This window comes from Mauremys mutica, chromosome 23, assembly GCF_020497125.1.
Source record: "Mauremys mutica isolate MM-2020 ecotype Southern chromosome 23, ASM2049712v1, whole genome shotgun sequence".
Taxonomy (NCBI): Eukaryota; Metazoa; Chordata; order Testudines; family Geoemydidae; genus Mauremys; species Mauremys mutica.
Window position 1 is genome coordinate 14,484,486 of NC_059094.1, and position 281,685 is coordinate 14,766,170.

The 281,685-nt window shown below is 50.7% G+C and overlaps 10 protein-coding genes and 1 long non-coding RNA gene across 25 annotated transcripts in view; 3 read left to right on the forward strand and 8 right to left on the reverse strand.

Annotated features, from left to right (window-relative positions):
• Positions 1-20,340: 20,340 nt before the first annotated feature.
• On the reverse strand, positions 20,341-27,653 carry NDUFS5 (NADH:ubiquinone oxidoreductase subunit S5). Its single transcript, XM_044998148.1, has 3 exons — positions 27,532-27,653; positions 22,923-23,140; positions 20,341-20,714 (listed from the first exon to the last, which is right to left on the reverse strand). The coding sequence occupies exons 2-3, from the start codon at positions 23,136-23,138 to the stop codon at positions 20,610-20,612; spliced, it is 321 nt and encodes a 106-aa protein (XP_044854083.1). The 5' UTR covers positions 23,139-23,140; positions 27,532-27,653; the 3' UTR covers positions 20,341-20,609.
• Positions 27,654-30,842: 3,189 nt separating this feature from the next.
• AZIN2 (antizyme inhibitor 2) lies at positions 30,843-42,165 on the reverse strand. Of its 4 annotated transcripts, none has more exons than XM_044998185.1 (11): positions 42,005-42,165; positions 41,629-41,743; positions 39,785-39,955; positions 37,984-38,157; positions 36,793-36,965; positions 36,384-36,518; positions 35,222-35,387; positions 34,895-35,057; positions 34,371-34,483; positions 31,552-31,757; positions 30,845-31,016 (listed from the first exon to the last, which is right to left on the reverse strand). In XM_044998185.1, exons 3-11 carry the CDS (start codon positions 39,881-39,883, stop codon positions 31,013-31,015), a joined length of 1,233 nt encoding a protein of 410 aa, XP_044854120.1. In that variant the 5' UTR covers positions 39,884-39,955; positions 41,629-41,743; positions 42,005-42,165; the 3' UTR covers positions 30,845-31,012. The 4 variants fall into 4 exon arrangements, with proteins under 4 accessions (XP_044854122.1, XP_044854121.1, XP_044854120.1 ...); XM_044998184.1 differs by having other exon boundaries at positions 30,845-31,147; XM_044998187.1 differs by lacking the exons at positions 39,785-39,955; positions 41,629-41,743; positions 42,005-42,165 and having other exon boundaries at positions 30,843-31,147; positions 36,793-37,021; positions 37,984-38,121.
• A 1,912-nt stretch (positions 42,166-44,077) lies between these two features.
• On the reverse strand, positions 44,078-51,648 carry LOC123355312. Its single transcript, XR_006575051.1, has 3 exons — positions 51,571-51,648; positions 50,599-50,647; positions 44,078-44,292 (listed from the first exon to the last, which is right to left on the reverse strand). It is a non-coding gene; the product is annotated as an uncharacterized LOC123355312 (long non-coding RNA).
• Positions 51,649-53,106: 1,458 nt separating this feature from the next.
• Positions 53,107-70,609, reverse strand: RNF19B (ring finger protein 19B). Of its 3 annotated transcripts, XM_044998042.1 has the most exons (10): positions 70,383-70,512; positions 69,917-70,235; positions 61,814-62,019; positions 59,808-59,952; positions 59,247-59,409; positions 58,065-58,179; positions 57,296-57,436; positions 55,884-56,091; positions 54,876-55,007; positions 53,107-53,849 (listed from the first exon to the last, which is right to left on the reverse strand). In XM_044998042.1, exons 1-10 carry the CDS (start codon positions 70,495-70,497, stop codon positions 53,411-53,413), a joined length of 1,983 nt encoding a protein of 660 aa, XP_044853977.1. In that variant the 5' UTR covers positions 70,498-70,512; the 3' UTR covers positions 53,107-53,410. The 3 variants fall into 3 exon arrangements, with proteins under 3 accessions (XP_044853977.1, XP_044853978.1, XP_044853976.1); XM_044998043.1 differs by having other exon boundaries at positions 69,917-70,609; XM_044998041.1 differs by having other exon boundaries at positions 57,296-57,424; positions 58,128-58,179; positions 69,917-70,512.
• Positions 70,610-89,476: 18,867 nt separating this feature from the next.
• AK2 (adenylate kinase 2) lies at positions 89,477-98,576 on the reverse strand. Of its 3 annotated transcripts, none has more exons than XM_044997897.1 (7): positions 98,423-98,576; positions 97,020-97,145; positions 93,619-93,729; positions 93,376-93,470; positions 92,609-92,681; positions 92,220-92,415; positions 89,477-90,269 (listed from the first exon to the last, which is right to left on the reverse strand). In XM_044997897.1, the coding sequence occupies exons 1-7, from the start codon at positions 98,522-98,524 to the stop codon at positions 90,259-90,261; spliced, it is 714 nt and encodes a 237-aa protein (XP_044853832.1). In that variant the 5' UTR covers positions 98,525-98,576; the 3' UTR covers positions 89,477-90,258. The 3 variants fall into 3 exon arrangements, with proteins under 3 accessions (XP_044853832.1, XP_044853833.1, XP_044853831.1); XM_044997898.1 differs by having other exon boundaries at positions 89,477-90,274; XM_044997896.1 differs by having other exon boundaries at positions 89,477-92,415.
• A 4,157-nt stretch (positions 98,577-102,733) lies between these two features.
• On the forward strand, positions 102,734-110,456 carry TMEM54 (transmembrane protein 54). The gene is made up of 6 exons (XM_044997904.1): positions 102,734-103,010; positions 104,856-105,049; positions 107,106-107,165; positions 107,993-108,181; positions 108,894-109,025; positions 109,857-110,456. The coding sequence occupies exons 1-6, from the start codon at positions 102,998-103,000 to the stop codon at positions 109,947-109,949; spliced, it is 681 nt and encodes a 226-aa protein (XP_044853839.1). The 5' UTR covers positions 102,734-102,997; the 3' UTR covers positions 109,950-110,456.
• Positions 110,457-110,519: 63 nt separating this feature from the next.
• HPCA (hippocalcin) lies at positions 110,520-130,770 on the reverse strand. 2 transcript variants are annotated; one of them, XM_044997906.1, is made up of 5 exons: positions 130,627-130,770; positions 128,078-128,114; positions 116,139-116,536; positions 113,319-113,424; positions 110,520-112,261 (listed from the first exon to the last, which is right to left on the reverse strand). In XM_044997906.1, exons 3-5 carry the CDS (start codon positions 116,514-116,516, stop codon positions 112,164-112,166), a joined length of 582 nt encoding a protein of 193 aa, XP_044853841.1. In that variant the 5' UTR covers positions 116,517-116,536; positions 128,078-128,114; positions 130,627-130,770; the 3' UTR covers positions 110,520-112,163. The 2 variants fall into 2 exon arrangements, with proteins under 2 accessions (XP_044853841.1, XP_044853840.1); XM_044997905.1 differs by lacking the exons at positions 128,078-128,114; positions 130,627-130,770 and adding an exon at positions 117,117-117,233 and having other exon boundaries at positions 110,523-112,261.
• A 30,346-nt stretch (positions 130,771-161,116) lies between these two features.
• FNDC5 (fibronectin type III domain containing 5) lies at positions 161,117-191,330 on the forward strand. Its single transcript, XM_044997689.1, has 6 exons — positions 161,117-161,563; positions 177,939-178,054; positions 179,611-179,809; positions 182,450-182,539; positions 187,948-188,081; positions 190,665-191,330. Exons 1-6 carry the CDS (start codon positions 161,467-161,469, stop codon positions 190,704-190,706), a joined length of 678 nt encoding a protein of 225 aa, XP_044853624.1. The 5' UTR covers positions 161,117-161,466; the 3' UTR covers positions 190,707-191,330.
• A 2,627-nt stretch (positions 191,331-193,957) lies between these two features.
• Positions 193,958-220,443, reverse strand: LOC123355332 (S100P binding protein). 5 transcript variants are annotated; one of them, XM_044997686.1, is made up of 7 exons: positions 220,370-220,410; positions 217,554-217,663; positions 209,127-210,551; positions 208,685-208,779; positions 207,681-207,787; positions 201,177-201,276; positions 193,959-194,170 (listed from the first exon to the last, which is right to left on the reverse strand). In XM_044997686.1, exons 3-7 carry the CDS (start codon positions 210,390-210,392, stop codon positions 194,122-194,124), a joined length of 1,617 nt encoding a protein of 538 aa, XP_044853621.1. In that variant the 5' UTR covers positions 210,393-210,551; positions 217,554-217,663; positions 220,370-220,410; the 3' UTR covers positions 193,959-194,121. The 5 variants fall into 5 exon arrangements, with proteins under 5 accessions (XP_044853622.1, XP_044853621.1, XP_044853618.1 ...); XM_044997683.1 differs by lacking the exon at positions 193,959-194,170 and adding an exon at positions 198,980-199,835 and having other exon boundaries at positions 220,370-220,408; XM_044997687.1 differs by lacking the exon at positions 201,177-201,276 and having other exon boundaries at positions 193,958-194,170; positions 220,370-220,411.
• A 54-nt stretch (positions 220,444-220,497) lies between these two features.
• YARS1 (tyrosyl-tRNA synthetase 1) lies at positions 220,498-234,564 on the forward strand. The gene is made up of 14 exons (XM_044997688.1): positions 220,498-220,652; positions 225,046-225,136; positions 225,858-226,004; positions 226,197-226,372; positions 226,749-226,878; positions 227,307-227,387; positions 227,910-228,002; positions 228,405-228,540; positions 228,910-228,995; positions 229,973-230,108; positions 230,706-230,803; positions 232,027-232,220; positions 232,442-232,583; positions 233,576-234,564. Exons 2-14 carry the CDS (start codon positions 225,080-225,082, stop codon positions 233,684-233,686), a joined length of 1,587 nt encoding a protein of 528 aa, XP_044853623.1. The 5' UTR covers positions 220,498-220,652; positions 225,046-225,079; the 3' UTR covers positions 233,687-234,564.
• Positions 234,565-235,529: 965 nt separating this feature from the next.
• KIAA1522 (KIAA1522 ortholog) overlaps positions 235,530-281,685 on the reverse strand; it is a 53,237-nt gene continuing 7,081 nt past the window's right edge. Inside the window, exons 1-7 of one of the 3 annotated variants that reach the window (XM_044997681.1) lie at positions 278,451-278,701; positions 246,519-246,674; positions 245,815-245,870; positions 243,390-243,510; positions 242,107-242,223; positions 238,336-241,614; positions 235,530-237,624 (exon numbers count right to left, since the gene is read on the reverse strand). In XM_044997681.1, coding sequence (XP_044853616.1) covers positions 238,337-241,614; positions 242,107-242,223; positions 243,390-243,510; positions 245,815-245,870; positions 246,519-246,674; positions 278,451-278,538 — 3,816 coding nt within the window. In that variant the 5' untranslated portion in view covers positions 278,539-278,701 and the 3' untranslated portion in view covers positions 235,530-237,624; position 238,336. Of the gene's footprint in view, positions 237,625-238,335; positions 241,615-242,106; positions 242,224-243,389; positions 243,511-245,814; positions 245,871-246,518; positions 246,675-252,264; positions 252,712-278,450; positions 278,702-281,685 lie in introns of those variants that run through there. The other 2 variants (XM_044997682.1, XM_044997680.1) reach the window with 2 other exon arrangements.

Genomic DNA, 281,685 nt, shown 5'->3' on the forward strand with positions numbered 1-281,685 from the left:
GAGCTTCCTCACAGCAGTGCCAGCTAGCGTCTGCCGCAGCGTGAACTGCCTCACAGCAGGGCCCTGCAGTGCCAAGCAGAACAATCACTGTGTGAACCTACTCAGAACAGTGCCCTGTAAGTGCCAGCTACGATTCCTGGCCTATGAACTGCCTCCCAGAAGCTGTGAGCTTCCTCACAACAGTGCCCTGCCAGTGCCGTCTAGCACTCCCGGCCTATGAACTTCCCTCTAGAGGCTGTGAGCTTCCTCACAACAGTGGCCTGTCAGCGCTAACGACAACAGCAGCCTCGTGATCTTTCTCACAGCAGTGCCCGACACGCCATTGCCTCAGTTTCCCATTTTCTGTTACAGGATGACTTCAATCTAGGGCTCCAACTAGGAAGTCCAATAGCATCATCGTGTCTTGGCCACCAAAATATAGGTTGGTATCACTGGAGCAATATGCACCTTGCTCTGTTCAACAAAGCAAACTCCGATTTTTTTTTTAATCTGACAACAAGAAGGCTTAAAATCTAAACTACTAAGAAATATCCATTGTCCCCGATCTTCCCCAAAGTGGGAGCAGCTGTAAAAATCCACTTTATTAACCATTATAGGAAGAAATCGGTAGCGGCTTCCTATCCTAAGCAGCAAGTGAGTCTGTGTAAGGTACCTTCAGCGAGCAAATAAGCACTTTGCAATAAGACATATTTTAAATCACCCATATTTTATTCTCTAGAACCACTGGGAAAGAAATGTGCCTGACTCCTAAACCCTGTAATGGAGGAGCCGCTGTCTCTATGGAGGACAGCATTAGTAGTAGTAGTAGTACTGTCATCAGCGAAACAGGAACAAAGAGGGAAAAAATCAAGAGAAATAAATAATGTCATGAGTCATGCACCTCCCAATGATCAGCAAAAAAAAAATTTGCTATGTTTATTCTCTAAAATATGGAGCTGCCCATGTATATGCTGCCCGCCTGCATCTGCCATGCTAAGAGAACTAGAGGGAAAATGTCTCTTCTCCCCATTTTCTTGGGAACACACCCACATCAGGGGCAGCCAGGAATAAGGACCGAAACCCTGTTTGCAACGCCGGGGAACGAGGCTGCTTTTCTGGGAGGGAATTGGGAGGCGGTCGGGGGGGTTAACAGTGGAATAGCGGGGCGATCACTGAGCTGCTGCGTCCAGGCAGTGGCAGGTGCAAGGAGGGGAGCAATGTGCATGGACTGCCATGGCTTCGGTGCCTGCCACGGGCCGGGGACAGGCTGCTTCTGCCGACAGCCCCCTCCCCACCCAGCCCCCAGCCTCGCCAGCTGCCCCTTAGCCACGGCAGAGCCATGGAGCGGCTGGTCCCCCGCGGCAAAGGACGGAGCCCTGCGAACGCCGCTCCCCGCCGGCACGGGGAGGGGCCGCCAGCGGTGCCCCTTGGCGCCGAGCATCTGCCACGGATCCAGCCGAGAGGAGCCCGCCCGCACCCCCCGGGCTCGCGGCACTTACCCCCGCGCCCGGCGGCGGCCTCCCGGGTCAGCGCCCCGCTCCGCGCCCGGCCCCTGGGGCGCTCACCCGGCAGTGGCTGGCTCCGGGGCGCTGCACAGGCAGGATGGAGAAAATAAATCCCCCCAAAGAATAGGAGCATCCGAGCGTGTGCAGCCCACCGCCGCTCCCAGCCCCGCTCCGCGCTCCGAGCGCAGACACCGCCCCCTGCTCCGCCCGCCCCTCCCGGGAGCCAATGCAGGAGCGGGGGCTCCCCGCACCCCCGGCCCGGGAGCCTGGCACGGAGCGGGGGGCTCCCCGCACCCCCGGCCCGGGAGCCTGGCACGCAGCGGGGGGTCCCCGCACCCCCGGCCCGGGAGCCTGGCACGGAGCGGGGGCTCCCCGCACCCCCGGCCCGGGAGCCTGGCACGGAGCGGGGGGCTCCCCAGGCGCTGAGCTCTCCCTACCGTACCCAGGGGCTGGCTGTCCCTCATGCCCCCCGCCTTGTTTTCCTGGGACCCCTGCAGGGGGGGCTTCACCTCTCCTCTGGCTCTTTGTAGGCGCTAGAGAAGCGGGGACAGGGCGTGTCAGCCTGGGGGAGAAGGCTGGGATCCGCTTCGCCCCCGCCCCGTGTCCATGGGGCAGGCAGAGTCCGAACCCTCCGCGGGCAGGGGAATAAGGCACCTCTGCCTCCCCCCTCGCCCTCCAAGAGCCAGCCAGTCTGGGTTACCGGCAGAAGCTGGAGCTGCCCCCAGGGCATGTTGCCCCCTGCTCTGTCCCCCTTCCCCGTCCCTTCCAGCATGTACCAGCACCCTCACCCCATTCATCCATCTCCCCCAACCAGCTCCCCCCATTCATCCACCTTCACTCACCATCCCCCCACCATTGCCCCACCCCATTCACCCACCATCTCCCCATTATCCACCATCCCCCATTCATCCACCTCCATTCACCATCCCCTCACCCCATTCATCCATCTCCCCCAACCATCTCCCCATTCATCCACCTTCCTCCCATTCATCCACCTTCACTCACCATCCCCCCACCCCATTCACCCACCATCTCCCCATTATCCACCATCCCCCATTCATCCACCTCCATTCACCATCCCCTCACCCCATTCATCCACCTCCACCCACCATCCCCCCATTCATCCATCTTCCCCCCATTCATCCACCTCCACCCACCATCCCCCACTATCGCCCCACCCCATTCCTCCACCTCTGCCCGTCATCCCCCCATTATTCACCATCCCCCCATTCATGCACCTCCGTTGACCATCCCCCCACCCCATTCATCCACCTCTTTTCACCATCCCCCCACCATCGCCCCACCCCATTCATCCATCTCTACCCACCATTGCCCCATTCATCCACCTTCACCCACCATTGCCTCATTCATCCACCTCAACACCCCTCCCTCCTTCCTCCATTCACCCAGTCCAACCCATCTCCCTTTCTCTATCGCCCTCAACCCACTGATCCACACTATCTCCTTTCATGCACTCCTAATTATCCACTCCATTCTCCCCACTGTCCGTAACTCTCTAGCCATGTAACCATCCCCTCCATTCAGCCCTTGTAATCAAATTCCCTAACCAACCAGCCAGCAACCCCTTCACACACTTGTATTTCAAAAGTTAAAACATTAATTTAAATCAAGCCAGTGGGGAAAGGGGGTAATAATATTATCTGCAGGACTTCACAGGATCCATTGATTCTGGTCAAGCGAAAGGGACCCGGGACCGGACTGCTTCCCTGGAATGAGGGAGGTGGGGCGTGGTTTGGAGAGCTAATGGAACAGCTGTACTTCAGGAGGGGGCTAGACCTGATCACACCACCCCTGTGAGGCAGCCTTCAACACTGGGGGAGAGAAAATACTGCCCAGGGCCTCACCTGGGAAATAATTTATCCTGACATGGTTGTGAATTAATCAGGCTGGATCACACATATATACACCCATGGCAAGCACACCAGTCAAGCCAGTGGGAAAAACTCCATGGGGATGCCCTAGCAGAGATTCCCCAACATTGTTTTGCCAGAGGAGGGTAGAATAACCCGCTGGACCTGACCCTAAGCCCCACAGATCCCCCAGGACCCACGCAGGCCCCTGTGGATCAGTGAGAGGCTAGCGAGCGTCATCACCATGCTGGCCCCAGGCCTCTGCTGCAGCTCTGTGTCCTTATCAGCTCTGGGCCTGGCGCCAGGCAGTGGGGCTCAGCTGGAGCTGTGCCATCAGGCCTCCCTTGGCTGCAGTTACCCCAAAGACCCTCTTTAAAGGAGGATCCCCGCTGCGAAGTGGGCTTGGTGGGCAGGGGTGGCTCCAGGCACCAGCACGCCAAGCGCGTGCCTGGGGCGGCATGCCGCGGGGGGTGCTCTGCCGGTTGCCGCGAGGGTAGCAGGCAGGATGCCTTGGGCGGCATGCCTACGGAGGGTCCGCTGGTCCCACAGCTTCAGCAGACCTCCCGCAGGCAAGCCGCCGAAGGCAGCCTGCCTGCCATGCTTGGGGCGGCAAAATCCCTAGAGCCGCTCCTGTTGGTGGGAAAGGCAACAGACCCACCGGCCCCGTTGTCTCTTATCGGTGAGCTCATCTGGGTGCAAGGGGGGACAATGTGTGTCCCTCCACTGGCCTGCCAATTCCTCCCCCAGCAGGTCCACTGCCTGCCTTTTCCATCAGTGCAGATCCCTGGACAAGTGAGGAGGTTTTTGGGAGGGCCGGGGGGTGGGGGAGGACGGGGACATGAGATAGCTGAGCCCCTACATTGGAGGGGAGAGCCGTGTGAAGAGGGTCCCCTCCGCACATGGACTGAGCGGTACTGCCCCCCATCCTCCTATTTTTAGTCAATAAGAGGACTGATGTTTTATAGATCCATTGTTCATCATTCCAAATCACCCTCCGCTTCCTTTAAAGTCTCATCGCACATGGTCCAGCCTGTCCCACCCCCTGTCTCTCTCTAGCCCCACCCCTGCCTTTCCGGCTGTCTCAGCACGCAGTGCCACCACTGCCGGCATGAGAGCCTTCTCCTGGGCAGTTCCTGTCCTCTGGAACAGCCTCCTTGTTATTCCTCTGCCTCATCTATTTTCAAATCTCAGCTGAAAATGGCCCTTTTCTTCTCCTGTGCTATATAATTTATTACCTGTCACTATCTGGGGAATACAGTGAAATAGGCTGCACAAAATAAAGCAATGGTCTATGAGTATAGACAACCTGGGGAAAGGAACATGCCATAAAAGTGACACATTTTCTTGCAGATTTTTAACTGGAGGCTGATGGGAAGAGGGAGGGAGCAGTCAGCACAGAGGAGAGGAATCAAAATCATCAGACCCAAATAGAGCTACTGAAGATATGTAAAGTCGGAGGAAATTATATTAGCCACGTGTGTGGGACCATTGAGGCGACACATACAATATTACATGACTTAGCACTTACCTTCCAATATCTGAGAACCTGGCTTTCTCCCTGAGCCACGATGGCTGTTGAAATCAGGTAGGTGCTCAGGTTAACTGTCCCCATATTCAATATTGAATGCCCCGGAGTTGAGGGCTGTGTTTTGTACAGCACCTTGCACAATGGAGGCCTGGTCCTGTTGCAGTCTTCGGGCACTACAGTGATACAAAGGAATAATAAGAACAAAGGGTGTTCTCAGGAGAGGGCCCTTGACTCTGGGATTCATTACTGTTACTGGCGAGGGACTCAAATTTGTTAACCTCCAGGGTATGGCACAAGACCCCTCCCTTTTCCCAGACGTTGGCCTCGGGAGCAGGGCTGCTGCCTCTTTATTGGGAGGCATGTCATTTTCCTTTGTTAAAAATCTGCCTGTGCCCCGCGATGGGCGACCAAGCACATTACAGAACACTAACGGATACGGGGACATTATAAAAAGGCTCCGGGGAGGTCATGTGCTCAGGCTTACGGAGTGGGATGATGAATGTGCTACATCAGCACCCAGCATCCCCTATAAATAGAGAAGGTGGGGGTGGGGGGGGTTGGGTCAGAGCACAGCAGGTGGTATTCTCATGTCTTAGCCACCTCACTAAAGAAAGCTAGATTTCCAAAGAATCAGATTTTCAAAGGTGCCAATAGGCAGGTGTTAGGATTTACAAAAGCACATGAGCACTCAAGGCACCAAACTTACTTTGCACTTGTGTAAAACCCATGAGGTGCCTTTGTAACACCAGCTCCAGGTCTTTCAACCGATTTTATTTTTGTTTTATTCTTTGGGAGCTGCTCAGACACCGCAGGGATGGCTGCTGTTATCAGACAGCTTTTTTATTTTCCTGCTAAGCTCTGTTCATTTCCTTACCTCATCCTTGCCTGCCTCATCTGTCTGTCTGTTTTGTCTGCCTGTCTCATCCAGCCTCACACTTAGACTGCAAGCTGTCTGGGGCAGGGAGCGTCTTCGTTATTATTTGTCCGTACAGCACCTAGCACAATGGGTTCCTGAGTATGACTGTAATACAAATATTAACAACAATTATAAGATAGATAGATAGATAGTTTGATCTCTTTGTAGAGCAGTTGGGCCTAGTCTGGCTTTCAACCTTTCCAGACAACTGTTCTCCTTTCTGGAGTCTGATTTGTCTTGCGTTCCCCCCAAGTTTCATCTCACTTTAAAAACTACTTGCTTAAAAAATCAGACATAAGAATACAAAAGTGTCTCAGCGTGATGTTACTGAAAAATTGCTGACGTCCTCATTTTTACTATATAATTATAAAATAAATCAATTGGAATATAAATATTGTACTTACATTTCAGTATAGAGCAGTATAACATGTCATTGTCTGTATGAAATTTTAGTTTGTACTGACTTTACTAATGCTTTTTACACAGCCTGTTGTAAAACTAGGCAAATATCTAGCTGAGTTGATGTACCCCCTGGAAGACCTCTGTGTACCCCCAGGGGTACATGTACCCCTGGTTGAGAACCAGTGGATAAAGCACTAGACTGGAAATCAGGAGACGTGGGTTCTGTTCCAGTACTGCCACTGAGAAATATAGAAAGGAACGTGAAGTGTAAAGTATAATTAGTCAGGCCAAAAAAAACATTAAAGAGCAATTAACAAAAGACCCCAAAACTAACAGTGAAAATGCTTAAATACATTAGAAGCAGGAAGCCTGCCAAACAATCAACAGGAAAAGGCGCACTCAAGGAAGACAAGGCCATTGCGGAGAAGCTAAATGAATTCTTTGCATCGGTCTTCACTGAGGAGGATGGGACAGATTCCCCACACCTGGGCCATTCTTTTTAGGTGACAAATCTGAGGAACTGTCTCAGACTGAGGGGTCAATAGATGAGGCTTTGGAGCAAATTGAGAAATTAAAGAGTAACGAGTCACCAGGACCAGAGAGTATTCACCCAAGAGTTTGGCAGGAACTCGCATATGAAACTGCAGAACTACTAATTGTGGTATGTCACCTATCACTTAACTCAGCCTCTGTACCAGGAGACTGGAGGATAGCTCATGCAATGCCGATGTTTTAAAAGGCACCAGAGGCGATCCTGGCACTCAGAGGCCGGTAAGCCTAACTTCAGTACCCGGCAAATGTATTGAAACGATAGTAAAGAACAGAATTATCAGACCCATAGACAAACACAATTTGTTGGGGAAGAGTCAGCATGGCTTTTATAAAGAAAATCGTGCCTCACCCCTCTATTAGAATTCTTTGAGGGGGGGTCAAAAACGTGGACAAAGGTGATCCAGTGGATATAGTGTACTTGGACTTTCAAAGAACCTTAGACAAGGTCCCTCACCAAAGGCTCTTAAGCAAAATAAGCAGTTCACGGATAAGGGGAAGGTCCTCTCATGGATCAGTCACTGATTAGAAGATAGGAAATACAGGGTAGGAATAAATGGTTGGTTTTCACAATGGAGAGAGGTAAATAGCAGGGTCTCCCAAGGATCTGACCGGGACTCCAGTGCTGTTCAACATGTGATGCTAGCGGACCTGGTGCCGGCTCATGCCAAGGCTCCAAGGCCTCAACTGAACCCTGACAAATGCATAGCTGGAAACTAGTCTGGCTCACCTGTGTGTTAGTACTGGTCAAATAGGTGTTAGATTGGTAAGAATGTGTTTAGACTTTAGGAAATGCTTGTAAGTTGCTGTGTGCATTAATCTCACTTATAATACCTGCATGGGCGGCGGGTATAACAGGCCAGGGAAGTTAGTTAAACCTTCCCTGGTGCAGCTGCCCCCAACAGACAACTGGACCATGGCAGCCCTGCCCCTTCCCCGAGGTCCCCACCCACCGTCTGCTGCTGCTGCCACCTGCCTACCTGCACTCCACCTCCCTGCAATCCCTGCTGCTCGCTGTGTCGCTTCTTCTCGGGGGCGGGGGAATGAGGAGGGACGCTGCAAGCAAGCGCCAGGCATGGGGGTCTGGCGGGGGACTGAGGCGGCTCGGCTGGGCACTGGGGCCGCCGGCTCAGATGGGGGTGGGGCTGCCACCTCTACCCAGCGCTCAGCTGTGGGCGGGTTGGCCCAGAACTTGTGGGGGGAGTGGCCCGGCCCAGCACTGGGGCCAGCCTGGCAGGGCACGGGGGTGGGGTGGGGGAGCGGCCTGGCCCAGCACTCAGCCTGGTGCTGGGGGCGCCGGCCTGTGGTGGCTGGGGTGGGCAAGCCAGGGCTCCTTTGTTTGGGGGGGAGGGGGACCTCAGGGCTCCTCCTGTTGGGGGGGGGGCTAGGGCTCCACCATGCGGGGGTGGGACCTCGGGCAGGAGGGGCAGGGCCGGTGGGCTAGCCTCCCCAAAGTGATGGTTCACCCGCCACCCATGAATACCTGCATTGCATGTTACAAGGCAGTATTTACGTGTTTTCTCTGTAACTGTAAAAGTATTTGCTCTGAAACTGTAACATGCACCCCGCCACACACACCCACACACCCACCCACACACCCACACACAGACAGTTAGGAGAGAAGCATTACCAAGTGCAAAATACTAGTTTGCCACAGCAAGTGTTATCTCCTGCCCAACAAAAGGCCCATAGACACCAGAGAAGCCTTTGTGGAACATCAAAAGACAAAAGACTTTGTTGATTGCTCCCCCTGCACCCACGAGAGGAGAGGTGCTGGTGGACTTGTCCCATCAGCTTGAATTCTAGGGGAAGGGAATAAAAATCCTTGACAGGAGGAAACTTAGTTTTTATGCTGCTTGGATTTTGGTGGGGCAAGATTTCTAAGCATAAGCAAAAGTTCCCCAGTGCTTGGCCTGGGTTAGCCCTAAAGGCCATATAGTGCTTGTTTATTATAGAAGTTTCTTGTAAATAAACTTAATAACTCTCTTATTTCCTTTTCCTAGTTAATAAATCTTTAGTTAGTTTGTTCTAACATTGGCTACAAGTGTTGTCTTTCCTGCAGGATCTAAAGTGCAATTGACCTGGGGTAAGTGGCCGGTCCTTTGGGACTGGGAGTAACTTGAAGAGTGTTGTGATTTTTGGTGCAAGGGACCATGTATCACAGAGGCAAACATACCTGGGTGGCAAGATAGCTCGGAGAACCCAAAGGGACTGTCTGTGACACCACGTTGAGGCTGTGGTAGTGCCTGAGGAGCTCCCACTTGATATTTGGCTGGTGAAATCTAAATATAGAACTCACAATTGATTTGGGGTGTGGGTCCTGCGCCTTCACAGTCTGTCCTGAGGTTGGTACTCACACTCCTGAGGCACTGCAGACAGCTTGACACAACATAGTCACAAAGCGGGAAAAAGGGGTAAACAGTGAGGTGGCAAAGTTTGCAGAGGATACAAAAGTGCTCAAGATCGTTAAGTCCAAAGTGCACGACAAAGGGATTTTGCAAAACTTGGTGGCTGGGCAACAAACCGGCAGATGACATTCAATGTTGATAAATGTAAAGTAATGCCCATTGGAAAACATAATCCCAGCTCTACATACAAAATGATGGGATCTAAATTAGCTGTTACCCCTCAAGAAAGAAATCTTGGAGTCACTGTGGATAGTTTCCTAAAAGCACCCGCTCAATGTGCAGCAGCGCTCAAAAAAGCTAACAGCGCGTTAGGAACCATTAGGAAAGGGACAGACCAGCGGTGGGCAAACTACATCCGGCCCGCGAGACTGTCCTGCCCGGCCCTGGAGCTCCCAGCCCCTCCCCTGCTGTCCCCCCTTTCCCCACAGCCTCAGATCGCCGTGCCGCCAGCGCCCTGGGCGGCGGCGCTGCACGCGCCCGCTGGGCAGCGCGACAGGGTGGCAGGCTCCAGCCAGGCGGCGCGGCGGCCAGTCCTGGTGCTCTGAGCGGCATGGTAAGGGGGCGGCGGGGGGGTCTGGATAAGGAGCAGGGGTTCCCAGGGACACTCAGGGGACAGGGAGCGGTTGGATAGGTGTGGGAGTCCCAGGGGACCAGGGGATAGGGGGTGGGGCCCTGGAGGGGCGGTTAGGGGCAGGGAGGTCCCAGGAGGAGGTGGTCAGGGACAAGGAGCAGGGCGGGTTGGATGGATCGGGAGTTCTGAGGGGGGCAGTCAGGGGGCGAGAAGTGGGAGGGGTCGGATGGGGGTAGCAGCCAGGCTGTTTGCGGGGGGGGGGGGCTCAGACTTCCCTCCCCAGCCCTCCATGCAGTTTCAGCACCCTGATGTGGCCCTCAGGCCAAAAAGTTCCCCCACCCCTGGGATAGATAATAAGACAGTCAATATAGCAGTGCCACTATATAAATCCATGCTAGGCCCACACGTTGAAGCCTGCGTGCAGTTCCGGTCGCCCCATCTCAAAAAGATTCATCAGAATTGGAAAAAAGTCCATTTGCATCTGTCAATGTTCAGTTGAGGCCTCAGGGCACTGGCATGAGCTGGCACCTTGGAAAAAGTACAGAGAAGGGCAACCAAAATGATTAGGGGAGTGGAACAGCTTACACGTGAGGAGAGATTTAAAAATCTGGGACCGTTCGGTTTGGAAAAGAGACGACTAAGGGAGGATACGGTAGAAATCTATAAAGTCAGGACTGGTGCGGAGAAAGTGAATAGAATCCTTACCTCTATCATAGGGGGCTTGTCAGACTTAATTCACAAATGTCTGTAGAACCCTTTGAGACACTCGGCTGGCAGGATCATTACTAAGTAATACTGCAGCCGACTGCAAGTGATGTGGTGAGGAAATGACAAATTCAGTGTCTGTGCTGAACTCCAGGGGTCACATTCTCAGCTGGTGCAAATCAGCCTAGCCCTGTGGAGTTCAACAGAACGATGCCAGTCGACACCAGCTGAGGATCTGTCCCCGGGGCTCTCTCGTTCATCACTTCGCTAGGCTCCACATGATCAAACCTGCCTCTTGTTTCCCCCTTTCCCTTTGTATAAATTATTCATATTTGGTGAGTTGTTTGTTTTCTGTCTCAGAGGCAGATAGAAACTGAAGTGGCTGCTGGGAAGCCACAGACACATCTAGGAACACTAGTGCAGCTGCTTCTGGAGCAGGAGGAGTGTGTGCATTGAGCCAGAATGGCTCCCTCATGGGATCGATCCTTTATGGCTGGGTCAGAACGTACCTTATTTGTCAAAGGCAAGAGACACAAGTGGGTGCGCAGCTGACAAAATACAGTGCCCCAAGGTCCCGGCGGGAGCCTGAGGTTCAAATGTTCCTACAAGTTCTCTGAACTAGTTCAGTCTTCTCTAGTTGTGAGATGAAGAAAGTGTATTCCATGTGGTTCCAGGTTATAGAAAGTTAGCTGTGGATGACATCTAGTAACATAAAACCTACCCTACATGGTGTCAAGCCACAGAAAACCTGTCCTGAATGGTTCCATATCATGGAAAATCTGTTCCAGACAGTACTGGAGAACCTGATCTGGGAGCTTCCTAAGAACATAAGAATGGCCATGCTGGGTCAGACCAATGATCCATCTAGCCTAGAATCCTGTCCTCCAACAGCAGCTGGTGCCTGTTGCTTCAGAGGGAATGAACAGAACACGGCAATTATCAAGTGATCTATCCCCTGTCATCCAGTCCCAGATTCTGGCAGTCAGAGATATAAGGGCACCCAGAACGTGGGGTTGTGTTCCTGACCAGCATAGCTAATAGCCATTGATGGACCTATCCTCCATGAACTTATCTCATTCTTTTTTCAACCCAGTTATACTTTTGTCCTTCACAACATCCACTAGCAATGAGTTCCACAGGTTGTGTGTGTATTGTGGGAAGAGGATTTCTTACGGTAGTTTTAAATCTGCTGCCTATTAATTTAATTGGGTGATCCCTGGTTCTTGTGTTATGTAAAAGGGTAAATGACACTTCCTTATTCACTTTCTCCACACCAGTCATGATTTTATAGTCCTCTGTCATATCCCCCCTTAAAGCTGAACAGGCCCAGTCTTTTTAATCTCTCTTAATGTGGAAGCTGCTCTATGCCCCTAATAATTTTTGTTGCCCTTCTCTGCACATTTTCCAATTCTAAAATATCTTTTCTGAGATGGGGCAACTAGAATTTAGTGCAGCTTTCAAGGCATGAGCGTACCATAGATATATACAGTGGCATTTTGATATTTTCTGTCTTATCTATCCCTTTCCTAAAGGTTGTTAGCTTTTTTGACTGCCACTGCACATCACAGAAAGTCCATTGCAGATGATACTATGCTTAAGTACCACACTGATAGATGCCTAAGATAGATCCAGGCACTCTCAGCTTCTGTAAAGGTCACCCCAGTAATTGTGTGACATGGGGATCCACTACTGGATGATTTGGGGTTACAGAAAAATGGCGTGAGTGGGTCAAACACTTAACATTTTTGCTGGCATAACTATGTCAGTTAGGAGGGTGAAAACACCACACCCCTAACCGACACAGCTATACCGGCAAAAACTTAGTGTAGACACACTTATACCAGCAAAAAAACTCCTTTTCCCAGAATAGCTTTGTTTCTTGTACCAAAGCTGCTTAGTCAAATGGTAGGAGCCAATCCCAGTTCTCTGTGATAAAAAAGATACCAATAAAATTAAAAGCAAAGAGTCTAAAACTGTAATTCGACCCATCTATGTACAGAACAGAGACTTGTTGGGCCACAAGAAAAGAAATCCGTATGCTTTCCACTCTGGAAATGAAGATGATGAGATGATCAAATGGTTGGACACTCTGTGATAGGAAACAAAATCAGTCTGTGAGAGGCCTAATACAGGTTACCCCGGTGGAAGACAAGTTGAGGCAGGCCAGGCTATGTTGATATAGACATGTCCCGTGGAGACCTGAGAGTTATGTTGGCAGAATGGCCTTTGCAATGATCGTGGATGGAAGATGACCAAGGGGGAGGTCAAAGATTCAGTATACAGATGGGATATCAGAGGATGGTAGAGAGATCAATTGGCATGAAAGCCAAGCATACAATTATGTTTTGGATGGAGGCTATAAAAAAAATTACTGACCCCAAATAGGGAAGCAGCAAGCAAGAAGAAGGGCTTATTCTGAGGGCGGAACTGGTATAAGCAATACTGGCAAAAAGAACTCTTCTGGCAGTATAAACTGCGTCTCCACTAGGTGTGACATTATTGATATAATCTGGGACCCTATAGATCATTGTTGCCACCAAGGTCCTGTAGTGGCACCAAATCTGGTATAAAGGAGGTCAAATAAGATGTCTAAAACAAGATTATGGTTTGCTGGTTATGATTATGCTGTCTTTATGCATATATCATTTTTGTATTTAAAGTTATAAGTATTGGCTCTATACTGTCTGTATTTCAAAATTATACTGTGCTTCTGGGTGACACCCCAGACAAGATGGTATCAGCTCTGCCTAGCCTGCTTGATGCCCCATTAAGGACCATCGTCTATTCAACTGACCCATTGAGAGAAGGCAAATATGCCTTGTAACTCAGCAAAGCATGCAGGGACTTGCTCATGTGACTCCAGACTCCATTTTGCTGTAATTTTCCACAGTAAGGACAAAGAGGTGATCTTACACCTGGAAAAGGGGGAGGGATTGCTCAGTGGTTTGAGCATTAGCCTGCTAAACCCAGGGTTGTGAGTTCAATCCTTGAGGGGGTGATTTGGGGATTGGTCCTACTTTGAGCACAGGGTTGGACTAGACAACCTCCTGAGGTTCCTTCCAATTCTGTGAAAAGATGATGCCTCAACTCCATCTTGTCTTCAATCCTGCTTCTTACCTCTGGAGGGACTTTGCTACAAACAGAAGCTCTACACAAAGGACTGAATGACACATCCCACCAGGGGGATGTACTCCAGAGACTTAATTTGAACCTGCAGTTTATTCTATCTCTGCTACAAGCCTGAACCAAGAACTGTATGTAATTGATTCCATTTAACCAATTCTAGCTGTCATCTATATCTTTTTCCCTTTATGAATAAACCTTTAGATTCTAAAGGATTATCAACAGCATGATTTGTGGGTAAGATCTGATTTGTATATTGACCTGGATCTGGGGCTTGGTCCTTTTGGGATCAAGAGAACCTCTTTTCTTTTACTGGGGTATTGGTTTTCATAACCATTCATCCCCAGGGACGAGTGGCCCTGGTGGTGATACTGGGAAAATGGAGTGTCCAAGGGAATTGCTTGTGTGACTTGTGGTTAGCCAGTGGGGTGAGACCAAAGTCCTCTCTGTCTGGCTGGTTTGGTTTGCCTTGGGCTGTAACTGCCCTGCTTGAAGCAGTTTGTCCTGAATTGGCACTCTCAGGTGGGTCCCACCAAGACCAGCATCATTACAGAGGGTTTGCCAGTAAGATAGACAGACTGCTGTAGTTATACCAGCAATTCCTCTCTAGTGTAGGCGAGGCCTAGGACAAGGTAAATCTTTTCCAAGGGTTTCTAGGGTTTCTCCATGAGCTGATTTCATGTGGCTAAGGACTTGGAAAAACTGGTCCCTAACATTCTGAGTATGTTATGTGCCTCATCCTCTGGGAATCCTCATTGTGGATGGCTGGTATCCACATTAAGAGCTATACAAGAAAAATCTCCAAGGATTTCGGATGGACCTCTGAGGAGAGGTCTTTGTGCTGTCCTCACTCTCTGCCTTCCTTCTGACTCTCTCTAGATTATGTCTAGGGTTTCATACTTTAGGTTCAAGCCAATAAAATCCCAATGAAGCAAACACTGGAGAATAAGTTCATATAAAATATGCACTGAAAACATCCTCCTTTTAGGATTTTTCTCGTGACTTGCACAAGAAGCGGGGGGACTCTAAAGGTCTGGTTTGCCTGTTGGCGTTCAGCCAGGGAGTTTCAGGGCCAAAATTTTCCTGTCATTTAAGGAAACATACTTAAATTATGGCTCATCTTCACTCCTAGTATTTGTGTTTCAAAACAAACTTCCACAATGCTGCAACTCACCCATCAGGAGATAAAGATGCTTTCTCCATCTTTCCAGGAATTGCCTGGGTGTATTTTGATCTTTCTCTGAACTGGGATTTTTCCCCCAGGTTTCATTTATTTTGCTCATGAACTGAAATTTCAAATACAGCTGTAACCAACACGAATGGTTCAGCCCTTCTTGGTTCTTGCTATCACTACCGCTATCATTGCCACTAGCTCTCTGCTGCATGAACAGCTGTTGACAGAACAATTAGATTGTGGAATGATCTAAAGAGCCACTTGGGAGACAGAAGTATTTAGATATATTTAAATATTTCCTTCGACGCCTGGACTAGCCTTGATTGCCACTTCTGACACTGCCAGGTCGTTGAGCTTTTTTTGCCTTTTAGACACATCTCTTCTCTTTCAGAGTCTGTCAGGACGTTTATTTAGCAAAGTAGCAATTATCACAGTCGCACCCGCCTGTTCCACTAGCACCACTCTAGTTATGAGTCAGTCGCAGTTGCTATTATATGCTCCGTTTTCTAGGGACTCGTGATGCAACTGATTGAATGAGCGCTGTGATGAAGATGCCATCAGAACAGTCATCAAGTGGGCCTCCCTCAAACCCCTGCTTGAAACCCACTCCTTTCCCCAAGCCTCCTATACTGGCCTCCTCACCAACTGTTTCTCTGCATCTTCTTGTGTTGGAATTATCGGACACAGAGAGAGACACCATTTAGGACAACATTAAACACCTCTGGACAAGGACCTTCTCTTTATGTTTTGCAAAGCACGGCTCACATCTATGTAGTAGGGCTCGTTGCATCATAAATCATCACCAATAAGGAGGATGTGATGGTCCCAAAATGAGATACAAGAGGGTTCTCTTTACAGGGACTGTCAGCCAGCTCCCCTGTCCCTGGCTTTTGAGCAGGGCTAGACAGAACGCCAGTGGCTAATAGCCAGTGGCTCACTGCAAAGCTATTGTTTGGAGCGCTGTCCCCTGCCCCTTATTTCTTTTCAGTGCCAGTTTGTCAAACAAATGGAATATCTCACATGCAAGTCCTGGAGGATTTCTCCACACGATGGGATTTCTCTTTCTTGCATGTTGATTTCCAGACATGTGGGGGAGGTCAAGGTGGTAAGCTCAGGGACACTTTTACTTGTTTGTACAGCACCTAACACAATGAAGCCCCCCATCCTTGATTGGGGTTCCAAGACATTGCCATAATAGATATAACAATAGGCCAGCTGTGCCTATCTTGGGGAGGCGGGGGGAGCTTTATAGCAAAATAGCTATCACTCCCCCACTCCGTTTCTCCAAAAAGCTTTCCCCCTCCAATGTATTTAAATGAGGTAAAAACAGCCCCCCATTTTTCTCTCTAAATACCCCTATTTATAGTTTCTCAGTACTGCTAAATATGCAGCAGCTGGTGTGCCATGACCCATATTGAACACCCAGAATGTGCGACATGCATCACTACCCATGACACATCATCACCAGACCTCCAGGACATTGTAACTACTCCATCCAATGCAAATATTACACCGGGGTATGTGTGTGTGCGCGCGCTATTTGGTTTGCAGCACTGTGCTTTAGTGGTATAGTTCTTATTTGTTAAATGAACATAGTATGCTGAGCACCATAAGAAAGAGAGTCTCTGCCCAAGGAGCTTACAAAAAACACACTGGGAAGGTTCTACCTTAAAGCATTTTTTTTCTCATAGCTCTTTTAATGTCTGTTTCCTTGATCTCCATATGGAATATTTCCCCCCTCCTACCTCTGTATCTGAGGCACAATAATCTACTTGGATGTCAGCACTATTATATAAGTTTCACTCCCTTTACATAAAACCTCACTAAACAGGTTTCACGTTTGAAAACATCACACAGGACAGTTCCTCTCTGGATTATCCGAATCTAATGCAATCTGACTGGGTAAAGCTTTCCTGTCTCTTACACTGAGCTTCCATACTCAGAGCCTGATTTGGATCTCACCCTCAGTACAACTCCATTGAGTTCTGTGGATTTACTCCTCATTTAAGCTAGTGTAAATCATATCAGAATCTGGTCAGGACAGAATTAACATTACATTATTCTTCTCAGCAACCAGGTCACTGACAACAAAAAGGCTGAGAAATGCCAGATTTAATTCAAAACATTATTTTCAGACACAGTTCACGCTAAGGGGAGGCACAATCGCCACCATGTGAACTTAAGGAATGTGATACTGAGCAACAATAAGTGCTTCATCCTCAGGTGCCTTCGGGTCTGACCCCAAATTCCACATGCAGCCATCCCCGAGTTTTGGGCTGTTTGACATCCAGATCCAGCTCACGTTCCAAATTTTGTGGGCTGGGGTCTCTCTCTGTTTGCATTCCATCATCCTAATGTTTCCCACTCCATTCGCCTTACAACCTGCCAGGGAGAAGCATGTCTCCATCCCACACCATGTGGATTATGGCAGAAATGAATCAGATTGAACAGTTAGCTGCAGAAATCCATCTGGGTTATAGAAATCAATCAGCTGGGGCCTGTAGGGGGAGGGAAAACTCACAAACTCCTCCAGGAGGAAATTAATGGAAAGATGTGTTTTGGAGGCAGCAGCTGGAGAAGAATTTCTATCAGGAAACCAGTAAGATCCTCGCTCCCCCAGCACCCTGCTTACTCACCTGAAAGTCACATGCTGCAGGGTTGACACCTGTTATGCTTTCACTCTGACAAACAAGTTTTTAATCAAGGTTCACAGAGAATATTGCTTATGTCAAGATTTGGGACGAAAAGTCCCTCCTTGCTGATTTATTAGTCCCAGCCCAAAGCTAGACCTGATAGGACTAGACTGCGCTGTTTTACTTTAGGGCACAGAGGCTAGGACTGTGGGGTCTATTCCCAGCCAAGTTTGACCACATGCAAGTAACTGAACATTGCTGTGAGTCAGTTACTCTGGCTATAAAAATCTATCTGTGCTACCCCAGAACAGGGAGGTCTTACAGAAAGGGCCTAATCTCTCCTCTCTACATGAATCTGGGATGCACAGAGCCCTAAGAACATGTTGGCCCAGTTGCACCTGCTTAAGCCAGGGCTGGCTTTATCTGTGTGCATCACCTCAAGGGTTAAGCTTAGTCTCCCCAGCCCAATCAGCCCTTGGCCTCTCTGCTGAGACTGAGTTTTTGTGATGAGGGCATTTGTCCAGTAGCACCTGGTCTGAGCCCCCCAACTCATCTCACACCAACCACCCAACAGATTTCAGTGCAACAACTTTTTACCGTCCGCCGCATGAGCCAGGAGCCTGAAAGGCTCTGCATCCCCAACTAATTCACTGATCTGTCCTGTTCCAATTAGGAGATTACCCAGTAACTGTTCCTCCAGCAACACTACCCACCCAGCCCCAGGACAGGTGCAGGTGTTTGAAAGACAGTGATAATTAGCTGTTTGCTTTTCTCTGTAGGCAGCGGGGAGATTTACACATCCAGGCAAGCTACATTTTCTTGCTGACTTCACAGTGTGCAGTAGGAAGCTTTATTAACCATTCAATTTCATGTTGGAGGAAGAGCAGGACTGAGCCTCTCCCCTAACAGAGTTGTTTACAGACCACACTGCTGGCTTAGTAGATGCTTCCTCATATCTTTATCTAGCTCTTTTGCTCGGTCTTCTCCCAAGCATTTCATGCCAGCTCCTTTACCAAGACTTGAAGTTTAGAAGGTTCATGGTCCAGCAAACGTAAGAAAATACCAGTTAAGCATAAATCAATTTACTCTGTGAGCTTGGAGTTCTTTTCCCCTTAAATGATTATTTAAGCCATTTCTGCAAGCAACAGATTCATGAGTCTCTTTTTTTCTCACCCATCTTTCATCAGCTTCTTTGAGACCAAGGAGCCCGTTCGTATCTCAATGCTAATGCACAAGGCTTAATATCCTGCTGAACAACGGACAAATGCAGGGATCAGCAGAGAGAGAATTAAAGAACAATAAATCCTCAATCAAAAATAATGAGACGCTTTTATCACCTTCTAAACAGCATTTTGGTCTGTCTGCAGTAATTTATAGTGTTTATATCATCATGCATCAACTTAGTTGTAGGTTTCTGAGAGGATCAAGAAATTCATAGACTCCATCTATCAAAGATTAAACATTAAAATCCCAATCCCTGGGTATTAAAAACCCTAGATTAAAACAGACATTTCCCCTCTATGCTCTCAGGTACATATTTGTTTCAACCATTTTCCAAACCCAGCTAGGTGTTCAGGCCAATGAAGAACAAAAATAAAGCTTTCACATTTGCAAAGATAAGAAACCCGAGTACCATGCCCCAGTTCCTAAGTGTTGAGCGGGAGCTGTCACCGTGCACAGAAGCCTAGAAGGTAGTAGAAAGTGGAATTGCCACAGACACTCAGAGCCAGCCTGGACGGTTGCCAGTCATCCATTAGGAGAGTCCAGAACACAATTGATTGGATTTATGGTGTTGCAGCTGTATTGGTCCCAGGATATGTGAGAGACAAGGCAGGTGATGGAGTATTTTTTATTGGACCAACTTCTGTTGGTGAGAGAGAGAGAGAGAAGCTTTCAAGCGCCACAGAGCTCTTCTTCAGATTGACCAGACTGACACACAGGGTTTAAAGGCTAAAGTTTATTGCTGCCGAGCAAAAATCATATCATTGCAGGTGGTAGGCCAGGAGGAAATCTGCACTGATAAACTATATTACCTCACTCATGTTGTCTCTCTACAGTGATCAAACACTTTCTGGATCTTAATGCAAATGTTGTATTTTACCATGAAGTTCTGTCACCCAGTTTTAATGTTCCAGGTCCCTGATATGTCCAATATATATACACTGATCCCACAGCACATGAAGCAACTGAGCAGGCTGTAAATGAACTGTCATTCCTGTCGTATATTTTGGACACGCTGAACTGCATGAGATGCGCGCACACACACACCTCTACCTCAACAAAAAGGACCTGACTTCTGGAAGCTGTTCTAAATGCTGTAGTTTGGCTCCGCGTTCCAGCTGCTGACACAAGATGATGAACCAATCAATCTTTCAGATTCCTTCTGACTCCAAATTTGTACTCATGCTCCTCCTGCTGGGTCCAATTAACAGCACATGGAGAAAGCAGAGAGACAGGCCTGCCCCAGAATCCAGGATCCAAACGGCTGAACTTTAAAGGAAGTTTGGATCCAAATTTGACTTATTATTGGACTGGAGTTTAGGATTTGGGCACTGAAGCTTTATGGTAGAACTATGAATATGGAATAGAGCTGTGAAGATATTTCCGAAGGGAAGAACGTTGCTGATGGGTAGCGATCTCTTGGAATCACAGAGAGAACAATGTGCAGATTCCCCGTTCTGTGTGACCAGACAGTCTAGTTTATGCTATACTAAGATATGTGGCAGGGGCTTTTAAAGGACACAGAAGTAACGAAGGGAAGGCAGATAGCTACAGCCTGATTTTCAGGGGTGCTGAGCGCTCCCAGCTCCCATTGACTCCAACTGAGTTGTGGGCAGCCAGTGTCTTTGCAGATCAGGCCCCAAATGTCAGCACAGGAGATTTTACAATGCATTTGTGAGCTGCTCTAGTGCCCTCTCACACTTACGACACTAACCCATATGCCACTCCTGAGGGAAAAAAAGACAGAGCCGAGAGGAGGGTTCCTAAGGAGATATTTAATTTCTGAACTGATCAGTTAGAGACACTGGCATCACTTAATCTAAAAGGTGACAGGTCCTTTATTCAGAACATATATACTCTGCATGGCTGGCCTGCAAGAGAGAGACAGCCAGCGGCTGAACAGCTGCACACAGGGTATAACTGGGCTAACTTTAACAGAGGAGTTTCATTCCCACAACACGTGCACAGAGGGTGATGCATGGTAAGCTCTGCTGTCAGAGGGACTCAATGTCACCAGCAGCAGATCAAGGCCTGGCCTCCGGTTCGCCACTGTGGTGCTCAGGTGGTGTGTATTTCCCTTCCTTTATCAGCTGCTTCTTCTGCGCCAAAATTGTTATCATACGTGTTATCTGCCAAAGACAAATGAGTTAAGGAATAGAGATTGTGTAGCAGGAAAAAGAGGACACTAGAGAAGCAGCTGGAATAGTGAACCTTCCTTCAAAGCCTCACAGGTCAGGACCCTGGCACAAATGTGCTAGGACATTCTAGTTACAAGGTAAAAACAGTATTACCACATCCCCTCCCAACAGAGTATAACTGCAAAGAGAACCTATACAACGTGTGCATTGCTCCACTGGATGGAATGGAAACCTGAACTAAATGTAGCCATGTGTCCCAACAGTGGCTGCAACTGAAGGGGCTGTACACTACCACACACATACGTGAACTTTTCTTGGGTTACAGATAGTAAAATATAACAATCTGTCTTTTAATAGACATTATCAGAATTTTTAAAAAAATCTTTCCACTGTCATTTGTAATCACTCCCAGGAAAACTTTAAACTAGAATTTGTTTCCTTATCCATGTTACTTCGTCCCCTTCATCAGCCACACACACACTTATTACGGCTGTAAGAGCTGCATATAGTGTTTTAGGAGCACTGAGGGGGTTTTTTGTTATAAAAAAAGAAAAAATAAAAAAAAGACAAAAATTACAAACAAGTAAAGTGAGCCAAAGTATGGGTGACATTTGAGTAACCCAGCATATTTTGCGTTGCAATGAAAACTGCGTCCTAATAGACTGCTCCATGAATGGAGTCACTAATATGCCTAAGTACAAGGCACCATGCGCACAGTTGCAACCACTAGAGAAAGTCTTGCCTTTACACTGTAACCCTTCAGGACAAGGATGGTCTTTTCTATGTTTGTACAGCCCCTAGCACAATGGGGCTCCAGTCCCAACTGGGGTCTTTCAGCTACCATATGATAAACATTTATTACTAAGAATCCCATGGTTTGAGTCAAGATACAACTTTCATAGAAACCACAGGGAAAATTCAGAGTTGAGTTCACCCCACAGCCTTTAACCTCATTTGTTATTTGCTGACAATGCTCTGAGTAAGCAACACTAAACTTCCTTCCATCTTACTCCTTCTCCTGAAGTCCCTTTCTGCCGTGCCCCCAAGAACTCGTCAATGATGGCCCCATTACACATAAGCTGCCCTTGTAATCTTATCTGTCACTGTGTTCCCATAAGAGCAGAGAGAATTAACCTTATTTAAGCAGCTTCAGGGGCGTAAGGGCTCATGTTCGTAAACTGTTTCGAAAATCTACAGTGCTACATAACCGCTAAATATCCTCCGAGGGAAACTATTTTTTATAACATATGCTCAGTTACCTGTTACTAATTGATGTGTGTATCATCTTAATGGGCAACATTTTTGTTTATAACTCCTCCACGGTACAAGCACATTGCGACTACAGTAGGATTAGAGACCTTGCAGTCAGGAAACAGGGAAACAGTAAGAAACTGGGAAATATTACTCAGAATGGCCTGATATCCCTTGTTACTACAGTCCTTGGCATCCTTTTAAGAAGGCAGGTCTACCCATCAAAGATCCCAAATCCATGTTTTCCTTATTGAATCATGGATTATTGCATTGGGGAGCAGGAAGTTGAGTGAATCACAGCTGAAGTTCTTGGAAAGTAGACAGCCTGCTGCAATGTTCCCCAAGCTCTGGGGCTCAGTTAACCACGACAGGCATGTCACCTGACATACTGGGTTTCCTGCTGAGCTGATCTATCTGTTGCCTCAGCCTAAAGGAATTGAAGGGAGCATTTTTTGAGAGAGTCAGGTTTACAAATAAACACAAACACTGCCAAGGTTTGAAGAGTTCCACGTCTGAATTTAACAACAAGGTTATTTGCTCAGACTCTACAATGTACTCATCCCAACAATAACTAGGCACTGACTAGGAACAAAATCTCCAAGAAAAAAAAAATGTTTTGAGAGTCAGACGTAGGACTAATCCACTGATGATATTCTGCCCTGCTTTCTCTACAGAATACTAAATTTCTCACTGCATCCTAACCATGCATTTCTATGGTCGAATTCTGCTCTCAGGCTCCCACTGAAGTCACTAGGAATCACAGACGTTTATCTGGAGGCAGAAGTTGGGACCTAGGGGTTAGTGACAGGTGTATTGTTACTGCTCTTTGTACTGGACTGAAAATTTTGCATAGCCCTTATTATTTATCCCAGTGTTCACACTGTGTGTAATATACATTCCCTCTACCTCACTCCCTCCCCTGCCCATACCTAGCTCATATTTTCTTACCATCTTGCGCCTAGTAACACACTCTTCGAGGTCTTCATATTCTAGGTTGCATTCCTTGCGTGCACGAGTGCGCCCAATGCCACTGGCACACTCAATCCATTCCTTCTCAAAGGCATGGCACCGAGTTGCCCGCTTGTAGGGCTGCTCTGAGCTTTGCTGCACCATCCATTTGTCCACATTGACTCCCAGCTGCTCTTGGAGATTCCAAAATGGCATGGCTGAGCAGGAAGTGAGGAGGAAGATAAAGAATGGCGGTTATAGGATCAGTCTAGAGATTTAGCTCAGTAAAGCAGAAGCATATGAAAGCAGATATTTCAAATAAGGCTTTTTAGTGCACGATTTAATACTTTTTCCAAGTGATTCATTTAAGTTTTATTTTCACAAGAGCAGAAGCAAGAGTTAAATATTCATCCAACATATAGTATCTATTTTTTTGCAGGAAGACAGAGATAATATAAGCTAACTTCTTTAGCATCTGAACAGAGAGAAAATGTTTTGGAATCATTTTTTAAAACAATAAAAATATCCACTCAATGGCATTTCTATGGATGGCGCCTGTTGTACACAAGGTTCATTCATAATAAAATGCATTGATAAAATAGTATTTAACACCAGACTCAGTTAAAGTAATACATGGACCCGTTTATATATACACACATGTATGCATGTACTCGCAGATATTTTTTATATATACAGACCTTTTGATTGTATGATCTTGGAGGTTATAATTCACAAGCCCTTGTAAATCTCTTAATTCTCCTTGTGTCTGATCTCCCAACTAGCGTAGCAGGCCAAAGGGCAATGCACTCAAAAGCGTTGGATAGGAGTTAAATGTACTTTATGATTGCATTTTTGCAACAGATCTCCATGAATTTTCAACACCTTTTTTATATGCGACATGTAGGAAGTTGGTACCTTCCTCTGTTTGCATTTCTCTGCATGTTCTTAGGTTTGCATGATCTTTAACAATTGTGATACTGTACCGTGTGGCTCAGGTGTGTAAAATAAGCCCTGTGTTCTTACCCAGTTTTTCTACTCCAGCTAAGCTTCCACTGAAGTCACAGGGAGTTTAACCCAATAACGATTGCTGTATTTGGCCCCAGTGTGCATTCTATGTTTATTTACACTATTGGCTATTCAGGGAAGAGAGACTGTACTATAGACAGTCTAAATTTTACAATACACTGTCAATAACAGTGCAGCTGTTTTAATGCTTTATTTCTAACAGTAAGGCTGTGGAACTACCAGAATGAGGCAATAATGCTATGTAGCAAATGTGGAATTTTTACGTCTGCATTTTCATCAACAAAGCAGTAAATCACTTTTTAAAATGTATAATTAATATGATATTGTCATCTACTTTATGTCCCCAATTTAGATTTTGTTAAAAAAAATCTATTAATGTTTTCAGTATATTTATAACTATATGTTTTAATTGAAATTTCAACACCCAACAATGTGGTTCGCGCAGTATGACACACAAAAATAAAGATTACCCCGCCATAGAAAGCTTATGGTCCAAGGCATGGTCTGTATTAGAAACTTTTGCCCGTATAGAATATTGCTTGAGGTGTGATTCTTTTTATGACATTTGCATACTGGCAAAAGCCCCAGTAGAGAGAGTTATGCTAGCACAAAAGTGCTTTTGCTTATATAGTGTAGTAGGCAGTACACTGAACTGGAACTCAGGAGACCTGGATTCTATTGACTCTTCTGACCCTGGCCTGCTGGGTGACCTTGGGCAAGTCACTTCTGTATCTCAAATATCAGAGGGAGGAGCCGTGTTAGTCTGGATCTGTAAAAGCAGCAAAGAGTCCTGTGGCACCTTATAAACTAACTGTTAGCCTATAAGGTGCCACAGGACTCTTTGCTGCTTCTGTACCTCAGTTTCCCCATGTGTAAATCAAGGATAATTAAAAAACTTACCTCCTTTGTTAAATCTCAAGATGCTTTATAATGAAAAAAGTGCTGTATAAGAGCTAGTTATTATGATAAAATATACAACCAAAAGCACTCTTACCTGTAAATACTGTATCTACACTAGGAGTGTTTGCCAATCTAGCCATACCAGCAATCCATTTTTAGTCTAGGCCAGACCTAAAATTCTAATCCTACTAACACTTAAGCATTCATTGACTTCTATAGGATTTCTGGTAAAACCTATTGTACTTTTTGCTGGTGTGAATTCACTATCAAGCATGGAGGCAAAACTGACCTAATGCCGCACACTGGTAACAATGGACATAAGAAAAAGCATACATGCCAAAGGTATGACAAAATATTAACAAATTCTTTGTCTCTTAGTCTGAAGGTGACAGAACTGCAGCATGAGAAATTGCAATCATCTACCACATAGTTAACCACAGCCTTAGTTACAACAGCATACACTGTGGCAATAAGCTTGCTAGTGAAATGTTTCATGATTCAAATATTGTTAACAGTCTTGTGAAAGAATCAATGCAGAGCTATTGGTGACCAATGTTTTGGCCCCAAAGTCCGTGAGGAATTGTTTACTGGATTTATTCCAGTGCCAACACAACAGCCCATGTACTTCTCTGTAGCAACTGATGCCTCAAATAAAAGGAAAAGAAAGATGTTTCCAATGTGCTTGGGATACTTTATCACATCAAATGGTGTTCAATGCAATTTGCTTGATTTTTATGAAGACAGTGATGAATGCCACTTGCAGATTCATCGTGCCATTAAAAACTGCCTAGAGAAACACCAGCTTAATATTAATTGTATTACTGCGTACTTGGCTGATAATACACCAAGCTGTGTTTGCCATAGTTCACAGATGCATCAGTTATTGCTGAAAATGACTGCATTCTGAAGGCAAACTACCTTGCACACACAACCCACGATACCTGCAAACGTGCTAGCAATGTGCTGTTAGTTGATGTAGAAATGATTGGTTGTAAATTTTCAACACTTTTTTGTGCCTGCAAAGTGCAGAGAAGAACGTAAAGGTTTTTTCTGAGTTTCTTGAAACTGAACGGAAGGAAGTACTTGAAACATGTGAGTAGAAGATGGCTATCCCTTAACCCAGCAGTTGACCACCTTTTGAGAAACTGGCCTGCAATTAAGGCCTGTTTCAAGTCACTAGGAGATGCTTGCCCAGTAACTTCAAATAAAATTTTCACTGAAGATAGATAGTGTGTATACCTGCACTGTGGAAATTTACAGGTGTTCTCCCCCTGCCCCCAAGTGTGACTTGCCTCACAAGCTTGTGAGGCATTTGGAAGAATCAAAGCTCTGCATTACTGATGTGTACACAAAGATGTACCATTTTAAGATGAAGTAGCTAAATTGTAAAGAAGATTTTTTTTTAGGATTCCACACCACACTGATGGAAAACCACGACCAGAACAAAAAGCAAACATAAAGCAAGACTTCATTAAGTTTTATGACTCTATGTTTTTGTATATTGATAACTAGTTTGATTTCTCTTCAGATGATGTAATGAAGACTCTGAAGCCCATTGAGTTCTATGAGAAGCTTAGGGCTTGTCTTTACAGTGCTGCAAGTGTCTCGCTTGAGGTGTGAAAAAACACCCCCCTGAGCACAAGTTTCAGTGCTGTAAAGCACCAGTGTAGACAGTGCACTAGTGCTGGTAGCTATGCCCCTCGTGGAGATGGTTTTTTTAGGGTGCCAGGAGAGCTCTTTTCCAGCACTCTGCCACGACTACACAAGCCACGTTAAAGCACTACCACGGCAGTTGCTTTAGCATTGCCGGTGTAGACAAGCCCTTAGTTTCGCAGACTTTACGAACGTAATGGAAGCACTCAAAACGAAGGAAATCATAAACACAGATCAGCTGCGTGAGTTCTGTACCAGTTGAGATGTGACTGAAATATCAAGACATTACATTTCCAAATCTGTCAGCAAAAAGTGGCTATGTTTCAGAAACATGGAAACAAACCCTGAAAAACACTTGTTCCCAACTGTCTTTTGTACCAGAAACAAAATGCCCTTGTAGACATAATTTTCTCCCTTAATGGGAAATAGATGGTTCGACAAACAGAACAGATGCAAGGTAGATTTAATTAAAATCAAACTCAATATGTGGCTAAACTTCGTTATCCTGCAAAGATGTCTTCATCTCTGAACAACTGGATCAGAAGTTGCTGAGTGCTGCAAAAAGCAGCAAGAAATACCCCTAGCGAATGCAGGCAAGCACTGCTCATTATTTATAATGGTGACGACCCGAAAGCTACAACCCACCCTAGCTTCACGGGCTGCCATCCCCGAAAACGAGCCAACCCCTCTCCACGATAGATGGGGGGGGGCACTAAGAAACCTGTTTGGAGAAAACCCCTGGGTCAACCCCCTCCACGCACCCCTGGGGGCGGAGGCAGGAGCTGGGGCAACCCGTGAGGCGACCCCCGGCTCCCCCACACCCCTGTTGGCGGGAGCGCGGGGCGGGGCCTGCAGCCCCCGGGCACCGCCCCCCCCCCCACTCTGCGCGGGGGGGGGGAGAACCGGAGTCCGGCCGCGCAGCGCGGTGGCCCGGTCCCCCACAACTCGGGGAGATGAGGCTCCCCGCGAGCCAGAGGCCGGGCCCGACACCCCGGAACAGACCCGCCCCCCTCCAACCCAGGAGCTTCACCTGCGAGCCGCCGCTGCGCCCTACTCCTTCGTCCTCTCGGGGCTTTTACGACACTCGCTGCCGTAAACCGCTCCCTTCGCACGCCACCCGCGCTGTGTTTTACGGCTCGGAGTCACCTCACGGGGAAGGAATCATAGAGAAATAAAGAGAGAGCGTCTCTTGCGAACTGGAGGGGAACACGTCGTCTCCTCAGTACACCTCCAGCGCCACCTGCAGGCTGGGGAGTGACAGTTCCCCAATCCCACTGCAGGCTGGGGGGTGACATCCCTAGGGTCTCCTGCAGACTAAAGGGATGACAGGGCCCTGGTGTCCCCTGCAAGCTGGGGGGGAGTAATGAATGATCCACACCCTCCAGCCCGCTGTGTCTTTGTAGGGTATCATATTTCTCCCCTCCCTCCCCCAGTGGTCAGATGGGATGATGTAATGATTCCTTAGACCTCGGATCCTTCCTGACATGATATAAGTGTATCCAGAAAATATCTAGCTCCCAGCTCACTGCTTTCTGTTTCCAACCTCTGAATCCCCAGTGGTTTTATTCCAGACCTCTGGGCACACGGCACTCTACTGTCAGTCTGAGTTAGTTTTGTTGAACGTGATAGTTCTTAGCAATGTCCAAAGCCCTGGTAATTGTCAGTTCAGGGCTGATCTCATTTCTGTTTGATACTCCTAGATCCCCTTCTGAGAGCAGTGATTAATCCCCAGGAAAGATCCTGCACCTTGATAAATCATTATTGCTTAAACATAAAAACAGCCAGTGGAATGTTGTAGTCGCTGTTTAGCAAGGCATCAGCACTGAGCTCCAATTTAAACTATGGAAGCGTTTCCTGTTTTGAGACTCAGATGGGGCTCCCCCATCCCTCAAGCCATGTGGGCTTGGAGAAGAAAGATTCCAGAACAAACCAAATCCAGGGCCCACAGCAACTCTCAAGTCAGCCTGAGCAGACATGGAAGCAGCCTCAGTGGGTACTGCTGCATAGAGGGGGTAATAGGGAAAGATAGAACTCAGCCAGGGTTAATGCTCTGTGCCTGTTGCTATGCAGGGGTGACTCCCACCTTTTAGGTACTTAGGCCATTGCAGTGCCCCTCCAACCCACCAAGCCCTGCTGTGGGGAAGAAAAATTGCAGGAAGGAACTAATCCTACCGCCCAGAGACCTGCAACTGTCAACATGGCAGGAGCAAACCCAGAAGCAGGATCAGCAGCAAGGATTCTGCTGATGTGACCATGCTGCTTTCTACAATTTTGACTCTGGAGAGTTCTCTCCCATGTGCTGATTAGCTGTTTGCTCCAGCCCCCTCCTTCAGTCCGTCCCTCACTTCAGCTTCACTCCACCAGCCCTGGGGCAGGCTGCCCAGCATACCCCTCCCCTTCCTTCCTCCTTTGTGCTATTCGCCTTCCCTCTGGTCAGCTAAACCCCACTACCACCTGTCATTCCGCTAATGTGTTACAGCCCTTTTCCACAGCTTTGTCTGTCTTGTCAGCATTTCAGAACAGCGACTGTCTATTACTCTATTTGTCCAGCACCTAGCACCTTGGGGCCCTGCTCTCCATAACCCCTTAAGCACAGCCATCATCAAAATAATAATACATACAAAACCTAGTTTTAATGCAGAAGTGAGTTTCCCTGCAACTATGGTGGATTCCAGATGGTAGGATTCTATCTGCTAACAGGTCCCTTAAAAACTGACTTGCTTATGCTGCTGATCCAGGAGACTTATTGTCTGCTGCAAGGGACCCCACCCACTCTCGATTTGTCATGGGTGGAAATGCTGTCTCTACAGCTGAGAGATCTTCTTTCATTAGTTTAATAAAAGAGATTGTCAATGGTCCTGTCTCCAGCCTTGAAGGGACCTGATTCTGCAGTGGCCATGGAAGTAGCGTTGTAATGAATATCAGTGCGTATGCATCACCACTGCCCACTGTTGGTGGGACTCTGAACTGCTCCACTCTGTCATATGTCCAACACTCCTAGCCACTGACTGAGAGTCTCCCTTAGCTAAAGTGCTAAGAATGTATGCTTTTAGGACTGGGGGATTTGATTTTGATGCCTACTATTGCACAGAAATTCCAAGTAGACACGACATGTGGTTCCATGACAGATAGGAGTTTGCCACATATTTGTCACAAAAAATCAAACCTTGCATGGTATGTAGTTTTGTTATAGTGTTGAATATCTACAAGACAGCTCCCCCTATTCTTCTATTCAGCAGGACTACTCGTGTACTTAAATGAGTTCCAGAATAGGGACTTAGAAAGGTATTACTGCTGCCAGTTCCTGTCCTACTTATAACAAGCAAAAATCACAGGTAGGCCCCAACCAAGCCATGAATGCTATGGGCCGGATTTTTCAGACCAGTACAGCATCCAGCTGCTCCCATTGTCCAGTTAGGTGCCTAAATGGCAGCTAAGCTCCTTTGAAAAATCTGTCTCTAAGAGGTGGCGGACCAGGATGAATCAACGGTTGATTTTAATCACTAATTGTTACCCCTTTAGTTACTTTCCCTAAAAAAAACTTGTTCTCATTGGTATGTTTGATAGCTCACCTTGCCTGGCTCAAGCAAAGCTGGCTCAGTGCTTTGTGCTGGTTTTTTTTAAACATTTCATCATTAAAGGTTTAAAACCAGAAGTGGGTATAGGCTAGGGGTGACCAGATGGTAACTTGAAAATATCGGGACCGCCGCAGCAGGGAGCGCCTTCGGCGGCAATTCAGTGGAGGGTCCTTCAGTCGCTGATGGTCTTCGGCGGCATTTCGGCGGCGGGTAATAAACCTTGCTGCCAAAGACAGAAGTACCTGCAACTGAAGGACCCTCCGCCAAATTGCCGCCGAAGACCCAGACGGGTGAGTGTAAAAAAAAAAAAAGCCCAAAACAAAATATCAGAACAACTGGCATCCCGACTGGGACAAACTGCTCGAAATCGGGACAGTTCTGATTTTATCAGGACGTCTGGTCACCCTAGTATAGGTTACAACCATTAAATATAACAATATACTGGGCACGCATTTGAGCTGGCCTATGATCTACCAGTAGATGGTGCCAGAGCAGTTTAAAATGCCCTGCCTCTCTCCCTGGGAGCCTGGATTGGATGAACAGCACTACAATGTAGCTTGTACATGTCTCGATGACGCTCTATCTTAGAGACACGCTGTGCTCTGCAAATCTCCCCTTAGCAGGAAGGGGAGGAAAATCCAACTGGTTATTTATAAAAAAAACCAATTTATTAGGATAACTTACAAAAATAATGTAAACCCAATCGGCATATAAACACCCACAAACCAAATGCTCTGCCCTTTGCGATGGCACACAGCAGGCAACACAACACAGGCAGGAGGAACAGGATTTATGTTGCATACTTAAAAAACCACAATGAATGTAAAACAGGTCCTACTTCAGGGCAGAAATCTAGGAGGGCATGAGAGTAGATGCAAGAGTCCTCTTGGTTAAGGATCTGCCCCCGTCACGACTGGTGCTGCTCACGTGATTCTAGCTGGAGTGAAGACAGGGGTAATGCACAAGGTATCTGTGATTTCCCAGCCACAGGAAAGAGGAGTGCACATGCTCTCTCTATCCTCTTCTTCTGGTAGTGGCAGCTTCCCCTGAAGCAGCCGGACAGCTTCCCTGTAAGCAAGAAAAAAAACCAAACAAGCCTCTCTCTCTAGCCCCAGTTTTACACCCATCCCCAGAGAACAGGGAGTTCTGTTCTCACTCGTCTCCCCATTACACCACCCTGACTTCTGTATGGCCTGCTGCCAGACCTCAGCCTGGGATCACCCAAGGCAAGCTGGTTCATGTCTAGATGGTGTTTGGACACAGAGTGAAATCCTAGCTATATGGAAGTTTTGCATTGGGCCAGGATTTAACCCTAAACTTCCAGATGCGGATGATTCCAGAAGTGGCACTTTTCCTTCAAAGCCTAGACCAACCCCACAGTCTGGCTCACAAGGGCAGTTAGTCATGAGCACTGATTCTCACCCCGCCTTTCCCTGGATGAGTTACAGGAAGTTCTCTTATCAGGCTCTTACCGGGACATGGTGTAGTTGATCCGTGGCTGCTGGTACCCATTAAATGAGGACGAGGCTGCTATGGTGTAGGCACCCATGTTCTCAAACGTCAGCCAGTCACCCACTTGCAGTTCTGGTAGCTCCAAGCCATCTGCAATGCAGTCCTGCCCATCACAAGAAGGACCCCAGAGGCTGCTGTTGAACAAGGGATGATGTGGGCCAGGTTTCTGTAGTGGTGGGGGGCAAAGGAGATGCACATCAGAGGAGATCAAGCTAGTAAATTAAATAATCGTATTAAAGGGCAGATTCTCAGCTGGCACAAGTCAACACTTCTCCACTAATAGCAATGCAGCTACACTGATTTACAATGGGGCTATGTGGATTTACACCAGCTGAAGATCTGGTCCTAAGACTGGAGTAACTCCATGGAAAACTAATCCAAATTGACCAGACTAGCCGTCGACTAGTGCAGGCCCAAAATGTAGGCTGCGAAAAGTGAGTTTTATGGGGAAAAAAAAAGTTACTAGAAATGTTCGTATTTTAATGACCTTAAGGGGAAAAAAAAAAAAAGGAGAGAGAGGAGAGAGCAGTTTGTTTGGATTTTAATCAATCCAGACATTGCAGCACTAGTACAGAAGCAGAAAGTTCTAGGGAGTTAAGGAACAGAAACGGAACTTGGTCTGTCTGGATTGTCTCCCCGAGCTAAAGGCAAGAATGAACTCTGTCAATGGCAACAGGTTTGTTTTAATGGTATATTCCAGTTTAATCATCTCCATTGTTAGTCACATCTCTTAAAGCTATATTCATCACTTGTGTCTGTCCCTTTAAATCCCTTCCTGAACACTCCTTGTGAGCAAACAGACACTGGGTGTGCCACCACAGCAGTCAGAGGTGTGACTGCAGCCCATGTAGACATCTCCGAATTAACTTTGATCTAGCTGGCTGTCCAGGCCCATCTGGGACCCTGGGACTTACTGGGCTGCCGGGGGTTTCACTGCTATTGTTATTGGAGTTAGCTCAGGTCTGTCTACAGGTGCCAGAGTCACACCACTAATTGTGGCGTAGACATGCCCACTGTATGCATAGTTACACTCAGTGCTGCTAGTTAGCATATGGTCGACCCGTGGGGCAGATTCAGGTCTTGCTACAGCCCTGCTGCCATTCTGAAATCCCTGCAACTGGTTCTGAAGCTTTAAAAAACTCAGTTTTTGCTCTAAGATGCCTGGTTGATCAGAGAAGACACTCACTGGCATTTTAGAGCCAACACGTAGAGACCCACAGATTTGCAGTGATCCGCCTTACGTCCGCGGACCATTTCTGCAGCTAGCAGCACGATGCGGATACAAATTTTGTATCTGCGGAGGGCTCTGATGGTAAGAGCCGGGAGGGCAACTGTGAGGAGCCACAGCCCGGATCCTCCACCTGCCCTGAGTGGGGGACCTGGGTGCAGGGACACTGGGCGGGGGCTGCTTGGGCCTCATGCCTAGGGCAGGTGGAGGGTCCGCTGTGGCTCCCCACAGCTGCCCGCCCGGCTCTCCCAGACCTGGCACTGGCCGAGAAGGGCGGCAGCTCGGAGCCGCTGCCCGGCCATGATAAAAGCCAGGCGGGCAGCTGTGCAGAGCCGCAACGGACCCTCCATCTGCCCTGGGCGGGGGTCCCGAGCAGCTCCCAGGCAGCTCCACAGGTCTCCCCACTCACCTTGGCCAGGCCAACGTGGAGCCCACCCTGAGAGCCGTGGGGAGCCTCCACCTGCCCACAGTGCGGGGGGAGGGTGAGAGCAGCCCTCGGCCGTGTCCCTGCCCTCCAGGCTCCCCACCAGGCCGAGGGCAGGCGGAGGGTCCACGGCTCCGTGCCGGCTCCCCACACCTGCCTGCGGCTCTCCCCAACCGGGCTCCGGCAGGGGATGCCTTGGACCTCAGCCCGGCCCCCACTCTAGAGCCCTGCAAATCCACAGATAGATGTGGATATCGGCAGATAATGTTTGCGGCTAGCGGATCAGATGCAGACACACATTTGTGTATCCGCGCAGGGCTCTCCCGACATGGAAACTTGTTAACGACGCTTCAGAATAGGCGTCAAGGATTCAGCAGCGTGTTAAAAAGAACCACAGGTAGATCCAGAAAGTTACAGAAATTATAGATCTACCCAGTGTCTGTTGCACTGCTGCAGCCAATGCCAAGCTATCGATGGTCTGATACATTGGGGGGCTGATCTCTGGTGTCCAATCACTCTGAGGAGGGCATCTGGCAAAAGCCTTTGAAGGTTTCATTTGTGGTTAAACTTGAGTTAGAAACCGTAGCCCAACGTCCTTCTGGGGGAAACACCACTGATTTCCGTGGAGTCACACCCAGGATGAGTCACACTATACAACACATTCTGCCTTGCCTACATCATCCTCCGTATCACGGACAGGCTGAGCTCAGTGCAGAGCGGGATGGATGTGGGAGGGAGGCTAGGGCCATGCTGGGCACCTGGGCAGGCACGGAGCAGCACCCTGACAGTGCCTCAGTCGCTCTCTAGTGAGGACAGACTAGGGAGGCACTGCAGGGAGTTACAGCCAAACGCTCTCACCAAAGAGCTCTGATGCTCAGGGTGGGGGAAAGAAACCCCAGAGATCTTCCTGCAAACCATAGGAGGGGGCTTTATGCTGCAGCCCAGGCCTGAGCATGGGAACAGAGTGTACCGGAGGAAAGGCACGCGGTGCAGCTGGGGAGAATCCCAGAAGTGGATCAGGCCCCCCCGCCGAGGGCTAAGTTATTTCTGGTCTATTGTTTCCCGCTTCCTCCAGGGAGAGGGGACAGTGACTGTGGCTCCCTCTTGGGTTGCACAGCCCTCCTCACCTTGTGCAGGACGGGGCTGGGGCAGGTGCGATCGAAGAAAATGCAGCTGAAGGATCCATAGATGCCATCGTTAATGTAATACAGGATGTTCTTCTTGCTGCTGGACTCTTCATCTGGGAGATGGGAGAGCAGGGAAGGCAGATTCAGGGAAGGGTCAATTCACATGTCAAGCTTAATACTTTCAGCTACTGGGACTGGACAAAGATGCCCCATTTGAGGGGACTTTGTCAGCCTGACGTGGCTTTTGAGGGGCGACCAGACACTGACCTGGCTGACGGCCACAGATAATGAGAACTGAGGCCTGAATCAACTCCTACCCAATTTTTCTGCAGTCACGACTGCCGCCCAATATCAAAACACGTCCACTTGGGACTAGTAGGGTCTGAACACTGAGCAGTTGTGTGCTGCTTTGCTTTCAACCCTCATCTTTCCTAGCAAAAGGCTTTTGGCCCACAGTTCAGTTACCCATCACAGCAACTTGTTGCCTCCACAGGAAGAGGCATCATTCCACCTGCTCAACCTACCATCTGAGCCAGGTGGATCCAAGGGAACCTCCTGCTTGTCAATAACATTGACAGCCAAGGTAAAGGCGGAAGCTACATAGTATCGTCCTGGTTTGGCAATGATTTCCACCCCACAGCCTTCTGGGAAATACAAGTCCAAGGCGGAGTTTATCGTGGCTGCAATCTGATTGGTAGAGGGTGGGGGAAAGAAACCACAAACACTTATTCCAACATTTATTAGTTAACCACCCTTTTAAAATAAAAGGCCAGAGATTCAAGCCCAGCTGCGATACGAGCTAGGACTCCCTCCCAGCTGCCGAAAGAGAACACAAACTGAAATCTTTATACCTCTTCAAACCGGACTTTCGAGTTTTCAGTGCCAGGGAATCCACCTCCAATGTCTAATAAGTGCATCTTGTAGCCCAGCTCTGCACCCATTTCAAACACCAGCCGAGCATCTGCTATGGACCGAGGGAAGGCTTTCAGGTCGAGGCAGCCGCTGCCAACATGAAAACTAAGGGGGAAGAATCCTTCATTTAGTCTGGGCTAAGCCCCATCTCCCAACCTCCTCTAATCCCAGAGCATTGAGAGCAGACTTGGGGAAACAGTGCAAAACGTTATTCACAAATAATCAATCATTCTATAGAAGAGTTATGCTCTTCCCATACACCAAGAGGAGAGAGAGAGAGACTTAGTCAGAATAACCTTTCAGACTAAAGAAAAACAAAAATAAAGCCTCCAGTGGAGAGCACAGTGTGTGTGATTTCTCCTAGACAGTCTGCCGTGAGTTGCACATAAAGTGACTCCAGCAAGGCTCTTAGATATCTAGGCTAGGAAATCAAAGAAGTTACGTCTCTATTTGCAATGACTTTCAATAGGAGCTGATCCTCTAACTCCCCTAGGAGCCTTTGAAAAATATCAGCCTTAAAGGTGCAATACATAGAAAGACAAGGCATACATTACAGAGATTCACTCTTGTGATTAATTTAACTAATTTTGATCACACCCATGACCTTCTTGCATTTAATGGTAATAATTTAGTTTGAAATTTTTAGTTGCGAAACCAAAACCCCTGAGTGCAAATTTTTAGTTTTACACCCAGACATGCAATGCAAAGTTTGCTTGGTTATTGGTTAGCTCCCCAAGTCACCCAATCAAGGAATAGAAACAATACCACGTGACTTAGAGAACCAACCAACAGTGTGAGTTTCCAACACTTGCACTTTGCAAACAATCTGTAAGCAGGAATCCTTGTCTGAAGAAGTTAGGGAAGCATGTCATAATTAACGTGGAATTCTGCTGCCTGTTCATGGGCTATTTGTGACTAGAAATAGAGGAGAAATCCCTCCAGTGAATGCAGTAGGATGGATTTCCCCCAGGTTTGGCAATCAGACAGGCCCTCCCAGATCCACAAAGTTCAGCGCGAGTAAAGTTAGGATTCAGAGTCTGTGCTTATGTATGTCAGTTTAGGGAGAATCAGGCTTCATGGTATGAGGAGGCCACCCTGTACCTGATGCCAACGATCTCCACATTCATCTCCTTTGCAGTTTCTAGTAGGTGTCTGCAGGACTTAAGGGTGGCACCAAACTTCACACTCAGAAAGGCAGAGGATCTTGGGTTGTCGGTGGCGATGCACAGAACCATCCTGTGGAATGAAGTTACACCAGGTCGGTGTCCCAGCTCTTCATCTCCCACTCCCCAATTACCATGCAGGCCAAGGTACACAATTTCTCCAACTCTTTACTGAAGCCAGCCCTAGTACATGGAACATGAACATGCTATGAAAATACATAAAAGCCCTGCCCATAAGAAATGTCACGTTCATCCTCTAGATGAGATTGAGAGACTGACCTTTGGTCCATCTCTGTTTCCAGCCTCAATAAACCTCCTTCTTCCATACCTAGAGTTTATATACGTACCTGGCATGTGGATGGCTCCTTGCCACTTTCCTGAGCTCCACTTCATTGTCAAAGGCCATCAGCTGCACCCCGTGGCTGGCTGCGTATTTGATCTGGGAGATCTGTTTGCAGGGGTTGGTGTAGATAATCTTGTCTGGTGGGACCCCGATGCTCTGAACTAATGCAATCTCCGTCTGCAACAAGGGCATTACTAGCAGGGTGTATGGATCAGCCCCTGGGGAAATCAGTGCTGTGGGATACAAGTTGTTATAGAATCAAGAGCTCCAGGCCTGGGACAGTCTAATGCATGTTGTGGGTTCACCAAGGGTAACTCACCAGGAGTCAGGCCTGGGATTCTCCTGAGAACCAGACACAGATGAAGAAAGGTGGGTTTGCCCACAGGGGTCATGGTGGACTGTGTCTGGAGCGAGAGACAGCAGTGACACCACTAGAAACACAAGACCAAGGAAGGTAGGTCTGTAAGAGCAGGAGGCAAGCTGAATGGACCATGTTACCACAAGATATGTAATTAAAAAAACATCTAACCCTTATCCATTAGGCCAAACTGCTTCACATGGTGTAAGGAGGGAGGAAGGAGCATCTCTCCCCCTGCTAGTTGTTTAGAGCGTGTTCAGGCTGCGTGCAACTCCATTCATTGCCATGGCCTCTCGGGTTTTGTTGTTTTCCCTTAGGCTTTGTTCTTAAGACATATAAATACATGTCACCTTGGCAACCTGTTCCACTGAATCACAAAGAAATAAATAACCTTGCTTTGACCTACCCTGAAAAACCCATTAAAGAAGACAAGAGGGAGCTTCTGACTCAGCCCAGTACTCATCTAAGAGTGGACCGTGGCCGCGTGTCCCAGAAAAACCAACACACTTAAGATGGATTCTGCTGTCCAGGAGACGTGTAAAAACAAGGAAATTCAGGTGAAAGGGCATGATCGCCTTCGAGTCTGGAACACCCGACTGGGAAGCAGATTTTCCAGGATGCACTATTACCGTTGTGCCAGAAGGGGGAAGACTCTCTCCAATGTAAATGCAGCATGGTACGCCCCAGACTAAGCCTAGCAGGCTGCAAAGCTTGTTTAACCTTCATGCTGTCACACCCTGCCTTGGCTGGTTCCCTCACCACCTTCCAAGGCACAGAGCTAGCCACCGCACCCCAAGCTCGTCGCGTCCCTGAGCTCTTCTTTCCCTTTGTTCCTACCTTGTTAGCACAGTCAAATCCTGCCCCCAGCGCAGCCAGCGTCCGCACCACTCCCTCGCTGCTGTTGCACTTAACCGCGTAGAAGGGTTTGACGTGGGGTAAGGCCTTCAAGAAGCGCAGGTGTTTCTTCACTACATCCCCCAGGTCTGCCACAAAAAAGGCCCCTTTGTCGCTCTAGTGGGAAGAGACTGGAGTCAGCAACAGTGGTCTCAGCGCCCCGCCCTCCCGCAAGGAAGGAGCGTTGCAGAGTCTTCATGGAGCAGCAAAGGCACCAGGCTCAAAACTAAGAGCCGGATTCTCCACTCACACCAGTGATGCCAGTGGAGTTACTCCTGATTTACACCCACGTAAAGAAGGGGAGAATCAGGCCCTAAATGTCCAATGATCAAGGTCCCTCCAATCTGGGGGCTTGTTAAGAATTGATCTTTTTGTTACTGAAATCAGGGAAGTCTGCAAATGGTGTCCAATGACCAGGTCTTGCAACCGATGGCCAGTGGCGCACACCCCGCTCCGTTTGCATTGATACACCAGCAGAATGCCCAGCGTGATGAAGAACTCCTGGCTCACAGGTGCATCATCACCACGGCCAGCGCAGGGGTGAGCTATGCTGTGCGTGGGGCGACTACATGACACCAAGGGGTGTAGCTTGAGGGCAGTTAGTGGTAACCTGTGATTGACGGACATCAGCACAAAGCCTCAGTTAGGAATTCAATAGGGTCTTCTCAGAGCTGCAGCGAGACTCTGGTGGGACTCAGTCCACCGCTGGGAGGAACGGGCAGGAGCGCACCCCTGAGATGTGCCACACAAAAAAACCCAAACAAAATAATCACATCGACTCTTTTAATTTGAAGAGAAGCAAAGAGCTAAGAATGAGGCCCGGGAAGGAGCCCTACGAGACGTAAGTGAGGGGGAAAGTGGAACAGAGGAGATATTTTTAGACAAAAAGATTTTTAGAAATGTGATTTTCCTTCGTGTCTTTTCCCCCAGTCCACCGGCAAAATCGCGATCTGTTCCCCCAAATCACAACAGTATCAAGCAGAGCAGGCAAGGAAACCCAGCGCTCATTAAGGTGCATTTGAGTCAGGGAATCACCCAAACAGTGGCCTGATTCTTAATGACACAAAGGCCCTTTGGCACCACTGTGGCAATGCAACGAGGGGTGTAAATGATGTTTATATCCACTTTAAAGCCCCTTCACGCTTCCAGCGCGGTAACTGAGAATTCAGGCCCTGGTCTCCGCAATGCAAGTCTCCTGTCCCCAGCAATACAAAGATTCCACTGCCCAGTTCCCTCCACTCTGGCCCTAAACCAGTGGTTCTCAACCTATTTACCACTGTGGGCCGCATATGCAACTTGCTATGTATTACGTGGACCACATCCACACAATATATGTACTACCTGTCTGGCCATCAGGATGTCACATGGGCTGCAACTGTGTGCTGACTGGGCCGCAAACGGCCCTAAGTGAACAAAGACAGACAAGCCCAATGTATGCACATAAGCACATATGGCTAACTTATGGGCACATGCAAATCAGGTATTGGTATGTGCATATGTCCAGTTAAGAATCTAGCCAGCCATTCAGCCAGACGTGCATACAGAAAAACTGAAAACAAAATTCTGCCCCCTACCCTCCACTGTCCAGAAGATGTTAAGTGTTGTGAGAAATTGCACCAAAGTGTCTCAAATCCTAATGCTTCAGAGGAGAGAGACAATTAAATAGCCACCTACAGTTAGATGCCACGTGACACCAGGGCCAGTGGATGGGAAGGAAGGCCCATAGACGCTAAGTGCCACTTACCGTCTGGGAGACTTCCATGAGGAGGTTCTCAAGGAGGTCTCTGGTGGTGAAGCCCTCCTCCACCATCATAAACTCTGATTCATCCAAGTACCCACTCATCGTCCAGATCTAGGAGAATTGCTAGTTCTAAAGCCTCCTTCAGTAGGAAGTAGTTTCTAAGTATGCAACACACTGTAAGGAAGGAGGAAGAGCGTTAGTGGTGGGGTTCTTCTGAGTCCATCCCCAGAGACCATCCCCATCTGGCACTTTCTCTAAGGCCACACAGACTTGTACTGTTGTAACTAAAGGTGTAATTTATACTGATTCAGTTAAACCACTGGAACTTTGTATGCGGACGCTCCTCTACAAAGCTGAGCAAGTAACAGGTTGTGGTTTTTTTGGCGATTTCAAAAAGTTGAAGAATCATTTTGGGTCAAAAACATTTCATTTGGATTTTGAAAATTTGTAAATGTTTGATTTTTTTTTTAAAGTTAGATGAGATTTTGAAACAAAAAAAATCATTTCAAACCAAACAATTATAAAGATTTTGATTTTAGATTTTTTTTTAAATCAAAATAATTCATTGAAATTGACAAAGTCAGGAAACATTTCAGTTTTGCTGAACCTGTATTTTCAGCCCACCCCCACCCACCGCAAAAAATATTTTGTGCAAAAATTGTCACCCAGCTGTACTCCTCTATGGCATTAAATCGAGTTTATATGAGTGTAGCTTGTGCCAGTAACTTCACAGGTGTGAGCTAAACTGATATAACCAGTTTTAAACAGACATGGGAGTCCACACACGAAAGCTGCATTTGGGATTTAAGTTAAATTTAAGTTGTGTATTTGAACAAGCCCAGAGCCTTGTCTCATAGCACAGACTTTTTGATGACTTATTTGACAGAACAAGGAGCAATGGTCTCAAGTTGCAGTGGGGGAGGTCTAGGTTGGATATTAGGAAAAACTTTTTCACTAGGATGGTGGTGAAGCAGTGGAATGGGTTCCCTAGGGAGGTGGTGGAATCTCCTTCCTTAGAGGTTTTTAAGGTCAAGCTTGACAAAGCCCTGGCTGGGATAATTTAGTTGGGGTTGGTCCTGCTTTGAGCAGGGGGTTGGACTAGATACCTCCTGAGGTCCCTTCCAACCCTGATATTCTATGATTTATTACAGCAGTGATCCGGCTAATTAAGGTTGCCCATGTGTTCTCAGTTTCTTATAAAATTTCACATTTCAAGCTGAAATTAACAGTTTGGTCTCTGCTGGAAAATGACTTATTTTTTTGGGGGGTGGGAGATGAGTTTGAGTAAAATTAGTTAAGCTATTTGGAGTGTGATACACACATCTCTACCACTCTCCACTTTCCCCACTAAATTAAAAAAAAAAAGTAGCTGGAAGATTTGCTTTTAAAAGACAGCTCTGGTCCCAGAACAACATTGTGTTTGTACAGTGCCTAGAACAATGGGGTCTTGGTCCGTGACTAGTGCAATACAAATAAATAATAATTGGGAAGAAAGTGTAAATCTGCAGGGAAATAATCCATACTGAGGAGATGTGCCGTTGAGTGAGTGGGTCAGGACTGGCTGCAGTCTGACGTCACTCTGTGCAGGACATTTTGCAAAGTTTAAAACACACTCAGTTAAGGAAGGCCAAACTGGCTAACTTCGATTCACAGTGAAAAATGGACTGAGTGGTTTCTTCCCACTCAAACACATCAATGTCCTTCATCCCACCCATCATCTTGAGCTGCCTGGGCACAGGACTGATAAGCTATAAAGGTAGGACCAGACCCTGGATCACTCAGCCTGCACTGGATACAAGAGAACATGCAGTATACCCTGTGTCTCTCCCCGCATGTTTTTTCCTTACCGAGTTCCAAAGCCTCCTTCCTGGGGGGCTAGGTGTAATACCAGGGGGGCTCTCCGGTGAATTCAGAGCTTTTGCATCTCCCCGAGGCACAGGTGCTGCTGAGGATCCGAGATCTCTACAGGGGAAAGAGTGCACGTTCCAGCAGGTTATCGAGAGGGATCAGGTACACACAAAAGGCAGAGCAGTCCCCTCCCTACCCCTTCCTACACCTCCATTTCCTCAGCTCCCACCTGGCACCCAGCACCCTAGTCATCCTCCTCACCCACTCCCCACAGAAAAGCATCCATCACCCCCCTCCTCAGCTCCTCCCAGCCAGTCCAGCTCCCCTCGCCTCGATTTCTCTGCTCTTGCTGGGAAGCCGCCTTTCCTGGGTTACCTTAAAAAGCATTTAAACGGATTCTGCCCATGGGTCTCCCAAGAGAGTGAATTGGCTTCAGCGGTGGTTGTTCCTCCTCTTCCACTCCTAAGCCTACACCATGCAAGCAGCTAACTAACCCTGCCCTCCTGGGGAGCCTCTGCCACTCCTTATATACACAGCTCCCGCCCACCTCTGATTCACAAGAGTGGCCTTGGCAACCAAACCCAGCAATCCCATTGGCTGAGCCGGACACAAAGCACTCTCTATGGCATCCCCACTGAAAGCAGGCCCCAGTCTGCTGGGGGGCAGTGGCCAGGCTGCCTATGGGGCATGAGGACAAGGCTCTGCCTGCACGGATTGCTCTGCACCCAGCTGTCCACTTGCTGACAGCTGATCTCCCTGACGGCTGGAGCTGAGCCTCACAAGCAGGCATGCAGCATAGCCCTGGCAAGAAGCCACTCACTCATCAGGGCAGTGATGCAGAAATAACATGAGCTGGGTGGCGCTGGGATGTCCCAGTGGGGAGAGGAATAGGGCCAAAGAGGGTTTTGGGGGTGGGAGGAGGACAAAGCTGAAACACTGGGCAGTCACCAACACGGTTATTTTTTGAATAACAACGTGATGCCTTGAATCATCCCAGAGGGGTGAGACTCCATGGGCTGCTTGCAGCTTTACTGTAACGCTGTGGATTTCAGGGGCTTGACTCCAGGGCTCATAGTTAGGGCCCTACCAAATTCACGGTCCATTTTGGTCAATTTCACAATCGGGATTTAAAAAATAGTAAATTTCATGATTTCAGCCATTTAGATCTGAAATTTCCCCGTGTTGTAATTGTAGGGGCCCTGACCCACAAAGGAATGGTGGGGGGGGGGTCACAAGGATATTGTAGGGGGGGTTGTGGTACTGCTACCCTTACTTCTGCGCTGCTGCTGGCGGCGGCGCTGCCTTCAGAGCTGGGCAGCTGGAGAGCAGCTGCTGGCCGGGATCGCAGCTCTGAAGGCAGAGTCGCTGCCAGCAGCAGCACAGAAGGAAGGATGGCCTGGTGTGGTATTGCCACCCTTACTTCTGCACTGCTGCTGATAGGGCGTCGCCTTCAGAGCTGGGATCCCGGCCAACAGCCGCCGCTCTCCAGCTGCCCAGCTGTGAAGGCAGCGCAGAAGTAAGGGTGGCAATACTGTCACCCCCCTGCCACTCCCTTTTGGGTCAGGACCCCCAGTTTGAGAAACGTTGGTTTCCCATGTGAATTCTGTATAGTATAGGGTAAAAGCACACAAAGGACCAGATTTCATGGGCTGGGAGACCAGATTTAACGGTCCATGACACGTTTTTTATGGCCATGAATTTGGTAGGGCCGACTCATATTGCTTCCAGTCTTAGCAGCCTCCCCGCTCTGGAGTGGTTTCTCAAAAATCCCTGGACACACCATGAATGAGCTCTTCTGCGTTCCCTGGAGTTTCAGGATAACACGCTTCCCTCCCTGTTTGCAGTTTGATGGTGGTGGAGCGGGGGTGATTTTGGCTGCTGGGGATCTGAGATCTCTGCAGGGGGATAGAGCAAGTTCCAGCTGGTTCTCAAGCGGGACCAGGACCAGGCACAGAGCAGCATGGTCCCCTCCCTACCCATTCCCAACCCCATTTCCACTGCTGCTACTGGCACCCAGCAACCCTAGCTATCCTCTTCACTGAACCTCCCCCCCCCCCAGAAAGGCTCCCCCCACCCATCCCCACCCTCTTGCCTCCTCTGCACCTGCCATTCCATCTAGACAGGCCGCCCCCCATTCCTCCCTCCCTCACCCCCAACTCCTCTGCTTCTGCTTTGGTTGGCGTTTTGTAATCTGTTTAGTCTGCACGGGTATAAAGTGTCTCTGTGAGGGCTGCTATGTTAGTGTAACAATCTGCATGAGTGGTAGGAATGCGGATAGCCAAGGATCTGTCTCTCTCCTCTATTTGCAAAGTGCCCTCCCTACCACTTCCACATCCCTTCTCTACACCGGCTCGGTGCAGCTATCTCCCTGCCACTGACCTCTCTTAGCACCGCCTGCCGCGTGGCTGTCACCAACCTTTCAAATGTAAAAATCTATCCTCCGAGCTTTATCCAGAACATGTGTCCCACATCTTGTTTATTTGCACTTGGAGGGAGCACCAGCTCAGCAATCACCTCCTTTTCTTTCAGCTGTTGTGGTCATTCCTGAGAGGGTCTCATTGAAACTGTAAGCTTTTTGTGGTAGGGTCTGAGTCTTTTCATTTCTGTAAAGTACAGTGCAAGTTTTCATGCTGTTCTGATTGCCCCATCCCAAAAGATCTAGACTGGGAAAAGTACAGAGAAGGGCAACAAAAATGATTAGGGGGATGGAACCATATGAGGAGAGATTAAAAAGACTATGAGTGTTCAGTTTAGAAAGGAGATGACTAATGGGGGATGTCATCGAGGTCTACAAAATTATGACTGGTGTGGAGAAAGCAAATAAGGAAGTGTTCTTTACCCCTTCACATAATGTAAGAACCAGAATTCACCCAATGAAATTATTAGGCAGCAGGTTCAAAACTAACATAAGGAAGTATCTCTTCTCACAGCTCACTGTCAACCTATGGAACTCATTGCCATAGGATGTTATGAAGGCCAGAAGTACAAGTGGGTTCTAATAAGAATTAGGTAAGTCCATGGAGGATAGGTCCATTCATGGCTATTAGCCAAGATGGTCAGGGATGTAACCCCATGTTCTGGGTGTCCCTAAACCTCTGACCGCCAGAAGCTGAGACTGGACGACAAGGGATGGATCACTTCATAAATTGCCCTGCTCTGTTCATTCCCTTTGAAGCCTCTGGCACCGGCCACTGTCATAAGACAGGATACTGGGCGAGATGGACCATTTGTCTGACAGTTTGGTTGTTCTTAGGGCTGTGTCACTTCATAATAAACCCTCTAGCCAAGAATGCGGTTTATCCCCAGATGAGGAGGAAGGAAAGCAGAAGCCCATTTCCCTCCATGGTCTAGCACAGGCTAGAGCAGGGGTTCTCAAACTGGGGGTTGGGACTCCTCAGGGGGTCACAAGGTTCTTACATGGGGGGTCACGAGCTGTCAGCCTCCACCCCAAACCCCACTTTGCCTCCAGCATTTTTAATGGTATTAAATATATAAAAAGTGTTTTTAATTTATAAGGAGAGGTCGCACTCAGGCTTTCTATGTGAAAGGCGTCACCAGTACAAAAGTTTAAGAACCACTGAGCTAGAGAGACAGGGAATCTCACTTTCTAGTTGGGGTTCTGACCCTGACTCACTCTGTGGCCTTAGGCAAGACACTTCCCCTCTCTATGCCTCAGTTTCCCCACTGGGGATAAAAATATTTTTCTACCTCCCAGGCCTGTTGGGAGGCTAGGCTCTGTGACAGATGTAGCAATCTCCTGCAATAGCCTTGGAAAATCTTATTTAATGAAGTGAAGTAAGTATCTTTGAAGTCCATTGTATTAAATACAAAGCTTATGTCTGATTGTAGGCCTGGGTGACCAAAGATGCTTTCCCCCCAACACAGCTACCGGCGCTCATTGGGAGTGGTTTAATTATGCCAGAGGGAGAGTTCTCTCCTGTCGTGATAGAGCGACTGCTGTAAGGTCTGTAGTGCAGACAGAGCCTAAGAGTGTTATGAACTTGTAACCACAGAAAAAAAACCTTGGTGGGGTTTGAAGGACTCACTCCTACCAGAGCCTTGTTGGGGAGGAGGGGTGATCTCTGATAAGCTTATTAGCATGTGGGTAAATTCTTTTATTGTTTTAAATATGTTTCCTCTGTGATGCTTTCACCTGAAGAAAAAAGGTGCTTGCTTATAAAGAGCCGTGTGGTAACCTGTGTCTGCTGGCAATTACAGCTGTCTATAGCTTTCAAAGAGAAAGCTAAGCACAGACATTGGCCTGTTTAGAGAGTCTGGCTTGCTGGGAATATCACAGCGTAGGCACAGAACTGTGCAGCCTGGAAAAAGCCTGGTCAGGAGGGAAGGAGACATGAGTCTCTAATCCAAGAGAGGTGACAGATGAGGAGCTGGCAGCCTAGAAGGGCTGTCCTTGGTGGACCATGAAGTGGGAATACAGGTGCAGTTACCCTGAACTGACAGGCTCATTTGTGTTTATGCAGCACTAAATGTTGCTAAGATGCATATTAAGACACCCAACTATTGTTATCTAGTTCTAAATGCGTCCTGACCTATCATTGGAAGGACCATTTGTTCTGACTAACAGGAAACCCGGATGTGCTCATCATTCCAAATTCAAACCATTCCTGACACTAGGAGAATCTGCGCCTGAGCGAGGTGGAGATGAAAACACCAGCAGGTCCTGCTGGACATTTATCTCCCAGTGAGTCTGTTCTCCTCTATCCTGCCTCAGGACCTTGGAATGCAGCTGGAGAGATAAACATAAGGGCCTGAGCATTATTTCTAGTTCTGGAGGAACCCAGTTCATCAGTACGTTTCAGATGAAAGCTAATTGAATTAGCCCTGCTTATATGGGGAATTAATCAGCAGCCGTCTGCTCTGGCACATGCTGGTTTGCTCTGGATAAGATGACCCCACTGCAAAGCAGTGACATTTGACAACAGTGCCTTCAAGTCCAGACAGAGCCAGACGTCAGTCTTGTCTCAGTGTCAGAAACCTGGCCAGAACAGCCTACCTGGCTCATGGAAAAGGCTCAGGCCCCAGTTAGAAGAAAAATGCTTAGAAAGAGGCATTGTCACCCCCTCCTTCCCCGCCCCCCACACACAGCAGGTTACGCAGTTCCTATGCAATCCTGAATAACACAGCGCTATATTCCAGGTGGGATTGTTCCATAGCTCTATTGCCATGTGGCAACAGGCCATATGAACACAGGTGCGAGAGCGCTCCTTCCTTCCCCGTTCTGAGCCCGTTTCTGCTAAGCCAGCTGGTCATTGTTAATTTCCTTGGCTGCTTTCTTATCTGCCAGGTGCTTTCCAGCCCAGGGTGTCACAGAAAGCCAGGACCTCCAATAACAGAACAGAAGCTTTTGACATCAGGGCAGATGGATATTGGCTCCTCTGAAGCATGCTAGGGTCTGCCTGCTGATCGGATGATACCTAGTATCTGCGATACACAGGCATTCCTAAGAATTAAACTAGCGTTTGCTCATGGGTGGCAATACCCAGAAAGGAAGGTTGATTTAATTGAGGCACAAGCCTGGGAACCAGGGCTCTGCCACTGACTCCCCACATGACGTTAGACAGGACAATTCCCCTCTCTGTACCCAGGGCGGGTGCAAGGATCTTTCACGCCCTAGGCGAAACTTCCACCTTGCACCCCCACCCTTCCCTGAGCCCTGTGGCAGCTCTCCGCAAGCCTGGGAGGGAGAGAAGCAGAGTGGGGCAGCGTGCTCAGGGGAGAAGGAGGAGCAGAGGTGAGCTGGGGCAGGGAGCAGCTCCCCTGCATGACACGACCTCCCTTACTTGCTGCAGGCGGCCCTCCCCGCACCAAGTCCCTCTGCCTAAATGCCGACGACGAGCGGGACGGACGAAGATCCAGCCACCGCGGTCGCCGCCGAAGGACCCGAAATGCCCCCCCCAAATGCTAGTGCCCTAGGCGACTGCCTAGGTCGCCTAATGGGTTGCACCGGCCCTGTCTGTACCTTAGAATCCCGGTCTGTATTATCTGTATCGTGCTAGCGCCTAGGAGCCCTGCCCATGGACCAGGACCCTATGGTGCTAGATGCTGTACAAACCCACAACGTTTACAGTCAAAAAAGCCTGAGATGGACAGACAGGTGAGCACAAGGACTAATGATAGTTACCTCCCTCCCCCTAGCAGGTGGGGAGTTACTATGATTTGCAAAGCACTTTGTCCTCAGATGCCAGGAGGAGAGCAGAGCGTTCTTGGCTGATAATATCCTGCAAAGACTGGGCTGTGAGCCTACGGCGACACTGGGCTCTGCGCTCCCAGGCCTGAATTTCCTAATTGCTTTCCCTCTCCTCCAGGGCTCGCTGCTGCCCCTGCGGGCATCCTCTCCTCCTGACAGCTCATGCTGATCCAAAGGTTCAAGAGGGCTACGAACAACCCTCTCTCTCTGGTTGCAGCCAAATCTGGATTCAGATTCCGCCACTTCCATCCTGACAGCGAGAGGAGGGGGGATTCCTTTGCAGTCTGCAAAACCCAGCTCTCGTCGGGGTGACCAGCCCTTACACCCCTCTGCTGGTTCCCGTGGCTACTGATGACTCCACAGTGGCAGGTCGAGTGAGGTGCAGTCAGGGATGGGACCAATCCCGTAGCAGCTTGAAGTCTTCATCCAGCAATTCTGAGGGCAGTCAAACCAAATCCTTCCACAGACAGGACTTTAAACGGAGGGTTCTAGTCACATTCCCGCTAGCCTGCTCTTTAAATGATCCCTGTCAATTAAGGGTGACTTTGCACAGTCAAAGAGTGAGTCCACCAAAAAGAGGATTTCCCTTCCCCAAGCTGGGCCTACATCCTAGCCCCACCCAGAGCACATGCCTCACACAGGGCCCCATCTTGCTCTCTTTGGAGATGGTAGCAAAACTCCTGTGGAGTCCAATGGGAACAGGAGTCCTATGCTGGCCGAGTTGCATATCAGAGCCAGCCTGTTAACCCTCCCACTTTAGCCTCCATTCCTTGAGCCAGACAGCAGCTTGGGCAGCTCAGAGTCATGCTTAATAATCAGTAACTCCCATTCCCATGCCAGTAAATGGGATTCACGGGCAACTGAGGGGATGTATTGAATCAGCAGGTTGCAAGATGGCAGCAGTGTTTCCTTTTGTCACAAATTCTGTACACAGATCCAGTTAAGGCTCTGGCTTTCTCAAAGGATGCAAAAGATTTGGATGAATATTATCCCTCAGAGACTAACAAATTTATTTCAGCATGAGCTTTCGTGAGCTACAGCTCACTTCTTCGGATGCATAGAATGGAACACACAGACAGGAGATATTTATACATACAGAGAACATGAAAAGGTGGAAGTATGCATACCAACAGGAAGAGTCTAATCAATTGAGATGAGCTATCATCAGCAGGAGAAAAAAACCCTTTTGAAGTGATAATTAAGATGACCCATAGAAGGTGTGAGAACTTAACATAGGGAAATAGATTCAATTAGTGTAATGACCCAACCATTCCCAGTCCCTGTTTAATCCCAGGGTGGTGACTATCTAGATTTCTATACCATGGGGCACCATGTCATGCCTGCCCCAGCAACCCTGCGCCCTACCCCTCCACTGACTTGCATGTAGGCTTTCCCTAAACAGCAGCATGCTGAAGATGCAATCACTAAACATTCTTCAGGAAGTGCTGGCTTTAAGGCTCCCCCATGCATCTTACAGCTGAAGTCACGCTAGCAAGTGTTGCTAGGAGGGCTCTTCCATGGTTTCCTTGACTTTTATGAGCAAGAATTCATCTCACTCCTCCCTGGGGACCTACAACTGCCACTCTCAAGCCATCCTTTTGCACTCTGACCACAGAAAACCTGCACAAGCAATAACCATGCTCAGTCCCACCATAAATCAAACCACAATCGCACTTGTCCATCACACAGGGCTGCTGCGGGGATTCAGTGCTGGGTATTCACAGCACATCTCACACCATGATGCAGACAGGGTCTCTCTTGGAGGAGAGCTGGGAAGGCCTCTCTCACTCAGCTGGGTGACAAGCTCAGTTGGATTGTATGTTCCATTGTCACATCTCCAAACCACAAGGCAGTTTTGATGTGTCCAGGCATTTTAGGTCACTCGCTCATTCAATTTTAAGCAGTTTTGCTGCTAACGTTCTGTGGATTTCTCCTTCCATCCTTGCAGAAGGTTAGCACAGCCCCCAACGATTTCAACTCCCAGGAGAGCCTGCACACACATTTCACAGCAGAACCTTCCTTACAGTTTCTGCAGCCTCTCAGTGCCTAGATGTGACAGAGGTGGGTGCACCAGAGAGATCCAGCACTTAAGAGCTATGTGGAAAGCAGTCCCAATCAGAGCCCACAGGGAGAAGAAACCAGAAATCGAGTCTCCAAATGTAGAGTATGGGTGAAATCTTGGCCCTAAGTTGACAAAACTCCCATGGACTTAATGGGACCAGGATTTTATCCCGCGCAATCGCCATACCTTAGAAACACAGCCAGGCTGTGAATGAAAGAACTCGGGAGGTAGCTGAATGCTTACGGAAGTGGCATAGTCTATTTAAGAAGGTATTTTCAAAATCCTTCCACAGCTACAGCATTAGGCAGGTGCCACCATGGAGCCAGAGAGACTCTGTTAATAATTCACCTCTCAGTCTGAGCTCCATGCCTGTCTCTTGTCCTACTCAGTCATTAGAAATTGCTCCATCATTTCGTTACTACAGCCTCTCCTACTCCAGTGCAGCGGATGCCCAGTGCCTGCTGTGCACTCTTTCCTCCATCCGGGATGTCTTACTCCTTGCCTTGCATTGTGCCCTGTGTAAGGCTTTGTTCAGTTTCTCCTTACTACAGATACTTGAGTTGCCTTACAGAGACCTCCTTGCCAGGCAGCCATCCTGCACAGTATGGTCTCATGGTGACAGAATTGGATACAGTGAAGGAAATGCACATTGGGGTGAAGGACACTGCACCTCTAAGGGGACAGGAGCAGAACACTTACCAGCAAAGATCACTTCTGTGCGAAAGACGCCCAAGCTCCACCTAACCGGCTGACAAAAGGAGAGCAGGAGTGAAAGACTCATGACTGAAGTGGTCCTCTCCCATGTCTTTTTTTCACTAGCAATTGCCAAAGTCATGCACCCAAGGCTACAAGTTCTAATGCAGTCCGTGCCGCCAAACATTTCACCACCACCACTTGTGGTCTCAACTCTATGCTACTGCTGCGCAGCTACTCTCTGTGCCATCCCTGTTGCCGCCACACCCAATTCCTAGCTCTGTATCTGCAGGTCTTGCAGGGCTTCCCCCATCTCCAGATATCAACTTTAGGGGTGTGAAATGCTGCAGACTGTTCACACAGCCTGGGAAGCAGGGCCATATCACTCCCCACAGCCTTAATCCGATTCAAGATCTGCACTCTACAGCAGGGGTCCCCAACCCCCGGTCCGCGGCCCGGTACTGGGCCGTGGCCTCTTACAAACCGGGCCGCGAACCGACCCAGTGGACCTCCCGCAGGCGTGCCTGCGGGAGGTCTACCCGAGCCGCGGGACGAGCGCTCCCTCCACAGTCATGCCTGCGGGAGGTCCGCTGCTCCCGGGGCTCCGGTGGACCTCCCGCAGGCATGACTGCGGACGGTTTGCTGGTCGCGCGGCTCAGCTGGACCGCCCGCAGGCACGACTGCGGGAGGTCCACTGGCTCCGGTTGAGCTGCCGCAGGCATGCCTGCGGGCAGTCCAGCTGAGCCGCGCGACCAGCGAACCATCCGCAGTCATGCCTGCGGCAGCTCAACCGGAGCCGGTGGACCTCCCGCAGGCACGCCTGCGGGCGGTCCAGCTGAGCCGCGGGACGAGCGCTCCCTCCGCAGGCATGACCGGTCCCTGGTCCTGAAAAGGTTGGGGACCCCTGCTCTACAGGATAATCCAGGGACTCCCCCACCTCACCCTGTTTCTAAGCATAGGTCCCTCTAAACCCCCTACCTGCTCTTGATCACGGTGTTCGCCACCGTCTCTGTGCCTCTCCAGTTGTGGCCACCAAGCCACATTCAACCATCCTCCTCACTAGGAGTGACTACAAAAATCATGAAAACAAGATACTGTTTAGAACATCTGTGATGACAACAGAACAGCTGAACTAGGTTGTGACTAAATGAGGATATGAAAAGTTTCCTCAGCTGAGCACAGGATCTGCACTTCCCATCATCTGTTTTCTATATTGCTTGTGTCAGGGTTTTGTAATCCCCACTCCTGCTTTATGGTGTGGGCTATTCCCTTTCAACTATTGCAGTTGGCAGGCACTACTGCAAATCCCAGCACACCCTGGTAGGGGGCGCTGGAGTATTATATACAGTACTGCTTCGCCTCACCCCATTTCTCCAGCAAGTTGTCACTGGTACATTGCTAACACGGGTCAGCCCCAGAGCTGCAATTTCGTTCCTTATTAAAATCCAGGTCCCTGGGTCAGGCCCTCTCTCTTGACCGGGCAGCTGCTCAACCCAGGGGTGGGAAAGTCAGGCAAGGTTCCTGTTAATTTGTATCGCATTGACTGACTAATGGACCTGTTTTAGCACTAGCTGGATTTTGTAGCAGACAGTGATGTGCTGGGTGGATGCTGCAATCTCCATATTGCCCCATCCAAAGTTACACCACCAAAATCTTACCTGAACCTTCCAGCAGAAGTTCATGTCCACCAGTCCTTGCTCTGCAGCTCGCTCCACTCACTGGGAGGGAAAGCAAGTCCATTCTCAGTGACACTAGTAAGCCACCTTTGGCTCACAGCAAAGCTCAGCCAGGAGAGCATTCGGCTAGCCCCACTCCAACCTCCGTTTGCTAAGTAGCTTCCTGAATTTACAAAATGCAGTGAACAGTAGCCACCTGGCTGGCTGAGGAGGGGGAGAAGATGAAGTTTAGAGGGACTGTGTGTATGGCTGCGTTAGAACTCAGCACTGCTAGCAGGGAAGCACCACCGCAAAGCAGGACAGGAAGTTGCAGAGTCGTCACTGCTTTGTCATACAGCAGGCAATTGTTCTGTATCTGATTTCGATTCCTCCGCAGCACACTGGCTCCTCCTGTCCAGTGTAGCCCTATGCTTCACTCTGGAAAGCGTAGGTCAGGAGTAACCTCCATGGACAGAGTAGAGTTCATAAGGGTACGGTGAAGAGCGTGCTGGCTCAGAAATCTCATCTAGAATTAGGCCAAAGTAGCAATTCCAGAAGTCAGACAGTGGCCTCTAGAGGGCAGACAATACACACCAACCTTCCCCCCAGACACCATGCTACCTAGATTCCTCAGTGACATTAGATGAAGTGACCCGTGGAGGGAGAATAAGGCCTCCCTGCCATAACCCAGTTTCAAACCAGGAACATTTGTAACAGTACCACACCTGTTTGTATAGAAGCCTGCAGCGACTGCAGCAATTCCACCAGCAGCTCCAACAGGAGCAGAGAAACAAGTGGAGAGTCACTGAGCACAGGGATTTTACTTCTTTAAATCTGACAAGGAAGAAATGGATGCAAGTCGAATTACAACAGAAATCTTTATTAAAACAATTCTTTAGTAGTATTTTTGCAGAGACACAGTATACGCGCACACATACATATGTACACTCAGACACCTCTCAGAGCGCTTGAACCAATAAATTAAAAATGAGGGTGGGGGATTTTTTATTTTTATTTTTTTAAAATCATGTAAGAAATGGCATCTTTCCCCTCAGGGTCAGACCAGGGAAGCTGGCCAGAGAATCAAACAGAAGCCAACAAAGGACACAACCCCCCACAAAGGATGCAGTGACTGCAAGCGTGCTTCTCTGGAGGAGGCAACTTCATACTCTGGCTTCAATGCACTCCAGTTTAGAGACTATTTCCTCTGGCCTGTGCTCTTCTTCTTGGGCACATTGGCTCAGATGGGCACTTGGGCTCTCAGCACCCCTGGCTTTTGGGGTCTGTGGGTAGGCTACAGTCTGAGGGTGGGGGGAATCACACTCGTCCGAGGTAATGTCTGGCACGTCATCTGACTGGCTGTCGGAGCTCTCCAGGTCACTCCGTATGCTCTCAGGCTGTGCCAGGGTGATATCCCAGGTTTTGCTGGCAATGCAGTCCTTCTGCTCACAGCTTTGGTGTTTGCATCTCTGCTCCTCCTCCTCGTTTTCTGCCATCTGGGTGTGGACGTGGAGAGAGTCCTCTGTGCTGCTGCCACTAACTAGTTGGTAGTGACTAGGTTTGGCCTCTATGTCCACTTGGATCTCCATGTTATTACACTCTCTGCAGAAACAAGCACCACTTTGGTTAGTTACCAGCTACAGCAGAAGTCTGGGGTTATTAATATTAGCATGCTACCTTGAGTACTTTTTCAACAGCAAGCTTACTTGCCTCAGTCATGATGGGAGTGCCATTCACCACACCATGCTGACACAACAGGCAATACTACAATAATTTACACTCATAAGATTATTCTCCTTTTGTAATTAGGGAAACCAAGGCAGATTCTGTGGCATAGGCAGGAACAACCCTGGATCCAAATTCCTATCACTAACCTCTAGGGAACGCAGTTTGCTTCCAACAGTCCTGAGCCTTACTCTGTGCAAGACTAAGCCAAGGAAATGTTCCCTTCTAGCTAGTGAGACCTTGCTAGAGGAAATATGTTGCAACTTCAGTAAAGAGGTGACACACCAACAATTCCAGACACGAGAGGACTGCTTAGCAAGGAAGTGCTATGACCAACTGGTTTGTCAGGTTACTGTATGATAATACATAACCCTAAAGGTATTCAGTCTCTGGAACCCATGCATGTTTAATGGGTTTACCCATGTATGCATCCCATTGTTTCCAATTACCAATCTTTAATCATGCCCTATAGTGGAAGGAACCACTGACACTACCTGGAGAGGTGGTGCAGTTATGAACACCATGCGGATGGTACAATCATCCCACCCACAGAGTTCCAACAGAGACAAGTACAGACATTCACAGGTGGTGCTTTGCTAGAAAAAGGGATTCTTTGCTGAGTCTGCAGGACAGAAGAACTAAAGTGAGTGAGCTGTCCCAGGGACCTCAACACAGGCTCTGCTAGTGGTGGTGAATGATACTGAACTACAAACACAGCTGGAAAGGAAGGTGAAGGGAGAATGCTTCCGCAAGCTCTCTTTTCCTTGGTTAGCTCAAGGAGTCTGAATATACCTTCAGTCATTAAGATCAAAGTTCCAACGTGTACATTCTCCACAGCCCTCAAACCCCACCACTACCACACCCCATATTACCCACACACTTGTGCATTGGCAGTTTAGGTACCTGTCCTGGGGGTTGTATGAACTGATGATGGAGCCAGCCATAGCCCGAGTGCTAGCGTTGTCACTAACTGCTCCGAGACTGACAGAGTCCTTGGGGAAAATCTCCTTCTGTACATCTGCTTGCACTTCCAGCCTGGGAAGAGGTGGGAAACATCCAGAGTCATCAACACAGCCAAGGGCCACAGAACAGCCTAGCTCATTTCTTAAAACTACAGGAACAATAGTCGTTAAGCACCTGGGAGTGGGCGCACAGGTGGCCTTCTGTGCTAATCCAGGTCTGCACCAAGAAGTTTAAAATCAGATGAACCTTTTAAGTTAGCCTCATTTGTGGCTCTGCCCTTTCCTCAGTCTGTTTTCCGTATCAAAGTTAGATTGTGTTTATACCCATGACTCATGCAGTGCAAGGCATGATTTCCAGATCCAGCACACAGCTATGATTATATTCTGGGCTATAATTTCGATGCATGTCTCCAATTACATGGCCGGAATGACTCAGAGGCAGGTTCAGAGGAAAACTGTGGCGTAACCTTATAACCCGAGTCCCGATCACTAAGTGCTATTAGGGAATAACAAACAGTTGAAGCACTAGGCTAGGTCAGCAAGATGTTTGCAAGAGCCTTATATGGCAAACTAGTATACCTCTGATACGCTTCCATCTCTGCTGCTCCTCAAATCAACCCCAAACCCTATCTCCTGCCATCAAGGAGCTAGAAAGGATGGGGGAGAAAGATAACCAAACCAGACTGTGCTGTGCCTGCTATTTACTTGGTGTTCTTGCAACAGGGACAAGGTTGGGGAACAGCTGAAGCATAGTTTATTGGACCTGATTCTACCATAGGTCAAGAGGTTTAAAAAGTGATACTGAGATTAGATCCCAAGTATCAGTGGTGCCACCCACTAATCAAAACAGATCCCTGGAGAGCTAACAAGCCCCACCATTCCTCACAACAGACTAGACCTTGTGACCCCTCAGCCCCTTTTCTGCCATGATCTGAGTCAGTTCAGTTACCTGCTGTACTTTCCCTTTCCACCAGAGAGGACTCCACCGCTCAGGGTACCACCAGAAAGGGCAGCAAAGCTGGCCGTCTCACTGTAGTTGCCTTGCATGACACTGAGCCCATCCGTGGGGCTGCCACTGGTGCTCAACACACTAGTTAGTCCCTCGATGCTGCTCTCACCAATACTGGGGTTCTTCAGAGCTCGCCAAGCATCTGCCACTGAGACAGGCAAAGAAGATGCATTGAACATTAAACAGTGTAAAGGAACTGCCACCAGCATCCTGTTAGGGGTTAAGGCAGGGATGGGCAAACTATGACCAGCAGGCCAGATCCAGCCATTTTAAGCCAACCCTCAAGCTCACTCTGGGGAGCGGGGTCTGGGGCTTGCCCCGTGGGCTCCAGCTGGGGAGCAGAGTCGGGGGCCGCTCCACGTGGCTCCTGGAAGCAGCGGCATGGCCCCATTCCGGCGCTCCAGCTAGGGAGCAGGGTCAGGGGCTGCTCCATGTGGCTCCCAGAAGCCGCAGCCTAGCTCTCTCCAGCTCCTACACACAGGGGCAGCCAGAGGGCTCCACTCTGCACACTCTGCCCCCACCCCAAGCACCGCCCCCACAGCTCCCATTGGCCGGGAACTGCAGCCAATGGAAGCTCCAGGGGCAGTGCCTGCAGACAGGGCAGCATGCAGAACCACCTGGCTACACCTCCACATAGGAGCCGGAGAGGGGACATGCCGCTGCTTCTGGGAGCTGCTTGAGGTCAGCACTGCCCGGAGCCTGCACCCCTGAGCCTCCCACGTGCCACAACCCCCTGCTCCAGCCCTGATCCCCCTCCAGACCTCTCTATCCCAGCCTGGAGCACCCTCCTGCACCCCAAACCCTTCATCCCCACCCCAAAGCTTGCACTTCCAGCTGGAGCCCTCACCCCCTCCCACACCCCACACCCTGAACTCATTTCTGGCCCCACCCCAGAGCCTGCACCCCTCAATCAGAACCCTCCTCCACACACACACACACACACACCCCTACCTCAATTTTGTGAGCATTCATGGCCCGCTATACAATTTCTATTCCCAGATGTAGCCCTTGGGCCAAAAAGTTTGCCCACCCCTGGGTTTAGGTTATACGTCAAAGAGCAACACTTCCAATACCAATTTCACATTCATTCTCCAACAGGAAAAAGGGCTGGGGATCTCCCAGGAAAAGGCACTATGGTGCTTCCCGCACAAGCTTTGTGTTAAAAGTGCAGGGTGTACACTGAAGGGTTGGCCTTGAAACAGTGGCACGGAAGTGAAAGCTAGAAATCTTGACATGCTGAAAAGGGCTGCTTATCCATCCCAATTAATCCCAAGGGACAGTCCCATAGTGAGGCCTTGCTTGTTTCCTCCCAGCCCTTCAGACTACACAGACAGTAAAAAGTTATTCATTACCTGTAATGGGTCCATCATCTTCGTCAAACTCTATTTTCACTCCCTTCCCATTGGCTGTGCTGACTCCACAGCCACCTCCTCGGCAGAGAGAAATTGGCACAACACCATAGACATAGGCCAGCATGATGGGGACTCCAATACCTGCAACAGAGGACACAGTGGGTCAAGACGACTCAGATGACAATGGGACTGAGGCATGCCAGACAGGCAGCATGAACTCTCTGGAGGCAGGGACCCCTGTGTTTGTTCTGTGTTTTCAGTGCCTAGCACAATGGGGTTGTGGTCCATGACAGGGTTCCTGGGTGTTACCCTCATACAAATAACGGCTGTGACCATCACACTACAAGACAAGTGAACTCGCTTCCAGCACAGAGTTACATTATAACCCCTAGGAACCCTGCAGCGGAACAATACCAGTCTTGGGACAGAGCCAAAGAACAAGTTGACTCCATGAGGGTTGCAGCGGCAGCTTGCCAGCATATCAAACTTGCATAAAAATCAGTTTCTTTGGCAGAACTGTGGGTACTAACACTACAGGGAGCATTCTACACAGTGCTCAGTCTTGAGCCACAGATACCAGGACCTGCAGCCTCTGCAGACAGCATGTTAGGTAAGTGGGGAAGCCACCAACAGGTATATTGTAGGAGTTTGTGGGCTACCTTTTGGTTACTCCTGCCCAATATCTGTCAGAATAGTAGAGGAGCGACAAACGAGGAGCAGAGCTATGAATAATGACTGACCATGAGGAAAATTGGCCTTGTCTACTTACCAACACTGACAGCAGCAATAACTGGGGATGCAATGACAGATAAGGTGACCCCACCGGTGATGGCCAAGTTCCTCCTGTGCTTAGAGGTTTTCTTTCCCTCATAACGGCTGTGGATCTGGGGACAGCAGGAAACACCAGGTGAGAAAATGGACAGCCTGGCCACTGAGCATCCACTAGCATGAGAAACTAATAGGCTCATGACCATACAACTTTGCCATACATGCCAATCACATGAACCTTAAAATCACCCATAATAGCCACTGATGCAGGATAGGTCCATCAATGGCTACAATGGCCATTAGCCAAGATGGTCAGTTGTGCAACCTCATGCTCTGGATTTTCCTAAACCCCTGACTTCCAGAGGCTAGGACTGGACAATGGGATGGATCACTACAAAAATTGCCGTTCTGTTCATTCCCTTTGAAGCATCTGGCATTAGCCACTGATGAAGACAAGATACTGGACTAGATGGGCCATTGGTTTCACCCAGTATGGTGATTCTTATGTACCTCCATCCCACCCACAGGCCTCCTCAATCAGATGTAGCCAGTGCGTCTGTTCAAAGGTAAGGACAAGCAGAAGATACAATGCTGCAATAGAACTGTCTCCCTCTTCACCTCATGTTTGTCCACCAATAGAGGCAGGCAAAGGGACTGGATGACTCAGGGAACGTGAAGCCTCTGACCTCTAGTCACTGGTACAAATCCAGGACAGACTGGTAGACAGTCATTACCATCAGAACTGCTTGATAACTTGTGTGAGGTGAGGGATCAGGGTTCAGTTATTATTGGACAAGCCCAAGGCACAAGAGCCACCACAGTGGCCAAGAATTAGATACACGGTTCCCCTCTCTATGGGGATGCGCTGGGTTCAAGGTGGAGGCATACTGGCAGAGCAATGTGAACCTTGCACTGTCAGTGCCCATGAGACTCATGCTCGTTTGCCAGAGAACTTCAGTCTCCAGGGCTGTCAAGCCAACACACTTTCCACACTCACTAGGTATAAAACCCAAGAAATAGTGATCTCCAGTTGGCCTAAGCCAGCTGGGTTTCCGGCAGCTGTATGGAAAGATCCCACACTCGCCATTAGCCTAACGTCCTTGAAAAACACCTAGGATTCCCAAGAGAGAATGTTTCAATCTGCCCATTCCATTAGTTAAGATCTCCAGCCCACCATGCTTACCTTTCTCCCAACGTACACTGGGATGCCAATGACCATGGCAGGAATGGCAATGCCAGCAATGAGGGAAATGCCTACAGGGGCACCAATCAATGTGCCCAGCTGCCAGAGAATTTTCTTCTTGCGACTCCACGGCTTCTTGCCCCAGAACGTGCAGCCAGAGGGACTGTAGGGGAAATAAGTTGTCTTTTCAATAGCCACATAAAAATATGACTCGTGGGAACTGAGTGGATACTGTGCAAGAATGGATCTGGGGAGAAGGAACCTGTTGACCCTCAAGAATGGATGACCCCACAGTGTGAAGGGGACTACACTGAACATTCATCCCATTAAGAGCTTCCCCACACTGTTCCATCAGTGGGGGCCAACCACAGTCAGGAAAGACCACTGTGCACTGCTGTTGTGAGGAAACTCAGAGCTTCACCTTATTCCAGGTGATCAGGAATGTGTTTGTGGGGGGTACATTTGTAAGGAGCTGGAGAAATTAAAATACATTAAACACAAAAATATAAACAAACATACTCTAACAACAGGAGGCCCAGAGGATTATGCTCCCCATCTCACCTGAGGTAATGTAGATCTGAGATCTCCTTCATACACAGCCAGCAGAATTCACAGCCACACACTGCGCAAGTCATGTGATTACAGCTCCCATCATTCATCTTGATAATGTAAGCACTGCAACGTGGACACGGCTTGATGTCATCGGCTTTGGGGAGGAAGGAAGGGAAGGGATCAAGTCAGATTCTGTACACCTTAGCCATCTTGAGGAATTTACTGGGGTTCTTTTGTTTGGAGAGGGTGGGCTCAAGATGACAATGCATGTCAAATTCTGTCCATCTAGGCTAACAGATCATTATTCTCCTTAATCAAAGAGATAAAGCAAAGGTGTCTGGTTCTGATTAATCCTTCAGTGCTACAGGATAAAGGTGGGGAACCACCTCTACACTGGCACTTAATTCCACTAAAACAAGTTAGCATTGTTTGTCTGGCCAGCATACACCAGGTAGACTAGCATTTTAAAGAGTGTTTTCTACATCATAAAAAGAGGCTGTTATGAAAGATTTGTGCCTGCCCCACGCTAGCCAGCCAAGAGCATCAGCCATTTTTAAACTGCACCACTAACACGATTTCAGGGCCAAGGGTGTTCTCTATATTCTTCTACCTGGAGGACAAGACAGCACCGAAATTGTGACTCCACACTTTTGAAAGGCATACTCCTCTTTGTGGGTGTAAACTATCTGTGATTACAGATTAAAATCTTAGTGTATTGGTGGGTAAGTATCTAATCTGTGCTTGCAGTTGGGTACTTAGTCATGTAAAGGGATTGGCATCCACCAGTTACTGCACAACAAGGAGATGGACAGATGCCCCTTTATAGCCATTTACAAAATAAGTCATTCTAAAATGTCATCTGTGAACAATGTTATGCAATGGTTCCTCATACAGTTCATTGTGCTGGTAGCAATCTTTAAAGCCCTGAACAGTCTGGGACTCAGCTGCTCTGAGATAAACTTATACTAGACAGAGGGCACCTCTCTCTCTGGAGTTGATCTCCCCAGGGCTGATGGCTAAGTTCTGTTAAGGGCCTCACTTCCACAAATCCCCTTTGGCAGCAAGTAGTGATCAGAGGTTGATTATTGCTTGTTGGTTTGTGTTGGGACTTTTGTCTTGCAGTGGTTGCAATGTTTACGGCGTCCATTATCAGGGCTCTGTATATTTCAGGCATATTTTAGTTTGGAATAACAGCTGAGCCACCTTTAAAACAACATTTACAGCCTTACATAAAAGCCAGCTATTGTGCAAATGGAACAATGTGTTTATAATGAGTAGCATGCCTGTAGAAGATACATGTTTTGTCTGGGGGAGAAGGAACCTATTAACTGATCTTATAGTTCACTTTCTGAATCACAGATACCTTTTTAAAGGCACTATTTAATCCGAATATTTGCTGATCTAGAGTGCAGCTCTTTACCAGCAAAATGTGGTTTGGCATCTCTCTCCTATAAATAATGGTATTACTAATACTTATCAGAGCAGGGAGCTAAATTCCCTATTCTGGGTTAAGTATTAGTATTGCTAAAGCTCACATCAGCAGACAAAACGGAGCCCACGTTTTGAGAGAATAAAATTTCCCTTTTTTCCCTGTTTGGGATTGAGATCAGCAAAAGCTTTAAGAACATCTAAAAGATCAAAGCAGACCAAAAGGTAGCTGCTTATTGTGTGTAATGGGTCAGGACGTACTACATGCAGAATAAGGTGCCCATGTGCAATTAGGCCCTGCAATTGTGAATCTCAAATTTTAATTCCATTAGTAGTTTGTGTAACTAGCCTGTCAGGCCAGATATTTTTACTCCAATACTGGTGAGGGAGGGAAGCTGTGTTGAGCATCAGAGCTGACCAGATCCAATGTTGCTGGTGTCCTTCATCTGTGCCAAGTGGTCATGCTCCCTGCCAGGTGTTAATACCCCCACTTTGATTGCAGGAAGTACTACAAAACAGGTGGATCTCTTTCCTGGCTTCACAGACGTAATTAAATACTGGCTAATGAGAAGCTTGTTAATTCATACCCGGTCCAGATTCCTGTCCATAACTGAGGCCTGAGGCGTGCTTCGTCCGTACCCGCAGCGTCTGAGCCCTTTGCTGACGGGCCATATCGCAGGTCTGGTTTGGATGCCATATCTGTTTGCAGTGATAGCAGAACTCAGTCTGGCAGCCTTCCCTCTCACAAGTCAGCTTGGGACAGCTGGCACAGCCATAGGCAATAACAGCGTAACTGAGGAGGACAAAGATACCAGAATTAGTAAAGCCAGAAAGTTATCTTCGGAACGCAGGAATCGATATACCGGAACACTTCAGTGGCCCATCCGTTGGGTAACACCGAGATTTGCTGCTGAATAGCCACAGCCACCCAACCTCAGAGGCAGTTGAATTTTAGATGGATCCCTAGCTAGTTCCCTCCTATGCATTCAGAATACAGCCTTACACATTTACAGCCTACATACTTCTACTTTAACAACAAATCCTTTATCAACCTGATGAGGGTGCTGCAGACTTGGCTGTAAAGGACTCAGAGGAAGGTATCATTATCTACCTGATTAGATAGGGACATATTATAGCTAAAGTGGATGTCTGAGACACCACCCTAATTCAACTGACCAGTTGAGCAATTCTACCATGGATACGCATAGGGATGGAGATATGCAAAAGGCAGAATAAGTTCTCCTTGACCTTAGCTGATGCAGCTTTACGCCCTGAAGCCTAAGATCAGTTATCCATGTCATTTTAAAGCTAGCTAGGGTCCAATTAGAGATGCATTCTTTCATAGCTGTTTCTTCATTTTAATATTTAAAACAGATGTTTCAGTAGCCTGCAGCAGTGAGTAATGGATGGTTACTTTTATACAGTGGAGATTAATGCAGTTTTGTACTATGGGTAGCGCCCTACCAAATTCGTGACGCATTTTTCCTGGCCGTGGTCAGTGAAATCTGGTCTCCTGCCATGAAATCTGGTCTTATGTGCACTTTTACCCTATACTATACAGATTTCACCGGGGGGGGGGGGAGGGGGGGAAACCAGGATTTCTCAAAATGGGGGTCCTGATCCAAAAGGGAGTTGGGGGGGTGTTGCAAGGTTATTTTAGGGCAGTTGTGGTATTGCCACCCTTACGTCTGTGCTGCCTTCAGAGCTGGGTGGCAGCTGTTGGCCAGGCACCCAGTAAGAGTGGCAATACCATACCAGGCCACCCTGCCACCCTTACTTCTGTGCTGCCTTCACAGCTGGAGAGCTGAAGAGTGGCTGCTGACTGAGGGCCCAGCTCTGCACACAGCAGCGCAGGAGTAAAGGTGGTAATACCATGCCATGCCATCCTTACTTCTGCTCTGCTGCTGGAGGCAGCTGGGCTCCTGGCAATACAATCAGCTTGTGACACCCTCCCCCTACAACTCCTTTTTGGGTCAGGACCCCTACAATTACAACACTCAAATTTCAGATTTAAATAGCTGAAATCATGAAATTTACCATTTTTAAAATCCTATGACTGTGAAATTGACCAAAATGAACCATGACTTTGGTAGGGCCCTAACTATGGGACAGGTAAATCATAATGCTTGACTGGGGTTCACTAACGATCAAGTCCTCTTGCTTGTCTCCTTTCCAAATTAAGCTTTACTATTTCTCCCGATATGGACGCTTGCTCTTTCTGTACAAGCTCTCTTTAAATGCTTGGTTTCTCCAATTCCGAGGATCTTTTCTAATATGGGTTTTGAGGTTGGGTGACCAACATTAAGCTACATGAGGCAAGGATGCCATTTATACAACAGCATATCTAATGTTCCTCTCTGTACCTGTTGACAGCCTTCTCCTCACCACTAGTGCACACTGAACAGATCTCTCTATATAGATTCCAGTGCCAGAAGGGACCATTGTGATCTTCCAGTGCGACCTCCTGTATAACCAAAGGCCATACAACTTCCCAGAAAAAGTCCTAGAGTGTTCTTTAGAAAGATACCCAGTCTTTATTTAAAAATTGCCAGTGATGGAGAATCCACCATGACCTTTGGTAAATTGTTCCAATGGTTAATTAACCTAATTGTTAAAAGTTTACTCCTTATTTCTATTCTAAGTTTGTCCAGCTTCAACTTCTTTACCTGTCCTCCAAGTCTACAAGTTCTGTTGCTTCAGTGGATACAGCCAATTCAGACCCTGCTACCTACGACGAACTCAGCTTGCTCCTTCCAATGCACATTACCTTCCATTTGTTTATACTGGCATTCATTTGCTAGTTATACTAATTGCTTCATTTAGTCAAGCCCAGAAAGAAGTGTGAGGAGCTCCAGACGGACCTAATGAAGCTAAATTGTACCTTCGTTTTATCATGTTATAAAAACCTGATTGGCTCTTTAAAAAATGTACAAAAGGAGTTGAGAGCTGCAGCTATTTCAGGAAGGGAGCTCTGGGTGATCTCTAGAGGAAGAAGTGTTTATGCAGAACAGTCCTCCACTTATATCCTCCCAATTTAGCAGGAACTATAACTGAAAGGGTGCTTTGCTTTCTGAGGCTTTTCTCACAGGTCAGTCTTAAATTAACCAGTTACAGAAAGAACTAGAAGAAGAAGAGGGGAGCATGGGGGGAGATCACCATGTGTTTGAGCTGGTAATGTGGAGATTTAGCTGGCACGTTTACAAGGAAGCTCACATGGATGAGCTCCAAATGCAGTACACAGAGCACTGCTCTAAGGAAACTGACTTGTGACACTGACAGAAGTCGGGGTGACTTATTCTTATTTGTGTTAGAAGTGGAGGTATCTTCTCACATCATTGGTTTATTTTTGGAGCCTGTGGAATTCAAGTTGCATTGCAACTTCTGAAGCAGCAGTGTGAGAATTGCTGAATGTGTCATACCACAATGATTCATATCCCGTGGGAGTTTGAGCAACTTGACCCTGCCTGGGTGCAGCCTAACTGTTAAAGACAAACAATGCCTCCCTGCTGACAATCAGGAACTGAAAGACACGACTGTAGGGCCTCCATGTGCAAACAGCTACTGTATTTCTAGCATTCAAGACCAATACTAGATGAGGGAGAGGATGCAAGACTAGGAAAGATTAACTCAAGCTACATTTGATTACTGAACATTTTGTCAGAGGGATCTTACCCACACATCCTTACCTCCTACCAGTAGGCTACAGCGAACTCCTTAGCAGGGAGACACATTTAAGAGTAGGACATTAACAGCTTCTAAAGAAAACACTTTGATGCCAGCTGTTATAGCCATTTTGAGGCCTGGCAACTATATTACCAGGAAGGCATGGGGACCTCAACATGCTACATTAAGAAGCCTTGCCATGTACCGACCTGACCCTGCAGTAGAGAATTCTGAAGCTTTTCTGGCCATCTCAGACAGTGTGTTTTTTGTTAAGAAAACAGTAAACACCAAAACCCCAGAATAGTTACTAAGCACTGAATTTTTAGTCCCAAAGTTAAAATAGCAACTAACAGCACCTCTACTGGGGTGGAGTGAACTACATGCCTTTTAGCCTCTTAAAAAAATAAAAATCAGGGTGTGAATTCTTATTTTTTAAGTCCAGCTAAAGAGGCTGATCAAAAGCTCTATCCAGCACACGGACGGCATCCGGCTACACAGAGCACTGCAGGGTCTGAATGGTTAACATGTCTGCATTGTTCTTCACCTGGCCTTTGACACATTCCTGCAGTTCAACAATTAGTCACTTCCAGGTATAACGACAGCTGTTGGAGTGACAAAGAGTATCCTGACCTTTCCACATCCCAGGTGTGGCTGCAAGCCTCTACCTTAAACCCCAATATTACTATAGAGTGCTGCTCCTAGCCTACTCTCTCTCAGCCACCAAGATGCCTGCCTCCTCCATTTGCTCTGTGGGAGAGCTTGCCTCACCACAATCAAGTTCAGCTTCCTTCACTTAGTTCAGTTGTTTCCCTAAGCCTTTAGTAGAGATATAGTGAGACATATACCAGACAGCAGTACCAGCTGATTGCAATGGGCGGACAAAAATCTGTATTTGTCTGAAGAGCTGATGGTGCGCCAAAAGACCAGCATTGCCATGGAAACAGATTCTAATGTCACATCTATATTTCACCTCTCTAGACAGCATAGCTAAGCTTGCTCACTTATGAAGTTGTTTGGCATGGGTGGGATGCAGAAGCGTGGCAGTCAGGATGCTGCATGCCACATGGCTTGTGTTTTGGAACACATCTGTCCAGTAGACTCTTGGCACATTTATTCTCAAAACTGCATGCATGGCTGGAGAGAAACAAGAATCAAACGCTCCACACTCCTGAATGGGGTGTGATGTGGTAAGGAGAGGGCATGACATTCATCAGAACTTCTGAGAACAAGTCTGCTCACCAGTCCTTCATACTAGCCATTCAAGCTCAGCCACCAGTACCACAGGAAAGTGAACCATCTATCCAGGCACTGAAAATAACTGGTATTCCTGGCTTTACACAAGGACGACTAGACAAGTCTGCCAGGAAGAATGAGTTTAGGGTAAATAACCTCTCTTCCCACATCGGGACTGATTCTGACAGCCTTTGTTAAAGTGTCACTAACAATGAAGATGGCAGGGATGCCCTGTCTACTGGTACAGTTTCACAAAGTGACACATCCCAGCTTGCTGGTTTCTAAGAGGAAGGGGAGGGGATATCAACTGTATAGTTTATTTTGAAACCTTTTGTAAGCTGCCTATGTACAAACTGTTAGCTCACTGGGCAAGGGCAGCCAGATGGCATCAACTGTTTGTGCAACAAAGATCAATGTTACACTAGCCTTCAGAAGTCTGCCCTAGCCGCAACTGTATTAGGTATACACTATAAACTACTAGTGAAAAAGTAATGATGAGGGAGACATCTTCTCATGGCCAGGCAATCTCAATTGGCTTTGGTGTGTTTACATTTTAAACCAAATACTCTGATAAACATCACATCAGTAAAACAGAAAACTCAGCAAGTGGTAACTACATTTTCTCTAGCTGAGTACCTATTGGGTTTCTGGGAACTGGGCAGGCGGAAACCCGCCCAATGCTAAAGGATCTCCCCCCCCCCCCCCAGCCTAAGGGGAGGATCTACAGGACTTCAAAAACCCAACTGATTTCGGGGGACAACTAAAAAAAGAACAGCGACAGAAAGGGTCAAAGGGTCATAAGAAAGGAGCCTGACAGGGACACCGAGCAGAGAACCCCGGACAGCGCCCACTGCTCCTCGAAGATGTCAAGGGAGCCAGTGGACGCCGCCCAGAGGAACTCTGCCCAGATGCGTGAACAGACAGAGGATCAGAAACAAGCCCCACAGTCACAGGAGTCTCCATTGGCCAACCACCTCTCCCTGGTTGCGTAGATGGCCATTTTAGCCAGCAAGGCAGATTCCAAGGGCATTACTATGTCAGGAGTATGATCTGATCTACCTCCTTGATGTGGTCCCCAATGCCTACGAGTCACCCTAAACAGCAATATCAAAAACCTTGATTGTTTTAAGCTAACTTAACCTTGAGCCCCCAAGGAACAAGTTTTAATAGTAAATAAATCCTTGCACAGCAACCACGTAACAAGCACCCATGTAACCTGAGACACAGAGGTTAAGCAATTTGCCTACAGAGTTTGTAACAAAGCTGTGATTAGATCTTAGGAATCTTGCCACCTTTGCTCTGAGGACAAAACTTCCCATAACATTCCCACTAGCTGGGATTGTATTTTTAAGCCTTCTGCTTGTTTCTGCTGCATTCTTGGATAGATAAAACACAGAATCCCCTCTACCAACAAGCCTGTGCTTATGCTATATCAGAAACCTAGATAAGCCTAGTTTAAAGAAAAAGAGAAGAGAAAATGAAAGCAACAATATGCTAATTAGAAAGTCACCATGTTTGGATGGACTGAGTTTTGGCCAGAGTTAGACAGTTCCTCATTTAAGCAACTGATGAATGAGTCAATATGATTCAACATTATTCCTCCACCACTGTGCTTCAACACCCTGGTATCAGCTTGGTAAAGATTTCCCTCATTGAGGAAAACCAGAATTTACAGTTCCTCCTGCAGGTGTGGAAAGAATTTCTATAGCTCACCAACTCTATTTTAGCTCTCAGCAGCACACATAGTAGGGGAAACCCCATACTTCCCATTATTTCAGAATAAAGCTTGCTTTTAAATTAGAGAAATGAGGATGTGATCACAACTAACCCCTAGGAATTCATTCTGAAACATTCTCTGGAAAAGTGGCACTTCATATCTAACTGTTCCATGCTCCCACAACCCATGGTCTCAAATCCCTTGGTTTGTAACATCAGCTTTATAGTGAGGAAGCACTGTCTAATAACCAGTTAGTTATTAGCCTCCTACACAAACTAAAGCCTATCCACCTGAATCCATAAGAAAATGTCTAGGTATCTGCAAGACATGGAAAAATATGGGCAGGAAGAGGATTCTGGCATGATGTGGGCTCTGATTTAACTTAATACTTAGTAAAAATCTTAAAGTACGTTTTTGAACATTTATTAAGATGCAAACCCCCGCCCCGGGTCAAGTATACATAGGTCTAGTTCCCAGCTAGCTAAAGAGAGGTTAAGTGACGTGCCCTAGATCACAGACCAAGTCATTGGCGGAGACAGAAAAAATCATTTAAGCCACTAGACCAGAGGTGGCCAACCTGTGGCTCTCCAGAAATTAATATGAGGCTCCTGGTATAGGCACTGACTAGGGGGCTGGAGCTACAGGCACCAACTTTCCAATGTGCAGGGGAATGGCTCACTGCTCAGACCCTGGCACAGCCACAGGCCCTGCCCCCACTCCACCCCTTCCCGCCCCCTTCCCTGAGCCTGCCATGCCCTCACTCCTCCCTTTTTCCCCCAGAGCCTCCTGCACCCCACAAAACAGGTGATTGGGAGATGTGGGAAGGGAGGGGGAAGTGCTGATTGGCAGAGCTGCCGGTGGGTGGGAGGCTCTGGGAGTGTGTGTGTGGGGGGGGAGCTGATGGGGGCTGCTGACATATTAATTTGGCTCTTTGGCAATGTACACTGGTAAATTCTGGCTCATGCTCAGGTTGGCCACCCCTGCACTAGACTATGCTCCTTTCTTTACAAAGGTGTGCTTCTAGGGGGATGAATAGGCTTATAACAAAAGAAACAGTCCTATGTGTCACTGTAATACTAAATATTAAAAAAAACTTAGATGGAGCTTTTCATCTAAAGACTTACGCTGGGTAGGTAAACAGTACGATCCTTATTTTAAAAACAGAAGCTGAGGCAAAGAAAGAGCAAGTGACTTGCCCTAGCTCAAAGTCATAACATGACAGTTTTATAGTCTGACCCCCATACTCCCAATTATTTACGAAGAGAGCTCAGCAGTTAGGCACCTTTAATCTACACTGACTGACATCTCCTGTGCTGTGGTCTTACAACTTGGTTGTTTCTTACTGTGTCCTTTAAAAAAACTCTACACATAAGCAAATCTGTATGCCCCTTCCTTTCCAAGCAACTTATAATGAATGGCCCTGAAGAAAATGGAAATGTGTTACCAGACCACTACCTTTACTAACAGCATTATTAGAAAAAAAATAGGGATTTTTCTGGATCAGCTTCACAATTTTTCCTGCAGAAGTCCCAGTTAAAAGCCCAGGGTCCCTTCCCACCTTCCCAAGACAGCAGTCTGGCAGACTCAAGACAATCCTATATCCCCACCCGTTCAAAAGGGGCAGTGGGGATTCCCTTCGGCAACTCCTGAGAGTAGGGGAACCCACCTTCCAACAGAGTCAAGGCAACTTCCATAGTCCATAGCAGGTCAGAGCCTTCCCGTTCAGGATGCCAGGCGAAAGGGAAGGCAGGATCCCATCCCTCTCAAGTTAGAGACAACTTTGAACTTCTCCTACAGTTCATCCCCCTGCCCCGGGAACAGATCCCTTGTTTCTCCCCTGGGTCAGACTCACTATCCTCAGGGTTCTACCAAGGTCAGACCCCCCCCCACACACACACACCAGCCCCTCCCAAGGAAGGGGGTGCCAGACCCAGTGTTCCCCAGGCAAGACCCCCCCCCAAAGAAGGGGGTGCCAGACCCAGTGTCCCCCGGGCTCGGCCAGCCCCCGCCCCCCTCCCGGAGAAGATCAGACCCACTGCCCCCCTAGGCCAGACCCTCCCCCCGTCCCGGGACTCACCCGCAGTCGGGGGCCGGGCACCAGCGGCAGTCGGGGTCGGCGGCCAGGCAGCGGCGCAGCATGAACTCCTCGTACTTGGCGACGAGGTGCGGCGAGTCGCTGAGCAGCAGGCGGATGTCGGCGGGGTTGAGGCGCTCGCTGCACTCGGGGCAGCAGATGTTGACGCGGGACTCGGTGATCTCGATGCGCAGGTACTGGCGGAGGCAGGCGCGGCACGAGCGGTGCGGGCAGGAGAGCAGGCGCGGCGCGTTCTCCGCCGGCTGCCGCACCAGGCACAGCGGGCACTCCAGCTCCTCCGCGCCGCCCTCCTCCGCCGCCGCCGCCGCGGCCTCGGCCGGGGCCTCCTCCGCCGGCGGCGGCGGGGCGGCGGCTGGCGGGGGAGCCGGGGCCGGGGCGGGAGGCGGCGGCTCGGCCTTGGCCCGGCGGCGGCCCCTCACCCCGCCGGAGGCCGAGGCGGCGGCGGCCGAGAAGACGCTCTGGAAGGAGAGGCGACGGCGGCGGCGGCCGGGCTTGGGGCACTTGGGGGCGGCCGCGTGGATGGAGGAGGAGCGGGGGGACTCGGAGTCCTTCTCGGAGCCCATGGCGGGACGGGCGCGGCGCGCGGCTGCCTGCGGAGACAAACGGGTCCCCTCAGCGGAGGAACGAGGCTCCTCTCAGCGGCGACTAACGCGCACACACCCCGCGTCCACTGCGCAGGCGCAACGGGGGCGGGGAGACCCGCCCCACTCCAACGGCAAGGCTCGTCACGTGAGGGCGCTCGGCCGCCAAGGCGGCCATTTTGGATATGGGCACATGCCCAGTGAAGTGGGTAGGGCTGATTGGCGGCGGGAGGGGAAAGAGCAGGAACATATGCACCGAGCTCAGGGGGTCCCCTAAACGTCTGTAACTGGGGTGAAATGGCAGGGGGTGGGCCCCACTTTTCTCTGGGGGGGGGGGCCTGGAAGTGGGGATGTGCAGCTAGGGCGACCAGACAGGGGGTGGGGGTAATAGGAACCTATATAAGAAAAAGACCCCAAAATCATCAGGACTGTCCCTATAAAATCGGGGCATCTGGTCACCCTATCGCAACCCAAGCTTTGCCCAGTCTCAAGGCTGGTCTCTGCCTTTGCTAACAGACTCAGCCACCGCAGCTTGCTTACAGCTATGACGTCACAATACCATGACATCTCAACATGCCATTGACACACGCGGGCCCATGACACTGATGACAGCATGCCAGTGGCACGCACTCCCTTTGGACACTGGTTCCATGTCTTGGCAGCAGGTCTCACCACCGAGTGCCATGATATGCCAACGTGCCATCGACACACAGTGCCCGGCGGCACCTCGGTGTCATCATGTTCACATGTCAGCACGACACAATGTGCAACGAAACCTCAGCGCCACACCATATGTATGTATCAGTGCCACACACTGCCTGATGATGTCTCTGCACATCATCTTAACATAAGTCTTGATGACACCTTGGTACCACAAAACGATAACCACCGATACCTGCTTGCCACCACATATCACAAAATTGCAGACCAACACTCCAGGGAACAAAAATCCTTCTATTAAGATGGCAATCTAGCAAGTCAAACACATCACTTCTACAAGAAGGAAGGGGGGGGGTGAATGATATCTGGTAAAATAACTGAGACAGAGTGGGAGTCATGCACCCTGCTTATTACCAGGCTTCTGCATCATCAATCATCATCATCATAATATTTAATATGGAATAAAACAGCATTTCTATAGCAACTTTAATTTGAGGATCTCAAAGCACCTGACATCTATACACCCCTGTGAGAGTTAGAAGGGATAGAAATCATCTCGCTTTCGGGCATAAAACAACCTGTAGCTGAAAGAGGCCAGGAAGAACCTTCCCCTAACTGTAGGTCATTGCTTACTTGCTCCTTTCAAGCTTCCATACGCCTTCCTCTGCAGCACCTGGTACAGGCTGCTGTGGGAGGCAGGATACTGGACAAAATGGACCCCTGGTCTGATCAGTTATGGCAATGATTATAGTCTTGAATACATATAAAATTGTACCACTTTAATTATAGCAGCATAATTAAAGCAGTACAACCCCTAGTGTAGATGCAGTTATGCAGTTATGTTGATATAAAGGTGCCATATACCAGTATAGCTATGCCCATTTGGGAAGGGGGATAAGTTATACTGGTATAAGGCACTTTTAAGATAGTACAACTACGTCCTCATTAAATGTTGTACTGATTTAAACTACTTTAGTAGATTAAAAATCACACTCCAAACTGAAATAGTTAAACCAGTATAAGAATTGATATAGACCAGGGCTAAGTTCTTAATAGAATACAGAGCTCCCACTCTCTGCTACAATTCCCTTCCTCAGTACGAGCTATATCCTGTACCTTGAACATGGACGATTTCATCCCTGTTACTGAAAATGAATATGAGACACGCCTGATATCCCTGCTAACACAGGCACAAATGGAGAGACAGAAAGTAAAACCATTTGGGGTCCCTGTGAAACACATCAGCTTGCCACCACTGACTTTGCAAAAATGGCTCTTTATCCCCCTATACCAGGAGTCAGGACACAAACAGGGCAGGGAGACACCAAGGTCTATTTGAGCGGATTCTCAAGAGGATCCTTTCATGTATATTTAGTTGGATGGCCATCTTCCTCTCTCCCCTTCCACCCCTAAAATCCTTCAGAACCTTTGCCTGCCTTTTACAGTCTGAAAGGATTCAGCTATCTCCCAGTTCTGACCAACACAAGTGGCTTTCGACACCTCTGAGCCTGCCATGGTATCATATCTCTCTGAAAACAAAGTCTGATCAATAGAGGTGTTTCTTTGTGGAGAGTTTCCTCAGCCTTTGCCAGGAGTTCATTGGCTCCTGCTCCACATGTTCCTGACCAAAGAGCAGTTCAGACCCAACGGTTTTTTTTTATTCAAACTGAAGAAAACCCCTGTTGGGAAGGAAAGTAAACAAGGAAGTTTGCTGTTAAGGGAGGGAGGACAGGAGCCAATGGGAAATTCTTCCGAATCTGCAGATCAGCTTATTCATACCTAGGAATTACAAGGAAATCTCTTTGCCTCAGAGAGATATGAAAAAAAAAATGAGAGAGATTTTAAAAGCCTCGGGGAAACAGAGAGCAAACCCCACATGAGAAGGTCAAAATCTGCTCTCACCTAAAGTGGCATAAATCTGGAGTGACTACTGACTTCAGATCTTCCAGCTCTTCTCAGTTTAAATGAGAGCAGGATTGGACGCGGATACTTTTAAAGCTGCCTTAAAATGAGACATCTCCCATGAAGCCTTTCGGCAACAAACCAACACCACCCTGCACTGCTGTGGTACTGAACCCTTTGCTAAAGTATCAACATCAACTTAGCAGCATGGCTTGTGTGTCTTTCTCTTTGTACAGCACCACACACAATCAGCATTCAGTAAGAAAGAGAAGTGGGTGAGACATGGTAGCTCTGAAACTTCTCTTCTTCCACCCACAGTGCTGCTGAATACACACACACACACACACACACACAAACAGCGCGATCTGTCAGAGTCACAAGGCTGCAGGGAGGGAGGAAAGGCCTCTGGCTATGTACTGAAAAAAACCCTTTGTAAGATGGAGAGTGAAAGCAGAGTCAGTCTACCAGGAAATATGAAGCTTGCCTGGGTAGTCTGAACTGGGGGTTGCGAAATTCCCCTCTCATGGTGGGACCGTTTGGTTTGCGCAGAGGGAGTGGGGAGTGCCAAGGACACACTCACACCAGCCCGGAATATTCTGTGGCGGCGCCTCGTCAAACAGCCCAGCCAGTTTGGGGTTGTGTCATTTAAAATAGAAACTCCAGCTCCTGCCACGTACCCTGCCCCCACCCTTCCTGGTTACCCAGAGACGTGGTAAATGAGTGCCTGCTCCTCTCCCTCTCCAGCCTGTATGAGTCTTTTTGAATATAAAGAGCTACAGGGTGGACAAGGAGTCATTAGGGCTGAATCCTACAGTTCATTCCACCAGTGAAGCTTAAAACCCTCTCTCATGAGCAGCACTTTTATTTAGGATAGCGTGTGCCCTAGGGGCTCCTCTCCACACACACACGGGGCTGGGGTAGCTGCCAATAGGTCACAGCCTATGTCCTGGTGTGGAAGAAGTTTGGGGGAAAATCCTTGCTTATTCATGCAGGGCTGCCCGGGGGGGGCAAGTGGGGCAATTTGCCCCGGGCCCCACAGGGACCCCCACAAAAATATCGTATTCTATAATATTGCAACTTTTTTTTATGGAAGGAGCCCCCAGAATTGCTTTGCCCCAGGCCCCCTGAATCCTCTGGGCGGCCCTGTATTCATGAGGGGACCGCAGAGAAAGTAAAAGCAGGGGGAAGGGACTGGATGAGGGAAAATCGAATGGGTGGGATTAGAGCAGGGGCCTGGCTGCCAGTCAGAGTTAAGACTCTTGGGGTATGTCTACACAGCACAGCGCGGCCGCGGTAACATGAGACGTGGGCCGTGTAGACATGCTTTATCGCCGGGGGCCAGGATCTTCAGCTCCTTTCCATTGGGTAAGACGGCCAGAGCAATGTTAAAGGGCGCTAAAAGGATTCCCCAGTGCAGGAATGCGTCTGAGGACGCCGTTGCAAGCCTTGGCACTGGGGCCATGCCAGGCGCAGAGACAGGGCATACAGTGCTGCAGAGATTCCAGGCAGTGCAGCAGCCCATAGGCCAGGACCAGGAGGCTGCTGTGACTTATAGACAAGCTGCTCCAGCTCACAGAGTAGCTCAGGATCAGGAGGGCACAAAGGTGGCTTAAAAACTCTTAGGAACATAGCACAGAATCTCACCCAAGGTTCCTGCCCTAAAGAGCTGAGAACACATCCGAGCTCTGTTACCTTGAACAAGTCACTTCTCCTTTCTGTGAAACCGGAATGATAATACTGAACTTCCCACAGGGCCGCCCGGGGGGGGGCAAGTGGGGCAATTTGCCCCGGGCCCCACAGGGGCCCCCACAAGAGTTTTTCGGGGTCCTTCTCTCACTCCGGGGGCCCCGGAAAACTCTCCCGGGACCTGGGCCCCCGGAGCTTCTTCCGCTCCGGGTCTTCGGCAGCAATTCAGCGGCGGGGGGTCCTTCTGCTCCGGGGTGGAAGGACCCCCCGCCGCCAAATTACCGCCGAAGCGGGGGCCCCCCGCCGCTGAAGACCCCAGGCCCCCTGAATCCTCTGGGCGGCCCTGCCTACCCATAGGGGTTTTAGGAAACATCATTGTTTGTAAAGGGCTTGGAGATCCTTGGAAGAAAGGTTCTTTGTAGGTACAAAGTACCAATAGTATTTATAAGAGTTGACGCATGATTGGGTCACAACCTTGTAAGTCCCTGGGGAAGAAACACTGCATATTAATGACAGGCATATTGATCATTTCACAGAGCAGGCTGTCCTCATGAGGCCATTTTCTTTTCCTGGACAAGGATGGGGAGAGATCTCTGTGCACCATTTCTATATAAATATACTGACTGTTCTAGTTGTTTCATGTCCCATTTCCCTCTCATGGTCCCATTAGATATTTCCATGTGAGCAGATGCGTCTGCTTTATCCTCCTTCTATCTGCTGAATTTAACCAGGATTTACGTTCTTTTAAACGAGGAACAAAAGGCAGGATACGGGAGCCCTGGGATCAGACATTCAAGGCTCCTCAAAATAGCATTACTTTGCCTTACCTTGCAATTACACGCCCTTTCCTGTATCACACGCACACACAGCACAACAATCTCTTCACTCCCCACAATAACTTTCTAAAGAGGATGCTGTCGTCGTGTAATCTCCTGGGAGACAGACACGCCACATGAAGCACTGGGAAAGCACCTGCAGCATTTACCGATCCGGCCTGCAGACAGAACACCAAACACTCCCTAATTTTTGCTGATCCCAGAATTAGTGGTCCTGCCAAGGGACATGCAGTGGGCCCTCACGGCTGACCTGGAATGAACAGACCTTTCCTTAGGGTTAGCTGGATGAGAGAATCATAGAATCATAGAATATCAGGGTTGGAAGGGACCTCAGGAGCTCATCTAGTCCACCCCCCTGCTCAAAGCAGGACCAATCCCCAACTAAATCATCCCAGAGAAGAGTAGGACTGTGTCTCCCAAGAAGTGCTGCAAGGTGTTTGCAAGGGAGAATCATCTCAGGAGCCACCTCCGCAGAAGGAGGGCGCATTCTGAATGCTGTCAGCAGCTGATCCAAGAAATGGGAGGTGGAAGGATTCTGCGTGGGAAGACGGTGGATAAGAAGTGGGAGTCTTACATTGTTCGTTTCTGCCTGGGCTACTTCTCCGAGGTTTGAGCTAGCCAGGCAAGCCTTCCTGGATGGGTGTCCAGACGGTCAGTGTAGACACGCTGAAAGGGGAACTGGAGAGAGTGATAGTCTTATTCTGTCTGACGTGTACAGATAAGGAGCAGTAAGTGGCAGTTTATAATAGCTATTTTTTTCCTGCCTATAAAAAAGGGTTTCCTTCGGTAATATGAGCACAGGCTGTTCTGATTCCTGAGTATATACCTGACATAATGTGTTGTTACCCCACAACTATGAGGACTAGAAATAGGAATTCTCCATTACCTTGTGACTGATCATTCCCAGTTATAAGGGATTATAGCCAGAATGGGTTAACCCAGTAGCGATCTAACCTGGAAACATACCAGTCTGATATGTATAACACAAAGGGAGCAGCAGACAACCCTCTGACCTGAATCATTCGACAGACACAATTATGGATTTGGTGAGAGCATAAACACATGCAAATTACCAACTTGAGAAAACCCCAAATGCTTGTTGCAGCTGGTTTGGGCTATACGGAGGTGGTGATGACGAACATCTTCTTAGCCCTGTACTTCAAGGTGAGCGGCTAAGCCAGAGAGGAGTAGGCAATCAGAGCTGGGCTCCGAGGGAGGGAGGGAGGAGCTGGACCATTTAACTCTTGTAGTGACTAGTGCTCCAAACCACCTGACATCAGAAGAAATGCTGCAGGGCAAACCGTCTGGGGCCAATGCCTGAAAATACCAGTACCTGATCAAGGAAACCAGAGGCCTCTTGGCTGATGTCATGCTGGGTTGCACGGTGTGCTGTAATGCAACAGTGGAATGAAAGGGGGAAAAGCGTGCCACTGGTGATCACAAATGAGACCCAGAGACAGAATAACAGCACCACCTCTCACTGATATCACCAGGAGCTGAGAGCACTCAGCACCTCACAAGATCAGACCCCACATGACTAGGGGAGGCCAACAAAGCCTTCAAGGGCTTGCTATGCTCACAATGAGCAGGTGGTGACAGGCTCCAGCAGAAACACAAGGATTGCCTTCACTGATGAGAACACAGCAAGGCAGTGGCCTGATTTCCAGGAAAGGAGAGCAGTGTGTCAGGGAGAATCAGTTACAAAGACTGAAGGCTTCTGCCTCAGCTCTCTGTCCTGCTCACAGAGTCATGTGAGCGCTTGAGAGTTCAGAAGGCTAAATGAGAGACTGTCACAGTCCCCAATGTGGCACAGGAAACTGTGGGTTCCGCAGGCAGATTATCAATATGCATAAAGCAGAACTCTCAGTGCTTCTTCAGGGGGCACAGGGGCAGCTGCGTGACTGACTGCATTGCCCCCAAGGGTGGATCAGAACTGACTGGGGACAGGTTAGCTCCAACCAATACCCAAGAGAATCCCGGTCAGCCCCTCACTTCTCCAAGCTTAGTGTTCAGAGCACCCTGACTACAGATCAGGGCATCTTTTACAGCCTTTCAGATTAATTAATGCTACAAAACACAGGCAGGGCCAGGAGTAGCCATACATCTCTGCCCTAATCCAACATCTTCCTTTCCATTCCCTCTCTTTTGGAGATGTGGCAGTAAAAGGGTTAATCCTGCAGGCCTCTAAACTAAGCTGTATTAGCAGGCACCATCTGTCCTTTTTCATTTGCTGATGCACGACCTGTTTTGCTGTTTAGTGAAGCAGGCGCTGCAGCTGTGGGTCTCTGTATTGCAGCAGTGTGACTGGTGCTGCACAATCCATCCCCTTGCCTGTCAAAGAGCCAGCTGAACAGGGCAGGCTGATGGAAGGAGGTCTCATGGGGGTAATTAACAGGAACCGTACATGGGAAAATCCCCAGCATGGCCCCTTCTCCAGAGCCACCTGGCTGCAGAAAGAGCTTTGAGTCTCCTGTGCATCAGACTCATCTCCACAAAGCAGCAGTTCACATCAAGAAAGAGGAGGCATTTACAAATAGAGGCTTGCAAGAAACAGGAAGCAGGGAGGAAAGAACAAGATACCCAACCCAAAGTGCCTCTCCCCGCAAGCATCCTCATCGCAAACAGCCATAGGAAAGCGACTTTGAGGGTTTGCCTCAAGGTGATACCTTCCCACGGTGGAAAAGATTAAGACATCCTCTGCAGTCTGCACGCAAACATCACCACCTTACGCTCTGGAGAGCAAAAGTGAAGCTGACTAGAAACAAAAGCAGTCATTCTCACTCTTTATCACCTGCAGTGAGGTAGTGTCCTTACATAGACAGGGGATTTGAACCTGATAGTGGCTCTTCAAAGCCATCTGTGGTGAGGAAACCAGTGTTAAGGCTAAACCCCATCGCAGCTCTATGACTGGCTTCCCAGGAATAGCACCCTGAGAAACACAGCCCTGCAAAGTTTCCTGGGTTCTGGGGGGAGAGGGGAAATTGGGTCTCTTTCTCCCTAGCTCACACACCTGTGCTGCTCTGTCTTTGAGACCAGTGGTTTTCAAAACTCAGCAACAGCCTGAAGAAATAGAACATTCACAGGAGTTTCAAAACAACCGGAGCATTCTTGTATCCCTAGGGATGGAGTGAGCTGGGAAGTGCTGATACAACTAATCACTGGGAAAGAGAGTATTTGCCATACTGATCAATCTCATCCTCTGTTTTGCTTCAGACAATAATCTATACCTGATGCTTCAGAGGAAACTGATCTCCTCACCCTTCAAAATAAAGCCAGACCATTGTGCAGTGGTGTCCATGGTGGGAGGATGGGTGAAAGGCATTGGAGAATTCCTTCCTGATCTCTAAGGAATCAGCTCATGTCCTTTACCATGTCACTAAAGATGTTATTAAAGGTCATAAAACCATCAGGACTTTTTTCAAATTCATCTATGGTATTTGACTCAACAAGCTGCTGCAGCACATTCCAAAGGTTAACGCCTCCCTATGTGAAACAGCATTTCCTCCTGAATTTACTTGCCATTCATTTAATTAAACCATGCTGGCGGAAATTTTCCAAGAGCCCTGACACAAAGGGTGGGGATAGATTTCCCCCACCCCGAGTGCGGTTATGGTCAGAAAACGACTATGGTAAAAATGACGAACTGACAACGCAGTACCCACTGAGGGCTCTGGTACCTAGAATGTCTAGTTACAGGTCAAAACAAGAGTTACTGCTGAGAATTCAGCCTAGTATCTGAAAATCAAGCTGGGATTTTTCAGCTTCCTGCATTACTAACACCATAACGATTCTCATCCTGAAAGCAGAATAGAGAGTGGACGGGGGTATCCAGTATTACATTTGGATTGATGCTTTTTACTGGTCAGGCAACACTCTCTTATTTGGCTTATCTGCCACCCAAACTCACTCACTGCCACCACCAAAGCCATCAGCAAGCCAGCAAAAATACAAGAACCAGATGGGATTTAGCTTTACTTTTCTTACAGCCAACACTGGATTTCAAGGGCCACCTCGCCTAACACTAACTTTTCCAGCTGTTTTGGAGTAGGGAGTTGTTTACTTTGGCTCAAGGAGTCATTAAACTGGATTTCTCAGTCAAGCAAACGCTTCGAAAATATAACAACTCCGCCATTTGGTCTTTCCATTGGAATATGGTTCTGATCCAGTCTGGCAAATCCTAAAGTCCGTCTGTCCAGTATCCCATCTTTGGCAGTGGCCAGCACCAGATGCCTCAGAAGAAGGTGTAAGAATCCCACAGCAGCAGAGGTGGGGTAATCTGCCCCCCACACTGAGTCCAGGGCTGGCTCCAGCGTTTTTGCCACCCCAAGCAGCAAAAAGAAAGAAAGAAAAAAAAGCCATGATCGCGATCTGCAACTCTACCGCCGCCACTTCAGTCTTCAGCGGCAATTCGGCGGCTGGTCCTTTGCTCCAAGAGGGAGTGAGGGACCCGCTGCCGAATTGCCGCTGAAGACCCGGACGTGCCGGCCCTTACCGTTGGCCGCCCCAAGCAGCTGCTTGCCGGGCTGGTGCCTGGAGCCAGCCCTGACTGGGTCTCAAAGTGATCTCTAACTATTAGAGATTGCCTTAAGCCCTGAAGCATGAGGTTTAATATCCCTTATGATAACTCTGGATATTCTTGTTATTTATATACATGTCTGATCACTTTTTTAATCTTGCTAAATTATTGGCATCAGTGACTTCCTGTGGCAATGAGTTCCGCAGAGTAATTACCATTCCTCCTCCTGACTTCTTCCCTACACTCCCTCTAGTGTTTCATGGTATGTAGTGCATGTACTTACTCCTGCTCTGTCCATCTAGCATTAGCTACAAGAAGTAATAAACTTCCCAACATAGGCCACAATGATGGTGCCCACATTCCTTCTGTTAGGGTGGATGTGTCCTCACACACTTTGGGAATGAAGTGCTGTACCTGACAGCAAAGGCCCTCAATATGGGTAGAAGCAGGGCCTGATAACAGCCCTCTGGCTTGGGGCCCAAAACCCTGCTGCAGGGCTGGCCAGCAGGCCACTTCCAGTATTTATGAGTTTATTTCTCTTTGCTTTGGGAAGCAAGTCGGCCCAAGAATGTTACTGGTCCAGAGCCAAGGAATAAACATCCTCCTTGCAGACCAGATTCTGCAGGCCTCTCTCATTAGCCATGTCTTGTGAGTAATGAAACAGGAAAGAAATGAAACTCAGCAAGGGCAAACGATGTCCCTGAAGGCAGGAGCGTGCTTGGAGTTATGACGGCAGGGGGAGAGGAAGGCGTGGCCGACGTGGCCAGTTCTGGAAATGAAAGGGCAGCTTTTGCTGAGAATCTGCTGGGGAAGTGTTCCCATTTTCGTAACCAGAAACAGCTGTGACAAGGGGAAAGAACAGCGTTCCTGGAACCGAAGAGCCACACCTCCAATCTGACAGGCAGAGGGATTAGGAGCCTGGGACGGGGTTTCCACCACATATTTCTTGGCCCCAAATAAGAAAAATATATTTAATTTTCCAGGGGTATGAGCCAGTGTGAGCCAGGTGGAAAATGCATGGAGCTTTTTCCCTTTGAAACTTGTTTTGATCAGGGTTCTCCTGTTTAACATGTAATCTCACCCCATCACATTGTCATGAAGCAACCACACTTGGGCTCCCCACTACACGGAGTCTATTAGAATCCCTTGTCAGCTGTCCCTATAGGGAGCCAGCTGCCCTATCCTCTACCGAGAGAGACAAGGTGGGTGAGGTAGTATCTTTTATCAGACCAGCTTTTCTTGGTGAAGGAGACAGGCTTTCCAGCTGCACAGAGCTCTTCAGACCTCGCCCACCTTCTCTCATATCCTGGGACCAACCCGACTACAACACCACTGCAAACTATCCTATGCTGGCAACCCGCTGCAACACTGAGTAGGTTGTGGGTGGGGTAAGCAGAGTGTTTAGCACCATCCTTAGCTCCTGAGCTGGCAGGGGAAGATGAACAGGGTCTGCTCTGCTGCACCAGCAACCCTGATTGTTTGCCTCAGGGAACAGAGACTGGACTTCAAAGGAAGCACAGCTTCCAGCCGCCATCGTGGGAGTGGTGAGAGATCAGGAGTAGCACTGAAAAAGGCTAACGGGTGGGGCCAGGCCCTGCTGGGTGATTGTACTGCTTGGAGGAGGGAGTGTTTTAAATGGAAAGCTCTGCCGGAAGGTGCCATGTGCCTCCATGTCTCTTTGGGATGGGATATTTTGGGAAGGGCCCAAATCCATCAGCTGGTTGAAAGCCACAAAATAAGCTGATATGGGGCAAGTCATTCCTATCATCTTGCAGCAGCATCTGCCACTCCTGCACACGGCTATTTTACAAATGGGGAACTGAGGCACAGAGAGATCCAGTGACTTGTCCACAGTCACACAGGGCATCAGTGGCCGAGCCAGGAATTGATCCCAGAGCTCCCACACGAGCATGTTAACCACAAGACCATCCTCACTAAGTTCCCTTAAGAGACTATTGCACTGCCTCAGAGATACTTTCAGCACCCTGATAGACATCCAACATCTTCCCTTGACTCACACCAAGACTCCTGGTTATACCAGCTTGTGGCAGAGCTGTGCCACTGTGTCACTTCAGTGTATACACTACCTGTGCCGATAGGAGGGTCTTCCCACTGGCATAGTTAATCCACCTACAGTAGCTAGGTCAACAAAAGAATTCTTCTGTCCACGTAGTGTTGTCTACACTGGGAGTTAGGTCGGCTTAACTACATTGCTAAAGGACATGGCGTTTTCACACCCCTAACCGAGTTAAATTTACCTAATTTTCTAGTGTAGACTAGACCTAAAACCCCTCTTTCCCTACCTTGCTGTTTACCTCATACACTGGTATGTATTCCCCACAGTCACTGCTTAATCAAACTAGGCAAACTGAGCTCTGATTGGACTGAATTACCTGCATTCACTGAAGTCAGTGGGAGATTTACCATTGCATTCAGGGGAGCAGGCCCTACATCTTCCCCCCATAAAGTAGTCCCTTCCACACACTCGTCATTTTTGTTGCTCTTCTCTGAACTCATTGCTGTTTGGTAGTATCTTTCTGGCAATCAGGTTCCCAGAGCTGAATGGAATAGTCAGGTGTGGTTAGATCAGATCTACTGAGATGTGGTCTCTCTCTCTCTCTCTGCTCTGGGCTGTGTTGTTATTTCCACAGAGTGCTATAGGCTGGTACAAAATAGCAAGAGTTGCTGGGTACCGTGCAGTGGTCTCCGAGTTACGGCACCTATCCTCCGTTGTAAGTACTGCAGCAGCATCTTAGATGATGCTCAGGGGTAACTGATAGCAGATGTTGACTTTTTTCAAAAACTGACCACTGCACTTTAAATGGCCTCTTTCGTGCATGGAGCTTCCCTGCTTGCTAAGCTCCAGTCATGCACATTAGGAAAGAAATCTAACAGCAGCCCCTGTGACTGCTGCAATTCCTGCTGAAATGTGTGGCTCTGGGTTGATTCCAGAGTTACACTGGGATTTAAGTATCAGATGGGTAGCCGTGTTAGTCTGGATCTGTAAAAAGCGACAAAGAGTTCTGTGGCACCTTATAGACTAACAGACGTATTGGAGCATGAGCTTTCGTGGGTGAATACGTCTGACGAAGTGGATCTTCACCCACGAAAGCTTATGCTCCAATACATCTGTTAGTCTATAAGGTGCCACTGGGATTTAAACAGCCCTTCCTTACTCCTACTCCAATGCTTCCAGCAGACTTCGCCCCCTCTGGACCAGCTCCAGAGTCACACTGAGATTTAACAACTCTCATTCCTGAGGAAACAGTGGTGCCTCTAGATCCATGTAGGAAGGGGACTCTTCACATATGACCAGAAACAGGACATGGCAGCAGCTGGGAAAGCTGGCACTGGACACAGAGCAGAATCCTATCCCCCAGCCAAGAACAGAGAGTGCGTCTTTAACATCTAGCAGGACAAAATTCATAAGCCCTGCCAAACCTCAGTATTTGTTCCTACATCTGGTGTGCAAGGGGCGGTCTGGAGAGCATGTCTGAATGAGAGAAGCGCTCAGGAGGAAGGGAAGCAGGTTTACCACGGCCCTCTGTAACCCTCTCTGTTGTGGAACCGAGCAAGACCCCAAAGTGCCTAGAGACACTAATGCTGCAAAGAAAAGGAGATTTTTAATCTCAGTCGCCTGTCAAAAAGAACAGTCCCGCTGGCCTCCTGCCACCAAAGCTTTGCACACCAGTGCCAAGGCCTGGGCTTAAGATGTTTGGTGCTTGGAGCTAGCAGAAGGTTTGTGCCAGGGAGTCATTGCCATTTATTGTTCAGAATGAAAGTTTATTTGTAACCAGGGAATGTCCTCTTGTCTTCCAGCCTGCACTGCAGTCAATGGGTTTGGACCCACTCATGCTTGCAGTGAATTTGGCCCTGTTTATGAAGAGTCAAGGGGGATGGAGGCAAAGCCAGGAGGAAGGGAGCTAGGATAAAAGGGTTGGGCAAAGCAGCCTTTGCTGTCCATTCACAACCTTCTAGCCCCTCTTACTCAGCCCAGATGAAATAAGTCAATAGCAGAAGAAGGGGAACAGGGTCTTCAGGGTTCCCTAGGAGGCTGAGAGGGCACGGGGCCAAATTTATAACAAAACCAGCGGGAGATTTTTTTTAACCAGCTTCCTTGTTACAATGCAGAGAGCCAATGGCTGACTGCTCGCATGGCCATTGGCATCTGGATGCATGGCTCTCAGCAAAGAAGGAACCCCCCCCAGGTTGTGTGTTGTAAGGGATTGTGTGTTCATTCTAGCAGCACTGGGAGCCAGAGCTGACTCCCTCTTTGCCGGCTTTCCTTTCATCCGCCTCCCTCTGGCACGGCTCTTGCCTGACGTTAGTTGCTAGGTAAAGAGGGAAAATAAATAAGCGTGACACACGCCTGTGATGTGCTTGTGTCACTGTCAAATGAACTGACAGAAAGGAACAGGATGAAATTAGTTAATAAAAATCACGGCAACCATGACATGCCAGAGCCCGCAGAGTGGGAAGGATTAAGAGTGCCTGACCAGCCGGGCTTCATTTGTAATGAAGGAGATGCCAGGACTCAAGCAATTAGGTGCCGGGGCTCAAACAATTTTTTTTACTGTCATAACTGACGCAGCAAGCCCGGAAGTACTGGGGCTATGAATTGCCCAGGCTAGAGATGTCGGGGCTCAGTCCTGGCCCACATTATTAAGCTCTTCTGGGACAAACAGCTTAGGTAGCTGCAGTAGGCAGCCACTCTCTGCAGGGTAATGAGTCACCCTGTTAACAGAGGAGTTCCCTTTGCTCTCGCTGACTCCAGTGGCCGGCGGGTGTGAAGCCCTCTGCTCTGCAGACAGGGTTGTGGAACAGGCTGTAGAGGGGTGGCTCTGTGCATGATCACACCCTGTGATAACAGTGTGTTACTTTGCCAAAGCATCGGTTCTCTGTCTCAGCCAGCCAGGTCTCCTAACCTATCTTGCAGGGCAAAGATCCACCACAAATCCCAGGCCTAACCGTTTGTGCCGCAGAAGACAGTTTGGGGTTACCTTCGTTGGGGGCCATCGATACTAGGAAATGTGATGTAGCTGAGGAACATGTTATCACATGACAGCACCCCAAATGTGTTAGAACCTGCCTTGGTCACAAAGAACCAAACCGTAGTATATTCACGTTACCATCCGTTTTCTAGTGTAGAGAAGTCATAGGAAAGGCCTCTGAACAATTCAGAGTCAGAGATAAGGGGGCGTTAGTCTTCTTTCTGCCTGTTTAAGGCTCCATCTCCACTGACTTTCGAACTGTGTTTGGAAATCAAGTTGGCACATGATTCAGAAGTCGTCCGAGCCACGTGTCTGTAATTACCATTTAGTCAGCGAGCACACAGGGGGCCCAAACTGCAGGCGAACAGGATTCAAAAGCCACTGGAGAGGCTAAGCTTTTACTTAGACAAGCATGGTATTTCTGGCATGGTTTGGGCCTGTCTGCGCTGGACAGCCCAGCAATGGTAGATCCCCCTTTGGCTACCTATCACCCAGGCCTCACCTGTACTCAAGCACAGTTTCAAAAGCCAGCACAGACAAGAGTGCCTTCCTCCCACATCAGAAAAATAAAACCCAGCTGACAATCTAAGCCACCTGGGTGAGGCAATAAGCCGGCTCCGAAAATCCCAGCAAGGCCTTTAAAGCTGGGGGCTTGGACCCAACACTATCCGATGAAGTCACGGGCAGCAACGTGAGCTGTTTACGTAATTACCTCAAAATAATCTGCAGAGTAGCTATTCCTGAGCCATCCCCTGATAGCTCTGCATAGAACCAGCATCCCTTGTGGAAATGGTTTACAGAGCTAGGGGTAACTTTACAGCCTAGCAAAAAGCATCGTTATCCTCCTCATTAAGAATCCACCCACTCACTCTCTCTCTCAGGTGTTTCTAAGGTTTGTCGCTCCATGGTACCTGTTATACAACAGCTTCTGGCACCTTTGTTACATTCAGTTCTGCAGCCTTTCAAAGGAGTATTGTGCTCCCACATACGTGGGAAAGATTTTTAAACAGCTTTAATGAGAGCAGCATAAGCCGATGCCCATAATTTTACTGGCACGCCTCCGTTCCGGTGTTTTCAGTAATGTATCTACTTTCCCACTGAGGTTAATGTTTTCCAGGGTTTCCAATCTCTAGTTTTTATTTTCTAAGTTACGGGGGAGATTTAATCACCACCCCCGCTTGGCTGACAGCCTGCTTCAGTCACTGTTCCTACCCCAGCTACCCTTCTCCCAATCACATACATGCTGTAGGTGTTGATATAGTGAAGGTCTGGCAGAAACAGCCAGAGCTAGCTACATTTTACCACAACTAACTCGCTTCCTCTGCTGATGGCATCCCCTGGCTTCTATGTCCAGTCTACTTGAATGTACAAAAACGACGCTATACTGTGCCATGGAAATGTAACTGTAAAACCAACAGGTTTTTTTCAAGGGTTAGGGTGAAAAGGTAAACCTGGCCCATAGGTATCAACACCGATGGAATTCACTCCTCCCACAGGTATCAACACCGATGAAATTCACCCCATGCAGCAGACCAGCATTAGGCCTTAGTACCACTTAAGCCCAGTGGGGCTTAGAGGGTGAATTTCACCCTTAATTTGTTATACTAGGTGAACAGATGCAATTGTTCTGTGGCAAAGCAACGTGACATCAAATATTATTTTGAGACCTGTCACTATCCTGCCTTGCTGGCCTGCAGGATTAGTATCCGGACAAAACTAGAAAACTCCCAGAAATAGCAGGATGACAGGCCACCCCTCTCAAGCAGTGGTTCCCCACCAGTGCTTCCTGGCCTCAACCATAATAGCACCATAGACTTCGGCGACCAATAATCTAGGCTCTCCTATATGCATTGTTGAATTGGGCTCCACTGCACCTGCATTGTTCACCACCCTCTTATTTACCTGGGGGTGTGTCCTGGAGGTTGGGTCATTTCAAATCTCAGATTCACTCGTTCAACGGCACCCATTCTAACCCCACAAGAGAGCTCTGCTTCCCTCCACCAGGTACATCAGCTAAGCTCAAAAGCTCCTGTTCTACGGCACCACCGTGAAACTCAGGGTACCCTAAGCCCCTCCTGGTCCACCCCTTTCTCTGCTTTCCATTCAGTGGCATGCACTCGCACAACCAAGTGGTGCTCAGACAACCCCTCCTCCTGCCCCACCACACTGGTGCTATCACAGCCCCCACACCCTTACCTAGCGGTTCAAGCTCTGATCTAGCGCAGAGCTCAGGGGCTGCTCCCAATAACAGCAATGCAGAGCTTCAGAGTAACCCACATGTCACAGCAGCTACCAGGGCATTGCACGCCCTAGGATACAGTGCCCGGTACGGTGGCTGGCAGCCCCCGAGCCAGGTGAAATCAGTACAGGTGCCAAGAACGGTTGGGGAACTCTAGGCAGGGGGATGGAGAGAGGATTCAGATACCAGGGTGATGGGCAACCTTACAAAACCCCAGATCGGGAGAGGGCATCACTGGACCCTTGATATCTTCCCATTGGGACAACCCTCCCTGAACCCCTAAAGGGGGATGGGGGAGTCCCATGAGCTTTGGAGCGGGGGGGGGGTTCTCTTTCTTACCTACTGCAGATTCCCCCTCCTGTTCTAGGCTCCGCTTCACTCAGCAGCTTCCCTTGTTCTGTCCCCACTTTCCATGATGTCACCCAGCAGCCCTGCCCGCCCAGCCAATGGCAGCCTCCCCCTCACGGTGCTGTTCCTGCAGCGTTTGGGGTTGCCGCTTGGAAACAGTTGCCATAGCAACGGCAGGGGAACTCCATCCCCTGGACCTCTCCCCTCTCCCTCCCGCCAACTCGCTTGGTATTGCCCACAGCCCTTATTAAGCAATGCCTGGCAGCAACCAAAAGGAGCAGTGCTGGGGGTGTGCAGGGCAGAATGTTAGGCGTAAAATAAGGGGATGGCTTTAAATTTCATTGCAACACAAGCAGCTGGGGGGGGGGGGTAGGAGACTTTGGCGAGAGGCAGGGTGGGTACTGTAGGGATTCTGGTCTCCCTCCTCAATAGGCACCATTAGCCAGTACAGGTCTCCCACCCAGATGCTCCGCAGTGTGCAGAGGGGCCAGGTGGTCTCTATGCATAGCCAGCCCCCCAGCAATGCAGTATGGTATCTAGATGTTTTGTTCCTCACTCCATGTGCTTGGTGCAGAGCAGGGATTCATTTTGCATTCCAAGCCAGATGCTCTTTTGCAGGGAATGCAGCGGATGTGACATTCCCCAGCCCCAAGCCTAGATGCTACAAGCCAGAGGACGCTGCATTCTCAGCAGCCTGGAACACTGTGCAGGGGAGGAGGTTTGCTGCATTCTCTTTCACAGATGCTATTTTGGGGGGGGGGGGAGGTATGCCACCATTGAAGCCCGCAGCACACTTCAGAAGGAAAAGCAGCTTGATGCTTTCTGCAGCCCATACCCTGGAGCAACTTTTCCTTAGCAAGGGAGACTGCTACATTGGAGAACAACTCACACCACATTGAATGAAAGGGAAAATGCAGTGTCCTACACCACGCTGGTCCTAGTGCTATACATAGGGCATATTTTCTTCCCCTGCTGCTGAATAAATTATCTGCATGAAAAACAAACACAACTTTCAAAAGATCACAGAATAAGCAGCTTGCAGGAGTGAAGTCATTTAACAGGAACAATGTACTAGACTTGTAAACATCTCCTTCCCAGAGAGCACTCAAGGTCAATGGGCTGGGAAGAGGATTACAGAATGGATCCATTTATACCCAATAGAGGTTCAGCTCAGACAAACCCTTCTACTCCCCGGTCTGCATCCTGCGACAGCCATTCTCAAGGGACACCTGGCCCGCTATTGGGCAGCACAACTGTGCTCTGTATTCTGACTGCTTTGGGTTTTCAAAGGAAAGGTGATGGGCACAGGCTACAGTGCAGAAGAATCTGCTACACTCAAATGCAGTAAAAGTTGACGTGTAGGCTTGGTGGGAGTGGGGAAAGAATATAGGACCACATTAAGGCACACACCACTGACGGAAAGAGAGAGCTATTAGAACTCTGAGAGATGTCAGCTCTGAAAACACACAGAAGACGAGCGCCAGCCAAGACAGAGTCAAAGCTCAAAGGAATTTACCTTTACTTTCTTCATACCCAAGAGCAGAAGAGAGAGAACAGGGACAGCACTTGGAACAATCGCTTCCGTTGTAGGGAGTTTGAAATGTATTTAAGAAAGAAAATGGCAGGGTATGTTTGTTAGTTGCACAGAGCAGAGTTCTCTGGCTGGACTTCCTAGTCATCCTCTGTACCCTCTCCATTCTGGTCTATGTAGTCTACAGTACGTTATCACCTCGGCCAGCCTGTGTTGGGTGTAGGTCAAAAAGAGAACGCAGCTACAGCTACAAAATGTAAAGTATGTTTTATTGATTCAGAGACTAGACAAGGCAGCATTTGGTTTGTAAAAAGAGGCAAAAAAATCGAATTCATTGTCGCTTCCAGTCAAGTGGAAGAGGGGTAAAATCCTACGTATTTCTTCAGCATTTTAGGACGTTCAGCTTTATCAAGATCAGAAAGATGGAAGGCTTGGGCTTGAGCTCAGGTCCTGGATGGCATCACACAGGAGCAGAAAGCTCCTCAGACCACCTTTGCCTTGTTTTAGGAAGGCCAAAATATCCAGGAAACGAGGGAAGTACAATTTCGTCAGCTCTTTTCTCTATTACAGAGCTAAGGAGTCATTTCACGTATTCATTTTGGTCCTACAATAGGGGAATTACGTTTAGGAAGCAGAAACACATTCTACAATGACCTTAGGGGAAAAAGAAACCATGCAGAGCCACCAAGCAACGGCAGTACCAAGAGTCCCATTTGGAAGCTTGAAATTGCACCAAGTCCAAGGCTCATCGCAGGGCAAAGGCTCAGCGGTCTGATCTTTGGCACAGAAATCCGTTTTCATACAATACAATGTGTTCTTCCTCCCCAAATATTTGTCTTTTTTTTTTAATTAAAGATCAATCTCCTCTTGAACATGATTCTGATGAGAAACAAACCACTCTGCCTTCTCCTTCTTCCCCACCTTTCCTCTGATCAGCCATGACCCCCCTATCCCTCCCAACCTCCCTTTCTCCCAAGGGGAAGGGATGGAGTGAGGTGATGGAGCATGCAGCCTTTGGTCGTGTCTTGTCTGGCCTATGGAGTCACTGAGCTGAAATAAATGGGAAACAAAAAGAAAAAACAAAAAACAAACAGATTTAAGAAATAAAAACCAAACCATCATGGTTAACAGCAGAATGAGGCTGACATGTAGGACAGATGCAGATCACACATGGGGGTGGGGTGCGCTGGTTCCCAAATCCAGGCCATTTAGTGGGAATCTGCCATTAGATTATTGCTACATGGGCTCCCCTTCTCAAGAGATTCAAGTACACTCAAGGGACCGTTTCTGTCATTCCAGGCAAACAATTATACCGTAGTGGCTCCAACAGACACTCATTTCCGTTGCTGTCTATACCCAGTCTTCTTACATTCCTGAACTAACTGGAAGCTCCTATCTGCTTTCAGAGCATCTGTACCCAGCACCCCACTAGCAGCAACACCACAGTCTACGCTGCGGTGAAGCAAGAGGAAATACCACTGCAAGGCAGTGGAAGTTGGGGAAGACCCAAATAGAGCAAGAGTCTAAACTTCTGGTTTCCCTCCACGCCCCTTCCCGCACAGTCACATGCTTTCAGAGAGCAGCAGTGACGAGACCACTTTCAGTTTCTGGGGCTATTTACAGATTTTTGAAAGGGGGAAGGGACGACTATACTTCACAGGAAAGGATGTCCAGGAGCAGAGTGTGATTAACAGTAAATCATGAACAAAAGGAGAGAAGAATGCCTCCTGGCTGACCCCCAAACTGAACGGGCCAGTCCCTCAGGCAGCTCAGCACAAAGACTCCACATCTCCTATACACAATGAGATTACACAGCCTATTACACCAAGTCAGCAAAATACACTGAAGGTTAAAGGACACTCAGCTTCATCTGGGCCAATAAGCATTTATACCAGAAGCTTCTACGTACTGTTGAGATTTCCACAGAGGACAGAGTTCGTTCCTTTCATACCAGCCGTGTTTTTACTGTGAGGGCAGCATGACCTCTGTCACGTTAAAATCAACATCGGGCAGCACGGGTTTCAGCACGAGCACTTAGGCTTGCTTGAGAAACCCAAGTGCATTTCCATGATCTCAAAAGGCAAGTCAGAAGGGCTCAAGGACACTCAAAGCTTTTATCGCACACTTCTTGAAAAATGACTTGTTTGGAAACCTTGAGAAAACGGCACGAAGGGCTCGCCACATCGTCTCCCATGATCAGGGGATGAGGAGACAGCTTCCGTTCCCACCCCGTTTCCAAAGGGGAGTCTCCTACGGCCTACGCTCACCTTCCCCCTTTAGAGTCAAACCCACTGGGATCCAGATTCCCCTCCAAGAAAACAAGGCTGGTTATTACAGCACTGCTCACGCAGTATAAAATAAATAGGACATGTACCACAAGGTAAAGGCGTCTGCTCTGAAATGGTACTAAGCAGCACACTCTCCGCTCACATATTTTGCATTCATTCGTCCTCCCACACAGACAACGCTCACTTCCTGCAAGCAGACAGAGCGTTTTATTTTCCACAGCCGTCCGGCGAGGCATGGAAGACGCCATTGACCTGTGTACTGCGAGCTTCTCCCTCCCAGATCAGCCATGACCTTCAGTACTCCTGCTACTGCCATGCTGGGTCCCAGCCAAAGAGATCGAACAGCGGAAAGTGCAGCTGTTTTCCCATTAACTAGGACTCTTCAGAAGAAACCAAACTTTCACTTTTGACCTGACTGGATCTAATCATGTTATTAGCAGCAAAGAGCCGGTACATTAGCTCACTGCGCCCCCTACAGGCTATATTCTCTCTCACACACAGGTATACGGAAACATACCAGCATGCTGACATAGGCCAGAAAAATAGACCAGCAACTGCTTGTTTAATGGACACTTTGCACAGCCCTCTCTCCGGCTGTCATCCCCACTCCTTCCGCTCTCTAATGGGCCGTTCCTCTCCCTGACCCCCCAGGAGAAGGGAGTGTGCTGCACTAGCAGAGCCCTAAACAAACATAACCAGGTCTTTACATGTGGCTTTCGAGAAGGCTGCCAAGATGCTGGCAAACACCACGTCAGGGGACTGGGAGGCATCTATGGCTGTATGGATCCCTCGTTTGGTGTAGTAGTCTACCAGCGGGATGGTCTGGGTGTGGTAGGACTTCAGCCGAGTTTTCAAAGCCACTTCGTTATCGTCAGAACGGCGGATCAAGGGCTCCCCGGTGGCCTGAGAAAGGAAGGCGACAGTGAACAGGCCAAATCTGCAGCTTGTTACAGCCCAGCAGAGCCCTCCCCTCCATTAAACTCATCTCTAGTCAAATGGGTGACAATATGGGAAGACAGGGCAGTAAAAGCTTGGTTACTGGTCTGAAGGTAATTTAAATAAGATCTCAGGAGAAATGTATCAGTAGCTCACATACATCGTCCTTCATATGCTCTTTAGGGGGATTGAACTCCTCGTGGTAAGAGCGGCCACTTGCTGGGTGGATCAGCCTAAAACCGAAAACAAAGGTCAGCAAAGTACCTCTGCGCTCATGATAAGACAACCAAACACCAGTCAGCATGAGAAACATCCGCAGCAGCACAGGTGTTTTTCACTCTATCAATAAATTTGCTCCAGTCACTTCAATCAAGCAGCTCTCCAGGGAGCTGAAGAAAAGACGACGTTCTGGGGGGTGGAGGAGGAGCATTTTGTCCAGGAGTGAGGCAGGAATCTTCTGGAAATCCATATTTTAAAGGACTAGGTGATGTAATGGAGAACTTCTGCTGGACCCAAATGGCCATGTCCAATCCAGGACAAGGTAATACAATGAAGCAGTGATAATACCAGAGAAGATACATCATTAGCCATTAGTGTTTCACATTTTCCCTTGATGCTTAGTCATATCGCCAACCACTAACCCATGACACAGACGGACAGACTTTGTTCAAGGAAGGCCCAAGATGGGAATAGCAGGGCATGCTACCGGTCAGTACTGAGGTGTGACAGCAGAACCGTGTATGTGTGTGGAGCAAAGACTGAAATAGCAAAGGCTGAAGCAGGCCAGGATTGAGGTGCTTTGACACAGCTGGCTCCACCCAGTGGTAAAACTATCCCAGGAACCAAAATTCACTGTTCTCCCAAACCATTGGGAAAACGGTAAGAAAAAAGGACTTGGCCTATTTGCGGAGGAAGGAAAATTATTACCGTCCAGTGATCCTCCGGATGAGTAAGGAGTCAGCAACGCTGAATTCAATCACAGAATCTAGCTTCTCGCTTCTCTTCTCCATGAGCTCATCCAGCTGTAATAGAAAACATTCCCTTTAAGTACACAGATACACCGCAATAGAGAGAGTTCCGACATAATCAAGTCTCCTCTAGAGACATGGCTGGGGGTGGGAATGGAGCTGTAACAAGAGCTACTGAGCTAGAGGATTTGAAGTCACGTACCATCTCCGCCTGCTTCACTGTGCGAGGGAAACCATCCAGCAGGAAGCCATTTTTGCAGGGAGGAGACTGCAGGTTTTTCTCAATCAGTTCCACCACCATCTCATCACCCACCTTAGAAGAAAGTCTCATTCAGCTCATTAAAAACAGTAAATAGACCCGATTAGGCCAGCACTGTCCTATCTTAAGCCTCATGGACCATAGGGTGCCCTTATTTACACCCCTGCAATTCAACTGACTTCACCGAACATTGTCTTCACACCTGCTAGCCACTGAATATACACACTGGAGCCCAGGGATCACGAGTACCTAGTCTGCACCTGCTCCTATGTGCAACAAAACCATCACAAAATAGCAATGTCAATCGTGGGCATGTGTAATATAATTGAACGCAAAGTTTTGTTCATACAATGCAAAAGCTACAAGTTCAAACACACCCTAGGCAGGAAGCAAGGGTTCTCTTTTGCTACCTGTGTGTATGTAACACGTAGACAGCAAGACATGCATTTAACAGGGTCAATGAGCACAAATACTACTTCACTGGCCACACAATGTGGGCAAGTGAACAGCATCATGAGACTCTTAACTTGTGCATTCACTGATTGTGGGACAGATTCCACAGACCCTACAGGCAGGAGTCAACCACTATAACAAAGATTAATCAACAAAATAATCCTTAAAAAGGTGCTGAGAAATGCACAATTTCACTGTTTCCCCTGTAGAGATAGACAGGCACCATTCCTGCAAAGTTACATGCAAGTTTAACTTTAGGCACATGAATAGCCCTGTTGACTTTAACTCACATGCTTAAAGTTAACACGTATAGGTGCTTGCAGCATCTAGGCTCTACTTGGCTTCCTCATACTCCAATCAGAACATAAAATTGGGATGAAGTTGACTGTGGAAGACACCAATTCAGACTAGTGGCCAAATGTTATTGGTTTAAATCCAAAGTAACTTTCCATTGTCTTCAGTGAAGTTATTCCTGATTTATGCTACTGCAGCCTACCAGAATCTGGTCCTAGGGTTTCGGGTAGGCTAGGGTATGTCTACACATCAACTAGAAACCCATGGCTGGCCAGTTCCAGCTGACTCAGGCTTGCAGGGCTTGGGCTGCGAGGCTGTTTCATTGCTGAATAAACTTCTGAGCTCAGGCTAGAGCCATGGCTCTAGGACTCTGCAAGGTGGAAAGGTCCTAGAGCTCGAACTTCAGCGAGCACAAAGTCTACGCAGCAATGAAACAGCCCCAAAGCCTGGTCCCGAGACAGCTGGCACAGGCCAGCTGCAGGTTTTTCTTTGCTGTATAGATGTACCATTTGTAGTAAGTGCAGGCACTGATAAAGGCCCAGTATAAGGCCTGAGACCTGAACTAAAGTAATGGTCAAGACTTTGCTAACATAAAGCAAAGTTAAGCTGTGAGCCAGAGGTAGGCCCTGCTCACAGAAGCTGGCACGAAAAGGGCTGGTGCTGCATAAACATATATTCACCTAGCATAAACACAGCACTAGAACACGCTATACTGAAACATTCCATAGATAACAGGAGGACAGGCCGACCCATCCCAATGACAGGGGCAAAAGGGTAAAATGATGGATAGAGTTGTTTTGATCGAACCAACATGTACAAGGTAGAAGGCGGCACCTAAATATGTAGAGGGGTTGTACCTTGCTACGTAGAAAGGTGGCCCCTCAATACGTCAGGTGTGATGTGTAACTTGTTTGTATCTGTGTATAAGAATGCATCCCTGGGGAGGTGCCTTTGTCCGGCCGAGGGGAGAGCCGGGTCCATTGCCAAGAGGTACTTTCTCGTAGTATGCCCTAAATTAGGCTAAGAAACCTACAGGGAACTGCAATTGTGTCCGAGGTCGCAATAAACCTAGTCGACGTGACTTTGCATCTTACTGGACTCTGTGGTTATTGGGGGTTCTCGTCGGGTCTGCTGTATCAGCTATCTGCGCAGAGCTGGGGCAGCACACAGAGGGAACACACGCACGCAGCTGAGTGATATCAACATTGGAGAGAGCAGAGCACCACACTGGTACAACTCTGACAACACCATTAGAGGCAAGAGCCCTAAAATGGATGATGCAATAGAGGCTGGGTGGTTTGGTTGGAATTTAAGGTTATTTCCATGATTCTGAGGCTGATGCAACCATTCATTTAAAAGAAAGCTACGTTATTTTTAAAAAGTAAACACATTCCAAGAATGGGCTTTGGGAATTGCTGTACTTCCACCAAACTAAGCTATCTTAAAGCCACAATATGCTAATACAATATATTGCCAATGCAGTTCAGTGTTCCCAGGACCACGCACATTAAAGATAACTGCCCGTCTTTCTAGATAGTGCTCCTATCTTTCATAACCAGGCTCAATGATGCAATGCAAGCTCCACATGAAGGCTGAAGATAAGCAGTCTCACTGTGCTACCGCAAAGCCTTCTGGGAGGAGTTTTCTTACGCGTACTAAAGCCTGCTATTGGCAAATAGCACGATTCAGCGTAACACGTGGGGAAAGAAGAGGAAAGAAAGTGGGGAAACTTGAGGTCTGAACCTGGGTATATAGTTATGCATAAAGGGCGGCAAAATGATGCAATGGATTGAGCACCAGGCTGGGAGTAAGTAGACTTCAGCTCCAACTGTTATTTTGAGCAAGTTACTTCACTCCCTGCCTCAGTTTCCCTATTAAGAGCTTTACCCACCTTGACAAAATGCTTTGAAGTCTATGGACAAAATGTGCCACAGGTACTAAGTACAGTCATCCAGGACCCCAACCCAAGCCATTTTTACATGGAAGAGTTTAATGCCCTATGTAACTGTGAGGGTAAATGGTCTTCAGGCCTTATTTTCACCTTACAAATTACAGATGAACCCCAATTATCTGAATGACTCAGGAGATATGACATCTTGGATAACTGGAATCTTCACTCTGCGGGGCTTAGGAGCACCACGTGAACAGGAGGCTTGGGAGTGCGGTAGTGATAACACCTGTTCCTGCAACCCCAGAGACACAAACACTCCATTACCCCAAACTGTGGTTATTAGCCAGAAGCTGATTAATCAGGATTTACTCTGTGTTCTGTGAAACTAGATAAAGCAAAAGGGAAAGCTAAAAGCTAAGAAAACAGGAATTTTAAGGAAGAAAACTCAGATCTAAGCAGGATAGGGAGCAGCATCTTTACAAGACATCTTTCCTGTGGCAATAGGGGGAAGAGGAGAGGAAATCACACATTTGCCCTGGAAGTTGTTCTTAGTTTTCTGGTCTGGATTTGTCATTGGTTTCTATATGAAGGACAGCTGTTTGATCACCGCAGGCTTGTATTTTTTTTTAAAATGCTTTTTTCAGGCCTCTCAATATACCCAGAGGATTGGCACTTTCATTAGCAGTATCCATCTCACTATACCCACCAGCTTCCCAGCATCCATAGTCTCCTTCAACCTTTTACCCAGCTCCGATCCTGAAGCCACCATGGCCCTCAGCATGTCACCTGTTGCCAGGTGGCAAACGCAGTAGGTTTCAGCAAGTTTAGGAGCCTATGATGGGAGAAAACAGAATAAAAAGTGAATTAGGTGCAACTTCCATGAACAGATCCCATTGATTCTCCACAGGTGAAGTTTTTATCACGGGAAGTAATTTCACCTCACAGTGATGGAAGCTATATTAAAAAGTTAAGAGTTAAAATCCGAACAGGGTTTGGTAACATTGGTACAAAGGAGCTGGTTTTGCCAGGAGAACCAGACAAATTATTTTAACACGGTCTGGGAGCATGCCCCAAGTAGCTCTGGGAGAGGAGCAGGCCCCGGGTACCAGGAAGGGGGGCGGGAGCTAAGACTTCTGGGATCTATTCCCCGCTCTGGGAGGAGAGCAGGTCCCAGAGCCCAGGAAGGGGGGCAGGAGCCAGAACTCCTGGGTTCTATTCCCTTCTGTGGGAGAGGAAAGGTCCCAGGGGCCAGGACTCCTGGGTTCTATTCCCTGCTCTGGGAGGGGAGCAGGCGCTGGGAAGGGGGAAGGGGGAAGGGGGGCGGGAGCCAGGACTCCTGGGTTCTATCCCCCGCTCTGGAAGAGGAGCAGGTCCCAGGGGCCGGGAAGGGGGGCAGGGACCAGGACTCCAGGGTTCTATGCCCTGCTCTGGGAGGGGAGGGACTCCTGGGTTCTATTCCCTGCTCTGGGAGGGGAGAAGGTCCCAGGGGCCAGGACTCCTGGGTTCTATTCCCCGCTCCGGGAGGGGAGCAGGTGCCGGGAAGGGGGGCGGGGGCCAGGACTCCTGGGTTCTATTCGCCGCTCTGGGAGGGGAGCAGGCCCCAGGGGCTGGGAAGGGGGGCGGGGGCCAGGACTCCTGGGTTCTATTCCCCGCTCCGGGAGGGGAGCAGGTGCCGGGAAGGGGGGCGGGGGCCAGGACTCCAGGGTTCTATTCGCCGCTCTGGGAGGGGAGCAGGCCCCAGGGGCTGGGAAGGGGGGCGGGGAGCAGGACTCCTGGGTTCTATTCCCCGCTCTGGGAGGGGAGCAGGCGCCGGGAAGGGGGGCGGGGGCCAGGACTCCTGGGTTCTATTCCCCGCTCCGGGAGGGGAGCAGGCCCCAGGGGCTGGGAAGGGGGGCGGGGACCAGGACTCCTGGGTTCTATTCCCCGCTCCGGGAGGGGAGCAGGCCCCGGGGGCCGGGAAGGGCGGCGGGGACCGGGACTCCTGGGTTCTCTGCCGGACTCCACCTGTGACCTTGGCCGCTCCCTGCGCGGGGCCCTGCCAGTCCGGCCGGGGATCCCCGGCCCACGTGTCCCCCCCGGGCCGCGCCCCGCAGCCCCCCGGCCCCTCACCTGGGTGCCCTTGCCCGCCCCGGGCGGCCCCAGCAGCACGGCCCGGAGGCCCCTGCGGAGGCTCCGGCCTTCGCCTTCCCGGCTCTGCACGTTCGGTGCCATCGCTGCTCCCCCGTCCGCCGGGCCCCACACGGCCAAGCCTCCGCGAGCCCGCCCACCCAGCACTCCCATTGGGCCGCTGTGGCTCGCCCCGCCCGCGTCACGCGTGACTGACGCACGGAGCAGCCAATCGCTGATGCACAAGGGCCAGGGTGGAGGATGATTGGGAGGGATCGAGGAGGGGCGGGTCTTATCCGCCACCAAGGCGGCTGGCAGGGTTAGAAGGGCGCGGGGTGGTCTAGGCTTCGATCTGCCTGCTAGTGCTGAGCGCAGCGCCCCCTGCCGTGGGGAGTGAGGTCTCAGCCGCTGGGCACCCGTCCAGGGAAATGGCCAGGACTCCTGGGTTCTAATCCCCCCTCTGGGAGAGGAGCAGGCCCCTGGGGTGGAGCACAGTGCAGGGCATCCTGCCAGGAGGCTCAGTGCTGGTAACACGGCATCCCACTGAGCCCTGCCCAGACCCTCTCTCTGCACTGCAGTAACCAAGTCCCCTGAATCGTTCTTCATCCTTGAAGGAGCTTGTTGCACAACAGAGAGTATATGTGTAAGAAACCCCCCCTGGCTAGCGAGGGTTTCATGGTTGTCACTGCTGTACCAGCCATGCCACGCTCGCTCAGCGCTTCCTGGAGATAGCTGGGAAATAACTCACAGTGACCTGTTGCAGAAGCACAAGTGCTGGTCACTGTTGCCTCCTCCACAGCTTTGGGCAATTTCAACACACACACTTGTTGCGCTATATCTTGTCTGAAAAAGATACGCTGGGCCTTTGTCAGGAACGCTGGTATGTGGCTGAGGAGTAACCGGGTAGCGTGAAAACCAATTCAGTGTGCTGAGGGACAATGACAAGTCTGTTGGATAGTGTCTGTGTGACCAGTAGGTCGGTCCCCCTCCTTACCTTTCTGTCTGGAGGGCTGCATTAGAAATATAAATGGCACAGGCTGGCATTGGGAATTCCCCAGGAAACGCACACAGGGGAGCTGCTCCCATTCAGAGGACCGGCTGACCCCTGGAATGATCCTTACAGCAAGAATGAGGAGTCCTTGTGGCACCTTAGAGACTAACACATTTATTTGGGCATAAGCTTTCATGGGCTAGAACCCACTTCATCAGATGCATGGAGTGGAAAATACAGGAGCAGGTATTAATACATGAAAGGATGGGAGTTTGCCTTACCAAGCGTGAAGTTAGTCTAAGGAGACAATTTACTTAACAGCAGGTTACCAAGGGAGGAAAGATAACTTTTGAAGTGGTAATGAGAGTGGCCCATTTCAGACAGTTGACAAGAAGGTGCGAGTAACGGTAGGGGGAAATTAGTATTGAGGGAAATAGGTTTAGGTTTTACAGCAAGGCAGAGTGAGAAAAGCATGTGGCCATTGGGTGTCGGTGTGGAGCCTCACTCAGTAGCAGCATCTCCAGGACTGGAGGTACGGTCTGTTTCCAGCCCCTGTTGGACTCTCTTGCCAGCTCTGAGATTCCACTCCTTGCTGCTGCTCCTGAACTAACCTGGACTGGGATAGTGCTCTCATGTGTGAAACAAGCAGCCACTTTTCCAGTGAGTAGCTCCCATGCCATCCCCTTCTGCCCTGTCACCCTAGTGCTAAGTGTTAATGTAACTAAGAACAAACCGAGATCAGGAGTGCCCTACACGTGTCGTTGTGATTGCAACTCTAAACAACACTGCATTCCTTCCCCAATACTCGTTCCCTGAACCTGTTTGCCTCACACCTTTTACTAGTGTTAACTCATTCCTGCTTTAGAGACATGGTTTTACGTGTGGGGCAAAAAAAATACAGTTTTTGTTTCCATTATGTGATTCAGATCCTTCATATTCCCTCCCTGCAGTAAGAAGGGTGTAAGCTCTTCACTTAGGCCCCAGTCCTGCCTGGGCAGACCTCTGTGCCTCCACCAAGCCTCACTGAAATCAATAGGGCTCCACACGGCCGCAAGGGTCCATCGGTGTGTACATTGAGCTTGCAGGATCAGGGCCCTTGAGGGTAAATTATTGAGGGCAAGGACCATGTGTGAGCTCTCTATGTAAAGTGACCGCCACACCTGTGGCATTATAAATACTGTATTTGCATAACGTTTTTCCCTCCGATTTCAACGATGGGGAAACCAAGGCACAAGAACTCACCTAAATCAGCGGCAGAGCTGAGACTAGAACCCCAAAGTCCTAAATCTCAGTCCTGTGCCTGGTCTACTGGACCATGATGCCTCCATTGCCTGTATCTTTTCCAGAAGATTTCACTGCCTGGTTTTCTTCCTCTGCCCTTTTCCCTGCTCTCACTTTATCTCTGACTCTGTTGATTTCTTCTTTTGATCCCTCTCTTTTGCCTTCTATAACAATAACCCCAGAAAACCATGTGCTTCCAACATTCCTTCCCACCTCCTGTTAGGAACCTTAGCCAAAGCCCTGTGCTGGAGGGAGACTAGCAGTTGGAAGGACGGTACTCCCCATGTGTACCCTGCTACATTGCACAGCCTTGGGTGACCATCTCCCAGCCCTCGCTGGCTCCCCTCTCAGTAACTGAGGGATAATGACAGGTTTCAGAGTAGCAGCCGTGTTAGTCTGTATCCGCAAAAAGAACAGGAGGACTTGTGGCACCTTAGAGACTAATACATTTATTTCAGCATGAGCTTTCGTGAGCTACAGCTCACTTCTTCGGATGCATAGAATGGAACACACAGACAGGAGATATTTATACATACAGAGAACATGAAAAGGTGGAAGTATGCATACCAACAGGAAGAGTCTAATCAATTGAGACGAGCTATCAGCAGCAGGAGAAAAAAAACTTTTTGAAGTGATAATTAAGATGACCCATAGAAGGTGTGAGGAGAATTTAACATAGGGAAATAGATTCAATTAGTGTAATGACCCAACCATTCCCAGTCTCTGTTTAAGCCTGAGTTAATTGTATCTAATTTGCATATTAATGCGAGTTCAGCAGTCTCTCTTTGGAGTCTGTTTTTTAAGTTTTTTTGTTGCAAAATTGCCACCTTCAAGTCTGTCATTGAGTGGTTAGAGAGGTTGAAGTGTTCTCCCACTGGTTTTTGAATGTTATGATTCCTGATGTCAGATTTGTGTCCATTTATTCTTTTGCATAGAGACTGTCCGGTTTGGCCAATGTACATGGCAGAGGGGCATTGCTGACACATGATGGCATATATCACGTTGGCAGATGTGCAGGTGAATGAGCCCCTGATGGCGTGGCTGATGTGATTAGGTCCTATGATGGTGTCACTTGAATAGATCTGTGGACAGAGCTGGCATCGGGCTTTGTTGCAAGGATAGGTTCCTGGGTTAGTGTTTATGTTGTATGGTGTGCGGTTGCTGGTGAGTATTTGCTTCAGGTTGGGAGGCTGTCTATAAGCGAGGACTGGCCTGTCTCCCAAGATCTGTGAGAGTGAGGGATCATCTTTAAGGATACGTTGTAGATCTTTGATGATGCGCTGGAGAGGTTTTAGTTGGGGGGTGTAGGTGATGGCTAGTGGTGTTCTGTTATTTTCTTTGTTGGGCCTGTCCTGTAGTAGGTGGCTTCTGGGTACTCTTCTGGCTCTGTCAATCTGTTTTTTCACTTCAGCAGGTGGGTATTGTAGTTTTAAGAATGCTTGATAGAGATCTTGTAGGTGTTTATCTCTGTCTGAGGTATTGGAGCAAATACGGTTGTATCTTAGAGCTTGGCTATAGACAATGGATCGTGTGGTGTGTCCTGGATGGAAGCTGGAGGCATGTAGCTAAGTATAGCGGTCAGTGGGTTTCCGGTATAGGGTGGTGTTTATGTGACCATCGCTTATTAGCATAGTAGTGTCTAGGAAATGGACCGCTTGTGTGGAAGTGTGCAGTGTTACCGCCTTCAAGATAGGGAGGTCAGCAGGGTGGGTGGACACCCCCAAGCAAGAAGACTGGGGAGTCTTGGAGATTGGCAGCTTCATATAGATGGGTGGCAAACGCCCTGGGTAAGGAGTGGGTTGCCTGCATGGTATAAAACTCCTATCTTGGGATTTCTGTTAAAACTTTACTCATGTCGGGGGACCAGCTCCCTCGCTCCAGTGCAGCCCCTTTAGGCTGGGAGCAAAGGAACCTGGAGCCACAGGATCACAAGGGAAGCATGCGGTGTCTGGCCCGGCTGCAGGGAGAGGCCTACCTACCTAGATCACTGCAGCCAGGAGATGGGAGCTGCGGTGGGTGGGGTTTGAGCTCTGAATCACCTTTCCTGGGGCAGGGGAAGGTGGAGCTGAGCCCTTTGTTCTGGCCTGGGGAGCTAGTCAAACAGGAAGAGCAGATTTAAACAGTCGTGGGAAGGCAACTGCAGCTGCGGCAGACTCGGTGCCTGGAAGAGCTTGCGCAGGTCGGGGTAGGGACAGGGAGTGCCAGGAACTCAGCCTGCCTCTGCCTGCTCCCGGGGGATGAAAGCAGAGACGCCTTAACATGGACCCTCTTTGAAGCAACAATGGCCTGATCTGAGAGCTGCCAAGATGTGTGGACTCGGTGAGTGGCTTCCACGTTCCCCAAAGTGACAGGGAGGGGAAGGAATTTCACACCCTGGTCCTGCCTGATGGGCCTGGGGGGTCAGACTGGAAGGGCAGTGATGGATTGGAGACTGGTGGGGCCTTGTCTGCATCATCCTGTGGATTTTTTTTTCCTTTCTCAAAGGCCTTCCTGTAAGAGCTTGGAATTGAGGAGCCCCAGCTAAAGCTGGCGGGTGGGAAACAATCAGTGGGGTTGCAAAGGTGAGAAATGAGGCCAGGGGATCAAAGCCCAGATCTCCAGGGAGGGGGTGACCACAGGATTCCAGGGGCAGTCCTGGGAGCTGGTCACCAGAGGCCACAATGTAGCAATTCTTGCTTCTTCGGCCCCTTCCAGCCAAGGCTCTGGGGAAGGGTGAGGCTGGGCAGCATCCTTCTCTGTCTACAGCTGGGGCAGGTGAGGCACATGGGCAAAGGGACTTGCCCAGTGCCTGACTGAGCTGGGAGTAGAAGCAAAGTCCACCCAGATCCCCCATCTGTGAGCTCTGGTCCCGGGGGCAGGGGGGAGGTTGAGATCACCTCCAGAAAGCAGAGCCCCTGTCCGCACAGGAGCATCAGGCTACGCTATCTCGAAAGGCTTTGCGCCGGGGGCTCCAGCCTGTGTTTGGAACAGGGTAGGTCTGGAACAGAAGTAAGAAAGCTCTGCCCCAAAGAGCAGTTCCTGTGATCCTGCCGGTTGCGAGGATCACGAGTTGTGAGCTCTGTTTGCAGAGTTGTAAGCCCTAGTGTGGAGAGGGCCTGGGCACCCTCCCGCTCACAGCCCTTCCTGTTGGGAGGGGAGGAGATGATCTCTTGGCGTTTGAGGTTTAACGTGTGGTTAATCTTTAAAGAAATCTGTTTGTTTTGTAGGAAGCTTCTGATTACAGAATTTCCTTGTCCCTTTAGTCTCTGTGCTCCAGGGTCTTAGATCCACCTGCTTGAGCTCTCCGGGCAGGGAGCTATGGGAGGATCCGCTCTGGCCTGCGCTGCTCCCCCCTATTAATTCAATCCCTCCCGTAAGCACAGAGTGGAGCAGGAGTAACTGACCTCCCCGCAGCAGCCAGGGCCCCTGAGGCTGGGACTGGAATATGGGCCTAGGGAGCTCCTGCAGCCCGTCCTGCGGGGAGAGGCTGGGAATGGAGTCTCCAAGGGGCCACCTAGCTGGTGCTCCTGCACCCTCCCAGCTAAGGAACCCTGAGGTGGAGTCCCCTGAGTACAGCTCCACTCGGCTCTCCAGCCCTATCCACTGCTTGCTGCTTCTCTGGGCCCCTCTGGAAGCCTTTGTAGCTAGCTCAGCTGCTCTGTGCCTTGGGGCTGGACTGCCCTAAGCCCCCCTCTTCAGTCAGTGCCGCCCCACGGCGCCGCTCCCCTCTGCTCGCCCCATCGCTCTGCTCCACCTCTGTTCCCGTGCCCTGTCCGAACCACTCACCTGTCTGAGACCGCTGCCACGCTCGCCCAGGCGCTAGTCGGGCGTCACGTCCCAGCCCTGAGACTCGACTGGCGAGTGCGGGACTAGGACCGATCCCGTCTGTGCTGCTCAGCTACCCCAGCCGTGCCCTGCCACCCACGGGGCAAATTCTCTGGGACAGGCTCTTTGGCTGCTCCGGAGTCCTGGTCAGGAGTTCAGAGGGGATTTTTATAGGGCATTACAACAGCATCAGTGCTTCTCATGGCTTCCTCCATGCCCGCTCCACCCCTCACGGCAGTGTCAGGTCCTCAGGGCAGGGATCTGTGTGGCTGTGCTTGTTCCGTGCCTGCCCGTCATGGTGCTACCTGGACCCGAACTAGAGCGGCAGCGAGCTGAGCCCCTCCCTTCTCTCCTGCACAGACACCCTCGATTCCAGCAGCTTCCAGAAGCTGCTGATGAAGACGGGGCTCATCCTGATTGTGATCGGCCACCTCAGTTTCATCTCCGGAGCCCTCGTGCAGGGGACCGTGCTGCGCTACGTGGCAAACCCCCAGGATGCCATCTCCCTGCAGTACGCCATCTCCAACATCATCTCGGTGACCTCGGCCATCCTGGTACTGCTCTCCTGGCATGCTGGCTCTGCCCAGGGGTGGGGAAGCTATGGAGAACGGGGGTAGAGGATGCTTGTTAGGAGGCAGGAGAGTGGCCGGACCACAAGATGTGGTTTAGGGTCTGGGAGGGGACGCCCTAGGTTAAAGCTGTGGGGTGTTGGGGGGGGGGGGGGATGCCCGTCTCTCTCCAGGCTGCAGGTGTTTGGTGGGAAGCCCCCTGCTGAAGTAGAGGCTGATGGATGGGAGATCCTGCTGGGGACCAGTGGAGCGTGGGTGCAAAGACCTTTACCCACACACAGCCGTGCTCTGCTGCCTCCCAAGTTACTTACTAGGGCTGCCAGGGGAAAGCACTTGGCTTTAAATGCCTGACACTGCTGGGCCTGGGAGCTGTGTGGCCCGAGATCCCCACCCCCACCTGTAGTTTCTTGCTGCTATTTAAGAAAACAAAATCTGGCATCAAAGTTCCTTTAATCAGGAAAACAAGCTTCCTCCTCACCCCCGAGTCCGGGCCTCAGAGCTGCGATCTCTTCCCTTCCTGCAGCCCACATGGGCGCTCCGTACCTCTTCGCTCTTACGGCTCCTGCAGAGGCTGTAGCTGGGACAGCCCTGGCTGCAGCATCGCCACAGAAACACCCCCCCCCCCAAAGCCTGATGGGCCAGATTCAGCACTGGTGTGAGCTGGAACAATCTGGTCCCCAGTCTGACACCAAAAGGTACCTAGGCTACGTGGCAGCTCTTTGGGGCAGAGACTGGCATGACGGGGCCCCGGGTCTAGCTGGGGCCATAATACATCACGGTACGTGGAGCCGTCCCTGCTAGTCTCGCCGGCCAATGGAAAGGGGGAGGGTACTCCAGTGGGTGGGGCGATACCCTTGGATTTGGGAGACCAGGTTCAATTCCTTGCTGGGCCACAGACCCGGGCAAGTCGCTTAGTCTCTTTGTGCCTCAGTTTCCCATCTGTCCAATGAGGATAATAGCACTGCCCACCTCCCAGGGGCGTTGGGAGGAGAGATACATGAAGTGGTGCTCAGATACTGCAGCCATGGGGCCAGTTAAGTACCTGGATGGCAGATGGAGCCATTCTGGGCAGATTCCCATGTGAATGTTGCAGCCCCTGCAAGAGGCTCGCCCCTGGGAAGCCACCAGGGACAGAGACCATCCCAGGTCCTGTTAGAAACTGGGTGCTGCCAAGCTGTGTTTAAGGAAGGCTCTAGAACCAGTGAGCTCCAATTCAGTAGCGACTGGGGAGAGCTCCTGTTGCGGACCCCGGTACAGAGCACTCGCTGCCTTTCCAACACGTGCAAACATTGGGCACTTGACAAAAATAAACGCCAATCCTAGAAAATCACCCACCCTTAAAAAGTCTGATTGCCGAGCGTTTCTAAGGCCACCTGAGTTCTCTCTTCCCCAAGCTGGCCTTGGAAGCTGTCAAGCCAGCACCAGTCAGTTTAATTGTTAACCCTAATTATTATTATTATTTCAGGCACTTGCAGAACATTCAGTGACGTGCCTCACTCCACAATGAGGGGTGGGTGAGACTCTCCCCTGGGCTGAGCTGCTGCAGTTTGCGCGTCAGCTCAGCCTGGTTCAGGAAGGCGAGCTGCAGCCCCGATTACGAGCCAGCCCTTCGGAAGAGGTCACCGAGTCCTCTGGCACCTGCTGGATCAGACTCCTCCCTGTTGTACCTCCTCCGAAGCGAGCGGTGGTACAGCAGGGCGAAACGGTGCCTCCCTTTGGTTTTAATAACATCAGCATTTCAATGGTCCCAGCTGGCCCTGGAAGCTGGCACCCTATTGTGGTGCATGGCAATGCGATTGATTTCCTGGAGGCAGGCTCCGAAGGGTGGCTGTGCATGGATTTCTCCAGGGGCGGCTATACAGCTGCATCTATAGTAGAGGCCGAGGAAGTTTAGATGGGGGGGGGGAGGTTGAGACCAACTGAAGTAAACAATGTGGGGGTAAGACAACAGTCCCCAAGTCTCTGGGGCTTTAGTACCAGTTCTTTCTAACCTGAGGGGCTTGGCAGAGCATCTCCTCCCATTGCTGTGTTTCCTTTGCAGACCATCTCCTGTGGCATAGCTGCGATTGTGCTGTCCAGATACCTTTCCCTAACAGCCCTGGTAAGGACGGCTCCCGAATTCCCCCAAAGTCCTGTCGTGCTGCAGGGGCCTGCCCCCACCAAAGGCTCTGCTGGGGAGAAGGCCTGTTCCTCGCAAGGGTCTCTCTCTCCCTCTGGAAGGGTCTGGCTGATCCTCTCAGCTGCTTGCAAGTTTCCCCTCTGGCACTTCAGAGGGAAAAGATTTGTTTGAACTGGAGCCTGGGAATGCACTCTGGGAGCTTGCCTGTGCCCCGCCCAGTGAGAGAGCTGCGCTGCACGAGTTAAAGACACACACACAGTTTAATGGCTCCATGTGAGCTTCAAACCCCAGGACAGGCTGTAAGGCTTGGGAGAAAGTAGCAGCATGCCTAGGGGCAATGGAGATGGAGGATGAGCTCCCCTCCCACCCCAGGAAAGGGTTGGCGATAGAGGAGGGGAAGCCAAAGTACTTGCAAACATTTAATCTCACGATTCTCCTTTTGGGGAAACTGAGGCAGCGGCTGAGTCTGTGTCTAAGGGTGCAGTGCAGGGTGACTCACCCACCCTTCAAGGAACGAAAGGGCAGCTGCATGACACATACCAGACACAGCTTATCTGTAGCTCTCTGGGGAAAGGCTGTGGTGGGATACCAGGGGATGTCTTGTAGAATATGGTTGGTCCGTACCCGCCGTGACTCAGTGGCAGGGCGCTCCCAGGCCTGTGCTCAGACCATGTGCACCCATGGTGACTGAATTCCCTGGCATCCGTGTGAAGGGCCAGCAGTGGGAGGGATGCAGACAGCCTGCCCCGTGGGCCTGTGCCCCCAGGCCCTCGCTGTAACTAGCTGTGTTTCTCTCTGACTCGCCGCAGAAGTGGGCAGTCTTCTCCCTCAGCATAAGCAGCACCCTGCTCTCGCTCTTCTGCTCCGTGGGGCTGGCGGTCTCCATCATCCTCACCTTTGCCAACAAAGGGAACGCCCTGCTGGCCACCTGCACCTTCACCAATGTGGAGCTGATCCAGATCTCCCACGAGTGCTCCTTCGACCCCACCCGTGTCTATGTAAGTGCTTGGGAGGGTCTGAAATCCCTGTGAGAGGGGGACGCTCCCGCCCTGGCATAGCAGTGTCTAGTAATGCCCCCGGCGCCCACTCAGCAAGGGCAGAATACGGGGTGTTTATGGGGTTTCAGGGATTATTTTTGCCTTCCTCTGCAGCATGGGGGGCGTGGTTCACTTGCTGGAATCCCATAGCAGGGGCCTTGAGCATAGGGTGCACCGGGGACTCTCCCTGCAGTGTGCAGTTCAGGCTCCTGGAATGTTAGTCTGTCGGCTTAATATAGGGGCCTCTGGATGAAAATGAATGGCCAGGTCCGCCTAGATGATCTAATGGTTCCTTCTGGCCTTAAAGGCTCTGATTATGTCGCTGCTTCTAATACCACCAGCACTGTGCCCTTCTCGCACCTTCCGTCTGGGGACCTCAGAGGGCTGTAGACACTCGTGCATTAAATGTACCGGCAGCCCTGAGCTAAAGGAAGTATCATCCTTGCTTTGAAGAGGGGGAGACTGAGGCACGGGGAGGAGGGGACATGACCTGCCTGAGGTTGCACAGTGAGTCAGCAGCAGGGCTGGGCGTGGAACCTACTGTTAACCCCAATGTGCCTGTCTTTGGATCGGGCCTGTGGGAAGGTGGAGCTCAGTGGAACAGCTCCCATTGGCGGGAGTGGTGGGTTTGGCTCAGGCCCCAAGAGATCTCCTGACCCACTCCTCTCCGCAGAGCTCCACGCTGTCCCTCTGGACCATGTCCCTGATACTCGACACGGTAGAGATCATCTTCAGCATCCGGTGCTTCCTGCTCACCCTCACGCTCCTCAACCTGAAGCTGTGTCGGCGGACCCGCAAGAAAAAGGTAACCCCGGCGTGCCTGGTCTCCCCACCCCAGCTCTGAGGCCCCCGCTCTCCCCCCTTCTAAGGGCTGTGTGACTGGATTCCCAATGTCCTATTTGTAGCTGCTGCCTTTGGCTGAATCCCCGGGTTTGTTTCTGCTCTGTGGGATGTGCACAGGGGGAGATGATGCAGGTTCTCCGCTTGCTCCCTGTGCTGACAATGGGGCTGTTCAGGATCTGGCCCCAAGTGGCTGGCTCCATCCCACCCATTGGCCGGTGGTAAGTCAGAGCAGCTGGGCCAGGCGTCCCTTTGGGATACCCGTGACCCCGTCCTTCAGCTCCCAGTGCTGGGAGATGCCGGTTGGCTACTGATTCACTACGGCAAAGCTCACTCCTTGTCAGAGCTGCTGCCCATGATCCCAAAGCTCCTCCCACCCTGGCACTTAGGGACTTGGCCATCAGAGGGGATCGTTCTGGGTAGCTCTGCCCGGGGCTTTCAGCCACTGTGTGCTGGAGCAATGCAGTGTTGATAGAGGGTTTCCTCAATCCGCCTGCTGTGTTTGAGCAGCTTTGCCTGGGTGCCACAACCCCAGATGGAGACTGGGGATCCCGCCTCCATTAGAGACCAGGATCCAAAGGCCGAGGCCAGAGCCTGGCTCTGTCTGATGTGTGTAACTAGGGACGCCCTGTGCAAAAGAGACAGGCTGGGTCTCAGCGTGGAGACGCATGGAGTGTGGCCTGATCAGTCAAGCTCTGAGGCCTGTGTCTTAGCCCTGCGGCCCGGTGCCTTGCCTTCGGGGTGCTCTAGTGCCCGGCGACTCCGTTTTCACACCCGCTTCCCATGTCGTTTCAAGGTCACGTTGCAGCTTGTTCCAGTGGAGAATCGAGACGCCAGTGAGGGCCGTGTCCTCCTCAGGCAGGGCAGAGTGGAGACCGTGTGGCTCTGAACAGGCCAGAGGAGCCCGCTGGCACCGCGGTGCCAAGCCTCCGCTTGTGCATCAACCTCATGGACCTGCCCCCACCCAGGCTCTGCTGTCCCAGCAACCTCCGTGGCTTGCGTTCCTTCCCCCATTGTTCTCCCATATGCTGCACTAGCCTCATGGCTCCTGCTCTCCCAGACTCTGCCATCTCAGCCTCCTCCCCAGGGCGGTGCTGTTGCTCAGACCCATTGCCGGTCTGAGGGGAGAGGATCCTCCACCCGGCTTGACACGTGTCCTACCTGCTGCCTTAATCTCCTGGCCCTCTCCTGCTCACCTGGCTGCAGGGGGCGAGCAGGGAAAGGGCGGGGAGTTGCTGGATGTAAACTGGCCTCCCCCAGCCAGGGGTAGACGAAATCTCGCTCTCAGCGTGCCTAGGTCTGACATCATCCCACAAGCAGCTGCACGGAGACAAAACTTTATTCTGAAGATATTAAAAGAACAAAAGCAACCCCCCCCACCCCATGCACTCCCCTCATTTACTGGAAGGGACGAGCGAGCGTCTGCTTTGAAGGGTGCGTGAGCGCACCGGGACACGCTGATCTCCACCGCCTGGGCTGAGAGCGTTGGCGGGGTCGGGGGCGTGGGGCTGTGCTGACAGAGCCCCATCTGTGACGCGGGGCTTCTGCCTCTGTGTGAAGTGGGGGGGCCCTGCTGATCCCCCCCCTCCCCTCGCCGAGGGGATCTGTGTGCAGCCAGAACAAAATACTGATGAACAAAATCGTGTGACAGACAGCAGTGGCCTTTAATGTGTGCGCTGGGGTCCTCAGGGCTGCCCCCCATCTGTGCTAAGCAGGGGAGGCTGCAATCAGCTGGGAGGTGGGGGGGGGGGCAGCCCAAGGGCTGAGGCTGCTACCACTGACCCTCTCCTTCCCCCCTGGGACTTACTCAGCCCCTGCCCTCCAGCTGGGGCAGGCTCCAGAGGTGGGCGCAAGGACCCTGTCAGGGGAGGGGTCCTCCTCTATGATGGGGGGAGAGGGCAGGAAGTCCAACTTCTGGCTCAGTGAGGCAGGATTTGCCATGGCCCCATTCTGCCAGCACCCCCAGCTGTGTTGGGACTTCATTTTGCTTAACTCCTTCAGACACCAGCCGTGAGGGCAAGTCCCCCGTGCAGGCGGATTGCTCCCCACACCGCCCCCTTCAGCCCCTGAATGAGCAGCTCTGGGGCTGTGGCCAGAGCCCCTCCTGATGCTGGCTGACCTTTCCCCCTCACGCTTCTTCCGTGAGCCCCTAACTTTAGCTTTTGTGTGGCCCCGTGGCTGAAGAAAGGCCCCAGCCCCTGCTGTGCACCCGGGGTTGGCAGAAGCCGGGGGCTTGGCTTGCTCTGGCGCTCGCTGCTAAGCTTTTGGGGCTGACTCCATGGAAAATCCTGGCAGAAGCTAGAGGCGAGGGAAGCGTTCAGCCGGGAGGGCCTCTCCCGAGCTGCATGGGGAAAATACCCAGCTCTGTTCATGCTCCTACAGACCTAGCCGAAGTCTCCCACCCCCCAATCTCCACTAGCTGCAGAGACACCAGCCTATTCCCTCTAGCTTCGCCTGTGGCGACCATCTCAGCTCCCCGCCGAGTGTGCCCAGGGGTTGTGCCCCCAACCCACCAGTCAGTCCTCCGGGGAAACACGACTAGGCAGCCTGGAGTGCAGCCTGACCCAGCGAAGTGGCTCTTCCCTACGGCTACGTGCTGGCCCTGCAGCGGCTTCATCCCTCCCATTTTGCAGGGCTGGCATTTGGGGGGCAGTGAAGGGGAAAGAGCACCTGCCTGTGTTCCTCCTGGGGGGAGGGGAGACTGAGAGCTTAGACCCCCTCCTTCAGGGTACCACAGGCTGTTCGTGCAGCTGACCAAGGCCTGCCCCCGCTCCCAGGGACCCCCGGAGGACAACGCTGAACCGGGCCCTGTGCTCCCGCCAGCAGGCTGGCTCCTGTTCTGTCCGCCTCCCACCTGCCCCGAGAGCCCCAGAACCTGCTGAACGTTCCCAAGGACGTGGCTACGGACTCAGCATGAGGGAAGCAGAGTGGATGAGTTGAGAAAACGGTGGCCGTGCTGTCGTTTCATGGGAGCATGTCCGTTCACCCAGAGGATTATGGGAAGCTGGCCTCCATGGCGGAGCCGGTGATTTCGTGAGGTCAGGTGTCTTGGCAGTGCTCTCTGGAGAGGATGGGGCCCATCCCCCACTCCCCTCGGGAGGGCTCAGAACTGCGAGGCGCTGCTGGGGTCGCACTGCAGCAGCCGCACGATCGAGGGGTCGCTCTTGGCACCTTTGATGAACTCTTCCAGAGAGAGTTTGCCTGGGAAAAAGGAGAGAAGAAAGGACCTGGTGTGTCCACCGCCGGGTCAGCTCAAAGGCTGCCTGCATCTGAAATCAGCTCGACCCTTTCCAGCCCCCTCCACAACCTCGCAATACAGGGCTGCGGGCTGCAACCCCTGAGTCAAGAATGCACCACAGAGTAATTGTCCTCTCTCTGCTGCAGCTCGATAGCCGTGGGCACCTAGGGGGAGGGGAGCCTGTCCAGGAAAGGGCTTCTCAGGGCCCTACCGAGTGAAATAATTCTCCTTTCGGCTGGGAACGGGCCCCGGGCCCCCAGAGCAGTGAGGATGGTGAGGGTGGAGCTGCTGTTCCTACAACAGTGCCTTGCCTGGGACAGAGTTTACTGCACTGACCGTCATTAAGGGGACACCAGCCCCAGACTGTGGAGACCAGACATCTTCCCATGCCCTGTTCTCTCCCGCCCCGGCCTGGGGAAAGTTGGACAGACTGAGCCCAGTGCCCAGGAGCGGGCTGCTGAATTTCTCCTTATGGTCTTTGTCCGCACAGCCCCCCGTGAGGCAGGGCAGGGCTATTATCCCCAATGGGCAACTGCGGTGCAGAGAGATTAAGGGACTTTCCCTGGTGATGGAATCGGTGGCGGAGCAGGGCGTTGCACCCACATCTCCCCAGCGGCACCCTGGTGCCCTAACCACTGGGCCACCCGTCCAAATAGCCTCGCCCTTAACTGCAGGGCCCAGGAAGTGAGAGAGAGAGTGTGTGTGTGTGTGTGTGTGCGTGTGTGTGAGAGATGCCACTCTTGGGTTTGCTTTAAACACAATCAAGCCTGCTGGCCTTGGGCTTAGCCCCTCCAAGGAGGCAGGGTCCCAGGCCCACAGAAGACATTGCTATATCATGGCACGGCCACAGGAGAGCAGCCCTGTTAGTCCGTCCCCCCTGTCCCACCCCTGCAGTGATTTCCCCCCCCCCCCAGGAAACGCAAACGATGCATTTAATCAGTTTGCGTGTCTCTGATCCTAAGACCCCTGGATTTAGCAATGAGACCTTTACTTAATCTCCCTCCGTCTCCTCTCATTTACCATCATTATTAGTATCCATCTGTCGGAAGATTTTTTCCGTTCTCTTCTCTGGAGTCGATTCATCCTCAGGCATCTTCATCACCGAGGAAACCATTTTGTAGATGGCCTAGGGGAGGGAGAACAGGACAGAGGGGGAGTCGTGGCCTCTGCCAACTCAAACCTGCAATTGCTGTTCCTAGGGGTGGGTGCAGGGGGTCAGTGGAGGGGTGAGACCCAGGCGGAGTAGCTGCAAAAGCCACTTGGAAGACACAGAGCTAAGGCAGAGAGGGCTCCCGCCTGCCTTTGCAAACAGGGTTTGGTTTTACATTGGAGAATGAGCGTCTGTTTTAAAAAACCCAGTGGAATAAGCCTGTTAGCGGCATCAACTCCCGGCACGTCAGCAGGGAAATACAATGGAACAGACTTGATTAAACAAGATCAGTATAATAGCTACTGGGTCATTTCCTCAGGCTGCTGCCGCACGGCATCTGTAACTAAGATTCAGTGTGCCGGGGCTGTGGGGTTCATTCCAGAGCGAGCCCCAGACCTAGGGCAACAGTGGTGATGTGCTGGTGCGCGTCCTCCCGCTCCCTCCGCCCCCCAGACCAACTCAGCCCCTCTCCCCCAGGGCCATCCCTGGCTGCCCGCTGGGCACCTGGTAATGGCCGGCTCTGCAGAGGGCAGGTGTTACAGCCCTGGCTTGGCTCTTCAGGGGAGTTGCTCTTTTCTCCAGTTTACAGCAGAGTTGGTCGCTTGTGCCCCCAGCCACTCAGGACGGCTGCATCAGAGGCAGCCCCTCGTACAAGGCCACCGATGGACACTGGGATGATCCGCTACCTCTGCTCGGGTGATGCTGCCGCTCTGTTCCTTAGCGGAGCGGCTGCAGTTCCCACCTGGCTGCACTTGTGAAGAGTGGAGGGGGCTGGCCCCAGCCCGGCAGCTCTGAAAACACCAGGCGCTAACAAGCTGTCACCCGCAGAGGGCAGAGAGGAGCAGGGGAGGACGCCTGCTAGTTCCCCTGCGAGACCTTGACTCACGTGAGGGGCAGCAGCCCCACGTACCGGGCTGGGTTACCCATCCCAGGCAGGCAAGCCAATGGCTCCTGCTCTTGGCAAGTGCAGACCCCGACCAGGGCTGGTCCTGGGATGAAGGGAAGCAGACGGTGCCCCTCTGAACAGATCTGTGTCCATCTGACATTGGGACAAGGCCAATGACTATACTCCCTGCAGGGGTTCGTGCACAGGGCACCCCGTCGAAGGGGCAGGTCTCCTATGCTCAGACAGTGGAGTACAGCTGGGTCTCCTCTCTCCACTGGAGACCTAGCCACCAGGGCTCCAGAATGCCAAATGCCCTAGCCAAGAAGCCCATTTCCCTCCCTGCTCCCCGGTTCCAGTTGCTCCTTGCCTTGGGCCCTTCAAGGATTTGATTTGCAGAGGAGAGACTCAGTATAAAGGGCTCTGGCTTTCAGACGCTCCACTGCTGCCCCTCAACCCCCCCCAGGCAATGAGTGTCCTGGGCTCCTGCGTCCTGCTGCGCTCCCACCTGGCTCATGGCAGCGAGTGCATTAAGCCCTGCCAGGACCAGCTTGATCCTTCCTGCATCTCAGTGGGAAAACGGAGTCAGCCATTAGCTTCGACCCTGGATTCAAAGCCACGGTTCCCCCACAGGCACGGGAGCTTTCACTGCCAACGTACCAACTCCTCGGCTACTAGGGCAGATTTTAAATCCCTTCGCCTGGGACCTAAAGCAGCAGAGACCAGTCTGGATGAGAGGCCGGTCTCTGGCTTTGAGAGCGACACTCTTTGTTTCTGCGAAAAGCACGTGAAAAGCGGACGCCACTGGCAGGCAGCATCCTGGCCTTTCATCGGAGAAGGGAGATTTTGAGCAGCCTCCGCCTGTAGAGGGCAAGGCTTGGGGGTCTGGACTGCACGACCTTCTCCCAGCCCTGCCAGAAGGTTGCCCTTCAGAGCCAGGCAAGAGACCCGTGATGGACAGTCACCTCACACTCTGCCCTCTGCTCATCTGGCCGGCTCACCATCCCCCCGTTAAATTCAACTCTTCAGCCTGCTCCTGCCCCTCTCAGCATCACTGCTCAGCGGCGAGAGGGAGGGAGGCTGGGCCACAGGCTGAGGAGGAGGCCAGGAGACGCAAGCTTTTTTATGACGGGCCTTGTGGAGCCCAACCCTGCCCTTGTTCAAGCACGTACGTACGCACCCCCCCAGTCCCTGGCCTGACAAGCCTGTGAAGGGAATCTGCTCCTCCTTACAAAGTCCAGCCCCCACCCCTCCATCCTCCCAAATGTCATTATCCTCCAGCCACTGAATCCCACCTGGTCCCTGCATCCCCTCGACTGACAGACACGTGTGGCCTGCCTGCATTAGCCCCTAAGCAGTGCTAGTCCCTGGGGCAAACAGAACAAACCTATCCGAGCCAATTCCCAGCCGGACTGCACCCTGGCTGGTTGCTGACACCAGGGCAGGGTGGAGGAGATGAGCTGGGGCTGGTCAGAGTGCATGGCTGGTCAGAGTGCATGGCTCTGGAGAACTGGCCCCGTTCAAACTAGTCCCAACTCCCTGGGCAGAATGCAGGATTAGTCCCTATGCGGCATTTCCTAATGGAAGGGGCCTACACGGACGCCTGGATCTCAGCTAGCTGAGACCCTGATCCAAAGCCCATTGACATCGAGGGGAATCTTTCCCTTGACTGCAATGGACTTCGGCTCAGGCCCATAGGCAGGGCAATACTCCAAGCTCATCCAGCTGGAGTCCCAGGCAGCAGAAGCCCAGGCACAAGGAAGCCACACAGCCGGGGAGAGGGAATTGGGGAAGGGGGTCGTGTTACCTGCACAATCTCCAGCATCTCCTCCCGGCTGATATAGCCGTTACCATCCAAGTCATACATGCTGAAGGCCCACATGAGCTTCTGCTCCAGTTTGCCCCGGGAGGTGACACTCAGGGCGATGATGAACTCTCGGAAGTCGATCGTGCCGTCCCCGTTGGTGTCGAAGGTGCGGAAGACGTGCTCGGCAAACTTGGAGGCGTCGCCGTAGGGAAAGAAGTTGGCATAGATCTTCTTGAACTCCTCCACGTTCAGGATGCCGGTGGGACAGTCCTTGAGGAAGCCCTTGTACCACTCCTGCAGCTCCAGATCCGAGAACTCCGTGTTCTCCCGCAGGTCCTGGAGCATCTCTGGACGCAGTTTGCTGTTCTGCTTCCCCATGGTCACTTCACAGCCTTAATCTGGGCCCCAGGAGCCAAAGAGATGAGAGGCAGATCTGGTCAGTCCCTCTCCCAACTACCAGCACCCTTCCCAGATGGGTATCTCAGCTCCTTCCTCGGCTATGAGCACCCATCGTGGACTCAATACTGGACAGACTGGGTGAAATGCTCTGGCCTATTCTACAGGAGGTCAGTCTAGAAGACAGAATGCTCTCTTCTGGCCTTAAACTCTACAGCTCCCGCCTTGCACAGGACTCGGCACGACTGCCCCACCCAGGAGCTGGCTAGCGTCCTGCGCAGCGTTCTGGTTTTGTACAGCACCGAGCACTGTGGGGCTCTAAGGTGTTTTGGGGATATAAATAGTAGGTCAGGATTCACTCAAATATTACAGTACCTAAAGGAATATTGCCTACCTGAGTCAGAACCACCCCCCCAAACACAGCCATGGCAGGAATCTGGACCCCGCTGAGCCAATTTAGGACTCACTGCCACATGGAGTCAGAAAGCTCCCATCCCCCCAGGCAGCCCTGGAGACATTGTCCTTCTCCTTCCCTGCACCTGCAGAGCCAGCGCACTGAGCAGTCATCCCGCAGTGACCTACCACAGGCCTGTTGATGCTGCCAGGTCCCCTCCCCGGCTCCATTGCAGAAAAGAGAAAGCGTTTGCTCAGCTCGAGCAGCTGCTGCTGGGGGAGGTTTCTGCATGGAGGTGGGAGGAGCCATGAATCATCCTTGATTTATTACTAGGCAGAGGGCCGGAGGCACTTTAGGAAGAAGGTGAAGTGTCTATGTGGCCGCCTTTCACACCAGGCATTCCCAGGGCTGGGCAGAGACTGGGGCAGGGGGACGACGCCTCGAATTATAAGCAACTCTCAAAGTTACTGCGCTGCAAGTAGCTACGGCAGAGATTTTGCTGGGATGCTCTAAACGCCAGGAGAAAGTCTGGAGAAGCGTTGGTGCGCAGGGGAGGGGGAACGATCCGTTCCACACCTCTCAGCCCAGCCCACCGAGGGCATCTCCTGCCTTTCACCCAAAGGGTTGGCCCCACTGGAGGCATCGCTGCCCCTGGATCCGCAGGGAGCAGAGCTGGCCCATGGCCCCTCTCCTAAAGGCGGCCAGAAGAGTGGGATTGTGTCTCTTCGGTGCAGCCCTCACCAGCAGGCCCTCACGCTCTCCAAACTCCCCTTCCCTGCCATGCACCCGCCAGATGGCTGCCCTCAAAGCTCACCCCGAAGTTGGAGCTGGTGCGCGATGCAGCTGCCAAGGGAGAGGAGCAGCTGTCAGTGCCCAATGTGGAAGCTCCAATCTCTGCCCTGGCTTCTGGGTCCAGTTTGGAGGGGTGATACCATTTCGCGCTCTGAATAACCTAGTGGGGACAGTGTCACCTCCAAAACCCCACATCGGGGGGGCCCTGGCTGTAGGACTCTCAGGTCCTGTCTACACTAAGGAAGAGACCATGTGAATATTAGCCACTGGCGCGGCAGCGGAGGTACGTGTCACAGCCCCATCTCCACTAGAAAACCAATCCAGTCTTCAGCACTGCGTCCCCACTGTTTCGCTGCGTGCTCGGGACAAGGCCGCTTTCAGCCACACCACTGGAACAGGACAGACTTGGCTGGAGCACCGTGTGTCCTGCTCTCGCCAGTGGAGCAGCAGCCAGGAGCACGTGAAACAAAAGCTATTCCCAGTGTGGACAGGCAGGTCTGTGCACTGGGCTCACCAGCTCAGCCAGCCACTCCCATTCCTTCCCCCGATACCCTGCCTGGCGCTGGTCAGCTTCCCTGAGCTCTGCTGGGCTCTCTGGACTGGGTGCTGCAGAGTTCAGTCCTCGCCTGGCTAAGCAGACACACGGGGCTGGTGTTTACTGCAGCCATTCGCTCAATCACACCACTCGGCCCAGCTCGGCCAACCCCCGAGCGGCACAGGGCTGGCAGCTGAGTTGTGCTAACGGGAGTTTGTAGCCTGTAGCAGGGTCCCCACTGCATCACTCACTGAAGCCGGACGGGCCGGCTGGCTTGAGCTTAAACCACCACGTAACCGGAGCCAGAGATTTCTGGGGGTCAGGTCTGAGCCAACACGCGAGTTATGCCTTGAGCTAACCCTGCCATGGAGACAAGCCCTTAGCCATCATGCCTAAGAGGAGACAGCCTGCTACTGCCTATTCCTGCAGGGCCTTTAGCCCCTCGTTCACGCCATGGTCCCCACCCTGGGAATTCACTCCCCTGAGCAATCCAAAGTCTGCCTCACAAGCATCCTCGTAGCCGCTCCGGCTCCGGGTGCCACATGGCAACACGAATGAGCCCAGTACTGTGGGCGCCAGGAGGAGAGGAGCGTTGGGTAAGGACGGTCATTAGAAGCCAAGCTCGGGCATAACAGCTCCACAGCAAACTGGCGGCAGCAACCCCTGGATGATTCCACCCCCTCGGTTGAATAGTAATTGTCAGCCTATTAACAATCACATCTGTGCAGCCAAGCCCAAGCAGCAGGGTTCTGTTGGCACCAGGGAGTCAGAGACACAAGATCACAGGGCAGAAGACAACCAAGGCCCCTTCCCCTCCCCGTTAAACGCTTGCCTTTAGGCCTGGGTCTGGTGAGCCATCAGGGACGTTCATGTGCCATTTGACATCCCCCTGCCCGCTGGGCAAGAGGGAGGGGAGAGGGGCTGGACAGCACAGGGATTTCCAAGTAATTACTCATGGCCACGTAAACAGATCAGCCCTGCTTAGGAGGTACAAGTTCTGCTCGGAGAAGGCTGCCAGCCCCAGAGAAGGGGAGTCCAGACCCCACCACTGAGAGCTCCTGAAGAGCAGGGACTGTGGAGCAAGGGAAAATTCCCATAAAGAGGCTCAGGACCCTGATCTCTGCTAGGGACCCACACATGCTCCCACCTCCTTGGCATTCAGCCTAAATGTCATAGAGGATAAGGATGAAAACAACCTGGAGCCACCCAAAATGATTCCCTCACCTGAGCAGAGGGTCATTTGGTCAGGCTAGCCCTGTTTGGCTCCTTGAATTATATCCCCATTAGCCAGCCCCTCAATCATTTTGTTGCTCTTCTCCAAATTCCCCCCTCGCCCCCCCACCAGCCTTCCAGCTTGGTTAGGAGCTTCTAAGAACAGAGCCTGACTGCAGAGAACAGACCAACGCTTCTGGGGAGCAGAGATTGGAGCTGGGGATATTAGCGCCGCCAGGACTAGGATTCGTTACCTCCCACTGGACCTTTTCTGTCCATTCTCTGCAGCCAGAGCCTTTTATTCTCCTCACTGGAAACTTAAGCAGCCTCTTGTAATTACCCATAAATTCAGCCCTTTTCCCGCCCAGTGCCAGGGGTGCAATCAGCCATCCCGAGACCCCACTATCTGGGCACAAGCAGCAAGACCGGTCACAGCACTTAGGTAGCTCTGGGGACACAGAGTCTTTTCAACAAGAGGGATGAGGTGGGCACCTGGCTGATGCTCAGGGACACTGGGTTCCCTTCCCATGGCTGCTGCCAACTTACCGCAAGTGGTTGGGCAAGTCATTTATTCAACACCTCTGGAAAATGAGGGTGACCCCCTGGCTGTGCAGTGTGTTGAGATTGCCCCGTGGAAGGCGCTGGGGAAACGCAGAGTGTTGGCATGTATAACCCAGACTGGAAGTGAAAGGGAGATCAGGTCGGTGCATTTCCCGCTGGCTCCACTTCTCCGCCTCCTCATGGAGGATCTCCATGCGGTTGGGTCAGGTGTTACAGAAACAATCCAAGAAAACAGAGCCCCCCCCCCCCCATCCCCCATTTCCCAGCAAGGACTTTCAGTTCTACCAGCTCTCTTGGATCCCCTCACACTCCACAGGTGCTGGCAGGGAGAGCTCCCCGCACTCCCCCAGCGAGAGCCACTGGGGCTGTCTGCCTCGTGTGCAAGCCATGGGCTGACCAGTGCTTAGGGAAGCCCATGCTGCTGGAGCCAGAATAGCCTGGGCCCACGGAGCTCAGTGGATCCTGATAGATGGCTTGGAGAGGGAGAGTTCTTGCAGGGCAACGCACTGACGCCCCTTGGAGGTGAAGAGAGAGAGGAAATTACCTGTTCCAAGGCACCAAGCCAGGCAGCCGCACCTGGCAAGCAAAGTGCCCACTCCAGGGGAACTACTGGCCACAGGAGCAAACAGCACAGCTAGGGAGTAGCTCGTCCAGGTTAATGCTGCAGGAATTCCTGAACCAGGAATTCCAAGGTCGTTCCATGGCAAATGGGAGAGGCAGATGAAGAGGAACCGAAGAGCAGAGAGCATCCTGTGGAGAGGAGACGACCATGCGTCCTGTCCACGGGGGATCCTTAACGGAAGCAACGAGCCAACGTGGCACATATTATAGTCTAACGACAGTGAGCTGTGGCGGCTGTTAGACACAGAACCAGAGGCTAAGCGCTCCTCACTGTCAAGACAGCATTGTTAGGCCATAAAAGACACCCTGGCGTGGCTTATTAAAATCAGACTCTCCAGAGGAGAACCAGGCAGGGAGAAGACAGATTTCTAAGCAAACACTAATTGGGTGCAAGGTTAGATTGGAGGAAAACAGGCCCAGAGTTTTAAACGAAACAAAACCATTAACCTTGAAGGGAAGCAAATACATGAGTCAGTGTTTTGATTTGCCTAGTAGCATTGCCAACGGGCGTCATTCAAGGATCAGGGATTGGAAAGTTGAACTCAAAGTTGTTAAAAGGAGGATGTTGGGCCGATTTATCGCCTCTCCACCCTGCGACTGACAGATGCCAGGGAGGCAGCCCTAAGTGAAAGAAGCCTAGCGCCAGAAGCCCAAGTCTGCCATTCTTGGGTGCTCATGTCTCCCAGGGGGTCAAGGTGGGCAAGGGACGTGAGATCAGATTCACTTGGAGCCAACGAAGTCCCACTTCAGGGTCTCAGCTCTTTGGAAGAACGGGCAATGGCAGAGGTCACCACGGGTCACCACGCTGCGACTATCAAATCCAGCACAGCATGACTCCTCACGGGCCACCTCCTTCCTCACAAGGAGGTGAAGGGAGCAGAGGGTTTTTTAAATGCCAAATTAGCGACTTAGCAACATGGATGAGCTTTTCCTTCCCGGTTTCGCCTTATTGCAACTGCTCAGTTAAATATTGATGGTTATAATCACGTTTTGCCAATTTGGTTACGTTGGATATGCCCCCCCCACCCCAAGAGCCCGGGGGAAACACAATCAGAGCCCAGCAGCAGCTCCGTGCAAGAGGTTGCCGATGTTCTCCAGGTGGCCTGGCAGACAAGGTGTTGGTGTGGCAGTCAGGAGCCCACACTTCTGTTCCTGGCTCTGCTGCATGACCTGGGTTAATCACTGCGCTGGTTTCCCAGCCGACCCTTGTCTAGTTACACCATAACTAGTACAGTGTAAGGGGCTGTCTCACTAGGTGTTTGTACAGAGCCTAGCACTATAGCTCAGTGGTTTGAGCGTTAGCCTGCTAAACCCAGGGTTGTTGAGGGGGCCACTTAGGGATCTGCGGCAAAAATCTGTCATGGACGGTACTTGGGCCTGCTAGTGAAGGCAGAGGACTGGACTCGATGACCTTTCAAGGTCCCTTCCAGTTCTATGAGATAGGTGTATATAGCTCCATATATCATAATAAAAAAATATTAATATTGGTGAGTGTCAGTCTGAAAAATTCTACCTGACAAGAGCATAGAATACATGGGCAGTGTTCCTCCTCCCCCCCCCCCAGTTGGATTCAAGGCTTTAAAACCACAATCTGTCAGAGTTAAAAAAACAGTCTTTTTTTTTTTTTTGCAAAGCGGGGGGAAGGGAGGAAAAAGCTTTTCTGAGTATATTCATTTCCCCTCGCCGCCTGTTTCTAGCAGCGATGGCTGCACAATGTTCCGTTCAAGCACAGCTGCACAAGGAAAATGATACCAAGGATGCAGTTAGACTGGCTCTGTCCTGCAGACCTCAACGGTGTCTGGTTGGGCAGCTTTCCTGCAGAAAGGGGTTTGCCCGGCGCAGTGCAAAGGGGGGCTGAACATGCTTTTTACATTTTGCAATCACTAAAAGGGTTTGACTTTTTTTTTTTTTTTAAAGGCAGCCCCAGGAGAGAGAAAGCGTCACTCAGGCTGGGCTCTGCAGAACTATGCTGCATACATGGGAAGCAGTCGCTGAATTCTGCAGCCACATCAAGCAGGCGGGTAGCTTTATTCCCATACCCAGTCCCATGGAACGTCAGGACTACGCCCGTGAGTGGGCTGCTCACTGGATTTAGTGGCCTGATGTGCCAGAGCGCTGAGAACAATGGGAGTTGAGCTGTGGAAAAATGCGGCCAGAAGTGTTTGCAGGATCAGGGCATGGGGAGAATCGTACAAGGAGCTCCATGCAGGCAGACCTCTGCCTCCCCGCAGACGCTCCAGTGACTCCAGTGGTGGATGAGAAGGAGGCGGTGGGGTGGGGGTGGGAGATTGGGGCCTATCAGTTGATTAGAGAAAAGAGTCATTTTTCCTTGTTAGTTTTCTGTACATTTAATTTAACGTGCTCTGAACAGTCGCCCACATGGGAGCCGGTGGGCCAGCCAGGCACGTCAGCTCCTGCCTGCTTGGCTTCTCTAACCTTCTTCCTCCACTCAGAGTGCCCACGTCGTCTCTCCCCGGCGCCATGCCGGTCCAGCTCAACGAGCCGCTTGTTCAATTAGGAAGTAATGAAGGAGGATGCCGGAGCCGTTTGCCAGAGACACAGGGCAAGCAGGAGACACGAAGCTCCATGCACTCAGCAGACTGGAAAGCCCCAGAGATGTACCTGCAGGGTGTTGGCTGACTTGCCCAGACGACTGAGCTGGGATGCAGTGGTAGAGGAGAGGCACCTCTGCCTGTACATAAGCTGGTAGGAACAAGCCCAGCCAGACCTACTGGGTCAGGGAAGGAAGAAAGACCATCCAGGACACGGTCTTTCTCAATGTTTGCCCCTTAGTTTAAGGGGGACTGGTTCTTGCAAAGCAAAAATAATCCAGGGTGGCCCCCCAAGATAAGAGACTCCAGGACAGAGATTCTTTACAGTCCCAGAGCAGGGGATGCTCCCTGCAGCATCTCATTCAGAATCCATGCAGGGACCTCTTACCACAGGAATTCCTCCTTTCAGAACCCAGCACCACCGGCTCTCCTTTGCCCACTTCATCATCACAATTTAGAGGCGCTTTCAGCATCACCAGAGCCAGCCCCTCACATTTCCCCCCTTGCCTTGCACCCGGGTGGGACAATCTTTGGGTTTCTGCAAGCCAACTCCAGGCAGGGATCTCCGTCCCGTGATCCAGCGAGATGCAGTTTCGGGAGGTGGGGTGCAGGACTAGTCCTCACGCTGCAGGAATCCAGGGTCGCGATGCGCTTTGCCGAATTTATGGGGAATGCTCACAACTCACTGGATATTTGGTAGATCTTCAGCCAAGAACATACAGGGAGCAAGAGAATTTAAAGAGTTTTCAGACACACCTGTCACTGGTTCAGTGTCATCGTGAAGTGACATGGGCTGGGGTCTCAATGGGAGCTTGCCACTTGACAAACTTCAGCTTGGATCACCTACCAGACATAAATCAGCCAGTGCCGGAAGAGTCCTTCCTCCCCGCACGGAGGCAGGGCTAAGAATATGTAGGAAATGCAGCTGCCATGGGAATGAGTTGGGGGAGGGGGAGGAATTCAGAGAACTGCCAAGTTGCTGAGAGATGAAGTCTTATTTCTTTTTAAATTCACAGCAACCTTCCAATTCTCCGCTGCCCCATTCGTTTCAGCAGGGAGAGAAGATTTATGCCTTGACCCACATTGGCTGTCCAGGTGGCAGCTTCCCAACAGTTAAAGCCATGTTTACGATCGTTATGATGCTTTCGGGTCATTTCTTTTTAAGCAGCTCTCGACGGCGCGGTTTCCCGAATAGTGCAGCACAAGCCAGGTGTTTCTCCTGACTAAAGAGGGATCAATAATCCAGCTGGGGAGAAAGCAGCCTCAAGAACAGGAGCTGACCTCACCTGGAAGATCTCAAGGCCCCTCGGGTGGGGTGACCGAAGCGAGGGGCTACCGCAGGACAAGGACAGAGACGCCGGCCCCCGAGCCGGCCCCAGTTCGGAACAAAGAACTCCGACTCTGCGCGCAGAAAGGGACCACTCCAGTAGGAAGTTCCATCATTCCAGTTCCTGAAGGACAAGTGAGAACCAGCTCTTGTGTGACACCACAATCGCCATCCACTACTTGTGCTAGTGATGGCACAGCTCACACTTGCTCGTGCACGCACGCACCTCCTCTCCAGAGTGCGTCACAGAGTCAGCTCGCTAATCCTCAGGCATCCTTGTGAGGCAGGGACTGCCCTCCTTTGATAGGTGGGAAACTGATGCATCAAGAGATTAAGGAACTTCCCCAAGGTTGCAAAACAAATTGGTGGCACAGCTAGGAACAGAACCAAGCCTTCAGCTCCCAGGCCAGCCCTTGGCCACAGGATCATCTCCTTTGCCAGAGGCTTACCTCAGCATTCACAGCCTGTTCCATATTGGCTGAAAGCTACAAAGGGAATAAATATCAGAGGCAGGGAAAAATCCTGGTTCCTGGTCCTGTGCTCAGGCCTCTCTCCGTTACTACTCTCCCCCACCGGAGGAGCTGCCCCTTGATCTCTTTCTGAATATTTCTGAGCCAAAGGCCCATCATTCAGATTCCAGTGCTGGAGGCATGTGGTTAATGGATGGCCCTGCTGTTCATAACCAGATGTCAGTTAGGGGTTGGATTGTGCCAAGAAGCATGAGGATTTATGGCCCGTTTAAAGTAACTGATTCTCTCATTATCCTGTGTCCTTTTCTATCCTATTGCTTATGCAGCTGAACATTGTTTGCCTTTTTCACTGGCACTACACAAGAGAGGGTGGAGGTTCTCATGATGCCAGGCACAGCGATGCGCGAGGTGTGTGTCAGTGAATTTAGAACACAGCACAACGTGTGTTCATACTATTCTTTCCGGCATGCGTGGTTGCATTTGCCAACAGTGAATTTCATTTTCCATGGAGGGGTCCATTCCCCTCGCTTGGTTAGGTCCCTTTGGAGTTTTCTTGAGGATCATCTTCTCTAGGTTCGACTAGCCTAAATAACTGTCATCTGCAAACATGCCTCACGTTTTGCCACACCTTGCTGCATTTCCTCTCCACCCTCCACTATTAATGAGGTGATTTGCCCATCAACTGCAGAGCATGGCATACTGGGGCCGCCTTCTTTCCTTTTTTATAGGCTCAGATGAACAGTTGTCTTTAAAGTTCACTCAGCCTTTATGTCTTACGGATGTTGCAGGCATCTGGCTTTTTTGCTGAACACAAAACAACGCTCCCACCAGAGCCCACCCGATGGAACTCCCATGCTTTGGAGATTAGAACAACAAGGTGGAAAATCCCAGCAGTTCTAGGAACACTGATGCCACACTGCGGCAGTCCTCACCGGCACTGCTGGAGAACGCTCCCAAAGCTGGAGCCTCCACCTATAAGGCTTGGGAACCACTGGGTGAAACCTCATTCTGCCACAGTGACAACGGGCGCGAAATACCCCATTGGCCCAGGGAGACCTGGCCCGCGCGGCCAGAGCTCTGCTTGGGCTGGGAGTTCTCCTGGCTGAAGCTTTAACAGAACTGGGTCAGCTCCCTTTCGAGAGATGGTTTATTTTCAGCTCTGCACACTGACAAAGTGAAGGACGGGAACGCAGAGCCTGGCAGAGATGCAGGAAGAGCGGCTTTGCCTGCCTTCTTATTAATATTTAAACGATGCTTTCCAGCCTCTGCCTGGCGCTGGAGTCCCAGGCATCGAATCCCACAGACTGAGGCAGGCAGGCGTTAGACAGGGGAAGGGGACTGCTGCTTCGGGTTCTGCAGACTGGCTCAGCCACCTTTCCCCATCCACCCCAGGGAGGTCAGGCCGGAAGATGCCAACTAGCTGCCCTGAGGATTCATAGGGGAGGCGGGAGGGTTGAAGGCAGATTCCTGTTTGGGGAGCGGAGGGGAAACACAAGCAGTGGCTGTGCTGTAGGGGTAGGAAGGGGAATAGCAAGATAACAGACGTCGAGCGCTTCGCTCTCCGTGGAGGGCAAAGGGGAACCAGTTCCAAGGCAGGCAGGTTTGCATCCCAGCAAGACCAGCTCCTGTTTGCCTGCAGATCGTGCTACGCCATCCAACGTCAGTTTGATGCTCCACACTCCCCTCCGGCCCCACCTCGGCCGCAGCCTCATTGATTCTCGTGGTAGTGCCACATCCCAGAGCACACACAGAGAGACGGGGTACAGGTGGAGGCGACGGGCTGCGGGTCTCTGCTAACAGCTCCTGAGAAGGGGCTGATAAAGACACACATCCGTCTGAGATGTCAGCCTCAGCCCCCACCCAGGAGATGAGGCCGTGCTACCTCCCCTGTTTTCTAGAGGAGGGAAGAGACACACACACAGAGGTTGGCTGGCTTGGCTGAACAGCAGAGCTCAGCACAAGAGCACCGCGCCTCCCGGCGCTAGGAATCCCAGTGGGTCCTCAGCGCATGACTCCCCTCTCCCTGCCCTGCGCGAAGCAAACACCAAAGAGCAGATTTGACTAACTGCACAGGCACCAAGATGTCAGGATTTTCCATCAGCTCTGCCACCAGCTGCAGTGGCCTGAGCAAAGCAAGAACTCCAAAGGCTCAAATGCTCGGCAGCCTCCCGCCCAGAGGCTCAGCCTGCCCATGCACCGGCATGAGGCTGCCCTGTTCCCAGCTTCCGTTTGAGGGCGAGAGAAGAGACGGGTCTGGTAGATTTCTACAGAACCTTTTCCGTTTCTGGTGCTTTGCTTGGGACTTCAGGGCCTTCCTGGACTCCTCCCTCCCTCCGCCTGCGAGCTTTTTGCACCTCACCCCAGTGCGGCTCAGACAACAGAGCCAGCTCCAGCTGGAATTTTCCAAGGCACCTAGGAATCAGACTTCCACCAAACTGCAAAGGCATCTGGGTGCCTAATTCCCTAAGACTCCTTGCCAAATCCTAGCCCATTTATACTCCAGCCTCCCTGTGGCTCTGTTGCGCTCTCATTTCTCTGCCAGAGTCCCCCCTGTCCAGTCCCCCAGCCCGTCTGCTCCGAGCAGGCATCAGCTCACGCTCTTTACCTTAGACGGCCCTGTCGCTGCTCAGCAGACGTACGCCCAGCCCCATCGCCTCCATCCAAGAACAAACTCCCATTCAGAACAGACCCTATCTGAGCTGTGCTGCCTGGCCAAGTCTCCTGAGCACCAGCCCAAGGCAGAGCCTACCCGTGAACGAGGCCTTCAAGGCAGTCAGTTAATAAGCACCTCCAGGTTAGGTATATAAGAAGCCTGTTCACTGCACTAGCAGTGGGAAGCAGTGATCTAGCACTGGAATGTGCAGCACCCCGGGAGACGCCCAGGGCTTGCAGAAATCAGCCCTGGGAGGATGATTTAGACTCTGCTAGAAGCAGGGTTTTTTTGCAAAAACCCCCGTCCTCACTTAAACATCTTTAATGCACATGCGCGCACACACCTACCTCCCCACATCCCCTCCCTGAGCGACCCACCCCCACCACAGACAAGACCCAAAATGCTCGGAGTCAATCCTCTACTCACCCACGGAAGAGCAGAGATGGGACAGGAGATCCAGGCACTGGAAATAAGAACGTAAAGGGACGGTCAGTAATCCACTGGCCACACAGACACCAGATTCCTGAATCCAAGTTAGCCAGCCCCAAGGGTCCCAGAGTTACACAGACAGCATGCTCAGAGCCGGCGCTAGGCATAAGCAGACTAAGAAATTGCTTAGGGCCCCAAGCAGCTCAAGGGGGCCCCCAATTCACTTTTTAGTCTAAGAACTTGCCTGTTTTAGTATTGGGGGGCAAAAATATTCCTCTTTAGGGCCCCCAATGGGTTAGCACCGGCTCGGAGCATGCGTCACTCCCAGCCCGTCAGGCAAAATGCTCTGTTGTGACAGAGCTAGCATCCAACAGGGTGCCAGATTCACTGAGCGCTCCCTGCCCCAAACTCACGAGCCCGGGGCCAGTGATTAGAGCACATCTCAGCCATTGCAATAGCACGCTGGAAACAGGGGCCCCTTCTCCAAGCCGTCCCAGGCCTTACAGACAGATAGCAGCCCCTCGGTTGGCAAAGCAGGGAGAGCGTGCAGGCAGCGTGGCATACTGCCCAGGGCCGGCACCCTCAGCCAGGTGTGCCGTGGCATTCCACCCCCAGGGGTCTTCAGGGGCATCCCCGTGTTACAACGACTCAGCCTACACGTCCATCGGGTCTCAGCGTGAGAGTGCGTCTGTCTCCCATGGAAGTGAGGGTTAATCCCTGAAAAGCCCCCCCCCCCCCCCCGAGTTACTCATGCAGTCCCGTTTCTGAGCAGAGGAGATCGCTTCACTCAGTATCACTCATCCAGGGAGCAGATCCCCCCCGAGTTCCCGAGGGAGGGTCTCCATCCATAGAGCCCTTCGACGGGCCATTATTTAGGCTTTGGGCCCTTCCCCTACCCTGCTGGTTCTGCAGTAGCTGGGCCTCCAGATCCTCAGGGGCAGGGGCACCAACCCCTTTTCTGCTACACGGGAGACTCATGTGCAGAGAGCTCCTCGTCCCGCCTCCGCACCGTTCTCTCCCTCCTGGCAGACCCGTGCGACACGGGGCACCTGGGCTCTCCCGCCGGCTGCTCCTGAGCATGGAGGTCACGTACACACACTCCCAGGCGGCAGGCGAAGCAGAAGTGGTGCCGAGGCTTAGGCCAGGGGCTCCCCAGACATTGAATAGCCTCCGTTATTCTCGTTAACGAAGAGGGATGATGTGAGCAGGCCAGATGGATGCCGGCACCCAGGAAGCCGTGCTGCAGAGGAGGGCTGGGCTGCTCTCCAAGGTATGTTATCCAACGCCCCCCCTCCCAGACACTCGGCTTCATGCTCCTCTCCAACCCGATTTGCACATGCTGGCAATTTCCTCCCTCATTAAGCAATGAAGCCTTGGTTCACATGACCCAGGGCACAGTGGTGTCTGGAGCAAGGAGCACACAGCCCAGCCGGCTTCCAGGAACATGGCACAGCATGAGCTGGGCTGGCACAGCATGAGCTGGGCTGGCCCAGCGGGGAAGGGCCTGGCACGCAGCAGGAAGGGTGCCCTGCCCTGCTCAGCATGGTACCCTGCTCCTGGCCCCACAGAAGGGGGGTTGGGGGTCACAGCAGCCAGGGAACCCGGGCACTACCCCAGGAGGGCAGGGCAGGAGGGACCCAGCTCCCGGCAGGTTCCCCCTAGCTCAAAGCAGCCCCCTGGGCGAGCCAGGGCGCTGAGGTCCTGCTGCGCCCGGGGAGCCTCAGCCTCCCCCCACCGCATGGTGCTGCGGGAGCCCCCGGCTTCCCTGCGGCTCCGGGGAGCAGAGCGCACAGCCGCCAGGGGAGGCGGGCCTGAGCTCGGCGAGCCCCCGGAGGAGAGACGGGGAACCCCGCCGCCAGCAGGCGGGCAAGATGCGCTTCAGTGCCGGAGCTCCTGCCCCGGGCATGGCTGCAGCTCGGAGCGGGGGGGTCGGTGTAGATCTGCCGGGGAGGGGCACAGGAGCCGTCCGAGGAGGGCGGGAGCCGGACGGGGGGTTCGCCTCTGGGAACAGCCGAGTCCCACTGCAGCAATGCAGGCGGCTCGCCCCCAGCCCTGACCCGCTCCGGCCCCCCATCGCACGCACCTCCAGCAGGACCGCTGGCTGCAGCCCCGGGAGAGGGCAGCTGCATGCGGCTGCCCGGCTCCGCAGCGGGGGCGAGGACAGGCGGGACAGCTCTCGAAGCCGGGGGGGGGGGCTGCCTGCAGGGGGCGAGGGTCAGAGAGGTGGGCGGGGGGAATCCACCCCCTGCGCCATGGGGCAGGGACGAGGCACCGGCGGGGGGACCCCCCTCCGCAGAGCCACGGGCCGCTGCAGCTGCGGCCACAGCGTTTGATTTCTTGTAAAAGGAGCCTGGTGCCCCCGCCCGTCCTGTCTCCAGACCCCCAGCACGGCAGGGGCTGGCGACCCCCTCGGGGAAAGGGGGCGAGACCCACCACCAGGGCACCCCCCGCCCCCCGCGGCTCCCTGCCTCTGCAGCCCCGCGGCTGCAACAACTTTTCCCCTGCAAGGATCAAAATGTCAAAGCCACGCGCGGGCGGCTTCCTACCTGCCCAGCCAGAAGGAGAAGCGGCGGCGGCTGCTGCGGCGGCTGCTTTCGCCCCCCCCTTGTGCTCCAGCCTAGCGCCCGCCCGAGAGCTGCATCCCAGCTGATGCTACTGCTGCTCCATCCAGGGCTACACTGCACGAGCTTAGCAACTTCAGGGCGGGGGTGGGGGGGCTGCGCTGGACTGGGCGGGGAGGGGGCGACTCCTGCAAACCCGGCCCGGGGAAGATGCAGCGGGAGGGGGTGGGTGGAATGTCCCACCTGGAGCAAATCCCCGGGGCGGCTGCCCGGGCTCTGCCTTGTGCCCGGCCTGAGCCCCGCCCGCCCAGCGCCTGGGATGGCCCGGCTGGCTGCCGGGGCCGCCTGCCCCCCACCCCCGTTTCCCTGGGTCCGGTTGGTGCAGTCCGGCTCAGAGCCCTACACAATCACCGTCAAGGACTGAATAGGAGCTGGAGCGATGATTGACAGCGGCTTCCCCCCCACCCCCCGCAGGACGCCTGCTCCCGGGGGCCGGGAGGGGCGGGGGGCGGAGATGCTGGGACGCCAACCAGGCGGCTTGGTTCAAAGTTTGCTTTAAAACCAGGCCCAAGCTGGGAATGGGCCTTAAAAACAGCCCCCCCGCCTCGTTAGGGGGGATCCCTGATGAGACGCCCCTGGTCTTGGTGCAAAGCCGCAGCCGATCCCCCAGCCGCTGCAGCGCGGCCAGATGTGAATGGGGCTGCAGGGGATCTGGCTACGTTTTGCAGCCAGGCGGTGGGGCAGGCGGGAAATCGGGGGCCCATCTAAATGGGTGTGTGTGGGGGGTTAGTGGAGTCAATCGGGAAATGAATCAGGCCAGCTGCCCCCTGTGATGTGAAGGTCAGTCTGCTGCCCCTGCCCCCCCAAGGCCTCAAGGCCTGTTTGCACCTTAGAAGCTGCCCGGGGGAGGCTGGGTGGGTGGGTAAGGGGCAGTCGGGGGGCAGCGAGGGGCAGCAGTTGTGGGGTGGGCTCACTAGCGTGTTTGCTGCAATGATCCGCAGTGGAATCCTTAGCAATGTTGCCATTGAAACCGTTCTCTCCGAGAGTCCCATTTAACCTCTTGGCGTGGGGAATGGGGCAGTTCACATCTCTGAGCCCTTGTTTCGGGCTGTCTGCAGACTCAGCCAGACAGCTCCGCCTTTGAGCCAATCGGGGCATGTTTTCAAGGTTTGCGTTGCAACCGTCGGGATCAGGAACCTGATTAAAAAAAGAAAGAAAGCTGAGACGATGGTTCAGGACCTTGCAGCCAGGGGTGGATTCTTGCGGCTGTGGAATTGCAGAGTACAGGGGCCCTGCTATATTGTCAGTGGGTGAGAATGCTCTATGGGTAAGGTGTGCACCTGCATTCTGTACGCTACAGCGCGTGTGGGCATGCAGAGTGCCTACCGTGCAGACACAACATTGCAATGCACACATGCCATTGCACGCTACTGGATGGACCCAGAACTGCTCCCCTCTATGTCAGAGCCTCTCCAAAGCTAACAGAGAGTCTCCTTTAGCCCAAGTGGCAATGGGAGTCCTGAGTTCTATCCGGGCTGTGATGTACACCGGATTGACAACCATGTAGTCCCTACGCAGCTATGGAATTGTTACAGGGCGGGTGTTAGAAATTCTCACACATTTTCATAGTGTGGACCATAGAGAGGATCTTCCCACCCATTCACCATTGCCTTGGTCCCCCTGCCCTCCCATGGACAAATGGTGCTTCCTCCCCAGCGATGACCCTGGGCTGGATTGGAAACGCAGAGGAGCTGCTATTGGGAAAGGTGGAACCAGGGCAAACTGGCACCTTCTCCAGCTGTCTTGATGAGCATAAAGGGAGACAGAGAGAGGCAAAGAGAAACACACGGGGATTCGGTGAGGTGGAGGGGGTTGGAACAGAGAGTTCCCTATGTCACAGGACACACACCTCTGCCCGTTAGGGCAGTGATTTTCAAACTGAGGTCCGCAGACCTCTGGGGAGCCGCTGTGTCTAAGATTTCCAAAGGGGTCCGCACCTCCCTTCTAAATGTGTTAAGGGGCCGCAAATGAAAAAAGGCTGAAAACCCCCAGTTTTAGGAAATGAGCCACCGGCCAGGGCCAGCCACAATGATGCTGCCGCTCATTTAATTTGTCTCTTTTATAGCCAGTAACTCACAAATTGCTGCGATCTGGACTCAGCTAGGGCCGACCCTGTCAGGGGACCTGACCCCCCAAAGCCTCAAATTGAGGCTTCTCAGTTTTGCAGCTAATTCCAGATTATCCCCGGGGGGATTTGGTTTCTATCTCCCAATCAGGTGTGTTTCTATTGATATTAAAGCTCTCCAGCCCCGCAGGCTGCTTTTCCTAGAGCAGGCAGCTTTTCCTTCTCGCTGTCATGTGCTTTCAGAAAGAGCAATTACTCAGGGGGCAAGACAGAGGATCATTTTAATCAATGCTTGCAGCCAGTGAAATGTCTTCACACTGTCAAATGGAGAGCAGCCCAGTGAAATGCAAGCCAGGCTCAGAGATGGGAGCTGGTCCTTCCCTGCGTGAAACCAACTCAACTTCATTCATTCCAGGCAGTTTCACTGGGTTCCCCCCATGTCTCTCTCTCGCCGGCCTTACTGTGCCCCAGGAGATGAATGGCACCTTAGCATAAGAAACACACAAGGCCAACAGCTGCTTTAAGGATGCTGAGCATTGGCATAACAATAGTCTGAGGGCAGGTCTCAGTGGATGCAAGGGTATGTGTCCTGAGAAGGGGGGCGGTGTTTGCAGACCTGTGAGTGTCTGTGTATTTGCTAAGATACATGTATGTGTGTGTGTGTACATGTGTGAGGACCCATGTGTATATGGGCATATGTGTTTACTTAGACTGTAAATTCTTTGGGGCTGAGCCTGTCTTTTTGTTCTGTGTTTGTACAGCTCCTAGCACTGTGGGGGCCGGGGCCATGACTGAGGCTTTTAGGTGCTACCGCAATCCACAGAATGCATACTCATAATAATAATGCGTCTGTGCATGTGCCACTGGGAATTCTTATGTACACGTCAGGTGCAGTGGTGTGCATATGTTTAGGGTCCATGTGCATGCATACATGTGTGGGGACACGTGTTTAGCTGTGTATGTACATGCAGGGGTTAAAGTAAGAAAGTGTGAGAGGAGAGGGCCACGCTGTCTCCATCCCCAAGTCCACCAAAACAGGAGAGCTCCCTCTGAACCTGGCTCCCCTCCAGCTCCGCTCCCTCTCTGCTGGTGCAGGGAGAACTGCCCCTTCTGTTTCAATCTACTTTAGCCACTGCATACAAAGTCCCTCAAACGTCTCTGTCCAGGCGTGTTACAGCCCCCCGCTGAACCCAGCACACCCAGCTGGGGCTTCAAGGGGGCAAAAGAGTGGCAGACCCGAGACGGCTCCAGCTGTGCCAGCCAAGTGGGTTTCTCTGCCCCCTGCGTCCCTGGTTCCACTCTGCAGTCCGGGCACACCAGGCGTTCAGCTTGCAGCTGCTGCCGGGAGCTGACGTGGTGGTTCTCGTTCCCGCAGCAGGGACGGGGGCAAGCGTTCCTGGGTGGTGTCCAAGAACTGCCAAAAGGGGCTTTGGAAGTGTTTGTTTAACGCACGGCACAGGAGGAAAAAGCCACCCTTGCTCTTTGCTTTCATGTCGCCACCTGGCAGCTCTCCCCTCCCCCGCTCCTCCCTTCCCGCGGAGGAGCGATGAATGCGCCGCTCACAAGGGCACCCACGCTGCCATCTGGGAGTACGGGGCCCGAACCAGCCTGACCACAATGCAGCCAATTGCCAGTGCACAATGGGCTGCGACACACAAACTGCTGCCTTGCTGCTGCCCCGGCAGCCAAACCGGCCCCCACCCGGCAGCCCCCACTCTGTCTTTGTCCCAGTGTCTCTCTCCTCCACCCCCTTTTAGACCCACTGTCACTCCCCCACCAGCTCCCACGCTTGCTCCCACAGCCATCGAGTCGGGGGGTTGGGTGGGAGTTTGGGGGGTGCCCCTGGCCTGCGGCTCGCTCTGACTGGGGCTGTCCGGCTGGCTCCTTTCAGCTGCACCGTTTTCACTGTCAGAGCCACAGCTCAAGGGCATAGAGGTGACGTGCTGCCGCCACAACGAGGGGCCAGATCAACTCTGGTGTAACCCCAGTGACGGTAAGAGAGCTGCCCTGGGGTTGGCATAGGCCGGGGGTCAGCGAGCCAAGGAGAAAGGCCAGATCCTCAAAGGTATTTCGGCTCCTGACTTCTATGGAATTCAGTAGAAGTTCGGAGCTTAAATACCTTTGAGGATCTGGGCCCAGGTGCTTTCCAGGCTGGCCCAGTACATCTGAAAGCAAACGGAGGCTCTTCAGGCATCCCTGGACTCCGTGGGCTCTGCTAACAGGCCTCTGCTGCATTGAGCCTTATTGGGGTTTCCTTGTGCAGCGAGCCTGTCGCTCACCAAGAGGAAGGGCCAGCTCCAGGAGCACTATGGGAACAAGTGGCAGCAAAGGATTTTCAGGAGCGGGGTGGGCAGAAGCTGGACTTGCAAGGAGACAGCATGGTCTAGTGGTTACAGTAGGAGTAAGGCAACCTGGATTCTCTTCCCATTTCCACCCCGACCCCCTGCATGAGCTTGGGTGAGTCACTTCCTTGCCCTGTGCCTCGGTTTCCCGACCTGTCAAGTCAGGAGAGTGACCCAGCGCTGCCTTTACTGGACACTCGGAGACATTCAGGTGAAAGCCGCTGTCGCAGTGGGGTTCATACGCACAAAGCATGGGAGGAGACGAGCAGATTCCTGCTTTCTACCACCCCTCCGCCCAAATTACATCACTAGTTACCGAGTGCCCCCTCCCCCTAATTCTGTGGCTGCTGGTTCTCTCTGCCCTTCTCCCCCCACGGCTCGGTGCTGGGCGCACCAGTCATGTTCCTTAGCAGTCAGGAGAGCCAGACAAGGCAAACGGGCAGCAGGGACTCTGCGCTGGGGATGGATGGACGGGCTCTCCCCACAGGCCGCAATCCCCCGCATCAGCACTTTGGATGGACATCAAGGCCCAGACCCTCAAAGGGATTTAGGTGCCTAACTCCTACTGAAATCAATGGAAGTTAGGAGCCTAAATCCCTTTGAGAATCTGGGCCCAAGGCCCTGCTCTCAGCCCCAAAGCTCTTCCCAACCCCACTTCCCCTACATCAGCTCTGCTCATCTCACCTTACTCCCTGCCTTCTTGTTCATTACGTTCCTCTCTGGCCACTCCTCTAAATGCTCCCACCCACCCCCTCTGCCATGCTGTCTCCTAGGCCGCCCGCTTCCTAGCTCATTCCTGGCATTGTACAAACTGGTCTGGTTTTCAGGAGCACTGAGCACCTGCCGTTTCTATGGGTGGCAATGGGGCTTGTAGGGGCCTGACCTGTCTGACAATCAGGGCAATAATAAATAATCAATCCCTCCAGAAAACCCACTTCTTCGGAGACGTCTTCCTGTGCAGACACCCTGCCTGGCAGTGTCTCTTCCCGCCACCACGTCTTCCTGCGCTGGCCAGGTGTTTGCACTGGACTGTAAGCCGGCAACTGGGGCCCCCGGGAAAAGCTCTGTGGGCTGAATAGGAAATAATTGCAATATTTAATCAATAATATAATTTGCATTTAAAGCACCTTTCACACGAGGCTCCCTGTGCACTTTACAAAGCAACCTGGCCAATCACACGTAAGAACGGTAACAACAATACCCAGAAAGCGAATGGGACCCTGTTGGACCAGGTGTGTACTCAAAGCCCCCACTCCTGTAATCAGGTGCCCACACCCATATACCTGTGCAGAGTCTCACTGAGAGAGGGAGGATGGTAGAGTGGTTTGGACACTTGCCTAGGAGACTGGGATTCAACTCCCTTCTCCGCTACAGGCTTCCCGTGTGTGACCTTGGCAAGTCGGGTGGGGTGTTCGGAGCTCTGGTTAAAGCAGAAGTGAAGAGGCAGATTAGCAGCAGCGTGAGAGCCTAAAGGACAGTTCCAGGTGGACCTGGATCTGCTAAGCTGAGTTGCGGTGTTTTCACTTCTAGTTTAACCTGGGTTAGCTAACCTGAGATCAGATACTAGGGGGGCATATAAGGACCTAATACAGATAGACCGAGTCCCTGAATCTGCCCATGCAGATCTGATTACAGGATCAGGACTAGAATTAGGGTTTTGGAGGATTTGTTTTGTTTTGTTTGCAAAAGAAGCTTTTAGAAAACCTAAAATCAACAGAAATGTCTTCAGGAAACTAATTATTTAATTCCAGTGGTAACTGCTTGAGTACTGCCCAATTCTTTGTGATTTTATCTCATGAGATGCAGTGTTTTACTTAAAGCCCCCAGCTGCTGGAGTCATGTGATTATGTGAGAAGCTCTGCTTTCATTAAACAAAAGTAAAGTCTCTACTCCCTATGGTTGCAGAGAGCTATCTGAAAATGTGACCAAAAAAAGAGATGTCAAAGAAACTAAAACATATTATTTAAAAAGACCCTCATGATTTTTAAGCCACACTCGTGCTTTCTGGGTGGCTGGACTCATGATTTTTTTAATGTTTGGGGTTGGCAATGCTGTAGGTTTCAGCCAAATAACGAATTCCCTGCAGTGTCTGGTGCCCAAACATTATAGCCTTGACCCTGAAAATTGACTAATGGATTAATCCGTTTCTATTGCCCAATCTGAGAGAAATGCAAAACAAAAGAAGCAAATAAACTGCATCCAGAATGACAAGAGAATGAGCATGTGGCAATTCTTTCTATTGCAACAAGCTCCATGAGGGTGTTATTTGTAACTACAGCGGGGCAAATAATGGCTTTTTTGGTTCACTGGCAATTGTGAAAATTCAAAAATAATATTGTTTTGGTTTGAACCAAAACAAACTTTTAAAAAAAAATTTCAGTGACTCGACAAGTCGAAAAAAATCCATTTTTGGTTGAATGAAATGCTTCATTTTGATAAGAACTAAAATATTTTGTTTTGATTTCAACCATTTTTTAAAAAACATTTTGATTTCAAAAAATAAATGTAAAGGAAAAATTGAAACAAAAAGTCATTTCAAACCAACCAAATCAAAATGTTTCAGTTAAAAACCATCAAAACCAAATGTTTCAATTTTTTTCAGTAGGTTTTTTGCCCCCAACTGAACCAATTCAGCCAAATCAACTTGAATTTTCAAAATATTTCAGTCACTGAATTTGCATTTTTCACCAAAAAGTTGTGGTCGAAAAGTTTTGCCCAGCAATGTGTGTAACCTAGAGAGGGACATTTGTACATCTGGTGGTGAGTTTGGCCAGAACAATCAAGCTCCTCAGATGGTCAGCACTCTGGATAGCCAGGAGTCCAGAGGTCAATGCTCCATATAATCATTGATCATTATAAGGCAGCTTTCACCATCCACCGTATATCACAGACCCGGAAAAGGTGCCTGTCCAGACAGATGCTTCTTATAACAAGGTGACATCCTATATTTCTGCACCAACTCCATCACTTTACAAAGTCCAGGATTGCTTAGAACTAATGAAGGGAGCAGATGGCCCAGACAGATGGGAGGAAGAGGCATTCTCGCTCTAAATTACACAAACAAACATTTATAAAGTGATTAAAATCACAGACCCATTTTTTAATTCTTGGTAAAACAAATGAAGGGGCAGGGGGCAAGTACATTCGCCATTGGCACTCTTGTCAAGGAGCTCCAGGAACCAGGGAAAGCTAATTCACCACTGGAGTCTGGCAGGTGCTGAGTGCCCTCAGCTATCCCGGAACTCATGGGGAGCTGCAGGTGCTTGGCACCTGTGAAAGCCAGCCCCGACGAGACCCAGATCCTCAAAGGTCTTTAGGAGCTGAACTCCCACTGAAATCAGGTTTGACACCCACAAGCTGAGACACGCAAAATCAGGGGACTCTTTTGAAAATGTTGACCGCAGTGACTTGCTTAAGGACACACAATGCATCAGGACCAGAGCTAGAGCTAGGACCCAGGAGTCCGGCCTCCCAGTCCCCTGACCTGACCCGCATATAGATGACAGGCCACCTGGCCTTCCTATGATCTGACAACACCCATACGCCCAGCATCATTCCGGGTTTGTTTGATATTGACCATAGTTGAAGGAGGCAAGAGAGGTTTTGTAGCAAAGTGACAAGGCCAATGTGAAGAGCAACGTCCATGACGAATGCAAACAGAACGTTTCGCTCTTTTTCCCCTCTGACGCTAACTGAGCCAGCAACTGCTTTGAACGGAAGAGTCTCTGCCCTACAGCTAAGAGCCCTGGCTTACGTCTTCAAAAGTGACTAGTGATTTTGGGTGTCCAACGTGGGACACCTTAAAGGGCCTGGATTTTGGAGAGTGTTGAGCCCCAGCCCTCTGAAAAATCAGGCCCCTTTGCCGTGTCTCTCAGTTGGACACCCAAACACCAAGGCAGTCACAAATCACTCGTCACTTGTGACAACGCAGGCCCTTGCCAACAAGCTGCAGGCGCGCAGACACCAGAGGAGCGGGTGGGAATATGTCTTTTGACCATAACTTATTCATCCCACAGTGCATTTGTGTATCTGTCATACATGATGGGGCCTGCTTTTCTGGTAACTGTTGAGGAGGATTAATCAGGGGATGGTACAAAGGTGGGGCATGGAACATCAAAACAGCCTTAAAGGCCCTACAAAGAGAACAAATGACTCGTGCCCTCTTTAACTGTAGCATAGAGACAGCCTCGAAGGGCTTGTCTACATGGGGAAATTGACCAGCATAGCTATAGCAGAATACTTACTAATTATAATGTTTATAATTAATTATGATTCCGCTATAGCTATGCCAGTCAATTTTCCTGTGTAGACAAGTCCTAAGTTTGGAATTTATTGTTTTTTTCTCCCCATTGTTTTAAATCCCCTTAGAAATGTGCATATCTTGTCCTCCCTGTTTGTCACTGGAGAACCCCTTGGATGTCCAGAGAGCTAGAGTGGGCGCTTTCTTGGCCCTCAGTTGAAGGGTTTGAATCTTTTCCATAGTGAACTTTTCTCCCAAGTGTTTGTTAGGTGTTTGACTTAAATATCATCAACTTTACTGCAGTAGTGCCTAGGACCCCCAGTCCTGGAGCAGGGCCCCATTGTGCCAGGCACTGTACAGACACAGAACAAAGAGATGGCCTCTGCCCTGAAGAGCTTACAATCTAAGTATAATAATAGATGCTTAATAAAAACAAGGCGGGGGGGGGGGAATCAAAAGCACCTAAGGGATTTAGGCACCTAGTTCTCATGGAAATTAGGCATCTAAATCCAAGTGGCAGGTTTGGAAATATCAGCCTAAAAGCTTTAAATGGTCTGTTTCAGGACCCAAGCTCTCCTGAGGTCAGAATCGCTCTAGTTTGCCAAGGAGCAATGCTGCAAAACAGGGGACCTGGGACTGGTAACATAAAGCACAAGCGAAAATCTGTCAGGCCTTTTTTCAAGACCATAAAGCAGCTCAAAGAGACCTAGAGCCATTCCCCCGCCCCTTCACAGACCACCTTCAAACGGAAAATACTTATGAGGGGTTAAAACCCAACCTAGCTCGAGGGGCAGGCGGGCGCACTTGATGTGGGTAAAAAGGGCAAGGACGGCCGAGGATTTTAAAATAGATTGGGAGAGATTAGTATCATCTCGTCTGTGACTAAAAGCAACCTGAAGGGCTGGAGTTGCTAATGACAGTGCTGGGGAGTCTCATGCCATGTGGATTAGGTTTGCACTTGAAAATTGATCTAAGAATCTGCTAGGCCTCTGGAAGGAGCGTCTGCCGCTCGGCCGGAGGTGAGGAATAAGACCTGCACGGACTGAGAGTGCGGCTCCCCAAGAAGGGGATTTTCCCCCCCTCTGGGTAATAATCTTCATATCTGTTTTAATCCACGGTTGCATGAGTGACAGAGCCACGGCTGACGCAGAATGATTTGAAAGCAACCCATTTCCGATTCAAAACCCTTCCCTAAAACCATGCTAATCCCCTGCGCTGGAATGGATTTCAGGAGGGAGATGGAGCTTTCTGCCAGGAGGATAATACGGGATGCGGGACACAAAGACTCAGATACGCAGGACTTTATTGTTCCATAAAACGCTAAGTGATTTACACAGCTCCCTGGGCACTGAAGCCGAGACGCTTGGATACAGCATGTCCCCCTCCCCAATGTCCCCTTTCTGCTCTGCCTCTCTTTACTGCAAGGCTCTCTGGGAAAAACCAGGCCTCGGCACTGCTCTCAGTTTCCTCAGAGTACAATTCCATCATTGCCAACTGGGCCCCATTGGCGTGAGCTTCCTCTCAGCAGTGCCCTGTCAAGGTGTGTCCGCTTGCTCAGAGAGCAGCTGACACCCGCTGGCCCTGGCAGGCTGCTTGGGAGCCCAGCGAAGCTGGGAATCAGGTCTCTCAGTTTTCAGCAGGTGCTGGCCAATAGTGGCCCGAGTCAACGTCCAGCAGGGAGCTCAGGCTTGGGGCTTCTCTGGGGGGGGGGAGGGGACATTAGCAGAGACACCATGAGGGAGGCCCAGGGCTGGGCTGCAGCCTCCATGTTCTGCTCAGGCTCAGCCCAGTCCAGATGCCTGATCCTGTCACTTCTGCTTTTTCCTGCCTGTCCATCTCCTGGGAGAATCTCTCCTTCGGGCTTGTTTTGCCCTGGTGACTGCAGGAGGGAGGCGAGGCGCCTGGCAGGGCCCTGGGGGATGCTGAGGCTTCTCCCTCTCCCCCTCACCAGGGAAATCTGCAGGTATTTCCTCAGTTGCCATGGCAGCAGTGAAGCATTCGAGGCAGGGAGCGGCTTTGCTCCAGATTCTCCCCAGCAGCGAGAATTTCTGAAGGGGCAGGTCTCCGGTGTCTCTTGCCAATGCAAAGGCATCGCCGGGCTGCACAGTGCACATCAGTGAACCTGGGGGAGCCAGGAGGCCGAGGCACGAGCCTGAACACAGGGAGCAGAATAGTGCACACACACACACACAAAAAGCCCATGTGTAGGTGGTCGTGTGCAGTGGCAGCTTAGCCAATGGGCCCATGGGGCCCTGGAAAAATGGGCCCCCCACCCCCGGTAGACATGTGCCGGGGCAGGACAAGGCAAGCCCCCACACCCTGACCCCTCTCCGCTCCCCAGCAGCAGCACCAGGTAGATGGGCGGGGGGAGCCCCAGCACCCGGACCCCAGCTGCGGCCTCGGGACTGGATGAGCTCTGGCTCCCTGCCGTGGCCTCAGGTCTAGGGGTGCTCTCACTCCTTGCTGGGGCCCTGGGGCCTTTGCGGGGAGGGGTACAGAGCTTTTCCGGTCTTGGGGCTCCAGTTGGGGGGGCAGAAAGGAGCAAATGGGGGTCACAGTGGGGGGTGGAATGGGGCAGGACTGTGGGTGGAACAGAGATGGGGCCGTGGGGGGGAACGGGCAGAATGGGGTGAGGCCGTGGGTGGGGCCGCAGGCAGAAGGGGCGGAACGGGGGCGGGGCCACAGGCGGAAGGTGTGGGGATGGGGCCCTCCACTTGCTCTGCCCCAGGGCCCCATGAAACCTTAACCCGCCTCTGCACATGTGTGTGCACGGATCCATGTGCCGGGGTGCGTGTGTGTGCATGGATCCATGTGCTGGGGTGCATGTGTGTGCATGCACTGCGTGTCTCTATGTTTGTGAGAAAGGCTGCGTGGCCTAAAGAACTGAGCATGGGGCTGGGAGCCAGGAATTCCTGACCTGAAGCTGAGATCCAGGTCTACCAGCTATGAGACACCGACTCCCCATAAAGTTATTGGGAACCGCAGGAACTCAATACGTGTGCAAATCAGACTAGTAGTGGATAGGCCTGTGTGTACCTGCAATGTCCTGCCTGTGCTGGTGAACAGAGCTCCAGGCATGTCACATTTGCCGAATGTGTTCTTAACAGGAGCTGTTTTACAGGAGGGTGATCTTGTGAGCATCACATGCCCTGGCAGTTGGGTGTGTGTGCAGCAGTACTAATGATAGGTGTGTGTGGCAGGTACTAGTGAATAGGAGTGTGTGTAGCCCCAGCAGACACTAATGAATAGGTGTGTGCAGCGGATGCTAGTGAATAAGTGTGTGGCAGGTGCTAGTGAATAGGAGTGTGTACAGCCCCAGCAGACACTAATGAATAGGTGTGTGCAGCGGATACTAGTGAATAGGTGTGTGTGGCAGGTGCTAGTGAATAGGAGTGTGTACAGCCCCAGCAGACACTAATGAATAGGTGTGTGCAGCGGATACTAGTGAATAGGTGTGTGTGGCAGATGCTAGTGAATAGGAGTGTGTACAGCCCCAGCAGACACTAATGAATAGGTGTGTGTAGAGGATACTAGTGAATAGGAGTGTATGCAGCCCCAGTAGACACTAATGAATAGGTGTGTGGCAGGTACTAGTGAATAGGTGTGTGTGGCAGGTGCTAGTGAATGGGCCTGTGCTTGTATTTCACTCTATGAAGCTTGAAAAACCCTGCAAGAACCAGTCTTAGTAAGAGATCCACCAGTCCCCTGTGACTCCTCTGGCTGTTCCCAGGGGGGACTCAGACGAGCCTTTTGTCTTTGAAACAGAAGATAGGAAAATTGTGCAGAATCCCTGGGGGTGATCTCGCTGATCAGGCCTGAAAGACCCCTATGCTCCCACCCCAGAACCCCTCCACCCCCAACCCCTCTCCCAAATCCCCCCCCCCTTTTTTCTTCATGTGCTTTTGCACCACTGCACACGGCCCCACGAAGCCCAGGGACTCCGTCAAGGTAAACGGGACTCCAGTGCCGTGTTGTGTAGAATGCAGCCTGCCCTGGAGGGAGACGGGGGCCGACAGGGAGAGGGGCTAGTGGAAGAGCGAGGGATTAAACGCAAATGCCCAGATAATGAGGATCTCTGGGAAAAAGCCCATTTGTATAATTTAAATCTCTAATGAGGCTTCCTGGAATACAAAGCCCTTTGTGATGTCCCTGTTCTCATCGGTAATGGAAGCAGTACTCCCACTAAATCTAGATTTAGCACTGGAGGGAAGGGAGGGCCATTTAATAATGAACAATTCCGCCCCCCACCCCCGACACACTTTGGAGCATTAAAAGTGCTTAAACCTCACCTTGTGGGGAAGGCTGAGGTCAGACAGAGACAGGATGCTGGGCGTGGAGATGGGATCCTTCCAACCGCCGCAGGAAAACCCCCTTGCTCCCCAGCTTGGAAAGCCCCAGGATAAAGGGAGGACTGAGCCATTAATACATCTGGGGAGGAAATCAGAGAGCTCAGTTCTAAAAGGGTGCAAGAGCCTGAGTATACGTGTCTACAGATGTGTGTACGCATGTTTACACTACCGTGGGCATGTACTCCTGTGGGTATTTACATGTACATGCCTGCTGGCGCCTGTGCATGTGCATTCATGCATACAACAGCACATGCCACACACACACACACACACACACCCCCACACGTCTTGCTTTTAGAATGTGAAGGGACTTTGCATTGACTTTGATTGTATCCTGGGTTCCTGTCCCACTTGCAAACACCTACAACTCACCAGGGGGAATCCTGGCGTTGCGGAAGTCCCTGGGAATGTTGGCAATGGGGCCACGGTGTGGAACCGGAAAGCCAATCAATGGAAGTCGCCACAACCCCCTCTCAGGTACTGAAAGCCCAAGGTGCGTAGGTGATCAGGTGGGCAAGCACGCGTGTACAGGTGTACTGCGTGAGTGTGCAAGAGAAGCACGTCTGTGTGTCTGTCTGTCAAGGTGTGGTGCACTGCAGGAGTCTGCATTTCCCATGCATCACATCAAGCTCTAGCCAGAGCTCCAGGAAGGCCCTTAGAAATGTCTCTCAGCTAAAGGGATAAAGAAGCTCGACACCAACAAGTACATTATGGGTGAGGGGGAGATGAAGCCATTTTGGCCCAGATCCGTGGGGAGTTAGGTGCCTAAATACCTTTGAAGATCTGGGCCTTTGTGCCTAGCAGTCCAAGCTGTTTCCTAAAGCAGCCTCGTGCCAAAATGCAGCCTCCGCTCTGCAACGCACCAGCTAACGGTGCTGCTTGAATCTGCATTCTGCTGGGCAGACGTGAGACGTGCATTTCCCGAGCCCCTCCCAAAGGGCGTTAGGGTCCCGTCCCCCCAGCTGTAATATGGGCATAGCTCTGGATAAGGACTCTAGCAAAAGAAAAACACGGTGAGATAACAACACAAGGCAAGTGGGCTCAGAGGAAGGAAGGCGTGGGATGCTGCCTTGGAAGCGCGCCTCGCCTGCATCTGTTGTGCCGACATAGGGAGCTGCTGTAGGCTGCCCCGGACACGCCAGATTCTGAGGCCCTGTCGTTCATGGATGGTGATTCGGGGGTTCAGCCGTCCTCCCCAATCTTGTCTCAGTGCCTGGGGAGGGCTGGCCAGGGAGGATGTGGTATGATCCTTTCATGCTGCCTACTGCAATAGCCCATTGAATCTGCCCTGCCCCATAACAGGGTGGCCTAGAGGGGCTGTGGGCAGATATCATGATTGTCTGGGTCACAGCAGGGATGTGGAACAGGTGAAGAGGAGACCAGCTCACCCCGGAGAACCCATCCACGTCCGGTACATGCTCAGAGGAGTCTCGGGAGTCCAGGAAGTGCTCTGTGGGTGCATCGAAGCTCTGATCAATAAAGCTCAGGCAGGGAGCTCACTAGCTAGACTCAGGGCCACAGTCTGAGACCCATGGTGGCCACTTTAGTAGCTTTGGGGGTGTAAAGGCACCAAAGCAGCCCTCCGAGGAATTCCCCCAAGGAAACAGGGTGGTGTAGGGGCAGCATAGTGCCCGATCCCACCATCCTGCGCAGCTACTGGGGTGGAACATGGAGGGGGCGGGAGGGGTGTGTGTGCTGAGAGCAGGAGGAGGCAAGGCTGGAGGCTGTTCTGAGCTGCAGAGACACAGCACAGAATCTGGCCCTCAGAGCCTGGGTTGTAGCTATTTTCATAGCAGCTGCCTCTGTTCCCCTCTCCCAAGCTTGTCAGTGCAGGAACCGGGGATATGGGGAGGCAATAGGGGAGGTGCCCTCCAACGCCACTGGAACATGCGGGACTGGGAGCGGGACAGAGTGGGAAAAGGACCATTTAAGGTTGGAAATTAGAGGCTGATCATCTAAAGCCGAGACACTCATCACCTCTCACCGATTGAGCCTGCTTATGTCAATAGTGCAGAGTTCAACTGAGTGCAGAGGCTGAGAAACCTGTGCTGGCGGTTGCCCAGATGCTGGCTTGGCTGCAGTGGCACAGTGCGGGCTGTGGTGCCAGGAGATTTCAGGGGCTGGGCTCCCCTCCCAAAGAGGGCTGAACTGGGCCGGCGAGGGCAGGGGAGTTCTTACCCCACAGGTGAATGCCGCCCAACCCCTTTAAACACACCCAGCCCAGGTCGGGACAGAAGCGAGCCCGCAACATGTTTCAGCAGGACGAGCGTGACATGCAGATGCTGCACGACAAAGCTCTGCAGGGAGACATGGGCACAGACAGCCCTCTAGAGTCCAAACTGAGCCCTGAGCCCAGCGTTGGGAGGGCCCACCCAGCATGGGGCTAGCCCATTGCGCTTGCACTTTTTTTCTTTTGTGTCATTTTTTTAACTTATTTTTTTGGAAAGAAGAACCTCATAAATAGAAGCAGAAGAAAATACACATCCCGGGCCTGACACATGGCTGTGAGCTCCAGAGTCACTCCTGATTACAGCGGTGTAACTCCAGAGACGTGACTCCCAATGGACACTGCTGTAGCACATCTGCTTTGCACTGGTCCCAATACTTCCTGGTGCTCACACAGCAGGGGGGACAGGTGCTGGCCAAATACCTCGGAGAGGTAGGTTGGTGAATCCTGGTGACCCCAGGCAAAGACTCTGTCCTCTCCTGATGTGGGGCTATGTAGGCTCCAATATTCAGCCTCTCCTGCACCCCGCCCCCTAGGGAATGGATTCTCTGCAAGCTCAGTGAACTGTGCCTGCAGCACCTGCCATTGGCTTAAGGAAAACTGGTTCTCAGTGTCCCGTTTCCTGCCCTGGGAGCAGCTGCATGTTCCCAGGAGCCTGCACGGAAATAAAGTAACCCGGACAAGGCCCCTGGCCCCCTTACACTCTCAGAAGAAAGCAGGGAGGGTGAAATGCAGCCACTCCCTCAGTAGCTGTGAGCTCAGGCTTCCTCCTTCTGGCAGCTCAGGGAACTTCAAGGGTTTGGGGCTTGTGTGCAAGAAGATGGAGTCCCTTCTTGTCTCCTTTCCGCTCCCGGCCATGGTCCCAGCTGGGCGCTGGGGTGGGGCCGAGGGGACAGAACTCACTGTGTTGCAAAAGGAGCGTGCTGTGGTTGTCATCAAACCGGGCTGCAGGGCGGAGGAGCTCAGACTCCTAGTGCCCTGATTGCCAGTCACTGCAGTGGGATTTGGGAGTGGCCGGCCACCCTGAAAACCAGCCCACTGCTCAAGAACATTACTTGGGAAGGGTCCTGGGTTGGGGGCACTGCTCGCTCACTCTGAGGTGCACGACTGAGCCCCTAGAAAGCCTTTCTCCCTTTATTCTCGCCTTGCTCATACGGACTGAAAACATGATTGTTCCTCCCCCGTCCCTGTGTAAGTGCTGACAGGGCCTGCAGAGCAAACCCTCCGCAGGCTCCTCCCCCTGCTGCCAGAAGAGAGCTGGGGCCCGACCCTGCTCTCACTCACCCCAGTGTAAATCCGGAGCCGAGCTACATCGGGGAACGGGATGGGGGAGACAGGCCCGTGGTGTCAGCTCTAGGGCGCTTGCGGCCTGTGAGTCAGATTTACCCCTGCAGGCCTTGGGCCCTGGCAGCAGGATGCCCACTGCAGGGAAGCTATGGCAGAAAGAAGCAGCTGCAACGGGGCCTGCAGGTATCCAGCCCCGCCCCAAAAGGGGTGGGGTGGGGGGCATGGCTAGGTCATTCCATCTATCGTCTGGGCAGCTCCCTTTGTGGATCCCCTGGAGAACTGCTCTCCCCAGCTGAACTGTGCCGCCTCCATGAGCACGAACTGATGGCGTATCAACTACTGCTCCCCCGGGGCTGTTCTAATACTTGTCCCTGGCAAAGAGCAAAGCAAGAGGAAGCAGTGGGTGCAGGAGAGGGACGCGGGAGGCGACGGGACGCTGGGCAGCTGCAGTGATGCCAGACTCCCCTCAGCAAGGCAACCCGTGGGGCATAAGGATGAATCTGAACCTCCTTGTTTCACTCTCAAGATGGGCCGGGCTTTAAGGGGCACATTTTCAGGGGCCTGCCTTAGCTGTGCCCGCAGGCTTGGCTGATATATCGCTTTGCCTGTCCTAAAAGCAAAGAGCGGCCTCAAGCCCCTGCCTGTTGGGCTCTCCATGTGCCTCCCTTGGCAGAGGTATTAGCATGGTTGGGTCTATGAGGTGTGTGCCCGGCTGGGATCAGTGCCCCTTTGCTGGCTCTGGCTGGCATAGCTGGGATTGGAGGGATGTGGTACATTTTACATTTGCTCAACGTCTGTGCTGCTATGGCCCGAGCAGCCAGGCTGCAGGGGCATGGCTGGTGCAACTGTGTTCACAGGGCTTCCTGCTCATGTGCAGTGGTGAGTGAAAACCATTAGTTACTCATCGGGGGTAGCCGTGTTAGTCTGTATCCACAAAAACAACAAGGAGGCCGGTGGCACCTTAAAGACTAACAGATTTATTTGGGCATAAGCTTTCCTGAAGAAGTGGGTTTTTTACCCACCAAAGTTTATGCCCAAATAAATCTGTTAGTCTTTAAGGTGAAAACCATCTAAGCAAACTTGGCATGAGAGCTGCAATAACACAAAAGTGACAGCAGATGGCAGCAAATTCCTACCACTCATTCCCGCTAGGCAGGGCTCTGGAACAAAGGCAGGTGCTGCACCCACAGGTGTTTTAATCACACAGTGTCCCCTGCTCACTCCCGGGGCTGGTGGGGGGAGTCAAGGCCCCATCTCGACTATGCCAGGTGCCACGCAGAGGCCCATTGCCCAGGTGGAAGGACAGGAGTCAGCCAGGACAAGGCACCCCCATCCCTCCTATGAGCAGCACTTGCTGGGGGAAGAGGAAGGCCTCACATCAGCAACCATCACACGATCACGGTGTTAGCCCAGGGGAGGGCGTGTGGCTTGGGGCATTAGTGGGCCGCACTGGGTGTCAGGACTCCTGGGTTCTAGTCCCAGCTCTGCTGCTGCCTCACTGCATTACCTTACCCCAGCCCATCCCCCTCTCAGCTTCCCACTCCATAAAATGGGGTTAATGATCCTGAGCTGCCTACTTGAGGGGTTCTGAGGCTGGGTTCAGCCATGTCTGTGGAGGGGGTTGAGATCCTCCCCGGGAGGTGCTGCACAGGAGACAGGTATTGGTATCGCTTTGGACAGCCTCTGCACTGCCTCTCTGCTGAGCTGCATCACTCGGTTGCATGTGTGCACACAGCCAGGGGAAGTGACCAGCGTGCCAAGCTCTGACGCACTCGCCCAGGGCGCCTCCCACATCCACATTCCAGTCCCTGTCGCCATGCTGCAAACGCACATGCTGAATGGAGCAGGAGGCAGCACACAGGGCTGGGGGGGTGGAGGGAGGAGCGAATGAACCTTGGAAGGTTTTGGCAGCCAGGGAGAGGATCAGGCATTTGCTGGCTGCCAACCCCTCCACACATTCCAGTGGAGCTGGCTGTGGAGTCTTGGGGACCCTTTACTGGGGAAGGCTGTGAGGTTTCGTGTACAAATTACCCACCTCACTATGCTTTATCCAGCTGGAAGGTGGACACACTGTACCCCGCTAGCAAAGACCCCTGGCTTCTGTTCTGATGCAGCCCCAGTCAAGCACTGTCTGTGCAGAAGTGGGAAAGCTTTTTTTCCCTTCCACTCCGTGTCAGGTCTGTGTTAACAACGAAGCCACCCTTGGACTGCCAGGGTCTCCTTGGCCGTCTCCCCTCTGGCCCTGTCCCCCTCTGGCTGGGGCAGCTGCTGGCACTCTTTGGTACTGGGTCCCAGGAGTTCAGACGTGTGTCTGTCCACACTGCAGTTCAGCTCAAGGCACCTAACCCAGGGCTGACGTAGGCATCAGAGACTGCAGCGCTGACCATCCTGTGACCTCACGTCTGCCTTGCTTAGGTCAATGCACTTCACACCCTCCCAGAATCTTGCCCAGCTGCTGTGTCCCTGGTGCCCTCCACCTCTCAGAAATACCAACGTTCCTGATCCAAAGAGTAATGAACTGCCAGAGGCAGCAGCAGCTCCAAGGACCAAAGCACTGAAAGGCCCCTGAAGCAGAGTCTCTGGCAAATGACAGCAGTCAATGCATTATCGACTGACCTTTGCAACTGGTAAAACAATAAAAGCAGAGGCTTTAAAGCCATCGAGTGAAACACAGCTTGCTCCAGATGGCAGGAGTCTGGCAATGTGAGTGGGTGTGTGTCCGCATCAGTCCATCAAACCCCAAAAGCCCCAACACAGCTGCCCTCTGGGGGCGGGGGGGGAGCACACAGCAACAGGAAAATTCCCCTCCCTGCTACTGCAGAGCCCAGCTCCCTCCTCAGCTGGCCTTATTCTACCCACATCCTGTCACACAGTCACAGCCATCTCTGGCCCCAGCACTCAGCTAAGACCTGCTTCCCTTGAGCTGCTTCAGTGTCCACCTTCCAGAGGCTGTAGCACAGACACCAAGTCCTAGCCTGAGATACCCTGTAGCCAGTACTGTTTACTGGGGTTTGTGTGACTGGCCCAGAGCAGGGTTTGAACCAGAGACCTTCAGTGCTAAAACCATGAGCCTCTCCTGCTAGAGGGTGAAGGCCCAGAGCCTGAGGTGTTTATGCACCTCACTCCCATTGAAAGAAATGGAAGCTCTATATCGATCCTGACAGCAGCTACTCCCCTCCGGCAGGGTAAAGATTGCCAAGCCCATTTTTCTTTAACCTCTTGCCTTCTGGTGCTCTCCAACTTCCTGCATCCCTGGATAAAGAACTCCTCCCTTGGCTCCTCACCTCTGCTGGCCCAATCCCCCAGACTATCCCAAACCCCTTTGCGTCTGACGGTGGGTTTCCTCGTTTGCCCAAACCCTTGTCCAAATCACAAAGTTGGGTAGAGCTTTTAGCACAGACCCCTGTGCTACTTCACCTCACCTCCTTCCCGGTGGAGTTGTCCACCTGGGGCTCTCTTTCATCTGCTTCTGTTAGAACCAGCTTCCTTTGGGACTGAGCATGCCCAGATGCCTGGGACAGGAGTTTGTCTCACAGTGAGGCTTGGGGCTTGCAGTCTGGGGATGTCTTTGCTGGGTTCCCCAGATAGGCCTGAACTGGCCCGGAGGTTTGCCAGGAGCTCAGTGGCTCCCTTGCTAACCTCTTGTAGGGCTGGTTGGAGATGTATTGTCCAGCCCTCCTGCTTTGTCTGTCCTAGGAGTCTCAAATTCTTTTTTTGTAGAGCTCCCTTGTTATCCCAACACTCCTCCTCTCTCAGGCCCAGGAAAGCTGATCCCCGCCTGATCCTACAGAGAGACGGTGTGGGGTGGAGGGAGCTCAGGGACTGGTGAAGGAAAGGACAGCTGAGCGGCCTGCAAGGGATTGTCTCATCCAGGAGGCCCCATGGCATTCCAAGGGAAGGGGCAGCAGCAGTGTCTGGTGTCACTTTCCTTTCTGGGCAGTGGCAGCTGGGCTTTGCAGGGGGCGGGGAGGAATGTCTGCAAGGGTGGAGTCGTGCCCCCCTGCAGTGCTGCTGGCCCCTGGATGAGAGGAAATGCAGCTCAGGATAGAGACCAGCAGCTCTGGGTGCGACAGGGGGACCCTGCCAGCGAAAGAGGGAGGCAGAGGCTGTTCTCCACCTGGAAGGCAGAAGAGCCACCAGCTCAATCTAGGCTCAGCAGTGCTGAAAGCAGGTGTGTGAAGAGGCAGGGAGGTGAGTCTGGGCTGGGAGCTCTGGGGCCTCCTTTCTCTCTGCCCTTTGCCTGCATACGCTTCCCACAGCCGGGGGAAGGAGCTGAACGGAGGAGCCCCAGGAGCCAGGGGGACCTCACCTGTAATGTCCCATCTCTTCTTCTCTAGCACTGATGAGGTGTGTGGGGCTAAAGGAGAAAACACTGGGCCATGTTCAGGGCTGGGGTAGATCTGGAGTGACTCTGTTGAAGTCTTTAGAGTCTAACAGGCCAGAGCTGGAACTGGCCCAGCCTCTCTGCCCAAGGAGCTTTGGCTGCGTTAGACTCATCCCCATCCCCAAAGCTGGTGCCATAAACATAAAGGGAAATCCCCAGGCAGCTGAAATATCAGAGGAATAAAGCCACCCCATGGCACACCTCTTCCCCAGCATTCCACCTCCACTCCCAATACCCACTTGTAGAAGGTGGGAAGGACCTCCGAGGGCAGTTCTCCAAGGGCTTTGGAAGGGCAGAGATGTCTCCAGCAGCTGGTAGATCAGGGAGCAGCTGTCATGCAGAGCAACTCTCCACCTGTGGCAGGGACTCCTGGCCAAGCAGCCTGGGCTCTCTGAGTCCTCTAGCTGGAATGAATGAATGAACGAATGGGGACAGCTCTCTCTTGTCAGGGCTCTGTGGAAGCTCATTCTCTTCCAGAGCTAGGTCCTGGTAAGTGTTGCTCAAAGCCATGTGCATGTGGATCCACAGGGTGCACATGTGGTGTATGTGTGTGTGTTGCACAGGTTGTGTGCATGTCGGAGGTGTGTGTGTATACAGCGGGTGTGCCTGGGAGGGTGTTTATACGGGGTGTGCAAATGTAGGATTGTGGGGGAGGTGTATGTACATAGGATATATGTAGTGTGTAGTGTGGGGGGGGGAAGGGTGTGCCTGGTGGGAGCACATGCGGAATAGAAGTGGGGGGGGTGGAGGGGCAGAGTGTGCACGGCGTGTAGTGTGCTAGTTGGGTGTCTGGGCAGAGTGTGCCTGGTGACGGTGTATTACGTGTGTGTGTGTAAAGGGTGTGCATGGTGTGTCTGTGTGTGCAGGGTGGGTGTGGCATGCAGAGTGTGTGTGTGTAGGCTGTGGCTGTGCAGACAGTGGGGAGGATGGCTGAAGAGGTTCTTTCTTTCTCTGGGCTGTTTGAGTTGGACGTTCTACTGAGTCTTTAGGGTTAAGTATGACTGAAGGGGAAAAGGCCCAAGTATTTAATTTTCCCTGTGTCAGACACCTGTTAATTACTTCTGTTTCTCCTTCCAATTATCATAAAACTGCCAGGAGATGAGTGGGAACTGCCAGTTGTGTGCATCAGTCCTGTTCATTCCACTCCACGGTAGAGGCAGCCTTCAAGTCTCGATTTATTGTGTCTCACTGCATTGTGAGACAGAGCTATCAGTCCTGGGGCTGCAGGCTCCTTCCTCTGTGGTTAGGGAAGGGAGACAGGAGGAGGTGGGGGCGGCTGGGCCTGCTGCTGTGTGTTCAGAGCATCTTCTTTCTCTGCAATCTCCCGAGAACAATCGGTCATGAATTCTCATAAGCCCCCTCAGGCTGAACTCAGCCTTCACGCAGACGGGGAGGGAGCATGTGTGTCTCTGGAGCTGCCCTGGGAAATCATGTTTGTGTCAGCATCCTCCCTGTGCCTGCGCCAGCCAATTGCATAGTTAAGAAACGAAGCTAAACCCACTTTCCTTTCGCCAGCGTCCCTCCAGGTTTGATATTTTTCTCATTCGATTTCTGGAGCTGGATTGAGCACTCACCAAAGTGCAGGGCTACCAGACCTGCGCTGGTTCTAGCCAGGGAGAGCGCAGCTGTTGTGCAAGACTCCTCCGAGTGCTCTGCTAACACAGCTCAGTCCTGACCTGCGCTTCCTCCTGATCTTCTAGTCTTGAACCTCCTACATGTGGCTTGGACAGTGCCCCTAAGTCCCAGCCAGCAGCACCCTGTGATATTCCAGCCCTGGGCTCACACCCACAGCTCTGCCAATGCCCGTGCATCCCAACCTCCAGCAGCGTCTGCTGTCCCTGTCGCTTTGTTTTGTGATGTGGATAAATACCCAGGAGGATGGTTTAGGATGAGGCATCCACACCCCTTGGGCTAATTAGGATTTGAACGTAGGTTCCCAGAGACAAGCAGAGAGAGCAGTAACTGTGCCATCTACATGCACTTCATCCATTTCTTTAATGCTCTGTGTGTGAGGCAGCCTGGGCCAAAAAGGGAAGGATCCTAATTGTCTTAGACCATAAAAATGATTTACTCTCACTTCTTAATGTCATAATGAAGTGGCCTTGGCACTCAAGTTCTGCCTGTGCTACTCCCAGCAGATACAATGCAGCCCAGCCCCCTTGGAGGAGCTGGAGGGAGCAGATCTAGGCTCACCAGCTGCCCTGGGACCAGATGGAGCCATGCTCTAGGGGCACGTCTGGGAAGGTCCTGGTTTACAGAGGTGCTAAGCTCTTACAGCTCCCCACTGGAATTGTGGGTAGGCTGCACCTCTGTGAATCGGATCCAATGACAAATTCCAGGGAGTTAGGTCGCCAATAGCTTCCACCACCCTTTGGGAGATGTGGTCCCCAAGAATGAGACTGAGAATCAGAAGATCTGGGATCAGGTCCCAGCTCTGCCATGCTGACTCAGGGCATGCCTTCAGGCAAGTCCTTGTGCCTTTCTATGCCTCAGTTTCCCCATTTGTACCAGGGGGACAATCTAACCCAGCTCCAGGGGTGTTCTTGGGGCTGATCCATGGTGTCTGCAAAGCACGTTAAGACCTTTGGATGTAGTCTGAGGGAGAAGAACCAAGTATTATCCTTGGTCTCCTGCCCTGTCCTATACACACTCACATGATTCCTAATGACACAGCCCAGAGCTGTCTGTGTAGTGACGGAGCTGCAGGTCAGCAGATCTGCTTGTTTCCTCTGGAGAAACCCACTGAGATCAATTATAGAATCAGTCCCACAGGGAGAGGGTTCAGAAGGTTTCCACAAGGAGCTTCCCACACCCACACAAAAAAGGTGACACAGAAGAAGCATAAAGTCCACCACTCATCCCATGTGATCCCCACACCAGTTGCTGAGAAATCTGTTCCTGCCCGTCAGTAAGTGATCCAGGACTTGGCGGGGTGGGGCAGGGGAAGGGGTGGAGAAAGCCCTGGAGTGGATCAAATTAATCCCTGTCTTCAATTAATCACCTTCTGCCCTGAATTTACACCCCGAGGGTTTCAGTGGAGTTACACCACAGATGAGTTTGACCTATTTGAACCTCTTTGTTTCTGGATCACTGGGGGAAAGGGTGTTCTGCTCTGCGGATCAGAGGCAACAGACTCCAGTTGGGGACCAGCAGGGAAAGAGACATTTGACGGAGCCTTTGAGCAGCCAGGGAACAGCTTCTTGGGAGGTGTCTGCCAGACAGAGGGGGGCTCCGTGGTCGGGCCTTAGGGAGAGCAAGAATTCAGGGAAGGATCAGTGCTGATCTTCCTGCAAATGGGTCATTTTAACCACGCAACAGCTGAGCTGGTTCTCACCAGAAGCCTTAACAGCTGCCGTTTGGAGTCCTTCTTGCCAGACCCAGGCGTCAGCTGCTCTGCCAGCTCCTCATCTCAGCCCCTCTGCAGCTCTCTGTTAACACGGCCAGGAAGGGCAGGGCTAGTCCCTCCATCTGCCTGAGAAGGCAGATCTGGGCTGCTACCATGTGCATGTGTTGCTAGTTTCCTGCAAACACATCTTCTCAGAGGATCCCCATCTCTCTGCCTCTCGGAGACTATCCGTGGTGGGAGCCCTGACATGAGCTGTTCCTCCTGGCCGCCTGGCTTTGGGCACTGGGCACACCTCCCCACAGAGCTCAGCTCACAAATCCTGAGGCCCCCAAACATCTACTCTTCCGGCCATGCAGCTGGAAAGGCTGGATTCCTGTCTGCCAATGAGCTGTTCTCATTCAAAACGGCCTATGAGCCTCCGCTATACCCTCACCGCTGGGGAATCTAGTAAACTCGGCACGTGGACTACGTGGCCAGATTCGCCAAGCCTCACTCACCGGATTGGTGCTCAAGGCCCATATTCAGCAAGACACTTAAGTCTGTGCCTATCTCTTAAGTGCCTGAGCACCTAAAGTTAAGCACATGCTTAAATACCTTCCTGAACTAGGGCCTAAGGGAGGGCCCATGCTCTCGGTCCCATCCCTACAATCCCAGTGAGGCTTGCAGCGCTGTTACTGGCCCTGTGGCTTTACACTATCATCCATGCACAATGATGCAGCTCACAAGGCAGAAGGAAGGAGCAGCCTGCGTTTCCAAGGTAAGGTCCTTCTTTTGGTGGCGCAATTTGGGGTTGTTATTTTTCTCCTCCTGAGCTGTGGCAGTAAGTAGCCGCAGCCCTTCCAAACCCCAATGCCAGCCTGGCTTGAATCCCCATGAACTCGCCTTTTGGAATAAGTCATCGGCCTTCCTGGTCCTACGCACTTGTGACTCTTCCATGCCTTGGTGTGCCAGACTGAGCCCTGCTCACTCGTCACTAGGTAAACAACAGAGTTATAAGCTTCCATTCGGCTCAGCTGTCATATAAAAGCTTTGTCTGACAATCACAGGAATCCAAAAGATACATCTTGCAATTAATACTGGATTTACAATTCCACCTAAAGAGAGGTGGTGGGCGGGCCACTGAAGTGCTTCTGTCAGAAATATTGGACGTACATTGTGCTGGGTGTCCTCAATTGGTTTTAAGTTTTAATTGTCAGCTATAGTTGGGGGTGGTTTTAATTATGCTTTCAGTCTTTCCTATGACACATTGAAATGTGAGGTAGTAAGTGGCTTGGCTTCTGGCTACTTCTGGGATGGATAATGGGGATGGGAGCATAAAGGGGTGTTCACAAGTGGCACTGGTCTAGGCACTTTTTCTCTAGTCAGGCTGCTGTCCACATGAGCGAGGTCTGGGGAGGTGCAAGATTATGAGGTTTACAAAGATCTCGGTAGAATTAGATTTAAATAAATGCGTAGTGTAATGAATGTGTGTGTGTGTGTGTGTGCGCGCATGCACACCACTAACCACGACTGGATAGAATCCAAACTGTGCAGCTGTGTGTCATAGGCTCCGCATTGCTAACAGAGAGTGGAGGTTCTCCTTTAGCTTGTTTGGTAGGTGCCTGTCCTTTCAGTGCAGGGTGAAGGCACTGAGTACTATTCCTAGCGATCGCCATCAAGTCCCCAGCAGTCGTGGTGCACAGCATCGTGACGGTTCTGACATTCCTAAGCAGCTGTGGATTTGTTGGGACGTATGTTTAATGTACCATCAATGATCATGTCGGGTGCCTTATCTCTAGCAGGGGCAAGGATTGGAGCAGGTGGAATTCAGAGGCCAGTGGTCCTACCAGGGTCACACTGTAATTAATCTATAAGGAGCAGGTAACCTTTGGGAACCACTTTGTAATAAAAAATCTCTCTCTTAGAGACTGATCCTGCCAGGGGCTAAGTGCCCTCAACCCCTATTGAGTTCAGTAGAGGCTGAAGCCCCCAGAGGCCCTTAAAGAGTAACAATGGACATATAGCACATCCGGACTGAGTGTGGCACCCAGTCAGGAACTGACCCTCAGGCATGTCTTACATTCATTCACTCTCTTCCGCCATCCCTTCCTTGCTTTCCTTAACGCCTTCTCTTTGTCTGGAGCGCTGAAAGTTTAATCTGTTATCAGCCAGGAGATGAAAGGCATAATTGCAGCGCAATCAGCTGCAGAGCTTCTGAAAGGAGCCGAGCACCTCTGCACAGCTGTGAATCAGACAGGAGTGTGTGGAGGGAGATACGTTTCCTTGCAGAGATTAAAGGCTCTTCTGGGATATGATCCTTCACAAACCTTCCAGGTGGAAAGAGACTCACTCATGCAGAACCCAGCTCCCAAAGGAGGAGGGGGTGGGAGTGTTGCTGATTGTCGGGGTACAGTGCTAGTGAATGAATGCAGACTCAAAGCTTGGAGCAGGCATTGGAAATAATCATTTAAAGCTGAGGAAGGATGGTCTGATGGCCTGGGATAGGAGATCTGGGTTTGTTCCCTGGCTCTGCCAGAGACTTTGTGCAAATCACTTAATCTCTCTGTGCTTTGGTTTCCCATCTGTAGGAAGGGGATAACTTTTCCTTTTCTCTCCGGAGACTGTAAGCTCTTGAAGCAGGGACTGTCACTTACTAAGTGCATGTACAGTGTCGAGCATAATGTGCCCAGTCAGGGCATCTAGATGCTATTGCATTACAAATAACAAATACTAATCCAATATGGTGAATTGCAATACAGTGCTATTTGCTGTAGTCCCTAGTACAATTCTCATCTCCATTCTGAAAGGATGCAGAGGGAGGAAAGCAGCAGAGACCATGGCACATTTGCTTTCTTAGGGCTAAGTTTGCTTGTCACTGGGGAACTCCATTGCACGGGTGTAACTGAGAAGAGCTACTGGCCCATAAGGTGACCTTTATCTAACAGAGAGGTCTAGACTGACAATTTGCCAGGAGCCTGAGAGGCACATTTCATTTGCAACAGTGTCAAGATATTGTAGTGACTGGTGCTATATTTACCAACCTCAGACAGACAGATAGAAAGCAGCTGATTGCAGCTGTCCAGAGATGTGGTCCACAGAACCTGCAAGTCCCAGCATGCAGTGCAGTCTGGCTACTGCCCAAGATGGAGCATTGCATGGTGGGACCTGTAGTCTCTGCAAGCTGCAACTCGGCATTGAAAATTAATCTGGCCAGAGGGCTACTTTGGGTAACTCCATGAGCAGCATTAGACCATGTGTTGGCCACCCCACTTATAACCACTTGCCCACACAGGCATGACAACATTACACCGGGGTCTGAAAGCCTGCAGGTCCACATGAATATGAACAGAACGTCTGCTCCTCTTTCTAGGATTTCTGCTGCTACAGGCTCTAACAGGGTGACCAGACAGCAAATGTGAAAAATCAGGATGTGGGGGGGGGGGTAATAGGAGTCTATATAAGAAAAAGACCCAAAAATTGGGACTGTCCCTATAAAATTGGGACCTCTGGTCACCCTAGGCTCTAAATCTTGTCTTCAGTTGGGCTCAGCATATGAGGTTAACAGAGTCTGAAGGATTCATTTTTGTCAACGTCCTGAGGTTGCTACAGTACCTGCCATAACTGCCAAGAGCTGGGTCTGCCTATTCAGTGACATATTGCTGACAGGCTCTATACAAGTTTGGAAAATTGCCTCTGCTCCCTTCAACTAGTTACCATAAATCTGAACGCTGCCAGCTTCATTAACCTAAATGCACATTTAATTCTAGTGTCACATCTAATACTCGTAAGCTCTGAATTTAGAGCCCAGCTAATTGTATTGGCTAAATTAATCCTTGATAATAAAGTGTCTCCACCACCGAGCACCAATAGTCACTAGGGGCTAGGGCATCTTATAGCTAACCATTGCGGGCACAGGAGCGAGCCAGAAAATCCCATTGCAACAACCTGTGCCGCAATAGGCCAAATGCAATTCTGGTGCAACTCTACTGGAGTCTGTGGAGTTTCACCAGCAATGGATTTGGAATTCATCATTGTTATTTGGGTTAGAGTAGGGCCCAGAGGCCTGAATCGAGATTGGGGCCCCATTGTGCTAGGTGATGTACATACACAGAGTAAGAGACATCCCCTGCCCCAAAGGGCTTCCTGTCTGAACAGGCAAGAAGACAAAGGGTGGGAGGAGAAACAGAGGCACACAGAGAAGGAGTGACTTGCCCAAGTTCACGCAGCAGGTGAATGGCAGAGCTTGAAATAGAAGAACCCTAGTCTGGTGCCCAATCCACAAGACCACGGTACATGAAATAAATATGTGAAATGAAGCCTGCGAGAAGGACTGGCACAGTCATGCCAGTGTGTGTGTGGTGGTGGGGGGGGATGGTATCCATTTGACTTACTCAGCTCAGCTCCATAGCTGATTCTGCACCCAGCCATCTCCGCAGTACCCTCACAAATGATCCCCCAAAGCACAAGGAGACGAGTACATCAAGCTTACACGCCAGCTGGGATCTGGCTAAACAATTGTACTTATTCTGGCCAACAGGGGAGGGAAAGAAAGACCAGCTGGTCCATCTTCACTTGCAGTTCTCAGGTAGATGTTCCACTCCCCTGCTCTGGACCACGGCTTTAGGGATCTGCTGGGGGAAGGTCATGTTTACTTTACAGAGAGTTTGCTGGAGTTATTCTTGATTGTGCTGCAGGATTTTGCGGCTGGGATGGCGAGAATAGTCATCATAAAGTTTTCATAAGCCCAGACATTTCTGGTAGAGTCACAGTTTTCTGGGCTAAATTCAGGTGGAAAGGACTCAGCAATTGATTATTTCCCTCATTACAAATTCAGATTGCACCAACTGTCCTCAGAAAAGGGGAAAAGACCAGGAAACGATAGAGGTAAATCCATAATAATTCTTCCTGCATTCCAAACCATAGGCAGGGGTCACCTTACCCACCTCTTAAATGCAACTACCCCTGGGGTGAAACACTGCATCTGCTTAACTATGCACAGCAGTTTAAGATGGGAAGTGAATATCCCACCTGAATGACACTGCAGGGGAACGATTAAGAAGACAGAAGGTAGTGACCCAAAACTGAATTTGGCCAGGACACCAGGATTAACCGCTCCCCTTCTTAGTTAGGTCCTTGGTTTTTATATCTCATTAACTGAGGGACCTTGCCAAAGGCTTCCTGAAAGTGCAGGTGCGCTGCATTCCTTGGTTCACCCTTGTCCACATGCTTGTTGACCCCCTCAAAGAATTCTAATAGATTGGTGAGGTATGATTTCCCTTTACACAAGCCATGTGAACTTCTCCCCAACACAGCATGTTCAGCTCTGTGTCTGGCCAGTCTGTTCTTTACAGTTCCAACCAATCTGCCTGGTAATGAAGCTGGGCCGGCCTGTCATTGTCCCAATCCTCCCGAGGCTTTTTAAAAAATCCTGTTACATTAGCTACTGGCCAGTCCTCTGCTACAGAGGCTGATTTAAGCCATAGGTTACACACCGCAGTTAGTAGCAGGAGCCTTCCGGAGAATTTTCCAGACCCTCTGAACGCTGGTCTTCCTTGGACTGGAGCATCGCGCTGTCCCCCAGCCCCAGAATTAGGTGCAGCCTGGGGAAGAGGCTAGAAGCAGCCAGCGCCGCGGGGTTATTCCCCGGGTTGTGCAGGGCTGTGTCTACACAAGGCAGCCTCCGGCTCGGCTCGGCTCGCTCCCATCGCATCGGCCTGCGGGGGGCCGGGCTGCGAGCCCCCAGGGGGGGCGGGCTGCGAGCCCAGAGGGGACCCGAGCTGCGAGCCCAGAGGGGGGCCGGGCTGCGAGCCAGGCTGCGAGCCCAGAGGGGGGCCGGGCTGCGAGCCCAGAGGGGGGCCAGGCTGCGAGCTCCCAGGGGGGCTGGGCTGCGAGCTCCCGGGGGGGCCCGAGCTGCGAACCAGGCTGCGAGCCCCCAGAGGGGGCCGGGCTGCGAGCCCCCAGGGGGGCTCTTCCTCTTTTGCCCAGGCTGTTTCTGGTTCCTGCCTCCGAGCCTGGGGGGCGGCTGCGGGGCAGGGGCGGCGGGGCCCCGGAGCTGGCGGGGGCGGGGGGCTGGGAGGGGCCCGTCTCCCCTGCCCGGGCGGGGCGGGCAGGTTGCCGGAGACGCGCTGACGGGGCTCGGAGCGGGGCGGGGGGGAGCCTTTCCCCATGAATGGAGCTGGCGGCCGGGGCACGTCCCCCCGCTGCAGCAGCGGCTCGCGGCGCGTAGCAGCCCCATGGAGCTCAGCCCCTCCGCTCTTCCCTCCCCGCAGCCCGGCCGCCGCCCCGCCGCCCTGCCCCGGGAGCCGGAGGGCAGGAGCCGGCCCTGAGCGGCGGAGCAGCGAGGCAGCCCCCTCCCGCCCCGGGCGGAGCGATGGATCGTGGAGCCGCAGCGCCGGGGAACTGTCCGCGGTCCTGAGATGCCCGCGCCGGGTCCCTGTCTGCGGGAAGAGGCGCTGGGCTCCCGCTGCCCCCCCTGAAGCGGTGCGGCAGGGTCTGCCCCCCCTGCGCCGGAGCCCGGGGCCTGAGCCGTCGGCACAGGGATGCAGGATGCACCCGCTCTGGAGGATGGATCACTTTTTCATCTACATCAACGCAGCCCTGCTGTTTTATTTTAGCTATGCCAGCCTGTTCCTCGTGGAGGCAGGTAAGGAGCAGCCGAGACCTGGCGGGGAGCCTGGGTGGTTAGCAGGGCTCAGCGGATTCTCCACATTTTATCTGTGCATGCTGGACATTGCAAAGCTTACCCCCCCCCCGCGCCCTTTGCAAAGCTCCCCCCCCCCAGCAGGTGTCATTTCGCGGCAGAGAGATGCTCATAAACTTCCAGGTGCTCCAGGGTCCTCCTGAGCGTTAACGCATTTGAGAGACGCTGTTCTGGTGTCGTGACTCGGTGCCCTGTCATGGGAGTTGGCTGGGGAGAGGTCCGGGTCACTGAAGTGTAACTTCACTGCTCTGCACGCCCAGCGCAGGCAGTCTAGGAACTCCTGGCCCTCTCCTGCCAGCCTGGACAGAGAAAGAGGGGCCTCCTGGGGTGTGTGTGTGGGGGGAAGAGGGTTGGGGTTGGAGGGGAGGGGATGCTGGGTAGACTCACTAAAAAGATGATTTATAGGAGAAAATGAAGCAGTGTCCAGAGTCTGCAGGGTGGCTGTGTATCCCGTGTGGGTGGGCAGGAGGTATGCCGTGTGATCTACTCTGAGCACCAGAGATCAAGGACTAGATCTGTGTTAATGGGAAACAATTTTCATTTATCACTGACTCTGACTCCTTCCCCACCCCATCCAAGTAAGGGCTGAGGGCTAGTGATTTTAGAGGCCCGACTTGTGACACCGTAAAAGAGCCTGGTTTTTAGTCAAGTGCTGAGCCACCTGCCTTCTGAAGACCAGGGCCCTTTAAGGTGTCTCAAGTTGGGCACCCAAAGTCGCTAGTCTCTTGAAAATGTAGGTCAGAGTAATAACCATAGGGCATGAAGCAGTCATGAGAGAAGTGCATAAAGTCTGACCCATTCTTTGGACACTCACTACTGAGGACATTGCCATGGCAGAGAGGGTTATCTCCCCTAAGAAAGGTGCTTTCTCCAATTAACAGCCTGAACCACACCAGAAAAGGTAAAACCAGGTCCACCGTGTTCATGTCATGCTCTGTTAACTGTAGCTCCTTCCCCTGTCCCTTTCCCTCTACACCTACCAGCCTATTCAAGGAGCCCTGAAGACACCCCGGCTCCTGGAAGCCGGATGGGCTTTAAGAGAATGAGAATAGCTGGTTTGGCTACTTGCTGCGGTACATTGTGCCTTGACCACATAATAACCAGGCCCCTTTTATCTGAAGTGCTTTTAGAGGCTGTTTTCTTTGGGATGTTGAGGAAGAGGCTTTCTGAAAGGAAGAGGTCACCACATCATTAGTTCTAATTTTTTTTAAAAGGGCTGATGTGTCCTCAGATACACTCCCCTTCTCTGCAGAGCTTTCTCTGTGTTTTCACCCCATAAACAGGTCTGTGGGTGTCATTTTGCTCTGGACCTTCACATGTACTGCCCACACACCACACAGTTACATTTTAAAACAATCGTTACAAGTCCAGACACAATCAAAGGACTCTATTTACTCATACAAAGGACTGTCGCACTCACTCATTCCATTGCAGGTAATATGGCTTTGGCAAAACAGCTGCCTTGATTTACAAAATGCTGATTGCAAGAAGATCTTGCTCTCCAGTATTCTGTACACATTTATCGGTGACACCCAGTTCCAGGAAGTGAAAATGCCTGTATCCGATCCAGACTGGTTAGTGGCTGTAGTTCTGAGAGTCCTTGTCCTATTTGTGCTGGGACAGAAGTGACCTCAAAAATATGCCTTTGGTTTTGATGCAATTGTCCTTGGCCATTGTTCATGTTGCCAGAAGACATTGCAATCCTGAAGTTATCACTCTGCAAATCAGAGGCTGGGAGACATGGTGGGATTTATTAAAAATATTCCTAAAAGAATGAAACAATGGGGAAAATTCACACAGCACAATGAAGGCATTTGCAATTGAAATATCCTTCCCAGTTTCTTGTAAACTAGGACAATCTCCTCTCCTTCTTCCTATCCTTGAGCCACCTGAGTCAGCCAACTGGGAATAAACAAGGGGTTTTGTCCTGTTGTAATTTTTTTTGGCTTGTTTGTTTTAACTGTCTGTTGTTGTCATTGTTTTGTGTATTGTAAAGTGCCTAGGAGTCACTGGCAGAGGGGGTAGGTATACGAAGATAGCAGCATGATCTCGTGGGTAAAGCACAGACCTGGAAAGCAGGAGATCTGGGTTCTATTTCCAGCTTTCTGACCTTGAGCAAGTAACTTCACCTCTGGGAATTCTATTGATTTGGCCCCTGTCCTCACAGTATCTGAGCCCTTCACATACATTATTGGGTTTGTGCTAACACCATCCTCATTTGGCAGAAAGGAAGCTGAGGCCACAAAGAGATTAAGAGATTTACCCAAGGTCACACAGAGAGTCTGTGACAGCTCGGAATTGAACCTTGGTTTCCCAAGCCATAACCACAAGATCATCCTTCCTCCCCAGTCTTGGCTTCTCCATCTGTAAAATGGAGATGATATTTCCTTGCCTCACAGGAGAGTCCTAAAGATAAACCTATTAGTGTCTGCAAAGTGCTTTGAGATCCTCAGATCAAAGGTATGAGAGAAAGTTAGAGTGTTAATATATTTATTAATGGGTTAGGAGTTTACTCAGTCAAGTGAGCCTATGGATTCTAACACTCCTCAGAAAATACATCCCCTGTGAAATCCTATGTGTTCTTCTGCAAAGAGAAAGAGGTGGGTGTGGGTGTGCATGCCTGTGTGAAAAAAGAGAGACTTTTATTACATTACAGGGATTTTGTTTCTCTGAATTAGTACAAATACCTCACTCCCTCACAAGGGCAGGAACAGGTTGGCACAATCCTTCATGGCAATGCCAGGCCCTGCCAATGGATGTAGACACACAAAAAATCTTTCCTTGGGGTCCAGGTTCATGCAGACAATTTAAAAACACTCTTTCTTGGCAAAGGACTGGAGAATAGTATTGCAAACATCCCCTACTAATTTAGCAATCAACGATAGTGTGGCATGGTCTGGAGCAAGAGCCCTGTAATGCACGTATAGGTGTGTCTGTGTAGGGGATTTTCTGCATGTGGCATTCTGCAAATCAGGTCTATTTTGTTGCATGATCAGAAAGCTACAACAAGAGGAGAAATGCAGAGATGACTGGAAAAGAGGAATAGTATTGAAAAGGAAAGATAGATGTGTAAAATAGTCTCTGAACTGTAATGCTGTTGGACAGCTGTCAGGTTCAGGCGAGCAATTGCATTAGCAAAGCCCTCCAACTAATTTCTATAGCTGTCTGCACAGGGGGATCCCTGAGAAAATATTGAAGTCATTTAGTGGGTCTGAAATATGCTTTAGCTTTATAAGAGCGCTCAGCTTTGAGCCTGAATGGCCTGCTCTGCCTGGCCTGTTAGTCCCTGAGCTGCCATCGGCCCGTTCCTCATCACTCAGAGGTAATGAAAAAGGGAAGTGAGCTGTGCAGAACATGGAGTCACAGGGCTGCCATTATGGACTGCCGGAGCAGCCGGGGGATGCTATGCAAAGATGATAAAAGGCTTCAAAATAGGCCAAGGCCATTACAACTTCCCAGTGCAAACAGCTCTCCTGCCATCTGCTAGACACAGTGCATTTCAAGTCTGGTTTATCCCTAGGAGGAAGAGGAGAAAGATACAACACTTCCATGGGGCTACACAGAGCCACCCTGCAGTGTAACTAAGGGCCTGCTCCTACTGAAGTCAATAGCCAAACTTTCATTGACTTCAATGGGAGCTGGACAGGGTCCCAAGTCCTGAAAATTCAGGGAGCCAGGCTCCCTTTGCCATCCACTTCCCCTGTCAAAGAACATCTGGCTGGATTCTGTGCACTGTTCCTGCTTCAAGGCAGCTCAGTGTTCTCAACATCCCCAGACACCTACAGTGCCCTTCAGCTATTCCTAAAAGCTTTCAGTCTGCCCTCAGCTTCTCCCATGCAGCCCCACTGACTACAAGGGGGCAGAAGAGATGCAACTGTGGGCAGGTGTGGATCTTGATAACTGGCCCTGATCCTGTGAGGTGCTGAGCACTCTGAACTCCCTGAAGCCAATGGGAGCCAAGGGCATGCAGCACCTTGCAGGGTCAGGCCCCTTGTCAGAACCTGAAGTGAGCAGTGAAAGGAGGAATGCACTAGAAAGCAGCTGGCAGTCTGACACATCAGATTACAGATGGCAAAGCGACCCACCTGAGCCTGCCCCCATCTCACTGCTGCCTTGGCGTTTCCTGGCCAGCTGATGGACTCTATTGATTTCTACATTTGGCATGAATGAGATTTAATTGAAGTGCAGCGATTTCTAACCTCAGCCTCTAAGCCGGGAACATATTATTCGAAGCAGCCAAGGTTTTCATATGTTCCAAGCACCACCTCTTTCTGAGAACATACATGTGACAAATGGGGATTCATTCCACAGACAGACAGCCATATTAACCCCTCTTCCTCACTCTCTCTCTCTCTCTCTCTCTCACACACACACACACACACACACACACACACACACACAGTCACATATGATATCACTGCTTGCATAAGCTTGCATAAGCAGCCCTCAATGGAGTTGCACCCACTTTGGTGCTGAATTTGACCCAGTACTTTTACTACTGGTTATCAAGTAAAAACCTCCTATTTCATGAAGTACCCAGAAGCCAAATTAATGCCTGACACAAGAATAATTCAGTTAAAAGAATAAATTTACTGAGAACCAAAGCATGCAAATTTTATCTGCTTAGTGAAGCCCTGAGTGTCAGAGAGGAACAAAACTGTTTCATATCTATATAGAAAAGATCCCTATCGTGCATCAGATACTGAATCAAGTAGCTGCAGAATAACCGTTCATTACTTTGTGTAGGTACAAGGTGGGAGGGTTCCAGAGCTTGGGCTCCAGCTCAACCCCGAATGTCTACACCGCAATTTTATAGCCCTGCAGTCCAAGTCCCGTGAGCCCAAGTCAGCCCACGTGGACCAGCCATGGGTGTTTAATTGCAGTATAGACATACCCTGTGTGGTCTTGGGCTAATCATTTAACCTGCCTGTGTCTTTATTTCTCCATCTGTCAAACCACAATTGTAAGTCTTACCTACTTCCCAGGCCTGGTTATTGTTCATACAAGTGATTGGAAGGCGGACTGTGCCGTTTGCATAAGTGCTCAGTGTTGTTGGGATGGAACACTGAATTGTGACGTCATGAAAATATGCTGAAAAATGCCAGTTGGCTCCTTCTTAGCAAATCAAAGCTGAAAGAATAGAAGCGTAGAAGCTAGAGGCAGAGAAATCCTGCCCCAGTCCACAGCTTTGAGGATCAGGGCAGCAATGTTCCCTACAGTGCATCCTTGTCGAGTTTAGCTGTAAATGTTAGTTGATTAGGTTAGTTCACTGACAGTGATCTGGGAATTACTAGTATTTATTTATTTGTTTGTTATTTATTTATTATTTGTATTGCACTAGCACTCAGGAGCCCCAGTTATGGGCCAGGGCCCCATTGCACTAGTTGCTGGACAAACTCATCTGTATAAATACTCCGTGTGGTGTCAATTTTAGGGCAATTCTGCACTGCTTGCTCACTCGGAGCTACTACCAAAGTCAAGTTAGGTGTGCAAGGAATGCAGGATGGGTTCTTTATTGGGAATTATGCAGATGCTTTGAGAGAATATACCACAAACTGACAACTTGAACCCTGAGGCTGAGATTTTCAAAGCTGCCTAAGGAATCAGGATGCTCATTTCCCATTCAAATGAATGGGACCAGGTATCCAAATCCCCTAGGTATCTTTGAACATCTCAGCCTTGTAGTACAGAGGGCCCACTTCCATTCTTTGTTGTGCAGTAGCAGCACAGAGCGTTTGCTATGCTCGCCAGGTGATTTGTATCTTAAGTGCTAAGATACAAATCTTCTATCATAGGTATATTAAAAAACAAACAAACAAAAAAACCCACCTAACTAGCTCTTATGGGGGCAAAAGAGTATGTGAAAGAAGCATCAGTAGTAACATTAGCCAAACACTACATTCGAGCACAAGCTTTCATGCTTGTCATGTAAGTCTTTGCCTTTCTGTACTGGATTTCAAATAATCTTTTGGCACCACCCCCTTGGGAGGCAGGTGTATTATCCCCATTTTACAGTTGGGGAAACAGAAGCACACCGAAGTTCACAGTCACAATCAGGGGCGGCTCTAGGATTTCCGCCACCCCAAGCACGGCGGCATGCCGCGGGAGGCGCTCTAGTGGTCGCCGGTCCCGCAGCTCCGGTGGACCTCCCACAGACGTGCCTGTGGAGGGTCCGCTGGTCCCGCAGCTCCGGTGGACCTCCCGCAGGCATGCCTACGGATGCTCCTCCAGAGCTGCGGGACCAGCGGCCCCTCCGCAGGCACGTCTGCGGGAGGTCCACCGGAGCCGCCTGCCACCCTCCTGCTGGGACGTCGCCCCAAGTGCGCGCTTGGCGCGCTGGGGTCTCGAACCGGCCCTGGTCACAATGCAGTGCTGCTGGCCTTGATCATTGGGTGGAGGTTGGCGCAAGGAGGCTGGAGCTTCAGGGATTGGGAGCACTGCTGCATTGGGGCAGGGTTCCGATCCCAGAAATAGCGCGATGACGTATGGGTAAGCGGTGCCGGTTGTGCTGCACAATGTGGCTCTGCCTGTGGGAAGATGATGCTCATCAAGGAACTGTGAGTTGGGAGCTAGGGCATGCTGGGCAGGCGGAGAGGTGCAAGCCCCCGACTCCACTCCCCAGCTGGGGCAAGTCTCCGACCCCACTCCCTGGCGGGAGTGCTGGGAGGGCGGAGTGGGGCAAGCCTCTGACCCCACTCCCTGGCAGCAGCTCAAGGGCCAGATTAAAAGGTCTGACGGGCCAAACACGGCTTTCAGGCTTGTGCACCCCTGTGCTATTCTGTAGTTTGAACCCACTGCCTCTTGTCCTGCCCTCTGTTGCAAGAGAGAACAACTTTTCTCCATCTTTTTTATGGCAGCCATTCCAGTATTTGCAGACGGCTGTCATGTCCCCCCTTAATCTCCTCTTTTCCAAACTAAACATACCCAGTTCCTTCAGCCTTTGCTCACATGGCTTGTGTTCCATCCCTCTGATCATCTTTGTCGCTCGCCTCTGGATCCTTTCCAGTTCCTCTGCATCCTTTCTATACATTGGTGACCAAAATTGGACACAGTATTCCAGCTGAGGCCTAACCTAATCAAAGGGGGGTTGTTGCAGGTTGGAGTCTAATGAATCCGGGGCTGGCATCCAACTGCTAAAATATGTGGTGGAAACTGACCCTGTGCATGTTATTAAAAAAAGTGAGATATGGAGTTAATTAGAGACATGCTACTCCTTTCCAACCATGTAAATATTACAGGGCAGTGGAGTCCCTTGTGTATCAGTAAGGGCTGGCAATTCTACCACTATAATCAGCTTGTTCTGTATCAGTGTCTTGGTTCTCATGTGATTACTTGTCCCCTGGTCTCTAAATGTAAAAAAACCAAGTAGTTTATTAAACTCTCCAGCTTGCTCAGAACATTTCTCTCATGTTACGTAGCCGCAGAAAGAGAGGGGTCATAAACCAGAACTTTTTACCCGAAACATGCTGAGTATGTGGGCTCTGGATTAAATTGGCCCCTGGATCTGGCTTTCAGATTGCAGAACTAAAACCCAGATCCATCCCCATTTCTTCCTGTCTCTAGGATTTAATCAGGTTGGGGGCTTATAAACAAATACTGGAGCATAACGAGAGGGAACATTAGGCTAGGGCCCAATCCTTCAGTCATGATCAATGCTCACTTCAGAGAAGGATCTGCTTGATTGAACTCTGCAAGCCAGATGCTGGGGAAGAGCGTCTCCTGCGACTGAGAGACACTCAGTTCAGGAGATTGGGAGGCATCAGGGACTGGTGGTGGTGTATGTGTCAGCCCTATGGTGAGTTAATGCAGCTAAGAAGCTACTCTAACTTATACACCAGCTGAAGATCAGCTCCGCCAGCTTCTCCCACCAGCGCAACTCTCATCTGGCCAGTTATGGCCGGAATCCAGCTCCTTTGTGCTGCCTGAATGGCACAAAATGACCTAGTCCAAACTGAGAATCTGGCCCAATGCCTTCATATATACACTCACAGCTCCCCATGGAGTTGGCGAGTGGGGGCTGTGGCGTTTGGACCATGACTGTAGCATTTTGTAAGGGGGTGGGTGGTTTGCAGGGAATAACTGACTCCTTTCTAGCACTAAAGAATCACCAGTTGGGCTTTTTGTTCTTTGAAACTGTCTGATTTCATTTCTCTCATGTGACTCAGAGCCTGAATGGCAGTGGTAGACGGGTCCATGCTCCCTCCCACTCCCCTGCAGGCTTCCGTCATTAAAATGCTCAAGAAAGCTGAAGACTGCTTCAGCCCTTGCTAAATACCCCATAAAGTTGACAAGCAATTATACCTGCTGAAGGAAATCCCACTGTGAGAGCAAAGAAAGGGCTCTGAGACGGAACTAAAGCAATTCCTTTCACACACATCTCTCTGCGTTGGAGAGAAAGGACCCCCACAGCCCTCGAAGGGAGAGGGGGTGTGCTTCAATGCCTTGGAGAGAACATTGTTCAGAAGATTTAACAACAGCTCTTTCCCCTGCAGGTCATGTTCTTATGCCACTTGCTTCTGCTGTAAAGGTCATGGCACAGGGAACAAAAAGCCGTGGTGATTTAATCCTGACATTTACCGCTTCCCCTAGGAAAGGACATGCAGCTGGTAGGTCCTGCTTGGGCTCAAGGATGCATTGAAGGGACCAGGTAGTGATGGGAAAGACTGATCCATTTCAGAGCCTTGGCTGTGGCTTAGGTTCCTGGTCCTCTTGCTGGAGGCTGTGAAGAATTTAAGTCTTACACAGCATTAAGAAGCTCCCTGCAGAATAGGAACTAAGCAATTCAGAAATTCCCCGTGGTCCCAGTGCAAGCCATGTTAGAGTGGGAAGAGAGTTCACTCTGCTCCATCTGCTTCCAAGTACAGTCACAGACCTAGTTGCAGCTTCTGAAGGAGCTGAGATCAAAGCAAACAGATTGCTTGGGAGGTTTCTCACCTTTGCACCCCAAACCAGGGGAGACTAAACTTAGAAATGGGCTCCAATACTGTATCCACCTTCTGAACAGATGACTCAGCCAGTGGAAGTGACCTCAAAGGATGTGATAGTACCACAGATCCTCACTTCCATTGTTTAATTACTTCTTCCTGCAGCTTACATGGCAAGGGGACACAAAATTGGCTTGTACTATCAACTGCACAGTAAAGGCTCACTGCTAAACAGGGGGGGAATTGCTAACCGAGAGTGGCTTCCAAAGAAAGATCTGCAACAGCAAGAGTTGTGGTTCAAGCAGAGGAGCCAGGAATTCCTGAGCAAAGTGAACCCCTAACACCGACTCTCTTTGTGTCCTTGGGCACCTCATTTAATGCCTGCCTCAGTTTGTCCATCTGTGCAAAGGGGATGAAATACCTACATACTATCCAAGGGACAGTAAGGGACTGGTTAGTTTATTTCTGTTTAACTGTGTTGGGGCCTATTCCCTTCTCCGGGTGGATCCCATAGGAGCCTGCCTTCCCTTAGAGAGGCTAGTGCTGCACAGTGTGTGACCTCTTCTATTCACACATGCACACACTGCTTTTGTGACTCTTGTCGGAAGGCTATGAATTCCCAAGAGCAGACGTCTCTATTCCAAAACTCCCGTTACAGAAAGCAAGTGTGAGCTTTAAGAAATGAACCCCTGTGTCTTCTGGCTAGACCACAATTCTTATTTTGTACATTCCTTACCCAGCATCTAAAGAGTCCAACACACCACATCTGATCTTTGATCAAAAAGTGCCTGGTGTCTCCCTTGCAATGAAGTTACTGGAGGGGGACATAGGGCTGGATTTTCAAAAGGAGCTTAGGAACGCAGGTTCCATTGACTTACAGTGAGACTTGTGCTTCTAAGTCACTTGGGAGCTGTTGGAAACCCCACTCTAAGACTTTAGCAGCCAGGGCTCAAGGAACGTTAGCCGGCATTAAGGAGGGGTGACACCGCAGAAAGCTGCTGATGCATCGCAGTGCATGCGTTGAGATGGAATGGAAACTGATCAAAGCTGAAGACAAAGGGATCAGACTCTGAGGGGGAAATCCTTCAGGAACTTGGGCTGAAGTAGGCAAAAGACATCTCCCCTCTTAGGGCAGAGAGAAGGCAGAAGAGTGTTTGGGAGACCTGTAGCTGAGGCCAGGCCGGAAGTGGATACCTGATTGGGCTCCCAACTTACATAGCTAGGCAGCAGGCACAGGGCTTTGGGTGGCTCTGGTACCTTTCTTAAGCAATTGTCCAGGAGACCAAGAAAAATCAGTTTGATGGATCAGAACTACACTCACCGTATCCAAGGCTCCTCTAGGGCAGACTGTAAGGCAGGATGCTGGCTAACAAGATGACTCAGCCAGTGGAAGTCTCTTGTATTGGCTTCACTGTATCATTTATAAAATAGGGCATTAGGTACAGTTAAAGTATTAGAGATCCATAAGCTATTAAGTACAGATCATATACTGTACGTAGCACTAAATATACATATTGTATAATATATACAGATGACATTAAATATAGATCAGATATACTAGATAGGATGTATGAGGTAGGCATAGTCAATCAGATATAGGTCAGGTACTATATTGGGTATACTGTACATAGGGTATTGAATATAGATCCGATAGTGATGATATATAGGGTATTAGGTATAGATCAGACATTGGTCAGGCATAGGAATACCTCTAGGTACAGATCCATAGATAGATATGAGCTAGTGGGTATAGTGTGGGTACCACTCTAGCACTGGGTATGGATTGGCAGGGTACTCTACATACTGTTCATGGTGTAGTTTGTAGTCAATCTCCCCAACTAATAGATGTGCTGGGTGATTATTGGTTGACACCAGCAAGGGCTGTGATATCAACCCCTGTGCAACAGCAACCCAACAGGCAGGTAGGGAGCTTCCCATCCTCCAGGCCTCCTGTTCCTGACACCAGGAGCCGCTGGTGGTAAGGTGAGAGGCCAGTGACAAATTAGTCCAAAGCCATAAATGTTTTCTCTCTCTTTAAAGAAAAAAAGCTGCTTAATAATCAGCAGAGCATTTAATGAGAGGCAAAGAGGAGTTCTCAGCATTAAGAGCATATTCATGGTAATTTTCACTGCTTGTGCCTCTTTGTTGCGTGGAGAAGGCTATGCCCTGCATTCTCCAAAAGGACCCAGAGTATGCAGCTGTGAGGCACGGCTGTGACTCACAGCGCCTGGGGTATGAAGGGCAAGGGTCCACCTTGTGAAAGCTCCCTGCTGGAAGAAAACAAGAGCGATCATGGTTTGTTTCACAGCAGCCACTGCCCATGAGAAACTGGCATGATTTTATTTTAACTAAACAAATGGGCACAAAAAGGAGAACATCTTTTCATGTGCATGCATGTCGCTAACTCAAACTCCGCCAAACAGATGTTCTTTCAGTTTTGAGAGAGGAATTTGCTCCGGTGGGGTTATGGCCTATGAGTTGGAATGAAGTTAAACAGCTAAATCACAAACCCTGGAACATATGGTCTATTGTTGACTAAAAGGCTGATGCAGCCATCCCTAGTGCATCAGAAATGAATGTGCCTGGGGAGGGCTGGGTGACTGTTGCATAGAAAGTTCCCCAGATATCCTGCCTGCATGTTGAAATGAGTTCAGATGAACATTACCCCCTCTGCCTCTGGGGTCACTTTCTGATAATGGTTTGAGTTTTACTGACATAAGCATTCGCAGAAAGCAAAATTCAGAGCTGCACGCACAGTATCAGGGAATTCAACATTTAGATTTGTCCACCTAAGCATTCGTGCTGAAAATGCTCACACAGAGCCAGTCAGAGACCAGAAACTGGATCTCATCTATCTAATCAAAACACAACTGGAATTCCAAAGAAAGTGTGATCGACCCAGAGAGTAAGAAAGTTTATGGAATAAATCCAAACAGCAAACAGATTCAAGGAAATCACAATCTCATCCTGGATCTTCCAGGACCTTCGTAGCAAACACTTAGCTCTGTCCGTGGAGAATTTACTTGCTTCGCTTCACATTTCTGCAAATGGCCTCACATCACTTTTATACTGGATTAACTCCATTGATTTCAAAGGCGTGCGTCCTGATTTACAGGGGGGTAAAGGGAGAGCATTGGGCCCACTGTGTTTGATTTTAGTGCATCTCCCTTTACCATCCATTTCTTGGGGTTTCTATTGTGCAGATGGAGGTAGTGAAGTATCCTTAATCCCCTTCCCCACCTGCTCTCTCTCCTGGTCTGTATTGTGACTCCTGTTTTATAGGCTCCTGTCTCTGTGGAAACGTTTGGGCTGCAACCTTGCAGTGCACTTCGCTATCACGTCACAGCCTCGCAGCCTTATTTAACCTGCTCATGTTGAAGGTGTTTGCTCTGCTTCTCCGTATCTGCTGGCTCTTCCCACCTCCCCCACATTTTATGGCATCGGAAAATTTAGGCATTTTTTATATTATCCTTTCCGCAAGGTCATTAATATCCCTGCTAAACCAAAGGGATTCAGATGCCAGTATTGGTGCCACCCACATATTCCTTCTCCCCATCCTGAATGCTCTTTTACCCACACACTCTGTTTCCCGGTAATTCACTTGTTTCAATAACCTTCCCAATCCCAGGCTGTATAAATCACCCCATGCTGTGGTAGCCTCTCTCAACAGCATCTGGGAAAGCACAACAGGCAGGGATTTAGCTGCATGGCTGTACTTTAGAAGGGGGTAGACACCTTGCTCAAAGCACCATTACCATGCTGCAATCAGAACCTGTTTTGTCTGCTGCACCCTTCTCCCTCCCACCTCTCAGCTCAGTCATAGCCTCAATACATTCTAGCAAATTCATCGGGCATGACTCACGGACCTTCCCTGTATGAAGCTCTTCAAACTGCCCCTTACTAAAATAAGACCCTACTCTGATTTGCAACTGGGTTTTTAAAGGGGGTTTAAGTAATAGTGGAAAGTGCTGGACTGACAACCCTGGAGACCAAAGTCCTCTCTTGCTGCCTCAGCTGAGTCCAGAAGGGACTGTGCTAGGGGTGAGAAAGGAGCACTGGCCAGTGACCCATCCTGTCCTTGGCCTCTCTGATGAGGCTGCCAACCAGGGCCTCATTTACTGACCATAATGAAAGGGGTTTGTTTGTTTTTTTGGCTGCTGGGATTACAAATGCATTTCACATGGGCCACAGAAGAGATGACAACAATTTCTGATTGATGCTGACCTGATCGAATAAAGGATCTTCCCTCTGCAAACTCTTTGAGCCACCGATCATTAGTTACTGCTCCATTTCAAGCCACTGCCCAGCCTTTCGTGAGATTCCAACAATCTGGGCCAGGGGCTTTCTTATTGCCCTTTTTGCTTCCTGAAGGACTGTGGGCTGGAACCCATCTGGGCCCGATGCCTTGTCTAGACCTTCCCATTCCTAATTGCCTCGTTACTGATTCCTGGAGCTTTTGACGCATGATCACACCTGTTGGCAATGGAAGCACCCAGGTCTTGCCCGAGAGTGTTGTTTGGAAGGGGTTACAGGGTCATTGCTTTCCTGTTAGTTCGAAGCCAGGAGGGTTGGTTGGAAGTTCAGCCAGTCCCTCAGCAGTCAGCTCATCAGCCCCACAAATGTGGTCATTTAAAATAAACAAATCAAAGGAGACCTAACTTCTGCCCACCCTGGCCTTGTGGCACCACCAGGTGGCTTGTAAAGCATCAGCATTTCAAAGCAGCAGGGAAATAAAAATAAAAGAAACACACACACCCAATCAATAACAATACAAGCAATCAGGAGAATGATGAGGGGCAGTTGGCCCAATGCTGGGAGTGGGGAGGATATGGCCCTAATGTGGTCACTAAACTTCTACCTAGTAAAGTTACTGGTGCATCTTCTGTCATTCAGTGGGAGAAGAAAAATCTCTTGGGTGCTGCAGCCTGCCCAGGGTTCAGCTGCACTTAACCTGCGTTGCTCGCCCACTTGCAGTGGCTGTGCACCAGGCAACTGGTCACCCATGTTACATGAAAATCGGGCTCTGACAGTGTCGTAATTAGACTTAACAGTTACTGCTGCATTTCCTAGAGCTGTTGTCCCAGGCTGGCTGCAGACTCAGGCAGACAGAACTGTGTCAGCTAGATGCCCATCACCTTTGGAAGATTTTCCTTATAGCCATAAGGGCTCGAGACAGCCAAGTTTCTTCACTGAAAGCTTGCAGTGTGCTGCCCCTGAATCCCAGATTAGTACCTTGTGTGGGCAGGTGCACAGCTCAGGGCTTGAAGGCCTCTGGCCTAATGGTCTGAGCCAGCGCAGAACTAGGAGCATCGATCTTCTGTGTTCAAAGCAGGACTCCGACAATGACTCCCCGGGTGACCTTGGGCAAGTCATGTCCCTGTTCTCTACCTCAGTTTCCCCCCAAATGGGGCTCTATTTGCCTGCTCCACAAGGCTGCAGGGATGGATGGGGATGAAGCCTTGGAAGGTGGCACGTTCTGAGGACGGGTACACTTTTGGAGCTCTTTAACCATGTATCCTCTGGCAGGGCCATGTTCCACTCCTGCAGGTGGACCAGTGGCCATGGTCTCCTCCTTCCTTTCCCCCACTCCTTCTCGTCCCCGCCCCCACCGCTGCATTGCTGTCAATAGGGCCAGCTGCAGGAGGGCTGATGTCACTCACTCCGATCTGCAGCTGGCAGCCCTTGGCCAGCAGCCACTGCTGCGGCAGGGGTTCCAGGACTGCCAGAGCCGGAGGAAGCGGGCTAGGGAGCAATGCGACAGCCTGGGGGCTCAGGGAGGAGGCAGATCCGGACTGGCGTGGGGGGCACGGGGTGGGCAGTGATGGAGGGCACGGCGGAGGGAGGCGACAGGGCCCGCGGTTGCAGAGGACGCCCACAGAGGTAGGTGCTAACATGGCTGCGAGCGGCCAGTCCCCCGACCGGGAGCAATAGTGTAAAATAAAATTTTGGGGCACCGCTTTTTGGTGCCCCCAAATCTTGGCGCCCTAGGTGGCCGCCTAGTTCGCCTAGTGGTTACACCGGCCCTGCACCCCCCTCTTCACTGCATGTGGGTTTCAAATCCCCAAGGGCGTTAACTAGGGCACCAGTGTTACCCGGGGTTCTTTCAACCTGAAGCTCTTGGTAATTTTTACTCTGTGCAAGGAGGTGTCAGGAAATAAATCGGGGAGACACGGCTGTCCGACTGATAGATGGCTGGCACAAACAGGACAACATGAGAGTGCTTTCACCTAAAGCTAAACTTTACTTAGTCTCAAGCACTTACACACGTCTGCAATGGTTAATAAAACACTCCCAACCCTTGATAATTACCAAAGCTGAGTGTGGCTCTCGAGTGACACAGCGGCAGGCTTCCGGTGGCCAAATCTTCCGTCTGCCAGTGGGGACCGCAAGATGTATCCAGAGGGAGAGTCCAAAAAGAGCCCAAAAGAGTCCCCAAACGAGTCCAACTATCTCAAGCTTTCCCCCTTATTGATACATTAGTAATAGAATGACATGTCCCTTAAAGAAAGCTTGTTAAGTGAGCAGTTCCAATGGGCAAGCAAGAGGCTCCTTCTGATGATTGATTAACCAGGTGTGGGTTTTTCCAGAGTTTGCAGCCTTGAGACCCCAATAGACATTCCTGGGGCACATCCCGCTCTTTTAAAATGCATGTATCAGCAACTTCAACACAATTCTTATCAGGAAGGACGCGGGGTCAAGCTGCCCTTTCTGTGGCACCCCAAAACTCCCCCCCCCTCCTGCCTTGGTCAAGCTGAGACTGCTGAATGGCCAACTTACAGCTTGCTGACTAGGCCGCCTTTAACAATAAGCCATAGTGGTTTCAGGCACTTTACTGGTTTGCCAAAGTCTCCCCGTACACCAGCACTCCAGGACTTCCAACTACAGGCCACCCTTGGTGACGTGCTGAGTACCCAGGCAGGGTCCTGTTTGCCTTTCACTCTCACTGCAGTCCGGGCAAGCTCTAATGGAGAAAGCAGGGGGGTGTGTGACAGACTAGCTAGATGAAGAGTATGTGATGGCGTTGTGTGGCATAAAAGCTTTATCAGCATGAGTTTGGGATGCAGTGTCTAAAGGGTTAAATATTTTACATGCATGTTTAATGTTACTCTAAATCATCCAAGGGGGCTGGAGAATTTAATGGCCACCAAAAACATGGTATGTCTATGTCTCAAAGTTCCACACGCCTGGAGCCAGTACATAGATGAAGGGCATCTGCAGCCCCCTAGCTAAGGGGCAGTGGCTGACCTGGGTTAAATCCCTGTTTCCTCTTATTACAGGAAACCATGTCCGATGCCTTACAGGAATCGACTGCTCCTCCTCTCTAGCTCCTTCCCTGTCTCCTGCCTGCACCAGTGACTTTGCCATAGTAAAGCTTGTGTTTTGTCTCCTTGCAGACAGCCCGTCCGCTCCAGTCAATGTCACAGTCAAACATCTGAAGGCCAACTCGGCTGTTGTGACCTGGGATGTTCTGGAGGATGAAGTTGTTATTGGATTTGCAATCTCCCAGCAGGTATCCTCACCATATGGCCCCCCTCCCCTCTCCACATGTGCTGGGTCCCCCTCAGCTCTACCCACCTGCTCTGGGCCTTAGGAGCAGGGAAGAAAGGGCAAACTCTGGATTTCTCATGGTGCAGCCGCCCCGCCTGCAGCTCTCACAAGGCTCTTGCAGAGCTCTGACACAGAATCAGCCTCTTCCTTCACCTTAACCCATTTCCAGGGGGTTGGATTTAGGACATGCCCCAAATGTATAATCCTGGGGACAGAGAAGAACTGCACACTGACAGGAGAGTAGACAAGTTAGCATCAGCCTGGATGATTACCCCAGGGAGAGGGGTGACTGTGCAAAGCAACTCACGGTCTTCGCAGCAAAGGGGCTGAGCGGGGCAATGGATCCATCAGCGAAACGCCCCCAGGGGATTCAATGGTTCGGGAGACTGGAGAAGGGCTAGTTTGGAGGACTCCCCTAATCATCTCCACCTCATGCCCCACCCAGCTCTTAGTTACATCTCATGGCAGGGAAAGCAGTTATAGCTATGCACACAAATCTGCTCAGGGCCAGAGGCTGCCCCCAGTCATGTCCCTGGAAGTTTTGCTGCTGGCTTCAGTGAGAGCAGGAGCAGGCCGGAACGATTTAATGGCTTCACGCTTCCAGGGCCCAAAGGTGACTAGGCAGAAAATGCAACCTGACAGCGCTAGCATCAGCCCCAAATCTCGGCAATAGCTCTGCTGAGAGGTAAGTGCCGACAGGGATAGAACATGGGGAAGATGAGAGCACATCTCCTTAAAGCCAGCATTGGGAGGTTGCCATTTCATTCATAGAGGATGAGATTCATGTAGAGGCCAGCACAAAACATCGGCACCACGACATCTCTGAGGAGCCGGGGACACTAGAGGTGCCGAGGCCTTGTGCTGGGCTCTGCACAGGATGAGTTTCACCCAGAAGCTCCAGATGCTTTGAGTGGAATTTGCGGCTCCTGCTCTGTTGTGACGTTCTACAAGCTGAAGCTAGTGAGGGAGCTCCTGGGAGATGGCACGTGTTACCAGGTGATATGGGCCTTGCACACCCATGCCCTTAGGGTATACGGATAAATACTAGAGAGATCCAGAGTCTGAACCATTCATCCAACTGGCTCTGAACCTCAAGGGAAATGGAACCAGTCCCTCTCCACCAAGCCTTTACCAGGTCACCTTCTCTACAAGTACTGGGCCTGACTTCCCTCCAGAATCAATCAGGAGAATCTCCACTGAAGTCAGTGGAGTTACACGTGTGTCAGTGATGTCAGTGGGAGAAGGGCTGGGCCCACTGTTTCTGGCGAGTCGGAGGAGCGAGTGGCTGTCACCTGCACCCGCTTGCATAAAAGCAGCTGTAGCTGGTCTCACTGCTTGAGAAGCCTGTGATCAGATTAGAGCACACGTCTTTCCTCCTACGCACGGGCTAGGGGGACTTTAAAGGGCAGCTGTCAGGGGCCCTGGGGAGCAGTGGAACGCGTCTATGTAGCAAGGCATCCGTCACCCAGACAGAACCCTCCCTCTGAGCTCCTGTGCTTTCCTGCCTTGGGCTTGCAGAAGAAGGATGTGCGGATGCTGCGCTTCATCCAAGAGGTGAACACCACCACCCGCTCGTGCGCCCTCTGGGACCTGGAGGAGGACACTGAGTATATTGTGCATGTCCAGTCCATCAGCATCCAAGGCCAGAGTCCAGCCAGTGAACCCGTCCTCTTCAAGACCCCCAGGGAAGCCGAGAAGCTGGCCTCAAAGAATAAAGGCAAGTGTGGGCGAGTTCTTACATGGCCCCATGGGCTGCCCCAGATGCAGGGCCGTGTTGGCCAGCAAAGTGGGACACGGTGCCTGGTGCATTCAAAAATAAGACCAGCCGAGCTAAATGCAGGCAGGGCTAAATTCGCTTGTTGCAGTCCCATTGTAGTCAGTGGGATCAGACCCGTGTAACTACACACAGGAGCGGGCATGGGGGATGTACAGACGTAACACATGGGCAAAGTGTGTCGTGTCCTGACTCTCTTAGCCTGCATGTTACACACAGGTTCTAGAATTTCTGTTTACATTCTCCATGGGTGGTTGTTACTGGCCCATAGAAACGTTTATGAGACCAAGGCTAAGGCTCAGGAGTTGGGAGTTCTCGGATGGTGGAAATACTGTGACAAGACCTGATCTCTGGTCGGTTCAGCTCCCTGAGGCAAAAATAGAACGTCAGTGAAAAACACCAATACAGAGATGAGACCTCGGCCTAATCCTCAGCTGGTGAAAGTTGGTGTGGTTCTGCTGACTTGAAGCTATGCCGGTTTTCACCAGTGGAGGACCTGGCCCTCATTGTTTATTCAGGCTCTGCTGGGGAACAAACAAAAAACCGAACAATTCACGGGTGCCCGTGTTAGTGAAAGTGCCTGAAGATGACATGATGGGGTCAGACTCAGGAGTGCTCCTGGCCTCACCTGCCCCCTGAAGTCACTGGCAGCTTCTGCTGATCTCTCACTCTCTCCCCATGACTGAGGTGGGGTGTTCTAGAGGAAACAAACAAGGGTCAGATTGGAAACTGGGATGTAGAGGGAAAATCTTCCTTCTTTCATCCCACTGCCCCAGGCCATTCAGTCCCCTGTACCTGTAAGGCCAAATTCTGAGGTCAGACTGAGCCTACAGGGAGTGATGGCAATTTTATACCTTCAGATGGCTCCCTAAATGTGCATGTTACACCAATTTATGCTCCTTCAGACTCAGCCCCTCCCACTGGTGTGCAATTCACCCCCCCTTTACATCACCTCTGAGTCAATGCACTGGGTCTCGCTGAGTGTGAATGAGTCTAGGAGAGGCTAAGCTGGTGTAACTCATTTCAAGAAGCCAGAAGTGAGGTGCGCAGCATGGAAAGCAACTGACAGGGCGGAATAAGGATGTGTAAATTAAAGGAGGCCGTCCCTTTCTTATTGCATCTTCCAGCTGCTGGGCAAGCAAGTTCCCTCAGCCTAGACTCCCTTAAACTCACACCGGTAAGGGAAAAGCAGCACTAAGAGAGTTTAAATGAGTGTAGAGGAATCTAAGGCATACCAGCTACACATCTCAGATTGCAGTCTGAGACCATACTAGTGTCAAGACTGGGATACTCCCTAATGGTAAGGACACAAGAATCTTTGCTGGTAAAGTGACTTTTGTATATCACATTAACCACAGCAAGACTGGCCTGTTTCAGCAAAATTATGAACCCCAGTAGAACCTCAGCCGCTAGTGCTCCCAGCACCTGAATCTCCATTGCTCTTTCCTCAGTGGGTAGCTTAGAGGCAGAGGGAATGAGGACTGTTCTCAGGACTAGTGTCTGGCAGGAGCATGCCAATCAGCCCAGCAAATGAAGAGTGCCTGGGGAAATTTTTGGTCAGACTCTGCACGCAGTTTGGGATAGAACTCCTGAGGATTCATGCCAGGGACGCTGCAGCAGCATTAAGATGAGGCTGTGAGAGACTCACTAAACCTCCCTGCACTTGGATTCTAAGAGACACCAATGGATATCCTGCTTTTTTAAAATCTGAAATGTTTTTGCCAAATCAGTTACGGCCAGTCAGGGAAATGCTTTTTAATTTGTCCCTTCTGAGCAGAAATCCAGCCAAAATCAGATGGTGCCAAGGCAGGTCAAAGAGATGTTCTGCAGCAGCAAGGCACTCTAATGAACAGGGGACAGGGAAGAGCAGGAGTCCAGGTTATAAAGGGTTACTAGTTGATTAGGTTAGGCCATATTGTATTGCAGGGTTCTCTTTCTGCTGAAATGATTTGGAGTCTGTCAATAGTGAATTGCTGTTCATCTGAAAACACTGAGAAGAGCATTGTCTGCTTCCCAGGAGATCTGAACTGCAATCTTCTTGGTCCTCCAAGGCCAGGGCTGTACATTATGGCTTGTGAAGAGGTACTACTCATTCCTGCATCCCGCAGCTCTGCTGAAAAAGATTATGCCAACCCTGCATACTACAGGACATAAATCCTGAGCCGGGCGGGCAGGAATTCTGCACAGAATAGTGATGCGATGACTAGAATACACCATGCGGAGATATTCCAGTGATGGGTGCTACAGAAAACTCTAACAGAGAGAGAAAGGAACGGGGATGCTAGCAGCTGACTGAGGCGTGATGACTCTGGACAATTCATGCTACTTTTGAACCTTGTGCACTCACCGTCAAAGGCTGGGGCACATAGTAAAACGGGTGTCTAGTGAGAGACTTTAATGTGGTCAGCTGGGGTTTACATTTCCAAATCTTCCAAGGGGTTTTCAGATCTGCAGCCACCCAGCTTTGCTCACTAACTATCTGTGAGTTTGGGGGGAGGGGAAGGAGCATGTGAAAGGAGCAGGCAGAGCCTGACTGAACTCATTACACAAATGGAACTCATTGTCTCTCTCTCCCCTGTGCAGATGAGGTGACGATGAAGGAGATGGGGAAGAACCAGCAGCTGCGAGCTGGGGAAATTCTCATAATTGTCGTGGTGTTATTCATGTGGGCAGGTTGGTAGCAGTCCCTATGATGAAGGCATGTAATGTCCCAGAGTCATGTGTGGGTGTGTGTGAGAATATACACCCATGATGGCCAGGAAGAGATATGCAGAGTAATCCCTACCCCTGCCCCCTGTATGCAGCATTGCACATTTGGATATAAGTGCATTTCACTTTCGTCTGTAGCATCAGGTAAGAGGAGAGGCAGGCGACTGCTGGAGGCAGGAACTGGACTGGCTGAAGTAGTCTCATTTAGTACAGCAGGAGGTAGTATAATGGATTTAATGAACCAATTGTCTGATCTGCTGTGGTAAATCCTATATTCTCAATCCTTCCAGAAAAAACTTGATGGTAATCCCCTTAACCCCACACCAGAATCCAGCCCCTTCTGTTTCATTAACACAATGCAGCCCAAGTGAAGTGTGCCACTCTCACTATATCTGGCCCATTACATGCCTGCAGGTCACACACAAGCCAGTAATTCTTCTGAAGAGGTGCGGCGATATTCTAAAGACAAACATCACAAATCAAGAGTGAGTTACAACCTCCTATCTCACTCTCAAGCATCCAGTATTCTATATTTACTAAAACCCACGTTTGAGATCTATTACAATGATTGAACTGTTAAAAGAAGCCAAACATAAAATATCAGGTCAGCAATGAACCTGAATCCTCTTAAAATCTGGTATAAGAATAAAAAGAATTGTTTACAGAGCAAATTTCCCACACATCTGAGAGCAAAACTGGTCAACTCTGTAGTATTATCAATGAGGCTATGGAAAGGATGAGACTCTGTGAGCAACCAATCTGTAAAGGTCTATGAGTGGTATAGGATGAAACTGTACACGGAAATGCCCCGGTCTGAAGAATGCGTGTGTGTGTGTGTGAGAGAGAGAGAGTCCCACTGCAGAGCTTCAGTGACATCAGCCTAAATTAGATGATTTAATGGTCCCTTCTGGCCTTAAAATGTATGAACCTATGGGTGGGACGGGCCAAGGGCAAGGGAGGAAAAGGGTAAATTTGTAGCAACGACAAGCAAGGTAAATGCCAAAAGTAGCAGCTGAGTGCTCAGCACTTTTTGAAGTCCAGCCACGTGTTTTGCCTAAACGTGGACTTAGGAACCTAAACCCATTTTTGAAAATTGTGGCTTGATCTTGCAGACCTCATGCAACCAAAAATCCCATTGATTCAATGGGAGCTTTGCTGCATCAGGGCTACAGGTTCGGGGCCCATATGATTTAAAAGGCAATACTGTAGGGTCAGACCCATGGCTGTGGCTGAAGAGTGCTTGGTGCTGTGGCAGGATGGAGCAAAGATCCCCTCTGCACCTTTTCAATCCTGGAGCACTTTGCAGTGGGATTGGGCCTAGAAGAGTGCCCACGGGATTTTCTTAGACAATAGTGGCTTGGAAGGGGCCGCTAACAGGTGGGTCAATAAATCACAGAAGATTAGAGTTGGAAGAGACCTCAGGAGGTTTCTAGTCCAACCCCCTGTTCAAAGCAGGACCAACCCCAACTAAATCATCCCAGCCAGGGCTTTGTCAAGCCGGGCCTTAAAAACCTCTAAGGATGGAGATTCCATCACCTCCCTAGGTAACCCATTCCAGTGCTTCACCACCCTCCTACTGAAATAGTTTTTCCTAATATCCAACCTAGACCTCCCCCACTGCAACTTGAGACCATTGATCCTTGTTCTGTCATCTGCCACCACTGAGAACAGCCGAGCTCCATCCTCTTTGGAACCCCGCTTCAGGTAGTTGAAGGCTGCTATCAAATCTCCCCTCACTCTTCTCTTCTGCAGACTAAATAAGCCCAGTTCCCTCATCCTCGCCTCATAAATCATGTGCCCCAGCCCCCTAATCGTTTTCATTGCCCTCCACTGGACTGTCTCTAATTTGTCCCCACCCTCCCTGTAGTGGAGGGCCCAAAACTGGATGCAATACTCCAGATGTGGCCTCACCAGTGCTAAATAGAGGGGAATAATCACTTCCCTCGATTTGCTGGCAATGCTCCTACTAATGCAGCCCACTATGCCGTTAGCCTTCTTGGCAACAAGTGCGTACTCTTGACTCATATCCAGCTTCTCATCCACTGTAATCCCCAGGTCCCTTTCTGCAGAACTGCCGCTTAGCCAGTCGGTCCCCAGCCTGTAGCAATGCATGGGATTCTTCTGTCCTAAGTGCACGACTCCACACTTGTCCTTGTTGAACCTCATCAGATTTCTTTTGGCCCAATCCTCCAATTTGTCTAGGTCACTCTGGACCCTATCCCTACCCTCCAGCGTATCTACCTCTCCCCGCAGTTTAGTGTCATCTGCAAACTCCACCCTGGCATCAAAATCCTTCCATACAATTTTAAAAAAGAAATAAACCACCCAGGGACATCAGGAAAGCAAAGAATTCCCCATTATGAGTTTGAGATCAGATCTTCTGCTGGTGTAAACTGGCATAACCCTTCTGAGCTACATCGGTTTATACCAGAAAAGGACCAGGCCCATCTGTTTTAATCTAGCAAACGTCTGAGGAGAGTGCACCCTTACTCCTTCGATCAGCCTGGAGCTTTCAGCATTCTCAGCAGCCAGCACTATGGCTTGCCCAGGTTGGGATCAGGGTGCCATGAGTTAACGGAAAAGAAAGTTTGTGCTTGTTTGTTTTCTGTATAGAGTGCCAGCTTCCTCTGGCCTCCGTTCAGCAGCTGCCTCTGCTGCTGCTGCAACATAAAACATTCATGAAACAGCACGATGTTTTACTCGTGAGCCGCATAGTCACATTGGTCGGGGGAAGATATTTCAGGTGAAACAAGGGAACTGGCATGCAAGGAAATTTACGGTAAAGTAGATTATATAACCCATAAAGTACAGTCGGTATTTACACCCATTGTCCTGATAATAGGAACATTCTACATACATTGTGTGTGCAGAAAAACTGCTACTGTTGGAAAGAAGCCAACCAAAGCTAGAGATGTGTGGCTGAGGGAACAATCCCCAGCTATCTTTCAAGAACATGCCGGGGGCTCACAGGAGAGGGTAAAATGTTTCTCTCTTTTGCTTAGGTGTTAGAGCAATGTGGGATAGTTCTGTCCCTTAACTGTTGGAGGCTGGAGACTTTCCCTATGAAATATGGATTCTGGACAATGGGTTCATTCTTCAGCTGTGCCTGAGCTCCAGTCAGTCAGGGATTGTGAGAGCTGAAACCCCTTCCCCCTAGCCATGCCATCAACATGCTCCCTATGCCCGTAGCTGTAAAAGGGGGTGGCATAGTCTGCTATGTCAGTTCTGTGCCACCCTTGGATTTCCTCATGCTGGGGGAATCCTCGGCTGACCGCTGAAGCTGACTTGACAGCCCCTTTGCACGACTTGAGCAGGATCTGGATCGTTGCCTGGCTTTTGTAAGACTAACCACCTTAACATTCTTATCATTTTGTGTGTGCGCATATTTTCTTATTTATTAAGAAAGCCCTGAAGACTGATAGGGTTTGAAGGGTTAAATCATGTCCTCAAGAGATGGTGGGCTTAAATCTCTGTGGTGTAAATTGCTGACTTCAGTGCAGCTGTGTCAAATTTACACCAGCATAGGATCTGGCCCAGGCCCATTTATGCTAAACTCAGCTGAGATGGGATTCCTCTTCCCCACCCCCAAGATGAAATTGGGTCACAAATCTGAGATCTGACAACAAATTTTGGTTAATAATAATTTAAATAAAAAGGCAGGGGGCTTAACGGTCTCCTGTCTTGTTCCCCTGGATTCTTTCCAACTGTAAGTGAATCCAGAGGGACTAGCAGCAACCAGATAAGATTCATATATAATTTTTTCCACTGGAAAAATCTTGAGTTTACCATGCATTGGTACTTGCTTTCCACAGGGTTAGATTGGGTTCCAGTCACTGTCTCCAATCCCTGATCCTTTAAAATAGTTAGATAAAGAAGTTACTGTCTCTGCACATTAGGAGCTAAATCTCCTGCCCTGTAAGAATCATTTGGGGAGTAAAATAATTAAATGAGATAGCTAAAAAGGTTTAATCTAGACAAGTAATTAAGCTTCATCTTCCAAAACTCAGCTCATAATGTAAGCACAGAATTGTCCAACATCCTGAAAGAGGCTTTTAAATTCCCCTTCTAGACAAAATGACTGCCATTTACCAAACGTGGGTGGCTAAAGAAAATCTCAGTGGAGCTGATGAACTATTTACAGTTTCATTCTGACCATGACATTTCCCAGCCCTGTGGCAGAACCATCAGAGACTCAAGTGTGGAATTATTGGTGAATGGAAACTACAGTTAATCTGAGTGTACATACATATTCACTTTATACACTAAGCTTCTCTGATGACACCATGACTTGGTGTCAAGACCCGGGTTCTAGTACTGGCTTTGTCTCACTTTGCCTACATTTCTCATCTGAAAATGAGGATGATGATACTTTAATGCAACCGTCAGCATGTCTTCCCATGGCTGACAATTTGCTTGCATGCAAGAAAGAACTTGTATAACAGCACTACCTGGCGACAACTCCCATAACAACACCTACCACTGTTAAGTACTTTGAGATTGATAGATGGTAAACTCTATATACATACAGAGTATTACTGTTTCAGAGTAGCAGCCGTGTTAGTCTGTATCCTCAAAAAGAACAGGAGTACTTGTGGCACCTTAGAGACTAACAAATTTATGTGAGTTGGATCCACATAAGCAAGAAGCAATGACCTTATCAGTTGCCCTTCCTGCCACCTCTGTTACTTTGCGTTGGAAACCGGCAGGCAGAAAAGTGTGTTATGTTCTGACCAAATAACCAAAAGCCGCTGTGAAAGACATTTTCACTCTCTTCATTTGTCATGGCTGCCCCTGCTTTGTTCTCCACACACCTAAATGTGTGGGAGGACATTTCCGTTGGCAGCTCATCCTGCTGTAGCTGTCATATATTTGCAGATGTTGTCCTGCTGAGCAGGAGACCCTGGTTTGTTTCATCTGCAGGCAGACACAGGTCATTCATCACATCCTCCAGCTCAACTGCATCCCTCTTTGCTTCAGAAAAAGAAAGCTTTGAGGGCACATTTCCAACTAATGGGAATTCCAATATGCCCCTGTGCTTGCAAAGCAAAGGTCACACTAAACCTCCTAACATGGTCAGTGTGAACTGCTATCCAAAGGGGAAAGCTTAAAACATTTGTCCTGTTTAATGAGAGGGAAGTGGGAGTACAAGTAATCTCCTGACCTTGTCTGACTGGGTTAGAGTGGAATTTGGCACTGTGAAGGAAGCAGCCAGAGCCTGACTAGTCGTATTAGAAAAAGATCTTTGGGACTTGGTGTCAATGCTGCTGAGGTCTCTGCCACAAGGCACACAGCAGCAGGCTAGTGGGCTCTGATCACTGCAGGTTCCAAAGGCCTGGCTCATTCATGTGACCTCTAACACTTTTTCCTGCTAGGAGTGATCGCCCTGTTTTGCAGGCAGTATGACATCATCAAAGATAATGAACCAAATAACAACAAGGAGAAAGCCAAGAGTGCGTCTGAGAGCAGCACTCCCGAGCACCAGAGCGGAGGGCTCCTGCGCAGCAAGGTAAGATGCTGTTGGCACACAGTGGGGGATGAGGCAGCCAATCAATTTCCAGCTGGGCTTCTGCTGAATTAACCTGAAAACCAACCTTCTGTTAAGGATCCCAGCTATAACAGTCTCTCTACTGGGCCAATGTGTAGAAGTGGGTCTCTCCTATGACAAGGGAAACAGCATGGCTTGAAAGTACAACTGCAAGTCAGGATCCTGGGTTTCATTCCCAACTCTAGCACTCACTAGGTGGCCTTGGCCAAATCACTTAATCTCATGCCTCAGTTTCCCCCTCAGTGAAATTAGGGTAATAATATCAACCCACATTTGTAAAACATTTTGAGATCTTTGGATGAAAAGTGCTGTATTTGGGTGATGGACTATAATCTGAAAGGGAGAAGCCAAAACTGCTATGTTCAGAACCCCACAGCAGTGATTACAGGTCAGAATGCTAGTGGCAGGGGGGATGTTATGGCTGTTCTCAGATAACAGCTTATCAGCTGTTTACGAGAAGGAGCTGCTATGAGGTTTAAGATAGGTTGTGGCAAATGACATCTATAATGTAACTAAAGCTGGGCAAATAATTTGCACCAAATAATTTATTCAATTAATTTAAATTTTTTCCTGTTTCCAAATTGCTCAGGAACTGATCCTAATTGCCTTTCATTTATTTATTATTTGAAATTATTCACTAATTCCCATTCCTGCTCATTTTTGAGCAGTTCATTTTGAGCATTCAGAGTTCGAGCTGTGTTAGTTACTTCTGATTGGGCACATGGGTCACATGAGACATTCTCTATTCCCTCATTGGATGGGTGAAACTCTGTAGAAGCAGGTGTGAGGCGTGAATATGGATGGTTACGAATTCAAAACTCTGCACCAATATCCTACAGCAGCCATCCCATGAACATTTCTGGCAATAAAGACACTTGCTAGGATATTGTCAGAAAGTGGATGCAGAAGTGGCTTGAACGCAGCCAACAAGAATTGGAATTTTAAGAGAATTTTAGCACAGCAGGGACTGTCTTCTTGTTGTGTTTGTAAAGCGCCTTGCACAGTGGGGTCCTGATCCATGGCTAAGGCTCGTAGGCACTACTACAATACAAATAATAACTCAAAATTTTATTTTTCTTTTACTATTCACCCAGCTCTAAGCACGACCCTGATTTCCCATGAGATATAATCAAATCTGAAGGCTTATATTTTTATATTTATTGGCACCGCTGTTGAAAACGAGACTTACATTTTACATCACAATATGAAGAGGCCTGTGTCAAAAGGAGCTGTTCCTGCTAATTCTTTGAAACAGGTTATGCAGAACCTCACCAGGATCAATTAAGTATGACACGGGCAAAGCCTAGAGACTGAGGATAACTCAACAAGCAACAGCTCAAGGCTCTGATCCCGCAACTGTGCGGGGCTCACACAGCAATACTGAAATCAGTGGGGTTCTGTGTGGGCGGAGGAATCCCTCCACAGCCAGTAACTTGCAGGATCAGGGCATAACAAAACAATAGCAGGGCTCTCTCTGTGAGCTGCCAGTTCAAACATGCCACTTTCTTCCAGATTCAAATGCTTCCCTCCACTTTAATTTCTATAGTCCTAGATATCCAGGATGATTGATGGGGATACCCAGGGTTTGGAAAGTGAGCAGCAGCTCCGTGTTTAATTCCAGAGAGATAAGGAAAGGGCCAGGGATGCAACCAAGCTGCCTAACATTTTCTGTCCCCTCGGCTATACGAATTTTGATGACCCTGTTTACAGCTCTGGCAGACTGCCCTTCTTGGTGATGAAGTGGTACGGTTTAGGAAAAGGTGCTCAATATTTTGTTAACTCTGCCCTTGTTGGCATTACTCCTGTCACGGTTCCTTTACCCTGCCCAGCGCAGGGGCAATTTGCGAGAGAATGACAGCCTTAGCTCTATGTTTCACGATCCTTCTGTATCCACCCGCAATCCCTTGGGATCAAACATTTGCCCCAGCAACACTGAGCAGGCAGTAGACCCAGCTAGCTGGTGTGGATTTTGCAGTTGTGAACCTTTGGCTTTCCCTGGGTGGGTTGTGCACCATAACTGGGTAGCAGGCTGCCCAAAGAAATAGGATAAAATTCTAATCTCCATTTGCTGGAGTAACACTGGTGTAAACGTCATTGATAGCATCTGAATTTGAGGTTCCATGCAGTTTATGTATTTCAGAAACAATGCTCATGATACTAAGTCACACCATGACCATAACATACCCCTGGATTGGGCCAGTTTATCATTGTTCTCCCCTTGTGTAATCATTTACCTTTGTGCAAAGTGGGAGGAAATGCTAATAAAGCAGAATCATAACATTTTGCACTGGTGCAAACAGTTGCACAAGGTGCAGGCTGATGATAAATTGGGCCTCTAAAGTCCAGAGTCAAGTACTCAGAGTGTTTCTTTGCCCAGCAGCTGTAGCCAGTGTTAACGCCAGCCCCAACCCTGACCCATTTTCATTATGCAGCAGGCGACAGGACCATTTACAAATTCACCACTGCACAGAACAAATCTCTGAGGGCTTTTCCTGAGCATTCTCTACCTTTCTCCCTCTTTTCCCCCTTCTCCCCTTCTTCTAGTTTCCAAAAAACAAGCCTTCAGTGAATATAATCGAAGCATGACGGCCTGCCATCCGATAGATGGACTCCATTTCTTGCTCGCCCTCTCTGCTTCTGAGCCCTGATGACTGGGGAAGTGAAATACTGTTGGAGTGGTTTGGAGAGACCTACTGGTTGTCAAGTTCTGGCATAAATCTCCTTGCCCTTGCTCTGCAAAAGACAACTGGAGAGAAAGAAAAAAATCCTGAAAAAAAAAAAACCCACATAAGCCACTGTCTGAGAAGGAAAAGCTTCTGTGAAACTGATGCCTCAGGCGATCTGTATCGGACTCACAATTCACCCAGGCTGTAACAAATCCCAACAGACTCATCTTCCACCCTCCCGCCTCCTCTCTCTCCTGGAGCGATTTGCCTCTCTTTGGAGATCACAAAATTTCATTGTATTTTGCTTCACTGTTGCCACGTGTTGACAGCATCAACATGGGCTCAGGCTGCATTTGCCATTTCTCTTCAGAGAAACGAGAAAGAAACACTAGACAGTGGCAGAGATAAGGATTGTGGCTGCTGTGTACTCTAATCTCACTCCGTAGCACTCATGTTTGGTGTGTAATACATTTTGCAGGTGGGATTTTTTTGTATGTTTGTTTTTAACAAAGGCACATTACAGTTTCCATCTGGATGGTCACTACTTTGCTGGCTGCTCTCCAGTTGAGATCTGCAGTACTTGTCTCTATTTTTGCCATCTCTCCTATTCTCCAATGCTGTAATCCACCCTAGGTAAGCAGGGTGGAATTCAAAACACTGTGGGGCACAGACCAACAGAGACAAGAAGCCAACCGTTGTTTTGATTCCAGGAGAACTTGGACCATTTCTTCATGATATTTACGATGGGCCTGACTGATTCCACCTATAGTGTAACAAATGGTCCTTACAAAACGTAGCCAGTTAGTGGGAAAAAACAAAAAACAAAGTCATGATGATAATGGTTGCTATGCAAGGATATCAGGTTTCTAGTGCTGACAGCTATCCCATTCACTTCCAAAGGATCCCTGCCCAATGATGGCCAAGGACACTCCTTAAATAGTTACTTCTTTTACTGGGGTTCCAGTGAGTGGATCTGTTCTGCTTCCACTTCGTGTCTCCACTATTCATCATGACCCTGTATTGCCAGGTGTCTGTTAAGAGTCCCTCCTCACTCCTCCACAAACGTGGGGAGGGCAGGGAGGAGTCGCCTCTAGTTTACTAACTGCTTTATGTTCATAAGTTGACAAGTTCCCTGTGACTTGCAATGTTTTGAGGCTGGTAGGGGAGAGGTCAGCAAATGGAAGAGATTTACTATCAGAGCTTTGCCAGCAGGCTTTTATATGTATTTGTTTAATTACTCTACAAGGCCATTCCATACATGCTGGGGGATAATATGGGATCCTAATCATTCCATCAAATATTAAGATGGGTTGGCCCAAATAGGATTTAAATCCTCCCATTACAAACAAATTTGCATTCAGGCAAGATAATGATTCAAAAGCCACTGCAAAGAAACAGGCTGGCAGTCACTGAGTTCAGACATCTTTCCCCTTTGATATCCATTAGCCTTTCTCAAGTAGTCAATCCAGGAGAAAGGTACTGGAAGGTTTGCATGCAGAGGCATTTTATAAACAAGGGCTTCCCTACTGCCAGTTTCAGGGAGAGGGGGCCAGCCCAACCCATAGTTTTCTAAATTGGATCCTTAGCCAAAAGCTACTCCCCACCACCACGAGGGAGAGGTCAATACCTCTGATACAGTTGGAGCAATAACCACTTTTTAATGTACAATAAAAGATTCAAGGCACATCTTTCCTTGTAAACACCTGAGTTTAGCGATGATTCCTCTTGGTCTACACTGGGGCAAAATGCATGAAATAGAAGGTGGGGACCTTCTACCCAGATCTGAGGGATCATGAATTTAGGTGTTTTCTCCCTCTCCCTGGTTGCAGGCAGCAGTAAAGGTTCAATGGGGGGTTAACTTTCATTAGGCTGTGGGCTAAGGTGAGCAAGAAGCTACAATGTAAGTAGAGCCACAGCCCTACTTAGTCAGTAGATGTCTACAGGAATGTCTCAGGCTTCGTACGCATTTTATGAGAAAGAAACGTCATTCAGAATCCATAGCCTATCTCTAAAGGAAGACTTAGAACAGATGGCATGGCATGTACAAAATGATAAGAGATGTTCTGTCATAATCTGGGTGCAGACAAGCAAACAAGGCCCTAAACTCTAACCTAGCTGCTGCTGCGGAAAGTTAGCCTGGGTAATTTATCAGGGTGATGTTTTTTATACAAAAATGTTTCTGGGAATGCAGAGAACATTCCCCATTTTTGCAAGTAATTGTTATTGTTTCCTAGTGACAGGTTTTTAAGCTATTTCTATTCCAACAGTGATGCGCTTGTTGTTTGTTAGAGATGGAGAAATTAAAATGTGAGGCATAGATGCTTGTTCACAGTTAAGTATTCAAGCCATGATATGGCAGCTGGCAAAAGGAGTGTATCATTATGCTCAATAACTGCAGGCTTTAAAGGTAAGGTAATAATGCTATTAGCGAAAAAAACAAATGTAAGCTAGGAAGCAAATCCACTCGTACCAGAAAGGAATTCCAAGCTATCAAATGCAGCTGACCCTCTTAATGCAGATGTTTTCAGGAACTATCAACTGAAGGGATTTAATAAGAATATACTGTATCTAAAGAGGTGCTACATAAGGAAGGGAGAGAGATATAGAGACATATAGGCCCTTTTGAAAATTTTACCCATTTTCAAAAGCAACTTAGGTGCTTAGAAGCCCAAGTCTCATTCAATATAATTTAGGCTCCTAAGCACTTGTCACTGTTGAAAATGGAACGTAGGCATTTAAGTCACTCATGCACTATTGAAAATTTTACCCTTAATCAGGAAAAAGGCAGTGCATTAAGAAACAAACAAGCATTTAAAAAAAAAAAGTGTATGATCTGCAATCACCTTAAGGCTGCCCAGATTTTCCAGTGTGATTTTGCTTGCAAAGTGTTTGCAAAGTGTAGTTTTTGCTGTATACTAGGGAGCAAGCAGGAGTGCACTAGAGTGAAGGGATTCCAAAGAGCCCCGCAATAAGTGATTTTCCACTGAACATAAAAAAACAAAACAAAACAAACATCTAAATGGCTCTGCTGATGGTGTGCAGTCGCTGGAGACTAATTCAACTGATTTCCAGGAACCAACTACGCATAGTCGATGTGCACAATAAAGGAATAAGAGAAAAGTACCTCCAGGCCAGCGTATGTCTAAAGTTAAGCACCACTTACTTTATTTCTTAAAAGCACAATAATCCTGTGCTTATAGGCACTCATTTAGTCAATATATTCCTCCCCCACATAAGGGTTTAGTGAAACTGTACCACAGAGGGCGATGTGGAGTAAACAATTCAATACAGGGCGTCCTTCCAATTCACAATCGTAACTGCCATCAACTTCTCAGTCACTTCCCCTGTACGCTAAGAAACGGCACAAACTCTGCTCCCTCATTCCTTTAAGAAAAATTAGAACATTTATGCATTTTAAACAGACAGTGAATTAGAGAACACACCTACATGCCTTAAAAAGTGTTTGTAGAATCTCAGCTGCTAACAATTATACTGGAGGCGATGTGAATGGGAAGAAACAGATTTTAATTCTAGTATTTGCCTAAGATATTAAAAGTCACATCATTCAAAAATGTATATCACAGCAGCACATGCATTTCAGAGATATAAGATGTGGGCAGTCATATGCATCATCAGATTTCAGTTCCTAGCAGAGAGAGGGAATGGAGTTCATTCTGCATGTTGTGCCATATGTAATTTCCTCCAGATTTGCAATAAGGCTTACTATCACAATGTCCTAAACTATCATTGATTTGCCTGTATAGAGACCACTAACAGATAGGCAAACTATCTACATGTGGTGAATCTTCCTTGTTTGTTAAAGCAACATTCTGATCGACAAAATCACTATGTTAAAAAGTCATCTACTTTCTCCATGGATCTCCCCCTGCTGTGAATTCAGTCATATCCGCTGACCATACAGACTAAAATAAGCATTTCCCAATTTTTTAGTCCTCTTAACCCACCCACCTATGAGAAAGTGAGCTGGATTCCATTCTGGCTCATGCATCACCATCAGTTCTGTTTAACTAAGTTCCAACTGCAGAACCTTTATAATTAGTGACAGAGCCAGGAAAGAGACAGCTTGAATTTCGGATCCCAGATGGAGTCACAGGGCTGGCAGCTAGAACAGCCATCTTTTTCCTTTCAAGCTGAAAGAGTCTGATGTGGAACCACAGAGAGAGACAATAATGACGGAACCTTGTGATGCCATTTTTTCACTTTTCAGCATATCACTGTCCTTTTAAACTGATAAGGAGAAACTCACTTGACGCAACCAATTGCTAAACATAATGTATTTATATCAACAATACCCCTTTCTCAGCTGGTGTAACTGACATTACAGTACATGCCCTTAAATCAGATCAGATTCCCTTGACTTTTAAACTAGAGGGAAGTGAGTGGTTAAAGGAGGGAGTTTATCAACTTTTACGCCAGGCTCTAGTACACATTTTATTTCTGTCCTTTTAAAATTACACTGCAGCAAAAAGATTTGGCAGGAAGATCCGATCAACTGCTGAGAGAGGAGAACAGCTAGAATGTGTAGTTCATTAGCTTTGGGGGTCATTATGGTCTTGCTGTTGCTATTAAGAGTGCAACACAATGGTGAATGCTCTTACTAGAATTGAAGTTGTAAAACATTTAATCACAGGGCTCAGATCTTCCTTGGGGGGAGGGGGTGTCTAGCACAATGGACATTGAGGCTACTGGGCACTTCCACAGTGGAAATAATAGATAATAATAAGGCCCCTACCTATATTCCAGAAGTGAATATGTAATTTGTCCTGCCATGAGCATTACACATACAATCTCTCTCTTTTTCTGCCCTTGCAGCACCTCTGAGGTACAGTATGTACAGTTATGAAGAATGAAATCTTTAGCAATAAGACTGTCTGTGAACCTGGAGTCTGTAGAAAATGCAAAGCTGCCCTGTGGCAGCTCCAACGTGTGTGGGAGAAACATTACGATCACAAAACACAGATTCAGAAGGAAGTCCCCTCATCCGCCTACTCTTCTCCAGCCCAGCAGAGCCAGCCCTAGACACACCACCATCCTCTCAAGTGAAAGGCCTTACAATGTGTTTCTTGTTCAGAGCCATTTCATGGTCTCAGCATGGCTAACTGGTAATAGAATAACTGCTTTAAGAAAAGGCGAATATAAATAGTCTCCTGACTGCTGTGTATAGTTTAATGGCTGCTTTACAAGAGAAACACAAAATCTAAGAGGGCTAGCATGAAAAATCTTTTTGGAAATCTTCATGCATAAAGGAGCACAGCTTCTAAGCATCCACTGTCTAACAGAACTGCTTGCTTGTGTCCTTCCCACCCCCTGCCCCAGCTCTGAAGTGCCAGGGCTGATGGTTAGTGACTATCAATCACCTGTTGAGATGGGAATGAAGCATCCCAGCTGTGCCAGTCTCAGCCTGACTCCTACAACATCGGCTAACCCAACGCTACTTCTTAGCCTTTTGGGGGAAGTATTATTAGCTGATGTGCCTTTGCAAGGGGAATGGGCTCTGCAATTTAACTCCTACTACTATGGACACTAATTCCTCTTGCTTTCTTTTCCAAAAACCCTAGAAAAAGATTAATCCGAGAGCCCCTGCCTCTCCTTTATTATACAAGTAATAGGAACAGGTAGGCTTTAGCAACAAAATCCTCAGCACAGGGATGTCTTTTAGGACCACACACAAATAACTCCCTTTCGAGATGCACAGCCAAAAAAATAGGTGGGGGACTCACTGGCTTACAAGACAATGGCCATTGTAAGAATGGTGCTAACAATCTCGCCTCCCCAATCAGTAGCTGCCAAGTGATATGACTTTCCCATTCTATGCAAGGCTCCCAACAAGTAGGATTTAGAGTGCTAAAATCACAAGAGATGCTATGTTGGTTTTGTGATACTTCTTGATTGGAGAGATTTTCGAAAAGATGTGTGTTTCAGCTGTTGTCATAGCCTAAAAAACTGGGCAAGCTCCCACCTCAGCCTTTACAGACTAGTGGCAAATTGACACACCCTTATAATAGCCTTCCTGGGACTCCATGGTGGCAGGCAAAATGTTCTCTTTCATTAACAAATGCAGTATATAGAAGTTAGAGCAGGGGGCTAGGAGTCAGGCAGACCTAGGTCCCATTCCTAGCTCCACTGTTGACTCACTGTGTGATTCTGGGCAAGTTACTTAACCTCTCTGTGCCACAGTCACTTCACTTATAAAACGATGATTAATAAGGTGAGTGAACTGTTAAGCCCCTAGAGATCCCAAATTGAAAGGTGCTACACAAGGATACAATATAGTACATGAACACAGAGAGAGACACTGAAAAAGAAAACCTGGGTACAGTGCTATTTTTTTAAAATTACATTAGCAAAAGCTGCCACAAGAAAATCTGATAAAAGGGGAAAGACTTTGTGAGATTTGCCAAATGGTTCTGACTTGTTCAATGCTTCACTCTGGTCATTTTTCCTGTCAGCTGCCAGAGAAAATCAGGGCGTGAAGTTGACTCCATGTTGCTCTTACTCCATGTACTGTACTCAAGAAATATTTTGTCACCCACTGTGGATGGATTGCTTTGTAAATGCTTTACATAGAGCATTTAGGGGAAACAGTTATACAGTCTGTGCTTAATGGTCCTTTAATACAGTAGAAAAGAACTACTGTAACACACACAGCTACCATGGACTACATTGATAATTTCTCATTTAAAATGTATTCATAAATTCTAATTTTCATTCAGCACCTTCCATGTAACTAAAAGAAAACAAACCTGCCTGAAGCAAACACTCATGGCTGGACAAAACTTGGTTAAGGGATGTGGAACAGAAGTGTACTCTTGCATATTTGAGGTGATCTCTTCCATTAGGAGTTTTTATAAAAAGGATGGTCTCCCACACACAGTTGAGCTTTTGTTTAGAGGGGTAAGTAACTAGCAAGAACAAGAAGAGCAAGCATAGGTGGAGGTTTAAAGGCAGTCTGAGTATGTGTTTGAGGCTATAAAGTCCATGAGAGAATCTAACATTGCAGTGGTTGCGTTGCTCCTTCTCAGGGAAGTTGATTTTAGCTACAAGGGAACTACTTTTCCTCCTCCTCCTCGTTAAGCTGCCAAAGCTACAGAGAACTATGGGATGTGCCTAGTAACAATGGGATTCTTATGTATGTACTTACTACCACACAACTGACAAATTATGGAATAAGTCCCATTCCTCAATCCACAGCTACTACAAGACAGGTCTTTTGTGGAGGAACGGCGATAAGTGATGCTAGCTAAGCCTGGGCCCCTCCTTAGACCCAATATACCATACTGAGAAAACAAATAAGGCAATATGAAGTCCTACTCCTGAGGCACAGAGAGCTGCTCTGCCAGCTGCTGCACATTTGTTTGTTAAGCTTTTTAAAGTCCCTGAAGTAGTTTGTATGAGATACGTGTCACTTTAAATTTCTATAAATACCTAGATGGAAATAATAAATGTATTAAGTTCAATAAATGATCTTCATTTTTCACTTGTCGATTTTACAATGTGTTGCTGCTCTGCCCCACGGACTAGGTTAGAACTACACAATGCAAAGCAATAAGCAAATCTGCTATTTACATTGAGACAGCTGATGAGCCAAGAGCAGGTAAGGAGGCCATTGTTAATCATTCACTCCACCTCATCCTACAAGGAAGGGAGGTGCCAGTCCAGCAGCCCTTTGTTCTGGCACTTGCTAGATAGGGTCCTCATGAAAGCTTCATCTTTCTTCACTGCAGTGACCCAGGCTATCTTGGTTAACTTGCCTTTAACAAAAATAAAAAGTCTCCTTGAAGAATTTGTTTATCGTAAGGGGACACGAGACCAGAACACATCCACTTAACTGTTGATGGGGTCCAAGAAAGGCCTTGTGCAGCAGAACAGCCAATATGGACTCACCAGAAAATAGGTAAGTGACTAAGGAAGCATTCACATCAAGGCTGCTATTAAACATATGGAGGAAGCTACATGTTCTCTCCTTGCTGTTTTGTTCAGATCTCTCTACTGTCTTCACTTCAGACCATCAGACCAGCTCTCCAACTAGAGCAAGTTGGCTCCTTTAGTTACAGTTGCTGTTATTCCTGAAACATGGGTAGGAAACTACATGGCAAGAAAGGGCAGAAGACAGGAAAGGGTCTGCTCACACACCCAAGCACACTGGGTAGCATCAAAACCAAGAGACATTTAGAAAGTGCAAATTCTTTATAAACACTATCAACAAAGTGCAAATCTACATGTAACATTTTACAAAGAAAAGCTTATAACTGAAGATGACAAACAAGGGAGGCAAGTAAATTTGAGGAATGGGGAAAATAGGCTGTTCTCCAATTGCCTCTTAATTTATGCCAACTTGATGTGTCAACCCAGAACACTGCCTTTGTCAACCTTCATAAAAAGGACATCGACCACACAGGTGATTCCAACGTTAATGGTGTCCAAAAGGAAGCTAGCAGTTGCTCTAAAAAAACTTAAAAGCTTTGTTCTGAGCTCAGGCTCTGGCAAAAAGATATCCATTCTAAATTGCATCATCCGGCTCCCGTAGCTGAAGCATTATATCCGTTAGATTTCTTGTTAGGTGTGACTTCCTTTTGAACAGTGGGGATACCTTTGCTTGTCAGCTGCTCTCTGGGAAGCTTGCTTTTGTTTCAAAGGAAAATACTGATAAGGAATGCTACAAAGAGTTATCTGTACTGAACAGATCACATATTTAACCTGTATTTAAAAGGAGGTTCTGAAGGTCTCCAAAACAAAGACACACAAAATCCTCAAACTGGCCTTATTAAAAAACAGAACAATCCATAGATCAAACAATCGAGACAAACAGCTAAGCTACAGGACAATTAAAAACTAACTTTAAATGGAGAAAAAACAGAGCACACTCCCTCAGTAACAAGTAGCTCAGACATTGGAGGATGCTGTGACAGAGCTACGCTGGAAGTGGTCAGGAATGTCCTGGAAGCGACGGTGGTGGGCCAAGTTCCGGCTCACCCATTGCTTAAGGCTGCACTTTTGGGTGGGTTTCTTGGAGAACCTTGGGTATTTTCTGCAAGAACAGAAGGGGAATAAAGGTAACAGAATAATTAAGGCAAATATGGTGTGTAGAAGCATGCATACAAGAGCAGCAGGAACAGTGGCTAATTTGCAAATGCCTTCCCTCGTCCCATGGCATTTGCAGTCTGCAGACACTTCTCTATTGCCAAAATTTTTAAAAGAAAATTATCTTGCCACGCTACCATGGTAAGTACAGTAGTAGAGTACAAGAAGAATCCTTCTAGGAGCATTATCTAGTGCTTTCTGTTACCCTCCTTGCTGAGATCTGTGTCTCCATGGCCTGCCAGAGAAGTCTGAAGGTTGCTCAGTTCATGACAGTTAAATGAGAAGTAAACTCCCACAGAAGGAGCTGTTGTCATGCAAATATTGCCATTTCTTGGATCTAGCACATTCTGAAAAAGCTGCTGGCTTTGTTCAAACAAAAACCCTCAAAAATGCTTCCTACAATGGCTTAAAATAAAACAATCAAAAAAATTCCCACTACCCAATTCCATTTTCATTAACTTGTTTGCAACACACTTTCGGATGCAGGAAAACAAAGCTTTCCATATTAGCTGTCAGATGCTGCCTTCCCTCTTCTGCACATAGCAGAGTTGGCTCCTCTTGAGTCTTTTCATTTGGTCTAGGCAGATACATCAACATGGCTAGGAAATAATATTTATTAACTGCAGAGCCATCTGGGGAACCATGAGACATAGGGTGGGGTCACACTTACAAAAAAAATTAACTATCAATATAGTTATTCAGGAGAAGGAGCATCTGTCTGCCTCCGGAAATTCACACCTACAGCTTTTCAGTTCTACAACAGTGGTTCAGCACAAGTTATCGTGATTAAAAAGGCCTAAAACAGCAAAGTGGCCTGGCAGTTTCAGTCCTGAAAGACACGTGTCCATATTACGGGTCACCATCACAACTCACTCCTGTGTTGGGAGCCTCTCTGAAGAGTTGGAGATGAAGTGAGGGGAACCTCCTCTAGGGAGGACAAAATTCAAGATAACACAGAAACAGTGTTACCAGACACTTGTGCTGTCACCTTGAAGCTTTGTTTCCAATAGTGTCAGTCAGGCACTTCTGGTGAGCATTACATTCTGAATAGATATTTAGAATCCAGGAGACCTTCCTTCTCAAGTTATAACAATTTCAAACAAAGGTCAGTGTTCAGGCCTTAGCTACTTCATATTCTTACAGTGAATTTAAAAAAAGAGACCAAACAAAACACCTCCAACAGAAATAACGCCCTGAACAAGTTACTTTGTATAGCCTGTTTCGTTTCCCATTGCAAAAGGGGCTTCCCTCTGCTCCCGCCCCTCCTTACAAACATTTGATACCATACCTCATGGTGAGGTCTGATGGATGCTGCCATCTGCGGTCCTGGGTTCGGTACTCCCTGCTAGCAACCTTATTCATCAGAGCGTACAACTCATTTAATGCATCTGCAATTCAGCAAAGTAAGTAGTTAATGGGAGATCAAGCATGCTACATGAGGCTGGAAAAAAGACAGCAGCAGCAGCATGGGAACTCTGGCCCCAGCTCTTAATGTTGCTCCTGGTCCTCAAGACAGATCTTACACCAAGGGACAAACAGAGTCTACCAAAAAGACAAGAGGTCTACACATGTCCGTTTTCAGGGACACTAATGCAACATTTCCCTGGAAGCAGAGAAGCAGACACCTGCTACTGACATGAGTAGGATATTACTTGCTATGATGCTTTCCAAGTAGCGGACTCAGCTCCTCACTGCAGTGACGGCCCACTGCAAGGATCCATTTGCACATCTGTAATCAGAGTGTAGCAAGAGACATCCTTGTCCACAATCACTTACATCTGAAAAGGATGTAACATTATTGCACATACAGCAGTGTTACCCACTGCACAGAACAAGCCCTTTCAGTAGATACAGTAGTTCTCCAAAGGCCTCACATCATGAATCCTTGGCAAGAGAATGCAACGGATGGTTTGGGAAGATATAGGAGTCTGTGTGTCCAGGTCACAAAATAGCTCAGACCATATCTGCAATGCTTGTACGCTTGCCCACTCCTCACTTCAGTATCTGGTAATGCAGGCTGAGACTACATACTGCACACTACTTGTGATGCACACTACAGCAGAAGTCCATTGTTATGATGTTGCTACCAACAGAAAACAGTGCCCCTCCTCAACCAATATGAACGCAGGTATTTTTCCATCTTGCTACTGCAGTCATGTTGCTACCACTAGGAGTGGTTCTACATGAGACACTTCTTCATTCCACAGGAAGTGATGGCCTACTGAGAGCATCTGTGTAGACTGGCCGCACCTCTCCTTCACCCACTGGAGCATCAGCTTCTGTTTGAAGTAACCAGTTCCAAGTCTGACAAGAGGCCATTCAATTTTACAGCACACTTCCTAAAGATGACTCTTTGAAAGTCCACGGTCTGTGTTCAGCCATTACTGTTTAGGGAGAAACGCAAAGCGCCAAGAGGGCTAACAACATGCAGATACTCACCATGAACATGTTGCAGAGCTGTTCCGTCCAGACAGCAACTCATCCTTTCAATCCATTTAGATCAGATTACAAATCACTGGCAGATTTGTAGTTTCTTCCAGTTTGTCTCTCTTTAGCAACTTCCTACAAATTCTTACTCTTTCTACACCAGGGCCCCTGACTGAATTTCAGTCATGCCATCTTTGGGCCATCCCCCACCCCCCCAAGCCTTCTGCCAGTAGGGCTGATGTAACTTAGATCTGTTTTCTGTTCTCAGCTGCTGGGGACAGAGCACAGAGGCACTCTGGCCAGATCTCCTTACCCGTTGAAAGCCCTAGTACATTGGGGCAGTAACAGAAAACTGGTGTAGAGCTGTTAAGGCTTCTGTACACCAGCCACAGATTAGGGGAATGCAATAGTCTGTTCAGCTGGCTTTCCTTCTGCTTTACCCCAATGTGATGTAAAGCCAGAAGAAAAGGTCAGAATCAGGACCGCAGTTTTATTTATAAGACAGAAATTGGTGATTGATCTTTTCCATAAGGTTTTTCTGTCCATCTCTAACTCCCTCAGGGCCAGTGCAGGGTTTTTCCCTACAGCAGAGCATCTCAAAAGTGTCATAGCATGGGGCACATTTTAAAGTGTTTTATGGACATTTCTCCCACCCATTTACAAAAACATAAGTTACTTCTCTTTCCATTGGCAATCACAGCAATTGTTTCCCCAGAAGAGTAACATTAAGCAGCCACTTAAGATTTGTAGCTTCTTTTAGTAGCTGAAAATGAGAGCCAACACCATGTAATTTGCCAATTCTCCAAACTACCAATGGTTCTTAGATCACAGTGGAGAACCAATGCAGTACAGTAGAAATAATCCCTTGCACCTCTTTAGCAGCATCTGGTCTCCTTGGAATTTTTGGACTCTTCAAATAGTTGGTGCTTCTAGCACTATTTAATCCAATGATCTCAGAGTGCTTCAGAGAAAGCAATAAAAATTGTCATCACTATCTACAGACAGAGATAAAGGAAGGGAGGCACAGAAACAAAGTGACTTGCCACGGTGAGTCTGCATGAGAGTCAAGAATAAAACTTGGATCTCAACACCCAGGTCTGTTCCCTGACCACGGAGTTATTTTCCTTCACCTACAGATATATTCCCATCCCCATCCTCCCAAAATAGCAAAACAGGGAGAAGCGATACATTTACATTCAGATTTTTGTAAGAGCTGAGCTCTCATTTAGATACCAAGAATCTCCAACTGTTCTCAATGGAGCTTCTGGACGTTGAGCTCTTTTGAAAGTCTGGTCACTAGTCTTAAACTTCCCTTTAAAAAATAATATCCAGCCCCCTTATTTGTTGCATTTGGCTTTCCACTAGAGAAGCTTCTGCTTTCACACCAGCGTTGGCTTGAGGGAGGGGAGAGGGGGATGGAGGTGATGCTACCACTGAACAGCTGACTCCCAGAAGCTCCCCCTACCCCAAATACAATCTAAGTCTCATTGTGAGTAGGCACTTTTCCCAACCTGCTGTACAAACAGAGCCCATACACTCTAAAGTCCAAACTCATCCCGCTTCCCAGGATTTGAATTTATTATGGGTTTGGGAGGGGTTGTGTTGTTTGTTTGAAAGAACTAGTTCAAGCCTTCTTCCCAGATGTGGTTGTGATTAGGATTCCTCCTTCAGGAATGCTCAGCCCACACCATAGATCCTCTCCTTAGAAGACCACCCCCCCCATACTTTATATCCAAGAGCATCGGTGAAATTAGAAGAACCCACTTAACCTCTGCCCTTGGGTCCCTTGTATTACTTAATCCTCCTTGTCTGCAACACTTTATTTAATAAAGATAGTTAACCTTCATAAATTAAAGGTATTAAATAAAATCAGGTCCTAACAGTTCCCTCTGGCACTTCACAAGTTGCCTCCTCTCTCTCTGCCCCAGAGGATCCAGCTTCATCACATCTTTGCCAGCCTGCTAATGGCATGATCGAGTTGGGAAGCATTACAATGCAAATTATGCATTTCCAGAGAGGAGATAAACAGGTCACCTCCAAGTGGAGGCAGCTCTGTATATCTAACATGCTGTGTCAATCTGTCCTTGGACAGAACTCCTGGTACAGTTTTACTAGCAGAGGAGCTCTTAAGGAAAGAAGCTATTAGATACCAAATTGGAAGAGTTAGTATTGCTTTCCAGGTACCAAACAGCTCAGAAGTCTGAAGAGAGTCCACATGATGCCATGAAAGTTGTCTGAGCAGCAGGTGGTGCAAGCACTATTCAATATGCACAATTATGAATTCAATACCCTGCAAAGGCACATTTACTGAACAATGTTGCGAAAAGCCAGAGAAGGATATACAGAGGGAGGGGAAAAAACTCACCACTAGATTTGTTCTTCACCTGCCCTTAAAAAATAAAATAAAATAAAGTAGGGGTTCTCAGCTATTCTGTCTTCTCTCTCTTCTAGACCAAGATGAAGTAACAATACTGGGTGAACATTCAATGCCAAGAGCCACTATAGTCACTTCCAGTTATGAAAAAAGGGAGCCTCATCACTAGTGACAAATGATTCCGGACCAAACAGAATCCACAATGAGGCTTTCATCAAGAAGGATTGATTCTATTTATGGTTGAATGAAGAGCAATATGAAGTTTGAATACTAAGCTAGCGGTCAGCTGGCAAATTTCTTTGTGGTCAATTATGGACAGTTTCAGCCAGTCATTTGGAAACAGATGTTCAAATCACATCACAATTTTACATCCGCTAGAACACAGCCTCTGCAGCATTTAGATTTGTGTGGAAAGCTGGAAACAAATCTATTTAATCAGAAATATTCTATTCCCTGGTTCTTGGAGGAGATGCATATACCCAAAGCCACAGGTTTATTCTGCACTGGGTCAGTTCACTTTGCCAGACAGGGAAAAGTTAGCGCGGAAAATGGACTCCTTCCAAACTATCCAATATCCAGAAAGACTGAATGGTTGGCAGTTAGTGCAGCTGTTACCTCTAAGTGGCTGAGCCCACAAAAGCCACCAACATGAGCATAGAAAAGTTGTATTTGTATAATATTGTGCTAGGTGCTATACAGACAGGTAAAAAGACAAGGTCCCTGCCCCAAACTAGCTTACAATCAAAACAGGCAACATACGAATGATAGACAAGGGATATGCTACAACAGAGAAGTGTGGGGGAGATTATGCAGAAGAGTGTGAACAATGAAGTTAAATGCTATGCTACCAAAGTACAAGTGACAGCCTACAATACAAAAAAAGCTTAACCAAAGTGGTGGCATAACGAGGTATTACTTTCAGTCACCTGTTTTGTTACCTCTTCCCAGCAAGAGGCAGTGGAAAGGCACAGATCTGGTGGGCTTTCTGGTCTAGATTCCTGGAAGAATTACTTACAACTACAATATGTGTGCTGTGGCTCCTTGACAGGGTTTGATTATAAATTCTCACTGGGATAATAGGTGCATGGAGAAAGGCACCACTCAGAATCAAACCCAATCAACTGAGAAGGTTCTTATGTGACCCAACTGGAAAAAATCCTCCTACCTGTCACGCTGCATTCCAAGCCTAAAGTTATTTGGAACAATATAGACACTTCCACTAAGAAGCAAAAAGACTAGGTGCATCACACACAACATTCTTCCTCAGTGAAATGGATCTTCCATTTCACCCACCAGCCTTGTTCATCAGGTCTCCTGCCTGATTTGCTATGATTCAGAACATATGCCTTGCATTTTTAATTTGAGAGGAGGAGAAAACAGGTCATGATTAGCTTTCCTCGCATAGTCCCCTCTGCATTTCTTATGCTTTATTCATACACTGGAAAGCAGCCAGTGTATGAATGCAGATGTTTGCACTGCCCAGAGAAGTGGCAGCTCCATGTGAGCAGCGGCACAACTGTCAGTTTCTTGAAACTCTCAAGAAAGGAAAGTATCAGAGGGGTAGCCGTGTTAGTCTGGTTCTGTAGAAGCAGCAAAGAATCCTGTGGCACCTTATAGACTAACAGACGTTTTGCAGCATGAGCTTTCGTGGGTGAATACCCACTTCTTCGGATGCAAGTGAAGATGCAAGTGCATCCGAAGAAGTGGGTATTCACCCACGAAAGCTCATGCTGCAAAACGTCTGTTAGTCTATAAGGTGCCACAGGATTCTTTGCTGCTTCAAGAAAGGAAAGTTACCAAACCCATGAAAAGCCTGACAAATGAACACAGTTTGAGGCCATCTTTGTAAGTCACTAGGGCCATCTTTAACTTCTGGAGTTTCTCAGTTCAACCCACAATTCCTTCAGGTGCAGCTCTTCATCTAATAGTCATGTTTGCTCTTTACGTGGAGATTCTTCTTTAATCTCTGTCAGCAAAAGCTTTTGTATGACCGATCTGAGAGGGGCACAGCCTAAGAGGCCTGGAAGGTATTAGCAGGAATTTCAAGTCTTACTACTTGGCACTTAAGTTAAAGGTTTCACAATTTTAAGTTTTATGCTGCCAGCTGGAAAGAATGGCCTCTCATCCCTAAGCACCACCAGAGACAAGAGCCCATGTCTACCTCCCCCATTTTGCATTTTATAGCCTATTTATAAGTGCAATGCCCTCACTGCCCAAAGTGCCAATTTTTGACAGTGTACCTGCATTTACCACACAACTTGAGCATGTGCATCAAACTCCTTGTCTATCCCAGCTATTACGGGTCAAGAAACTGCTTCTGAGGTAGTCTCAAAGCAGGGGTGGTTACATATTGAACCCTAAGTTCCCTCTAAGCTGCGCGATTGCGCAGCAGCCTATTAAGCACCACCCAGGCGCTCAGAGAAAGAGATGCCTCTTCCCCCAGCCCCAACCCAGGCCTGGCCAAGATCTGCCACGGCCGGGGGAGAGGCGCCAGGGCCTGTGGCCCCAGCCTTAGATCTGCCGCGGCAAGGAGAGGCGCCTCTCCTCCCAGCCCAGGTGCTGCTGTGGGGAGTCCTCTCTCCCCACCGTAGCCCCGGGGCAGCCTGCACCCCAAACCCCTCATCCCCAACCCCACCCCACAGCCCGCACCCCCAGCTGCAGCCCTCACACACAGCCTGCACTCCAACCCTCTGCCCCAGCACTGAGCCCCCTCCCACACTCCGAACCCCTCAGCCCCACCCCTGCCACATGAATTTTGTTGTATGACACATCATCTCCATATTGGTGCACACATCACCTCCATATTGGTGCACATAAAATTCTGCACATCCGTGGGAAAAATTAGAGGGAACACTGATTGCAGGCGACATTATTCTTATTGCTGCCTAAAAAATAACATCTGAAACAACTTTGCTGAATGCAAATTAACAAATTTGGCCCTTTTGGTTTGGTCTGTGCCTTCCCCACTTCCCAGCCGTTACTGCAGGTTACCTGGTGTAGGATCCATGGAATTCTTTACATGGGCACGCACACATTGGATATAAATACGCTTCTTTTGCTCAAGTTCTGCTTCGGAAATGCATATCCGTTGTTTTGGTCTTTAAAAAAAGAGAAAAAAGTTAATTTTTCTGAAGCACCTGTCAAGCAAGGCTCCATGGAACAAACAGCACCATGATTCCCTGTGTGGCAAATACAGACAGAAGTTCCTTATAGCACTATTCTTTTGGACACACTAGTTGTAAGAGGGAGATCTGGCAAGCCACTCCTAGGAGCAGGACAGCTGACAAGTCTGCTCTCAGCCTGTGGGAGGAGGGGATGCTTGTCCCCCATTAGCAGTGAAACTACGGAAAGTTGAGGAATGACAATGGCAGAAATCCCCATTGTGAGTGAGATGAAGAGGTGAAGCAGGTGGAGGGGAGGAAGTAGCAAATCTGGGAGTAAGAGAAGATTGTCAGCATCTTCCCCCATCTCACAGACTGCCTGCTTTAAAGAGACAGGGTGGGTGAGGTAATATCTTTTTATTGGACCAGCTTCTGCTAAATAAAAAAATATTACCTCGTCCACCCTGTCTCTAATTTCCTGGGACCAAGAGGGCTACCACAGAACTGCATATTGCCTGCTTGGACAGTTAACATGCTCTCTCTTTGGCCAGCTGTATTGTTGCTGCCATCTGCTGGAAACCAAAGGGATAAAGGGGAACAGTGACCACACCAGGTGTTCTCACACATTCATAATATGAACTACATCCTAATAGTGTCTCAGACACTGCCTTGGATCCCCTCCCCTCCCATTCACAAGTAACCCTTGTGACAACTACAGCAATCGCTTACATGGAAAATATTACCTAACAGGGCATTAAATAAATTTACTTGCAATTTAGCAAGTGGAAATGAGAAAAGTTATTACCATGAGAGCAGCCAGCTCTCCAGACCCCCAGCAAGTGCTCCGTAAACCAGTGTGAGAACTGTTGAGCTAAAGTATGCATAACACGTTACCTTTCTTCCACCTGTGGCACAGGAATGACTTTGCCTAGCTTCTTCCCACAGGTACTGTCTTCCCCACAGTTCCGGTCTAAGGCTACAGAGTTTAACTGGAGAGAGGAGAAGAGGATTAGCCTGACAAAAGACACTCCTGTGTCCATCCATTAAGATGCATTATTTTCCTATAGAAAAAGCTTACTTATTGTGCAAGGCTGCAAACCCATGTATGCACCCTGATATTGCTACTGACAACTGAACTATAATGTTTAAATAAAAACCATGTCTGACCCATCCACCCTACTGCCCATTTGTTCTGCTTCATAAGCTTATGGCTTTGTTGAAAGACAAAAACATTTCACTTTAAAACATTTTAAACAAATTAAAAAACATTTTCTATTAAAAACACGTAGGCAAGGCTGCTTTATAAGAGTAAAGAGACAGAGATATGTGTTGTTACTTTAGGATTGTCTGACAATTCTTCAACAGATGTGGATTCCTGGCTCAAATCTTCCTTCTGGGAACCAAAGGTCCCTGATAATCCATTGTCTGTTCCTTCGGAAGGGTCCTGATTTAAGATGACATTAGGGGTTTTCAGATCCAGTAGCAGTACAGGTGCTGGATTCTCCACTTTATCCTTACTTTGACCACAGGCAGGTTCAGGAGAGTACGTGGAAGTTTTAATGTGTGCATCACAGAAGGGAGATGATTCTTTGATTTCTGATGGCAGCTTTTCCACACTATCCAGGTCCCCACTGTGGTGCTCTTTAGAAGCCAGGCACTCAAGGGACTCTTCAACAACCAAGCTATTAGAACTGATTTCATCATACTCTATACTTTGCTTGCTTGCATTTTGTAGATGGTCATCTATTACGTGTGAAGCTTTTTCGCCAGTTTCCTCCAAGCCATCAACCCCTTTTGACTGATCTACTGAATCTGCATCAGTTGGGGAAAGATTTAGAGGCCCCTGAAGATCACAGTCAAATAGCGTACACGTGACTTGATTTGATTTCAAGCAGTCCACATTCAAGCACCCTTCACCCTCAGGATTAGCTGTTTCATCCTCAAGAATTTGAAAACATCCAGGATTAACTGAAGAGCCAGTCTGAGATAGAGACTCGTTACTTACTAACTCATCTATGGTCCTGAATGATGTCTCTGTGTCTTCAGGAGGGACTGATGCCAAACTACAGTTGCTACTCACTTCCTTCTCACTTTGTCCCCATACATCTTGATTCACTAAAGCACTCTCTCCAGTGGCGTTCTGGTCATCTCCTAAGTAATCATCTGCTAACATTTCCCTACACTCTTCCTCAGTGTAATTGAAGGGAGAGTTCCCTTGTTCATCATCTGAGGGGTCCAGCAAAGAGTCATCTGGCTCACTATCATCAAAACATCTGGCTGTATTCACAGAAAGGGCTACCACACTGTCTTCTGGAAGACTAACTCTGATGACAATGTTCTCCAGCTCAGTATCATCCAGACAGCCTGAGGAGCCTAGGAAGCAGGCAGAATCTGGGGAGCACAGCGGTAGTTTCTTTGATGGACATGGAGTGCTACAATAATTACTCAAGTGGCGCCATTTCTTAGCATCTGATTGCAGGGGCTCATCCTCCTCCAGTAAGTCTAAGGGCCTTTTAGCCCTGGGGATTGTATCATTAACAAGAGTCACTTTATGATTATGATATACACCAAGCCCAAAGGAATGTGGAGAGCTGTCTTCCATGATGCCGTTGGTCTCTGTTTTTAAGTGACCTCACTGCTTCTGCTTGGCCACTAGAAGCAAGGGCAGAACAGGTACCAGTGTTTGCTGAGCCTCTAATCAGCCTATAATGTGTTTCACTCTTCCAGAAAGTCAGTCAGTCACAGGATGGATCCCACTTGCCTGCAAAGAGAGAACAACGTAAGTGAACTAAAGGAGTGTCTCTCACCTTTTCCTATCTCAGCTAATCTTACTTCCTTCTTAGTCCCCTCTATCCTTCGCTGGAAAAAGAGATGTACATCTCTCCTCCCTGGGCAAGCCAAGTGTTGGATTTTCACTTGGCCCACGACAGCTTACACTTGTCCTGTGACCGATCCATTTTAGAAATAGTCACTTCGAAATCTAGGGCATTCGGCTGCCTAACTTCTAAGGAAAAAAAGTGTTCTACATATTTTGCCTCCGTTGTTTCTCTCAAATTTAGTCCTTCCTGACGCAGCAGCAAGGGAAGAGCCTATCAGCATCCACTCTTGGAGCAAGTGACCCAATGTCTGAAGATACCTGGCCTCCACGGCCTTCACTCCTGGCTATTCTGACTTAAATAAATGTTATTAAAGATTATAACAGAGTGAGTTTGCTCAAGCTATTCAAACATCAGGTAGAGAATTAGAGCCAGTAAGCCAGACATGCTAATGAGAAATCCCCGACATAGAGAGGGCTCACAAGTCAGAGGTCTAATTTCAACAGCTATATTAGCCAGTACTAATAGAGTCTAAATCATGACTACAGAGACCACTGCATGCTGTTTTCTTTGAAGCTGTTGATGTGAATCAGTATAAGACACCCCAAAAAAGCCTGTATAAAGAAATACTGTATGTTTTCATAGCACCTTTCATCCAAGGATCATAGAGCAGTTTGCATATTAAATGAAGCCTCAAACCTTTCCTCCCTCTCCAGTGAGATAGCATTATACCATTTTTAAATAAGAAAAGAGAAACAAAAAGGTTAAATAAAATAATATTATAATGTTACCTGATCCTTTTAATAGGTAATAATACTTGTTCAGTTGATCAGAAGGTACTAAGGTTCTGGTCACAGAATCAGGCTACACAGAACTAAAACCAATGAGTTCAGTATCTTGTCAGGAATCTCAAGGCGTATAGCCAGGACACTCACACTGAGGTCAAAGCAAAGCAGTGATTTTTATTAGGATCAGTAATAAAGCCAGAAAAGCTCTGAGCCACATAATCAGCCAGGAATAATCCAGTATGGGGGATATCTGCGATATCATTCTTTGTATATGGCTCTTAGATTCACATACTTACACCCTTCCTTAAGACCTGGTGGTGAGAGACAAAGGACCAGCCCTGCCTCTGACATGCCAAACGAGTCTGATGGTCAGGTTTCTCAATGCCCAAGATGGATGGTAGACAACGTTGCCTGATTTGAGGTTGTTAATATTCTTATTTTAAGATAATATGGGTTATAGGCTCACCAATTATCTGATCAGAAGATAATAAGGTTCTTGCCCCAGAGTTAGGCTACACAGAGTTTGCAAGGACACTTGGGATGTATGACAAGGATGCTCTCACTGAGACAAATGTAGCCTTAAAGACTTTTATTGCGATAAAGGGAATAGTAATCAAATGGTAAAATAATCAGAGTTACAAAGGCAATGATATTATTCTAGATACACATGTGGTATTATGCACTATAAAGCTTTTGTAAAAGCAGCAAAGAATCCTGTGGCACCTTATAGACTAACCGACGTTTTGCAGCATGAGCTTTCGTGGGTGAACGCCCACTTCGTCGGATGCAAGAGTGGAAATTTCCAGGGGCAGGTAAATATAAGCAAGCAAGAAGCAAGCTAGAGAGAAAGAGGTTAGATCAATCAGGGAGGATGAGGCCCTGTTCTAGCAGCTGAGGTGTGAAAACCAAGAGAGGAGAAACTGGTTCTGTAGTTGGCAAGCCATTCACAGTCTTTGTTTAATCCTAAACTTATGGTGTCAAATTTGCAAATGAACTGAAGCTCAGCAGTTTCTCTTAGAAGTCTGGTCCTAAAGTTTTTTTGCTGGAGGATGGCCACCTTAAGATCTGCTATTGTGTGGCCAGGGAGGTTGAAGTGTTCTCCTACAGGTTTTTGTATATTGCCATTCCTAATATCTGATTTGTGTCTATTTATCCTTTTCCTTATAGACTGTCCAGTTTGGCCGATGTACATAGCAGAAGGGCATTGCTGGCATATATTACAATGTATATATGTACATCGGCCAAACTGGACAGTCTCTAAGGAAAAGGATAAATAGACACAAATCAGATATTAGGAATGGCAATATACAAATTTGCAGCGCTGCAGCAGGGTATGAAAACACACCCTCTCCAGCGCTGCAAATTGCGGCGCTGCAAAGCGCCAGTGTGGTCAAAGCCCCAGCGCTGTCCGTTATTCCCCACAGGGAGGTGGCATACGGACAGCGCTGGGAGAGCTCTCTCCCAGCGCTGGTGCTTTGACTACACTTAGCGGCAGCGCTTTGAAGTGCTAAGTGTGGCCACAGTCTTAGAGTTTTACTTAACTCACTGACTTAGAACTTACAATTAAGAACTAACAGACTAATAAACAAAAGGATAATTAACTATGAATGAAGAAACTTCCTTGGCATACTGGGTCACCCCTCTTACAGAGCTTGAACACTTGAGCCCTCCTTCTATGTTCAAACTTAGTTTCCTCACCCACAAAATGCCAGGGTACACTGGCCCCATGGGCTGGTATGTTCATACATACTGATGACATATACATATATATCAAGGGTAGGCAACCTATGGCATGTGTGCCAAAGGCAGCACGCAAGCTGATTTTCAGTGGCACTCACACTGCCCAGGTCCTGGCCACCAGTCCGGGGGGCTCTGCATTTTAATTTATTTTTAAATGAAGCTTCTTAAAAACATTTAAAAAACCTTATTTACTTTACATACAACAATAGTTTAGTTATATATTACAGACTTATAGAAAGAGACCGTCTAAAAACGTTAAAATGTATTACTGACACGCGAAACCTTAAATCCGAGTGAATAAATGAAGACTCGGCACAGCACTTCTGAAAGATTGCCGACCCCTGATATATATTAATGACATTAGGTCATTCTCACATTTGTTATTTCCGTCCTACCCGCTTATTTCCAAGTTCTTTGTGGTGTACCAGTTAAGTTTAAAGAGGATATGAACTTAGGTAGCTTCCCTATACCAACCTGCTTCAATGCATCCTTTATCTATGTTAAAGGTCGCAACCATATATGGACCTTATGGTTTAGCTCATCACCACCTATCTAGGTGAAAGGTCTCAAACATATGCATGGTAACTTTGCCTTAGCTCAGCATGCAGGATGTGGCCTGCAGGTCCTTTGTGTTACAGTCAAAAATACTCTTAATATAAATCTATAAACCTAGTATAATAAAACAAATAATCAAACCCATGAGAAAATAAGAAAACCATAAGAAAAGATATATAGGCAAGCAAGCAGATATACAGGCAAGCTAGCCCTATAGGTTACAACAACAATAGAGCTGAAGGATCAAATGATGGAAAAATGCACTAATTCAACATGCTAGTTTGCCCTATGCTAACGATCAGCCTTCCATGCCCAAGTCTAACTTCCTCACCCTCAAGATATTGGGGTGCACTTCTCCTATAGGTTACCATATGAATACATATTAATGCCATTTAGCTCACTGTCATATCCATCACTTCTTGCTCAAGCAGGTTGCCGGTTATCATTTCCATGTTCCTTTGGTTGCCATTTACCATTTGTCACGGACTCACAGATCATGCCCACGCTTGGCCCCGTGCAGTCTGTGGGGGGTGCCCCTTTCAGTGAGACAGCCCTTCTCGGGGGTCCACTCTCTCCCAGGGTCAGGCCCCTCAATCTCCTGGAGCCGCACCTCTCTGAGCCTTAGCACGTCTGTCTCTCGCCGTGGGCCCCCTCAGGGAGTCCACTCGCTCTGGACCCCCAGGGCCTCCACCCCCAAAGGGGTTGATGGGACCCTGTTCTCTAGATCATAGTGACTCCCAGCAAGCGTAAAACAGGAGGGTTTATTGAGCATTGAACACAGCTCAGGAAACTCTCAGGGTCTCAGGCCTGGCCTCCCTCAGCACAGCACATCCCAGTCTCCCTGCTCTCCCTCTCCAGCCCAGAGCCCCCCTGCTTCCCAGCTGGGCATCTGATATCAATGGCCCCGAGCCCCGCCTCTGTCCATCGTCTTCTCTCCAGGTAAACGGGGTCCTAAACCGGTCCCGGACCACCTCTCTTCGCTTCTGTCCTCTGGCCCCCTCAGGCTGGAACTGGCTGGTTAGGTCACTGGGGTCCTCTCTTCACAGCCCATTGTCCTCCCACTGGCCAGAACTGGCTGCGACTCCTGAGCTGGGCCTCCGGGTCACCAGTCGCTGGGGTCTCCATCCCGCAGGCCATTGGCCGGGGTCCCAAGTCCCCTCGCTGGTCCTCTGTAACAACAAACTCCCTCTCCCCCATACCTTGTTAAACCAGTAACACCCAGGGAAACTGAGTCCCACCCCCTCTGCATGCAAACCATTGGAAAAACCACAGAAAAACAAGAAACTCTCCCTCTTCATCACACCATTAGATTTCAATTCCTGCCATGAAGCAAGTTATTCCTAGTTCCCCAAAATCTAAGGGTAACCATCAGGCCATTTATCTGTGCCAAAGGTGGCAGGCCTGCTATACATATGCTAACTTGTTTAAGCTAATATCTTACAGAAGTGATTCTCAACCAGGGGTACATGTACATGTACCCCTGGTGGTATGCAGAGGTCTTTCTGGGGGTAACATCAACTCATCTAGATATTTGCCTAGTTTTACAACAGGCTACATAAAACACACTAGCAAAGTCAATACAAACTAAAATGTCATACAATGACTTGTTTATATTGCTCTATAAACTATACACTGAAAGGGAATACAGAAGGGAACAGCCACATATATAGAAGAAAAAGGGGAAGGTCACGGATACGGTACAAGTACCCACCAGTCTGTACTTGCACAATGTTTTGCAATTCAGATACAAGTATTTTAACAGAAGAAAGAGCAAATAAAAGAAAACTAAGAACTGGTTTGGGTCCTGCAGGGTATTGCTCTGTGGTGTACTACTCTATTACACTAACAAACACTTGTAGTAGTAGAACATATGGAAGCTATCAAAGATTTTACTAGAACTGTTTTAGCAAAACATGTTCAAACATATTTACCTGCTCCGTTTATAAAATAAAAATAATTTCTTTAACTGCCAGCCCTGCTGACTCACCTTTCCATCTGAAAGCCAGCCTGGGTACTGTGCTTTCTGCCTCACGCATCAACAGATTGTGCAATCAGAATTTAAGTAACAATGCTATTGTTGATGCATGAATCAGAACAGAGTCCAGCTCCTTGTCCCAGAGCTGTGTTGGTTCTGCAGGACTAACTGAAGTAAAAAAAATAAACTTGTTAGTAAAGTAGACCTGACTGAATACCCACAGGGAGTGAGTCTACCGAGTTAAGAAGAAGAGTCAATTTTCAGAGTAGAACCATGTTTTTAAGTTGTATATAGAGCAATGTTTCAAGACGCAATCTCTCTAGGTGCTAGTAAAGCAAGAAATAGGTACCGATAGGGACTGGAATATCTCATTTTAGTAGCTACGTAAAGTGAAATCCTACTCCTTTTCATCAAAGCTATATGCAAGTCAGACGCGTACACCCCTTGCCTAAACTTCAGTTCTATTCACACCTTTTTACTGTCCTATTTCCTCTCTAAATACCGATTTGCCTTTGGAACCTTGATTTTTAAATGTTCCCAATTAATATTAAATTGTCAAAGATAAGGATACAATAAACCAAACTTAGTTTCCAGGTTTGAGGCTCTAGGTTGGGTACAGACAATTTAATTTAGCAGCAGATCCTGGATGCCACTTTAATAATTTTTCTCTTACATAAGTTCTATTGTTCAGTTAAGCAAACAAACAGATGTACAATTACCATTTACACGGGTACCACAATTATACTCACATTCAAAGATGGAATGGTGTATGAGCTGATCAGTCTACTGACAACAAAATGAAGTATAGCTTTCTAATCAGGTAACCTAACTGGATGCTTTTGGTGTTCATTGGTGCTCCCCCAAGTTAGCAAGGCTACTCCTTTTGTAACCTATTAAAATACTAATTAACATTAAACCTATTTCCATATTCACATTCTGCCACCTCTTTATTGGCTCTTTACATTACAAATTATTTAAACTAACACCTGCACCAATTTCCTTTCCATGCTATCAGAATAGATAGCATTTTAATAACCCATTCCAAATTCTAAAAAACATCCACTAAAAACGGCTGCTAAAACCAGTTATAACCGCAACATAACTCTAGGTCATGTCCTTGGTACCTTCCATTTTCCCATCACATACTATCTCCAACTTATCTCTAACTTTTACTCACACTAACAAGCTCAGTTTTTCATACTCCTCCATATTTAGCCCAATTTCTTTTTTTTTTTTTAAACCTAGCACATTTTCTAGACTACATCTTCTCCCTTTTTAGTTTTCCTTTCACCCAAACAGCACCTACTTCATCATCACTCATTTTTGTTGCGCCTTTCCTCTGACTTTTTCCAATTAAATACCTGGTTTTCCACCTCTCCTTCTGCCAGCTTTATCCTCATTTCTAAAAACAGCCTCAAGGTATAAATATCACATCCATGTTTATTTTCTGTTTCTAGCATCCACCCAAGGGAACACGTCTCTCTTACATTACCCAACCCATTTCTTATGCAGAAATTCACAAAAATAAATAAATAAATAAAATAAAGGACACCCCCCCCACCTCCCTACACATAACCAGTTTCCACTCACTTCCAGTGCTGGGATAACTAGGCAATTGTTGGTTTGCACATCTCCCACCCCAGCTCCCTCTTCACCCCTTTAAAGAGAAAACTGTATCTCCTACACTAATACCAAGGGATAGGGAAATTCCTCTGCTACTCCATTTTGGGGACTCTCTCATTAGGCAGGGAATTCAGAAGAATGTTCAGTTCTCTACCCCCCCGCCCCCTTTCCTCTCTAAGTGTATGTGGCAGTTAGTGCCAGAGGCTGAACCATACATGATGGATAACACCCCACTGGAGGAAGGCATCAGTGGGCTGAGCACTTACCTACTTAGGTGGGCAGTGCTTCCCATCCTCATAGGCCATCTCTGCTGTGACGGGCAACTCCCCACTTACAAGGTAGCGGGAGAGGAGTCTTCCTTCAAGCCAGACCTTGTCTGGGGAGCAGAGGTCTCTAAAGTAATGGGCATTTAGTGCCCATAGCTCACATTCTATTTGGGGGCAATCAGGAAGGGGGAGGGAGTACCAGGAGGCAGTACCCGCCCCCCCATCAGAGCCCTTTAGAGGTGGGCTCTGACTGGGGAGTGGGCAGGTCCCCTTGTAGCCTTATTAATGGACTGGTGGTTAATCAATTTATATCAATCACTTAGACCACAATGGTCAATGAAGGTTTGGTCTCCTGAGGGCTACAGCATCAGGAATATTATCATCCGTATCATTAGAATAAGAAACAACTGCAATTTATTACAAGTCCCTTTATTAACAAGTCCACTAAGCAGATGAACAATCCCACAAACACTAAAATACAACAGACAGAGAAAAGGTGTGAAGCATTTAGCCCTATGACTAGCAACTACCACCACCAGCAGTGGTTGCCATCCTAGCATCTCTTGACTTCTTTGGTTCACCTTTTATGCTTACACACACACACACACACACACTAAGGCTCATACATATGCATAAGGCTTCCAACCCCTTTTTCCTCATCCATACTTCTACATCCCACTAATTTAGGGGCACCTAATTTCTCATGGGCTATCCCTTAGTTCCCCTTACTCTCATTATGCATTTCTGTAAACTAGTTCGCATGGTAACCTGCAGAATTTCTCACGATGTTACAATTGGGTGCCTCACGGTCTAGACAAGTACACTGTGGTATATTTTCCCTATCACCACCCACTGGCACATTCTTTACAGTAACCTTGTAATTTCACTGGTACAGGGTTATTCCTGGGTCACCTACTTATGCCAACCCTTCTAAGGCCTGAGGACTAATATGGCTAAGTGAAATGTGACAGGCCTCAACTTGTAGGCCCTGTGACCCAACATTAATTTTTATATTTCAGTCTATATCTTAAATATACTTAATATCTATTATTCTTGGCTGCACCCTCCCACCCAAAGTTCACCTCAGTAGGGTCTCCCTCTCCCCCATTACAGCCTATCCGGAGGGGGCAGTTGTGGTCAGGAACCCCCATCACATCCCACCTGGGAGGGGTCAGCTGGGGTCAGGGTTAGGGCCCCCCCCGCAGGTCACATCCCACTCCTGCGGGAAGTCAGAGGGCCCTGCACCCCAACTTCACAGTCAGACATGACTCTCAGTCAGCAGGTAAAACAGAAGGTTTATTAGTCAACAGGAACACAGTGCAGAACAGAACGTGTTAGCACAGAAATCAGTGACTTTCAGCCAAGTCCGTCTTGTGGGGAGGGGAGCCCAGAGCCAGGGCTCTGGCCTTCCCCCTGCACCCCAAGCCAGCCGAGAGGAACTCGCTTCCAGCTGCCTGGCCCCTCTCTCTGCACAGCTCTACAATGTCCTTCTTAAGGAGATGGCTATATGCCATCTCCATGCTGTTCCCAAGTGGTCAGGGACTCTCAGGCCTGTGCCCTCTCAGCTCCATATGGTCCCTAGGAGGAACCCCTGCAGTGTGACAGCCCTTCTTTGGGGTCCACTCGCTTCTGGGGTTAAGCTATAGGCTCCTCCGCCTCCTGGAACCAATCACAGCCCACATGGGGGCAGGGGGAGGTAGGCAGTTGGGGTCAGGACCCTGCCCAGTCACAGCCCACATGGGGGGGAGGGCAGTTGGGGTCAAGCCCCCCATGTCACAGCCCACGTGGGGGGGGGGGGGGTTTGCGGTCAGCCCCCCCCGTCACAGCCAACGGGGGGGAGGGGCAGTTGAGGTCAGGCCCCCCCCCCGTCACAGCCAACGGGGGGGAGGAGCAGTTGAGGTCAGGCCCCCCCCCCGTCACAGCCAACGGGGGGGAGGAGCAGTTGAGGTCAGGCCCCCCCCCCCGTCACAGCCAACGGGGGGGAGGAGCAGTTGAGGTCAGGCCCCCCCCCGTCACAGCCAACGGGGGGGAGGGGCCGGTGAGGTCAGCCCCCCCCCTCACAGCCAACGGGGGGGAGGGGCAGTTGAGGTCAGCCCCCCCCCCGTCACAGCCAACGGGGGGGAGGGGCAGTTGTGGTCAGCCCCCCCCCCCGTCACAGCCAACGGGGGGGGAGGAGCAGTTGAGGTCAGGCCCCCCCCCGTCAACGCCAACGGGGGGGGGAGGGGCAGTTGAGGTCAGGCCCCCCCCCGTCACAGCCAACGGGGGGGGGAGGGGCAGTTGAGGTCAGCCCCCCCCCGTCACAGCCAACGGGGGGGAGGGGCAGTTGAGGTCAGCCCCCCCCCGGCCCAGCCAACGGGGGGGGGGAGGGGCAGTTGAGGTCAGGCCCCCCCCCCTCACAGCCAACGGGGGGGGGAGGGGCAGTTGAGGTCAGGCCCCCCCCCGTCACCCCCCCCGGGGGGGGAGGGGCAGTTGAGGTCAGGCCCCCCCCCGTCACAGCCAACGGGGGGGGAGGGGCTGTTGAGGTCAGCCCCCCCCCCGTCACAGCCAACGGGGGGGGAGGGGCAGTTGAGGTCAGCCCCCCCCCCGTCACAGCCAACGGGGGGAGGGGCAGTTGAGGTCAGCCCCCCCCCCCGTGTCACAGCCAACGGGGGGGAGGGGCAGTTGAGGTCAGCCCCCCCCGTCACAGCCAACGGGGGGGGGAGGGGCAGTTGAGGTCAGCCCCCCCCCGTCACAGCCCACGTGGGGGAGGGGCAGTTGGAGTGAAGCCCCCCCGTCAGAACTCGCTCGCTCTCCCCCGCTGGGGGAGACTCACTCACCCGCCGCCATTCCAGACGCGACCCGGGGGCTCGAGTCGCGACTCACTAACGCGAGCGCCTTGGCGGGGGGGGGCACCACAGGCTCCGCCCCCGCCCGCCGCGAGGCCACGCCCCCCAATCGACGTGCTCTGGGCTTGACTCCCCAGCCTTGTCCCTGCGGCGGAAGCGGTGGCCGGCCGGGGCGGTGGAGGCGTCGCGCGAAGCTGATGCAACCCGGCGCCGGCGCCAGGAGAAGGGCAGCGGGGGCGCCTCGCCGGCGAGCAGCGGAGCGGGTCGGGTCACGGTAAGGCCGGGGGGGGGGTCACGCGGGGGCTCCCCCTCCAGCCCCCCCATAAAACCCCTGCCCGTGGGGGGGGGTCTCCCCTCCTGCCCCCCCTCGCGCCAGGCCCTGCCCCGCTGGCGGGGTGCGGGGGGGGCTGAGTAGTGGGGACGGGACCAGCCCCCTCGGGACAGGCCCTGCCCCGCTGGCGGGGTGCGGGGGGGGGGCTGAGTAGTGGGGACGGGACCAGCCCCCTCGGGACAGGCCCTGCCCCGCTGGCGGGGTGCGGGGGGGGCTGAGTAGTGGGGACGGGACCAGCCCCCTCGGGACAGGCCCTGCCCCGCTGGCGGGGTGCGGGGGGGGGGCTGAGTAGTGGGGACGGGACCAGCCCCCTCGGGACAGGCCCTGCCCCGCTGGCGGGGTGCGAGGGGGGGGGCTGAGTAGTGGGGACGGGACCAGCCCTCTCGGGACAGGCCCTGCCCCGCTGGCGGGGTGCGGGGGGGGGGGCTGAGTAGTGGGGACGGGACCAGCCCCCTCGGGACAGGCTGGCTGGAGCTGCCAGGGGGGCGTTCGGGTAATAGAGGGGGGGGGGACTAGGAGGGGAGGTGGGAGCGCTCCGCACAGCGTTGATATGGTGAGAACAACATTGATCAAGGCGCCACAGGACAGGCAGGGAAGAAATAAAGCCCCCCCCCCCCCATCTTAGGAGCCTGGGTAGGGTGACCAGAGGGCAACTGTGAAAAATCGGGACAGGGGGTAATAGGAGCCTATATAAGAAAAAGCCCCCAACATTGGGACTGTCCCTATAAAATCGGGACATCGGGTCACCCCAAGCCTGGGTGACAAACACGAGGCATTGGAATTACTCTCATAGGAGCGTAAATTCAAGGTGGTGTTACTGAAAATCCGGAGGCCTGATTCACGCTACTGGCATGTTTAGTATCCATGGTAGTAACCTGTTTAGGAAGGCTGGAAAGGGAGTGGCACTCCGTGTCAATAATGGCATCAGCTGTTTCCAGGTCCCTGGTAACTCGGAGGAAAATGATCTTAAATGCTCACGGATCAGTGTTCTAACAGATAAAGCACAAGGTGGGGTATTAGTTGATGTTTGCGACAGACCACCAAATAGCCCAAGGGAACAGGAGGACAGCCCATAGCTATAATGTGTAGGGCGGGGGGGAAAGCTGTGTGATCATGGGGGGGGTTCAATTTGATATGGGGAGGTCTCGTGCTGCCAGTATTAAAGCATCATTGGGATTTCTAATCACTATATATGACAATTTAATAACTCAAAAAGTGTTGAAGCCAACACAGAGGAATTCTTTATTAGATCTTGCTTTACCAGATGTAGTAGAAACATAGGCCCTTGTATCAGAGGCCTGGTATGAGGCAAGACCTGCTCACAGAATCTGGCAAGAACAGGGCTGATATTGCAGAAATACACATTCCTAGAAAGTGCTAGTCACAGAGTACTCACACAAACACGTTCCGATATCAAGTAGTACCAGAACATCCCGATGCCAAGGAGGTACAAAAACATTCCCCAAGGATAACAGGAACACACCGACCCCTCCTAAAAGATAAGGTCAGGATGACAGTACGTAACTTGTTTATATCAGGGTATAAAGATGTATCTCAGGAGTATCTTTGGCCAGCTGAGGGGGGAATGGAAAGCCCTGCCACTGAGTGAGCTATGTCCATTGTCATGGGTATACATGTCTTAGTATCCTTGTAGAGTCTGCCAGGTGCCATTACTGTGCTTCGCCTGGCACCTTCGTAAATATTAACAGATCTTGTGGTCATTGGGTGGTTCGCTCGAGGTCTGTTGTGCTGGCTGGCTGCGCACAGCTGGGGCAGCACACAGAGAGAACACACACGTAGCCAAACATCTGACCACACCAGATAAAGCTGTGAACAGATTTAGTTCTGATCACAGAACTAAAAAGTAATGGTGGCTTAAGGACAAGCAATCTTGACTTGATCACATTTATAATGTGCAAGCAGAATAAAGTCCAGACCAGTAATATATATACTTGGTACTTTAATAGGACCAGTATCACAAAGCTGAAAACAATTATGAGCCAAATCGGCTGTAAGGAAGAATTTAATCAGAAAAAAGTGAATGATAATTGGGAATCATATAAGAACACCTTACTAGACGTCCAAAAATCCATACTCCTAGAAAGAAGGCCATAGTGGGTTAAAAACAAAAACTTGGTTTAGAGGGGAAGTAAAGGCAGGTGTTTAAAAAAAAATAGAAGAAAGGGGAAGTTGATAGTAATGAATATAATTCAGAAGTTGGGAACTGTACAAAATTGATTAGGAAAGTAAAGGGATACAAGGAGAAATCCATGACTAGCCGAGTTAAGGACAATAAGGAGACGTTTTTTAAATATATTAGGAACAAAAAGAATCCTGACAATGGTATTGGTCCATTACTGGATGGAAATGGTAGAATTATCAATAATAATGCAGAAAAGGCAAAAATGTTAAATAAATATTCCTGGTTTGTATTGGGGGGGGGAACAGATGCTTCTACTCTCATCATCTGGTGATGCTAACACTCTTTGCATTCCATTAGTTTCTGTGGAGGACAGACACTTTTAAATCTGCCTGTCCAGATATCTTGCATCCAAGAGCTTCCTGAGGCTCTCCCTGGACTGTTCATGTTGATTTTTAATAAGTCTTGGGGCATTGGGGAAGTTCCAGAAGACGGGAAGAAATCTAATGTTGTGCCAGTTTTTAAAAAGGGTAAATGGGATGACCTGGGTAATTGTAGGCTTGTCAGCCTGACCTTGATCCTGGGCAAGGTAATGGAGTGGCTGACACATTACGCTCCTTAAATTCTTTATTGAGTGAGTCATGTAATTAATGTAAATCAACAATGGATTTATGGAAAATAGAGCCTGTCAAAGTAACTGGATATCTTTTTTTAATGAGATTGCACGTTTGGTTGACAAAGGTAATAGTGTTGACACAGGATACTTAGACTTAGCACCCTATGATATATTGAATTAAAAAAACTAGAATGATATAAAGTTAGCGTGGCACACATTAAACGGAGTAAAAACTGGCTAACTGATGGTTTCAACATGTAATTATAAACGGGGAATCATCATCAAGGAGGTGTGTTTCCAGTAGGGCCCCTCAGGGTTTGGTTCTTGGCCTTATGCTATTTAACATTTTTATCAATGAAACGACACACAAATTGGGGGAGCGGTAAATAATGAAGAGGGCAGGTCACTGATTCAGAGCAATCTGGATCGCTTGGTAAACTGGGCACAAGCAAACAATGTGCGTTTTAATGCGGCTAAATGTAAATGTCTACATGTAGGAACAAAGAATGTAGGCCACATCCCAGGATGGGAAACTCTATCCCAGGAAGCAGTGACTCTGAAAGAGATTTGAGGGTCATGGTGGATAATCAGCTGGATATGAGCTCCCAGCGTGAAGCTGTGGCCAAAAGAGCTGATGCAATCCTGGGATGCATAAACGGGAATCTCAAGTAGGAGTGGAGGGGTTATTTTGCATCTGTATTTGGCACTGGTGCGACCGCTGCTGGAATGCTGTGCCCAGGTCTGGTGTCTGCGATTCAAGAAGGATGTTGATAAATTGGAGAAGGTTCAGAAAAGAGCCACGAGAATGATTAAAGGGCTAATGATAGACTCAAGGAGCTCCATCTACTTAGCTTAACAAAGAGCAGGTTATGGGAAGACTTGATCACAAGCTGTAATTACCTACGTGGGGAACAAATGTTTAATAATGGGCTCTTCAGTCTAACATGATCCAATGGCTGGAAGCTGAAACTAGACAAATTCAGACTGGAAATAAGGTGTAAATAGTTAACAGTGAGAGTAATTAACCAATGGAACATTTCACCCAGGGCTGTGATGGATTCTCCATCGCTGAGAAATTTTTAAATCAAGATTGGGTGTTTTCTAAAAGCTCTGCTCTAGGTATGATTTTGGGGAAGTTCTGTACTGTACAGGGGATCAGACTAGATGACCTTGGAATCTATGGTTTCAAACCGGTGGCTGGGGAGTGAAAGTCTCTGTGCCCCAGTACCCAACCCTGCCTGCCCCCGGTCTGTGAGTGGGGAGGGGGGAGAGATGCCTCCCTGCCAGGGTCAGAGGGTGGTTATAGGTATTTAATAGAGTCTGAACCGCCCCAGGGCGGGTGCCTTGCCCATGCCCTCTAGTGAGCTGTGCCAAGAGACCAGCAAGGGGGTGAGCCCCACACAGCTTCCCCTCCCACTACACAAGGCCATCAGGGTGTGTGCCTCTCCCTGTGTGCAGGGACAGTGGGATCTGTGCCCTGGCTGAGCTGGAAACCACACCAGGAGTCCTCCCCCTACGACTATCAGGAGGGTTCCCCTCCCTCCCTTTCCTCCTGTGACATGTCTTCTGTTTAATCACAGTTTGTAACAGCTTGACTGGTCAAAGGCTGATGCAATGGGGGACGAGCTGACCCCGAGGGAGAAATGCCACCTGATCACCCGGAACCTACAGGTACCTCTGGGGTGGGGGCCTTCTCTGCCCAGTTACTGAGACAAGATATACAAAGGGATACGTGCTTTGCTCTACTTATCTAATTATTACTACTTATGTTGCGGTGGTGCTAAGGACCCCACTGCACCAGGGGCTGTACACAAAGCCAGTCCCTGCCCCGGAAAGCTCCCACTCTAAGAAGTGTCCTGAGGATTGGGGTGCCCCTTGTGTGCACCCCTCCCTAGATGATTGTGGAGTTTCTGTTGTAACTGCGCTTCTGGGCTTGGTTCCTGCCTCTGCTGTACTGTGACCTTGGGAAGCCCCTTAACCTCTTTGTGCCTCCTTTTCTCCAGCTGCAGTATAGGGAGAATGCTGAGCTGCCTTACAGAGGTTTTTCTTTATCTCTTGGCTCTTCCATAATGCTCATCAAGTGCCTCACAGTCACTAATGGATTTATCAACTCAGCAGCTCAGTGAGATCGATAAAGATCATTGTCCCTATTCTGGAGAGGGGAAACTGAGGCACGGAGAAACTAAACTACTCACCCAAGCCTAGAGAGAGCCAGGTATAAAACCTAGCTCCCCTGATCCAGAGTTTTAACCGGATGACCATCCTTCCTCTCCTGGAGTTACGAGCCCAGTGTATTGTGTTCCTTCTCCATGGCTGTCGTGGTCTCTGCTGGGTCAGTAGGCATGCTGAGTCTGTTGTGCTGTGTAACATGCAGCCTCTGGTTTCCTCGCAGGAGGTTCTCGGGGAGGATAAGCTGACGACCATCCTGAAAGAGCGAGATCTGAAGGTGTACTGGGGGACAGCCACGACAGGCAAGCCTCACGTAGCCTACTTCGTACCAATGTCCAAGATTGCAGACTTCCTGAAGGCTGGATGTGAGGTACCTGCTCTGCCCTAGATGCTGAGACCTTGGGGAGGCCAAAGGGAGAGAAGGGGAGCTTCAGACCCAAAGAGGTCAGGAGCACGGGATACCTTCAGCTCCATGCTGGGTGGCAGAAAGGAACCTGTAATGCCTCTTATCTGTGTAACACCCAGCGTGACGTGCCCGACTCCCCCTCCCGTTCTGTGCCAGGTGACGATCCTGTTCGCTGACCTCCACGCGTACCTAGACAACATGAAGGCGCCCTGGGAGCTGCTGGAGCTGCGCACGCAATACTACGAGACCGTGATCAAGGCCATGCTGGAGAGCATCGGCGTGCCTCTCGACAAGCTGAAATTCATCCGGGGCACTGACTACCAGCTCAGCAAGTGAGCTTGCGGGAGCCTGCTCCTCCCACAGGGAGTGTTCCCTCCATTGCCTGGGGGTGGGATTTGATGGCTACTATGAGGGAGAGGGGACAAGCAGCATGGGAGGAGTGAGCCTCAGCTATCTCACGTGCTGACCGGCTCCACAAAGGAATCCGGGGGTGAGGGAGACAAGTGGGATATCGAGCCCGCTGGGGGATCTGTCTTTTTCTGAGCTAGTGTCATTCAGGAAAGGGTGGGGGGGTAAGATAGCTACACGCCTGATTTCTCTCCGCTCCCACCAGTGTCCCCCTTTGCGAGCAGTGGCTTTAGAAGAGGAAGATTTGAAGCTTCCATTTGTCTGGCTTCAGCAGCAGCATCAACCTGTCTCTCCCCCTAGGGAATACACATTGGACGTCTACAGGCTCTCCTCTCTAGTCACCCAGCACGATGCCAAGAAAGCTGGAGCAGAGGTGGTGAAGCAAGTGGAGCATCCCTTGCTGAGTGGTCTGCTCTACCCAGGACTGCAGGTACCTTCAGGGCGGGGGGCAGAGACCCTGATGGAACACATCCCCCTCCCCTGGAAGGCTGCAATGCATGCGCCAGGCTGATGGCAGTCCCCCTCCCCCTACTGCTGATTAGGGCAGATTTTCTTTCATGCTAATCAGCATGAGTATCTGATGTGCAGCCCAAATCTCCAGGACTTCACCTGGTGTCAGTGCAGTGCATGGATATAGTGGAGGTGTGGCTGGTTGTTTTCACTGGTGTTCGTACCAGTTGCACAATATCCCTACGTGTCCAGGATGGGTGTGGGATTCCACTTACATGTGGAGCTGGGATTCCCAGCCCTGAGAGCTGGGTGGATTTCTAGGGTGTGAATGCTAAAAGTCTGATGTCAGCTGGGGTGTGGGAGTCCTCGTGCTGCAGCGTCACGCTCGTGGGTGTGTTCTCCCCACAGGCCCTGGACGAGGAGTACTTGAAGGTTGATGCTCAGTTTGGAGGAGTGGATCAGAGGAAGATTTTCACCTTTGCAGAAAAGGTTAGAACTGGGGAGTGTTTTGAACTTCCAGAAATGCAAGAGGCTCCCCCAGGCGGCTGGTTCCAGGTCTCTGTGTTTGAACTCTGCCTGCAGCTGGATGGCCAGCGTTGTCTTATGCAGAGTATCTGTGAGGGCACCCAGCCCTCTCTTCAGGTTCCTGCTGCTGCCCATTGGTGCTCTGTGGCTGCTGATGTAGCTGTTCACAGGGATGCGCTGCCAGGTCAATGTTTGCCACTGGGGCCCTGCCCCATGCAGGGGTGACAGTGACACGGCTTTTCCTTCCCCCTCAGCGCCTGATGGTGCCCGTCGCTCGCTGCCCCCTGCAGTTTGCCCACTGGCATGTGCTGGGGGCAGGTCTGGGCTGACTGAAGAATGGAGCCTCCTCCAAGCAGAGGGGCTTGGGATTCAGGGGGATGTCTGGAGCCCAGATGCTAGGGAGGAAGAATGCACTGGGGAGTGATGGTGAAAGCTGCTCCTCAGCTGAGGATGCGTAAAGACTTGTAACTCCTTTTCCTTCCCTAGTACCTGCCCTCCTTGGGCTACACCAAACGCCTCCATTTGATGAACCCAATGGTGCCGGGGCTGACAGGCACCAAGATGAGCTCTTCCGAAGAGGTAGGTTGATGAACCGCATCAGTCTATGCAGCAATCCTGCAGGGCGAGGAGTCTAACCCTTTGGGGCTGGTAGGCTAAGTCCTGGAACTCCACTGGCTGAGAAAGGAGCCCTCCTCTCTTCTTACTGTTGGTGGTGGCTTGAGAGAGGTGGTACCAACTCCAGCACACCCTGCCTCTTCTAGGGCGGAGGTAGGGAAAGATGCTGAGAGCCCCAGAACAGAGACAGGTGCCCTCAGGTTCGTTGCAGGTAGCTTGGCTGCAGAGCGCTGAACCCTACAACTGGGCTAAAGTAAAACTCCTCTGCATCCAGGGTGATACTAAATTAGCGCAGGATCCCGAGTGGCTGCACTGCCTGCTTCTGGTTTCAGCTCACAGGTCTCCTCTTCTCCTTCCACATCCTAGGAATCGAAGATCGACCTTCTGGATCGGAAGGAGGACGTGAAGAAGAAACTGAAGAAGGCATTTTGTGAGCCGGGAAACGTGGAGAACAACGGCATTCTGTCATTCATCAAGCACGTCCTCTTCCCACTCAAGTCAGGTGACTGTCTCCATGCCCTGGAGAGGTGTGTGGCGGGGGTGTCTTTCATCAGAGCCCTTGCTGGGCCACGGCTGCTTAAATGTAGGCAAGAGGCAGGAAAGCGAGCATGTGTTTCTCTGCATCCTAATGCAAGGCACCCACTCGTGTGCTCCAGAACCTGGCACTGCCTCCACCTCTCCGAGAGCCAGAAAGGAGACACCATCCGCTCATAGCAATGACGTGACCTTTTCTGGTCCCTGCTGCGATACCCCTCATCAGTTGTTGGGGTGAGGTGCGGGGGGGTTATTAGAGTTGCCAGTGGGGACAGTGCTTCAGCGATTTGTCTTCATCTCGGTTAATCTGACCCTCTAAACCCTCCTTGTGTCACAGAGTTTGTGATATTGAGAGACACAAAATGGGGAGGAAACAAAACCTACACGACTTATGAAGAGCTGGAAAAGGACTTTGCGACTGAGGTAACGCGGGGCAGAGGGTTGCTATCTACCTCCGTCATGCTGTGTGCATGGAAAAACCCCTGGAGCATGCAGAGAGGCCCAGGCTGTTTCCTCTGCCACAGGCTTTGAGTAGTGGGGAAATGTTGATCTCTTGCACCACATGTAAGTCTGTAGGGTTGCATGGGGCATCAGTAAGGGCAGATTATGGGCCAGTGAGTGTGGTGGTGCAGGTGCTATGATGATATGAGTCAGCTACGCCCAGGAACAGCCAGACAATCAGTGGCTGGTGCAGTATCCCCTGTCTGTAAGTCTAGTTGTTAATGATCTTCCATTTCTGGCAGTGCCTTTCATCTCTCTGAAGCCTCCAAATTTATCAATACACAGATCACCCACAGGGAAATGCAGCCATCTCTGGGTGGGAAAATATTGGCTGTTCAATAGTGCAGAGCAACACTGCCCAACAATTTAGGATAACAAGTGGAGAAGAATCTGGCTCCGGTTTAAGCCTCAGGGAAGTTTGAGGGAGATGGAATGTCATTATCAAAGCTGGAATTTGACCAGGGTGGTGGGATAATGTCCCTGCTCTTTGCTGGCAGGGGAAGGGAAAATACCATGAGATCTCTAACTACAATGGTGAGGACTTCAGTTTTACATTTCCAGTGCCACAGCACCTCCTAGCACCACAAAGGAGCATTGGGTGTGGCCCTGACTCCCAGGAGAGCGTGGCTGAGTCACCAACCCCATATCCTGCAGCTTCCAGCTATTCCTCCGGGGGATGGGTCTCCCATCCAGCTAGTGACCCAGCCCTGTCCTTCTTAGGATGTGATCCCATTAACTCTCACAGCATAAGTCACTGGCTGCCCCACCTTACAGCTTTCAAAGACATATTTGTCTAAATGGGCACAGTCATACGAAACTGCTCCGCCCTTCCAGTCCACTTCTCCCCGTACCCCAGAGAAAATCTCCTCCACAAACCCTTTTCTTTATTCACGTGGCAGGTCGTGCACCCGGGGGACCTGAAGAGCTCAGTGGAAGTGGCTCTGAACAAGCTGCTTGACCCCATTAGAGAGAAGTTCAACACCCCAGAACTGAAGAAATTGACCAGCACAGCGTATCCTGACCCATCTAAATCCAGTGAGCGAATGCCATGAGCTTCCAAGGGAGGGGAATCGTGTTACGAAGGCCTGGGCTAGGGAGATGAGGCCTCCTGGTGGGGCTGAGAGCAAACAGAAGAAATTCTGGAACTTGAATTCTGCCAGCAATGACCACGGGTGGCTCAGAGCCTGGGTGATACAGGCCTTGGTCTCACCGCCTGATGCAGCTCTTCTTCCTGCCTCTCTTTGGCCAGCAGCTGTCACATCTGACTTGGCTTGCCCCCAGCAAGGAGGGCTGATGAAAGAATGACCTATGGGCCATGTGCCTACCCCAGAAACTACAGATCCCAGCATGCAGTGCTCCATTTCTATTGGAGCTGCAGTCAAGCTGGAACAGTGCATGCTGGGATCTGTGGTCCACACAGGCTGTATTAGAGAAAAGGGTGGCTGCAATTTGCTTGATTTGTATATGAATTGGTTGCTGCTGGCAAACCAGAAACAGTGACCCTTGTCTGGGGAGAGTTCCGGTTCTCCTAGTCCCTGCACCCCTCCCACAAAAGCATCTTCACTTGTGGCTGGGCACAACTCTTCTCAGGGCAGGCTGGTTTCACTCACTCTCTTTCTTTTGCACATGCAGAGGCTTCAGTGAAAAACTCCACCAAGAATTCAAACCCTGAGGATGTGGTCCCGTCCCAACTGGACATCCGTGTTGGCAAAGTGATCAGCGTGGAAAAGGTACCGATGCTTTAGCAAGGATCCTGTGACAGGAGAGCAGGGATGGCAAAGAAAGTGGGGGCAGACAGTGGTTTGCAAGGAAAGTAAATCCTTCCAGGCTTGTCAGAAAGGGTTGGCTCTCTCTGCATAGGCTTGCTCTGCAGGAGCAGCACCTTGCAGCAATTCTTCCCTGAGGTTTCTGAGAGTCCTGTGCCTGGGAAGTCCCCATACAGGAGGGACTGGGCTTGGGAAGCAATGAGATTAGTAACTGGGTCCTGTCCACCAGGAGCCCTTACCCCAAAATGGCGTCTCTGGGCTGCTTGGTACCAGAATAGGGGGCAGTGGTTTGGTAACATATTAGATGGCAGTTTTTCTCCACAGAGCTGTTTAATTATCAAGGCTTAATGAGCTCACCAGGTGCTGGGAAATGGGCCTTACCTTTCATTAGTGATGGTCATGCTCTGGAATGCAGCTGAGCGAGGCAGGTGGGGATCTAGAAATGATCACTGCTGTCTCTGAATTGGAGGAGTGTTGGAGCAAAGATGGTGTTGGGGGTGAGACCTGCCACCAGATGGCACGCTTTCCCTTAAACAGCTCTGTACTATTAACACAGCAAGGTTAACCTGTGGAACTCACTTCTGCAAGACCTTTGAGGCGAATAACTTAGTTTAAACAAAAAGATCAGATGCTTTAACGAATGAAAACATCTCTGCAGTCACACAGCACAGGACTAACCAAAGCCAATTACCGGGGCCAGTGATGATGATGCTTCAGTGCCTCGGGTGATCACCTGCTGGGGTCAGGAAGAAATTCTCTGCTCCCCAAAACTCTTCATTAGTGAGATAGTATTGTAGAGAGGGGACTTATCCCCAGAGGCAGTCAGCACCAGTCACTGTTAAGGTCCTGGACTAGATGAGCCAGATAGTTGTTACATTCTCCCGTTAATCTCATTTGATGGTGAGCAGCTATCAAGGAAATTGCCCCAGGGGAAATTCTCCCTCTTGGCACTGCCAGTTGCCTCCTCCTAACCTGAGATGAGCGGGGAGGAATGGGGACAAGGATTTGGATCATCCCAAAGTGGAGGCTGCTCTGGGGGGCTTGTTTCCCCATGGAGTGACTCGAGCACTCACTTGGAGTGTGTATGTAAACCGCCTGGGCGCCTTTCTGCCCATGTGTGCTCTCAGCCCCTCTTCCCGAGGGATGACCGTTCCCAGCTGTACCTGCATTGGCATTTGCATTGGCAGCACCCTGATGCCGACAGCCTGTACCTGGAGAAGATTGACGTGGGTGAGCCCGAGCCCCGGACGGTGATCAGCGGCCTGGTGCAGTTCGTGCCGAAGGAGCAGCTGCAGGACAGGATGGTGGTGCTGCTGTGCAACCTGAAGCCCCAGAAGATGAGGGGAGTGGAGTCCCAGGGCATGCTGCTGTGTGCTTCCAGGTGAGGGGGGGCAGGGATAACAGGGGTGATGAGGCTGGATTTCAGCTTGTTTCCCATATGAGGCAGGAGGGGAGAATACAGCCTAGCCCCCCATCACCACTCACAACATCCAGGCTGCCTGTTGACCCCTGGCTCTTTGCTCTCCTACGGGGAGGAGGATTAGAACAGGCCCCTTCTTTGAGGTGCTAGCTGGTCACTCCCTCCCCTGTGTTTCTCCGCAGCGTGGGGGAGCCCCGTCGGGTGGAGCCCCTGGACCCGCCAGCAGGCTGCTGCCCAGGGGAGCGTGTCTATGTGGAAGGCTACGAAAGTGGGCAGCCTGACGATGAGCTCAAACCCAAGAAGAGAGTCTTCGAGAAGTTGCAGGTAAGAGGGGGAAGCTTCTTGCCCACGCTGGGACTGGCTGCTGCTGGGGACAGGGCCCATCTCTACAGTCGGAGCCCTCTAGTCACCCAGGCAGCCTGCAGCAGCCCTGTCACAGCTTCAGGCTCTCACAGCGCTTTACGGCCCCTGCGTGAGATGGGGATGTCGCCCCTCTTTCCAGGTGGAGAGACTGAGGCACACTGCATGAAAGTGACTCACGTGAGGTCACACAGAGAGCAGAGCAGAGCCTAGAACTGGAGTCTCCAGTCCTGTGCTCTCTCCCCCCTGCCTGGGGAGTAGATGAACACAGCTGGCACAGCACTGACTAATCCTGGCTAGCCAGGCATCTGGCAGTGGGGCTGGGGTGATTGTACTCCCTGGGGAGGCCAAGAAGGCAGCTATTGGCAGAGACCTGTTGAGACCCAGTCCATTTCAGTGGGGTCTTGTTACCTAGCAGCTGGCAGGCTGTCGCCACTTAAGGGCAGTGTCCAGTGGTCAGAGAGGGCGAGTGGGAGTCAGGACTCCTGGGTTCTGTTTTCTGCTCTGCCACTTGTTGCATGGCTTTGGGCAAGTCACATTCCTGGTGTGTACCTCAGTTTCCCCAATGTAAAATGAGGAGTGGGGTATCTTGTAGGGAGGTTAGGAGGCTACTCGCATTGCTGGGAAAGCACTTAAGGATCATCTGGTGAAAACAGCGATAGGGGTGTTACAGCAGGGTCTGCCCCCACTTTGCTTCACCATTGGTGCCTATAGTGAGGGTTAAGGGCCCCTTTTGCCCTTAATGGGAGTTATGTGGCAGCATTCCCTGAGAGACATTAGCTGGCATCCCTTCCTGGGGCCTGGCAGGAGCAGTGTGCCTGTGCCCAGGGATTTGGGAGGTGGTGGGGGCCTCAAACAAGGATTCCTAGTCCCAAGGCCACATACTGCAGGTGTGATCGGGATGAACAGGCATTGGCCAGCCAGTCTGACACGTCACCCCACCTGCCTCTCCCCAGGCTGACTTCCGGATCTCTGAGGACTTTGTCGCCCAGTGGAAGCAGAAGAATTTCATGACCAGGCTGGGGAATGTCTCATGTAAAACACTGAAGGGTGGGAACATTAGTTAACAAGTGCCAGCCTGTCCCCCTTGTCCTCTCCTCACCTGTTGCCATCCACTGCTCCATTTTGGGTTCTGTTCCCCCAACCTCCACCATGATCGCCACAGGGCCACACTCACCCCACTGCAGCATGCATCTAAGTGAGGGAGATTCAGCCCAAAGCACCTGGGGCTCGAGGCTGAATGTGCGAAATGTGGTAGCTGGTTCACACCTTGCAACTGAACTTGGGTAGGTTTGGTGGAGAACCGACCTCCAGAAGCAGCCTGTTTCCCTTCGAGCTGCTGTTGACCTGCTCCCACCCAGCTGATCTCTGGAGAAGGCCAAGCATGACTCAAGGACCATGTAGCTCCTGAGCCCCCAGCAGGAGCTAGCGCTGCAACCTGTCTGTTTCCCCTGTGAGTCCTCCTACGTGCAGCTCTCCTGAAGTGTCCGAAGCCGGGGTAAAGTTGTTTTGTAAAAGCACAGGCTGGGTGGATTCCAGCCTCTTTGAAGGTTGCACTAGAGCCGGCTGGAAGCTGCCGCCGTTGGAAAGCTCTGCTCATTTTAAATGCAAGTATTTCAGGGAAGAATAGTCGTTCAAACCTGTGTCGTTTGTAACGGGGAAGAGGGACTGCGGGACATCCTGTGTAAAGACAGTCACCCTACATCTGCCTCAGCTGCCCCGCCCCCCCCCGCGATCTGCGCAGGGCTTGAACTGCGAAGACGAGGGGGCTGGGCCTGTGGAGGGCACATAAGGCTCTCCAGACAAGCAGGGCTGCTCTGCAAGCCCGGGGACAGGGTTGTGGAGCTCAGACCATGGAGCTGCAGGTGGGGTCCTCTCCCTTTAGTGTTGAATCTGAAATCATCCATCATTGTTAAAAACCCCAATAAAGTGTGAAACTGCCTGAGGCGTGTGTGATGGGACTGTCTTGTGGAGCCAACAGCCAGATCTTCGAATGTGCGGGCAGGATTAACTGCGCTGAGCACCCCTGCCAGCCTCACTCCTGAGTGTAGAGCTGGGTGAATATGCCAGCCCAGGAGCTCTGAGTCCTCCCCCGTGAAAGGTCTGGCGCAGGCAGGGGCCTGCCTCTAGGAGCAGGAGGGGAGTTCTAGCCACTTCTTTCCCTCTGCTGAGCCATAGCCCCGTTGCAGCTGAAAGGCAGATGTTGCCAGCTGTGCTGGTTTCTTAGTGCTGTGGACATCTGTCCTGTAGCACTCACTGACTTTCCCCAGGCTCTCCTCACCTGGTACCACCTTTCAGGCCTAGTGCCTGTTACTGAGCCCTGAGTGGATTTGGTTGCCTGTGGAGATGCTAGAGCCTGCTCCTACTTTCACATGGTGATAGGGGAACTGTGAAAGCAGTGGCATGACTACAGTTGGATCTTAAGGTCCCTTATCCAGTGCAGAGCAGAAGGGGTAGCCATGTGAATGGCTGCAACACCTCCAGGATGAGCATGGATTGGGCAATTTGTCCCTCTGTGAACAGGTTTCAGCGGTGAGGGGGTTAACCCCTTGGACAGCTGGGAGAGGCAAGGCAGTTGTCTCCTGCCAGCTGGTTGATCCCTGCTTCAGGTGAGGTTAAACATCCCTCTGCTCTGTCTCTGGGTTTTACACTGCCACCCTGCAGTGGGGTATCTGGGCTCCTCCCATGTCAAAGCAATAGCTGAGGCCCTAGTGGACTCCAGCGAGGTTCTGGCACTTCTCCCTTGTTAGGGTGAAAAACTAAACAGCTTGTGTGTCTGTCTGGGTGACTCATCTGTTCCAGGCTTTGAGGGGGGAGTTGTGTAAATAGAGGGTCTCGCTGTTGTCACTCCAGCCGTCCTCGAGGAGGGAAACCCCCAGCTGTTAGCCAAGAAGCAAAGGAGACAGCCAGTTTCAATCATCATCTTTAACCAAAGACACACAGAGCTTGTAACGGTTACTCTGCATCTTCTCAAGGCAGATGGTTTTTACAATCAAGGAAATCAAAGCATGACCCCACATTTAAAGAAATAGAAATCAAGGTGCCTGGCTCTAGGGACCAGGGATGAATGTCAAACTCAGGCTTTTGGTCTCCTTTAATGCTGCATCCAGTGTCACTCCCTGCTACAGGGCATCTGAAAAGCTGCTCACCTCTCCTCCCTCCCCAGGGCTGTCCATGTACACACGGGGCCTGGCTGGGATGAGAGCACAGCTCTGAAATTACAGAGCATGAGGGGAGTGGAATCTCTCAGGGTGGAGGTTATGGAGCTTGGAGAGGCCCCTAAGGCCTGGCCTCAGAGTCCAGATTCTCCTCCCTGGGATCCAGAAGGCTGGCACTGTGGGGGGGGGGAAAGCCCTTCCTCCTGTCCCAGACAGGTCCTGGCTGGTTAGCACACGCAGTGACTGATTCCTCCCCGGACTCACAGGGCAGCAGCCTGGGGCTTGTGCTTTCAACCAGCCCAAAGAAAAAGGGGCTGAACACTCACCTCAGGGGCCACTTGTGGCTAATAGCAGCTTTGCTGGGCCCTGAGGCTGGGGCACTGTAGGCTGCCCGCCCGATTAACCGCTTGCTCGGCTGCCAGGTGGCTATAAATCCCTTTCCAGCTCCTCAGCCACTAACACTGTAGCTTGGGCCTCCGCAGCGTGTAACATGAAGCAGCGTGAGCCTGATTCGTTCAGCACCCTCCGGACTGGCAGAGGGACCCTCCTAAGCCCTGCTTCTCCCTGCCCCCAAAGAGAACTTCTCAAGGAGCCCTTGCTGGCCTGCCCCTTCCCCCGTTCTCAGAGCCCAGCACCACCCCGGGACGGCCCTGCCAGTAGAGCCAGTCAGGCAGGGCCCCCCATAACACACTAGGGTCCAAGTCCTGCCTTCGGGTAGCGCCCCCGCCCAGCTGCATGGGGGCGGGGGGAGGCTCCTTGTGGTGTTGACGCACTACCACTGGCCCCAGCGAATGAGAGCATCTCCCCTGCCCAAGCAGTAGCGGTGGGGAGCCCTGGCGGCCTGGCTCACATGGTGCCTCCCCTCTGGCACCCTGGCCTTGCCTGCCCACTGTCCTGTAACAGCCCTAGAGAGAGATGGGACAGCAGGCAGCCTGAGGCAGGAGGGAGCTGGGCCTCGGCTACCTGGCTCGTCTGCTGTAACAGCTCTGGGCCCCATATCCCCTCAGCCAGGGCCTATTCAGCACAGACTCGCCCCCCTGCACATTGTCACTGAAGTGGTCCTTGAGCCTGGGGTGGGCACCCAGCAAGACAGAGGCGTTTACCACACCTAGGCCAAGCTGCTGCCAGCCTCCATGTGCCTCAGGCCTGGTGCTGTGCCTTTCCAAAGCCAGTCGGGGGCATATCTAGCACTACAGTGCCTGTCCTGGAACATCAGAGAAGGTCCCATGCAGCAAAGCCGGCAGAGGAACTCCTTGGCCAGCCAGCCATGCGTCAGCCATCAGGTCTGTAGCCTTCAGGGTGTGCCTTCAGCTTCTTTTTAAGAAGTGCTTTGATTTCGTGCCATCTCAGGTGCACAGAATAGAGCTGATCCTCCGTGCGTGGAAAAACAAGCCCACAGCCAGGCCAACTCCCCGCCCAGGCTGCCCCCCGTCCTGGCCCAGAGGCTGTGCTTCAGGTGATCCAGCGTGGTCTTATAAAAACACCACCCCACATTCCTCGCAGCGGCTTCTCTGCAGCCTTCCCTCCTGCACAAACAAAACCGGCAAATCCAACAAGTGACGGGCGAGGCGCTAGACCCCAGGACAGGGCTTAGGTTTTTTTTGTTTTTTTTTTTAAATGCAAAATAAAGCTGTATTATTGAAGAAAGTGAAACCAACACCAGTTTTTGCATAAATATCATCAAGGCCATCAGAGGCTAAGGCTGTTTGCTTCCTTTTACTCAGTCAGTCGTGCCAGCTCCACGCTCATCCTTTCACCTGCTCAGGTCCCTGAGAGAGATTTGTATTCCTGTAGGTCGGGGCACAAGCACAGCAGCTTCATCCTTCAGGCTGTCTCTTCCCGTTTGTCTGCAGGAAAAGGAGAGCGATTCCCGTTAGGTTATCCTGAGCCCAGCACGGGACCGGCTGACCCACTGGGCAGTGAGCGTCACAGGCTCCCCTCTGGCTGAGCCGCGGAACGTATGTGCCTGTTCCAGAGCTGGGGGCTCTAGCCCATGCTGCTAGCTCTGGAAGCCCCAGGTTTGATCTTGGTGTCAGCCATCACCTGACACTCACTGCTGGTTTCTAAAGCTATAGAGCCTGAACTGATACAACCTGGGCTTGTGCAAACCCCTCGGCCACAGTTTAATGCCCCAAGAGGTGGAGTTACCTCCCAGCACATCAGCCTGTTTCTGGACTGACTGATGTTATCAAACAGCCAGTGCTAGTGGGGATCCTAACAGGGCTACGTTTGTTCCTCATCTCCCTTTGATTCAGGCATTAGGAGATAGGTCAGAGTCACAATTCTCCCCACCATCCCTGCCTAGCACTACGCTGTTCTCTAGAGGGTTCTGTCGTCATCCTCTGTCTGTTTTCTAGCCCTGGTCCCGCCGGTAGAGAGACAGGGTGAGTGCAGGGCAGCGGAAGTGTTATGCCAGAGGAGAGCTACAGTGGGAGGTGTGGGGGCTGCAGGTCAGGAGTGGGGTGCACTGGCAGAGATGAGAAGCTGCCTGGCACCTACGGTACCCTGTTACACCCTGCGTTTTCTATCGAGAACTACCCCCCCCAATCCCTCTGTACCTTATACAGGGGGATTCTGCGATGGCGTCTCTGGGCCTGCCAGGTGCCCGGCTCTGCTGCTGTCGGCTCGGGGGGCCACGTTCACGGACAGTTCGCTCTTAGTCCTGTTCTCTTCTGCCGAGGGAGCCTTTGCTTTACTGTCTGGTAGGGAACAGTTCAGCACTTCCTCCCCCTGCGACTTTGGGCTCACAGGTGACTGAGGCGGCCCCATACCAAGCGAAGGCTTCCTGGCTATGGGAGGTGGGATCTTGCTGGATTTCCTCTGTGCTTGTGGCTTACCAGGGGGCACCTGGCCTTGCTGGGTCATTGCTGGGATTGTGGAGCGCTGCCCGGCCAAATTCATCAGCTCAGCTACCAAGTTCCTCTTCAGGTCGGCCTGGGCCTCTGGGGAAGATGGGGTCTCTATGACCAGCTTCTTGGAGCTCTTGGCGAAGATGAAGCTGGCGGTGGAGGCAGGTGATTTGTGGATGGGGGACACCTGGCCGTCCTTGGCATCCCCCGCGGTAGGCTCCGAGCTAGAGGCTGCGTGGCCTGGGAGAGTCAGCTTGTTGCCGTTGGTCCGGTCCGCCAGTCTGGAGGTTGGGGCGTCTCTGGAGGACAAGGTGGAAGTCTTCAGCCGTACAGCATTTTGCAGCTGGTTCAAAGGCACTGTGTCTTTGGAAGAAGGGGACTGCCGCAGGGACAGGGATTTGCGGATGGGTTTCTGGGGGACCTGCTGAGGCTGCTTCCCTATGCCATCGGCGCCCTGTCCGTTCTGGCCAGGTGTCTGCTTGCCCGGGCCGGCCGGCGCATGCCCATCCACATTGACCGAGCGCAGGCGCACCATCTGCAGCAGGGAGGGAGTGACGATGGGGAGGTTAGCGTCCTCCTTTGGCGTGGGGTTGCTCTTACTGCGAGAGACAGGCTCCTTCTTAGGATCCAACCGGGAGCCATTCGTTGTCGTCTTAAGGCTTGCTTGAAGCTGGAGAGCTGTGGGCGAGGCTGGAGCCGCAGGTGCGGGAGGTGGGGCTGCAGGCACCGCAGGATTGGCCTGGCCAGGCTGCAAGTCAGGCGTTGCTCTGGCTGATGGGGACATGGCGGTGGGCATGGGCAACTCCGCAGCGGGAGCTGGCAGTGCTGACCCAGCCAAGGGGCCCTGTTGCTGCTGAGTCCTTGAGGAGACTTTGGCGGAGAATGCGAGCGAGGCTGCCCCTGGACCATCCCCTCTGGGTGCTGCTTTGGTGCTGGCTGGCTGCTCTGAGCCCGCAGGCTCTGGCTGGGCTGCAACGGAGGAAGACCCTGCGGTTCCGGTGACAGGGAGCAGCTCCGGCAGGGTGGAGAAGCCGGCCTCATCTGGAGGAGGGAAGTCCGCCATGGACAGATCCTGTTCGTCCAGTGCTGGGGGCGGAGGTGGGGGCCACGAAGGGTCCTGAGGCACCTCCTGAATAGTCTCTGAGTGGGGGGCCTCTGAACTTGTCTCAGCCTTTTTCACTGGTGGTGGAGGAGGATGGTAGGGAGGAGGAGGAGATGGAGGGGGTGACCTGCTGCTGGGCTTCGGAAGCGCCGAGGGCTCCTGGCAGGCCGTGCTTGGGGCAGGGGAGGAGACAGTGGGGCTGGCAGAAGGCGCTGCGGGCCGAGGCTTGGTGGGCGGGGGGGAGATCGGGGCCGGGACCTTGGGGTGAGGAGGAATAATAAACCTGTCCATTCTACTCTGCCAGGACAGGGCCGGGCCAGCTGGGGGTGCCACGGTCTCTGCAGGGGCTGGGTCAGAGGTGGAGGAGGACAAGGATGTCAGTGAGGAGGAGATGGACAGCGCAGGGGACTGCAGCGAGCAGACCCTCTCCGGTTTCTTTGGCTGGGGCCTCCTCTTTCCTGGAGACGAGGCGTGAGGGCCAAGCCCTTTGGTGGGGAGGGTGGGGGTGCCACTCTGACTCGAGTAGCCACTGGAGGGCGACATGGTGCGCTTGAATCCCTCGGGGGAGCTCTGCCTGGGGGTGGCCTGCTGCTCCCTGAGGATGACGGCCACCCCCTCCACCTCCCTCCGGAGCTTCTCCCCCGGCACCGGGCTGCACCGGGACACGTCGGGGGAGCTGGCGTCGGCCGAGTAGGCCAGGCTGTCGGAGCGGATGCTGCTGGTCTCGCTCAGCGAGCAGGGCGAGAACACCTCGTCCTCGCCCAGGGGGCTCTGGCTCTCCAGGCGCGCTGTCCACGGCTCACGCTGGGGTCTGGGATCTGGCTTGGGGGGCAGGCCCAGCACCTTCTGCCCCCCCTCGCCCGTTGCCTGCTGGTGCTGCTGCGCCTTTTGGTGTAGGGAGTGGGTCCTCCTAGGAGGCGCCGGCGGCTTCTTCATCTTCCTGAGGGATACGCTGCGTGTGGAAGAGCGGTCGCTCCTCACGCTCACGGTGTCCGAGCCGTCCGCCATGCTGCTGGTGCTGTAGGCAGGTGAGGCCCTGCCACTGCTGCCCCCCGGCCCCACCGCCAGCAGGCCGTGGGCCGTGTAGACAGGCCTGGCCTGGCCACCGGAGTTGGTGCAGCTCGCGGCGCTGTAGACACTGAGCTGGTCCGTGTCGGACCGGCCTGCTGTATCCGCCTCGCTGGGTGGCCCGGCCTCCCCCTTCCTGCTGTTGGAGCCGCCGTGTGAGGAGATGGTGGAGCTGTCGGACACGATGGTCTCCGTGGACTGGGAGTGGCTCCAGTTGTCGCTGGAGGAGGAGTGCTCCCGGCTGCGGGCGCTGGGCTCCGAGAAGCGGGTGAGGGAGCGGACTGAGGCCGGGCTGGAGGAAACCAGGCTGCAGCGGCTCAGCGTCCGCACGCTGCTCCTGCTCAGCGCGATGACGTCCACCATGGGGGGCAGGATGGCGTTGGGAATGATCTTGGACATGTAGGTGGCCTGGGGGGAAATGGACATAACAGGGCCCAGCAGCTCCGGGGGAGGGCTGGGGTTGGTGGTCATTCCCGGCACAGCCAGTGACTTCGGCCTCAGCAAGGGAGTCAGCTTGGCTGCCGTCCTCCTCCCCAGCAGCGTGTCGTCGTAGTAGACACAGTTGATGTGCCTCTGGATGGCTGCGTCTGACTCTGCCTCCTCCAGGGCTTGCAGGGATACCCGGGCGCCGCCCTTGGGGGCTGGCGGGGGCTGCAGGTTTCCATTGATGGTAGGGATGTGGATCATGCCACCGTCTGCCTCGCCACCATTCACCAAGGGGGGGGATGCCAGGCTGTGGGGGCTCCCAGCCTGTATGGGGCCATCTCGGGGGGAAACGCTGCCAGGGCGTTTCCTCAGCTCGTGACTGTTTCTCAGACCTGAGGGTGGATAGGAGCAAAACCCGGTATCATTATAAACTGAACCCAGCGGGCAGGCAGCCCTCGCTGATTGCATACAGGGGTTACTATGGGCCGGCAGGACTCACTTAAATCAACGCTGGCCATGGCCGGGGCCTCGGTGCAGCTCAGTCCTGCCTGTTCTCTCCCTGTGACACCAGTAGCTCAGACTCCTGAGGCTGTAATACCCTGGTCTGAGTCTGGCTGTCCGGGTGTGAAGTGGCTGGATGGGGTGATGACCTCCTGTGTGGCAGGATGGGGCTCTGGTGGTCCCTTCTGTCTTACGCTCTGACTCCTCCCCGTGGCCCCTTGGATACTCCGCTGCTAAAGGGGTGGCACAGGGACCTCCAGGAACAAGCCAGCTCCTAGCCTGAGCCCAGAGCCGAAGTCTCAGCAGGGAGAGAACTCTGGCTCACTCGTGCACACGGAGCGGCCGCTGTCCTCCCTCCAGCAAGGCCCATCCGCCCTCCTTACCCAGCTCCTTCTGGACATGCTGGGGGATGCCCAGCACCGTCGTCCTCCTCTCCTTCCTCCTCTTCCCTGCCTTCTCCGAGGATTTGGGGAAGGAGTCGTGAGGCCGGAAAGTGGAACCTGAAATGCAGTTACGATGAAATAAAGTCCCAGGCTGGCAAGCGGGGCCCAGCCGCTGGGACGTCGCCCTGCCCAGGGCATGCACCTCTGTAAGAACAGAGGCCCACATCAGACCTACGTAAACAATGGTTTTAAATTGAGGTTGGATTTTACCATGAATGAGAGGCCCCAGGTCTGTGACCAAAAAGACGGAGACCATGAGAAAGGGGAACTGTTTGTGGTAAACTTGTAGCAACCCTGGAAATACCAGTTATCTTATTTAAGGGTTGGGCCAAGCACTAGAAATAAAGAAAACATGGGTAATTGGGCACCAGGTGCAGTGAGTAATTGGTAGAAAATGCTTAGTCCAGTAGCTAGGGGAAAACATGGCAAAGTGAGATAAGGAAACCTTGGAGAAAGCAGAGTGCAGCTCTCAGCTGAAATTGCGAAGGTCCAATAACCAGCAATGCCCTCGCTTGTTTGTTATAGAGCACAAAATGTCCCGTATTCTAGGGCTGCTTTGTCCGAGCTCCCCATGCCCCTCTGGAGCCATGCCATGATGGGAAGGCATCTCCCAGGTCTGAACCGGCTTTTGGCCAATGCTTACAACTGGACTGTAGCTGAGTATCGAATATAAGGCCGTATACGCTTATACTGATACTTTGGATGTAATCAACAGCAAGTAGCCGTTGGGGCTAACAACGGAATGCCTGCGTGGAAACCGGGTCCTGGTAAACCTTGACAAAGCTACCAGGGAAATGATCTCCCACTGCCTCGCCCACCGTTCTGGTGTCACTCCGCCAGCAGTTCTCCCTGCCACTGCCTTAGAGCACAATCCAGCCCCAGTGCGGGGGAGCCAGGCTCAGGACGACCAGTGGAGCCCCGACAGCTGCGTGAGCGTACACTGAACATCTGCACAATCTATTGCGAGCAGCAGCTGCCCCGGGCAGAGCCTGGGAGAGTACTTACCCCTCCCTGCCAGTGGTCCTGCCCTAACCCTGGAACAGTCCCTCCCCCCACCATCTCAGCTGCAAGCTCTGGCCCAAAGGACAGGCTTGATGTCCCTTGTGGAATCACCCAGCGGTCCTCAGGCCACCCAAACCCCAGCTCACGCGGCTCGGCTGGATTCTCACACCATCCAGATGGCTCACCCTCCCCAAAACTCCCATCTCGCCCGCGGCTGGTACCTTTCCTCTGGATCATCTCTGAGCGGATGGAGAGGGCGTCCTCGGAGGCATTCTCTGTTGTGCACGACTGGGTCCTGCTTCGGAAGGAAATCTCATCGTCCTCCGCAGAGGTGTGGGAAGACTGCATGGGGTGGAGAACGGGTTCAAATAAGTCCCGAGCCTTATAGAAACAGATGAGTCCCTCCTTCTGCAAGCCGCTCCCCAGCATCAGAGTCCCCCAACAGGGTCCCTTCTCAGCCACAAAGCGACTCAGCAGCTCCGCACTTTGAAGACACAAAACTTCTCGGAGGCCCAGTGCTATGAGTCAGCCCCATCTGCATGCAGGCAGAACCCCCTCAACTAGGAGACGGGACCAGAGAGTGCAGGCAGGAAAGCCCCCTGTCCTAATGTGTGTTCGGCCAGCCCCTGGGCCCCCTTGATGGAGGAGACCCAGCCAGAGGGAATGACTGCCCAGCAGTGACCTGACCTGGCACCAGATGGCGCTGCCTACTTCACGTACCCGTGAAAATGAGCCCTGAGCAGCGAGTGGCCAGCTGCAGTTGTCTGACTGGGGATGTACTGATTGCAGCTGAATTTAACCTGGCTCCCAAGCAAGTGCAGCCAAACGCAGCGTAACCCTGGTGTGAACCAGGATGAGAGTTCCACGCAGCCCTCGGCACCGCTGCATGTGTCTACACACGCCCTGAGCTTCCAGGATTTCATCTCATTCTCCCAAGAGAGGGGAGTGCCGCTCGAACATGCCAGATGGGAACGAGGGAGCGGCCTGTAGATGATTAGGAAGGGCACTGGGAGGGATGCAAACAATCGCACAGTGGTGGGGCTGCAATTTGCTTCAGCGGGACCCCCGAGCCCCCTCCCTGGATGAAACAGCAGCACAAAATCCCAGCTGGCAAATGGGCAGCTGCGTTTGCCAGCAACACCCTGCAGTTTATTTCTGCTGCCTCTCTCTGAAAACCAGCACCCTGTCCATCTTCCCCATCTCTCCTCTGTGCCTCCTCCCTCCCCCGTCTACACACTCACAGGCATTAATGCTGCTAGCTCAGGGCCCAGCACTGCACTGCTCCTTTGCTAGAGCTCTGTCTAGTCTAATTTTCAATGTTGCCAGCTCTGGGGCTCCCCCATATTCCCTTGAGAAAGCCCAGCAGACCCTATCAGTGGGGAATACGTCCTGACATCCAACCTACATTTTCCTTGCTTGATATTATGGCGACCGAATCAATGGTCTGGAGCTGGGATATCTGCAGCCAACATGAATAGTCTTGTGGTTCAAGCACTGGACTGGGAGTCTCGAGATCTGGGCTCCATCCCCAGTGACTTGTTGGGGGGCCTTGGCCAAGTCGCTTAGCTGCTTTCTGCCTCAGTTTCCCCATTTTGCGAAGCAGAGATGATAATCTCTGTCTCCCAAGGCATAGCGAGCATTACGCTGCTGAAGACAAAGGCTTAGAGGGTATCCTCTGCTTAGCCTCAGCCCATTTAGATGAACCACGCCAGCCTATGCATCATGGTTGCTGCTCTTCTCTGAATTCCCTCTAACATTTGATACTGAGGAGTTCAGAACCTGCCCCACAGGGCTCTAGATGAGGCACTGTGTAGGGCAGAGGTCTCAGGTCTCGGGTTTGCCTTCCCCAGTGGCTCTGTCTGCTGTACTGAGTTACAGAGGCAAAAAAACGGACAGTCAGCTGTTTGAGCAAATACACCCAGTGAGGCTCTAGGGGAGAGAAGGGCGTGGGGGCGGGAGGAGGGTCAGAGGCCCAGAGACTGGCCAAAACCAAGCTTTGGCTAAAGGGGTGGGCACTTCTCGGCTGTTAGAGACTGGGGAGGATCTGTGGACATGAGCCGAGTGGGTCACAGTCAGGCAGGCCCTCCCCACCGCTCGTTACTGCCAAGGTAAACCTCAGGGAATAACTGCAGTGAAGGGAATAGCATGTGCCAGGACACCAGCTCCATGCAGCTGCTTGTTTGCAGGGCCTGCCTTTCCCCAGCACAATCAGCAGCGCCGGGCTCCCTTCTCCCTGATCCGTTGCAGAACCACCTAAGAACCGCATGGCCCTATCAGCTCCTACGTCCTGCTGCTGCTTAGCGTCACAGCATCCGATTGCATCTCTCAGCTCCTCGTGTTCCCCCAGGGTTTCCCTTCCCCGACCATCGCCCCTGATAAGCTGCTTGCCAGGATACTCCTTCACTGCCCGGTTCCTTTAGATCCAGCGTGAGCAGAAAGGTGCCTGAGAATGTCTCGGGGATGCCCAGGCCTTCCCCATGATGGGGGCACGGGAGCAGCCAGGAACATTCACCGCCCAACGCTGTACCTGCCCCACTGCAGGGGCAATGACTGCCACGTGCATCAGCAGAGTGCGCTGCATGCCAACCAGCACCTAGCCCAGAGAGCCATGGGCGGGGGAGAGGGGGTGTGAGGGCAGTCACTCACCTGGATGCTGTTGCTGTCTCCGTGGTCCCAGCCGCTTCTGGTCTGTTTTTGTTTTTCTGGAAGAGCAAAGATGGAAAAAAAATCCCTAAGGAAAATGTCAGCGAGGAGTCGTCCCATCAAACTGCGGGCTGGCAGAACCGCTGTGCTTGGAGGCCATGGCCTGGGGGCACAGGAACGGAGCAGCCCAGAGCAGAGCTGGGGGACAGCAGGTGATGCTGGCCTGTGTGTCCTGCAGATCAATATGCCCCCTCCCCCTTACGCCCCCCGCCGCAACCACTCCACCTTCTCTGCCAGCGCCACAGTGACTGGACTTCTGGTCAGACACAAAAACAGCTCATCCACAGCCCCCTGCCTGTGTGACCGACGATCAGGGGCAGCGTGGATGGCTGCAGGCTGGTGGAACATACATACTGGGCCTGTGTGAGAGTGTTAGATTCGGGGGGGGGGGGGGGGGAGGGAGTGTCAGATTTATGCAACCCCCTCCTGCTCTGGCTTTTCCTCCCATTCAGTATGCCGGCTGCACCAGTGCTGCCTCCTCTGACTCTTGCCTCACACCAAGACACGTGCCCTGTTTGTATCCCCAGGGAGCAGCAGGCCTGCCCCATCCCCTGGGAGACCCTCTCCCCTGGATGCATGCTCAGGGGAAAGCAGGAGCAGAGCGGAGTGCCTGCAGTGGACAAGCAGCCCCGTGGGACGGCACGTACCTTGGTGCTGCAGAGATTTGAGCCCTGCCTGAGCCTGGTTGTGCAGCTCTTCCAGGTGCGGCGGACGGCTGCTGGGGAAGAAGACATTGTCGGGCCGCTCCTCTCCCGCCTTGTACTGGACATTCAGCCTCTTGTTGTTCTCAGCCTTGGCAGAGCCTAGGAAGGCAAAAGGAATCAGCCTTAAAGGTAATAGGTAATAAAGGTAATAATTGGAGATATACCAATCTCCTAGAACTGGAAGGGACCTCGAAAGGTCATTGAGTCCAGCCCCCCTTCACTAGGGGGACCAATTTTTGCCCCAGATCCCTAAGTGGCCCCCTCAAGGATTGAACTCACAACCCTGGGTTTAGCAGGCCAATGCGCAAACCACTGAGCTATCCCTCCCCTGCCGTGGGAGCTCCTGGCGCCCTCCAGTGGGACGGGGAGGAGAGAGCAAGAGGCAGTTCCCGGCCGAGGCTCCCCCACACACACCAGTGCTGAGCAGCCTTCACACTCACAGCTTCCTGGTGTGGTGGCTTCATCGAGGGACAAATATTTGTTCCTATCCTCGCTCCCGGTTGACTGACTCTGTCAGCGAGATGGAAGCAGAGCAGTGCAGCCACCTGGCCTGCAGGAATCCTGGTGCCTGGTGCGTGGGGGAGGGGGCACTGGGCCCAGCTGGGGTATGGAGGGGGACTGAGGTGTTATCATTTAGGCTGCATGAGGCTCAGGAACAGTGAAGGGCAGCTCTGGGCGTCTGGCTTCCAGCCCCGCTAAAGCCGTGGGAAATTCCCCTTGGTTGTGTGGCTCCCATCAACAGCTTGCACAGATAGCAGGTGTTCCGGGGGTGGGAGGGGAGAGTGCATTACAGAAAGTCGGGGGGAGCCTGAACAGAAGCAGGTGTGCAAATTGGGGGACACCGGGAGACTTCTGGGGAAGCAGCACATGTGAGTTCCCTGCACTCACTGGAGACCTAGGCTCTCTCGCTCTCACCTGGTCCTGCTCACACATACCCCCGGCCACACCAGTGGGATGCCAACGATTCCTGCTTCACCCCCAGGGCTCTACCCAGTGCCCATCGAGCCCCTCACAGCCCGGCCGCAGGTAGGGAGGGGCCACCCCATCCTGTACAGACAGGAGCTGAGCCCAGGGTGGAGTCAGTGCATTATACAGCAACTTGTGGCAGAGCCGGGAACTGACCGCAGCTCTCTCAAGTGCCTGCTCGGTGCCCTGGTCACTGGACCGTCCTTCCTAAGCATTAAGAGGATCTCCATCGCCCTTGGGGGACAGGGCTGGGGTTAACTAGCTTTCCCTGACGAAGCTGGGGGCAAAGCTGAGGGCCTGGCCCTGCTGGGGAAGGTCAGTGCTCAGGGCAGGTCTACACTTAAAAAGCTGCTGCTGCGCCGCTGTTGCATCTTAGTGAAGACACTACTGTGGCGCAGTAGCTATGCCGGCGGGAGAGGCGGTAGCTATGCCGGCGGGAGAGGCGGTAGCTATGCCGGCGGGAGAGGCGGTAGCTATGCCGGCGGGAGAGGCGGTAGCTATGCCGGCGGGAGAGGCCCTCCCATCGCCCTTGCGCTGCCCACACCGGGGGTTAGGTCGGTATAAGTGCGGTGCTTCGGGGGGTGGATTTTTCACACCCCTGAGCGACGTAGTTATACTGATGTACGTTTATAGTGTAGACCTGGCCGCAGTCTCTGCTCTAGGAACCCTCCCCTTGGTATCCCCTCTGCTGGAGTCTGTATCCCCATGGCCTGGCATTTCCAACTCTGCAATGCTAGCAGGAATCAACAAGCCAACTAGGTGAGTCCAGGGCTTTTGCATTTCCTGTATCCATTGCAGCAGAACCCTTCACAGTCAGCTCCTCTTACAGCCCTACGCTGGCAGAGGTGACCTAATACCTTCCCCACCAGCCTCTGGCTTTGGCAGCGGGAGGCTGCAGGTCTGACTCTGCTCTTTTGGAAGTGGATCCTGTGCCTTTAAAAAGAATGCACTGAATAAGTGAAAGCTCCCCAGGGTGTATCACATGACTGATACCAGAAATATCTGTGCACCTTGCACACAAACCAAATGAGCCAGCAGTTCAGGGCAGCTTAAAGGGACAGGCACCAGCCCGGGGGAGAGCTCTCCACAGAGCCCCAAAGCCTCCAACTTCACCTCAGGGACTAAGGAGCCAATCCTAACCCAATGGGAGCAGAGGGTGCCCAGTGCCTTGCAGGACGGGACAAGGGGGCTGTTTGGCACAATCTCAGAGCGAGAGGGTAATTGCCGGCTGATTCACTTCTGCCCTAGTGATCAAAATACCTTGAGAAACAGTCAGGCCCTTAAATACATCCCTAATAATAGTACTGACATGCTATTTATAGCGCAACTTCCAGCCAATACATGACAAATACGTTGTCCTTATTATACAGCCCCTTTCATCTGAGGATCCCGAAGCACATTACAAACACGAATTAAGCATCATAATTGCCTCTCTTCCCCACAAAGTTGCTATATATTGTAATAAACATCATTGTCTTCCACTAGGGTGGAATCAGAATAGCTCAACTGAGTCATAGCCCCTAGGTGGATAATAACTAAGAGAGAATCTCCTTACATTCAAGTGACAGGGGCCTGTGGATTTGAAATGAAACAGGAGGACCAATTTTCTATCCCCACAGTCTCTGTGAAGTTCTGAGCAGCTGCAGGGTTTAGCACAGAATTCAGAGTTGTCACTAACTGACTACAGTGGGATTTAGTCCCAGATAATTATCCCCATTTCACAGATGGGGAAACTGAGGCACAAATCACTTGCCCAGAGTCACACAGTGAGTCAGTGGAAGAGCCAGAAACAGAGCCCAGGGGCTTTGAGTCCCAATCCCCTGCTCCAGTCACTGGGCATTTACACAGATTTTGTACCAGTATGACTGTCAGTTAGGGGTGTGATTTTCTATCAGTAGTTATACCAATGCAGGCCCTAGTGTGGAGGCAATTTTACCAGTATAGCTATTCCCGTACAGGAAGGGACCGGTACACGGTAAAAGCACCTTTATACCAGTAGATCTGCATCCACCCTAGAGGGTTGGTATTCCTGTAACTATCCCGCTATGGCTACAGCAGTAACACTTGCATGCATAGACAAGGCTTTATTTATCCACACCAGAAATTTGCATTCATTTCTTCTGCCCACAGACCAGCAGGAAGGAGGAAGCACTGGCTTCAGAGTATTCTCCCTGGGCTTCTCACAGCCAGCCGAGATGAAGGAGGGAAAGGGTTGATGACCAGGACAATAACTGGGACCTACCAAACTCTGTGGTTGGAGATCAGATCCCACCCCAGCCACACACCTTCCGAACTGGCTCTCTCCTTCCCATTCCACAAGGCCTTCCTGCCACATTCCCCGTTCTGTCCACGATCTCACGCTTTCCCTCAGCTTTGCACCTCTTCTCTCCAGGCAGGTAGCACTTATACCTTCGAACTGTACTTCACCCTCAGACCCCATCAGAGGGAGGAGAGGGTTATTATCCCAAGCCACAGAGAGGTGAAGGGACTTGCCCCGATGTCATCTTCAGAGCAAAACTCCCTTTTTGGAAGAGATGCTCTGGTCGAGCACAGGTTACAGGGCCCAACGCAGGGGGACCTGGGGGAAGTTCTCTGGCCTGTGCTCCGCAGGGGGTCAGACAACATGATCTCATGGTCCCTTCTGGCCTTGGAATCAATTCATCTCTGAATGAGGTATCCCAGCCAATCAGTGGCAGAGCTGGAAAAAGAACCCAGGAGTCCAGGCTGGTTCTTACCCAGGATATTGCCTTACTTCACCCCACTAGTTACTAGTGCACTGAAGCCTTCTACATGCCGACCCCAGGCTGCCCTGGAACACCTCACCCCCATCTGCCTTTTCTCAGCTTAGCAACGAATCGATACAGTGGACACAGGTTTCCCAAATGCTTCCCATGCTGGGGAGGTTTCATCCTCACTTGCCTGAGAAGGACAAAGCTGGGGGTGCAGACCCTGGGCCCAACCGTCTACCAGTATCTTTGTTCAGGGAAAGTGAGTTTGTACATTGGACGCAGGTTTGCCACCAGCAAAGGAGATAAGTGGCAGGGGAGGGGGTGGGAGTCTGAAGCGAAACAAGTAAATAAAGCAGAAGATTCTCCTCCCACCTCAGCATTTACACCCCTTACAGCACTCCAACCAGGCGTCTCAAAGCCCCTCAAACACAGGAATTAATTGATCCCCACAATCCCCCTGTGAGGCAGGGAAGTATTTACCCAGTTTTTTTAAAATGGGGAAACTGAGGCACAGAGGGAGGATGCGACTGGCGCACGGTCACCCAGCCAGTCGAGCCGGGAGCAGAACCCAGATCTCCTAACTTCCAGTCCCCTCCTTTATCTATTAGGCCACACTTCCTACCCCATTCCAGTGAAATCCCTGTGGTAGCACGCTAGAGTCTCATCTCAAAGCCTCCATGCACACAGCTGCTCAATGGACCGAGGCATCAGCAGCTGGCTCTCACTAGCTGCCCCGGGCTCCAGGATCTAAGTAACCTGCCCTGGATGGGTTCTGTGGGGGGGTGGTCATGCTTCCCACTGTCTACCCTGGGAGACAGGCGAGTGCTGAGTCAGCTCAGCAGGCTCTCCCCTTCAGCCTACGTTTCCTGCCCATTATGGCTCATCTCATTCTAGCTGCCCTGCAGCAGTGGAGAGAAAAACAACTTTGTGCTGAAGAAAGGACGGGAGAGGACGAGTAGCTGACAGAGGCAGTGGAATCACCACAGAGGCACCGACCGTCCCCCTGCACACACTTCCCAGTGTCGTCTTCGCCAATTGCCCAGTCGGCAGGCCACACACACACACACACACACACACACACACACACACACACACACACACTCACTCTCTCTCTCTCTCTCTCTCTCTCTCTCTCTAGCCCAAACAGCTAGAGAACCACCCCTCCTCCACAGCATCTCTGTCACTGCTGCACACACCCCATGCATGCACTCAGATTAAAAGCCAGGCAGATGAAATACCGACTGCTGCAGCAGCTCCAGATCTGCACAATGGGGAAAGGACACAGGACAATAGACAGGATTCCACCCTGCTAAGCTGCACAGAAAAAGAGATTCTCTCCCAGCCAGGCAGCATCTACAGCCAGCCAGCTGCAGGGTCGGACATGGGCAGAAACAGCAGCGCCAAAGCATCCAGGATAAGTTGGGACGGAGACTACAAAGCACATGCAGCCCAGTTTAGGGGACCCAGGAGCTCTCTCTCTCACCCCACCAGGGCCAATGCCTTCATCCAGGACCCTGGGTCCACCCCCATAGGACCGTGCATACCCCAACCAAGCCCTTTACTGCTGTGATTTCAACAAGATCACTCCCGCAGCCCGGGCACGCTCTGCAAGTCATCTTCAGGCAGGAAGCAGCTCACTGGTTTATTCCGTTAACTTCCTAACAAGTAGGGTGACCAGACAGCAAGTGTGAAAAATCGGGACAGGGGGTGGCGGGTAATAGGTGCCTATATAAGACAAAGCCCCAAATATCGCGACTGTCCCTATAACATTGGGACATCTGGTCACCGTACTAACAAGAGCAGCTGCTGCCAGGGTGACCTTTCCCTGCCCAACCCAGAGAGGCAGCCAGCTAGAACAGGATCCTTCTCGCACCATGCCAGGGAGCCAGCCCAGCCCCACAACACAAGGGGGGCAGAGAGGCTTCATGCTTGGAGGTCGCCAGTGGCCAGGGTTGCAGAAGGACAAGGGATCATCCCACCGAGGCTGTACTCACCTTTCTTCTTAAACAGAGTCAGGAGGGAGGGGAGGTTTCTGCCAAGGAAAACCACCATCCCGGCAGCTGGCAGGCTCTGGTGCCAAGGGACACTCCGGAGATGGGGCTACGCAGCCAAGAACTCCTGCCACACCAGGGTCCCAGCTCAGGCTGCTGCCTTTATCCAGCTGCCTCCCAGCATTCAGCATCCCCGGCGCTTTCTGCTGCCTCTCTCCTTCACGCTCATCTGTGCCTCAGGATCCGGCAGGACGATGCACAAAACCAGCTGCACAGAGATGCTGCTGGTGCAGCAGCCTCCATACAGAGAGCAGGGCTAGAGAAGTGTGAACTCAAGGACAGGGAGAGGAGCGGGGCACAGTGTGGGGAGGGATCTCATCTCCCTGGGTCTCTGCATCTCCTTGGAGGCCAGCAGGGGAGTGAATACCAGCCCCCAGCTGTTCCAACTGCACAGTTCATTCATTGAAAAAGAAAAGCAGCCCCTCCCCTGCACCCCCTCCTCCCCTCCAGGCCCAGTGCCTGTCCCCGAGCACAGATGCTGCATCCATAGTGGGAAGAGTTCACCAAACACTTCCCACCCGCCCGGCTTCCAGGAAACTAAATCCAGAGCAGCTGCCTGGAGTGATACAGCCCAGCAGGAACAAGCCTGTATGGGCCACAGGGCAAAGGCAAGAGGAAGCCACGGGGGCTGATCCCAGCTTCCACCTAGAGGGGCCTGGGAAACCCAGGGGAGCTGTCGGCCTGTGCCCGTGGAAATTCCGGTGAGCCCCTTCACTGGGCCCTGCTGGAGGGAGCAGACCTCTTGCTCTCTTCCAAACCCGAGTTGGCAGCTGTCAGGAGCGAGCAGATTTTCAGCTGGAACTTCCACTCTGGCATCCAGGGCTTTTCCTGGACTGAGGGCGAACCTTTGGGACAGACCAGGGTGATGAGGCAGAGACAGCTCAGGAGTAACTATCCCCAGGCTTGGAGGGACGGACGGACGGACGGACGGACACACACACACACACACACACACACACACAGTCAGCAGGGGGACGGACGGTTGTTCCCAGAGCACTAGGCAGTTTCACCCTGGTTGGCACGATCATCCCCTCCCCCAAGCTCTCTGATGCCACTGAGGGACGGGGACAATACAGAAAAGCGACCCCAAAGCAGATCTAACCGACTAGCTCAGGAGGGATGAGAGTGGCCCTAGTGGCCCAGGCAGCTCCTTCCTCATGTGCCGAGTCAGCAGAGCAGCCTCCCTTCGGATACTGGGCCGACTTCTCTTTGACTGGGGAGAGGGGTGTGCAGGAGACCTCATCACCCAGCTGAGCAGCCCTCCACCCCCACTCCTGCACATGGAGACATTCACCCGGGGCCTGTCCCACTCAAGTGACCGGCAGGACTCCAGGGAGGGCACGACCCACAAACACACCGGCCTGGGAGCTGTCCCTGCCTGGACACATGTGGGGACAAGGAGTCTAGAAGGCTCTGGGGGAGAGGGAGCTGGGGAATTAGCAGCAACCAGCTAGCAGCCCCACGGCCTGATAACCATCCCCCCGCCAAACTCCTGTGGGTCGCAGACCCCGTGGGTACTACAGAAACACCCTATGCAGGGGGGAGCCTGTTTAGTGACTAGACTCCTGGATTCTTTTCCTGGCTCTGCCACTGACTCCCTGGGACTGTGGGTGAGTCACAGCCCCATGTTATGCCTCAGTTTCCCCATCTGGAAATGGATGCTGACCTGTCTCCTCTCAGAACTAATGAAGGCTTGCAAAGTGGTAGGGAAGTGCGAAGGGTCACTAACACAGGCGCACGTGGAGCTAAGGCCAGGGCTACACTAGACAGCTTTGCTGGCAGGGTTATACTGGTAAGTCCTCCAAGCGAAGACGCAGCTTATACCCGCAAAAGAGTGCTTCAGCTGGCATAGTTTATACTGGTTCTCTGAGCAACATGCTCTGTATCCACCAAAGCACTTTTGTGCCAATATAACGGTGCCTACACTGGGATCTTGGACAGTTTAGAAACGCCGTACAAAACCCAACCACCACCCAGCTGACACAGCTAGATCAGCAAACATTTCTTGTGTGGACCTGGCCTGAGCCTCACAGCCCCCTGAGAGGCAGATCAGGATTATCCTAATTTTCCAGACGGGGAAACTGAGGCATAGCAAGGGGCTGTAACTTGCCCAGGGGGTGACACGGCGCCTGGCAGAGCCAGGAATAGAACCCAGAGGTCTTGGCAACCAATCCAGACCATGCTCCCTCCCTCCCCACACGCCACACCTCCCCCCTACAATGGTGCATTCCCCTCACTTATCAGCATTCCCCAGCATTCATCTTGGCCCCTCTCCAGCACTGAGATCCCTTCCTCCCAAGCTCTGCTCCCCTCTCATTATATGGGCATCACTGAGTTCATTCCTGCAGGCTGGCATGGCCCTCCCCGAACCGCTCCTGCTCTTCTGGGGAGCTGAACCTCTGCCTCTCACTGCTGAATATTCATCAGGACTCTGGAGAGAGGCTCCCTGGGAAGGGCAGGCCAGCACCATCTGGCATGCGGGGAGGTCCAGGTCTGTTGCACAACCCAAGGAAAAGTGCAAGAGGCTGGCTGCAGCTGCAGTGCGGAGAGACAGAAGGGGAGTCTGCTAATTCTCCCTTGCAGTGTCCCTCTTCCAGGGGGAAACAATGCCTGGCAGGGTGCGGGGAGGACACCAGGCAGCTGGGATCAGAGAGTGCTGAGGAGGAGGGGGCTGGAGGGCCAGGCACCAGGGATGAGGGACTAGGAGGTGGGAGAGGAGCCCAGGGCAGGAAGGGAGCAGAGGGCTCTCTGTGCCCCTTCTCTCCCCCGGGGTACCCTACAGCCCTACCCTGCACAGGCTTCAGCTCCGATCCCACTGGAGATTCATCCTCACCCCCAGTTCTGAGGCTCATTTTGTAAGTCCTGGTACGCAAGATGTCTCTGCACCCTAGGGTGACTGCTCCCTGCTGCCCACAGCCCTTAGACACAGGGCTCAGAGGGCCTTCCCTGCAGACCTTACAGACATGCTCCTGTGGGATTCCTAGGCACTGCCAGATGGGTCAGGCATATGTCCCAGACCGGGAGCACATGGGGCTGTTTGTACATGTATCACCGATGGCTCCGTCCTGTTCAGTGTTCGGGGGATGGACAGAGGTTGACCGCATCAGACAAGCTGGATCCTTGCCAGGAGCATGTGTCCTTGAGGTAGATACATTAACAGCGTGGCTGCTTCACTCTGCCTCGACCCAGCACTATATTCCAGCCAGAGCCTAGTCTGCGTGATGAGTCCATATGCCCAACTTACAGCTCATGCTCCAGCAGAATCACAATGTAGGGAGCAAAGGACATGCCCCAAAGTTGTCAGGAGCAGGGGATGGAGCTGAAACTTCACCCAGAAGGCACTAGGCCAAGGTAGGATGAGACACCTGTTACCCAGGTGGTGGGGATTCCTATTGCCTTGGGGTTAGCTCACATAGCCAGGGTAACAAGAGAGGCAGCAGTAACTAGTGGTTTGAGAATGGGGCAGGGAATCAGGGTCAGGTTCCCGAGTCCTACCCCTGGCTCTGCTGCCAACCTGCAGCACAATCTTGGGCAAGTCACCTAACCACTCTGTGCCTTGGTTTCCCATGTGTAAAATGGGAGGTGATGACAGTAATCAGTGACCCCCGGGGTAGTGGGACTGACTGATGTTCACACAATGTAAAGTGCCAAGTACCAGCACATTCACGTTCCCTAGGAACGTGTTGTCAATATGCTACACACCATGGCCACTGGGAACCTCATGCCCATGGAAACCAAGCCCCTACAATGAGCTAAAGACTCTCCATCAGCTGTTCACAGTACAGGCCTATGACACGCAGCGGAGCAGTTTGGTTACATCCACTACTAGAAGACAATGGTATGCCCAAATAAGCCAGTGCATCACACTACTATTACTACAAGGGCTTCACTCCTGTTTACTTGTTTAATTCCGTCCTTCCAAGTGAATCTGAATCTAAAGCGCCTCTGAGGCCTAGTGGGACAGGCAATGTACCCTAGTAGATAGAGCTGGGACCCAAGAGACCTGGGTTCTATTCTTGGCTCTGCCACTGGTCTGGTCACTTCCCCTCTCTGTGCCTTGGTTTCCCTATCAGGAAAGTGGGGATAACGACACTGACCTCCTTCGTAAAGCACTTCGAGATCTGCTGAAGAACAGCGCTATCAGAGCTGTGCATTATTGTAAGGAACGGCGCGTCCCCAGAAAATGGGACTCCCTGCGAGTCGATAGTTTTAACTGAAAGGTCCATGCCAACACACATTCTAGTTGTGTACACACACACACACACACACACACACACACACACACACACACAGCTCGGTTATTTTCAAACATGCAAAACCACCATTCTGTCCTGGGGACAGCACTTTCTGCTGCACAGCCCTTGCCAGATGCAGGTGGCGGGCAGACAGTGCCAGGGGAGGGGAGCGGGATGATTACAGAGCTCAAGAAAGGGCTAATCCCTTGGAAAGCATGTGGAATTCTTTTGATTCCCCCCCTAGCTGTAATGGGATTGCAGACGGCCAATGAGAACAGAGCACTGGCAGCTCCTCCAGAGCATCAGGAACAGCGGGATGCACTCAGCTCACTGCACTGGGGGCGGCTGGGTTCTCCCTTGGCAGTGTTCAAAGTGGGGTAGGAGGGGTAGATTTCCCTGCCTTTGCTCTTTGGATCTTCCTAAACCATCCCAGCCAGGAGGCCTCTGATCGCTGGCAGGCAGTTTCCAAATTTTTTTTCTGCAGGAGATTCCCCAAACTCTCGCTTCGCTTCCCCTCCAGGGAGAAGACCCTCCAACACCTCCCATTTCCCCACTCCTGCCGGTTCCTGAGTCCAAACACGCTCTCTGGCGTGTGCCATTTAATTACCCGGGTGAGACACAGCTGCAGACTGAAAGGAGTTACCCAAAGCAGATGCAGAGCTTTGCACCGGAATCCATGTGTAGGTGGACATTGTGAACAGGCAGCTCTCCCCTCCCCCAGCCTCCCCCAGCCCTTAGCTTTTCCGCTCTGCGGGGCAAGGTCTGTGTTTCCCTCCCATATGGGCAGCACCTTGCACATTGTGCCACCAGCAAACACACAGCCAGAGCTACCCCGAGCCAAGCAGCATCTTGCATAGAAAAACTTCCCCAACGTCCCTCTAGGCAGAACCCATGCTGGTGCTTGTACATTGCACTGCGTTCTCCAACAAGTTTCCTTCTCTCTGAGCTCGCTATGCCCTCCGCCCCGCTCCTGTCAAAGCCAGACACCCTGGAACATCAGCGTGTGCAGGATCGGGCCCTGCTAAACGAACACTTGCACAAAGGGGCGGTGTTAGCTGCGGGTTGATGAAGCCCGGTTGTTTTCACAGCCCAAGTGGAATGCACTATAATTAAAAGGGCTGATAATGCACAAAGCGAGGAGCCACGTGCGGCATTGAACGCTGCCCTGCTCCTCTCCTTATGCTGCTGTTGCAACACATCATGAGCCATCACGTCAGCCACGGCAAACAGCAGGCATTGCTGCCAAAAGAGATCCTGCCCCTGGTACCGTCCAGCGCTGCAGGGGAGCAGAAGAGCATCCCTGCTTGGGAAAAGGGCCTCCCGTCCCATTGAGCCACAGCGGGAGAGTTCAGCTCACCCTGCACCGACTGAACGGAAGAACCAAACTCACCGGCTGGCTGCCACGCCGGGGAGCAACTTTGAGCACCACAGCCCACGGTGTCAGCGGCACTGAGAACACGTTCCACTTTAGGGTCCAACCTACTCTCCCTCGCTACGGCAGGAAGGAGCTGCATGATTCACAAACCCATCCCAGTGCTTACCACCTCAGCATCAAAGCCATTAGATAGTCTCGTGCGCTCCCAAATAGGCCCCCAGTCCAGCAAGGCACTTAAGCACATGCTCACACGAGCAGTTCCCTCTGATTCAGGGGAATGCCCGGAAGCGCTGTGCTGAATGGGGTCAGTAGCTCCTAGAGGGATATTCCTCCATGCACATACACAGACCATGGACACTGATCTTAAGTTTAGGCAGCCCCATTCATGCACAGGGATCCGTGGTGCTCTGCAAACGTTACTCGACACACATCGTAGGAATCCCATCCCTGATCACGGGAATGCAGCCAGCTCTAGAGTGGAGCATGGTAGCTGCAGGCGCAGCAACACAAGTGACCGGCAGCAGCTTAGGGCAGGAAATGAAGGAGAGGTCTGTAGCCACTTGAAATTGCGCAGGCAGGATATAATTATCCAAATTGTAATGTGGCCAGGACACCGGCGCCAACGCCCCTTCCCTCATAGGCAGAGCCATGAGATCGCTAATAACCACAAAAGGTCAGGCCCTTGGTTTACATCTTAGTGGACAGGGGATGCTCAAAGCATGGGTTTCTGGTTCTCTCTCGGTACCTTACGTGGCTGCTAGAGTCTAATATGGCCATGGCTGCCCTTTCTACAGCACCCAGTACTCCATTCCCAGAGAAACAAGGGATGTAGGTATGGCCCTACCGGCGCACTGTATTTACGTACAGCACAGCTAGAAATACTGCAGGGTAGAACCCCAGCTCCACAATACCCACACGGGCTCAGGCTCACCTAGGAAATGGACCAGCAAGAAGCAGCAGAAACTCAGCTGAAAGGGAAGGCAGATAGACAGAAGTCTGAGCCTTTAGTGGAAGCTGCTGATTTTCACAGCTGAGGAATTTAATCCAGCTGCAGCCTGTGCTGGTAACAACATGTCCAGATGTAACTGGCATCTCACTCTCCATATGTCCTTGGTGAATTGCCCTGGATTTGCTCATCCCTGCAAGTACACACCGGGTTGGATACATTAAGCAAGAGAACCGTGTGTCTGGTTCGCATGAGCTCCCAGACTGGAGGTGAAGGAGCAGAAAGAGAAATCCTTCTGGATGAGGAAACCTTGGCCTCCCCATGCTGGGAGGTATCTTGGGCACAGCCTCCTTGGAGTGGATCCTGAGGCCATTAGCTCAGGCAAACAACTACAAGCTGCAGTGAGAGCTTGGCTTGAGAAGGACTTTGGGATCTGGCCCCACCCCAAAGTAAAGAGACAGAAGCACTCCTCTGGGGAAACCACCACAGGGAGGGTGTGAAGAGATTACCAATAAGCTGGTTTGAAAAGCCAACTTTGCAACAACTCTGATAGACCCGGCCACAAACCCTAATATTTCCTCCTAGCCTGGGACTTTGGCTCTCGCTTCTGAACCAACGGAAGTGCAGACCCAAACTTAAAGATTCAAGAGATTCCAACTTCTTGGATCTCAGCTGCCCGTACAGGCCCCAAACATCGCCATTCACCCATCCGCAGGCCACAGAGCCCCCCCAGGCCCATGCACCCACCCGAGCTGCACCTTTACATCTCTAAGGCCTCTACTGTCTAGTGTGGCAGGCAGCCATTTTGTGTTCAGTCCAGTGCAGATTGTCACAAAGGCGCACACACGCACTGGGCTCTCTCCTGGAGGCTTTGCTTTTGTTCTTTCTTGTTCGTGGTTATGCTTCATCTAAAACAAAAGATATTCAGGCTGAAGGTCTGTGTTTGGTCTTTGTGTTTGGAAAACGCAACACTCCGGTTAATACATTCTCAAATCTACCTTTGTGTTCACTAGGCTTTGCCCAGGAGTACAGCATCAGAAAAACTGGGGAAATCTTCAGTATTGCTTTTAAAAAGAGGTTATATAATAAAATAACCCAAAATATTAAAGGAGGGAAATTTTGCCTAAATCCCCTCAATAGCTGGGAAGAGATCACATAGAAATGATTGGTTTGGACTGCTGACAGGAGGAGAAGAGTCTTCCATTCCTCTAGCTCTTCTCAGACAGAAGGCACTTTACTGACTGTACCAACCACCACCAACAGGAATAATTCCACCCACCCCTGAAATGCAGCTGCTTCTGAGGTGGAGCGTGGCAGCTGGTACACAGCTAACAGTAACACAACAATACAGTTTAGGGCCTGAAGTAAAGAGGAATCCTGTATCAAGTTGAAATGGTAGGGGGAATTTGATTTTTATAGCTATACAGAATGCACAACTGCAGCAGCAGGACACTACCATGTGCATGTGCCACTCACAGGCATCCAAACGCCTGCCTAGAGCCCTGCACTGACTCTAACCTTAAGCAATTCCTGAATGCAAATTGCACTAAAGAATATAGAGGAAATTCTGCTTCCCAGCCATTTCTCCCTTCTGGCACAGGCTCAGATGGAGGCAAAGGCCTAGGCTACAAAGCAGAGCTAAGAAAGTGCAGAGCAGAGGCTGCAGGTTGGTTTGAGAGGCGTCCAGATGGCCCCACTGACGGGGGTGCCCAACACTAGTCAGTGCCACGTTGTCACAATGAGACAGGGACGGATCTGCAGCTGAGTCGCTATTCAGTGCAAATCAATTGGTGTGGACACCGAGCTTGCAAAAGCAGCCGCCAGCACCGTGGAGCCTGACCCAAACACATCAACCTCAGCCTCTGCTCTGTTCACTCCGACTGGGGCAGAAGCAGCTACATTCCAGCTCTCTACCTGCCAGTACCACACAGTACGGAGCAGCTACCTGCCAGGCCTGGAGTAAAGCAAAAGGGTGCCACGGACTCTAGCCATTGCAGCCCCCGGCCAACAGCAGCGGGGTACAGGGGTGCACCCCACACAGCAGAATGAAGAGACCTCTCCAGGTCTCCGAAGATCACCCCTGGGATGGAGCATCCCAGCCTCTCACTTCCAGGAGCCTAAAACCATGAGAGAGCTGGGGCTTGGCAGGGTCTGCTCCAGAGAGACCCGGCTGCAGGTCAGAACGGAAGCACCCTGGCAGGATGCTGCGGGGAGCAGGGCTGGAACAGGAGAAGGTGCTGATCAAACTGAGGGCCATTGGCAGAGCTGTGGCTGCAGGAGGGACCCAAGGCTGAAGTAGGTGCAGGTTAAGATTGAGCAGCCTCTGCAGAACTGTGAGGGGGCCCGGGCTGGAACAGCAAAGGTGCTGAGTCAGGAGCAGGCACCGCTCAGGGAGGTGGGGAGGGGCTCGCTCTACCCAGTCCCACAGCTCCATGGTGGAAGCTGGAGGTTGCCTGCCCGGAGTTTGCACATCTTGGGACAATGCTACTAGCCCAGGACTAACTAAACACAAGGGCTCGCTCGGTGTTTCTCTAGATAGAGGGGCCCTTCAGCCAGGCAGCCCCACACTCTGTGTTTCATGCCAGAGCTAGGCCTGAGCTCTCTGTGCTCTGCAGCTTTCAGCCGACTCAGCTTTCGGAGGAGCCTGCAAACATCCATTTCAATCACCTCCACAGCAATGCCTCGACCTGCCTGCTCCCTCTGCAAAGGATCCTGCAGCAGGAGGCAGGGAAACACCCAGTTCGGTCAGCCCCCTTCCACCACCACTGACTCACAGGAGAAAAATGAGAAGCAGGGGTTGTGGGAGAGGCTAGGCAAAGGGGGTGGAGATGGGGAGCAGCAAGGAGAAGAGAGGAAAGGCCAGCTTATCTTTCTCTGCAATGCTCAGTCCTAGGAGCCTTGGGGCTCGCCACACACAACCAGGTCTCTCCCTTCAATCTCAGCACCATCACCCCCAGTCCAGGACGCGAGATGCTGCATGCAACCTGCAGGGCCTCCAGATAGGCTGTTGCTCACACACAATCCCTCATGGGCTTGTTTCTGCAGCATGCATCAGGATACTGACCAAGGGCATGCAGATGTGCTCACATGTACAACCAGCCAGCGTGTGTGCATTTGTCTGTCTTCCTCCTGCAGCCTCCTTGCTGCAACTGAATTGGTGATCCCCTTTGGATCCTGCAGAAAACCCAGCTGTAAATCTGAATAAAGCTAAAGAAATGGAAATCCTCTAGAGAAATGTGTCTGTCTGGCCTAGGGGCTACACTGGAGGTGTTTGCTACAAGAGGAAAGGAATAGCTCCAATAAAGAGTGTCTTAGAGCAGGGCTTTCAGCAAAACACTGCTCTATGCAATCTCATCTATTTTCAGCTCACATACTGACCTGCCAAGTGGTCTTGGAGAAGTCACCCTCTGCACCTCAGTTTCCCCTTCTGTAAAATGGGGATATCATCATTTCCCTCCAGACATACTGTAGATCTTTTGAGGATCTTTCACAAGTTACAACAGAGGCAAGGTGAGCAAGTCCCTGTTCAGGGCCTGGAACTTGTGCTGCCACCTGCTCCAAGCCATTTCCTGGCAAAGGACAAAGCTGGGGCTCACATCACAACCCAGGTCTCTCTCGCTCTCAGAATGGTGACCATCACCATCTGGTCCCAAGCCATGTGCATTTACATAGGGCGACTGGAAAGCTAATTAGCTAAAGTTTGCAAGTGCTTCTCTGAACATCCCCGTAGCCATGTATTTTACATTACAAGGGGGATCCCAGAGCCCTTAGCCTATATAGCATATCAAAATGCAGCCACTTCTTGGTAAAGGAGGCATCCAGCTGGAGGGCTAGTGGAAAGCATACTGCACAGCAGTGATGGAGGGAGCAGATTTTGGCCATGGATAAACACCGTGGGATCTGACCTGAGTCGTTAAATGTCTCAGAGCCTGGCTCACAGCAAACGGTCTGGACTCCACCTATTTCTAGCAGCAGAAGGGCGGAGATACCCCTGCTGAGACTTGAAACCGGGCCACCGGGGCACCCGACCCCCGTGTTTGTCCAAGACCCTGTTTCGAAGCAGCTCAAGCAATCTTCTGTGAAACCCTCTCCTCCCTTCTGCACTGGGCACAGCAGCAAGGGCAGGTCCCATTAGGAGAAGTGGACCAAAGGCCACAAGCTCCAAGGAGACTGAAGGAGCTCTGTGAGCTTCATCCTCATGGCTCTTCGCATGGCACTTGCTGGCTAGGAAGGGCCCACACTGCACAAAGATTAAGATCCCAGCATTGTGCCTCTCATTAGAGCCAGTTAAATAACCAGTTAGGTGGCTTGGGCAGAGTTAGCTGCCCTAACAAGCTCCTTCCACACTGGGAATGACGCTGATTCTTTCAGGCAACACACATGCTGAGTCTGCTCACCTCTCACCTGTACACATCATCTCCTCTAGGGGTGATCCATTCACCCACGATTCATATTCTGGGATAGCACAGGCCAGCCGCCCCCGAGAACGCCTCCTCTTCCTCACCTGTCACACCTTCGCTTCTCTACCTGCCCCTGCTCACCGCCTCACCCAAACACACCCTCTCCTCTTCAGCACACACCAGTCACGCCAAGGCAACTTTCAGAAGGACATCACTTACTTGAAAAGATTTTCATATCCTTATCTAGCACGGTGGTCTAATACCTGGAGCACAGGACAGGCCTGGGAGCCAGGACTCCTGGGTTCTATTACCTGCCGCCTCACTTCACTTAGGCCTAAATGTTCAAAAACAACTGCTAATTTTGAGTGTTCACCAGAGACATCTAGGGCCTACTATGCAGAGGCACTGACCGCTCTCAGATCCCATTGGCTGCAATGGGCAGTGAAGGAGGCTATTTTACAATGACCTGTGGCCAGGGTGGATAAAAATCAATTATTTTTTTTAAATATATTTTAAAAATCAGACTTTTAAAATTTAAATCAGATTTTTTTTATAAAATTCTTCTTGAGGAAAAAATCTATCTAAAGATAGTTTTAATTAAGATACATTATATCTCAAAGATATCTCATCATGGACTAGGGATTATAAAGTCTAATTCTATAGTATGAGACAATATATTCATGTAATGTTTAAGAAAAGTTTTGTAAATGAGTTCCAATAATTCATGGATTAGAGACCCAATCTTGCGGGGTTCCACAGGCTTCGTATAGATTACTTAGGTTAATCTTTCTATCTGTGCAATTTGACTCAGTGCTCAGTCTAGAAGATACCATCAGAGATGCTTAGTTTTGCAGTTCTCAAACTGTGGATTTGTGTCTCCAGAGATATAATGCTTGTTAACAGCAAAAACGGTTTTAAATAAATAAATATATAGAGGTGAAAAATAACAGAGATCAACCCTATTGTCCCGCTGCAAATTTGTGTACACACAGTCAATCCCTTACCTCTTTCTAAAAATGCAAAGTTTCAAAAAGTTCAACAAATAGAAGATTGTTGGGGGCGGAATAGATCCGGACCAGGAGAAGACGTCTGGAGAAAAATCTGAGAAGAGAGGGACAGGAAGTAGAAACAAAAGTGAAACTGTTTGAGCAGCATATTCAAGAAGTCCTGAGGTCTCTCTGAGTGTAGCCTTCGTTGATTTGAGATCTACCAGACCATTCTCTCACTAGAAGGGAAAACCTATCATGGCAGCAGGCGTAAAAGAGACCCAGTTTGGGAATAAGAACCATTCAAGAAATATATGTTTACTGATGTTGTTTTAAAGAAAGTCACACCAGTGAATGGGTGGAGGTCACCTAAGCACTTGGATTCAGAGACTGTTTAAGTGATAATCTCACTTTTAACAGCAGTAGCTTCTTCTGTCGGTGTAGAAAGAATATTTTCTTCCTTTGGACTAATTCATTCCAAATTGAGAAATCGCTTGGGACCTGAAAAAGCAGGAACACTTGTTTTTCTTTTCCAGATTATGAACAAACAGGAAAGTTGTTGGTGTCACTAGGCATAACCCTAGGTAACTCAGGAGGGTGGAAAGCCATAAGTGTCAATAAAGCCTTCTGTAGTAGGCCTGAATAAACTAAAGTCACTCCATGTCTGACCAAAGCGCTTCCATGTTTATGTTTGAACTTTAATCAACCTAGCAGGCCAGTAACCGAGAATGGAATGTACAACAGCTAGCTCAACTGTGGTACTGCCAGGAGATAATGATGAAGCCTGCTTACACCTGGCTAAGGGGGGGGCAGAATAACGGATCCAGGAAAGTAAAACAAGATAACTGTTCACAGAAAAGTTACTAACGAGCTAACGTGGTTTTTGCCAAGTATAACTTAATTGCTTAAGGTAATTGCTATTGCAAAGTGTATTTGCTGCATGGGAATGAAAGGTGGGGGGAGAGGAGGAGTGTGGGGGGTAATGGGAATGCTTAGCTAAAGTTATGTATAAAAAGAGGAAAACCGTTTGTATGGGTGTGCAGGATTTGAGATTGCTATGTCTCCCTTGCACCACCTTATTTGGGCTCAAATAAACCTTGGTTTTGCTTCTCCACCTTGGTGTGTTTATTGGAAGCGAAGCACACCGGGCAACGAACCACTGTTGCTGTCGCCTCGGGCCTCTGTGCCGGCAACAGAGTGAAGGTGAAGATGACTGAGTTAGCTGCAGAAGCCAATATTTTAAGTTTCTCATGTTGACGTGACTGACAGTCGATTTAATTTTTGGTTGTTTTTTTTTTTAAATATTTCATTTAACTATTTTAATTAAAACAATTTTAACAAAAACAAACCTATTAAAAAACTTGAATGTTTAACTAAATTCAAAAATTCACATGCTTGTTTTGTTAAATTTTTATGTTTGCTGTTGAAGAAAAATATCCAGAATACATAACGTTGGTTTTTTAGTTAAATAAAACAATTTTAATGTCTATTTGGTGATGTTCTCCTCCTAATACAGCATGGCAAGAAAATCCTCCAATTAATGTTGAATTGGAGATAGTTCACCTCCCAATGACGTCATAAATATCTGCTTCAATTACCTTGGTAAATGAAATAACCAAACAATCATTCATTTTCTGATCTAGCTGTAAAACTAATCTGAAAAGTTTCCAAGATAAATCATTTTTAAAATGTATAGTGTGTACCTTCTAAAAATGACATCTACCTCTGAGTTGTGAGGAATGTGTGTTAAGGTTATAACAACCAACAAGAATGCACTTTTATATAGAAATCCATGATTAAATTGAGTCTTCCTGACTAGTGATTTAAATCAAAGCCACCCTGCCTGTGGCCCAGTCCTGCCATGCTTAGCCAGTTTTACTCATTCCTACTTAGGCTTCAACAAGAGTAAAAACCAAGTAAGGAGCCCAGGTTCCTAGGTTAGGAGCACAAGGCTTAGACCAATATCAGAACTAAGGGGATGAATGACAAACACATTTTCCCCCCTTTTTAAACATTCTCTTCTATTTGCTAGAGGAAGTTGTCTGGAATCCAAGCCCTTGTTGTTCTGTGAGTCTTGTATTCAGATTTGCATCCCTCTGGTACACAGCAGTAACAGGCTCTTTCAAGGCCAGAGGAAAAGTGCAACAATATTTCTGATGGCGTAGCAGCAGCACCCCTTGCAGTTACAGAAACTACTGGCAGTCCCTTTCCAAACCCATTACTTACCATGAGTTGCAACCTCTCTTAAACGTCTTGCTGGGCTGAGAGGTTCAAAGCCCCACACCTCAGCCCAGGAAATCTTCTAACAAGGAATAAATAATCCAGGTTCCCATTTCTAACCCCAATTAGGATTCAACATGCAGAGGGAAATATAAAGCTATTGCAACACATACACCCACTCTGGATATGGCCCTAAGTGGAAAAACAGCCTGGGTACTTTGTTTCCCCCAAGCAATTCCTCCTGCACACATGGAAAGCTACAGCCTTGGCCCATTAGATTGTAACCAGGCAAAGATCCAAAAAGGAGTAAGCCTTGATGCAATCCACTATAGGAATTACTATACTGGAAAAGACTGGTGGTCCATCCAGTCTAGCAACCTGCCTCCAGCAATGGCTTATACCAGCTGCTTTAAAAGAAGGGAACACACCTTTTTGTGCAACACTGGCTCATCAGAGAAAATTCCTTCCTGACCCCAGTTAGTGAGCAACATGTGCCCTGAAGCCTGAGGATTGGTGGCCCCTTGGAATTTTTCCAACTGCAGATGTCATTCTTATCACAATATTTGGCAATTCTCTGCCAGTCCCCCTGGAAGGCTCTAAAAGCACTTTACTAATATTTAGGGATAAATCCTCACAACATATCTGAGACGTATGTAGTCACATTATTCTACCCAATGAGATGGAGACAGGAATGGAGATGCTAAGTCACTTGCTCAAAGTCACACAAACATCAGAACCCTGGTTTCCTGAAGTTCAGTTGCATGCTCTGGCCACTAGACAATGCTGCCCTCCCTGTGAGTATTTCTACATTGTACTGTGAACTTTCACAAGTTAATTACATGCTGAATAAAACAAGTCCATGACCACAGCAGCAATAAGAGGTAATGGCTTCTGCCAGCTCTACAGTCTGCACATGAGGCCTGGCATCAACGCACATTAAAAGCAGGAAATGTTGAGGCACAGAAGCCTGAGGAGGTTGTGAAGGCTAGGACTATAACAGGGTTTAAAAGAGAACTAGATAAATTCATGGAGGTTAAGTCCATGAATGGCTATTAGCCAGGATGGGTAAGAAGGAATGGTGTCCCTAGCCTCTGTTTGTCAGAGGGTGGAGATGGATGGCAGGAGAGAGATCACTTGATCATTACCTGTTAGATTCACTCCCTCTGGGACACCTGGCACTGGCCACTGTCGGTAGACAGGATACTGGGCTGGATGGACCTTTGGTCTGACCCAGTATGGCCCTTCTTATGTTCTAAGTGTAACTCCAGGGCCTGATCCTACAGTCCTTACTCAGGCAAAGCTCCAGTGGGAGTCAGGATCAGGCCCCAAGGGAAGGCTGAGCACCTGCAGTAACTCAACGACTCAGCCTGTCAGCTTTAGGGGCACACACTCCACATCACTCCAGCACTGGGTTTAGAACAGCTGTAATATCTTGGTCTCTGCTCCCCTTAATATAGCTGTTCCATTCCATCAATAACCTCAGCCTCATTCGTCCTCCTAGCAATCCCCACCCCTCTGCCTGCCCTCCTGAGAAAAAGCCACCTAACAGGTTTTAAGGTAAATACAGATTTCCTCTGGAGCCAGAACCAAGCAGAAGGAGCCCAAGCCCTGGAGAGCAGAGCGGTGCAGATAATAAGGAGACTGAAGAGGTGGCAATCAGCAAGCAGACCACTTCAGACTGGGATCTTGTCAAGAGCTGTACAGGGTCGGCTCAGGTCAGAGAATAGATGGGGCTGAGACGGCCAAGGAAAACCCAGGGTGTTGCACAAAGTGCTGCCAGTGACTGAGCATGCTGAGTCAGGATTGAACCAAGGCACCAGCATGGAGCCAGACGACACTGTGTTGCTGGAGGTGCTGACGAGGTCATGTCCCCCGGAGATAGGAGAGATTCCATAATACTTTTTTCTACAGGTGTAGGTACATGTGGTCAACACACCAAGGCTAATGCCTGCTGCCTACCTATATACCTGTTTCATTTTCAATTGGCTGCATTGTTCTTCTTCACTTCCTGTCCTAAACTTCTGAAGTGTTGCAGCGCACTGCTGCGCTCCACCCATAGCTGGCTGCATTTCAGCTCCAGGTGAGCCAAGTCATATATTGTATTTGAAGGAATTAAAGCTGCTCTGTAAATATGAAATACTAATGTGAAACCTCAGCAATTTGATTTCCTGATCCTGATTCACACAGGGAGGGAGGGAGGCAGATTACTGACATGAGCACATGACCTAGCACATCCTTCCGTGTGCAGGTATTTTACCATGCAGCCAGCAGCAACCACATGTGCTCCCTATGCATTGAGCCAACATGCAATCAGGACTCCATCACTCACCCCCTTGCACACCCTGCTTCCCTTCACACATGTGCCCAGGCCCACATGTCCTGCCACACAGAAAGGCCCTGCTATAGGCACATCAACCCCATCCCACATGTTCTCACGCTGGGTCAGATATTGCAGAGTTTGGGACGGGGGGGATTGTTATTTGAGGTGGTGGCTCCTGGTCTCTCTTACCCAAGAGAAACAAGATCTATGATGCCAGCTTTGCAGCCCTCCTCGGCAGCTTCACCCAGGCTCTAGCCTTCTCCCAGTGGAGAACAAGAGCCTTCACCATTGCAGCAGCTTGCTGCCGTCCCTGCCAGCAAAAGAGAGGGAGGACAGAGATGGTGGAGAAATGCAAGAACAGGCCTGTCTCTACTAGGGTTGCCAATTTTGGTTGGACGTATTCCTGGAGGTTTCATCACATGACATAAGCTTTAATTAAAGATTAATCTTTAATTCTTGGAGACTGCAAGACAATCCTGGAGGGTTGGCAACCCTAGTCTCAACCCATTTCTCCTTATGGAACCAGCTGGTGGTAGGACAGGAAGTGGGAGCAAAGCAGAGGGAGGAAGTGAGGGAGGCTAGCAATGGGGAGCTGCCAGGCACAGCACAGAGGGGCTGCTTCCACCGCAGGCTTCTCACAGGAGAAGCTTTGTGAAGCTGTTAAATGGAAAGAACGAGGAGGTGTCCCCTGGGCAGGACCCAGCCTGTCAGAGCTAGATCCTGGAGATGGCGCTACTGCAAGAGGAGCCCCATTCATCATCACCACCTCTGCAGATCTATCCCAAGAGCATGAGCTGGCATGGGGGAGGAGAAGGGGTTTTAGCCAGTGGCAGGCCAGGTGTCTCCCCACGGCGAGCCCCAGGATTCTAGTGCCCAGAGGGAGCGCCTGTACTTATCATGACAAACACATTCCCTGGTGGCTGAGGGTTGGGCCCCCTCTTATCGGGTTGCGGTTTATCCACAGACCCAGCCCAGATTCTGTGATTGTCTCTCACTGGCTTAGTGCACCTGGCTGTGTTAACACAGCTGGCTAGGCTAGAAAATCACCACATCTGGGTGGGCTTCCTCAATAAATCATAAGCATCTGGCCTTCCAGACCCGGACCATACGATGGTCCCCTCACAAACATCCAACCAGGAACCTCCATGCCCTCCTCCTCCAAGGCTAGGAAAGGATCTGACCATAAGCATCACACAGCTCCTCCTTAGTGTGGGCTACCAAAGGGCAACACTGAACAGCCCCCTGGATAACGGAGAAGCTGCTGGCGTGGGCTATTGGGGTCGTGGTGGCAGGAATCCACCTCATTTCTCCAAACCCTGCAGCCTGGGGGATTTTTGAAGGCAGCGTAGCCTCCGGGGAGCACAGATCCAGCCACTGGGCTGAGCCATTTCAAAGGAAATTACTTCTGTGCTGGTGAAAGGGGTTGGACCGGCAGCCCTACAGACTGAACTCCAGCCACACAGTGGCTGCAGCTGCATTACCTACCCAGGAGGCGAGGGAGGGAGAGGATGGTTCTGTCTCCGTGACCCATTCAGCCCTGGCCTCTCTACACAGACTGCAGTGCCCAATCTGATGTTGGTTCCCTATGGGAAATAGACTGAGTCCATTAAGCTGTGATGGTCAATCTGTTCACTTGCTTTTACAAAGCAGAATTACTAGCTACCTGCTTCACCTGCTCAGCTGCCTCCACCCGGCAGGGTTAAGGACACTGCCCCAAATGTGTGGGGGAAGGGTCACAAGGGGTCACAGACCTGGCAAACAAAATAATTAACCATCGAGCCAGGTCGCTGAGGGGCACACTCCTCAGCGCTGTCTGACCAAAGCTGCTACTCCCAGATGACAATAGATGATCCAGTTCTTTCAGACTATTTTAAACACCGGGGACCTGAACAAGCATTGTGGGGCAATCACCCGCAGCCCTCAGCATTGGGCCATTCCGCCACAGTCTGCTGTGCTGCGGGGCGGGGAAGGCTCAGCTGTGGATGGTGCCAAGATGGAAGCGGTGTGAACGCGAACCCAGCGCCAGTGACAGCGGCGACCTAGTGGCAGCTGGCTCCACTGGCCATCTTGTTTCTGCTGGGTGCAGTTTGGCCAGAAGCCACGTTCCGCTGCCGTGACTCAGCGAGCACCTGGTGTGCCCCTGCAGATACGAGATAAAGAACTCTGGTCTCCATGGAGTTCAAGGACTGCAAAGGCCCTTTCAGAGGCAGCAAGGGGATAAGGTGCTGCAAACCCTGTGGGGCAAGGAGTGGGATTCATCCCAGTGCAGGGTGGGCAGAGTTTGATCCAGCATGGGCAGGGGAGGGCGGTTGTTTCCATGGAGACACAAGAGTTTGTAATTTTTTGGGTCTGGCCAGCCCGGGGTGGGGCTGGGTTATGAGAACACAGCGTCCAAGGACAAACATGGTGTCGGGTGGGGGAGAGAAGGATCAGGTTACAGGTGACCGGCAGGGCAGGTACAGCCCAAGGAATCCACCCAAAGGGATGCCCTGCCCCCATCTCCTGGGAGGGAGAGGAGGATCCTGGGCTCCTGATTCAGCCTCATCCTCATCCTGAATGACCCCATCTCCTGCCCACCTTTCCCTGCGTTGTAGGAATTCCCTGCCCGTGGGGATCAGAGGGAAATAGATGCCCTGCGGGGGAAGCATTCATGGCAGCCTCTGCTGCTTCTGCCCCAGGCTGCAGCAAGATCACACCTGGGTCTGTGTGGCACCGGCCCTGAGCACTGGCACACAACGAAGTGAAACTGACTAGCTTCTCCCAACAGCTTCCTTCTGGCCCTGGCTTGGCACCACAAGCGCTGTGCCCAGGAGCAGGCAGCGCTGGTATCCATCCAGGGGGAGAGAAGGAAACCGGAAGGGCGAGGAGGAGAGAGAGAAATCAGGAGAGGAAAGGTGAAGAGAGACGAAAACCCACGGAAAGGACGAGGAATGCACCGAAGTGCAAGAAGGGAGTGGGAGCTGCATTGGTTGGCGCAGCAGCTGCATGGTTTGGGGACTGAATTTGGACCCTCTGTCCACAGACTCACAGGGGCTGTGAGCCTGGGAGAGTGAGAACCACTCAGCATTTGCCAGTGCAGCGCCCCCCTCTGCCCAGCTGAAATATCTGCAACCAAGTCTCCTGCTGTGCAGAAGCTATGGGGTGGGGAATGAGAAGAGGGGAAGATGGGAACGTCCTGTCCCAAACACCCTCCCTGCCCGAAGGAAAGAGAAAAGGCTGAGCCAAAGAGGGAGCGAAGCACAAGGTTGGGAGAGGGGGAGAATGGCAGAAATACAGGGCTAGCGGGATGGAAGGCGGTACAGACGTTTAACGTTGAGGGGGAGATTCTCTCCAATTTATTTGGCAACTGGTCCAATCTTTAGTGGTAATTAGCCAACCTGGTAACTGAAACCCAGATCCATCTCCCTTCCCCCATTTGAAAGACCACAAATGGGCCGGGGGGGGGGAAGGAATTCCCTGACCACTCAAACAGAGAATGTGTTTAACCCCCTATCCAGGGAAGAGAGGAATCCACCCTCTGCACTCATGTAGTCCCCCACACCGGTGTGTGTCCACTGCTCCCCAACAGGGCTGAATCCCTGGCCCCAGAGACCACGCCCTCCCTCTGCAGAAGGAGAGAGGGTGCCTCGGCAACCTGGCCTGCTCCCTCTGGGTCTTCCTCGCGCCGCTCCCCAAACACACCCTGCCCCCAGCCTATTGATCCCAGCCACACGCGCTGCAAAATGCTGAAGCAACACAATGCAAATTCTTCCGCTTCGTGGCCTCTGTTCCGTTCCCATGGAGCCGGAGCAGAGAACAAACAGAACTCACTCTATGTTTTCTCAGCACCTTCTGCCCGATGCCCATCCCCCTGTTCTTCCTCCCGACCCCCGTTCGCTCTCCTTGTCCTCTCATCCCCGCATCTGTAATGCCCCCATCACTGTAACAGCTCGCTCCCCTTTTTTGGTGACCCAAAGGGACGCCAGCAGAAAAGCTCATGTTCACGGTCCTGCTGCACCAGCTAAGTGAAAGCCTGGTCGTGGGCACTTTCCCCCACGCCCAGCAGGATCTTAGCCAGACATTAATGGAGTGCCCACCACCGTAGCACCTAGGCACCAGAAGAGGAGCTGGCTCCCCTAGAAGCATCACACAGAGCCCCCCAGTGGGAGCATGTCTGATATTCTCAGCTAGGAAGGTAGCAAGGTGACACATGGCTCACCAGCCTCATGTTCCAGGCCCAAGGATCCAGCTAGGAAGATCTTGAGTCCAGTGAGGGAAGGGATCTGCCTGGAAATTGGTCGGCCTTCATATCCCAGGGGAGTGAGGGGGCCAAGGCTGGTGGTGGACGTTCCCATGTGGGTTGGTCTCTCCCCTCACGGCTCCAAGACTATTCTGGTCCAGTGCCCCTCCAACAACTGCTGCTCACTTGGAGAGGGGTCGGGTGCACATCACCGACCTCTGCCCCCCACAGTCACCAAGAAATAATGAAGGTCCCAAGCCAGGCAAGAGAGAGATCCAAGAGGGGCAGAAAGTTTTCCCCCAGGAAGGCCTGACCACCCACCCCATACAGCCAGGTCCAACCACCCTCCCCATCCCCATCCCCAGGCCCCAGACACCCCTCTCCCTGCCTTCCCCAAGTCTCACACCAGCTGGCCAGGCTCTTGCCTCCACTCCCCCAGACCTGTTTTATGCCTCGCAAATCTGATTTCCAGATCCTCCCATACTAATGGGAAAACTGGAACCCACTCCTGGTACCCACAATCCCATCCACACCAGTTGACCAGTCCAGTACCACTCAACTTCACTCTGCATTCACTATTCTGGATGAACTTCCTGGGGGAAAACTCCACACTGCTGTCTGCACCAGGCCCTCCCCCAAGTCAGTTACCTGCAGAGACCTGCTCATGGGCCAACCCTCACTTCCAACACTGGACAAGGAGGGCAGCCCTGGCACAGAAAGAGTTTGCCACAATCCTTCCTCATTGCAAAGCTTTGTGGGATCATCCCACGGCCAGTCCCAGCCTCCCAGCATTCCCCCTGCAACCTGCACTGCGGAGTTACAATGGCAAGTGGAAACTGGGATGTGGCAGATCCAGGCAAATTCAGATGGTGCGAATGACTGATTGGTGAATGGGTCTTAGAGTCAGTGCTGCGGATGTGTTAGTTTGACCCCAAGTCCCAGAATTCCAATGGATTCTGATAGTATCCCACAATGCACTGCGAGGAAAAAAACCCAGAATGCACAGAGCCATGGGGAGGAACATTGCACCATAAGCTATCTGTCCAGAATGTTGTGCGGTTATTTCCAAAAAGCTCAGGGCTGTGTGGATGCAATGATTCACAGGGGAAATGGCTTAAGCCAGCATAAACGAAGTGGTGTGGGTGCCCCCTCTTTTGGGGGAGTTACATCTGTAAAGTTACAGCAGAAAAGCACATACTGAAAAAACCTTCTCAGGTAAACAAGCCCCTCCACCTTGTGGGGCCAGATGAGAGGGGTGAAGCAGAGAAAGCAGCTCACAGGAGGGGCGAAGCTAAAGCACGAGAGGGGCTGCACTTCAATTGTTAAAAATTTTAACTGATCAGCAAGGGTAATTAACCATGGAACAACTTCTCAGGGGTGGTGGTGGATTCTCCATCACTGGGGATTTTTAAATCAAGATGGGATGCTCTATTTCAAACTGGAATTAATTCAGGGAAGTCATATGGCCCTTCTGGCTTTATAAGCTATGACTTTACATCTATTTCTAGCCACTCAGAATAGAAATCACCCCACAAGATATGTCCCCTTACCAACGGGTAACCCTCCACTTTTGCATGTTACTGCCAGATTTGGCTTGCAGCCTCTCAGAAGAGAAATACAGGACAATGGAAATACAGCCCAGCCAGGCTGAAAACAGCCTGACGTAGAAGAGCATCCATTCTGTTAGTCAGTGTAGTTTAGAGTGGTGTTTCTCAACCTCTTCCATGGTGTAACCCTCTCTTACAACAGAAAATAGTTTGGGGAGTCCCCAAGCAGCCATAAAGAAGGGAAGCTATTTGAAAACTCACAATCTAGAGGACAATGCACAACTCCAGCAACTCCTGGATTCCAGTCCTGGCTCTGCCACTGACTCCATGTATGACCTTGGGCCACTCACTTGATCTCTCTGTGCCTCAGTTTCCCCATCTGCAAGACAACAACTTGTCTCCCCTGTGAGTTTGAGGGCTACTGAGTCACTGCTCTATGATGTGAGCAAGTGCAAAGAACTGTTATTCCTCCGGCCTGCCTTTGCTCCCCCAGGTGGCTCCTGGCCTCTCTCTGATCTCCTTCAAGGTGAGCTCCAAAGAGAAACAATGCGGGGGGCTTCTGCTCTTTTTTTGCTTCTTTATGAATGACAGTGGAGGGGGAAGGCAGACTCTTTGGGGGTTGTTTGCTTTGGTTAATACCGATTTAACTTCAACCAATAATTAATGGTTTGGAAAAAGGCAGCCTTTGTTACAGATTCAACAACCCTCCCCCTTCAATTAAGGAGTTAAGGCTCCAGATCAACATCCCTGAGGCCGCTCAGAGGTGCCCCTGCTAAACCTGACTTGACCTTCCTGATATTTCTAAGGTACAAGCCAAAAACCTCACAAGTCTTCGTTCTCCTCCACAAAGCAGCAGGGAAGGGCACCTCCCCATTCTTTCTGAGCCCTTTGCAGGTCACCTTTAAGCCATGCCCAGTGGGTAGTTTTGCTTTGTTTTGTCACTCCCTAAGCCTGCGCTGAAGGTTTTGAATCCAGGCCCAGTGCATGTTTACCTTGCGGACAGTCTGGCTAGCCCATTCCAGCCACACCTGTGCAACATGCTGACAGTAAAGGAAGAATGAAGCAGAGGGATCAAGTGTTGTCAGACAGTGTGTGATTCCAGCAGGGCCTATCAGCAGGAGCCCCCTTGCCATCCGTGTCTCCCGTAGGGGCAATCCCCCCAAAACACACTGTCTGAACCAGCAAAGCATTCACGTGTGGGCAGGGTAGGGTAACACACCCAGGCACTGGATAGAAAATTCACCCACATGGCCACACTCCCCTTCTGGATACATCTTGGGGAGTGTTTAGGTACATGGGGGAATCCAAACTCTCTCCCTACAAAGACTTTGTAGGGTACAACTGGTGCTCTCTGAGCAACCAGAGCTATGCCTGGGAGAACCCGATCCTCTGAGCGAAGCAGAGAAATAACAGATGGAAAAGACATATTAGATCCCATCTATGCCCTCTTCCGAGCCAATAGAGGACTGGTCCCAAGAATCACTGCTCTGATGTTTTAACAAAATCTAGTTTTAAAATGCCCCAATCAGAAGAAGGTTTCTAACCATCAGAAAAGGGAGGTTCTGGAACAAACCTCCCAATGGGAGTGGGGGCCAAACAACCTGACTAGTTTTAAAGAGGAGCATAATAAGGTTATGAACGGGATGACATGATGGGGTTGCTTGAGGTGGCAGGGGACTGGGGTTGAAGGCGTGGGAGGTCCCTCCCAGTCCTATGTTCTTGGGTTTGGCAAAAGCCCCCAGAAGCGGGTCACTCTTATCTAACGGATCAGAGTGTGCAGAGAAGTGCACACGCTGGAATGGGGGACCGCTTAGCTCTCACAAAGTACAGAATTTGGGATTCAGGGCAGCTCCCAGAGGGTCCTTCCAAGCCAGGTCTCACTCGCTGGCCTCCAGGAGGCTGGGGCTGCACTGGTATATTGCAGGCATTGGCTATTATTGCTCATTTGCTTGGATCATACTTGGGTATGAAACGTAAAAAACAGCAAGTGGGAGAGCAGCTCAGTTTGTCAGTCCCCGCACACAGGTCTATTCGGGCCAGATGGTCTTCCCAGTGGGGACTCTCCCTCTTTCGGTGATCATTAGAAGGGGGATCAAGCCCAACTCCCAGACTTCGCATGTGCACGGCACTTCTCTAGGCAGAGCTCTCCCAGCACTGTAAAGAGCAGTGAGGTCTCTCACCGCGAGGCAGCGTCAGAAGCAGCACAAGGAGCCAGGTTTCCTGGCTAAGCCCACTCTGATCCATTAGACAAGAGTGCCCCACTTCTGGGGGCTTTTGCCAAACCCAGGAACATAGAACGGGCAGGGACGTCCCACAGCTTCAAGCTCAGTCCCCTGCCACCTCAAGCAACCCCATCATGTCATCCCGGTCATAACCTTAGCATGCTCCTCTTTAAAACTAGTCAGGTTCTTTGCCCCCCGTGATTCCCATTGGTTTGCCCTCCATGATTCCCTTTTCTGACGGTTAGAAATCATCTTCTGATTTCCAGCCTAGATTCCTACTCAAGCGCAGAGTGACACCCACCCCCCCCCGCCCCGTCCCACCCCCCTGTTACACACACACACACACACACACACACACGGCTGAGGGAACAATTGCAAATGTCGCAAAATCTAAAAGAATGGCCAGTTTCAGTGTCTGAAGGAATCTTAGTGTGGGAGGGGGATACCCTAGGGGGTCTGGTACCTCTGAAACACATGTTCAACTGGCAAAGAATTAAGCCCCCCGTCTCCCCTGATACCCAAATCCAGCAAGGAGGGAGATGGCCCATTCACCACCCCTGCCCTCACTCTCTGGAGTCCTTAAACGTTTCACACTCTGAATCCAGGGAACCAGAGCAGAGAAAGCAGTGGAATTTGTACCCCCCACAGCCAGCCAAAAACAACAGGGCATTGTTCAGTTTTACTTTCTGCCTTTATATTGCAGCCTCCTGCAGTGGAGGTGTCTTCCCAGCATGGAACAAGGGGGAAAGCATAAGTCAAAGGAAAATCCACTCTTTGCTCTCCCCACTCCTCATGGTGGGTTGGACAGAGACATCAGGAGAGCAAAAATGGAAATCAGTATTGTGCTTAACCAGGGAGAGTGAAAAGTCCAGGTAAGAACACTGTGCCTGTAAACAGCCCATTTACAGCAAGTCACTTTCATACAAGGATCTCAAGACACTTTGCAGACAGTTATTAAACCCGGTGCAGTTTTACAAATAGGGAAACTGAGGCACAGAGAAAGGAAAGCAACTTGCTCAAGACCACACAGCAAGGTAATGGCAAAGGTGGGAATACAACCCAGGAGTTTTGGTTCCCTGCCACCTGCCCTAACCACTGAGGCCATCCACTAGCTGAGAAGAGAAAAACAAATCGGTAACTAACTCGGTGGATGTTGATTGCACTGACAATGCTGAAAAGCCCGGGTCTCTGAGAGAGCACGGTGAGAATTTCACCAGTCCCAAAGCAGATTAGGATCTTTTCAGCTCCAGCGCTCCGAGACCCAGCCCCGATTCACCGTGGCAGAGTCAGCAATGTGCACTTGCAGCAGATTGCAAAGCTCCGGGAACCTCAGACCCCCCCAGGCTCCTTCCAGCCTCGCTAAAAGAATCCTTGGGTACCTGAACGAAGCCCCCACATCACGCAGCACCAATACAGACACCGCCTCCTACCCACAGCAGCCCAACCTTGGGTACAAGGGCATGGGCACAAACTTTCTGGGGACAGTCCCTCCTATGTGCTCGAGTGCCAGCCCCAGAGCCTGGGCGCCCATCCTGCCAGCAACAGGCTGTGTGTGACTCATGACTGAAGAATACTGTTGTACTGTGTGTGAGCCATACCAGCCTTGCTGGAGCTGCCATCGACAGAGTCCCGCCCTCTCCCCCTGCCTCAGGCTCCTACCTGTCTTCAGCTTCCCTGTGCGGCCAAAATGCCAGAAGGACCTGGCCTTGGCATTCGGGGGGTTCCTCTTCTGGTGCATGTTGCCCATGGTGCCAGCGTGTGCAGGCGGCACGTTCCCTCCCCCTCTCCTGGGTGGAGGAAGCACGGGGTGCTACATGACTGCACCAAACAGGCTTCACCTTGGCCTGCTTCCAGCCCCAGAGAGCCGGCGCTCAGCTCCGGTTCTCATCCCTCCAGCAACCGTCAAGCCCCAGCCTTCCACAGGCTGTGCTCTCCCTGAGCCCCGGAGCCAATCACGGCTGACACAGAGGAGGGGCCTCCAGGAGAATAGCTGGGATGGGTTGTCCTCTCTCACCCTCCCTCGCTCTGCCCCTGCAGCTCCGCTGCCTTCGCTCTCTCTGCCCACACCCCGCCCCCTCCCCGTCAGGTTGGTTGTAGAGTCCATGGCTCTGCCAGGGAGTGGGATACAAAGTGGGTGATGGCCAGGATTGGCTTTAGGATTCGGTGGGCCCGCAGCGAGGTGGCTCCTGCCCCCAGGCTCACCTTACATCTGGGACCGTTCCCCATGAACATCCCCTCACCCCCATCAGCCAGGGTGGGGTCACCGCTCCGGCAATCACACACCCATCCAGCCCACCCTTACTGCTCTAGCGGAAGCGGCAGCAGAGCCAGGTGAGGGCAATAGCAGAAGGGTCCTCAAAAGCAAGTCACTTAGTCTTTCTGTGCCTCAGTTCCTCATCTGTACAATGGGCGCACAGGAGGGCTGAGATGCTAAATACATTAAAGGCCGTGAGGTGCTCCGATACTACAGAGACGGGGGCCACATAAGTATCCAAGACAGGCAAATAGGTCTCATATACAGACTCCCAGCTAGGAGAGCACATATACAGCCCACTTCCCCTCCACAGCCCGCTCTTCACATGAAGCTACGGCAATACAACTCGAGGGGGGATCTGATACAGATTAAATGGATGTCACTTTGTGCACGGACACTTACATCGCCGTCTGCCTGGCTTGTGTCATCCAGTGGTGCAAATTAAAACCACTGATCTAGGTTGACAGTGCAATAAGAGTGGCCACACACACAGCAGCACTGGTTTGAATGAACCGATTCAAGAGTTAACCTGGTGCAACCTCCATGCAGAGAAGCCCTGAGACAGGAGATTGTGAAGGGCACTAATCCAGGAAAGCAGCATGTCAGATTCAAGGCCTGGCTGAAATGTAGCTTTCTCCTCTTCTTTGAATTTGAAAATGAGATGGCATCAGGGCAGGGAGGGGTCAGCTGGTCAGAGTCATGGGCACACGAGATGCACTCCCTAAGAACAACGTTTACGTGATTAATCAGACATTCTGCTAAGGAGGAAGGGCGGCTTTGTGGCTAAGGCACGGCCCTGGGAATCAGGAGCTGTAAGTTAAATTCCCAAATCTGCCACAGACACTCTGTGCGACCCTGGGAAAATCACCATTTCTGATCCTCAGCTCCCTGCAGTTCAATGGAGATAACGCCTCCTTTCTTCCACACACAGCCCGTCTTGCTGACTTAGACTGAAAGTTCTATGGGGCAAGGACCTAGCACCAGGGGGCCGGGACCTCTAGGTGTTGCTGCTGTAATACAAATAACTAACAGCAGCTGCACCCAAAATGTCAGTCTGTGTGGTGGCAGCTCGGCCTTGGAAGGTGATGGAGATGCTGGGTATGTGAGAGGATTGGTGGGCAACAGCTCAGCCTCTGTGATCCCATTGCTCGCTACACCCTAGTTTACAGCACAGACTTCTCACCAGATTGCAAGGTCACACCAGCTGGGGAGGGGGCGCTCAGGCTGGAGTCACATGCCTGCACCACATTCTTGAGTCTCCATGACAAAAGGACGGAAAGGGCTGCCCTGGCCGCTGCCTCTCCCCTGCAGGTTCGGCCGGATCTAAAGGAGGTGTCCTAACACAGTGGCAAAAGACAGGAACCTCTCCACTCCAGACTCCGCGCTCTACACTCCAGAATCCCCCGCTCTCCTCCACATGACACAGTAGGGAACTCTAGAGCAGAGTGCAAAAAGGACGTTGCATGCAACAGATTTTCCACATGACACATTTGCTCCTCTCTTGCCATGAGAAGGACCAGCTTGTCTGGATACAGCCTGAATCTTCCCTTCCTGCTCCCAAGACAGAAACCCTTCAGTGCCCAGCCCAGGAGCACGTGCTCCCCCATGACCCTGAGCCCTTGGCTCGGACACTGCACAGCACCCAGACTTCACTGCCTCTGATCACAGTGAGCAGGGGATGGGCGTGGCCACGAGGCTCAGGACCTGCAGATAAAGCTCTGAGGCACCAAAGGTCCCGCAGGGGTGCAGAAGCCTCAGAACTGGACTGAACCTGTGTTTGCTGGGATTAAGGACAGTGGGGCCCCTGGGTTGGTCTAGTTTATATGCCACATACAGACAATCTGCTGAGCCCAGGGAGCTGCTGACCTCACTAGTTTCAGACTTTGCTGCCTCTATGGCCCCTCAAGTGCATGAGTGTCGCTCTTAGTTACAATCCAGATCAGCCAGGAGCCCCACCAGCTACCCACAGAGAGCAGCTCATTACCCAACTGCTTACTGTTTGCACTGGAACAGACCCTGTCACAAGATCCATGGCAAAGCCCCCAGCACAGTCACGTCTGCACACTAGCTGCAGCTGGCCACGTACATCTCTGCCTTCTGGACTCAGATTTTACCACATTGCACTCCAGAGTCCTCTCAGAACACACTCCAGCAGCCCGGAAGCGTCACAGACTCTCCCAGCATGTCATTCACATCAAGGAAGCACACTCGCATTGCTACAAAACCAGGTGACAGCAAGGCCGGCAAGGATGGGGGTGCAGCGCAAGGGGCCTTTCTGCTTCTAGCATGTGTTGTGGAAGAAACCCCCTAGTTATTCATCAAGGGGACCAGACGGTTCAGAGAGTTGGTGGCGAGAGCCTTTCACCACTCGGTGACCAGTTCAAACACAGCTTGGGTCCTAGTGGCTAGTAGTTCCCCGCTGATGGCAGTTTAGTGGCCTACGTGAGATGAGTTGATGGTCTCAGTCCAGTTCCTGTAAGCGTCCACATCACAGACCTGACACCAACTGGGCACCCTGGGGGATGGCCAAAGGACTGAATGGCTCATGGAGATTGAGCTGCCTTCTTCACCCCCACAGCTGTTTCCTTCCAGTCAGAACTGAAGCCCACTGATCGGGCAACGAGCGGGAAAGCTCTCCCC

What these genes read in the sequence shown, in the direction of transcription:
- NDUFS5 (XM_044998148.1), bottom strand. Translation starts at nt 23,138, where the DNA reads ATGCCATTTTGGAATCTCCAAGAGCAGCTGGGAGTCAATGTGGACAAA. An exon ending in GTGTTACTAGGCGCAAGATG is followed by an intron (nt 20,715 to 22,922) that starts GTAAGAAAATAT and finishes TGTCTTTGGCAG; the next exon opens with ATAACACGTATGATAACAAT.
- AZIN2 (XM_044998184.1), bottom strand. Translation starts at nt 39,883, where the DNA reads ATGAGTGGGTACTTGGATGAATCAGAGTTTATGATGGTGGAGGAGGGC. An exon ending in AGGAGCCATCCACATGCCAG is followed by an intron (nt 36,519 to 36,792) that starts GTACGTATATAA and finishes TTCATTCCACAG; the next exon opens with GATGGTTCTGTGCATCGCCA. An exon ending in GTGGAGATCGTTGGCATCAG is followed by an intron (nt 35,388 to 36,383) that starts GTACAGGGTGGC and finishes CTTCCCCCTTAG; the next exon opens with TTTTCATGTTGGCAGCGGCT.
- RNF19B (XM_044998043.1), bottom strand. Translation starts at nt 70,497, where the DNA reads ATGGGCTCCGAGAAGGACTCCGAGTCCCCCCGCTCCTCCTCCATCCAC. An exon ending in TGGACAGGAATCTGGACCGG is followed by an intron (nt 59,953 to 61,813) that starts GTATGAATTAAC and finishes TCCTCCCCAAAG; the next exon opens with CCGATGACATCAAGCCGTGT. An exon ending in AGATGATGGACCCATTACAG is followed by an intron (nt 56,092 to 57,295) that starts GTAATGAATAAC and finishes TGCCTGTCTCAG; the next exon opens with TGGCAGATGCTTGGCGAGCT.
- AK2 (XM_044997896.1), bottom strand. Translation starts at nt 98,524, where the DNA reads ATGGCACCGAACGTGCAGAGCCGGGAAGGCGAAGGCCGGAGCCTCCGC. An exon ending in GGGCGGGCAAGGGCACCCAG is followed by an intron (nt 97,146 to 98,422) that starts GTGAGGGGCCGG and finishes CTCCCATCATAG; the next exon opens with GCTCCTAAACTTGCTGAAAC. An exon ending in ATCCGGAGGATCACTGGACG is followed by an intron (nt 92,682 to 93,375) that starts GTAATAATTTTC and finishes TTTCGGTTTTAG; the next exon opens with GCTGATCCACCCAGCAAGTG.
- TMEM54 (XM_044997904.1), top strand. An exon ending in CGGTGACCTCGGCCATCCTG is followed by an intron (nt 105,050 to 107,105) that starts GTACTGCTCTCC and finishes TTTCCTTTGCAG; the next exon opens with ACCATCTCCTGTGGCATAGC. An exon ending in TCGACCCCACCCGTGTCTAT is followed by an intron (nt 108,182 to 108,893) that starts GTAAGTGCTTGG and finishes TCCTCTCCGCAG; the next exon opens with AGCTCCACGCTGTCCCTCTG.
- HPCA (XM_044997906.1), bottom strand. Translation starts at nt 116,516, where the DNA reads ATGGGGAAGCAGAACAGCAAACTGCGTCCAGAGATGCTCCAGGACCTG. An exon ending in AGATGCTGGAGATTGTGCAG is followed by an intron (nt 113,425 to 116,138) that starts GTAACACGACCC and finishes TCCCTCCCCTAG; the next exon opens with GCCATCTACAAAATGGTTTC. An exon ending in GATGGATACTAATAATGATG is followed by an intron (nt 112,262 to 113,318) that starts GTAAATGAGAGG and finishes CCTTTTTCCCAG; the next exon opens with GCAAACTCTCTCTGGAAGAG.
- FNDC5 (XM_044997689.1), top strand. Translation starts at nt 161,467, where the DNA reads ATGCACCCGCTCTGGAGGATGGATCACTTTTTCATCTACATCAACGCA. An exon ending in GATTTGCAATCTCCCAGCAG is followed by an intron (nt 178,055 to 179,610) that starts GTATCCTCACCA and finishes TTGGGCTTGCAG; the next exon opens with AAGAAGGATGTGCGGATGCT. An exon ending in GCTGGCCTCAAAGAATAAAG is followed by an intron (nt 179,810 to 182,449) that starts GCAAGTGTGGGC and finishes TCCCCTGTGCAG; the next exon opens with ATGAGGTGACGATGAAGGAG.
- LOC123355332 (XM_044997684.1), bottom strand. Translation starts at nt 210,392, where the DNA reads ATGGAAGACAGCTCTCCACATTCCTTTGGGCTTGGTGTATATCATAAT. An exon ending in AATTGTCAGACAATCCTAAA is followed by an intron (nt 208,780 to 209,126) that starts GTAACAACACAT and finishes TCCTCTCTCCAG; the next exon opens with TTAAACTCTGTAGCCTTAGA. An exon ending in TTCCATGGATCCTACACCAG is followed by an intron (nt 201,277 to 207,680) that starts GTAACCTGCAGT and finishes GCTGAATTGCAG; the next exon opens with ATGCATTAAATGAGTTGTAC.
- YARS1 (XM_044997688.1), top strand. Translation starts at nt 225,080, where the DNA reads ATGGGGGACGAGCTGACCCCGAGGGAGAAATGCCACCTGATCACCCGG. An exon ending in TGATCACCCGGAACCTACAG is followed by an intron (nt 225,137 to 225,857) that starts GTACCTCTGGGG and finishes GTTTCCTCGCAG; the next exon opens with GAGGTTCTCGGGGAGGATAA. An exon ending in TCCTGACCCATCTAAATCCA is followed by an intron (nt 230,109 to 230,705) that starts GTGAGCGAATGC and finishes TTGCACATGCAG; the next exon opens with AGGCTTCAGTGAAAAACTCC.